At 33.0% G+C, this 206269-nt stretch overlaps 27 protein-coding genes and 1 long non-coding RNA gene across 41 annotated transcripts; 14 read left to right on the forward strand and 14 right to left on the reverse strand.

The window, feature by feature from the left end:
• The first annotated feature begins 15798 nt into the window (after positions 1-15798).
• Positions 15799-21224, forward strand: LOC123707057 (acyl-CoA Delta-9 desaturase-like). Its single transcript, XM_045656828.1, has 5 exons — positions 15799-15998; positions 17402-17532; positions 19790-19995; positions 20501-20686; positions 20909-21224. The coding sequence occupies exons 1-5, from the start codon at positions 15815-15817 to the stop codon at positions 21171-21173; spliced, it is 972 nt and encodes a 323-aa protein (XP_045512784.1). The 5' UTR covers positions 15799-15814; the 3' UTR covers positions 21174-21224.
• Positions 21225-26074: 4850 nt separating this feature from the next.
• Positions 26075-34002, reverse strand: LOC123707592 (microfibrillar-associated protein 1). Its single transcript, XM_045657767.1, has 9 exons — positions 33764-34002; positions 33429-33616; positions 32453-32664; positions 31887-31999; positions 31293-31474; positions 28170-28294; positions 27641-27784; positions 27137-27233; positions 26075-26364 (listed from the first exon to the last, which is right to left on the reverse strand). The coding sequence occupies exons 1-9, from the start codon at positions 33840-33842 to the stop codon at positions 26179-26181; spliced, it is 1326 nt and encodes a 441-aa protein (XP_045513723.1). The 5' UTR covers positions 33843-34002; the 3' UTR covers positions 26075-26178.
• A 224-nt stretch (positions 34003-34226) lies between these two features.
• On the forward strand, positions 34227-35937 carry LOC123707080 (beta-ureidopropionase-like). 3 transcript variants are annotated; one of them, XM_045656861.1, is made up of 2 exons: positions 34227-34251; positions 34668-35937. In XM_045656861.1, exon 2 carries the CDS (start codon positions 34694-34696, stop codon positions 35858-35860), a length of 1167 nt encoding a protein of 388 aa, XP_045512817.1. In that variant the 5' UTR covers positions 34227-34251; positions 34668-34693; the 3' UTR covers positions 35861-35937. The 3 variants fall into 3 exon arrangements, with proteins under 3 accessions (XP_045512817.1, XP_045512816.1, XP_045512815.1); XM_045656860.1 differs by having other exon boundaries at positions 34228-34349; XM_045656859.1 differs by lacking the exon at positions 34227-34251 and adding an exon at positions 34374-34581.
• A 179-nt stretch (positions 35938-36116) lies between these two features.
• Positions 36117-37665, reverse strand: LOC123707081 (eukaryotic translation initiation factor 2 subunit 2). Its single transcript, XM_045656863.1, has one exon. The coding sequence runs from the start codon at positions 37574-37576 to the stop codon at positions 36635-36637; it is 942 nt and encodes a 313-aa protein (XP_045512819.1). The 5' UTR covers positions 37577-37665; the 3' UTR covers positions 36117-36634.
• Positions 37666-38130: 465 nt separating this feature from the next.
• Positions 38131-41682, forward strand: LOC123707454 (28S ribosomal protein S30, mitochondrial). The gene is made up of 5 exons (XM_045657507.1): positions 38131-38790; positions 38889-39018; positions 39201-39342; positions 40039-40194; positions 40862-41682. Exons 1-5 carry the CDS (start codon positions 38348-38350, stop codon positions 41629-41631), a joined length of 1641 nt encoding a protein of 546 aa, XP_045513463.1. The 5' UTR covers positions 38131-38347; the 3' UTR covers positions 41632-41682.
• A 1741-nt stretch (positions 41683-43423) lies between these two features.
• LOC123706718 (elongator complex protein 1) lies at positions 43424-50290 on the forward strand. Of its 2 annotated transcripts, XM_045656084.1 has the most exons (9): positions 43424-43494; positions 43708-43897; positions 44074-44296; positions 44404-46843; positions 47016-47182; positions 47401-47620; positions 47763-47967; positions 48050-48203; positions 48896-50290. In XM_045656084.1, the coding sequence occupies exons 2-9, from the start codon at positions 43841-43843 to the stop codon at positions 48955-48957; spliced, it is 3528 nt and encodes a 1175-aa protein (XP_045512040.1). In that variant the 5' UTR covers positions 43424-43494; positions 43708-43840; the 3' UTR covers positions 48958-50290. The 2 variants fall into 2 exon arrangements, with proteins under 2 accessions (XP_045512040.1, XP_045512039.1); XM_045656083.1 differs by having other exon boundaries at positions 43442-43897.
• On the reverse strand, positions 49269-51487 carry LOC123706719 (leucine-rich repeat protein 1). Of its 2 annotated transcripts, XM_045656085.1 has the most exons (4): positions 50719-51487; positions 50558-50649; positions 50103-50257; positions 49269-49699 (listed from the first exon to the last, which is right to left on the reverse strand). In XM_045656085.1, the coding sequence occupies exons 1-4, from the start codon at positions 51287-51289 to the stop codon at positions 49279-49281; spliced, it is 1239 nt and encodes a 412-aa protein (XP_045512041.1). In that variant the 5' UTR covers positions 51290-51487; the 3' UTR covers positions 49269-49278. The 2 variants fall into 2 exon arrangements, with proteins under 2 accessions (XP_045512041.1, XP_045512042.1); XM_045656086.1 differs by lacking the exon at positions 49269-49699 and having other exon boundaries at positions 50099-50257.
• Positions 51488-51880: 393 nt separating this feature from the next.
• On the forward strand, positions 51881-57277 carry LOC123707042 (protein SMG5). 2 transcript variants are annotated; one of them, XM_045656802.1, is made up of 5 exons: positions 51881-52338; positions 53401-53592; positions 53735-55910; positions 56082-56280; positions 56541-57277. In XM_045656802.1, exons 2-5 carry the CDS (start codon positions 53519-53521, stop codon positions 56972-56974), a joined length of 2883 nt encoding a protein of 960 aa, XP_045512758.1. In that variant the 5' UTR covers positions 51881-52338; positions 53401-53518; the 3' UTR covers positions 56975-57277. The 2 variants fall into 2 exon arrangements, with proteins under 2 accessions (XP_045512758.1, XP_045512759.1); XM_045656803.1 differs by lacking the exon at positions 51881-52338 and adding an exon at positions 53260-53327.
• Positions 57278-57929: 652 nt separating this feature from the next.
• LOC123707208 (protein AF-9) lies at positions 57930-61360 on the reverse strand. Its single transcript, XM_045657068.1, has 3 exons — positions 61203-61360; positions 60892-61082; positions 57930-60786 (listed from the first exon to the last, which is right to left on the reverse strand). Exons 2-3 carry the CDS (start codon positions 61073-61075, stop codon positions 58757-58759), a joined length of 2214 nt encoding a protein of 737 aa, XP_045513024.1. The 5' UTR covers positions 61076-61082; positions 61203-61360; the 3' UTR covers positions 57930-58756.
• Positions 61361-62380: 1020 nt separating this feature from the next.
• Positions 62381-62975, forward strand: LOC123707209 (39S ribosomal protein L34, mitochondrial). The gene is made up of 2 exons (XM_045657070.1): positions 62381-62609; positions 62674-62975. The coding sequence occupies exons 1-2, from the start codon at positions 62569-62571 to the stop codon at positions 62891-62893; spliced, it is 261 nt and encodes an 86-aa protein (XP_045513026.1). The 5' UTR covers positions 62381-62568; the 3' UTR covers positions 62894-62975.
• Positions 62976-63055: 80 nt separating this feature from the next.
• On the reverse strand, positions 63056-65558 carry LOC123707619 (solute carrier family 25 member 46). The gene is made up of 7 exons (XM_045657848.1): positions 65183-65558; positions 65004-65101; positions 64735-64913; positions 64590-64646; positions 64267-64482; positions 63980-64187; positions 63056-63438 (listed from the first exon to the last, which is right to left on the reverse strand). The coding sequence occupies exons 1-7, from the start codon at positions 65352-65354 to the stop codon at positions 63154-63156; spliced, it is 1215 nt and encodes a 404-aa protein (XP_045513804.1). The 5' UTR covers positions 65355-65558; the 3' UTR covers positions 63056-63153.
• A 766-nt stretch (positions 65559-66324) lies between these two features.
• Positions 66325-78465, forward strand: LOC123707378. The gene is made up of 13 exons (XM_045657387.1): positions 66325-66665; positions 66747-66898; positions 66979-67199; positions 67603-67749; positions 67902-68022; positions 68196-68310; positions 71416-71539; positions 72031-72216; positions 72960-73013; positions 73193-73619; positions 74596-74705; positions 75405-75524; positions 76108-78465. Exons 1-13 carry the CDS (start codon positions 66620-66622, stop codon positions 76187-76189), a joined length of 1905 nt encoding a protein of 634 aa, XP_045513343.1. The 5' UTR covers positions 66325-66619; the 3' UTR covers positions 76190-78465.
• Positions 78466-78515: 50 nt separating this feature from the next.
• On the reverse strand, positions 78516-95103 carry LOC123707802 (voltage-dependent calcium channel subunit alpha-2/delta-4-like). Its single transcript, XM_045658151.1, has 26 exons — positions 94874-95103; positions 94406-94682; positions 93777-93942; positions 93524-93655; positions 92442-92603; positions 92040-92158; positions 91568-91794; positions 91174-91396; positions 89437-89571; positions 88738-88830; positions 88629-88652; positions 88381-88407; positions 88018-88098; positions 86084-86158; positions 85725-85832; positions 84125-84384; positions 83605-83762; positions 82855-82992; positions 82332-82525; positions 81538-81675; positions 81010-81264; positions 80775-80871; positions 80213-80379; positions 79736-79894; positions 79407-79529; positions 78516-79111 (listed from the first exon to the last, which is right to left on the reverse strand). The coding sequence occupies exons 1-26, from the start codon at positions 95101-95103 to the stop codon at positions 78992-78994; spliced, it is 3888 nt and encodes a 1295-aa protein (XP_045514107.1). The 3' UTR covers positions 78516-78991.
• A 1512-nt stretch (positions 95104-96615) lies between these two features.
• Positions 96616-101218, reverse strand: LOC123707326. The gene is made up of 2 exons (XM_045657257.1): positions 101134-101218; positions 96616-100552 (listed from the first exon to the last, which is right to left on the reverse strand). Exons 1-2 carry the CDS (start codon positions 101138-101140, stop codon positions 96702-96704), a joined length of 3858 nt encoding a protein of 1285 aa, XP_045513213.1. The 5' UTR covers positions 101141-101218; the 3' UTR covers positions 96616-96701.
• Positions 101219-104171: 2953 nt separating this feature from the next.
• Positions 104172-109912, forward strand: LOC123707527 (protein AF-9 homolog). Of its 5 annotated transcripts, XM_045657632.1 has the most exons (5): positions 104180-104278; positions 104353-104438; positions 107804-107900; positions 107954-108152; positions 108694-109912. In XM_045657632.1, the coding sequence occupies exons 2-5, from the start codon at positions 104428-104430 to the stop codon at positions 109320-109322; spliced, it is 936 nt and encodes a 311-aa protein (XP_045513588.1). In that variant the 5' UTR covers positions 104180-104278; positions 104353-104427; the 3' UTR covers positions 109323-109912. The 5 variants fall into 5 exon arrangements, with proteins under 5 accessions (XP_045513590.1, XP_045513588.1, XP_045513589.1 ...); XM_045657634.1 differs by lacking the exon at positions 107804-107900 and having other exon boundaries at positions 104172-104278; positions 107966-108152; positions 108694-109908; XM_045657633.1 differs by lacking the exons at positions 104180-104278; positions 104353-104438 and adding an exon at positions 105765-106676 and having other exon boundaries at positions 108694-109909.
• A 2561-nt stretch (positions 109913-112473) lies between these two features.
• On the forward strand, positions 112474-112996 carry LOC123707160 (UPF0729 protein AAEL015238). The gene has a single exon (XM_045656991.1). It carries the CDS (start codon positions 112683-112685, stop codon positions 112938-112940), a length of 258 nt encoding a protein of 85 aa, XP_045512947.1. The 5' UTR covers positions 112474-112682; the 3' UTR covers positions 112941-112996.
• A 417-nt stretch (positions 112997-113413) lies between these two features.
• Positions 113414-117894, reverse strand: LOC123707062 (46 kDa FK506-binding nuclear protein). The gene is made up of 8 exons (XM_045656837.1): positions 117712-117894; positions 117086-117313; positions 116836-117008; positions 115083-115228; positions 114757-114976; positions 114486-114662; positions 114207-114379; positions 113414-113951 (listed from the first exon to the last, which is right to left on the reverse strand). The coding sequence occupies exons 1-8, from the start codon at positions 117719-117721 to the stop codon at positions 113870-113872; spliced, it is 1209 nt and encodes a 402-aa protein (XP_045512793.1). The 5' UTR covers positions 117722-117894; the 3' UTR covers positions 113414-113869.
• Positions 117895-118854: 960 nt separating this feature from the next.
• On the forward strand, positions 118855-120302 carry LOC123707063 (40S ribosomal protein S17). Its single transcript, XM_045656838.1, has 3 exons — positions 118855-118968; positions 119109-119260; positions 120030-120302. The coding sequence occupies exons 1-3, from the start codon at positions 118966-118968 to the stop codon at positions 120274-120276; spliced, it is 402 nt and encodes a 133-aa protein (XP_045512794.1). The 5' UTR covers positions 118855-118965; the 3' UTR covers positions 120277-120302.
• Positions 120303-121245: 943 nt separating this feature from the next.
• On the forward strand, positions 121246-129356 carry LOC123707271 (ubiquitin carboxyl-terminal hydrolase 3-like). 2 transcript variants are annotated; one of them, XM_045657172.1, is made up of 10 exons: positions 121246-121525; positions 121942-122086; positions 122364-122640; positions 122839-123183; positions 123445-123593; positions 124256-124373; positions 125225-125356; positions 125921-126063; positions 126775-126921; positions 128015-129356. In XM_045657172.1, exons 1-10 carry the CDS (start codon positions 121435-121437, stop codon positions 128175-128177), a joined length of 1710 nt encoding a protein of 569 aa, XP_045513128.1. In that variant the 5' UTR covers positions 121246-121434; the 3' UTR covers positions 128178-129356. The 2 variants fall into 2 exon arrangements, with proteins under 2 accessions (XP_045513128.1, XP_045513129.1); XM_045657173.1 differs by lacking the exon at positions 121246-121525 and adding an exon at positions 121749-121839.
• Positions 129344-130929, reverse strand: LOC123707272. The gene is made up of 2 exons (XM_045657175.1): positions 130836-130929; positions 129344-130764 (listed from the first exon to the last, which is right to left on the reverse strand). The coding sequence occupies exons 1-2, from the start codon at positions 130864-130866 to the stop codon at positions 129371-129373; spliced, it is 1425 nt and encodes a 474-aa protein (XP_045513131.1). The 5' UTR covers positions 130867-130929; the 3' UTR covers positions 129344-129370.
• A 24149-nt stretch (positions 130930-155078) lies between these two features.
• LOC123707545 (forkhead box protein L3) lies at positions 155079-156041 on the reverse strand. The gene has a single exon (XM_045657667.1). It carries the CDS (start codon positions 156039-156041, stop codon positions 155079-155081), a length of 963 nt encoding a protein of 320 aa, XP_045513623.1.
• A 15597-nt stretch (positions 156042-171638) lies between these two features.
• LOC123707069 (larval cuticle protein A2B-like) lies at positions 171639-174434 on the reverse strand. Of its 2 annotated transcripts, none has more exons than XM_045656847.1 (2): positions 174382-174434; positions 171639-172430 (listed from the first exon to the last, which is right to left on the reverse strand). In XM_045656847.1, the coding sequence occupies exons 1-2, from the start codon at positions 174382-174384 to the stop codon at positions 171939-171941; spliced, it is 495 nt and encodes a 164-aa protein (XP_045512803.1). In that variant the 5' UTR covers positions 174385-174434; the 3' UTR covers positions 171639-171938. The 2 variants fall into 2 exon arrangements, with proteins under 2 accessions (XP_045512803.1, XP_045512802.1); XM_045656846.1 differs by lacking the exon at positions 174382-174434 and adding an exon at positions 172644-172666.
• Positions 174435-176445: 2011 nt separating this feature from the next.
• LOC123707068 (cuticle protein 7-like) lies at positions 176446-177318 on the forward strand. Its single transcript, XM_045656845.1, has 2 exons — positions 176446-176561; positions 176749-177318. The coding sequence occupies exons 1-2, from the start codon at positions 176550-176552 to the stop codon at positions 177316-177318; spliced, it is 582 nt and encodes a 193-aa protein (XP_045512801.1). The 5' UTR covers positions 176446-176549.
• A 1070-nt stretch (positions 177319-178388) lies between these two features.
• On the reverse strand, positions 178389-182576 carry LOC123707388. The gene is made up of 8 exons (XM_045657400.1): positions 182486-182576; positions 182072-182111; positions 181346-181387; positions 180580-180621; positions 179814-179855; positions 179361-179426; positions 179029-179070; positions 178389-178532 (listed from the first exon to the last, which is right to left on the reverse strand). Exons 1-8 carry the CDS (start codon positions 182534-182536, stop codon positions 178468-178470), a joined length of 390 nt encoding a protein of 129 aa, XP_045513356.1. The 5' UTR covers positions 182537-182576; the 3' UTR covers positions 178389-178467.
• Positions 182577-184114: 1538 nt separating this feature from the next.
• Positions 184115-188272, reverse strand: LOC123707026 (WD repeat-containing protein 61-like). The gene is made up of 7 exons (XM_045656776.1): positions 188131-188272; positions 187965-188053; positions 187749-187897; positions 187347-187582; positions 186871-187058; positions 184849-185017; positions 184115-184475 (listed from the first exon to the last, which is right to left on the reverse strand). Exons 1-7 carry the CDS (start codon positions 188143-188145, stop codon positions 184368-184370), a joined length of 954 nt encoding a protein of 317 aa, XP_045512732.1. The 5' UTR covers positions 188146-188272; the 3' UTR covers positions 184115-184367.
• Positions 188273-188861: 589 nt separating this feature from the next.
• Positions 188862-191177, reverse strand: LOC123706844 (WD repeat-containing protein 61-like). Of its 2 annotated transcripts, XM_045656349.1 has the most exons (7): positions 191030-191177; positions 190838-190950; positions 190466-190632; positions 189825-190060; positions 189523-189710; positions 189071-189242; positions 188862-188990 (listed from the first exon to the last, which is right to left on the reverse strand). In XM_045656349.1, the coding sequence occupies exons 1-7, from the start codon at positions 191045-191047 to the stop codon at positions 188901-188903; spliced, it is 984 nt and encodes a 327-aa protein (XP_045512305.1). In that variant the 5' UTR covers positions 191048-191177; the 3' UTR covers positions 188862-188900. The 2 variants fall into 2 exon arrangements, with proteins under 2 accessions (XP_045512305.1, XP_045512306.1); XM_045656350.1 differs by lacking the exon at positions 191030-191177 and having other exon boundaries at positions 190735-190870.
• A 562-nt stretch (positions 191178-191739) lies between these two features.
• Positions 191740-196266, forward strand: LOC123706845. Of its 2 annotated transcripts, XR_006753434.1 has the most exons (3): positions 191740-192413; positions 193353-195586; positions 196013-196266. It is a non-coding gene; the product is annotated as an uncharacterized LOC123706845 (long non-coding RNA). The 2 variants fall into 2 exon arrangements; XR_006753433.1 differs by lacking the exon at positions 196013-196266 and having other exon boundaries at positions 193353-195934.
• Positions 196267-198248: 1982 nt separating this feature from the next.
• On the forward strand, positions 198249-200948 carry LOC123707605 (pre-mRNA-splicing factor RBM22). Its single transcript, XM_045657791.1, has 7 exons — positions 198249-198481; positions 198553-198606; positions 198706-199199; positions 199620-199793; positions 199933-200075; positions 200152-200264; positions 200441-200948. Exons 1-7 carry the CDS (start codon positions 198428-198430, stop codon positions 200729-200731), a joined length of 1323 nt encoding a protein of 440 aa, XP_045513747.1. The 5' UTR covers positions 198249-198427; the 3' UTR covers positions 200732-200948.
• The last annotated feature ends 5321 nt before the right edge of the window (positions 200949-206269 follow it).

Consider the following 206269-nt stretch of genomic DNA (forward strand, 5'->3'; position numbering starts at 1 on the left):
TATTGTTGACTGTCTTGCAACTGTCATGCAGTTGGCGTCATTGATTATCTATAAATTTTTCTTCTCTCCATTTAACGACAAGTCTCCATAACGCCATAAAATGCACAGTCCCATCAGTGTCCTTATAAAGAGTTTTCGCGGTATATCATAAGTGCGCTTCTCTTAATGACATAGCAATCCATTTGCAGTGTGACTGAAATAGTGTTTAGTAGCTTGGTAATGTTTTCTTATGCTTTCACTGGAACTGGGATATTAGCTTAACAATCGCTCTACTGTTTTTTTGTACACAATACATATATTTTATTAATTATTTTCTTGGCTTTGACATAAGTGAGATTTCATATAAGTTTAATACGTATTAAAACTAAAAAAGGATTCTATGAAAATATTTTCCGTATTCTTGCACAATCCAACTTTTTATTGCTATTTGCGGTCACCGCATGCTTCAACGTTTCGCTACTCATATTTAAACTTTTAAAATATTATGCCACTTTATCTCTGGCGAAAAATGAAATAAAATTTTGATTTATTTAACGTATGCAGATTGTGGAAATTCATTGCAATTTCAAACTTACTAATGGAGTAAAAATTAAAAGTATAAAATTATGTTTTTGATTAATTTTTATATAATATATAATACACAAACAAATTCCATATAACATTTACTTATAATTCAGGGTCTAACCAAGAAGAATTTAATAATACATGTTTTCTGAAAAATATTCCTTTGGTACCAATGAGTAATGTTTTTATATAATCTCTGGGTTATTAATTCTTCGAATTGGGGCGATCGGTTCCTTATGGACATTTTCGTTACTAAACATTATATGAAAGTCCTCAAAGGATCCCCTTTCATAACTTTCATACAATATTTGCTTTTATAAAATATTGTTTTATTATGTTAAGGATAGTATTTCGTATCGCTTTTGTTAATTTTATCTTTTATTTTTCTTTTTATAGTAGTAGCTATTTATGAGAGTTAATAGTTTTCTAAAATGATTGGGCAGGTAGCTAATTAGTTTACTCTAAGTAAGTCCAGCTTGATTGAGCTGATGTCTACGCTTGAATGGAAAGCGAGAATAGATTATCGCCCCTTCGTACAGCAGTTCAGTACACTCGAGATGGTTTTAGGGGTTGGATGACCAGCTCTCTCAGGTAAAGATTTACCTGAAATGGGTTTAGATTCACATAACCTGGATCTCCTAATGCTCCGGGGAGTACGTAAAACCGTTTCCACTTTGCATACTCTAGCTACTTTTTATTATTACCTGCTTTTTGTGGTTATGTTCTTGATGTAAATAAATTACTAAAAGGCGATTCGATTGGGAAAGAAAATAAATCTCTGACTTAACATGCAGAAACATAACAGCAACGAAATTAATCAATGGTTCCAAAGATAGTACAAATAACTATGTGCTGCGTACCATGACTCCAATAGCGGATGATGGAGATGGAATAGATAACAAAAACGTCCGGTGCAATCCCTTAAACTGCTAGGCAGCGGTATCGTAGATTAATGATAACGATTACTCGGTCAGATAAAAATATTTTCACCCAAACAAAATCGCCCCATATCGGTCGGCAAAGAGCGATCATGCATAATAACTTGCTGTTCGCTCGTTGTTTTCGTATTTTGTTATCCGTGAAGTTTTATTGGTATTTTTTGGCTATTTCCAGATAATAAACCACCTTAATTTATGTCATGATACAATTAAGAATAACATAACATAAACAATAATGACACTGTCCGTAAAAACGTGGTTATACGTGTACCAACTGCAATGTTCCAAAAACCATTGGCAAGCAATATATTAATAACGATATTAAGAACACTAAAGCTCAAACTCGCTAAGGCCTAAATGGAAATTAGAATATGCAAAGAAAGCAAAGATAGAATAAAATATAATATAACTGATTCGCGATTAACTAATCTTCAATTACACTCCTGATTACCAGCAAAATTATCGGCTTATAAGCGGATAAAATTGTAATTTAATGATTGAGACTCAAACATACTCTAATAATATTACTGTGAGATACATTGGTATTTTTGTATGTCTGAGTTACATAACCGTCTCCAAAATATTTTCAAAAGATAATGACCAGTCCGCTAGTATCAAATTAAACTCATATAAAACTTGAAAAACAGATTCGTTAAATCTATATTCGCCAAAACTCACTATTTTTCCAGCTGCCTCATTAAAGCAAATAAGTTCTTGCCAAGCAGGTAATTACAATTCTACAAATTCATGAACTTAAATTGGTTGGATATTGTTAAAAATACACAGCTAAATGAACTCTAAAACAGCAATAAACAGACCATTAAGAAAATAAACAGACAATGAGCGTCTGATAGCGGCCTTATACGACTTCTTGAAGCAATTCTAATTATCATAATGAACATACAGCTTTTATCGTTCCCGCTTCAAAGTGCAGATTAACCCTAAATATTATTCTTGTTGGCTAGTTAATGTTTTCCTTTTTTGTGTAAAAAAACGGAAAAATCTGGCAGTAAATGATAAATACGATGGTCAAAACAATATTTAAAACGTTGTATTTTTTATCTTATATTTGTAATTAATCATAGGAAAATAAACCAATTATAGGAATCCACTTTTCAAATGAATAAATTAAAGCGTTTAATCGGATTTTTGTTTACGTCGATATTTCGGTTCTTTTCATTCGGCTAATAAACGTATACTCCGTTAATGTAATCAACAAACAACAATTTTAATATTATGAAATATATATATATATATATATATATATATATATAAAATTGTAACGACATTCTGGGCCAAAAATATAATTTCAAATAAAATGTATTTTTCTTTCAAAGTATTTAATGGAAAACCAGTGTTCGTCGTAACGTCATAAAACTTTGACTTTGCCGCGGTAACTTTGAGAGGAAATCTACTCGAAGATTTTAATGAAATTAGAATGTTTCCTGAATAATTTCCATAATCATTGTTTATTTAAAGAAATAGCCCATCCTAATCCTCTAAGCCCTGGTTTTTGGGTTGATTTAAATATGTCAATTGATCATTATTTTATTGTGGTACATGGCTTAACTTTTAATCATCAAGATCTTCATATTTGAAGTATTATACGTAAACATTATGAAATTTGCCATGAACCAACTAAACCTACATTTCTTTAACTTTAATGGCATTACTTAAAGAAACACATTTCATTACTATAATTTTACAAAAAATTATGTAAATAATTGCACCTGGTGTAGCGTGATTCGCAGCAAGCACCGAGGTGTTGAATGTCAATTCAGGCATAGACAAAGTAGATAGATATATAGGTATAAAAACTAAGTGCGTTATAACGATACAATCTATTACAAAAAGTATTTGAACGTAAATTTTGACTTATTATTTAAACGGATTAAACAATAATGACTATCACTATATGTAAACTAGTAATTTTCTGTTTTGTGGAGATTGTTGAATGATAAGCCAATAGGATATTTATCCTAAAAGGTTTTTGTCTAGCCTGTCTTTTTGTTTCGAGTTCATGATTCAAAGCAGCAAATATAAACTAATAACAAAACTAGATAAGACAAACTTGACACGAAAAGCTTTTGAATTTTACTGTGTTTTACCGAGCTTATCAGACTCTTTCAAGAAGAGGTCGTTAAGCAAGACAAATGATCGCTAAGCCTAGTTGAGGCTAATTTCATTAGGACAATGCCATGCCCCGTGGCGAAATATATTTCTTACCTCAACGATGAGACACTTAGACGTATTTATAATCTTAAATTCATAATAAATAAGGCCATTATGAATTTGTATATTTTAATCTCAATATATCAATTGCTCAAACAAAAAACACATTGTACCGTGAAATTGAATTTCCCATATATAGATCTATTTCTCGATATTGTGAGCTGTCGAAAAATGTGATCCGTAAGATACTGTTCAGATTGAACGCGTTGTTTTTGGATTGAATTTATGGTAAGTTTAAAATATCGGAGTAAATCCATTACGATTTCACAAATTGATAGATACATTTATACAGATTTAAAATATAATTTTGTAAAAGTTTGACTTACTGAATTATAAGTTAGAAAAACATAAGTTTAAATTATGAAACCTAAATTAACTTACTGTTCATCTATGACTTTTTTTTCATATAAATCTTAGCACATGTATGATACAGGTATGTGTCTTATAATCGTTCAGAAACCCTTCAAGAGCAAGATAAAACGTAAGGATACCAGGATTTCCGCGAAAAAGGTAAATAATGGTCTAGTTAGTTACCCCGAAATTTCAAGACTGATAAATTGCCTCCAGCTGGATGATTTTTCTTTAAGGAAATAACCTTTTAGAATGTATTATTGGTAAATATGAATCACTGTATGTTCTATTAATTACGTTCCAATAAATGTCTTAGGCGTATTCGGAGTTTAGTACACTTAAATGATGATCGATCAGAGGAACCACGGGGGGGTATACGAACTGAAAAGTTTTTTTATAGATATGTCATAATCAAGTTTGAGTTTTGATGATTAAGTTGTTACTTTATGTAATTGAATTTTAATTTGTTTAAAACTACTAATTACTACTAAAACAGAAGCTCTATTAGATTTTCTAGCAAGACTACAAACAAAGCGATTGTCAGTTTGATCTGTATCTATGTGATAGTTTAGCATTTAGATAACATTCGACTATTGTGATACAGGAAAAATTCAGCTCCAAGCATGTAGTTCCAGCTACTATAAGTCTTATCGAGATGACCAGATTTCAATCTTATGGATTCCAACTTTGGGAACAGTTCAGTAATATTCAACATTTAGTAATAATTAAATTTCCTTTTAAATGAGTTGTATTAATTGTTACAATTATTTAGATAATCATTGTACATTGTACATGTTGCCGATATTTTGCGCTAATTTCAACATCTACTATTAATAGTAATTTCCTTATTTGTAATACTTATTTATTGTTGTATGAAATAATAACCTACAAACCAAACTTTAATTGTCACCCCTCTATAATCAACTCCTATTTGTAGGTTATTTTAATTGAACCAAAAAAGAGTTTCCTGGAAATAATATATATAGCAAAAGCTAGTAATAAAATTAAAATATTTAACATGTTAAAAATGTCATCTTGTACACTAGTTAATATTTGGCATATTATAATGTTTTCCGTTGTTTGTGACTGGATGTAAGTATTATAAACTATAATTTATAAAAACCATCTGCTAAATTTTAATAGTATATGATAAAGTACTTTGTAGCCTCCTGAAAATAAATTTATCCTACATCCTGATAAATTTGACTGATAATCCCTTCTCAGAAACTTCGACGTATAAAAGAAAAAATATCATTCAAAGAAGATAAGTTAGGTTGAAAGCTTGAAAAATCGTCGTGCATAAGAACCTTTACGAAATGCTTACCATTTTTAGTTTGTGTGAGCTGTTTTTTGCTCTTAAGTATATATATTACATCCCAAATATCAGCCGTGTTTGTACATTGTAAGACAGATTAACTCCGTCACGTGCCTAGCAACCCTGGTAGATGCTTACTTTCATTCTGTGCGCTAATTGCTTGTATGGTAAAAAATGTGGAGAAATTCCCATGTCGGCCCACAAAAGTGGACGACCCACGTCAGGAATAGGCTGATTACCTATAGCAAAAAATGATAAATGAAACATATGTAAAAATGCGTACTGCATTCTTTTATATTTCCAAATGTCAATCGAATTGAATTCTAGTGTAATCAGCTGCCATATCATTGTTTTTTCCATGAAACTTTGATAAAAGTCACAGTTCAGAGACGTATGACCATTGACATTGGTTATGAAATGGTTAATAAATCCCCTATTGAAACATATTAGTATTACCCTACAAATATAGACATTCACCAGTAATAATTTCGTTACTTAATTAAGTTAAACTACTTAGAAACACACTTGACAGATAATACTGTATAATTCATGCGAGTATTAATTAATTCAAAATAATTGTATTAATATTGTAAATTCTAAATCTTACATGGTTTCTTTTGGACATCTAAAAACTGTGTGCTAGTGTAACTGCTTGAAAGATTATTATACCAGACTACCAGAAAAAAATCTCATTTCACGGTTTTGACTAGGCAACAACGCGGAAGCAGATTTGGTACCTGTATTTTGATTAAGGGTACCTTTATTTTAGGCTAATTTATTATAATAAATCACCACGTCATCACTAGGTGACGGTCTCAGGACCAAATCATACTAAAACGAAAATCCTAATTTAGTACTCACAATTCACCTTCACAATAACCGCAAAATATTCAAGAACTTATAGGTTACATAATGCAACATTTTTCAAAGCTTCAAAAAGACAAAAAATGTTATTCGGGTACTTGCAGTACGTATGTATGATAATTCACATAAAAGCTATAGGGTCCTCTATTCGTATAGTACAAACGATATTGCAACTATTATTGTATGTTGTTTACGTATGTTATATTTTATCATGAATAAATTAATTTTTTACTAAGCGATTTTAACGTGCTTCTCTTTAGAGAGCTATTTTCTTTGACTAATGTACGTCTTTATAAACATGATTTAGCTTTACAATATATTATAATATTAATTCCAAGAAAACGTGTTAAAGTAGTTTCATAAGCGTTTTTATTCATATTAGTCAAAGTCTTCAAATCAACGACTACATATTATTATAACGACAAACGGAACCAAAGAGTACTAATTCAAGCAGTCTAATAATTGCCATGGGACATTTGATTACGCGTATCAATCTATCATCAATTGTAAAACGATAAACGTCATGCGAAGTTTGGAAATGACAAATGTTTGCTAATGACTCTCAAATCACGATTCATTTTATAAGTTTCGTAATCGCGTCGTTATAAAACTCGTTAGCAAACGGTTTTTAACCCTTTAATATTGATTTGGGTGTGGTGACAACTCACAGATCATTTAGTGAATTTAAATTATCCTTAATTATCTATTCCAGCCAAGGTTTTTCTTGTAATCAATAACACACACAAAAAATATCTTGATGTTTTTTAATTTCATTCCAAATTAAAATAATTGTATGTACGTTCTTTTTTCGATTTGTTAGTTGTATGTTTTTATGTATACCATGTTGAAACTATATACCATAATATTATATATATACTATAATATTAGTCAAACAATATTCATTGAAATAAAAGCTTTTTAAATCAAGCGATATTTATTTTTAACATGTTTTATTTAGTCCACGGGTAAATAATAATGAAATGCGAAGCCACTCTCCTAATTAATTCGTATTCTGTACAATAGGCCTGCAATTTCACTTATTATACTTACGTGAGGTAAAACCACTCGCCGAGGATCCGTTTATACATATAAATTCTATGAATTCCATTTTGAATTAATTTCTAGAATATTGTTGTGCAAATAAAGAAAACCTTTTTCTCAACTGCAATGTGAAATTAATAAAATATTTTTATACATTTTATAACAACACCTTATGTTAATGATAAAAAGTAAATACTAGTCATTTCGCTAGCAATAATGATGCTAAATGAAAAACCTCAACATTAAATAAACCATTACCAAAGTAAGCTTGATTAACTGCAGTATCAGCCAAAATAATATGTTAGGCTAAATATAGTTTGACTGTTTCGACAACCTAAATTCTTAATTTTTTAACATTTTACCGTCGTACTAGCATAATTTACGGTATAGAAAACCTTCGAAAGCTCATCGTATAGACCGATTAAATATCATCCTATAGCGAACCCCTAATAATATTTTATATTTTTAGCATCTATTTAAATCGAACCACTGTTCATACAAAATAAATTAACTATGAATATGTAAACATTATGAACCCAGTGTCATAATAACTGTCTACCTAATTAACGGTTCGTGACATAATATGTAGAATATTATGAAATAAACAAAAGATTGCGTGTGAATTTACAACATTATCTTTATGTAATTTCGTATCATTACATTCTAAATACGATACAAATCGCAAATAGGAAAAATGATTGATATAGATCACGACGTTTGTATTACCAAGATTTCATTATTATAAGGCACAGAGCTCTAATACCCTACTTGCCTATTAGAAAAGGCAAATGATAACGAAACAGATTTACAAATCTCTATCTAGTGCCACTGTCTTTTTAAAGGCAAAACTCCAGGGGCCTGAGACAAAATCACTTTGTTACAAGCTCGACCCCCCAGTACGACAAATTAGTTTGTATAAAACGGTCACGTGATGAAGCATGAATATGGGAATTATCATTCCGTGGATATTAATTAATTCACTCATGCCATGCGTAAATTTTTTGTTAATTAATTCTATTTTTGTGATATATCTGATCATGCATAAATGAAACGAAAGAAATGTGTCTACGCCATGTAACTGTAGGTAACTTTTAAATGATACAAGGCACCCAAACTTGTGATATAACTAAGTAGGTAATCTAGTAATCTGGTAGCTAACTTAATTCATATATATACGTATACCAAGACTAAGGTATGAGGTACAAACTATGTACCACATTTACGAACACACCGCTCGCGCACAAGACTCCTGTGGTAAGCTAACATCGAAATCAAATTAGCAGTATTCCCTTTGACAAAGACCCGAGTTTGTTCAATCTATTACGTCTATAAAGTTCGCGGCGTAATAATAATTATATTATTACGACATTGTTGTATGTTTCGTTGTATTATTTTCTTCTCCCGTTAAATTCGAACAAATTGATTTGTACTCCTAAAGTACTTATTAAGATAATAAACTACTTTATAAAAAGCAAAATTAACTAACAATATCTTGCATACAATAATATATGTCTTCGTTATCTCGAGCTATTTGAGTCTTTTAGTTGGGTCAGAAGTTCTTTGGTGAACTGCGTAAGCTCTGATAAGGTCCCTCTGTTCAGACAGAGCTGCGCCTAAAGACGATTTTTTAGCAATACTTAGGCTTCAGTCATTTTGTAAGTTATAAGATATGTACAAAGAATAATTGCTTATTTTATAACATTATTTACGATAGGCGGAACAGGATGTTACTGAATAAGTTCGTCTCGGTATTTTTTGCCATTTCAATCAACTCCCTACGTTTCTACGTAGGTCAAATAGTAATACTAATAGATACATAGCACCAAGCAATCATAGCCTCAATCAACGGAAAAGTATTATCATACTGTTCCGGTTTAAGACCAAACATAGCCTATTAATGTTTAGGAATTTATCGTGATATCGCTCACAAATCGCTGTATGACAAAAGCCTAAGTGAGCCGCGATTTAGGCGTGGTATTTGTGTCAATTGCAGGTAGAATTTCTTTGAGCAAGTGAGCTCTAGTTCCATTCATGCGAAAATGTTCTCGCTTATCATCTAATATTTTAAATCCCTGAGCTCGGGTTTTAGGTTTGTTTGCAAAAAGTGCCACTCGTTTTTAGCGTTCCGTAAGCGTTAAGTTAGCTTCACACCAGCTTAGATAGTAAGAATGATTACATAATATTGATGAAATATTAAATATAATAAAATAAATTTAAATGTGAAGTATAAATATGTCTGACCACACGTCAACTTATTTTGACAGACTATAGTCTTCTTGAGACCTATAGAATAAAGTGTTTATATTGAGTATAATTTGTCATCAATAGCGCAAGAATTTTTGATTTAGGCAATCATTTTAGCAAGAAGGTTTTTTTCGTTACAGGAGTCAAATGGGCAGGCTCACCTGATGTTAAGTGATACCGCCGCCTATGGACTCTGACGTTGCCAGAAGGCTCGCAAGTGCCTTATCGGACTTTTTCGAACTGGTACACTCTTTTCTTGAAAGACTTTAAGTCGAATTGGTTCGGAAATATTTCAGTCTTGTAACAAAAGCCACGAATATAATAATTTTGAATAGTATGAATAGGACAGAACGTATTCCGTGACAATATACAATATTTATTTTGAAAAGATACCATTGTAAAGGTATTCAGTATAATCGAAAGCTAAGTGTTCAAGAAATGATAAACCAATAAATTACCTGCAACCATCTGGAAGCAAATAAAACTAACCTTAATTAAAAAAATTAAGTAAAACACGTCGTTATTATGTAAAACTAACTGTGATATGTTTCCATGTTGTCCCCACGGTAAAGTAAGTGCGTAATATTTCACAGTGCTGATAGGGGTAAAACATTTAGTTTTCGCATTATTTTAGCATTTTTTTTCATTAGAATCATTAACTGCTTCAACATGATGTAGTGGCAGGTACTTACAAACAATTTCTAAAATCCTTCGCGGTTTAAAAGAGTGGTAGTGTATATTGCCTGTGCTTCTCGCTCGTTCTACGCCATCTATTTAAGAACTGGTAGTAAATGCAAAGAAGCATTAATTGTTTTACTGACGTTTATTTATTTACACGTCTTTACCATACCAAACATCTTTCAGGCAACCCTTATTACATGTAACACTAGAAATACTAACTAAAACTAAACTTAACTAATATAAAAAAAAATGGTAATAACAATCAATATATGTCAAGCTAAGACGAGGCAAAAAAGAAATGCTCAAAAGAAGATTCTTATATAAATTCCAAGACAAATCTCGTCTGATATCAAGGAGTTCCCAGGATACTATGTACAGTAAAGAAGAAGTTAGAGAAGTAGAGGTTGAATCAACATGAATAAATAATATTTTGATTTGAGTTGATTAAAATAATCTGTTAAATGTTAAGAATCGTTTAATATCAACATTCATCTGAAAAAGATAATCACTGGAAAACCGAAGGTTTACTACGACTGCAATTTGAAATTGGTAAACGGCATAATTTGAATCACGGAGGACTAGCGGCGATCAGATGGACGTTTGAATCGAAAACCCTGGCTTTCACCGATTACTATAGCCAAAGCACGAATTCGAGAGCCTGTCAGCGTTGTCCATTTCACCAAATTGAAAATTTTACCAAAGCTAGGCGCTTTTTTCTATTTAAAGTATCATATCGTGTTTTGGCTCGCTTTTTAGCCACTGTAATGACATGAGCAGTTGCAATTTTTAACTGGAAAAATTTCGTTTGAGAAATATGTTTAGAAATACTCTTGGATTGGACCAACCACAGTAAGTAATGTGAATTGGTTGACTTGCCTATACTTCAGGTTAGTTTTTTATACATTTTTGTACTCGTTAATTCATTTTTAACATAACTATAGAAATTTGGGTAATACTGAAAATTACATAAATTACGGCAGTGGAATGCCGTGCACATCATATGCTTATACCATACCTATAATGAATCTATATTATTTTTTTATATATTTTTCATATAGAGAATGTACTGCAGAATAAGGGACCAAATACGTCATCACCAGTACTTACCTTGTAGTATTTCGCCACCTATTCCTGACCTCTTACGCTCAATAGTGGACTGCTTTTAAGTTTATAGTTTACATAACATACTACGATGAACAAAGAATTTTTTGCAATTATATATGTTTTCCTTCGAAATATTTTCCAAAATAATTAAACCATAAGATTCACCATAAACATTCGTACAAGCAACTCTTTCGCACACATTAGTACCATCTCTATTTCCGTATTATTTCCTCTAGTCTGGTGCATTTACATGCAGCGCTTCTATGTATCCAGGAGGCTAATGCATATGCATGTCATGCAAACTGCGTCACCTTTTATTGAGTAAAAATGTTTCAAACGTACTGTATCCAACTTCCTGACGTTTGATGAATAAACGATTTCACATATTGTTAATTCAGTAGAGATTTAGAGCTTTAAAATTGCAGTGAAATCTATTAAAATGGCGGAAAATTTGAACATTGATTTATTCACGTGATTTTTAACGACACTATTTATAGACAACTTTAGTCTTATTTATGTATTATTTATTTTAATCTAAAATGACACGAGAGTACTAAGAACTTTATTTATCTATAATAATAAAAACCCACATAACTGTAGTGAACTGTGGTATCTACGAGACTGGTGTCTCTCACAGTAATATAATTATTTATAGTACATACACATACATCCTGTATATATTACATCAAAATATTTTAATAGTTTTGCTATAAATTTTCCTGTGCTGTGTAACTCCGCTGGATTATTGTTATAGATATCGGTTGAAGGTGTTATAAGCTAACATTATTGTCATCACTACAGTTCTATGATAGTATCAACACTTTTCCAGGAATAGTAATGTTTCACGCTAACCGTGGTAAATATAAATATACTAAAATCATTACGAAATTTATAATAACAACGTCTTTTCAATTGAAAAAATATTTATTACAATTTGCTTACGTACAATAGTAACAACTAAATATTCTTCTACGAACATAATTATTTCTCATCCCTTTTCACATATTAAGGTTGTACTATAAAATTATGCAAAACTATGAAAACAACGTGTTTTGGATCGAAAATTTACCGTAAAAAAAGCAATAATCAAATGTATTCACGTTGGTATGAATTGGATCAGACTACAATGCATTTCAGTATTTCGTAATGTTAATCATTATTTACATATTGAACTGAATATACACAAATAAGTAAATAATCAGAAATGGCCGCGTTAAAGATTTTTAAAGCATTCAAAATAAATTAAACCGAATTAAGCGTAATCCTGTTACGTTGTTTACTTTTTAAGCGCTATTATTTTCAGGATTATCTGCATTGCGCTGAGATTGATTATCAAACTTTCAGCCTACAAGTTTGTATTATATAAAGCTTTTAAAAATTAATTAACAAACAAACATCTTACAACTGAATCGGATATCTCTACTAATTACTGAAGCTGATAAGTATTTAAATCCAATTGCTTTGTGTATCTATAAATAATATTTATTTAGTTTACAAAACTTTTAATAACAATTTACGAATTTAAATCTGAATTCAATTTTGAAATAAGAACATAGAAATACGTAATCTACAAGAGCTGACAAAGTGCATTTGGTATGTGGCTGTATCCCGCTATTTATCTTACAACTATCGCGGCAGTATCGTGACCACGCGCGTTCATTTTATACTAGTCCTACCGCGGAGCTCGGATTATTTAAACAAGATCGAGCATTTGGGGTTTTAAACAGCTTATCTTAATATATTAGTTAAGGTATAAATTTAACTTGACCCTTGAGAATTGTCCAACTTAATTGAAATTCTCCTCCGGTTATGTTGAGATCCGAAACATTATTTTTCAATTATTTTTTTTTATGTATAGGAGATATGTCTACTATTAATATGATTATATTTATATTATCTCGTAGATAACTACCACAACTTTTTTTACTGTTATACGATCTTGGTATTCTCCATCTACCTTAAAAAGTTAAAAACGAAAATTATTTACAATATCATAAAAAAGTGACGCAACGTTTCATCGCTAAATTTTTCAATCAAATAGAAGTGTGTTTAGTCACGTTTATTTTAAAAGTAACCAACGTAAGGATAAAGTGTTCCGTGATACCAGCTTCATAGAGCCTTACAAATCACATTAATCACTTAAGAACTTTTTATCGAACTGACATATGAAACCTCTGTAATCAAAATATTAAATATGGATAAAACGAACTCGACAAAGGCGCGAATTCTTTTACACGAATTTATTACCGTGAAGCTGGTATTCGATGTTAATTCATGGTAGACGGCGTCACTACGGCAAAATTTCAATATGCTAAAGAGCTATATCACTAAAATCACATCATACTACTATTGTCAAATTGTCAATTTAATAAGGCTGTCTCTAAGCCACAACTGATCTGATGACTAGTCGTGATAATCTTCGTTAAAGAAAAATGTACCTACTTGTAGAAATTGAATGGAAATACCAAATTGAAAATAGATATTACCAATAGAATACCAATGGCGCACAATTAAATTCTGGGCTTCAGATTTGTGCACCTTTCGTAGTCATTTGTTTTTTCTAATAGGCAAATAGGTGAAAATCTTTGTGCCTGACACATGCCGTCGACGTTTTGGTCCTGAGACACGCCTGCTGGTTTCTTTACGATGTATTTCTTCACCGTACGAAATATTAAATGCGCACATAGACAAAAATTGCATTGCGACCTCAACTATGTGAGTCACACGCTAAACAAAACACTGCTCTGAGAAATATATAGAGAATTATATAATGAATTAACACAATAAAACTATGGTCATTATTAAGAGCCTGGTTACAATTAATACAAATTCTGACCACTACAGGCTGTACTTGTCATTTAGTTAAAACCATTGTTACATGTGAATTAATTACGTTGACAATGTAATTGATTTTAATTGTATCAATAAAGTGGATCGGTCACTGACTGAGTTTCAACATGACAAACAGATTTTATAGCCGTATAAATTATATAAATTAACTTAAGGTACGCACACTAAGGGGTGTAACGTTGGTGTCTGTAGATCACATACCATACTACATATTTCATTGCGCAAAACTAAAGACAAGAAAAAACAATTTGTAAATAGAAAATGTACAAAAACATACAAGATATTTTTTACTTTGTAATTGTTTACGTTGAGTTAGAATATTAAACAGTTTTATGCAAACACTTTATATCTAATCACTTTAACTTAATTTCAACTAACACATTACAAGGAACGTGTTATTTAAGGTATTCCGAATAAGTTTACTTACGTCGCTAGCGCATCGACGAAAAGTGGATTTTGATCTTAGAAACAAAAAAACTCCTTGCGATTATCCTATTCTAATTTATAATCAGCCAAATGGAACAGCTCGCGCAGATCACAGCATTTTTTCAGCGTTTCCGGATGGTGGTGACCAATCGCTATTGCGATATGTATCTTGCCACTCTGATCATAAAATAAAATAAAAAACAAGTTACTATAATATAGTTATTAATGCATGTAATATGCTGTGAAAGACTACAGCATACAAGAGATCGTAGTTAAGCAGCACTGCCCCTCAATAATAGCAGTCATCTAAAAATTTAAACATAAAAGGTCCATATACGAACATATAAGAATACCTACATACTTACCTACATATATAATATGCTTTCAAGTTATATCATAAAAAAGGTGTAAGCAGACACTTATTTTAAAGCTAAATACGTATTTATAAAACGACGCGCCGATTTAACATAATGTTCAAATCAATATGGCGCCGTGATCATTAAGATGCCTTCCTTTAGATTATTAACAGCCAGAGATAAAGGAAATTTATAACTGACATTACTAATTTGAAAGGAAATTGGAAACGAAATCGATTGGCAAGACTAATTCGTATTTCTAGTCTATTGTCTTCCAAATCAATTTTCATAAATTATTCAAATACAATGAAAACAATGAAAACATTCCGAATCGAAATAAAAAGTATTCACATATACGTAAACAACATTTAAGCAATTAATATTTTTTTATTAAGAAGTTTTTATTTAATATTCTCTTTATATTTAATACAATGAAATGCACCTTGAATAACAAAAGTTAACAGTAAATGCTGCATATACACTCAGCTATACACTAACGAGTTTAAAATATTGTTACTTAATTTAAAAGAACTTAATAATTTTCCATATTATGGTTATTATAGTTCGTCTTCGTAGTTGTACGAACGCGTATAATGAGACACATTTATAATACTATTTGACTATTTAGCATAAAGCACTTAAATTTGGGACTTTTCAAACTTATTTGAATTTATTGCGTCCACGTATAATGTTCACTATCGCAGGTACATGAAAGAATACAGATCAAACAATTAAAATGCGACTGTTAAAATGTAAACAGGTCAAAATAAGGTTAAATGATGAATACCCCTTACGAAATTCCGACACTTTAAATTATCATTTCATTGAATGAAGTACGTAGTATCAAAATGGCAGAACACAAACGAACAGAACCGAAACGAAGTGAAACATTTCGTGCTTTTGAAAAAAAACTAGGATTTCAGAATGATGTTAAGTGGACAACAGCTATTACTTTAGTCTTGTATCACTTTGTTGCGATATATTGGTGTTATAAATATGCTTTTCCAGTCAAATGGCAAACTGTTTTATTTGGTAAGTAGTTCTTAAGTTGTTTTTAATGTTAAAGATGTCGAAATAGAAAGCGTGCAATGGTTTACATTAGTCTGCATTTGATTGGTTTATATTTGTATTTAGTAACTTCAATTAAATTATATTGTTACTTAAAGCTTTTATGCAAATTAATTTATATATTAACTTATGATTTTTGTACAAAATGTACGAAATTAAAAAATAACAGATGTCATACCATCGCGCGCCCATAGTAATCCCTGCTATTGTTAAAACATGAATATACCTAATGAGAAAGAGTGCCATAAATATGGCATACTATATGCATTTCATAAACAAATACTAATTGATGAACGTCCTTGGTGCTTTTTTGGTTTCTGTAATGAAAAAAACATAAATTATAAAAGTTCATATAATGAAATCGCTATTTATTCAATCACGGTTATGTTAGGAGATAATAAACACGATGCAAGCTCTAGTTCCTATATCAAGCGCTTATTATTTCAAGCTAACTATCGACAATAGGGTTTTGCCATCGAATTTGAATTTGCATATCATCTATTACCATTTCTGAGCTTTCAGTTAATGTGAAACATACTGTCATAATTTTGAACAGTCAATATATGTTTAACATTGGAAAAGTGGAGAAAATTATTACAAAAGCAATGATAAATTTAAACCCATTTCTATTATTTTAATACACTATTCCTAAGATTTTTCTAAAGAACTTCTACTACTTCTCTTAACCTTTTCGCTACCCACAACAATACTTCTAACGCTTAGACAACTATACTTAATGGCAATGTAATGACTTTTTTGAAAACAAACACTGACCACACCACACAATACACAACGCAAACCTACATAACATAAGCTACCCAAAAAACGCATTGTCTTCGACCAACGATTTTCTTAAAAACAAAATTATTAAGAAAAGCACTTTTTGAACGTCTTAAAGACATGTATTATTATTAAAAACTTATAATTAATTTTTTTCCGACGTTTCGCGTGCTTTTCAGCGTGCGTGGTCACGGTGACGAGCTATTTTAACAAAAGACAATACTATGAACAAAATTATTACCATCAATTCTAAACTTTATACATTCAGTAACAATCTTAAGCAACCAAAAATCTTCTAAACCTTTTCTATGCTGAAACCGAAAGTATTCTTCTTGTGCAACAGTTGTTTAATTATTAAATTGTAAGTATTCAAGTACCTAAAATCGTTAATATGTCAAATGGAAAAGGCTAGCTGCCCACGACACAGAGAATCCTATTGTGAGGGCTAGTGCATTTTCTCCATTAAATATACATTCTTTTCTATTATCTATAAAAAAGTGTTTTTCTTTCTTAAATCATTTTCACAAATGTAGCCATAGAAAATCGCAACTCAATAATTCACAAATTGAAACTAAATTTGTTTTCAGCGGTGTGTATGTACGTGTTTACGGGTTTTGGAATCACTGGTGGAGCGCATAGATTATGGACCCATAAGGCTTATAAAGCAAAACTACCAGTGAAGATATTTCTGCTTCTTGCATTTGCAGCCGCTGGCCAGGTAAGGCCACATTCATTTAAGTCTATATATGCACTACACTAAGCAAGCTTTAAAACCAAGTATTAAGTATCTAATTTAAGAAATTGTGTATGTAAAGGTATTGTGATAAATGAATTTCGAAAATTTATTTTGAAGCACGTCAAATTATACATTCAATATTTAATGAGCGTTATGAAATCGGCCGTTGGCAGCAACAGCTGTGCTTACAGTTTAATTAAATAAGAAATAAACCGACGTAATATTTTTGCGAGCATCTGTCCTGTACGTTATTACATGCAAAGTATCTCGCCAGCCCAATATTTTGATAAAGAAATCCTTATTACAAGAACACGGTTTCAACCTCATAATCTTGAAATAAAATCTTTTATTAAGTACACCACATCAGCTATATTATGAAAGATGTTTTAGTATTAAATGTGACAAAATAAATTTTAGGTCCTTACATATGAAATTGGCGTTTTGTATGGGAGGAACAAAGAGTCGAATATTTTTAAATTTAATATTTTAATTAATCAAAGTATGAACCATTGTTTTCTATGCATTTTTGCCATCTCATAGGTAGTTCATTGATCCCTTTACTAAAAAAACCAGTCGGACGGGAATCAATAAAATCTGTGAAGGCGATTTGGACTGCCCCATAAGAGTTAAATTTTTTCCCTTTCGAAAAAAATGGTAATCTGTTGGAGCAAGGTCCGGGGAGTACGGAGGATGTCTTAGACATTCCAATTGAAGCTCTTCTAATTTGGTAGCCGTCTGTTGTGCAGTGTGTGATCTAGCGTTGTCCTGAAGTAGCAGTGGCGTGGAGCGATTGACCAGCCTAGATTGTTTAGCCGCTAGCTTTTCCATCATGGTTTGCAATTGCTGACAATAGACATCAGCCGTAATAGTCTTGCCAGATTTGAGAAAACTGCAATGAACAATACCGGCACTAGTCCACCAAACGCTTACAAGTAACTTTTTTGTGGTTAATTTTCGCTTGGGACAGGATTTGGCTGGCTGGCCAGGATCCAACCATTGCGCTGAGCGCTTCCGAAATTCGTAAAAAATCCATTTTTCATCACAGGTAATGATTCGGTTTAAAATACCTTCATTATTGTGCCGGTTCAGTAATGTAACGTAGCAGTCGACGCGCGTTTGCCGGTTTGCTTTAGTCAATTCGTGAGGTACCCACCTTTCAAGCTTTTTAATCTTCCCAATTTGCTTCAAGTGAATTAAAACAGTTTTATCACTAACACCGCAGCTAACTCGGACGTGGTTTGCGATGGATCCGCTTCCACAATAGCCTTCAATACTTCATTATCAACTTGGGTCTCAGGCCGTCCACGGGGCTTGTTCTGAAGGTCGAAATTTCCAGAACGAAAACGTTGGAACCAAAAACGAACTGTGTTTTCTTTTGCAACATGACCGTCATACACATCATTCACCCTTCGAGTCGTTTCCGCAGCACTAGTGCCACGGCGGAACTCGTACTCGTAAATAATGCGATACTTTAAGTTTTCTATTTTGTAAAATGAGTGACGCAAACAGAAAAAAAACAGAAGAAAAACAACAAATGAATGACGGTCATCGAAGCATAAATACATGAGTAAATAGCTGTACAAATTTGAATTTGGAATTCCTTACCAAAGAGGAGAACATCGTGATTAAAGTGGCCAGTACGAAATACGCCAATTTCATATGTAAGGACCTAATATATTATCTACGAGCGACACTGCTGATGCGGTGAAGTTCTTAAATTAATTTAACAAATAGCTGTACATCTATTTTTTTTACATAAATCTTATACAGATAACAGAATGGGATTCTTCATTACCTTTAGTACCTACCCCCACTGAAGAGAAAATACCCTATTATAATTATGTTATTATTATTACATTTGAATTTAGAATCTGTCATTTTTATATGATAGTTCCTTGGGTTTTCTCATTTTGGCGCTAATACATTGTACAATAATTTGCAATATTAAAATGTAGTGTGATAAAGAGAACCGAAATCAAGAAATTTTTTATAGCTAAATTTGGGAGTTGGTGGTGTTCTATCACGCCCGTGCCTCGGATGAGCATGTAAAGCTGTCCGTCCTACGCCTAATTATACGTATAAAATACAAGCGATGTTTCGAAATTTACAGAATATTTAGGATATTATTTATTTATTAAGGACCCATTCCTCAGCCTAACAATTTCATCAACATAATTCAATCAGATGTCGAGAAGATTATAATGGTTTTTACACCGTTCATATTGATATGCTTTTCCAGAACTCCTTAGAACAATGGGTGCGAGATCACCGAGTTCATCACAAATACAGTGACACGGACGCAGATCCCCACAATGCAAACCGAGGCTTATTCTTCTCACATATCGGCTGGCTGATGTTGAAAAAAAACGACCAAGTCATTTTACGTGGAAAGCAGCTGGATATGAGCGATATTACTGGTGATCCTTTGTTGCGGTTTTACAATAGGTACAGAATGGAACTTAATTAAATTAGCGGCATATTTTTATACTTCAGGTAGCAACGCTGTAAAAATACCTAAGCACAGTACGAAATTAAAAGTTATTATAATAATACATCGTGCTAATAACGTTTATGATTTTGCAAAAGCAAGTTTATTTATTATATTCGTCAAATACACAAAGACTTTGGACCTTTATGTCTTTCGTTTTCTTTAAATATACTTCTGCAATATGATCTGAACAGTTAAACTTTCATCAAAAATATTTTTTTGTCTTCATCAACATCTACTATTCACTGAAATTTTAATTTAAAATTATTTAGTAGAGAACAAATACTATCGTATACGGTTAATTTGTTTTAGTTAGTTTATTTATTTAGAAACATACGTATAGGTACATATTAAGCTCAAATGAATGGTCTAATTATGGTGTGTGGTATACGCTATTGTTTTAAATAGTTTCTTCTTTAGTGTTTTATTTGTATCTCTATTGTATTGTTTCTCTTGTTGCAGATATTTCTCCTATTTAAAATTATTCATGTGCTTCATCTTGCCTATTACAATATCAATATACTTTTGGGATGAAAGTTGGCGATGTGCTATAGCGTGGCAGTGGTTTTTGCGGTTCCTTGGAATGTTTCACAGTGAACTGACTGTCAACAGTCTGGCGCACACTTATGGATATAAGACTTATAATAAGTAATTTTTATTTATGTAATGTAAAAAAATATCGAAAGAAATATTTTTACTGTTAGTAAAAAACATCTGAATAAAATGTTAAGCTCTTTTATAAAGAAGAAAATACATATAAATTATTTATAAATATATAAAATATAATATTTATTTATATATAAAATATATATAAATTTCTAGGTACATATTGTGCAAGGTGGTAAACTAAATTTACGTTTTTTTTTTCAGGAATATAATTCCACGTGAAAATCGCTTTGTGGCTACAGTAACATTAGGCGAGGGCTGGCACAACTATCACCACGTCTTCCCATTCGACTACAAAGCAGCAGAGCATTTCGATTTCTTTAATTTTACGTCATTCTTCATTCGCTGTTTTTATAAAATGGGTCTAGTCTATGATTTGAAAGAAGCCACCCCTGATATGATTAATGCCACAGCCAAGAGATTAGGGGATGGGACACCAGTACATTTCCCAATTTACGAAAATAATTAAATATATGTTAATATACATGTATGTTTTAGAAATAATAGTTTTTAAAATATAAATAAAAATATATTTAAGAAGCTGATATTTAATAAGATCATTATTATTTATATAAATAAAATTGAAACGCAAAAAACATAAAGACGGCTGTACCAATTCGAGTAATTTGATTTATTCCTTAAACTCTGAATAAGGTATTAGGTTTATAGAGAGAAAATTAAAGATATATTTTTTTTAATTTAGTACTTAAGGTTTTATTCCAAAAAATCGACCAGTCTCTCGTGGTATCATAGCAACATGGTCCATGTGTTGGTATGTAGTTACTAAAAATTAATACTTTTTTAAGAATCAATTTTTTTTTGCTTACACGTGCATAATTTACGGTTAAGTTTTCGCTCTAAAATAATATAGATCATACGATCTTTTTTAAATTGTAGTTTTAAATATGCATAACAGCGAAAACCACCCGTGAAAATGAAACGTAGGAATGTAAATATCACAAAATTATTCCAGTTATGATAAATCCTTGACGTGTCTAATTTAAAATCTAGTTACGGCTTGCATTTCAATGAGCTTCGTGGGTAAAGTTTGATAGCATTCAGAGTTTAGATCGTTCTAGTGGTTTTGTATGTGGGTTTAAGGTTAAGAGTCGAGACTTAGCGCGAGCTATGACCAATACATGTTTGATATACGGAAGTCAAACATTGTCTCTACTCATAATCTTTAAAGTCCCACTACGAGGCAGATGAGCCTCTTACGATCAATGCATTTATTTAAAACCAATCCGGTGAGTTGCCTCCTCAATAAAATTCTATAAAATATTGAATCACCAATTACCTACTGGTATTGTTACCATACTTACCCGTCCGTCATGTTGCAAGCGTTATCAACCGTCACGGAAGCACATAGGAGGCATTCTTTTATCACCCATTCAACCTCTTCTCGCTTGTTGGATATCAAATATGTATATCCAAAAACACATTAAGTAATTTTGTACACAGAATACATATTGTCATATAGACCACGGAACCAAAAAAAACATTAAATACAAAAAGTCTACATGTTGTATAATTTTTACATCAACCTATATCGTATTGACATTTTAATGGCATTACCATTTTTTTTTGGACATATTTGTAGTGATTTTTTATAATTTTTATTTTAAAATACTTTTTATAAAACTTTTATTTTAATTTTATAATAAAAATGCCAATCGACTACACAAATCCCAACGTGCTTAAGTTTGTAATAGAAAATTTCACCAAAGAAAATGAGCGACGAATTTTGTGGTTCAACCAAAATAAGGAAAAAATCTTAAAGGCAGCTGAACATAAGAAGCCAAAAAAATATTGCGTTGAAGACGTTTCTAGAGCAAATATAGAACCATGTATACAGTCTTTATCCTCACATCATGAGAGTAGTAACGTAAATCGAAGGCGAAAACCTATACGAGACGGCAAAATAAACTTATCAGCAAAGTATAGTCCTCGAAAAAAGGCGAAGTTAAGTAAGGACGTCGAAATGATGGACGTAAAACAAATAGCTAACTCGATTATGATGCCTGTCGAAGAAAACGTGTCAAAAGTACTCCACGAAAGCCAGCCGGATGGAGGTCGGCTCCAATATCTCAGGAAGAGGGCTAGAAAAATACCCGAGGAGCGATATTATTTCTGCGAAACTAGCAATAATATCTGTGGGTGGAAGTTGAATGAAAGTACGATAGAGTACTGCCACTCAAATAGACGTGTCTATACGTATCAAAAAGATGTATTAGCTCGCTCGGGACCACAACCTGATCCTGATTACTATGGTCAACCTCTAATGACAAAGAACTATAAATGTTCCATTTAAAATCAGCTACAACAAGTGTCTGGGAAAGTTTATGTATTGAATTTTTGGTATTTTCGGCCGATAATAAACAAATAATCTTTACTTTCATTATAAATGATTATAAAATATTTCCATTCATGATTTAAATAGTCGATTCATCTGACAAAAATTTAAAGGAACGGTTTTATGAGTTAATAAAAAATACATCGAGGTACAAATGTAAAGCTGAGAATCGGAGACTAAAAATTTTAAATAACTCTCTCCCTAATAGCTTCTCATTACAAAAAATCAAACATACCAATACACGCAATACTCGCCGAGCGAGAATGCTTATGTTGCCGAAGCCGCGTACAAATTATTTGAAGAAGTCTATTAAGTATGAGGGTTTGCAATTTTTTAATCAATTACCGTCTAACATTCGTAGTATTAGCGCGTTTAACCAATTCAGAAGGGCATTAAAGAAACATCAGAATGCAGAAGCCTAGTAAACTAAAATTGGGACGGCTGATGGCGACGCGTTTATCGTTCGTATATACATAAGTTTCTCATGTAAATAAAATATTCTTTTTGTAATGAGAAATAAAGTTGTGAATATAACATGACTAGTTAATGACAGTCAAAGGTTAGTATTAAGATAAATGTACTTTTGCTTCATTCTGTCAATAACTTTACATTCGACGGCTATTATTGTTGTTGAGGCTTGTTTCTAAGTCTTATGAAAGGCTGCGGTAACATAGTTTCATTTAAAGTAGAAAATAAAATTATACTTCTGTAGGTGATTAGTACGTGTCGTCATGAAACAATAATTTGTTCTGAAAAGAACAGTTAATTGCGTTACCGTTAGACCACGATGTCGAACTGTTCTGAGAAGAACACGTTCGTACCCTTCGACGGTTGCGCGCAACAAAAAGGACAACTTTTTGCCGCGCCTCGATTTTATTGTCTACGCACCCTTCGCATCTTGGTACCACATGTTACCACTAGTGGCCAGGTAGGATAATTTTTGTATATAAATCTACAGTTTTTAAAAATTAAACACATTCCACATTCCATCTTCACCTCTTCTCAACGAATTATTAGGAAGTTTTATTTTAACCAAATAAGGACCAACCAACTTAAAACAATTAACCTAAACCAAAACAACCTAAACTTCCTTCGCTTCCAGAAATAAAAATATTTATAGTATCATTGTCACAGCGACTTCATTATTTTAACACTCTAGATAATAATCTTTACCCCGCTTGATAAACTTAAATTAGTAATTTTAAGTGCTAAAGTTCTTCTATAACTTTACAGAGTTGATCAATCTTTAAATCTACCCGCCTCGATGAGATCCGAATTTACATTTTTATGTCAGTTTTGCACTTGTATTATCTTTCGTCCTTATCTCACTAGGGTTTTATGATGTTCTCTACTCTTAAGTACTTAATAATTGCCTCTCTACTTCTGCTTTCCTTCAATCTGACTCGGCAACGGCCCTGGATTAAAAAAGAAAAAAGGAAGATAAGGTGATTCGTTTACAGCTATCACTTAAAACATCATGTACTTACCTTGCTAATTTTGTTAACTAATACTGACATAGTAACGTAGGCTGAATTGTTCCTGATAAATTCACGAAATATGGATCTATCAATATAAATAAATAAATAAGCTGTTTCATATTATTGTTTATATAAGGCACAAACTTTATACAATCAAAGTGCACAATGTTAAAAAAATTAGTACGGAGAAATATCTTAAAATATTTAAAATAGATAAACATTATCTGTACATACATAATTTATTATGTTCGCTTGAACTTTATACATATTGATGTGATGACTAATCAAATACGATAAAGATAATAGCGTTCTCTTCAAGATTTTTTAAGAGACTTTATTTACTGAATTTTTCGAACAGCGAATGACGAAGACATCCAACGTCTACAATTCGACTCTAATTTAGTTTATCAAGTGCGTATATCGCTTTTATAAGTGTAGTTGAAAATTAGGACTAATTGTGGAGTGCGATTATAAGTGTATTTGCTTAAACGTAAAATCAAACAAGAAACGATTTTTTTAATTTCTGAAATTAAAAAGTATTGCCGTTGTATGATGTATCAATGAAAAGAACAAGGTTGAAGATCGCTAAATATGCTTCAGAAAACTAATGTATATATTCATCAACAACGAAGTTATAAGAATAATTTATCTAGCACTTTGTAAGTCCATACTGTCTACCTGTATGGGGAAGAACGGCTGAATGTTCCAATTATGACCCTGAAAAGTGCACGTGCACAAACAGCAATTTTTAAAGTTGTCCATCGCAGTCCCTTTAAATACCTAACAGGAATACTCCACCTAAATACAAAGACCTATTCAGTAAAAAAGCTATAAGCTTACATCTTAGCAATCTGTTTGAGATATGAAAATCTGCATGGACTAATACATCTGGACGCAATAAAAAACAACCGTTTTGTATACCCGACGCCAAAGCAAATAACTGTGTTTCGAATACGCCATTTGCATTTCGGGGCTCCTTTATAACAAAATCTCCCATTGTTTGGGTTCTGAGATAGTCAAACTATCTTAATATAAACTTACAAAACATATAAAAATTACGCTAGCCGAATTGAATATCGATTCTACACAAGCCTTTCAAAGTATTTTGGCATGACTAAGTTTCAAAAACTAACACAAACACAGTTTTATAACAACTCTTAGCCACACTCTCAGATACGGACTTACACAAACTCATACATTCACGCATACTTAAGGCCTTACACGACTTGTGTTTGATTAGATGTAACACTAAAGAAAAACACTTTTTGAACGGATTAAAGCTATGTATTATTTTTAAAACTTATAGTTATTTACACAATTCTAATTTTTCCCGACGTTTCGCGTACGTTTCAGTGTGGTCACGGCGACTACGACTATGTAACACTAAAACTACTTTTATTTAAAATATTGTTTTAAACATGCACCATATACCACGGAATAATTGTAGTTACCCACAACAAAGGGGCTCTAGTGTGGGGACGAGCTATAGATTTTTGACAGAAATATTGTCATTAATAAAGTTATTGCTATTATTATTAAATAAAAGAAATCATTTATCTTAGAACATAATCATTTTTATTGAACACGTCTTATAAATATAACCTAAGTGTAAGTTTTGCACACTTTTGTCTCAAATTTGAAGACTATGTTGTATGCTTTCTTCTGGCAGAAGGCTTTTCAAAGATCTGTTTCAAGCCTCCTCTGAAGTTAGCCAGTCTAGCCGCGGCACCTTCATTGCTCCATGCAGAATCGAATTCTGTAGTGTCTTGGTCGACCAAGTGAGTGTATTTTGTACGACCAGAACGTCCAAATTTCTTCACTTGCATCACCTGTTAAAATTTAAAAAGTCAATTATTATTTATTATTATGAATAATGAACATAGACAATACCATTTTTTTAAATTATTACTTATATATACCCCTATAAATTTTGTTATATTTCTTGTGAGGCATTGATGCTCTTAGAAATAAAAATTGTAAAATGATTTCCCGCCTTACAACGTAATATAGACGTTATTAACGTCAAATGTCAGGCATGTTTAATACTAGATTCAATTACGCTTTGATCCGTTTCAAAAATAAGTGCAAAATTTAGAACTTTTAAATGTTAATAAATTATTTTTTTAAACGTTTCGAAATTAAATAAAAATTACTCCTTATTCCTACCATATGTAATTTTTTTTAAAGTGGAAATATCCTATTGTAACTATTTCCATAAACAAAACAAAAAAAACATCCTGTTGCATAAATGGTTTTATACATATTTATTTATACTTTGTTACCATAATTATACAAACAAAAAGTAGGTATTCATCATTCATAATTTATCATAATCATTGTATAGAAATAATATAACATATATTATTTCTATACAATACAAAATGAGTATAAACTTTTTTCGCCAAACGATTTTCTTAACATGAAAACATGTATAATTATTAAACTGATAAAATATGTATATCAATTTTGAAAAAACATTGTTCTCTTTAATGAACTGCTAACGTGACCGTGATTTATTTATACAATGATTAGGGGAAATTATAAATGAATGAAGTTAAAATTTACTTAAAATTAATTATTACTAAATTATTTAAAATATACCTTTGGTAGAACAGTCTTGTCAAAGTGATCGTCCAATGTCGCACCAGAAAAATCTTGTTTAAACACTTCTTCTTCTTTATCTAAATAGAAAGCACCCCTGGAAAAATATATATACATATAAGCATAAGTCTAAATATGTATGTCACTATTGAGACTAAAAGAACCAGGAGTTTTTTCACCCGAAGTTTCATATCGTATCACTTTAAAACAAAAGGCCAATAATTTTTCCGTTATTACAAGCAAAATCTTTATCACAATTAACAATATTTTATATTTAAATAAATATTAACGATTAAAAAGGTCTAACTATGGAGCGCTTGTTTTCATTAATTATGTAGCTCAAAGTGAACCCTAAATCATGATTGCTAGAGAACACTGTCTACTAGATTTGAGTTATATGATATCTGTTTATATCATATAAATAGAACACGTATATATATATATATTATTATAAATTACGTTTTTATATTGCATTTTAATTTTTTTTAAGACTTTAAAGCTTACCGGTGATAATACTTCTGCAAGAACTTGTATTTCCCTTTCACAGACTTGTTAGTTACTACTTTTGGATTGAGCCGTTGTTCCGCGCGTCGCTCTTCCTCCGTCATATTGCGCATACGCTCGATGTGCATCAACTCTTTCTCGATACTGAAACATTAAATTATATGTAACTTAGAAACAAACAAGTCGTGGAGTGGTAGTGACATCTACATTCTGAGGGTATAATCAGTATGATGTCACAAAGTGCCATTCAGCACTAACAAAGTTTCAGACCGCTAAGCTTCTTGAACTTCTCTAACTTAGCCTTTGAAGTTATTACTCAAATAGTTATTACGGTTCATGCGATGATATAATTATTTGGTTAAACGGAACAATCTCAATTGTAAACTTGTAAAAGACGCATAGTAATCGCAAAGAGAAACAGCCGATCAGCAATTTGAGTTAGAAAATTAGACATGTCGATCGACAAGTTAATAATTCATTAGGAATTATATTTTCAACTATTTTTTTCATAATTTATTTTAATACTTACGCCTCACGTTCTTCCTTATCACGTTTGATGCGTTTCATTTCACGTAATTTCCAAGCTTCGTATTCTAGCTCGTCATTTTCATCGTCCGTGCACACGTCTTCTATATTTGCTTCTTTAGCCTCCGCCTTAAAAATGTATTTATTTAGATTTTTAAATGGATTTCGTTGTGTGATTACACCATATATGATTAGGAACGTATTATATTGGGAAGATGATGTGCGAAGAATAACTGGTCCTATGTGGATGCGTAAAGCTAGAATCAGAAAAGAGTGGAAGCCCTTAAACGAGGCCTATATCCAAGGTCAAGCTGTATAACAAAAATCAACCGGCTTGCCGATTGATTATAAGTTTTTATTTTTTTATTTAACGTTTTTTATGTTCTAGTATAAAAATTACAGCAATAAAGGCTTTTATTATTATTATATATGTTAATAATATTTCTTTTGTTTTGGGTGACTCTATGTTGCGCTGAATTTTGTACATTTGTGTAGAAGCACTATAAATGAGGCGACTCCGATATTATTAACTTTAAAAGAAATTTCATATTATGAGTAATTAGCGGCGTAACGATACGTTTTAAACTAGACCGAGTAGGCAAAAATATTTAAATTATAAGGTTATCGATAAGCAAAAACACTGCCAATATATTGGATTAGCTTGGTTCTACCGGCTCTATGGATATACTAACTGCGTAAAAATTGCAATATACGGATGTCCATAGATTGTTCAAACCTAACAACCTTTGACGATCAAAACTAGTTAATTTTATTCCAATAGTTACAACAGGTGACACATCAATTTAAATTGAATATCATTTAGCAATATCATCAACCGTAAAAAAAAACTACACGACGATTTGGTTTCTTTTAAAAATCTAAATAATAAAGTTGCTATATTACAGTAAACAAAATTATTTTTTTTTGGTAGTAGGTTAGATTACATTATGGGTATCCTCCTGGCCTCCTTCAAAGGTGCCCATTTTTGGGCCACTTTCTGCTAGACATTCTAGCTACATAGCAAGCTCAATGCCATTTCAGTTTTTGAGCAAAAGTAAAGCGTTTGTAACTTTAGTGACGGCTCTTATATTTGTGTGTCTTATTTTGTCTTTTTTCTTTATGTTTAACATGCTTCGCTCTAAACTTCTTTGCCACACATTAATTTTACTCACAGCTGTTAAGCTGGGTAGTAGACACGAGTTCATAACTTTAGCTTTGAGAGCTATTGGTAAGTTACTCTTAAATATTCTTTTAGGCTCCAATACTTATCCAGGTTTGTTGGAACCTTTTCTCTATTTCTATAATTTTACCGTTTTTCTCGACAACTTATTCTTTTTTCCAGGTAGGTATAATTTTGTACATATTCTAAAGGGTTATTTGATAGTTATAGGTCTTATACGTGTATTAGTCATTATCTTAGTCTTCGTTAAATTCATCTCCAAGCCAACTTCCGCACTCGCTTGTTGTAGAGATTCTATCATGAATTACATCTCGTAGACGGTCTCTGTCAGAAGTATCAGGTCGTCAGCGAACTTCAGGTGACTTAGATTATTCCAATATAACATGTTCATGATGTTTTCGAATATGGCTATGAAAACAGTGAGTGAGAGTACGTCCCCTTGTCTTACCCCTCTTTCTATATGGAAGGCGGGGCCTAAAGTTTCGAGCTCTATTCTTCCTTTGTTGATATTGTATATGCTTTTAATCACCTGAATGTATTTAACTGGCACGTCTTGTTCTTTTAAGCTTTCCCATATACTTAGGTGTGTGACTGAATAGAAAGCTTTTTGATAATCTACAAAAGTTATGTAAAGAGGCCTCTGAAACTCTCTCTAACTCTGATATTTCTCCATAACTAACTCAATGGTGTGGATGTGGTCGATAGTAGAATACCCGTTTCTGAACCCTGCCTGTTCTACAGCTTGCTTATTAATAATGGATACGAAAGGTTTGTATATATTTGGTAACAAACTGATTGGTCTATAGTTGCTGATATTTTTTGGATTGCCTTTTTTTATATAGGTCTTTATTAAGGGTTTTCGGTCCTTCTATCCAGGATGGGTTTGATCCGAGTTCTTTGTATGCTCTCTTTAAGCTACCGTAAAGCTGAAGGTGTTTCTCTATTATTTCTCGTCTATATTTTGCATAGTCTCTCTTCATATATCTATTAACCACAGTTCAGTGCGGAGAGTTCATTTTTCAATGAGCGTGTTTTATTTTTTGTTTGTTGTTGTTCTTGTCATCTTTTTAATAATTTTAGAGTACGTTCTTGTAATATTTTATGTTGTTTATTATCTTCTTTCTGTATTAGGTTTCGCAAGGATCAAACTTTGTTGGATGGCCGTTTTTATTTTGACGTAGGAGGACTGTACCGTTTTGTTCTCTAGGCTAATGGGTTGACCTGATGGCTCCAAAAGAAACCTTGATAGGTTTTCTATGTATTTTGTTATTTCATCATCCTTGTTTTCAAGTTGAATTGTCTTATTATTTGTGAAGTTGGTCCTATTTTTCTGCGTGGTAAGATTAATTTTACACCTGACCCGGACCCTGACACTTTACACCGGACGGTGGTCTGATGCGTAGTTTAGATTCAAAACTTCTATATTTTGAAACAATTTTGGGTGATTTGAAAGAATGTAATCAATCTCGTTCTTGTACTGTCCACCTGGTGACCGCCAAGTCCATCTGCGGGTTTGTTTTATAAAATCCGTCAATTTCAGGTTCGTTTGCTTTTCCTGTGGTACTACTTATATAATTCATATGTTGTTCCCTTCAATGTTCATGTTGAGAGTTGCAACACGATCTGTTGTTCCTATGAAGATCTCTATATTGTTTTTCAGCGACCTGTGTATTATGAATCCCACTCCATTGTCCGGGTGTACATCCAATATAGCAAAGTAAAAAGGTGTTGTGTCCTTCTATTTTGCTACCCTGTCGTCTAACTTCCGAAATTGGTATTTGTATCTTTGAAGGGTTTTGGTCGTAATCTTCGTAATAAAAAAATATGTATATCAAAATATAAAACAAGTGACAAGGAAAAATAAAAAAAATAGGTTAATTAAAGGTGTGTCTGCGAGCGTTGATATACAAATATAACAAAAAAACTACATTCAGTATGTTTACATACCTGTGTATTTCTCTGTTCCGCGCGTATTGTCTCTTCCACAAGTTTGAGAGCCTCGCGTCTCCTTTCCTCTTTCTCTCTTCGAGCCTCTACTTCTTCTTTCTTTTGAACCTTTACTTTTCTCTCTCTTTCTGCTACCGTCATACGATCGGATGCCCTTACAAAGACTGGTTTGACCCGTGGCCCTGTTCATAATGTACAAAGAAAACCTTAACACTAATGCTTCTTATAATTTGTTAACCATCACGGTTCTATAAGACCGGCAACGCACTCACGTTCCTCCTGGCTGTAAACATCGTCTGTAACATTTTGCTCCGTCTTACAAAAATCCATTGTAATGTAATGTTAACGTACACGAATGATAACTATAATTCATCTGATTAAATAATCTGTGGGTTTGACACGAAAAATGAGCTTAAGCATTCGTTGGAAATAAACGGAAACACGGACATGCATTGTTTAAATAAGTGCCATTTTATAGAAAGATAAGAGCGCTACATTCGAGCTCTCAAAAACTGAAATTATCATATTGATGTATACGAATACTTGAAGAAACTTTTGCTGTGCTAAGGGTTCCTAAATTATAGAAATACTAACCAGTTTCCTCTTCACTATCTGTATACTCAGTGTCGGATGACCCACTTTCCTCCTTGTCACCTTCCAACATTTCTTCTTCTTCATCTCTGCCAAGAGCTTCTTTCTCTGCTTCCCTACAATTGGAATTTCCATTATTAATTCTATTAAATATATAAATTAAATTAATTCGGTTTTCCTCGCATGATTTTCGTCCAATACGCGAAAATCTTAATTGAGCATATGGAAAGAAAAAGCAATAATAAACTGCCGGGATTCAAACGCGTTACCTCAGAGTGAAAAGTCGCACTTTTGTGTGAGGGAAGAAGATTAAGATCAAAAACAAACAAAAGTCACATTTAGATTTGATACCATGTGGCAAACCTGTAATGCCGATATTTACTCCCCTTTTATTTCATCATTTCATGTTAAAAACTCACATTCTATACTATGACTACAATAAAACAGTTAATTTTTTTATTTATAACATTAGGTAAAGTTACAATAAAGACTCTATGGTTTATGGAAATTATGGTTATCAACATATTGGATACAGAAAGATGAATTAAAAAAGTCCAGCAAACAAATACCTTGCAGCCAGCTTAGCCCGAACTGCTTGTCGACGCCTCTCAATCTCTTCTTCATCAAGATCATCTTCACTTTCTGAACTATGCTTTGCCTCATCACTTGACTCCGGTTCAGGTTCATCAGGTTCAGCATCAATTACTTCTGGCTTATGCTCTGAGCGACGTGGAGGCGACTTTATTGCCTGACGTAGACGACGCAATCGTGGATCATCTACCTGGAAATCCGAATGTTTTTTTAAACCATTGCCTGGCTCGGCTGTATGGTTATTAAAGAAAATAAATATTTTAGTATACATGTTTAGAACTCTTATCTTATATATTTTTAAATTAATCTTTAAATTGCTACACTGCATTGTAAAGATACTTATGTTCTTTTAAACAATTTTCAAACATTTCAAGCTGGTAAATAGATTTGTAAAAAACTTTACTTAATATAATAATAATTTTTATACCAAATCATTTTAGACTATACTTCAAATAATGTAAATTAAATCATGTTTTAGATTTTTTCCAAGAATTAGGAGATGTTTTGAGTAATAGATTACAAGCTATTTTAAGGGAAGCTAGGCAAACACATAAGAAAAAAAAGGAAGTTATATATTGCCATGTAACATAAAATTGGATAACAAAGTGTGAGGATAATGTAAGATAAAAATCATTCTAGATGGTGTGTAAGTGTGTTTTGAAACTTACTTTAACTTGAAACTTCTAGAATAATGTGTACATTTACAGTATACAACAAATAAGTATGTCAGATAAAGTGTACATGGAAATATAGCATAGCAAACTATCTATGTGGTTATGTTAATTGTAGTCATTAGTGTAAGTGCAGTGGATTATCTACAAGTAAATTCTTGTAATATTACAGTTTTACATTTTAGTCAAACAATTTTACTTATATTATATAGACAGCAGGGTATGTAATATACTTCTACTAATAATAATTATTATTATTATAAAATATTTATTGTGTAGTTACTTCATTATCAGAATCACTTTTTTCATCCTTTCCAGCAACTTGAGTAAGTTGATGTTTGCGATCAGGTCTCTGCTGTTCTATGAAATCTTCTGTATCTGATTCATCAGATGATGACACTCCTTGTGCATAATCAGGCTTTTTCCCTGATATATATCTTTGTACTTTCACCTTTTGCATAGATATTTCACCTTAAACACAAAATCATTTAAAGTAAGTTATTCCATTATATAGTTTAAACATGAGCCAATATGTAATTTAACTGTTTAACTAGTAGAGAAGTGCATCGGTATAGGAAAGATAAATTTAACTAATGTGGTGAAAGGGGTATGTCATACCTTTTTCATTTCGAATTGGGACTGCGCCAGCGGTACTCTGAATACCTGTGGGCTGTGCTGGTAAAACATTAGTAGACATTGTGATTTGTGCAGCTTGATCATAAATATTTAAAAGGGCAATATTTCTAAATTGTACTTATTTCATGAAACTTTTAAAACTAATTATTGCCTTATATTCATTTGGTCATTTATGCTTTTATTTACAGTAATAATAATAATATAGAAAATAATTATTTGAAACTGGATGACAAATTGAAATTAATATGACAACTATGATTGACATTGGATTTTTTTTTTAATTTTATGGCCTGGTAACGAGACCTTTAAGCCAAGTCTTATTTACGGTATTGACATTGGACATCTATAGTCACAGATCACATATGAGGTAGTAATATGTTTTTAGTCGGTGGTACCAGTGGCTTGGTTTATTCTGCGTTTTTATGATTTCCACTAAATCTGTGATCATTTCCAATTTATATCAAGCAGAAGTAAAATTATTTTCTATCTTTGGTTTGTTATTGTATAAATTTATGAATATACAGACAAAAATATTGTGATAATATCATTGATGATTTAAGTAGTATAAGTTAGTCTTTTTAATATATTTTTGATAATTTTAACAACCTTTTATGTTTTTATATTGCTTATCAAGTATATATATATCTGACCTTCGTAATATTTAAATCTAAGATAAAATGTAATGTCGGAGTAAATTGATAGACAAGTTACAATAACACATTATTGATCGCAATTTACAAAACTTATTCCAACATAGCGAATATTATACCATATTGATTAGCAGGAATAATTCTTTCGAGGTAGAGTGGTAGAGAGATTTTTTATGTGATTTAGTCGTCAGTGCTCTTGTTTTTTATATTATCATTATTTTCTGTGTTCATTTTAGGTTACTATAGTTATTTTTTAATAAGAATGGATTCTACAGAAAAGCAGAATATCAAAAGCATTGATAAAATTATAGTAACATCTTTGAAAAATGAAGAATTGCAAGAGTTTAACAGAATTTTTTATGGACGAGTAGATCAACACACTCTTGCCTTAAAAGACTCTAGTCTGAAATTGGCTGCTTCAAACCATTTTGAAATTTCGGGTTATGATTTTCCGGGGCATACAGAGGAAACAAGATCTCCAAGAAAAATTAGGATTGGTATTATACAACATTCAATTGCAATATCCACGAATAAACCTATAAAACAACAAAGGGAAGCAATATTCATGAAAGTTTCAAAATTAATAGAGGCAGCTGGTGAAGAAGGTGTTAATGTTCTATGTTTACAGGAAGCTTGGAGCATGCCATTTGCATTTTGTACCCGTGAAAAGATTCCTTGGTGTGAGTTTGCTGAAAATGTTACAGATGGTCTTAGCACACAATTTCTCAAATCTTTTGCCATTAAGTATAACATGGTTATTATATCACCCATTTTGGAGAGAGATGAGTTCCGAGGAGATCTTATTTGGAATACTGCTGTTGTTATAAATGAAAAGGGTATAGTAATGGGTAGCCACAGAAAAAATCATATCCCTAGAGTAGGTGACTTTAATGAATCAACATATTATTTTGAAGGCAACACAGGCCATCCTGTCTTCGAAACAAAATATGGAAGAATTGCTATTAATATTTGTTATGGACGGCACCATCCTTTAAACTGGTTAATGTTTGGACTTAATGGTGCTGAAGTAGTATTTAATCCATCTGCTACAGTTTCGGGCTTGAGTGAACATCTTTGGGCAATTGAAGCAAGAAATGCTGCTATAGCAAACAGTTATTTTACATGTGCTATAAACAGAGTTGGCACAGAAATTTTTCCAAATGAATTTACTTCTGGAGATGGAAAACAAGCTCATAATGATTTTGGTCATTTTTATGGATCCAGCTATGTCACAGCACCTGATGGTACTAGAACTCCAAGCTTGTCCAGAACCATGGATGGTCTATTAATTTCACAGATTGATTTGAACATGTGTCGGCAAATTAAAGACAAATGGGGATTCGCTATGACACAGCGATTAGACATGTATGCTAGAAGTTTGTCTAAATATGTTGAAGGCAAAGAACTACAATTAGTAAAAGATAAATAAATGTTGAGTGTTGATAACTATTGTAGCATACTGTAAAGTTATTTAAGAAATACTATTAATATAACTAAATATTTTTATTACTGTTTTTTATTGAAACAATTATAGATGCACACATTAATATATTTGTTAATATTCAATGAATGTTTTTTTTTCAATCGAACATTGAAATTATTCTTCTCTGTAATTTTATGCTTATGAACTTTATATATGAAGATTATATATTATTAAATATTTGGATTTTGAAATAAAACATCAGTTGTAAAACATTGTGTACCAATGAGAATATTACAGAAGAAACTATACATTATTTAAGTTACAATGGGGTACATTCAGGCTTTCACATTTAACAATTTTCAAATATCAAGTATAGGAACACAATATTCAGTAGCATAATCCTGATAAAGATTTATATAAACATATTGCAATTATATTTCTATTAACCTTTTAAACAAATTTGTTGGTCATAAATTAACTAATATACTGAAAAATACACATATTTATAAATAAACGAAATTAAGAGACAGGCATATTTAAATGTATATTCAATAAATTACACATTGTAATATGCCCTATTTCACAATAAAAAGTAAAGTGATTGTATCTTAGTTTAAAATTTTTTAAGAAGACATCCTCAAGCACCAAGTGTCATACATGATGATTTAATAAGAATATATTTTACTATACAGTATTTTAGACAATCAAATTAATAGAAATCCACTGTATGTACCCCAAATCCTGGATTTAAAAAATTTATTATTACTATGTACTAATACTCTATGCAGTCTTTGCACGAATTGCTGCTCTCTTGCCAGTAACAGCCTGAAATCCAGATTTAATACTAGCAACAGAGCAACGGGATCCACAAGTTTCACATTGAAGAAAGAAAAGTCGAGTATCTTTTTGAAGGATTGTATCAGGTGAGCGACATGTATGGCAAGTAACATATTCCTTAATATATCGACGCAGGACATTCTCAATTTGTTTTTGCTGAAAACGACCTTTAATAATTAGCTGGCTGTTACCATCCACAGAGCCACTTGTTCCTAACTCTGCCAGCAGAAAGTCTAACAAATGCTTAGGCTGTCTATGCAATGTTTTACATATTTCTGTAAAATTAGCAAATGAAGTTTTCTTTGTTCCAATTCTAACTACCTGTGGTGGACGCATTATGAACTTTTGTTTTTTTCCAGAAACCATGCTGGGGTTCTTTTCACGCATGATATCAAAGACCCTCTCAAGAAGTTCATCATAAGTGTAATCACGATCGCTACCATGCCATTCCCCATTTTGATCCTCTTCTCTCTCGGGATCTTCTCCAGCTTTGACATCTTCTTCACCAACAATCTCATCTAAATTTCTCTTCTTTTTCTTTTTCTTTGTTCGGGTGAAATCTATGTCCAGATCTAAATCATCTATAAGCTCCTCGTCTTGATGTTCAGGCTCCTCTGCAGGTAGTTTTTCATCTTTTGCTTCCGGTAAAGCATTGTCTAATTCATCTAGATTAAAGAAAGTCTTCTTTTTCTTCTTCTTCTTCTTTCCGAAATTATCTAAGTCCAAGCTATCATCTTCTGGTACGTCGACGTCACCCGTTTCTGCAGGAACGTCTGCACTCGTGGTTTCATTTTGCTCACCTGCCATCGCTGCTTCCATATCAAAACCAGTCTTCTTTTTCTTCTTTTTCTTTAAAGAGGGATCGAAAATCATATCGTCATCCATGATTTGCAACAATCTTTTGCCAATTACAAATAAATCTTGGTTAGGATTAGTTTGGTTTGGCAGGTGGTTCTGAAAATGACAAAATGTTGCATCAGCATCACAGATTTAGTATGATCCACAGACTAGCTATGACCAAAACAATTTCAACATTCAGGTTTTTCTGTTAGATTTTGCAGTTTATTCGTAAGAAATATTAAATAGTAAACAGCAGTAACATCAAAGTCGAGTATATAATAAGTCTTATCGTTATTCCTTAAACGTATGTGCTTTTTGGCTTTTGCTTGGTTTTTTTTAATATTAAAGTTTTTTAAATAGTTTTAACTTTATGTCAGTGTTGCTTGGTTTCTCAATGGCTTAAAGGTCTCGTTACCAGGCCATAAAATTATTTAAAAAAAATTGGTTTCTCAACCCATTTATGATTTATCAAATCATAGTTAAGTCACAAATTTCTGTCACAATGACAACCAATTTGATGTTGAACGCGGATGTTTAAGATTCTGTGGATAACTAAGAAAACAAATGTCCATATACTAAAATTCAATAAAAGGTTACAGATTAAAACTGCACTCAGCACTGGCACTTTGGTACCAATCTGGTCATATAAATTTTGAGGTTATTACATTATAGGTACATGTAACAAAATCTTCCTAGTCTGCGAAATCAAAGAAATCGGTGAAAAATAATTCATGATTACACTAATGTAAAACCTTAAAAATCTTTGATTATGGTTTAATTTAAATGGTGTATAGTTCATAATAAAATATTATCAAGATGCTTTCTATCAGAGGACAGAGAGTTTTTACCAAAGCCAAACAATTAACTTTACGTAGGTATGCCCAAGTAGCCTTAACGGGGGAAAATGAGTATACCGAAACTCCAAACTATCCCCAAATTCAAGACATGGCTTTACAAGCAAGAAAATTGCGAAAAAGACAAGCAGTATATGAAAAAATTAAAAAGATTGACACAATTGAAGAAAAGCAAATTGCTTTAAATATGCCTCGTTATTATGGATGGCCATGTATTATGTTAAGTGACGATCGTTTCCCATACAGTGCTATGCCTCTTGTCCAGTTTTATACAAGAACTCATTTTAAATCAATTGAAACTCTTCCTACTGCATACAGTGAGACTTCAGAATTAGCAGACTCAATTGTTAATGAAATCAAATCTCAAGTTGAAGACTGTATTGTTATGGAGAACATCAGTATCAGGTAAAGATTATTTTTAATCTTTAAGATTCAATTAGTAATAAGTGGTAATTATGCACTATATAATTAATATGCTAATGTTGTTATTGAAATCATTATAGGAGGAGTGATGATGACCAGTTGGAAGAGTCACAAAAGGAAGATAACGTAGCAAAAAATATTGTAAGGCAAATAAACAGGATTATAACTAACAATGCTGCAGATAAAGTGCCTCACATTTTACCATCACAGGTAAATTCCTTTTTTGATTTTCTTGTGTATCAGTTTCCTTGAGTTAGATAAATTAGCTAGCTACTAAACCTTAAACTATGAAAAGAAACTTGATCACCCATACATATAAACCAAAGAATAGATATTTAAACCTCTAAGCTATATAAATTGTGTCTGTCTAAGATATAATTGCATCATTTCAGGTTGATTATGATCCAAGACACGAAGCATTTTGGTTTATGGGAGGTTCTAATGTTCCTGATAATGTTGTGAATTGGAGAAAACAATATGCTCCCCTAAAAGATAGATTGTATGAACCTATTGACCGGCCAGTACAATATAAAGGTAGATGGAGAGTTTGTGATACAAAAATTATTTATATCAATTAAATTTTACAAAGACATTTTAGACATAGTAGCAGCTTCTGTTGTGGTAAAGAAAGTACATCTCTAAGTAACTTGTCTGTTTGAGCTCCACTTGAAACTAAATACTGCCTTATGTTTGAGCGCATGCATAGTAAATTAACACAATACCTTTATAACAGACTAGGGGTACTCCCTACTACCCTTTAATGTACCTAACATTATTTGTCTTAGGCATGGTGGGGTTCAAAAAATTGGAAACCAAAAAGGACTTACAGTTGGCCTAATAAGTACTAAAAGCCAATAGTGTGCCGCAACACCTCGATTTCTATCCCTCTTTTCAAAGATGTTGCACTAACTGAATGCTATCCTCGACACTATTGACATATTTTAATGTTCGCAGAGTGAATTCAAAGTATAGCAATATTGTGTATATTATGAGTTTTATGTTATATACTTTATTTTATTTTTTGCAACATTGTCATATAAGTTAGGATAATATATGTATTTCTGTATATAAATAAATATTCTCTAGCCAAAGCATAGACATTACTTACATTTCAAACAATATTAGATATTTGTCTTCATTTTATTTTGTATGCTTGTTATGGAACTAAATTCACATCACATACAATATGTATATTTATTTCATTTAATAAACGAAGCTCTTGTTTTTTAGGAACACCATTTCTAACAGTTAGAAATCACCTTCCATTGAAGCCATTTGTTCCATACAGTGAGGCAACAAACCCTGAATTTAAAGTTGAAAAGTTTTCTTACTTTCCTGAAAGTGTTGGTTATACTGTAGAGTTTAGGCATGGAACAAACATACCAGGTATGTTGCTGTAACGATGATCAAGTAATATAATATATATGAGTATTCCTATTAGAATAGGTTCATGTAAGTAACAAAGTTTTATTCAAATTTAAATATTGACCAACCACAATTTTAATAGAGTTATCTATTAGGCAAATTGCTAAATTTTTGGTCACATCATAATAAAACAACCAGAGAAACCACTGCCGAAAAACATTTTCAATACTTTATGTGCAAGGAACAAGATTTAACAACATATATACAAATTAAATGTTTGTAAAGTTTTTGATACTTACAGCAGACAATTTTTCATATAATGAAGAGTAAAACACTATTTCCATTGCAAATATTTTTAAAATGGGTTTGACGAAATGACGAAATTCTGCTTCAGCTGCCATAGACCTCTCTGAAAATAGATAAAGTCTGATCCAGTCTGATTTTTTTTTAACACAGAATGGTGTAAGCAACAAATTAATCAAAATACTCATTTTAGATAGGAAGCAAAAATTTCTCCATACAAGGAGGGTAACACCCCACAACATTGTCTTTATAAAATGTTACTAATAAAACAACTAGAATTTAATTATTTTCTAAGTAGATCTGATTTTTTATTTGTGTAGGTAAATCTGTTGCATATAATATTTTTAGGAAAATATTTTTTTTTTTTACATTAAACCTGTTTTAGGGTTTTGGCCAGGTGATCTAGATGAATTTGGACTACTCTCATTTCATGGTAGAGGACATATTTTAAATCGAAAGGAATCATATGGACTGCAAGATAATTTAGAGGCCTTACATTGCCAAGCTATGGTAGCCAGCTTCGGTTGGTTATTAGCTCAGGCTAACTACCAAGGATTTACATCATACAATGACATAACATATCCATTATCCACTCAAACTGTTATTACTAATGGACACTTTATATCACTCTATGCATACCAGTTAAATACAATAACCATGAATATTGATATGATTGACAAAAACATGAAACACAACATTTGTTTTGGTACTGCACCAATGAAATTATTCGAAACTATTGAAAATAGTCAAGTAAAAGGGCTTAATCAAGATGTTTTAAAAATGCTAGTTCAGTTTTATCTCAATACGCCAGAAGCACGTGAACATGAAATGAAGCCCTATCTTGGTAAGGATATACAGGTTATAGCTGATATAGAAGATGATAATAGACGTTGTTGGCTTGAGGATAGATATAAACATTTAGTTTCTAATCGTCCCAAACATAATTTACTACCAGAGGTATATCTTTGGGAAAAAATTTACAAAATTAAACACAAAACGCGTTTCTTTGAAGCTAAAAGAAGGCCATTTGAATTAGGTGTGAATCCATACAAACGTAGATTAGATGAACATCTACCTCCATATATACCCAAAGCTTTGAGGCCATATCCAAAAGCTAGAAAGAAGTTTGAAACCACATACTATCCTGAAGTGTAAAAACCTTTAGTATAAAAATATTATATGAATGTAGATAATAAAATATGTAACTATCAAGTTGATTGTTTTCTTTTTAGCTATAAATGTAATTTAAAAGAGTAGTTACAAATTTTCGTTGAAACAAGAGATCTTAAAATAATCAATAAGCATAGAAACAATAAATTTTATTTTTGATGCAATCATCGTTTCTATAATTAGTATATCTTCTTGTTCTACCGATCTAAACGAAGAATTGCTATATAAACTGGATTGTCTCCAAAATTTCTGTATCCGATTTATATTCGGTCTAAGAAACTAGGAACATATCTTCGCGTTCCGTATGCGGATAGGCTGGCTGGCGACGTGATGCTCATGTTCTCCATCTGTTGGTCAGGATGGAATATCCATCCTGTTCAACCCTAAAACTCCTTCCTGTCTCAAGAATGTAGCGCTGTTCCGAAAACTATATCCTAGAAATCCCACCTCATATCTCCTCCTTTCTTAGCGAATCCTTTAAGGTCTTTGCAGTTAAGCTATGGAATTCACTTCCCGTCCCTATTCGCTTAGCTCCTTCTCTATCTACCTTACAGTTTCTTCTGAGCAAACAGTACATGTCCACGTCGTATCTCTAGCTTTCGTACTAACTAATAACTGACGTGAGACTGATCTGAAATTTTCGTGATGCACTCATTATTTTTCATGTATCCGTTTTTAGTTTGGTTTGTTTTTTTTTCTGTTTAGTTTTGTAATGTAATAAGTATGTATTTTTGTAATTCCTTCCTACCTTATCTAATTCAATACATTTTTTTTCTCACAGGGGTTGCCTGGAAGATATATACTCGTTCTTTAAACAAAATTGGTGGTCGTAAATCCCAGGGAAGACTGGAAGATCATTCCATAGCTTGCTAGTTCGCAAAAAAAGGAGAAAGAAATTTGTCAGCCATCAGTCATTAATTTGTCAGTATGACGGTAGTTTCGCACAAAGAAGTGCACCATTACAAACCCTATCGAGGGCTTTAGCTATATCCAAGCTAGCGGCCAATGCTTCTCCCTTACTTTCCATCACAGCTTCGACCCACCGGAGTCAAATAAGCAAGAGGATCACCAGCTGAACGATCTCGGCAAAAGCCACACTGACGATTACGAATTAACTCGTTCTTCGCCGGATATCGCAAGAGCTGCATATTCATAATTAGCTTGAAAATAAAGAAGTGATTGCGATAGGTAGCGGTATTTTTTTTTTAGGAATGCTCACCCACATGGGCAATTTTCTTGTCAAGAACTTTCGACCGAAGAGTACGACAGTTTAAAGAGCCGTGCGAGCACCGGAGTCAACTCCAAAGCACATGTCTTAAGTACGATCGAGGAACCACCGTCAGGGTAACTCGGCTTGTGGGTCAGAGGGAAAAAATGTCTTGGTTTGGTATTCACGTAGGCGTTGTCACTAGTTGAGTTTAACCATGTGCAAGAGCGACATCATGAAAAAATAGCGAATAGTCGGTCGTACGAGAGTTCAACTACTCAGAATTGAAATTACCGAGTATAACGACTTCAGCAGGTCATAGCTACTTAGAAGGGAATCGGTATTGCCGCTGGGTACCCTGTATAGGCAGCTGTAGATGCGCGGATAGTTACCGCATTCTACGCGTATCCACAAGGTAGAAAGGTGATATTAAAAATATACACATTATCAATAATTTTAAAGAATGCTTAAATAATTGATTAATCCAATGACGAAAAATGAATCCTAAAATGTTTTCGGACGGTATAGTCTGTGGTTTAAACCAAAGATAGTTCAAATTTTGAGCAGTGGTGAATACTTAGAGTTTTCTGTGACTTCACTTTTATTGATTAGCAAAATTTTCATGCTTACATTGTAAAAGGGTGTGTTTTTAACTTGTTGCTTTCATGTTGTGTTTGAGGAACTTAATATAAGTTTTTAAAGAAAATGCGAAATTTACAACCTTGGCGTTCTTCCGCGAGAAAACTTGAATATTTAACTGAAGAAATATCATGCGCCTGCTATGGTCGTCATGGAGCATGCCCTGCGGGAGAATTATTTTTATGCACACATAACCTTATTGTCCGATGTTTTAGTAATAATGGAAGGTTAAAATGGTCTAAAGACCTTTCCGAGATATCCTCACTCCGTAACTCGCCAGTCAATGCAGCTTATCTAAGTTTGGTAAACACCCTCAGTATTGGGCTATCAAATGGGGAAATATTTGGAATGACTGAAACTGGTGCTAATCTTGAATTAAAAGGTATCTGCGAAGATGGGATCTTGGTAAGTGTTTTTGTATTTGTGTGAATTAATTGTATAGCTCAAAGTTCATGAATAGTTTCAGTTATGAACCTTTATCTACTAAATATTAATAGGGATGATTGATACACTACACATGTAGTGTTGCATTTTATAAGTAATGGACAAAATAAAGTTATTTTATTACTCTAATGTTCAAGGCATTTGAATGGAGTCACGATCAAGAGTCATTGGCTTTAGTAACAAAAGACTACAGGGTTATAGTAATGTCATGCACATATGATGTAGTGAATCAAGTGGAACTGCTAACAGAAGAATTTGGTGCAAAAGAATTTATAACTGTTGGATGGGGAAAGAAGGAAACTCAATTTCATGGCTCAGAAGGCAAACATGCTGCAAAAACCATAAGCGACTTCTTTGTTGGTAATATTTTAATTTAGAAAATATCTTTAATATTAAAAATTTACATAATTTGAGTAGATTTTATTCAAATAAAAATAAAGTACAAAGCAAAATTATATTTTTTACAGATAAACATGCATTGATTAATAACCAAGTATTAATATCTTGGAAATATCATGGAAGCTTATTTGCTGTTGGATTTACAATGGAAGGAATAAGACGCTTTAAAGTTTTTGATCGTGGAGGAAAGTTGCTCTACACCAGTGAAAGACAGCAGGGGCTTGAAGCAAACTTGGGATGGCGCCCTAGTGGCAACACTATTGCAACAACGCAGAGATTCACAGATAAATATGTTGTTACATTCTTTGAAAAAAATGGCTTAAAACATGGAGAATTTGAAATACCTGTAATTGAAAATGTAGAAGTTCAAAAAGTTTTGTGGAGCCAAGATTCAGAGATTTTGACTTTAGTTTGCAAGGAATTAAAGGATCGTACTCCTAAAGTTCTATTATTCACAAGTAGCAACTATCACTGGTACCTTAAGCAGACACTTACATTTAGTGGTCACAGTAAAATAAGCCAGATTATGTGGGATAATGGATTTGATACTTCAAATAACAAAACACTCCATATTCTGTTCAAAAATGGATGTTATTATACATATTCATGGGTTTGGGATGTTGACCACAGTACTGGAAAATGTATAAAAGATGATGCTATAGTTTCAGTTATTGATGGAAAGAAAGTATTAGTGTCTTCATTCCGTCAATCAGTAGTACCACCCCCTATGGCAAATTTAGAAATTGAGACAGATACTTATATAGATTCAGTGCAGTTTCTTTTGGAACCTAGTGATGATTCTGACTTCAACTCTTTTTTTATTTGTTCTGGCAATATGTTGATATTCTACCAACAAATTCAGAAGAAGCCACTCAAGTATGAAGTTACTAAAACTATATGTTTAAATAAATTTGAATTTCCATTTCAATATTATAATTGGTACTGGTGGAAACAAAATGTTTTAGCTGTTATTAAATTGGATAATGACAGTAATTATAAATTGTTATTATTTACAATTTTGGAAAATGGACTAGAAGAGATTTATTCTAAAAGCTTACCTGCAGCTGTTGTACGAATTCATTCCCATCCACTGATACCTAAGCTATACCTTCATCTTGAAACTGGTAAAGTTATGGAATATAATTCTGAAGGCTTAGAGGAACTAGCTGAATCATTCCCAGTTGCATGTCCAAAATTCTGTGTGCTGCCCATTGGAGATCTAGGCTACTTTGTAGGTCTAACACATAAGGGGCTTTTATATCTTCAGGACCGAGTTATAATGAACAATGTTGGATCAATCTTTGTTCACACTGATTACTTTCTCATAACATCATTAAAAAATTTTATGCTTTGCACCAAGCTGACTCAAGATGGATTGGGAGCAGTTATTGATTATGACGATACAGAATCTCCCGATGTTTATAAAAGAAGAGTGGAATGCGGGTCAAAAATTGTTGTAGTTGTCCCTAATGACACAAGGACAGTGCTACAAATGCCTCGAGGTAACCTGGAAGTTATCGAACCAAGACCCCTCTCACTTAAAATAGTTGGTGAATATTTGAATTCACTTAAGTACTATGAAGTATTTGATTTGATGAGAAAGCAAAGAATTAATCTCAATTTAATATATGATCATAATCCTCAACGCTTTGTCAATAATATTGATAAATTTTTGGAAATAATAAAAAATAACTCATGGCTCAGCCTCTTTCTGACAGATCTAGAAAACAAAGATGTTACCAAAACTATGTATGCAACTAGCTACATCTGTAGTAAGGAGAATAAGGACTGTGACAAAAAAGTGGATTTCATTTGTGATCTTGTAAGAGAGCGGCTTAATTCAGGAACAGACAAATTAGCTAGAGTGCTGCCTTTGCTAACCACATTTGTTAAAAAGAATACAATACAAGATTTAGAAAGCGCACTAATTATTATTAAAGACCTAAAAAACCTAGAACTTAATGGTTCTAAACTTCCAGTATCTTCAGATGAAGCTCTAAAGTACCTACTTTATATTGTTGACGTTAATAAGTTGTTTGATGTTGCCCTAGGAATGTATGATTTTGACCTGGTGTTATTAGTAGCCAATAAATCTCAAAAAGACCCCAAGGAATACATACCTATGTTAAATGAATTGAATTCCATGGATGAAAACTACAAAAGGTTTACCATTAACAAAAATTTAAAAAGGTATCTCTTAGCTGTTGATAGTCTCATTAAATGTGGTCCAAGCAAGCATGAGGAATTAAAAACATTTGTAAAATACCATAGTTTGTATAGAGATGCATTGAAAATGCTAACACCAGGTGATTGTATTTATAAACAGATTTGTGATGATTTTGGAGCATATTTAAAGTTAAAAAAACAATACCTAGAATCTGGGATAATGTTTGAAAGGGCTGATAATATAGAAAAGGCTTTAGAATGTTACAAAGAAGTTATGGAATGGGAGTTGGCTATAAAATTGGTAAAACACTTACCTAAGGATGAATTCAAAGCAATATGTTGGTAGGTAATTTTCAAAGTATTACTTAAAGATTTAATGTAAATACAATTATAGGCTAGAAAAACAGTCTTTACAACCTTAGTAAACCTGAAGTATCAATTCTTATTTGAACTAAAAGTATAGTGTGTGTGTGTATATATATATATATAGTATAGTTTTCTCTTGTCTTTTTAGGGATTTTGTTGAAGCTCTAAAGCAAGAAAAGCGTCATAGTGAAGCTTTAAGGATTCTAGAGATGATAGATGATAATGAAATGGAAATTTTAAAGTTTGCTGTGGAAAATGGAGAATTTAAATCTGCTATTCGACTGTGTTATAGCTTTGACTTTCACACATTTTTAGGTATGATTTGGTATTACACACATATTAGTCTCAATTTTAGGAAAAAACCTCTGAACAAAAACAAAAGGAAATATTCATGATAAAATCTTTGAGAAATCAAGCAAGCTAAGGCGTTAATTAGAATTTACCTTTTTAATTATTAATTATTTTAATTACAACACAAATAAACACTAAAACAAAGCTTATATATGAAAATTAAAAAAAATATATACTTTCAGAGACAGATGTTAAACCAGCAGTTATAGAAGAGTTTAATAATTTAAAGGATTTATTAGAGACAAATTTGACAAATTTCAATAACTATAGAAATCGCTTACAAATTGTTCGGGAAAATAAATCCAAAGCTCCACCCAGGAATGAACATATTCCTTACTATAATCGTGACTATGACTTATATTCTGATGTTGGAAGCACTATTGGCTCCTCTACTGGATCGAGGTATAGTGAATAATTTACTAGGTTACTTACTATCTTTTATAATCAGAGAAAAAAAAAATCCTGCTTATAATAAGATATAGTATTATCATTCATTTAGAAGAGATTTTGCCTCTTTGCATGTATATAAATACTAAACTTTTAGCCGCTCCTATCGCTCAAGCAAGAACCGCAGGAAACATGAACGGAAAGTTGCCTCATTGAAGGAAGGTTCACAATATGAAGACACTGCCTTGGTCATGGCCCTACATTCACTGGTCACAGCTACATTTGAATTACGACCCTTGGTCAGGGAAATAAACTTAGCACTTTGCAGTTTATATAAGGATGAAGAAGCTAAGATACTACAGGTAAATTATGTGAAGTGTTCTTATAATTTATGTAAAATCTAATTATTTTATTTAAATTATAAAATCCCATTTTTTTCGACAGTACCTCTTAGATGGAGTACTACAAGAAATGAAAGACAGTTTCAAGCAAATTTGGACAAACAATTTTGTCATAGAGGCGACAAACGCAGTTATAGTAGCTGAACAAAATGTTCCTGAAGGGGGCAGCATTATACGCCAAGGGATTGCAACTTTAGGTTAGTAACTTATGTTATTCAATTTTTTTTTTTAGTTTTTATATTAATAACATTATTTTTTTTGTAAACATCACTTATAAGACGGTTATTACGTCGCCATGTCGAGGCAACATTTATTTCAGACATTAAAAATAAATTAGGCGATACTATTAGGCGATTTTTTTGGATGTCTGTGCTACAGTAATCTGTAGATAGGTTGACTATTCATGCATAGTAGAATAGTCTTATGACTGGTCTTACAAAATCCATGAGAAAATAATGAAGTATTTTACACTGGACACCAACTTACAAAGCCTAATTTGATCTTTATATCCTATATATAAAGCAATAGATTATTGTTTAATATATTTAATTCTATTTAATTAAAGAAATAAGAAATTGTAGTGCATTTTGGATTAAGTTCACTTTTTAAAAAGGAATTTTTCCATAATCTTTTAAATAGCCATAATGTTTTTTGTTACAGTTAATTAATTTACCAAACCAATATATCGTTGACATTATCTGCTAACTATTTTCTTATATCGAAAAACATTTAAAGTTCTCAGCCAGGCAATTTACAAATCGAAGCAAGTCTTATATCTTAAAGATACATTAAATATTCAAATTCGTGACTCAATTAATGTATAGTTTACCTCTCTGTTCCCCTGGACCAAATATTTCAATTAACTTATTAAATAATTTGTTTGTTTCAGAACCAAGTGTCAGAATAGCACCTGTTATTCAAGATGTCCGATGGAAATTAGATTTAGACTAATTTTTAACATGATGTTAGACCTTTAGAATCCCTTCTATTTATCAAATTCAGCATAGAATTGTTCTATAGTATGAACTCTCAGAAAGTTTATAAAATTTAAATGTATATCTGAAAACTTCATTATTATCTCTGTAGATCTTCAAAAACAAATAAAATTTAAATTTGTGTTTAACTATATAAATATATATATAGTTATATTTGTTTTATTATGTATATAATTTTCTACATAAAATATATTAAGCAAATTAAAACTATATGTCTAAAAAAGGAATTTTAAGAAGAAATAATTTAATATATAATAATACAGATAATGAAACACCACTAAAAATTATTTAATCTCAAACACTTGGATGAGCAAAAATAACATTCAAAGTTAATAGCACTATTGACATTATTATTAACTACAGTTACTGTACCAAAGCAATCACGCGAGTCAAATTGTTTGATTAAACAAACCTTATTTAGAACAGGTTTGCCACAAACACATGTATTAGCACCATCTAATGTTTCAACTACGGTAAAAGGAATTATATTCGGTGCATAATACATATTATTCCTTAAAACAACCTTTGCTGCTACATCTAATAGGCTACCAACACAGAAATCCCACTGCAATGAAATTGGTTTTTGAAGTATTTCAGAGTTTTGTAAATTGTTGTGTGATAAATCTAATTGGTCTAATCTGCATTGCATTACACTGCAAGGAAGGCACAGCAAATAGTTATGACTAAGTGTTAAGTATCTGTAAAGAAAAATGTTATTTTGTTTATATAAATGTTTTATAAGTTAATTAAAACAGATTTCAGATGAATAACAGAGGTAATTGAAATATGTGTTTAGTTACATAGGTGATCATATTCATTGGAATTATTAACAACTGTACTTTAGTTAAGTAGTAAAATCCTGTATAATCTGGTTACAAAGATATATGATATTAAAATACATAGTTTAAAGTAATGACACTCTGCCGCTTTACTTAATTGAATAAAAAATTATTCACATTAAAAGGTACACAATGTCAAATGTTTAATTAGTATTCATTGATAAAATAAAAAGCAAAATTTTGTATGTTAGAAATAATTAAAGTTTAAATACTCTTCAAATGTAATCAAAGCATACAAATTTGTTTAGGATGTTAGAATTACCTAAGCTTCCTCATACGTCCTAACGATGCAGGTAGCCTCTCTAATAGATTGTTGTCCAATTTTAATGTAACTAAATTATGCAGTTTCCAAATATTTCTTGGAAGCACTTTCAGCTTATTACCACATAGATCTAGGAGTTTCAGTGTCTTTGTAATCTGCATAAAATAAAGGTTGATGTTAAAAAAGTACACTTCTTTTCTATGAATTTTACTTTTAAATCCCAGTAAACACAGTTTTTTCAGGAAAGGTTCTTCCTATATATATATACAGAACTCAATATTATCATAATAAGACAAAGATTTAGCAATTGTAGATTCATAGTAGTCAAACTTAAAACCTCAGAAATATATACAATATTTTAAAAAGAAACATCATAAACATCTTTTAGGGGTAAATTTAAGAAAAATGTAGGCTAAGAATTAATAAAATTTTATAATTATTCTATTACTGCTTACCTGAGGTCCCAGCAACCACCTCCAGTCAACACTTTCAAGAGATCCTAGGGAATTATTAGTTAAATATAACTCACTTAGATTTGGCATTCTAGCTGCAATAAAAAAATATTTTAAGTATGATTACCTTTTCTTCCAAAAATATGTAAATAATAATCACTTACCAAACTCAAAAGGGATCTTTTCTATTTCATTATTGCTTAAATCAAGCACAGTTAAACGACGCAGTAAGAGTATATCTCGGCGGAAATTGCATAATTTTAATCCAGCCATATAAAGGGATTCTAAGGTACGTGGAAATCCTTTTGAAGGTATATCATTACGAGTTAATATAGTTAACTTGGTAGGAGCATTGTCTAATGCAGTCACACCAACTGACGACAAATTTGTAACTTTTAAATTTTTAACATTACCCGTTATGCAGGACTTCAACAAATTTAGAAAACTCTTTAACTGTAATACTTCACTTTTGACACACAAGTCATGCGGAGGTTCAGAAAATCTTATTGTAATTTTACCCTCGTTCAAACATTTCACAAATACTTGTTTTATACATTTAACTTTGTATTTAATACCAGATTTATTTACCGAGGAAAAATGAAACATACAGTACTCGGTACGATTTTTTGGTTCCTTGCTTAGGGCTAATGTTGATTTAATGTATTTTCCATTTGATCTTATATTTAAATTATTGTGAGCACGATTAACGACTTCTATTTTACAAATTAATTTCATTTTCAACACTCAGTAAGAAATCATTGAAAAAGGTAAAATAACTGGAATGTAATGGATCTCTATCTGCTATATTGACAATTTAAATCAACCAAGTTCGAGTTTAACCAAGAACAATAAATTTAGAATAATAATAATAAACAAACAATAACTTAAAACTTAGCAATGTAATTTTTTCCCGCCATCGGCCACGGTATTTTAATTTCGCTATTCAATCAGTAATCCCAAATGTCAATGTGACAATTTTAATTTTACGTTCATAGATTATGAAAATAGCATAGAAACTATATAAAAATAAAAGCACACTTACCGTCTCAGATTCGAGACACAGTGCAAAACGCGACTCCCGTATATGAAAAACAATGTAAATGGGACTTACGGAAGTCATGATTACCCCTATACATAAGACCATAGGTGATATATATTATAATTGTAATCAAAATTATCGTATTTGATCTGGAGGGCTTAGTCAAAATGCCTTAACAGTAGAAAATCGAAAACTAAATTGTATGAAAAATTTTCGACACGAACTGTCATTTTAACCCCTTGTATCGTAATGACCTTTTTTTCTTATGACTTATTTTTACTCTTGAAAAAAAAAGTTTCCAAATTGGATAGCATGGTGATACTGCAGGACTGCATTATTACAAAGTATAGGTGGCCTGATGAATATTGTCTAGATAAAAACAGAAAATCCTGTGCTAATAATCCTCAAGCTTAAGTGAAAATTTAAAGAAATTGCTGCTAATAACAAATAATATTTACGGCGATATTCTTGATAGTCATGAGATTAACCAAAATTCTATGATACAATTTGAATGTGGCACAATCAAAAGAAGAGAATAGAAGCGAACTATCGGAACTTCTTTTAATTTGATAAATATTCAAATTATCTTTGGGATATTATTCATTCAGATGAAGTTGGATGTTAATTTCAAAGAAATGTTGAGAATTTGACTATCTAGTTATATTACTCATGATAAACTAGGAAACGGCATTGGGCGACTTTAGCAGCTACATCCAAGAAGAGTGATAATAAAGAGGGATTAAAAGTGAGTCACTTTTCAGCTATGCAATTAAGACTGCGACTTACAAACAATATTTTTATAATTACAAGAGAGAGATTACAAGGTTACAGATTTTAGGCGTAACTGTCCAAACTGAAAAAGAGTTTTTGTTATTAAAGACTTAATCCGTAGTAGTTAGGGGTTGTGGAGTAGGTCGTCTAAGATAAATATCTGTGTGTGTGTGCGTTGCGCAACTCCTGTACTCAATCCCTATGTCGGCCACTAGTAGCGTATGATCGCTTCCTAGGTCAGTTCCGTATTAACTCTTTAATTACTTATACAGGAGATTCATCTCCTTGCTATATAATCCATCTGATTCCAAGCCCGGTCAACTTGCATCACGCAAGTATCAGCTCTCTTATTTCTTTCTCCTGGTCCCTACATTTCAACAACCTCTCTTACTTAGATAAAAACTCTTAAAAACGTAGAAAGTAGAAAACTACAAAGTAGACTCTAATGTCGAAATTAAACGGCTGATGCCAACAAACAAATTTTTAAAATTGACATCAGCATTGATGATGTAATTTTCTTTGGTGTCGCCACCAACTGTTATTTTCATGCAAATTTAGTTTTCGACTTCCTACATATGCCTGTTAAGGCATTTTGACTTATCCCCCTGGTGATTTGTGCTTTCCTGTCATTAATCGTTTTGTCGTTTGTTGCTGTATCAACAATCGGTCGCTTTTTATAACTTCCTGTTGCTAGACGACAATATTCCTACCAGTCAATGTCAATTTTTTACATTCTATCTTCCTCATGTGTTCGTTATTGAGGTGCTTGTCTTGCAGAGGACTTCTAGTTAGTCTATTTTTTCACTTTAATTCTATCAAAATATATATATCATTTGTACATATAATTAATTCATAGTCTGTGCACAAGTCTATAAAGTATAATGTTTCTTTACTTGATCTGTGAATCACTCAACTTTTTATATAGGTACCACTTTGCTTAAAAAAAAAACAATAAAGAGAAATGTGGGTTAAAACGTAATATAATTTAAAAACATCTTTTTACAACAATTTTTCTAATAAAAAAATTATTTTTAAGATGCTCTCATGGAAATGATTACGATCTCTGGACACATTGAGTGTAACTCTGAAACGTCATCATCATCAGTGTTTTTAAAAACATCTTGACAAGTTTATATGTAATAATGACTTGAAAAATGAAGAACGACTGCAATGATAATTTAGTGATTAAAAATCTCGAGCGCAGCGAACAAGCAAAGAAAGTATATCGGTACGAATAAAATAAGAGTACTTATTTTTAGTTACTATAAATATTGATTACCTATGGATATCTAACCTCTATTTATAAACCAAGAAAACAATTGCTTTTATAGTTAAATAAGCTGGCACACCTAATAGAAATAATTTTTCAGGTATGTAACTGATGTTGCTCGACGTCTTGGTGAAGCAACCTCAGCCAGTAAAGTAATCGCCGATTTATTTAGCATCCACATAGAAGTCCAACGGCAGAAGCTTAGAGACAATTGTGAAAAACTTTTCTTTTTAGATCCCTTGAATTATGGAAAAAAATCAGTGGAATTAGTCTGGCGAAAAGTATACTATGATACAATATATAGTGCCAAAAAGCTGCATGAGACCTACCATGATTGTGACAATTATTTAGAAATGCATATAGTCTCTGGTATTGGTCACTTCCATAATTTTATTGCAAAAGTTCAGGCAGAAATGAAGGTTAATTTAAAAGATTTGGATTATGCTCCTTCTTATAATGATGAGGAATTTCACGATGATAAGAACAACATGCTGATTGAACATGACAGCCACAATCTTTATCAGTCAATACTGTACTCATGCTTAATATACCTGGGAGATTTGAGTAGATATCAAGTTGAAATTTTTAATAAAAGTGGGGCATCTATTGCAGCTCGCTATTATCTTCAAGCAGCTCAATTAGACCTCACTTCAGGCATGCCATTTAACCAACTCGCCAATTTATATTTAGAAAAAAACTATAATTTGGATTCTGTCAGTTCTTATATCCACTGTCTAAGTTGTTTAACACCATTTGAAGGAGCAATGGGTAATTTAAACAAAATCTTTGAAAAGAATAACCAGTTCTGTTGCATGGTAACACCATCTGAAAGTTTGGCACAGTCTGAACATATTCAAATTACAGTGGCAAATTTTTTATCTTTAATTGAAAAATGGTATTTTCTTAAAGATGATGAAAATATACCAAAGCTATGTAGCAATGTTGTGCAACAGCTTAAACTATCAATGGATTTTACAAAAGTTCATCTTCCTGATATAAATAAAAATTATAATGATTACATGCAAGCAATGGAAGAAGAATATGCAAATCCAGCTTATCTTAACTCTACAATGATACATCATATTGTTAAAATATGCCTTTTTACTATAGCTAAGATGAAAGAAAATGATGAAGCCAAATCATTTGCATGTAAAGCATTTACTTTAGCATTTTTATCTCAGACATTACAAAAATTGCATTACCAATTAGAAAACTTGGGATTTAAGAACCCAGCCAACAATTACATACCAAAATATAAGTTAAATCAATCAGAAAAAACTGTGAATGGATTGGACAACATAGAAACTCAGGATACCCAGGAAGTATGTTTATTGCCAAATGGCAGTGAAGATACTTATGATGGAAACATAAAAGAAACTGGCTCTGATGATGATAAAGAAGTCTTCATTAATGGAGATGGCAAAAATAAAAAAAATATACCAAGGCGGAGGCGTAGACGTAGAGCAAATTCATTAGATAGTTCAGATTTAAGTGATAATTCTGAGAACAGTTCAGAAGAAACTGACCAAACATGCTCTGATGATGATGAAGATGCAATTTCTGATTCCACTTATGTATCAGATGAAGGCAATAGCGACGGTTCGGATTTAGAGAAAAAGGTTGAAGAGAAAGTAAATGGTTCTTACGAAAATACAACTGATATGGTGGACAATTCTGAAAGAATTAACAAGACTGCGTCAGAAAATGCCGTAATAAGTAATGCTCTAGATTCAGAAGGTATAAGCAACTTTTTACATGGTGACAATATCTTGCCAAGTCTTAAGCTACTGCAAGATTGGGTACTTACTGAAAAAGATCTTATTCTATCATGTGGAGAAAGTGGAGAATCATTATTTCAATGCGTTGTAAACTTATTAAACATCTTTCAACACTATTTCTATAAAAATAATGATCTATTAAGCAAAAGTAGTAATATTCTTATTCAAGCTAAAAACAAAGCTAAAAAATTCAGGCTGGATTATAAAACAATTCCTCTTCCTGAAGATATAAACTTGCGTGGAACTAACATTGGAAAATTTGACAAAGATGCTGCTGAGTGGCACCTTAAGGAGAAATTAAAATTAACAGAGTTTGACGAGAATATAATAAGAATATTAAACTTCATTTACTTTGGTAATCAGATAGCAAAGATTGTGCCCAGGATTAAATTTAACAAAACAATGAAGATTTTTTACCTTAAAAAAGTATATCCTGCAAAAACTACACTCAAATTAAATCATAAAAGAAGCAGAGAATGGCATAGCTCCAATAAACAAGTAAGTTGTAATTAGTATTCTCAACAAAAATTAACGGAAGAAATTTAAAATTGAGTACTTATTCCACTTTGTTTTATTGTAGAAGTTAGTTTTGTGTATAACTATATTTATTTCAAGTTGAAAAGAACCGTTGACCTTATCTTACCAATTCTTACAATATTTCTATTATAGGGAGATAAAAACGAGGGTGGACTTCTTCGCCGTTTAGGTCACCTATGGCTTACATCGAGAGTCCGAGAATTAGAGTGCACAGGACAAACTGAAGTGCCATCTCTTCTGGCCGTAGACACGACTGCTTTGTATAAACATCTCCGTAGAGTAAAACAGCTCGTCAGAACTCGTAACTTTATAATTCTGATCCCTAGTATCGGTAAGTAAAATATTTTTTCATTATTGGCACCACTGGCTTTGTTGGTTTATTGTAAACATTTAATTCAGCGGCGGGTAGGGCACTAAGTGTGTTTTGTCACATGAAAGTACTTAACGCTTATCTTGATGCATACCTCAATAATACGAAAGATTTCATTTCAGACAGCGTACAGATGGTAAAAAAATCCCTTCATCTATCAAAATTATCTCAAGTTAGTATTTTTTTAGCTGTGGAGAAGTTTAATAATGTTTTGTTTACAGTATTGCAAGAATTGGATGAGCTTAAGCGAGATTGTTCAGCCGCTCGCGATGCAATACGCTGGCTCGAGATGCAACTTAAGAGTGGGTCACGATTTCTTAGAACACAACGCCCAGGCCAATCGAAACCAATGCCACTGATCAAATACCCACGAAAAGCGCCATCTTTCGTACATAATTTTATGCAAATATTAGAATTTTGCAATCACTTTAATGATGAAAAGCAACAAGGAGGAAATGGTGATTCAGAAATCTCTGGAAAGTCTGCGCCATTGCTTGTTTTACTCGTCGGTACTGAACAAGGAAATAATGAAGAGCAATATAAGGACGTTAGCCTGTTGGGAACGGCTCATGCAGCAGGCATTTCTATCGAGTTTATTGGTGACTTTTATGCGAAATGGCGTCAGACAAGTCATAAAAATGGTAAAAAGAGATGAACAATTAATGATTCTGACCAGGTACTCGACTTATCAGAGGGAAAAATGTCCCTTACGACGAGCGATCTAATTGTTCAGATGGAATGAACATGCCCGCGTAATATGATCGTAATGACAAATGGCAGATTCTTAGGCATTTTATTATTTAACTTATCGCAAAAATTGTTTCGTAATAATTTAAATCCATCTTGTAGTTTCATGAGGATCATTTTATATGAAAAATTGGTAAATCTTGTATCATCCCTTAATGTTATTCATTCATTTGTAGCAATGTATGCAGTTTTTTTTTAATAAAGAATTTCATATGTTAAAATTTGCCTTATTTGTAGTATCACCTTTTGTTATATATTATTTAAGCGTAAATATTTTTGAAATACTGTACAATTAAATAATGCGCTCTCAAACTCAAATTAAATAGGTATATTGTATTACAAAAAGTACGCCATATGTCTGTCTTCATGCAACTTTAAACGGTAAAAAGATATCAAAAATTACACGGCAAAATGATAACTTCTTCCTTCGGGTTTTTGAAGTTGTCAGAAAATAATATCTATTTAGGGATGTCTACCGAATCTAGTAAACCGTTGTGATTACTTAATTATAAATTAAAACAATATTTTTTGAATAGGATTATGTGAATTAAGAAACTCCATCTAAAATATAAATATGGGAAAAGTTTTAAGGAATGTTGATGAGTAGAGCTTCAAATGCGAGAGGCAACGCAATATTCGACTAAACTGAAAACTTATATTTTTCTAGAATTAAATTTTTAATGATTTTGTAATGTTTAAACATTTTATACTATTTCACAAAATGTGAATGGAATGGAAAATCTAGCATAGTATACTATATATATATAATATAAGGTTCTTACGTATCTATATTTCTAGTCCAGTTTTTATTAGATATTCTAGAAGAATAAAAACAGAAAAATAAATGTTATACACTCTCATTTATTTCTTCGAAATACCTACATATTTCTTGTATTTATAAATAAAAAATAAATTACGTAACAAACACATAAGGCATTAGAAAAAGCCAATATTATTATGTTCTAATCACAATTATAGTCTTAAATATATTCCTATTATTATTCAGTGTAGATTTTATAAATAAAAGTGCCACTTTAATAGATTATTACAATTAAACATATGAAAACAATAATAATGTTAGAGATGGGAACTTATTTTCAAATTGTTGCCAACATTATCTAACTAGGATCTAATTTATGCCATTAAGTGTTATAAACTAATAAGTTAATAAAGTTCACTTTAAATAAAATTATAATAGCCTCAGATCGCTATGACCATGGAGGTTCCATATATTCACATATACCAAGCGTTCAACAGCGTTGCCACATTCATGGAAATTTATCATGTTCAAAGAGCTTTAAATTGTGAGTTACTAACAAAATCCTTAATTTTCTATTTACAAGTTATTAATTGTATTCATGTGGCGCACTTGTTAATTACTTAGTATATCAATATTAATATAATAATGTACAAAATATACAAGTTTTTAACAATCTTTCAACAGTCTTATTATATCTTTACTTTTCTATAAAGTATTGCACTTAAAAGTTTTCAAATAGTTGATGTTAATGCATATTATCATGATTGAGATTTTATTCTTACTATCATAAAATATATATTACTACAGAATATAAAGTGAAACACTTATATTTATATTCCTTTCTATCCATGTTAGGATTACGATATCTGATATTCAACAATATTTCAGAACATATTGGTGTATAAAGAGTTTACAGAATATCAATAACAACTAACACCCAACCAACTGTATAAGCTGTTGAACAGTAGAACGATCTAACAGGCACAGGTCGAAGTCAAATGTCTGGGTCGTCACTTCATACCTACCAGTCTCTGCTATTAAATTTACCACTCTCTCGAGATCCTCATTATTTTTTATCATCATAATGCGTTGCTGTAGACCTCTCAACTGTACCATATAGTCAGGTGACAAGTCACCAGGTTCTGCATCTTCACCTAGGCTGCTTGAAACACCATTGTCTTGCACTTTTGTCTCCATTGATGTAGATGCACTACTCTCTCCGCAATCAGTCTCACCTATAACAGGGGCAGAATCATTTGGCTTCGCAACTTTGCGATTTTCTAATTCCTCTGCCTCAGCTTTTCTCTTACGTCGCTTTTCTTCTTTCTTTGATGATTTATCTTTATGTTTTTTCGATTTTTGGACTGGTGGATTCTCAATAGGTATAAGAACCGGTACAGGTTCTGGTTCTGGTGGCTCTGGTGACGGCTCACGCTTCACAACCGGTTCAGGTGAGAGATGCTCTGTTTTTATTTTTACATCATCATCATCATTTATAATTGAATTATCTGAATCTGAATGACTGCTATTAATATCCTCAGTTCCTATATGAATAGTTTTAGTTAAGCCACTTTTTGAGCTGCACTGTGATGCTGTATCTATAGAAATTGGTGATGCAAGTTCTGGTATATGACGCTCCCTAGGAATTGGTGTTTCTCTGTGTTCTACAATTTCCACTTTATTTTCTTGAGATTCTCGGACTTTCTCATGTTTACGTTTTTTTTCTTTACTGCTCTCTTTGTGCTTTTCTTTTGATTCATCACGTTTTTTATCTTTCTTCTTATGTTTATGTTTTCTTTCGGAGTCACCCTTTTCTTTTGTTTTCAGAGAATCCGAACGTTCCTCAACTTCTGGTGGAGGGGTTTTTCTCAAATTTTCAATCGAAAATTTATTGATTGGTTTCTCTGGTTTTATTTGTCTCTCTTTAATTGGTGAATCTTTAGATTCTTTATCTTTAATAACTTCCCTTGCTTTTGGCAATTCTTTAACTACTTCTTTTGGAGGTTCTAAATCTTTAATTTTATGGGTCTCTTTTTTGTGGTCTTTCTTTTCCTTCCTCTCTCTTTCCCTATCATGACTTTTCTTCTCTTTTTTCTTTTTCTCTTTTGGTTCTTTTTCTGGCTTTATATCAGGAGGTCTTTCTTCTACTTTTATTTTTTTGTGTTCAAAGTTATCTAAACTATGCTTTTGTGGTTTATACTCTTCTTTAATACTTTGAGCACTACTAGAACGTGGTGCTGGGCTAGGAACTTTGCGATTTGGACTAAGACACTTCTTTTTAGGTGGCTCTGGTGAAGGCGGCTTCTCACTGGCTCTCTTACTTGTTTTATCTTTAGATCTTTCTTGTTCTCTACTATGGTTTTTTAATTTTTCAACTTTTTGTTTCTCCCGTTCTTCTTTAACTTTGGTCTTATCTGGTTTACTCTCTTTATGTTCATGTTTTGATTTCTTATCGGAACTTGACCTCTCTTTTTCTTTCTTTTCTGATTTAACAGGTTGTGTGCTCTTTTCCATCTTCTTTGGATCAGGTGAAACTTTAAGAGGTTTCTGAATAGGTGCTCCAAAAAGTGTCTCAAAACTACTTGCTTTTAAAGGTATTTCATCTTTAAACTCTTTTGTTTTATGTTTTTTTGTATGTTCAGATGAAAGCTTTGGTTTGCTAAGAAGTTGTTGCTTATCATCAGTAAAAGAATCTCTACTTCTACTTTCTTGATCAGGATTTGTATAATAAGCATTGTTACTTATGGGAATTCCTCCTCCTTTTAACAATTTTCTTTTAAACTCATCATTGGGATTTTGAAAAATGTAGCGATCTTTAAGAAAAGCACTTTGCTGTAATGTCAAGTCATAAGAAAATTTAATTTTTTTTGGCTCATCTTTATTTTTTAAATATATTTCTATTGGAAAGATGAAGCCTGCATAACCTGCCTCTTTTATCGTAAATGGAGGGTCTTTAACAACTGAAAAAAAAATAGGTATTATGTTTGGTAATTAATTGATAAACAAGAACATAAATTAAATATAATGAAACTGAACGACTGATCAAATTAAAACTAAGCAATTACCTCTTCGGGGTTTGGGAAAAGTTTCGTGAAGAAGAAAAACAACTTTGTCAACAAAGTGACTGATATCAGCACCTTCTTGACCTCGCACGAAAACTTCCCAATCATGAGTAAATCCTTCTGGAGTCTTCTTCGATTTCATCGAAGCTTCGTGTCCTATTTCGAAATTAACTTTTATCGCGGACATCGTTATCCTGAAATATAAACAAAATATTTGTAAGTCGGTAGGTATTTATAACTTTCGTTATCTACTTGTAATGTAATTCTATAGCGTCAAATAATACAACTACATAAAAAGCGCTACCGACACTTACTATATTTTTTAATATATATTAACAAATTAGTTTTACAGCAAATACCCGAAAGCGATATTCCAATCATTCACACTTTAAAAAATTTATTTGATGACAAAAATATTTTTTTAGCGCCCTTGTTATTTTTATCCGCCATATTCAATGTTCAACATGCACAATACAAAGTTACCACAGAAAATCACAATCACAACACATTAACTTTTTTGTTGTGGATGTTGGTGGCAATATCTATCAGTATCAATAACATAATCTGTGGATTGGGAACTAGTAAAATAATCAATCTTAGAGGAACTTTATATAGACAGTGCATATAATTATTATCAATACCTATAGATAAAACCTACTACGTAAGTTACGTTACGTAAATTGTGAATTTTAGATCTAATTTTAAACATTAATAATAATAATCTATTTGCCAAACGATCTAAATAATAATAACATTAATTAATAAAGTGTATCTTATAGCAATTTTCTTTATGTAATATAAATGTTTTATATTATTAAATAATAATTATCACTAAACTGAATGCTAGTTAAATATTTTGTATTAGAAAATGTTTTTTTTTAAATTAAATAGTGACAGTAATATTTAAAGAACGTTAATGATGAGTTGTTTTGCTTACTAATATGCATAAATAAAATTCAATTTAAAAAATTCGCACCAATTTGATAAATCTGACTGATGTACTTCCGCTTGGCAAAATCCAAAACATTTTTGACATAGGGAAATCAGACTGCGTTAAGACTGCGTTTTTAATTTTACCCCAGGACCAACTAGTTCTTTCAGTCATCTGTGTCCTTTACTTCCTACTCTGTGTTTGTTCCAGTGTTGCCAGATTAGAGAATTTCCCCCTGGATTTAGGGGTTTCTCAAGCGTGTAAGGGGCAGAATTGGGGGAAATAACATTTGGTTTTTTTTAGGGGAACTACATACAATTAGTTCCTGATTTTGGAACTAAATTGTAGTACGAACACATATACAAACCGAATATAACCCGTCCATCCATTTTCTATTACAGATAATATGCATAATGCCTTTCATTTCACAATCCCAACATGACCGCCGTTTTAAAGAATCGCGCTATCGCCCATGCTACCATCCGCTTGGTGAGGACATCCTAGGAAATTTCTGGGGGTAATCAAATTAGTCTAGGGGTACGTCGTCGAGACCATCTGGCAACACTGGTTAGTTCTGTTTTGAAACGCATCCGTATGTCACATTATCAAATAATTGCTTTTAAAATGTGGTAAAACCAGCATTGAAATCTTCGTAAAATAAATCATTGCTAACTTGGTAATAGACGTATGAGACACTGTAGACAGCCAAGTATATTGTTATTTTGGATTGAGTGTATTATCTTGAAATCATGTTACATCGTTTTATTTCTGCGGTATTTCAACCATTTAAGTGAGTATATTTTTTTAACAACGACGTGATTTAAGCGTTATAATAATTTTGAACTATCTTTCAGACAAGGGCTATTCTTGGCTCAGCCTCCCAGTTCTAGTCTAGTAAAGCCAGAATCTTGTTTACTGTCTTTAGTACGCACAAAAGTACGCTGTTACTTTCCTCGTCCCAATGAAGTAAAAAGAGTTCGTCGGCATGGCTGGGAAAAAAGAATGTCTTCACAAAATGGTCGCAGGGTAATTATGAGAAGACTTCTAAAAGGACGTCATGTACTTACTCATTAATATTTTTTCTATAATATGAAGAGTAAAAATATATAGTTATATTAACATTAGATTTGGAAAATAAACCATACAGTTTTTTTTATGATCCTTTTATTACTTATACTTAAGCATGAAGGAAATCTAAAAAAAATACACATTAACAAAACCCTTACAAATATTTAACAAATAAAGATGGGCTTTAAAACTGATAAAAATGAATAAATTATGTAGTAAACACATAAACTAAATATCAAATAAAATTTATTACCTAGAATATGCTCTTAATTAAATAAATACTTCTGTTGTGAACTAACAGTCTCTTCAGAATTAGGTGAGTTTGCTGGTTTTAAAAGGTTGGACATTTCAGACACAACAAGTGTAGTAAATTTAATTATGGCGAGATGAGCTGCCAACTGTAACACCAGTGCTCCAAAACCTTTGTACAACCCTCCGAAGCCCTCTTTGGTTATTGTTGTATTGTAACAATCAATGAAGCCTTCATATCCTGTAAGGATTGGTGTAACTGCTGTACCTGCATCTAAGTTGTCTATTATTGTTCTGGTTCCCTTAAATAATAAAAAGTTATTAAAAATTTTAACACAATAAAATTTAAAGGTATGTACAACATACATAGTGTGGACTCTCTTTTTGCACTTAGATGCCCATTTGGTTTGTTGTTTGTTAAGTCTTGGCTAATTTAAAGGCATGTAAATAGATGACATAAGTCACAATAGAATTTTTTTATATTAATATTCTTATTGATAATCCAATTGTTTGTATTAAATCTTGGTCATAAGTAAAAGTCACAACATTTTTGAGCAGTCAATCATAGTACACTTTGAAAATTAGAAAATAATGTTGTTAACTCTTACTATAACAAGCTAAAAATGTAACATATGTATCTTTAAAATACTTAATAGATATATACTTGTCTACCTTTAATTATTTTTGAAGTGAAGTTTGTAATAAGGTACAATGAGAATCAATATACCTTTCTGACAACGCAAACTACAACCCGGGGCATAAAAGGAATGTAAGTTTTACCCAAGGGAGTATCAGTTAAAGAGCATAGAACTACAAAACAATTATAATAAGAAAACTATTTACCTGTATATGCAACCTGTGTATTATAGTTTCTACAGGATAAAAAATTATCTCCATGGCAATGAATGAAAAAATGTTAGCCTTTAAATTTAAATCCTCTATTAGTGGATTAGAAGTTTTAGCCTTATTCATATCATAAGTTGGACTTAGCTCATGTCTGTGTCTCTGTTGAAACTGCAGTACCCTCACTGTTATGCTCTTAAGAGTTAAGCTAAAACAGATGTATTATAAAGACAAATTGCTCAAAACTTGTGATAAAAATTGCAGATATACAAGTTTTTAATACATACTGAGCAAAATACTTTGAAATTCCAAATGCTACAGTTGGCAAGACAATTGCCCAAATAGGCAGCATTCTTCCACGGCTGGGGGTACCCCATTCTAGGATTCTCATAAAACCTTCTCTAAACACATCAAGAAGTGCAGGCTTGTCACTTGCTATATCACTCTGTACAGTTTCAACTAAACTTGCAGAGTAGAATGGAGTTATTACAGCTAAACTAATACTGAAAATGTATTCAACCAGTTTTTATATTAATTAAGTACAATTTCCTAGAATAGCTCTAGCTAGTTTTTTTCTCTTAGGTATATGAACCTACAAATATTTACTTACCATTTTAGGGCCATGTGTTGAAGAAATTGTACAATAGAGCCACATTTGCTTATTTCTCTGAAAGTAATATTACCAATAGTAAAAAGCGATATTTACTTAATAAATTAATACAAAACAATTTGGTATTGTCCAATTAATTTCCTACTTTGGCCATCCTGTTCCTTTTGAAATAACATCTTCTATAGCTAAATTAAGGCCTTTGACTATACAAGTAGAACCAATGCCCTTCCACAATGTAGTACATTCCTGGCGTCTGTGTAATCGCACCACCACTGGTAGTAATGTATAGGGTACAATGTGGTAGTTCTTCAAAGTATTATGAACCTGTTGGTAATTTTAGTTTCATTTACATTAAGGAATATTTATCAAAATATATAAATATATTCTATTAATGCATATACTTATAGTACTTACTTGACATTGCCTCCTTAAAACAATAAAAGGATGGCTAAGTAAGTTTTCTGTTACCAAACTTGCAACGCTGATTGCTGTAGTTACATATGTATTGTTCTCTAAAATATTATACAATATGATTAGAACTGAAAAAAGTAATGGAAATTTCTTATATATACATCTATGGCTAATATATATACCTTCTTCCGAAATGTCATCCATGACTAGAGGAGGTCCTTGATATTCTTCATTTAAAGGGGTATGATACCCATATATTTGCTGATAACGAGTATCATAAAGATCATTCGTTTCTCTATTAGGATCCAGCCCATAGGGTCTGTTATAATTGTTATAATCACCAAAACCAGCCATTTATATATCTTTAACAAAGTGCAGTAGATATCCACCTAATGATTGCTGTTAAAAGCAAAACATTTTAACTTGTAGAGCTTTTACAATTCATCTGTAATGTAACACTATAATATATTCATCAATGTAATTGGTAATCAGAAATTAAATTTTATAAATTATATTTTTGGGGTGTTTCAAAAAAATTCAGAGAATATTAATGTTGTTACGAAATAGTAGAGTATTTTAATGTTAACTATGATGTTACGCCCTCTCGAGTTCAGCCCCTGTATATCGACCAAAAGTTAATTATTAATTAATTAATTTTAGCATGACATTATACCTTAACGCCAATAGATTAAAAACTAATTTATTATAAAAATAAAGTTTAAAAGAATACTTTTTAATTTAAAAAAGGGCCGTTATGATAAACGACATGACGCCATATGGACTATAATATTAAGAAAAAGCTTGTTACCTTTTTTATTTATATATTGTGTACTAAAACTTTTAATAACGTATATTTTAAATAATTTAATTTTTATTTTAGAACTAGGTCCAACTGAAAGACTTGTATCCATAATCAACAAAAATGTTAATAAGATAATCTCTGTTGTAGAGGGGAGCCAGTGCTAAGGTCAGTGATGGCAACTTGGAGATTTTACCCCAAATTTAAGGGGAAACAAAGTATCCCGGGGGGATTTTCTAAGATACGTTTATTTCGGGGGTAATTTTTACGAGGATACAAGATTTTTTCATAAAACAGCCGATTCTATATAATTTATTTTAAGCATAAAATCCAACCAATATACAAAACCAAGTATTAAACGACAAGTGTGGCTGAAATTGAAATATCAAAAGCTATAAGATTCCAAGATCAAAATTGTATGCTATTTGAATGCATTTTAATAATATTAGTTTAGAGATTTTTATCCATATTTAAGAGTATTTAACTTTGGTCCTAGGGGAACATTCCATAGGGGTTGGCATCACTGGTTAAGTTGTTCATTTTATTGGCATCAATTGACTTGGAAGTCGAAGGCATTGTCTAATGTCTGGAGCTTCTTACTCCCTATTATATTAATATACTCATGCTATATACTGGAACCAATTTCAAAATTCAAAACGCATGACCAATAATTTTCTCCATTCTGGCAAAGAGGGATTATATAGAGAGAGTTTCTTGTTCCGATTGCCACTGACGAACATTTATTGATTTGAACATATTAATTGAGCAAAATCGTATATTTTCTTAGGCGAATAAAATGCTAACTTGATTTCAATTTAAAATGTTGGAGAAGGCTGTGTTATGCTTAGTGGCTTTACTTGAATATAGTAAGTGTTTTTGTAATTCTATAAATAAGTGGCGGAAATATATAATGCAATGCCAGTCGATACAGTTTCGTTATTTTTAAGGTATAGCAGTACAAGGTGAGTGCACTGATTTACATGGACGTACAGTGACTAACGGCTTGCATTACATCCCCGGTCCGGATACTTGTACACTTTGCATTTGTGATAATGGCTTGCCCAGGGTATGCAAAGCAGTTTTATGTTCGCCACCACAGGTATTTCTGGAAACATAACAATGTTTCGTAAATATAAAATTGATATGCTAGTATAATTCACATGTTGCGTTTGATTTTAGGACTGCCGTTCCTTTCGTGTTGGAAGCACTTGCTGTGAATTCATTTGTTTGGATGATGTTGTAAAGCCTTCAGAAGCCCATGAAGCTAATTTTAGACTTGTGGGTGGAGGTGTTGGGGGCATAGTTTTGATTACTATTGCCCTTTCAGTTTATAGAGTTCGGAAACAGAAACGACGTCGCCCACCACACATTGATGATAGAGGAAGTTTAACTAGTATTGGGTAATATTTAATTTTCTTTTAATTAAATTACATAAATTTTAATATTACTTGTCAGCAAAATGTTCACAAATTTAATGAATAAAAAAAATTCTGCCTTATTAAAATAAAATATATAATACTAATATCAGCTGGTGGTGTTGGTGGTATGGTCTACAAATATTTGAAATTTCATTTAATGAGATAAAATCAACTAATCATATTGATAAAAAGGGAACAAACACCATTTGAAAAATCAATACTATTTTCAAATAGAAAAGCTGAAGAGTTTTCTCTTGAGTCGAGAAATATTTACTTTAAAGAGATTTTACATCTTTTACCTGTTTAGTTGTACTGTCTTAGTCAAACTATTCATCATACATCTCTAATTATTATGTTTTTTTTCGTCATATGTTTGTGTTTTCAGGTACATAAGTGGTAGTATGGGCTGTATGGGTGGAGCTTGTGAGCCAGTGGCAGGTGCATGGAAACCTCCAGGTCATTATTTACCTCGAGGTGAAGCACCACCTCCCTATGAGGAGGCCATGGCACAGTGCCGCTCAGATCAGATACGGTAATAATATCTATATAGACTAGATTTTGCAAGTTCACATCAGGGTGTCTATAATCTAAATGAATAAGGAATGAAATCGGGTTTGTACCCATTTATAATATAATCATCAAAGCATTTTTTTTAATACAACTAAAAAATAAAGGTGTTTTTAGATTTGGTGATCCACTCATGCGGTCAGCATATTCTAATAACTTGGAACCTATTGCAAGATCTGAAGATTCCATGCAGTGTATGGGACATGGATATGTAAATCTCACACGGCCTGTTTCTCAGGTGAGCTGCTTAGAAGATAGTTAAATAAGAGGCTGGTTCATATTTTAGCTGTGACGGAACAACTAAGTTGAATTATGCTATCTAAGAGTACTATGGACATGTTATAGTACTTTTTGATGTTTCCTTAAAATGTACAAAAAAAGTTCTTGATAATGTCAAAATTTAAATTCTAGCTGCCCAATACACAGAGCTGCTTCACAGCTCCCTTACTTCAGCCAGTACATGCCCCAGAAGCAAGAGACACCAACATCATTTCGCATCATCCTTTGGCTCCGCCTATTGGCAGAGGTAAGATATTTAAAGATACACATGTAAAGCGAAAAACCAAAAAACCCTTAGAGTTTAAAAACTTTACGTTATCAGACCTTGCTTTTTGTCAAACAAAAAGTATTACAAATGGTGCTTTTCAATCTAATAAAAACATTTTAAGTCTATCATCGACGGTAGCAAGAACAAACGATCATCTACAAAAATAGTTTTTAGTGCAATAAATGGTATTACTTCTACAACAACAAAGGTATCTTCTTCAAATTTAAAATAGTTAATTATTAGGTCCTTACATATGAAATTGGCGTTTTGTATGGGAGGAACAAAAAGTCGAATATTTTTAAATATATTATTATTTAATTAATCATAGTATGAACCATTGTTTTCTATGCACTTTTGCCATCTCATAGGTAGTTCATTGATCCCTTTACTAAAAAAACCAGTCGGACGGGAATCAATAAAATCTGTGAAGGCGATTTGGATCAGAGTGAAATTTTTTCCCTTGCAAGTTGTCCAAATTTCGAAAAAAATGGTAATCTGTTGGAGCAAGGTCCGGGGAGTACGGAGGATGTCTTAGACATTCCAATTGAAGCACTTCTAATTTGGTAGCCGTCTGTTGTGCAGTGTGTGGTCTAGCGTTGTCGTGAAGTAGCAGTGGCGTGGAGCGATTGACCAGCCTAGGTTGTTTAGCCGCTAGCTTTTCCATCATGGTTTGCAATTGCTGAAAATAGACATCAGCCGCAATAGTCTGGCCAGATTTGAGAAACTGCAATTAACAATACCGGCACTAGTCCACCAAACGCTTACAAGTAACTTTTTGGGGTTAATTTTCGCTTGGGGCAGGATTTGGCTGGCTGGCCAGGATCCAACCATTGCGCTGAGCGCTTCCGATTATCGTAAAGAATCCATTTTTCATCACAGGTAATGATGCGGTTTAAAATACCTTCATTATTGTGCCGGTTCAGTAATGTAACGCGGCAGTCGACGCGCGTTTGCCGGTTTGCTTCAGTCAATTCCTTTCAAGCTTTTTAATCTTCCCAATTTGCTTCAAGTGAATTAAAACAGTTTTATCACTAACACCGCAGCCTGCAGCTAACTCGGACGTGGTTTGCTATGGATCCGCTTCCACAATAGCCTTCAATTACTTCATTATCAACTTGGGTCTCAGGCCGTCCACGGGGCTTGTGTTGCAGGTCGAAATTTCCAGAACGAAAACGTTGGAACCAAAAACGAACTGTGTTTTCTTTTGCAACATGACCGCCATACACATCATTCACCCTTCGAGTCGTTTCCGCAGCACAAGTGCCACGGCGGAACTCGTACTCGTAAATAATGCGATACTTTAAGTTTCCATTTTGTAAAATGAGTGACGCAAACAGAAAAAAACAGAAGAAAAAAAACAAATGAATGACGGTCATCGAAGCACAAATACATGAGTAAATAGCTGTACAAATTTGAATTTGAAATTCCTAACCAAAGAGGAGGTATTTGAGGTCAAAGTGGCCAGTACGACAAAACGCCAATTTCATATGTAAGGACCTAATATTACAATATTACCTATTATTAAGTATAGGTTAGTTATCAACAATTTTCTGATTTTTCAAAATACGGTAGATGTCTTCTATGAAATAACACAGAAACTGAGTCAACTGCCATATGTTCGTTTCTACTTGGGACTCGATAATTATTTATTCATAACTAATTTATTTATATTGTTATTGATCAATAGGTTGGGAAAAAGTTTCTTCGCATTTTTTAAGAAAATTTACAACATTTTTTAATAGAGTTTATTTACATTTAACTAAAGTATGTAGGTACCATTTTGTTCGATAACTTTTTACCATCTTGTAGATAGGGACATGATCCCATTGCTATAGAAATTTTGGGGCTTCTGATCAAAATACCGTGACAATTGGTTTTGGCAGTCCTCTCGTGATGTTAACCTGACACTGCCTAAAGAATTCTGAAGAGACCGAAACAGCTAGAAATCTGGAGATGCAAGGTCAGGACTATACGGCGGATGCATTAACACCTCCCAGCCAAGCTCTAATTTTTGCTGAGTGGCTAAAAATGTGTGAGGTCAAGCGTTATCAGATTGAAACACCACACCCCTTATGTTGATTAATTCTGGCGGTTTTTCTCAAGTTCTTGCTTTAATCTCATCAGTTGTTTGCAAAAGAGTTCAGAATCGATGGTCCTGCCTGGTGATAACAGCTCATAATGAATAATGCCCTTCTAATCCCACCACACACACAGCATCACCTTGTTGCGAGTTTACCCGGGTTTCGCCACAGTCTGTGAAGCCTGACCGGCCTTTGACCACGACCTTTTTCGCACGTTCTTTTCGTACGTGATCCACTTTTCATCACTAGTTATCAGCTTTTTCAAAAATGGTTCGGTTTCATTACGACGTAACAAAGAATCACAAATGAGTACGGTTTATTTCAGTGAGTTCGTGAGGTACCCAAATATCGAGCTTTTTTGTGTTCGCAGTTTTTTTCAAATGCTCCAAAACTATTTTGTGGTAATTTCCCAGTTCTTCAGCTATGCCGATTTTGCTCCACGTTTTCAAAAATGGCATCCATTTTATCCGTAATAGGGCGACCAGAGCGACGTTCATATTTGACATCAAAATTTCCGGATTGAAAACACTTAAAACAAATTTGTGTTAATCTCACAGACACTGCACTAGGTCCATAAACATCGCAATTTTTTTGCGGCTTGCGCTGAATTTTTTACCTTGGACCTCTTAGAATTTGAAATTATATTCTTTAAAATTTAATCTTTTAATGATACCAAAACCAGCCAGATACAAATAGTATTATATTACAGTACTATAATGCGAAAAGACTTTCCCCAACCTAATATAACCAATTTCATCAAAAACAAATATAATTATGATTGGCACGAAAATACTGCAGTAATCTCAAAATACTGCCAGATCCTTTTATGCTTCGTTTATTACCTTAAATTTCAAGTTTTATAAAGTTAGAGATAATACGAATGGATTGCTATTAGATAGGTACTACAGTGGAATCTCGATAACTCGTATGTCAGTGTGGAACGGCAAAAAATACATACTTACTATTTCAATTACTTACTAATTCTATTATTTACAATTGTCAGGGCTGTTTCGTCTGACTGGATCTTTGGGCACGATAAGCAATCGTGCGTTGAGTCTTGCGCGTGAAGACTACGATCGAGAGAGGCCTCATAATGTTCCCGGCTTTTACACCACACACACTGCGCTGTATGTATCCCATATACAGTTTATTTTCTATTTTCATTGCAAAATTGTGTGCTTATCTAAAAAGTTTCATTGAATAATCAATAACAATAAACCAATATATACAATTGATTGTGTAGTTCTTGGTAATTCTTTTATCCATCTTGAGTACCACTTTCATGGCCTAATAAGACTTTATTATTGTTGTCTCTCTCTTTTATCGGCAGCTCACGTCTGAACCGCTGAACACGTTCAGCAAGGAAGCATCTAGAGCGGACTGTCTGTTTCCACTGGTTTCCGTCCAGCGCCTATGACAGTGTACAGTTCTGAAGACGATGAGTCTTTCACTTCATCGCTCGATCTGGTTGGTGAACGGCCGCGTGATCTTTTGCCTTCTGTGATCACGATCAGTTCCTTCAAGCTCTCATCACCTCTGCGTTATTATTGTTGTACAAGTTCATATACCACAATAGTCTTTAACTCTGATAACTCATAATTTGTACTAAAAATTGCAGTCACCGTACCATCCCGCGAATATCCACGGCCAGCGAGACGAGCGCAGTAGAATGTTTTACTCGGGGCGAGCGAGCTTGCGGAGATGTGCGCCGATCCTTCCATCGTCCCGAGCCACCCAGGGATCGCCATGAACGGATTGACCGGATTGACAGGCAGACACACGCACACCCTAGGAGTGTGCCCAGGTAATTTTATAGTTTAAAGCGAAAAATGTATTTAAAAGAATTGCATGTGATTCAAAATAATGAAATGCGTTATTTTTTTACTTATTTCAAGTATAAGGACAAGTACTTTGTATAATTTATTACCTGATTAAGGACTTTAGAGTGTTACCAATTATTCATGTGAGCTGTGTGTTTGTTTCACAGTAACAAAGGAATTACAACAGGTGTAATAACTCTGCTATAAACAGTACCAGCTCCTTTCACTTGACCGTTTTCAACGAAGAACGATTCGAATCGCGACCAGTCACTTTCTGAGCGGCATGTCCTCTTAGCGTTACCTAGAGATGTTGGGGTTCTCTGCATCTTTTACTTTCATTTACATTGTAGTGTTCAGAGAAGTTGTTCGGATTCATACGTCCAGATGAGTTTTATTCTTGGATGTCGACGTCCGTTTTTTTTTTGTTTCTTTTTATGTAATAGGAGGCAAACGGGCAAGAGGCGGTCGTTCCAGAACTGAGTGTTTTTTAACGGAGTTACGCGGCCCACCTCTATGTTGAACCGGCTGACCACTGTAGTATTTCCGAACCAACTCTACTAAGGGTCCTTAAAAACGTAGCTATTCTTAATAGCGAGCCGTCCGGCAGTGTGATCACTTAACACCAGGGAAGCCACCTGTCCGTTTGCATACTGTTGTATAAAATAAATGAAATACTAGAAAAATGTGACTAATTATAATTTTTAATTATTTTATTCCCAAATTTCAGGAATCTTAATATCGCCTCCACTACTGACACCGAAATAAATTTAGACGACACTGTGTAAGTATTTATTTTAATTGTGTACCTCAATTACGTTTCCAACAAGAACTTTGTTGACAATATTTTTAGGGGTGGGTTAGAATTAATATAGTCGCAGTAACATCGCTAATTGTGGGAATACTGTGTCTATTTCATATTATATTTAAATTGAAAACAATAATTTTTTCGTATTAATTTAGGAGTGTCAAATCTGGAGGCCGATCTCGTGCGCACAGTGAAGAACAAGTGGTTTCAGAACGTGGAAAAGCAAGACCAGCGCCGCCGCCGCCGCTGCAATCGTCGTCTTTTCAACCGCCGCCCACTTCCTATGCAGCTCCGATTTCCCATGTAGCTCCGAGTTCCCATGCACCGCCGACTTCCCATGCTCCGCCGACATCCCAGGCACAGACGAATATCCATGCACCGCCGAATATCCATGCACCACCGACTGTCCATGCACCGCCAACTATGCATGCCCCGCCAACTATCCACACACCACCAACTATCCTTGCACCGCCAAACTCCCATGCCTCGCCAATTTCTCATGGCCCTATTCAGCCGACAGACGCGACTCCGAAATCGAGTGCTTTGGCTCCACAAAGTACTTTGCCGCTAACTGTGGATAAGGTATGTTGGTACCCATTTTATTATTAAGAGTTCCTATGAAAAAAATAACATTTTTGATGTTTGATCAATTAGGATTAGGGATAAATTAGAATTTTAAAAGGTGTTTAAATTTAAATAACTTTTATTCGCATATTATCGCGTCTGCATTGTGCGTGTACGCTTTACTTGTTTGATACATCATGTGTGTTCTAATTTTGTGATTCTAATAAAAAAAAAGTTTCTGTTGAATAATTTATTATAACTGTCTGTTATTCACATCACATAATTCATACAACACGGACATTAGGACGAAGACTTAAATCAGTTTATTTTGTCAGTTCTGATAGTAGTATTGTCTTTTATTAAAATAACTTTTACACATTTAAATAAAACACTTTTTCAACGGATTGAAGTTATAATTATTTCCGACGTTTCGCGTGCTTTACAGCGTGCGTGGTCACGGTGAATAGAGACAAAAGGTGTTGAATGTCAAAAGTATCACAGTTGTAGTGAAAGTGGTATATTAGTTCTGATAGTGCTTTGTAAATTGGTTAACAGGAATAGTATTTTCTTTTTTTTTTAAGCCGCGGGGCGATTCTAAAGTCGAGGCCCACAGAGGACTATGTATTTGCGTGTCGTTCCCACGAGAGTGTCAGCGTGCCACGCGTGCTCCGATTTCATCATCTTTAATATATTTTATTATTATTGATGGAACATTGTGTAATGCTTGCAGCTCCTTACAAAAATGTTGTTAAACAAAAACATTTTCGATTGAAAAAAGTGGCTGAGAGTTTATTGCCAGTTCTTCTCGTCCGTTCTACGCCCTTGCTCCCTGCCCTTTTTTGAGAACTGGCAGTAATTTTTTTGACACTCTCAATGCCAAAGGGCTCGCGAGTGCGTTGCCGGCCAAAATTTAAAATTAGAATCATTTAATTTGTATGTCTTGACGTTCACAATTGTACATTGTGTTACCTAAATGATTAAATGATTTTTTCAGCCGTCGTGCGGATGCAGCTACTCGGGTCGGGCAGTGCGGTGTGCGGGGGAGGAAGAAGCCGACGACTACCGCAGCGAGTGTGAGAACTGCAAGGCCACGGCCGACACTGGGTAATGTATTTCACTGATTGACAATAATACGTTAATAGTACTAATCTCAAAATGTTATATTTGAATTAAGAACGAAATAATGTAACCAAACTGCTCCGTGATGGCTCTCTATGAAACTTTCGGTTTCGGTCTGAGAATACCGATAGAATGGCCCATCTCAGCATTTTATTTTGGGACAATTTTTATTGAATCGACTTTCACATTTTCATTAGTGATATTAAGTTCTATAATAATTTTGTATCTGATAAAAAGTGTTTGCCACGTAAAATTAAATGAATGAACTGACTTCAAATACGCACAAAATGTTTCATTCAATTATACGCAGGCGTTATCCCTTATTAATAGTATTAATAATGTGAATTTGGTCATAGTCTATAATTTCTATTACTACTATATACACAGTATATACACCATACTGAATCAGTGAAAAATATATTATGTTACATAACTCATACTATATGGGCTATCACGCAAATGCTTAAGTACTCGTACAAGGCTCATTCAAAAATCGTCAATTTTCAATAATTGAACGCAAAAATTTAATGATAAATTTGCATATTTTACGATGCCTTTGACAAAGAGAAATCCTCGGCTGACCTAGTTGCCTCTAAAAAACTCAAGATAAATACAGAAAACTTAGATGTTCTAGCGCGACTGGTTTTTTTAAAGTAGTAAACACCAACGTATATTTGATTCCAGATGGGAGGAGCCGCCCGAAGGCTGGGGCTGCGGCACCCAGACCCTGCAGCGCCGGGCTCCTCCCCCCGCGCCCCCGCCTCCGCATACCGCCACTCTGCCACAGCCCGTCACCAGGCACGAGTGAGTACTTCCTAGATCTTATGTACTCGAGACTCGCATCCGGCTTGGAAACGAGCTTAGAACTGGACGTGTTTACAAGTCTAAAGGAGATGTATGGCAGTAATCAATAAATTCTAAAACTATTGCGCCGGTCCTCTGTGTCGTATATGATCCCTAGTGCGACCTTCGAAGTTCTAAGAGAATTTGCGATATCAGTATAAAATTCAAAATTGAACTCGATATTGCTATTAGTAGTCATGCGTACCGGTGCTGAAGGTTTTTTTTTTATTTACCAATTATCCTTAAAATATACTATATTGTACCATTATAAAAAATATGCGATACGAGGTGATCAGCCGTGCGTGCGTTCTGTGCGTGACACACTCCGTCGAATTTTTTGGGTGTACTGTGGCTTCCTTACGATATTTGTCACCGTTACCGTACTAGAGAGTTGTTAGTACGGTGTACGTTATATAGAAAAAAGTGTATTGGTGCTCAGTGGTTCAAAAGACCCGAGGGTTGAGAGGCGCACACATACGCCATTAGGCGAACACTCCTCAATAATTTATTAAAGGTATCTAAATTCTAAATATTACAATTATAGACGACCGATGGGTCAGCCATCGAACTGGGAGAACTGGTTCAATACCATACCGGATTCGGACACCGAATCGGAGGAAGATTAATTGAATTTCCCTAATTCGAATTTAATTCTTACGAACGAATTTATTTGTTTTTTGTTGTAACAAAAGTACAAAAGATTTATTTTAAATCGATTGGTTAAATGTTTCTCGCACAAAATTTTTGATTATTTACAATGATGTTGAATTAATTAGTTTTTAATTGTTTAACACAAAGTGTATTGTTTTTTTGTTTTATTTATATGTGGGTATCACAATGTTTACCAAAGAGTTTATATGACATTTTCGTTTGTTAATTTATTATAAAATTTCATAGACATTTATTTTATTATTATTGATGAAAAAAATATGTAAAATGTTGAAAATGTTGTGATCAAATAGCGAATCTTACTGCCATTTTTTCCCGCTAGAGGCGCTAGCCATAGAATATATTTTATCGTATTACTAATAAGCTCGTATAGAGAAAAATCATCATCAATATTGGTGAAGTAATAAAGCTAAAGAGAAAATAATAATAAGCAGAATAAAGTGGCGCCCTCTAGATTTACCTGTAAGTAAACTTATTCTACATATTCTATGTGTTGATAGAGAAAGTAACACCAAATATCTATGTACATCTTTGCATATTGTCCATAAGTATCACATTTGCATTATTAATTATTCGAAATATGTAAAGTAAATTTAATAATTTATGGTATTTAAGTGCCAAATCAGAAAATTTATAGATGTTTTGTAGTATAGCGAGCCAGTTAGCCGGCGAGTACACGAGCGTTATCGACGACGTATAGATCAGGCAAATGTTTTCGCCACTCATGACGTAAAGGTCCACGGATCATACGATGCGTCATCATGACCACCCATGTGATTAGCTTACAATGAAGGACGAAGGTATGCTAGTCGGCGAACTGGCTCGCTACAGTAGTTTTCCCTAAATAACATATTTTTGATGTAAAATAGTTCAGAGAAATATTTTATTAAATTAGATTAACAATTCCGTATAATAGACACAGTATTAAGAGGCTATTTTTTCGAATATAGATTAGGAAAGTTCACAAATTTTTAGCTTTTCAAATAAAATATTTTCAGGGTTTATTACTTTCTAATACATATTTAATGTGCTCTCTATAGTATAGTACCTTGAGCTCCGGATTTGAATTTATTTCGGAGGCCTTAGCACGAACGTTACATTTGTTTCGTATTCGTATACGTAAATTTTACGGTAACGTATACGAATGGGTCGCTCAAGATTTCTATACAAAATATCGTTTACGACTTATCGATTTTACGTATTGTTCGTGTTGATGGTACTTAATGCGTAATGCCGATAAATTTAACTAATGTTAAAAATTTGAATTTCTTTAGATTAGGTTTTGGGCATGTTAAAAGGGTAGAAAATAGCAATACTTTTCTGAAATTAATTATACTACATATATAATGTTACTTTTTAATCGTCTAATCGTGTTTACTTGTCTTTGTGCAAGATTATTATCGACGTATTATCGCGATTTCACAGAATTTGTGAAGAATTGTGATAAGATTCATTAATTACCTATTATAAGCGTTGTTCATCTTTATCAATAAATAATTAATGTCTTTAAGGTGATATTTTTGTCTTTGATGTTTAGTATTTAATGAAATTGACATCAAGAAAGAGGTAGGTTTGTCATAATAGGGTATTATACTATATTTTCAGTTAATTATATGGTTATGGTTGGTCGACTCAGTCCGTTGTGCGTAAAATAATTAATTATTATTTTATATAAAAATATAAAATGATAATTAATTCGCGTTTTTGCGTCGGTACTCTTTTACTTCTAATAGCGAATAGCGATAGCGATATCGAGTTCGGAATTGGGTTTTGACCTTAGACGACGACCGTATGACATCATAATTATACAATGTTTTAATAAACGTAGCGCTGATATTGTTTAGTATCGAGTGATACAAAAATTCAATATATGAAGATCGGATCGCTATAGTTATTCTCAATTATAGAGTACTGACACAGATGAAAAATGTTAATTTTTATAATCTATTTAATTTATCAGGAGATCCAATGATTTAATTTTTTATGGATAATACCCTATCATTGAATGACACCAAAAACGAAAACAGATGACAGTGGTTAAAACGCCAGACTGAGAACAGATAAAGTACTATTTATATTAATATTACCCACCAATAAGCATTCCAATATTGTTTTATTATAAGGGTTATTGTATTTATTGACTATTAGGGAGATGTAATGTTCCAACTTTGTGATTTGCCTCAAGGCGCTATCAGTATTATAGGTATTTCCGAACCAAATAAATAAAACCGAATTGAATGAAATTGAGTTTTATTAACACCAACATTTATTATTCACAACAACGGACGGTAAATAGCATTTTTATAATTGCTTTAAGTTTTTTATTTTATTCAGGATAACGGTTGAACACAAATGCCAAATTATGTATCCGGTATATGGCCTCGTTTGTAAATACCACAGAATAGATCAATAGTTTTGGAATAGTCTTTGGTCGAATGAAAAAAAATTCATTGTACTCGCAACACTTATTTATCTATTTTGCAGTGGATTCACATTTGATCTTGGCTTGATTGTTTGTTTATTGTGATTTTATCAGAAGTTAAAATTACGCAATTCAATTACATACACAAAAGCGACACTAACATCGAGACACTTATTAACCTTTTTACTAATTAAATTTTCTAAATTTCCAGCAATTGGGTCAATTTCAAATTTTATGCAAAAAATTATTGACGAATTGCAATTCAATTCGTTACATTCCAATCTCAAAATTGGGTGGGGGACGTTTCGGTAGAACAATTATTAATTTAATTACGCTACTAAATGAGATATAAAACGATATGAATAAATAACAGCCAAAATATTTTACTACATTGTAACGAGTTTGCATCGTTTTCTGGATCTGGAAGCCAAGGCCCGCACTTTCTGTATCCTTCCTCCTGTGGAAAATGTAAAATAGGTTATGAAATCCGAAATACATATAAGTTGATATGTCGACTTATTTTATATAAATTCATTCATATTCATGGTCTCCCGTTGTTCTTGATATGTTTTGTATATGTGTGCAATATGTAGACCGACCTCCAGAGAGGATCGGCTATCGGTACAGTCGTGATCCTATCAATTATGTGTTTTTCTTAATTTGTTTTCTTCATAATTTTAATAATCTTATCATTAAAAAATATGTAAACATGTAAAATGATAATGTAACCGTGAATGACCGTGATGACTTACGGATGTGAAGTTGTGTGGATAGCAGGTTGTATGGGGTTGTCTTGCAGGCAAAGGTATCCGGTTCCGCCAGCATGCAAGACGACTCGCTGAACCAAATACTTCGCCATCTTGTTCCATTACGACCTAAAAGTATTTAATTCGTTGCAACATCGAAATGCTAGCTCCATATGTAACAAGAATAAATACAACTTATTAACTGCTCACACCCACATATTTTTATATAACGGGGCAAAAGGGCAGGAAGCTGACCTGTTGTAAAGAGACACCGTTGCCCATGGACATTATGGACATGGACACAATAGCTTAGCATGATTTCAAAAGTTACTTACGGGCTCATTATATAAGGAGTCGTTTAACTGCATGGAGATATTGCAAGATTTGAACACTGCTAATAGAAGTAAATTGGTTCGAGGGACCTCGGTGACGACCAACGGCCATTCACAGATTTCCGCGGGGCGATTCAGTGCTTCCATGGAATTTTTGTTTTGCTGAAATATTGTTTTTCTAACACGTAAGTTGTGCCATCTAAACCTCAGCTTTTTGGTGAGAAATTGTCATTGAAGGTAAAGGTAATTTCTGATACGTCTGTTCTACAAAAATATTATTTTAAGATTCTTTAGAGATTTAGAAATGAGACTTAGCGCTTAACTAGACGAACATATGACGTACGGGTACGTATTTTACTCTAAGACTTCCCATATTGGCAGCATATTTAAAATAAAAATCATTTTAAGTTGCCTTTTACTATTATTAATATATATAGTATTAATATACTCATTACCATGCCAATCAAATAAAAATCTCACCTGTAACTCGTAAATAGCTCGAGTCCTATCACAAGCAGCAAATCGCGTGCGATTCAAAATCACTTTGGGGTCAAAAAGTCGCTCAAACTTTTCACGTTCGTAATCATGCCTGATTCGTTCGCGACGTTTCTTCTTCTCTGTTTCAGTGTCGCAGCTTACTAAGGTGTCTTGAATAGAAATAAGTTTTCGGTAAAATAAGATTATGATTGTTTGATATTATATTTATATAAACATTCTTTTTTCTCTAAGGGTTAGGCAGAGACCACGGATCTACTCTTGTTACAGTCCTGACATACCTGTCTCGTTTCTTCCATTTTCATGCACGTGGGTGTTTTTGCAAAATAAAATTTTACTTAAATATATTTGTTGTATATATTTAAGTAAAATTTTACTGCTGGGATTTTTTACATGGGTAATCAGTCACACACAATTAAAATAATTTTAATTGTATTTGGGTATATCCTTAAAATTTATTTCCGCCACACACTGAAAGGCCGCATTTCTCACACCATTCAAAACAAGTAGGTAGCCAAAGCTGGTAAGAAGTAAACTATGAACTTACTAGACATCATGACATAAAAGAGAGTCAAGATATTGTGAGACGCATAAATGATGATCTTGATTGTACTCCACAAACTTATTATAATTGAAGGCAATCTCTGAAAATTACATGTGATTTTAAATATAATACATGACAACTTACAAATTTTAAAGTATGTGATAACGATTTGGACGTTCTTTGCTTTTAAAGAGTATAGATTTAAAAGTTTAATATTAATTATTTTATAAATACTCACAGTAGATGCAGCCTTTGCTTTCTCATCCTCTGGTGGAAAGCAGACGCCCTGGTAATCGTGAACCCATCGAATACGGAACACTCCAGCATCAAGTAATGCCTTCATGGCTGCCGGATGTTCCGTAGACAAATGCTTATTAATTCTTTCATCTTCAGTTTGGTCTGCTATCACCCACCCCGCCTCGTCAATTAAAAGACACGCCCATGTATCATTGTCACACCGTGGTTCACATTTTGATTCGTCTTCTTCGTTACACTGTCGAATTTATGTATTTATTTATCACTAACCACATAAGAGAACTTTGACTTCGAATATAAGAAACTAATTTGTCTTTTGCTACAGATACCGGCAAACATTTTAAACAAATGTCCTTGCCTGCGTAGTAGCGATTTTTAGGTAGAGTGATGGATTGATTGCGCCAAATACAATTTATTTAGCCTAACCTAGATTTCTCTTAGAATATATTTTTCTAGGTTTGTTTTTAAATAATTAATTTATACTTCTTCGAAACTGTCCTTTTTTACTTACATGAAAATTTGTGATGGAATCTAGGAGGTCATCTAAATGTCTAGGATAGAAATGGTATCCCGCAACTCCGATGATGCCATGTTTTGTCGGATGGCCCAAAGTACGCGCCGCAGTAAGCCATTGCCAACGTTCATCTAACTAAAGAGCAAAAGTATAAGTTGTGTTGTACAATACCACTTAAAATCCGAAATGTAAGTAATGTGTGTAACGGTCTACAGTAAAAAGCCGACCAACCACGACATTATTAGATGTTACAACAATATCTGGATTAATGAGAATAAGGAACTAAGCTAGACGAGGTCTGAGCTAATGGTTGGAATGATAACTGATCTATTGAAATAATTTCCAGGGTATGTGTATGAATTTCCAGATTTCGTACTTCATCATCGATCGTCAAGGTAGCATATGAAATTTCACCCTCGACCTCGTATGACCTCGAAGTCCGTTGTTCCACAACTAAGCGTTTTATAAGGCAGTTTTTGACACTATATGAGACCAGCTGCCCACTGAAGTATTTCCGAATTAATTTGACTTAGGGTCCTTCAAGAAAATGAGTGTACCAATTCCTATTAAGGCGTTCGAGCCATCTGGCAATGTGAGTGTCACTTAACATCAGATTAGCCTCTTAACCGCTCGACATGTTATGTAGAAAAAAACAATTATATGTCCGTCCTTGGGGACATAGGTTTTATGTAACCGACATAGGTTTTATGTAACCGACATAGGTTTTATGTATCAATTTCTTATATTTTCAAGTTCTAAATGACACAAATTAATGTGGAACAGAAACTTACAGCAGGTGGGCTAGCGTCAGTATTTCTCAGAAGCCTCACGGGTGGTATAGGTGCGTGAATGACCAAAGTGTCAGGATTGGCGGTAGCACGGCGGTAAAAAGGTTCGTCTGGTCCCAAAGACCATACTGACCCCTCCGGCGGATCAGCATGTGCCGTAGTCGCGTGGTATAATTGCCAACGAGTTAAACCGCTTTCTGTCAATCATGAAGGAATTTCATAATTTTATCTCTCTATCTTACTTAGGTATTATTTTTAAACAAATGTTGAATGGCTTTTTCGTGTATCTTTATAATTTATCTTTTAAGCGTATTGAACATAAGAGATAAATATCCTGATATCATTTTTAGAAACTTTGTATATTAAGCAAGAAACTACATATTGCTTATTATTGCATTTCAAGCAATAATATTTGTATTGAAAATGTACTTATAGAAATTGAAACGCCGATATTTTCTTACTTCTTAATACTAGCACAATTTGATATTGGGTAAATTTACATTATAATTAAAGAAATACGATATACCTGTGGCAAAGAAAGCAGTATTGGAGCCAAGAAGGCAACCAGAGCATTCCCTATCAGTGTCAGGATCTTCGTGCTCGAGGGCCCATTGCTTTGTCGAAACTGCCTCGTGGCTTAATCGTGCCATTAGCTCTTCATTACCTATAAATTTTGTCATTTTTTGTTCATCATCGTTGTGTGTATGCGTATTTTATGTTATATTTTCTAATACCATGAACTTAAGATACTTGTATGTGAAAGGTTTTCTAATCTCAAATTATCAGCTGACATGGATCTATGTTATCTGATTGAAATAAATTATTGTTATTAGTAATTGTTTAGTAAGTAACTGCATCTTCTGCATTAAATAATTCTAACACAATTTTTCGCATTATAACAGGCCTTGCATCCAAAATTCATTGAATAAATAGAGTAATCGTGCGAGTTATAGAAGAGATTACAATATAGGCACACATATTAAATTAGCACCTAATGTGTTTATTAATGTCAGGGTAATTTTTGGACAAATGCCCGAAATATAAATCCACAGAAGAGAAATGATATCAAAACCTGAAAAAATCTCTCACGCTTTGCTGGGTGTCACCGCCCATTATTTACACATCTTGCCTCACTATTTAGTGTCCGTTTGGAAGAGGTTTATTTTTTGTAGTCGTAAGAAGACTTCAGAGTATGAATATGAAAAGCCGAGTTGGACGTCTGTGAACCCGGTCTTAAGCTAAGTAAAACAAAGCAATAGTTAACTTTGATACGTACAGTGATAAGTTTTTTCAAGTAATGTTTGTGGAAACGCTGTAAATATGTGTTTAATCTTTTGCATCGCGAAGTTAGGTTCGTCTTTTCTTCTTCTAAGGAAATGCAGTATTTCAAACTTCCGGGAATCAAAATGTGGTTCCACGTGTCTGCAGTATAGCCTACAATTAAATATAATCTTCATATGAAAAAGCTGGAGACAAAATCAGTCTTCGTCAGCCACAAACGCGAAACAAATTTATATGGGCATTTGATTAGCCCACGAAGCTCACAAACACATAAGGAAAATAAATAAATATTTGAAAATGCACGAGATTTTCTCGTGAGTATATTTTTTTGGTATTTATCTGGCTTCTATTCAGAAAATCACAATTGTTGGTAATTTATCTAATAGTGAAGTAGGACTTAAACTAGGTATATGAAACTAGAAAAAATTCTGGATTTGTAATATTAAGAATAACATTTTATTTTTAAAACAAAATCTAAGGTCTAAAATCTTAAGATTCATACAAATAAAACATACCACTCAGGATGTATGGCAAAATCGGTGTTCCATAATGCTTTATAAGCTTCCTCGCCTAACTCCTGTGTAAATTTTCCATCGGGTACTGCATGTAATAAATTATACTTAGGCAAAGAGACCACCAGTGTATAATGGTCATGAATCCTCTGCCAATGGTAATCCTTTACTTCTATTATGGCTCTCATACCACCTTCGAAAATACTCTTGGCGTACATCGACCTTGAACCGTTAGGTTCGTCAATTACCAGTGCTTGACGAAACTAAAATTTAAGTGAACATCAAAGGTAGTAATTTGTAAAAAAAATAGCGTGCTTTAAGAGATAAATTATAACATGTTTTTTCATAATTGAGAAAACAGTTATTGCTATTGCGCTCGATAATACTACCTAGGTAACACTGAAAATGTTTAGAAAATGAAAAACGGCTTAATGTAGAAAGTTGCTAAAACTTTTATTGTTTCGAATCGTATGTATCGAAGTAATCTCCGTTCCTCTCTACACATCGTCGCATTCGATGGAACCACTGAGAAAAGCATGAAAGTCGCAGGGCGCCAGGTCAGGATGACGGATGACTCATATCTCGACACCTGCCATAGTCAAATATTCAACACTCCATTTTGCGGAGTGCGCTGAAGCATTGTCGTGGTAAAGGAGGATCCTGCTTCGAGGGCGATGCTGTCGATTTTTTTCCAAGACAACCTGCAAACAGCGAGTGACATACCAGTCTGCAGTAACTGTCCTTCCATCTTCTAGCACAACTGTCGCGTAATGACCTTTTCGACCAAAGGATGAGGCAATCATCTTTTTTCCTTGACTTCTTCCACTCTTTACCTTAGTTGGCCGATCCTCGAAAGAAAACACCCACTGAGCTGATTGTCTTTTAGTTTCGGGTTCGTAGCATTATATCCAGTTTTCATCACCTGTGACGATGTCAAATACAGCATTTGAGTCACCGCCGTGGAACTTATCTAACATTTGGCGACACCAGGCGAACGTGTTTCTGGTCGTCGGTTAAAGTATGGGGAATCCATCTGGTACTAAGCTTCCTGAAGCCTAAATGTTCGTGTAAAAATTTTATAATTTCACTCATACCAATGCCTGGCTTGCCCGTAACTACTGATAGGTCACTCTCTTATCTTCCTGTATCATGCGCCGCACAGCACTGATGTAATCTTCAGTAGTCGCTGTTGTTAAAGGACGTTCCTCAAGTGGATCATCATTGAGATTGCTACGTCCACGCTTAAATTCGTTATACCAATTGTTAATAGTGGCACGAGATAGAGCTTCAATAAGAAATGCTAATCGCAGCCTATCATAGGTTTGTTGTTGCGTCAGTCCACAACGAAAGTCATAATAAATCATTGACGGAAAATTTTCTCGCGTTATGTTCATTTTCACGTGTAACAAGAGTTTTAGATTAGCCGCCAATTCAAAAAAAATATATATGAATGAAATATACTACATTAGGTTACCAAAGAGTTGAAATTAAAAAAATTGTGTTCATTAGCAAAGTTTCTAACTGGCCAGATCTAAACATTTTCAGTGTTACCCACGAATAATTTGTTGACGTCTTACTTTATTAAAAAAATAATAAGCCTTACATCGAGCCATTCTTGTGGGTAATGTCTGGGATAGTGATCTATTCCTGGTTGCTCCACATCTAAGATGTCTACAGTACGATATCCAGGTTTTAGGATATCACCGTCAAACTAGAAACAATAATAATACCCTTTGTAAAAAAAATCAACAATTTATTATGATATATATCGTATAAGTTGGATAATTCAAATAAAAAAGTGATTATATTTTTATTTAGGTTATAAACTTTTTAAACAAACACACCTAATAAAATTGCATATTACTAACATTAGGCGAACGTAACAGGCACGTTTGCTTGAGTAAAGTAACACCACTTTAGTCCAGATGTCAGTAGGTAATATATAATACTATTAGTACTCACGACGGGTTTTGTATTGTTGTGCAGTACGATATTACCGCGATGATCAACTATGAACATGGTTCCGCTTGCGCCTATCTAAAATTAAAATAAGATCTTATTCTTCTCTTAATTTTTTTATTTCTCTAGATCTTTTTTTATTTTTCGTCCCAATGGCAAATGTTGCTAACCCCGAAATCTTTGTTTTATTAATGTACTTGTAGGCCAGGCAGATGAATAGGATGAAACAATCTTTTCGGAGGCAAAAACCCAGTTTGAATATTAATAATATAAGTCTAATTTAATATTATATATGTTTCGCTAATATCTCTAACTCTAACGAGCTACGCACCTGCACATATATGAGTAAAAAAAGGGAAATTATTAATTGCACAACAAATACATAATCGAATAAAAATATATTTTCCTCATTTATATGCTTTTTTACATCAACTAAATTACTTAACTACAAATAAACTAAATGTTTAACAAAACAAGTACCTACTGCTGATAATGTAAAAATATATATCAGCATGACATTACTTTTTTTGTTATAATGCGATACAAATAAATTTATTTAGGTACAAAAATATGCATGCTTATCATAAATACTGACTGCACAGAAAATTAACCAGAGCGCATGTAGATGATACTCGTTGTCATAGCAAAATAACCATCCAAGTAGCATATACATTTTTTACACACCACAAAACTTGCTCATCATATTTGTCGTAATTACCAAGAAGACATGCTCGGAAAATTGCAATAAAATTATAGCAACAATTTCTTTTTTCTTTGCATTTGTCGGGAGTTAACCGCGCGTAAGAGCGAAATATTTCGCTCGCAGTGTAGGTGTTGTTTTACGCAATTCACGTACATTTGTTTGGAGTTCTCATTTGTTTGTCTATATTCATTTAATTTACGACGCAGCTAAAAGCATTTAAAATGCTTTTCAAGAAGTGTTGGGCACAGAGTCTATTATGAAAACGTTTTGCAAAAAAATCATCCAAAAATGTATAAAAATTGATCGAGAAGAAAAAACAGAAAGTAATGTTGGATGATATCGACTCGTTGCATTCAGCTACCTCTCCTACGTTATTTCAAGGAGCTTTAACGGCGTTTTTACGTAAACATGCATGTGAAGAACGATTCATAGCATATTTCAAACAGGAGTAGGTTTCGAAAGGAATGCCTGAAACTTGACAAAAATGACAAATTCTTAGAATCTGATTCCGGACTAAATACTTAGATAGTAGCAACCTCAACAGCAAGTAATATTCCATTTAATCAAGATTGGGAAACTTTTGATGGATACAAAAAGAATGTTTACGCGTATTGGAGAGTTGCCTTGCCCAACAAACCGGCTAGACAACATTTTTTTAAAGAACTATATGTGCAAGCATATCTTGCGATCCGACTCAAGTACGTGGCACCACCTGCAGAAGCCAAAAATGTGCCTTTTGGGCAAGAAAGGAAGCGTGGACGACCCACGAAAGCAAGAGCCGCCTTAATAATCCAATAAAAAACTACTACTATTTGTATCTTTTTTTATATATTTTTGCTAATCTCATTATGTCGTACTTAATAAATAATAAGATGATTATAACCAATAAAATGCTGTTTTATTTAGTAAAACTGCTGTAAGTATACACAAATAGAAATTATATTTTAAAAAAAATATGGGAATTCGGATTATTATTGTATACAAAACAATTTTTTTTATTTGCGTTTAAATACTACCCAAAAAAATACGATACTATGGCGCGTTTCTTTTGTTGGTCAACAGAGACACCGGTCCAACACGGGACATAAAAAGTAATTTTTGACCTATCACAATCAAACGCACCGTTTGGTCTTTCTTTCTCTCTGTTCTCTGGTTTATTTGATAATCGACTTTAGTACAGTCAATTATCAAATAAATCAGAGAACCTTTTAACATACGGTATATGTATACATACCAGAAAAAATGGCAATATGAGTTTTAAATGATCCAATGGTATGTCAACTCCAGCGACTCCTAGGAGACGATTTACTGGATACTGGAACGGAAATCATTTAATACCTTTAAAGATCATAATTTTTTTTTATTAACAACTATAATATTTATTGGAAGGGGTGTTTCCGCTTCATAAATATATTTTATTATAGATTGCGATCTTAAGATATATAATTTATTTGTATTCAATTAAATAAATATTACGTTACATAAGTCATATCAAAAATAGATCTAATATAATTAACCATATCTTATCAATAGACTTTATAACGATATTACTTAACAAGATATTAAGTAACAAAAATAATTCAAAAATTATATTTACCGTCCGCGTTGCATTACGTTGATTTTCCTGAAATTTAAATAAAATAATAATATATTTCCTGAAAGTCCATTGAGTTCTAAATGTGTATAAAAATAGCATATACTTATGTATAATTAAAGAGTATTTTCTATCATAAGAAAACATTCGCAAAAACAATCTTAGGTAGGTACTAAACGGCCAGGTAACAAATCGATTAAATAATATTAGATATTATATGTTTGTTAAAATTATACTACGTATATACATACCTCGTCCAATTTAATAGTTATGTTCTGTAAAATAAATCATTTTTCAAATGTATATAAAACATTATAATTATACATTTTTCAATAAATAATTAGTAATTAAAGCAATTACCTCAATGGTTGTGCTTTCGAAAACAGGAACTGAAACGCTCACTTGCAAACGATAGTTCATGTCTTCGCCTTCATAATATTGACCCTTTTTATCCTGAAGTGGGGACAAAAGGGATTAGAATGGAATGTTGGTTGCTAGAATGCTTACGCAGTTCCCTCGAGGTTAGTTTGAAGCTCAGATAATGATTGTAATCCAATATGAATACACGAATTTTGATTGATATACAATGAGTCAAGATCACCAGCCTTTATAAATAAATTATTAACATAGGGTTAATTTTAACTATTATTAATGTTCGATGTATACCACTATAACATTTACAATATTGTAAATCCCACGAGAATAACTGTCATAACATTTAATTATATTTCATTTTCATTAAAATAACTACAATGTTCTACGTAATAGCGTAGATCCTCTACGTACTTTGTGCCTTATATTCTTTAAATGAAATATAAATGAATATATACTTTATTTATTAAAGGAAAGAGTTCAATGTAAGTTCTAACGGCCAAAGCTATGTTGATAAGATTAAGTTTAATGTATTATAGAAATATGAACATTAACACTGCCAAAAGACGTTCTTGTCTTGAAGGATCCCTAGTTCCCGACGTCTTCAAGAGCGAGAACTATCATTCTATCGTCTAATTGTTCTTATCTAGTATATAACTCTAATGTGATTAAATTAAAATGTATTACCAAGTTGTATAAATGCATATCATCCTTATAAAGATTTTTGAGGAATAAATCTTTATTTTGTCTTAACCGTTTATACCGATATTCTTGTTCGGCGCTTTCTTTTTGTTGCCAATGAAATTCTCCACGTCTTGGATCCTAAAATATTTCTAAATCGTTAAATGAACTATTGCGTTGAGGGTGTAGCTCCTTTTTTTCTTAGAAAACTACGACGATCGATATGAATCTTAGAAAAAATTTATGAAGAACCGCTCAAAGCGTTTCATTGTCTGCAGGTTGCTGCAGGGGCTATGACAGAACACAAATACAAGATTATCCACAAGGTAACACTGAAAATTTTTAGAAAATGAAAAACGGCTTAATGTAGAAAGTTGTCAATACTTTTATTGTTTTTCGAAGTAATCTCCGTTCGATGGAACCACTGACAAAAGCAGTGGGCCCATTCTTCTACGGCATTTTCGCACGCTTTCACCGCATCTTCAGGGCTCGTAAAGCGAATACCTCCAACTGTACCTTTAGTTCTTGGGAATAAATGAAAGTTACAGGGCGCCAAGTCAGGACTGTATGGCGGATGACTCCTGCCATAGTCAAATATTCAACAGTCCGTTTTGCGAAGTGCGCTGAAGCATTGTCGTGGTGAAGTAGGATCCTGCTTCTAGGGCGCTGCTGTGGAATTTTATCCAAGACAACAGGCAAACAGCGATTGACATACCAGTCTGCAGTAACTGTTCTTTCATCTTCTGGCACAACTGTCACGAAATGATTTTTCCGACCAAAGAATGAGGCAATCATTTTTTTCTTTGACTTCTTTCTTTCTTTACTAACGTAAATATGATTTATTATTTTATTTACCTTAGTAAAGAAAGGAATACGATCCTCGAAAGGAAACACCCACTGAGCTGATTGTCTTTTGGTTGCGGGTTTGTAGCAACATATCCAGATTTCAGCACCTGTGATGATGTTAAATACAGCATTTGATTCACCGCCGTTGAACTTATCTAACATTTGGCGACACCAGTCCATGTGTGACGGTGTTTCTGGTCGTCGGATAAAGTATGGTTAATCCATCTGGTACAAAGCTTCCCGACGCCTTAATATTAGTGTAATATTTTTTGAACTTGACTCAAACTCTTATCTTCCTCTGTCATGCATCGCACAGCACTGATGTTATCTTCAGTAGTCGCTGTTAAAGGACGACCCTCACGCGGATCATCATTGAGATTGCTACGTCCACGCTTAAAGTCGTTAAACCAATTGTTAATAGTGGCACGAGATGGGGCTTCATTAAACAATGCTAATCGCAGCCAAGTTGTTGTTGAGTAAGCCCACAACGAAAGTCATAATATATCATTGACCGAAAACTTTCTCGCGTTAGGTTCATTTCACAAAAACAAATGACAAATGAATGACATATACTACATTAGGTTACCGATTTAGAGTTCTAAAATTGAAATTAAAAAACAAAGTTTTCACTAGCAATGTTTCTAACTATCCAGTTCTAAACATTTTCAGTGTTACTCACGTATTTGTCGTCCCATGTAAATTATTTTATTATTATAAATTTATTATGGTTTTTTAATATTACTGAGATGCGATACTTTGGCAGAAACAAACATTGTTCGTTCATTTTATTATTTTGTTAATAAAAAGATACATAATTCTACTGACGACGCTAGGGTAGATGTTTCACTGTGAAAGTTACAAAAAACATAACACCAACATTTATAAAAAAATAATTACCTCAATATGCGCATACACATCACTATAGGTCCGTAATCGGTGTTCCCTTTGCGCCACTAGAGGACGCTCTAACACTCTTAGAATTCTCATTACTTGTTCTGTGATGTCAGAGTGAGAAATAAACTCCGCAAAATAACCATCTCTCTCACAACTCACTGATTCTCCATACAACCGAGTGTAATCTCGCAGACCATTGCGATCGTGAAGCCACATTACAAAAAGCCTACGACAAACATAATTGCAAAATTTCATTTTTTTTGTTCTAATATAGTTGTTTCTATTCCGACCTTTAATGTTCAATAAAGAACTTAAAATAAAATCTATTAAATGTCTTTCAAACTGCTATTTGCGGTAAAGGGTCTGGCCCTTATGAGCGTGTTTCAGTTCATGTTACCTGATCTTCCCTTCGGGGTCGAGGCGTCGCATTAAATCTGTGTAATTATAATAAAGACTGTCAGTAACTAATACGATTGCCTGTTGACAAGCGCGTGGTCTATTCAAAGTGTTCTGCTTTTGAAGCAAATGTACCGAGTACGTTAAAACATCTCCAATTAACGATTCGTTAACCAATGCCTGGCGTTTAAGTGCGGACATCATTGCTGCTGAGTTTACGTGGTTCGCCTGGAAATAAATGAACCTATAACCTACAATAGTCAAATAAAAGATACCAAAAGCGAAGAACTACGAGACACATTACTTTGAGTTTGAGTATAATGAGTAAAGCGACTATTATGACGAATAAGTTCAAATCAAATACGAAACAGGACTTTGGACATAATTGTGATATGACAACATAATTGTCATTGTATTGCGTATTATCTTGATAAAAAAGTTTTCGAAATTATAAATTATGATTTCTTACTCACCGGAACAAGTTTATCATTAAAGCAGCTAATTGGTGATTCGACCACAACATTGAATCTTAAGACATTCACTTGATCATCATCCGTCAGAGCGTTTAGGAGAGTTGATGTGAATAATTCGGCTAGAAAAAGTAAATATTAAAATATCAAGTTTTGTTCAAGTTCTCCCGCGTTTTTATTGTATGACAGTCTAGCCAGCTTAACTGTCAAGACAAAACAAGTCAATTTTTATTTCCACACGTTATAAGTGTTTTCCTACTGACAGCCATGATCTAATGGCCTATATTATTATCTTCTGTTATTCTACTTTTAATCTAATTTTTATAAAAAAACGTAACGTAACTTATTCGCCCACAATTCATGATATTAATTTAATATAATAATTTAACACATTAAAATTTGTACCAATAACTTGGTTAGATGAGTTATCCATCGATCCCGAAGCGTCAAGTAGAATGAGCACATCTCTTGGTGCCCCACTGGCACTCACATACCATGGCCTCAAACGACAGTCGTACACATCTTCCGCTTCCACGTTCAAATTGTATAGACTTTGCCATAAAGCAGCTATATGAAACAATGTGTAGGTATTGTACACTTATTAACGTCAAAAAGAATGTGACTAAATTTGTGCTGTAAAATGGTGCCAAATTATTTAAATCAACCAAGAGGATATATTTGTACGCAGATTGTGAAGATCTATTATTACAATGATAATACAATATCTGTATATATTATACTTAACAGCTTTAAATAATCAGGTACATTTGTAAATAAAAGTCTTATTATGTAATTATATATTATAGAATCAATGCGTGACATATAATGCGACTAAAAAAAGTTAGATTTCTGATATTCTGTCTCTGCAATTAGTGACATTTTTCTTTAAAAATTAAATATCTAAGCATCGATGTATTAGTAGATACCAGACAATTATCTAGTAATAATAGATCCAGAATTTAGAGTGATGAGAATGAGAATGAAAAGATTTAAAGCAATTAGAAAAATTCTAATTTTTATTCCTATTGTTCTAATTTTTATTCCTGTTGTTGTTGTTGTACAACGGTTGGGCACTCTACGTACAAAACGTAGAGTGCCCAACCGTTGTCATATAAAAGAAATTTCAAGTCCTCAATTCTCATAGAAGACATCCAGCATATATAACAGCGTTCGTTCTAAAAAGCTTTCGACGCATTTGCTTTGTTAAGGTTGTGGCCTACTTTAAATGAGAAGCGAATGTGCAGAATCTTTTCAATGTAACCAGCTTTTCTTAAGTGTTTATACGTAATATTTTTTTAAGGCATCTTCTATGATTAATACTGGCTTACAATTTAAACAGGGATGCTTCTCCCGTGTTTCCTGCGATCGTTATTGTGCATTTATTATGCAAAGGGAAATCCGAATATTTTTTAATTTTACTTTGAACATTACAATAATTATTTTGGAATTTAAATTCATTACAGTTAATATATTTAAATAGATTTTACCAGGATAATGTCTTAGAAATCCTTTTGCACTGCACAAGTATTGAAAGTCCAGCGTAGCATCTTGAGCGTAGTTTTCACGAAAAGTAGCAAGTAGATTTTCCGACCAATAAATATGTGGTAGAACTCTATGATCTACATAAAAGGAAAGTTAATGTTAAAATAATTTATGATTCCTTTCGTTTTAGTATTTAATATTTTACATATTTCTAATGAAAAAATAGTTTGAATGATTATATTACGTAAAGTACATTACCACAAGCAAAAACTTCGGCAACGACATGAACGCTACTAAAATCCAATGAAACTTGGGCATTGAAATGTGAACTCTTTTGAAGTTTCACTTTATCTATACTTATACAGGAAGATGGTAGCTCCCATTCGCTTTCAGTTGGCACCGCTTGCTTTAGTACGTCTAAATCCTGAAATTAAAAATTTAATACAACATACAAATGTTTTTATTTATTTGTTTGTTAAAGAAGTATAATAAGAATTCTTGTTTCAATTAGGCTCGAAAGTGCCTATATTGTTTTACTGCATTTATCACACTGTACTGTAAACGAATATTTTATCAGTTGAAATGTTCACAATTCAAATATTAAATTAATCAAAGTGTAATTAATTTTCCTTGTTTGTACTTCAAGCACTTCAGGAGAACGGCCATTAACTATGGCGCTTAAAGTACTTAAAGCTTTACATAATTGTATAGCGCCGGTTAACATAATTAATTTTGTATTTATTATTAACATTTATACATACATATTTTTGTGAACATATTAAATTAACATACTTGAGGAAATGGATTTGTTATTGCTGATTAACAGCACGCAAAATTAAAACATATCCTAAAATTACTCACAAAACACACAACATCAAGCAACTTACAACACTGTGATCAAACATGTAGTCTGGGGGTGGTGGTTTTTTATTTTCCAAAATGTATGTTGATAGCTCTTCCGCTTTTCTCATAATTGCCTCCGCCGCTTTTCCTCGCCTGTCCAACAGACCTTCGAGAGCTCTAGAAGCTCTTTGTAAAATCGCTGATCCATTCCTCATTTCTATCTTGATGTTTGAGAAACTTTGAGACAACACATCCCGTCGAACTACTTTTTTTTCTATTTCAAATAAATGCTCGTGGATTTCATACGCCCATTGTTTAAGTCTAACAATTAAACTTCATTAAATGTTTTGGAAATTATCATTAATTATACATTAGTTATTTGTTGATATAAAAATTCTAAACATTATTTTTTATTAAAGCTGTGACATTAAATATTTTACGGTTACTAACAGAGAGAGAGATTAAGGAAAAATTTATCAAATTATTTATTTAATTTTATAAAAAAAACTTACCTTTCACGAGTAATAAGAGTTGGTACATCTGGAGTTTTTCTTAGAGTTGTTTTTATTTTAACTTTCGTCACATTAGCGATTTTAAGATGTGTGTTTTTTAATTTGCTTTTATTGACCAATATATGCCCTTGGTGTTGTTCTAGTGACTTTTTAATTGTATCTTGTGTTACTTCTTTGGTTTCTAATGAGTTAATTAAGAATAAGATGTTTATGATTATTTTTAAGCGCATTCTGTGAAAGTTTCGGCACAGCTATCAACGCGGCGAGTGAATAGGTACTGCGCGCAGGCTCTCAGGATCTCTACGGATGGCTCCCGCCTGACTGGCGTCTACGGTCTCGCTTTCATTCCTGTCCTTCACCCCTACTATAAAATACAGTGAGTCATCTAGAATCTTATTATGATGATCTTAAATTAAATGTGTTATAAATAATATTCTTGTAATTCCTAGACGTGTTACATTTGGAAATATTTACCGTAAATAAAACATACATATATCTCTTCTGTTACTATCGAACACAGTACAAAATACCGAAGACAGGTATCAGATACATAATTTTGATACCATACTTGCTTAAAATTCATCAATAAAACAGGTGTAGAAATGAATTTGACCCACGCCCCATTATATGGTTGCCTTTAAATGACTACGTCATAGTTACTATATTGATAGTAAAGCGTTCACGTATAGTTATGACAGGTCGAAATAAATGTAAATTGATCCTAATAACTCGATTGATCGCTGATATAAATTTTCGTGTAAGTAGGTAGGTACATAGGTACATATTATTTGAATATCTTTGTCAAATGGAAATACTTGCATTAATTATTATATAGAAAACATTATTGCATTCAATTTTTACTAAATTTAATTAATTAACAAAATACGTTCAAAAACAACCTTTGTTTATGATGCCTGTAGATACGACACATCTATTATTACATTATACATAATGAGCTAATTAAATTATCTGGTTAAATTCTTTGTCAACCACTCCATTTTGAAGAGTTACTTTGATAACTTTCTGTATAAAATTATTGCCTGTTTGGACATTAGTATCAGTTCAGTGAATAAAATAGAAAGATGAAAGGTAAGCATTGTTCTACAAGCAATTTAGGTACAAATAAATGTTTAAAGTAAATTTAAGTACAACTAGCGTTATTTAAAACTATGTGGACTATGAAAGGTGACTTTATCGCTTTTAAACTGTTAAAGTACTGACTTAAAGTAAAAGTATATATGAACCAGCCAAGTCTTCATTAATACGACTATTATATATTTGCTTCATACTTATAAGATTGGGTATTTGTTGAATTAGTTCCTATTTATTATTTTTTACAGCGGTTTTTGGTTACGTGCTCATAGCTATGGCTGTGGTGGTCACGTATTGCTGTGATTGTCCTAAAGATGGCACGGAAAAATACTATAAACACGAGGATTGCGACAAATTTTACCAATGTGCCAACGGCGAGAAAGTGGTAATGATATGCCCAGGACATCTCTACTTCAACGAGACCGTAAACCTATGTGATTGGCCTCAAAACGTAAATTGCACTGGTCGTAATATGCCTGTACGGAACGTGCAGCTTGTTTAGGTAGAATAATTTTACTTTGCTATTTTTATTGTGTAATCAAACATCTATCTAATATAATTTCAGCATGTATTTTGTGTTTTTCTTATTTATCTTTTTATACTTAATCTAAATACATAAATTAAAACCATCTTTTATGATATAATATTTTATTATAAAATGTTGAATACAAGAAATAAATAGAATATTAATTTAACATGGCAAATGTTTGTTTAAGAACAAGAAATTGTGAACTAATTATGATCTAATTACGATTCTGTTGCCACATTTAACATTCTCAGGGTAGTCGCAAATCTTCTTGCTGGCGCTATACATTAGGTTACCGGGACAGACAAATGGTATTGGTCGGCCATAAGAACATTTATAGAATTGATTACAGAATTCATGAACTAACAGATATCCCTCAGAATTGTTTTCTGCACACTTTTCAGGAGCTTCTTCTGGGTCATAATCAACATTACTGTCACTGCCATCTCCACCATCGTTTTCTTCATTGTCACCATCCTCGACTTCATTTTCATCATTATTCTCATCTTCTGGCCCAGGTAGCACCCTGTCTCCACATTTCACATTCTGAGGCCAGTCACAGTACTGCTTATACGGGTTGTACAAGAGTTGTCCCGGACACAATTGCGTAACTGGTAAGCCATATGCGCATTTATAGAATTTATTACAATTTTCGTGGGCAATCAATGAGCCATCGGAACCATGTTTAGCGCAAATAAATGGAGCTTCAGAGGGGTTGCAATTGCAGTTTTCTTGACCACCATTTCCTCCATCGCCACCGTTTCCTCCATCACCACCGTTTCCTCCATCGCCACCGTCTCCGCCTTCATTTTCACTGTCATTTCCGCCATCATCACCCTCATCTTCTGGACAAGAAATTACTCTGTCTCCACACTCAACATTCTGAGGCCAGTCACAGTACTCTTTGTACGGGTTGTACATCAGCTTTCCGGGACACAGTTGGGTAATTGGTAAGCCGTGGGCACATTTGTAAAATTTGTTACAATTTTCATGGGCAATCAAAGTGCCGTCCGAACCATCTTTAGCGCAAATAGATGGAGCTTCAGAGGGTTCGCAATTGCAGTTTTCTTGACCACCATTTTCTCCATCGCCACCGTTCCCTCCATCACTACCGTTTCCTCCATCGCCACCGTCTCCACCTTCATTTTCACTGTCATTTCCACCATCATCACCCTCATCTTCTGGACAAGAAATTACTCTGTCTCCACACTCAACATTCTGAGGCCAGTCACAGTACTCTTTGTACGGGTTGTACATCAGCTTTCCGGGACACAGTTGGGTAATTGGTAAGCCGTGGGCACATTTGTAAAATTTGTTACAATTTTCATGGGCAATCAAAGTGCCGTCCGAACCATCTTTAGCGCAAATAGATGGAGCTTCAGAGGGGTCGCAATTGCAGTTTTCTTGACCACCATTTCCTCCATCGCCACCGTTTCCTCCATCACCACCGTTTCCTCCATCGCCACCGTCTCCGCCTTCATTTTCACTGTCATTTCCGCCATCATCACCCTCATCTTCTGGACAAGAAATTACTCTGTCTCCACACTCAACATTCTGAGGCCAGTCACAGTACTCTTTGTACGGGTTGTACATCAGCTTTCCGGGACACAGTTGGGTAATTGGTAAGCCGTGGGCACATTTGTAAAATTTGTTACAATTTTCATGGGCAATCAAAGTGCCGTCTGAACCATCTTTAGCGCAAATAGATGGAGCTTCAGAGGGGTTGCAATTACAGGTTTCTTGACCACCATTTCCTCCATCGCCACCGTTTCCTCCATCACCACCGTTTCCTCCATCACCACCGTCTCCGCCTTCATTTTCACTGTCATTTCCGCCATCATCACCCTCATCTTCTGGACAAGAAATTACTCTGTCTCCACACTCAACATTCTGAGGCCAGTCACAGTACTCTTTGTACGGGTTGTACATCAGCTTTCCGGGACACAGTTGGGTAATTGGTAAGCCGTGGGCACATTTGTAAAATTTGTTACAATTTTCATGGGCAATCAAAGTGCCGTCTGAACCATCTTTAGCGCAAATAGATGGAGCTTCAGAGGGGTTGCAATTACAGGTTTCTTGACCACCATTTCCTCCATCGCCACCGTTTCCTCCATCACCACCGTTTCCTCCATCACCACCGTCTCCGCCTTCATTTTCACTGTCATTTCCGCCATCATCACCCTCATCTTCTGGACAAGAAATTACTCTGTCTCCACACTCAACATTCTGAGGCCAGTCACAGTACTCTTTGTACGGGTTGTACATCAGCTTTCCGGGACACAGTTGGGTAATTGGTAAGCCGTGGGCACATTTGTAAAATTTGTTACAATTTTCATGGGCAATCAAAGTGCCGTCTGAACCATCTTTAGCGCAAATAGATGGAGCTTCAGAGGGGTTGCAATTACAGGTTTCTTGACCACCATTTCCTCCATCGCCACCGTTTCCTCCATCACCACCGTTTCCTCCATCGCCACCGTCTCCGCCTTCATTTTCACTGTCATTTCCGCCATCATCACCCTCATCTTCTGGATAAGAAATTACTCTGTCTCCACACTCAACATTCTGAGGCCAGTCACAGTACTCTTTGTACGGGTTGTACATCAGCTTTCCGGGACACAGTTGGGTAATTGGTAAGCCGTGGGCACATTTGTAAAATTTGTTACAATTTTCATGGGCAATCAAAGTGCCGTCCGAACCATCTTTAGCGCAAATAGATGGAGCTTCAGAGGGTTCGCAATTGCAGTTTTCTTGACCACCATTTCCTCCATCGCCACCGTTCCCTCCATCACCACCGTTTCCTCCATCGCCACCGTCTCCACCTTCATTTTCACTGTCATTTCCGCCATCATCACCCTCATCTTCTGGATAAGAAATTACTCTGTCTCCACACTCAACATTCTGAGGCCAGTCACAGTACTCTTTGTACGGGTTGTACATCAGCTTTCCGGGACACAGTTGGGTAATTGGTAAGCCGTGGGCACATTTGTAAAATTTGTTACAATTTTCATGGGCAATCAAAGTGCCGTCCGAACCATCTTTAGCGCAAATAGATGGAGCTTCAGAGGGTTCGCAATTGCAGTTTTCTTGACCACCATTTCCTCCATCGCCACCGTTCCCTCCATCACCACCGTTTCCTCCATCGCCACCGTCTCCACCTTCATTTTCACTGTCATTTCCACCATCATCACCCTCATCCTCTGGACAAGAAATTACTCTGTCTCCACACTCAACATTCTGAGGCCAGTCACAGTACTCTTTGTACGGGTTGTACATCAGCTTTCCGGGACACAGTTGGGTAATTGGTAAGCCGTGGGCACATTTGTAAAATTTGTTACAATTTTCATGGGCAATCAAAGTGCCGTCTGAACCATCTTTAGCGCAAATAGATGGAGCTTCAGAGGGGTTGCAATTACAGGTTTCTTGACCACCATTTCCTCCATCGCCACCGTTTCCTCCATCACCACCGTTTCCTCCATCGCCACCGTCTCCGCCTTCATTTTCACTGTCATTTCCACCATCATCACCCTCATCTTCTGGATAAGAAATTACTCTGTCTCCACACTCAACATTCTGAGGCCAGTCACAGTACTCTTTGTACGGGTTGTACATCAGCTTTCCGGGACACAACTGGGTAATTGGTAAGCCGTGGGCACATTCGTAAAATTTGTTACAATTTACATGGGCAATCAGAGTGCCGTCCGAACGATCTTTAGCGCAAATAGATGGAGCTTCAGCGGGATCGCAGTTGCAGGTGCTGTTTCCATCATCACCAATGTCTTCACCTGGCTGATTTCCATCGTCTTCGTCTGGCTTTGGTATGATTCTGTCCCCACAATTGACCGTAGAAGCGAAATCACACTGCTGCTTTTCAATGCTAAAGTAAAGTTTAGCAGCGCACTGGTGTACTACAAGATCTCCGTGGAAACATTGGTAAAACTTATGGCATTCTTCGTGAGGGTATAGTTGTTCGACTGTGTAATCTTCTGGACATCCATTGACATTTAACTGGATATTTCTTCCTAGTGCTAATGTGATGGTGCACGCCAAAAAGATGGCTGCAGCTGAAAGCGTAAAAGTTTCATTACTTATCATGCAAATTTAAAAGAAACATCTCAATTTGTAAACAAAAATTAATGAAGTTAATACATAACCCCGTTTAACAGCGTTGTAATATCACAGAAAAATATTTGAATATGAATATCTATCTATAGCGCTTTAGTTTCCATTCTAAAATAGTTTTAAATTGAATATAGCTTTTTTAAGTTTTCGCTTACTGAATAATTGTAGATTATTTCTACTATATGTACATATTATGATTATAAAAATATAGTAAGTTTTTCGATTACCCATATTTAATATGTAATAAATTTCAATTTATCAATTAATAAAATTGGTAAAACAGCATAAAACACATTTATACGAAAATACTTAAGTCAAAAACTTGTATAATATATTAATAATTTATTTACTTTAAAAATTAATCTTTAGAAAACTACATTATTTTAATTACTAATGAGAGTATAAAGAAAAAAATACCAAGACTTAACAAATAATATTTATTAAATAATACCAACTCGTGAAGGGTTGTTGAAATGCCTAAAATCTAGCTTTCCAGTAAACAAATAATTTTTTACAACCTTACCTTTCATTTTGATGCTTTTGAGAACTGCACTTTTTCGGCTCTAATTAACTGTTTCCTCTTCAAGAAGTGACTTAAGAAAGTGATAATCACCCTTTGTATTTATATAAATTGATAAAAATCAAAACACTTAGCCAACAATATAATTATCATGATATCTAGTAATTAGATTAAAAGAATTGATATATTGTACAGAAAACAGTTTATAGGTTTTTGCGATCCTGTATATTTCCGTGCAGTCGTAGTTTTTAAGTTCATTGCGAAGTGACAGACAAATATAATGTTTTATAAAAGTTGCAGTCGTCTGCTTTTTCGTAGGCATTATTAAGATCTACATCTTTTCTCTAGTTCAAAATCATATATCTTTCATCGTTAGTAAGAAACGTTTACTTTTCAAATCCGAGTACCACGAAAGTCTTAATTTTTTTTTCTATTGATAAAATAATTTTCAAAATCGGTTCAAACAATACCTCCTTATAACCTCGTAAACTTAACCACTTTATATTAATTTAGATAAAATATATGTAAATAGTAACAGAGGTTAAACTTGTCAGAAAACCATGCGTTTGGTAGAACCATCACCATTTGACTTCCTACTATTCGGTACATTGAGTCAATAGTACAGAGTCATATTAATCACGTATATTTTTTATTTCATTTATCTATTTAGAGTGCGGGGTTTATCTGCTGTGGATTGATAGAGATAAATTTTGTTTTGTATAAGGTAAAAGAAGAGAAGCACCAAGCAAAAATGCCATAAGCCTTTTGTCGCACATGAGTGTTGCTTTGTGATGGTGTATCAAGTAAAAAAAAACTTTATTAAATTTATTTAAAAAATATTTTAATTTAATAACGTCTGATTACAGATAGGGATATCTCAATTAGATATAGAGATTTGCAAAGTGTCGGCATGATTAAATATATGTTAATATAGTTATTAACTTACCTCCCTCGAAGTTCTACTTAAAAGCTGAAACTACTAATCAACGTTTATTAAGAAATATTTGTTCCTTGTATTAAAATTGTGTTAAAAGTATAAATTTATTTGTTTATATGTATTTTTTACTATCTCTTTCGTTTCTTGAACCCTAGTTTTATAGACCCCTTAGTAGTTGATTGGATTTTTTTGTACCTACTCTTTGTTTATGCTTAAATAATAATGAAAATAATTTAAAATATGTATTTGCATACATCTTCGGAGGAATATATATCCCGACGTAGTATATAAATATTAATTACATTCTGGCACTTTTTATCAGGATTCGAACCCAAAACGTACAGGGTTACAGATTTGATTCCACGACTGAATAATTAGGTTGCAATCATAAATTAATAGATACTTAATCAAAAACACGAAAGTTCCATTAATGCAGTTGCTGGAAAAATAATTAGTCATCCGAATGATGAAGGTTTTACTATATTAAAATTAATATATATTAATATTAATATATATCCCAGCCACAGTAATAAAATCCTAGCCCTTTTAATAAAATTTACTATAATATAAATTACTGGATAAAAAGATCACCTCTAACTTTTATCTAATTTCGTTTTTATTCAAGTGATGAATCCAAAAATTTACTCAATTGCATGACATTAGTTTGGTCTAGAGCTGCTATTAGCGATTTTAAATGTTGTATATTTTACGAAGTAGTTAGTCTTCGAGGTGTTAATCAATAGACAAAACAAATCTACTAATACTAAAGAATGGTTAAAAATAGTTTAAAAAAACCTTTTTGGTTTTTTCCTAGCATATCTAAATTGGCTCTCAGAAAGTGTTTCATTATCGAAATAATGTTAAGAATCGATTAAGTATATATAGAGATTTCCCTTACAGATAAACTATATGTAATGTATTAGTTTTAAGTTTTAATAATATGTATTAGTATAGATAATATAGATTAAATTTCTTCATTACGTACGTCTCACCATCTAACAAGTTTTCAATACATACATGACATAATGTTAATTTAGCATTCGTTAAGTAACCTGTCAACATTATTTAACTTGATAAATTATTGTATATGTATTTCCTCTCTAGAAATGCGTGAATACCTTAACTAGGAAATTTTAATAATATTACACAAAACTATAACATTCTACTAATTTATAAAAAATAAATCAGTCTAATTGCACCTTATTTAAATCAAAGGATCGTCTCGATATGAGTTTCAGGTACATTATAATTCGTATCAGTTCAATCAGGTTACATTCTCACCTTGTGAGATGCGCGCTGCAGCTGTCTAAGTCAAATTTTATACAGTACAAATTGTTTGATAGCCCATGAAAATAGATATCAATATAAATCGGAAGTGTATATACAAATAATAAAAAATACAACATAAATGATTTAGTTTATAATTTGTAGGCAACAATAATACTGTTTCAACACAAGCCATTGATCTTTATGCAATATATCTACGGATTAATTTTTAGTGCAGTGGTAAATGGCAATGGCTTGGCTTTTGCAATTATTATCAGGCAATGAGCCGGGCATCCGGACAAACATATATACATACATGTATAGCGGCAAAAGTAGATACTTCTAGTAATATCATATCTATATTTTGAGTGTAACTATATTACTATAAATTTTATACTAGAAAACTCTAAACTAGAAAAAAATTACGCAAATTCAATAAGTAACGATGAAACTAAGGGTTGCTATTTACATAATGAAGGCGCAAATATTTGTTATAATTTTTCTGACATTAAATATGTATAGGATAAAAGAAATCTTTACTTAAAACTATTTATTTTTAAAAATCCCACTTGGAGGATTATTTTTAATATTAAAATCAATGTTAGACTGTTAAGGATTTTATTTTACAAATTACAGTTTGCAAAATAATATTGGCGCGTAAACAACGTGCAGCAGACCATGTGTGCAGTACAGACGGCAGTGAGGCACGCCGCACGACCGCGTCAGCGGCAGCTGGCGTTAGCGGTCAGAGGCAAGAGGTGCGGAGGAAGCGCCCTGGCCCGACGTCACTCTGACGTCACAGCACTCACGGCCTTTGCCTCTCATGCAACCAGTGATAAACACACCTCGGCCACGGCTTCATGTCAGACATGCTGCGCGCTTAAATTACCGTCGATTAACCCATAACTACCTCATGCATTTTTGCCTGTCACCAACACAATACAAGTGAGACCTAGTTCAACTATTTGATCACCTAGTTTATCATAAAGATCATACATGACCTCGGTGGCCTGTTACAGATGTCAGCCGTCGCCGCACGAGGAGCGGCGATTTTATCATATAATAGAAAATGACTGAAGGTCTCCGACAACAACATGAGAAGCCGGTGAGTGATCGACGTATTATAGTCGCGTGCGCAAGTCACATGTTTTAAGAAATCAGCGTAGCAAATATTAGAAGCGGAATGTATGATATCACTTGGAAAGTCCAACGTGACAGCGCCTAAATAAGACCAATATTTACATTTTCCTTATCGTGCGACGCACTTGTAGGGACGTTGACCAAATCAATTTGATATTAAATAAATGGTTATATATCCATTTGTTGGACCGTTTAGTCTCGCTCGGCTGCATACCAAATGTAACTGGTTCCGATATGTGTTATACACCTGCTAAGTGTTATTGTATAGCACGAGCGCCCTGAACACTTCCTTGTAATTAGATACATTTAACTTTTATCACAATTACGTATCAGCCTGATTAGTATGCTAATTATTGCACAACGCCGCTAATGTTAGACAAAATAAATATGATAAGTAGTGACATCTTTTGGACATATGTTTATTTACCAATACTTCATAGTAGTTTATGTACATTTAGTATAGGTAATAAATTCTCAGATACATTATTTATTCCAACCTGATCGTTTTCAAGAATATAAATCAGTATTTTTTTAATTATCATTTGAAACGTCTCCAACACAAATGTTGGATATAATATTTTCAAGTTAGAGTGCCTAATTCGGATTTACTCTGCCAACCTTGGTACATATAATAAAGATGACGTGGACTATTAAAATTTAAAATAAACAATTAAAGCTATCCTTGTAAAGAATTGATATCATTAAATTATTCATGACGTGAGTGACACTATATTTTAAACAATTTAAATTTGCGCTAAAATATCTATATAAATGTAAATTCTCATAAAATAAAAATAAAACTTAATTCGTAGGTTTTCAGGTTTCATACTTGAGTTAACGACAATCATCTTCATCATACGATAGCTCCTAATCTCAAGAACGAATTTAAATTTATTCATGGACGCTTGCATGCCTATGCTCCTAAACATCGTGATGTATCTTTGAAATCCCCTATTCATAATTTAGCATTTCTTGGAAAAACTAACAGTATTTAGGTTAGTTTATGGATAGTTAGGTTATGGAATTCACTTCCTGTATCTATCCGCTTAGCACCCACTTTTTCCTTTAAATCGCTTTTGAAGAATTAACTCATCGTATTCCTCCCTCTCCTCTAGATAAATTAACATGTATCGTGTTTCATATTATTTTTTTTCATGCTTTGTCTATATTTGATTTAGTTTAGTTTCATTTTTCTATTCTATGATTATCTATTGTTTGTAGTTATGACCATGCACTTTTTACCATATTCTATATTATTTTTCCTTACAGTACAAGAGATCACTTTAGTGCCATAAAATTTTCAAGTTTGCCAAGTTGTCTTCCTAATTATTAAAAAATTCTAAAACTAGTATTGTATTCTAGTACAAACTTGTGTTGTAATGAAGAGTTTAATAATCGCAAAATCTTTAATATTTATTTTATATCCGTTCTGGTAAAAAGTTCATTGTTCAACCATCTAAAGATGCGTGAAACAAAATAAGCGATTACTTTTTTGGCTTAAAAGAACTAAATTCTCCGATCAAACTGTTTACAAACTTACTGTCTCTGAAGCAGAAATTTTTGACAGCTGACACAAAAATAATACAAACTCGATCCTCATTAACTTTTATCTTTACATTATTAGTGAAATATAATAAATCAGTTCGAAATTAAACGTCAATATGAAATAGCTTTTGACAACTTATTATATTTTTATACAAATTTACATTTATTATTATTTACAATTTACACAAATAATAACCGATTTCAATTATTTACTTGTCTATAATCGCAGTTCGGTCATAAGTTGTGTGGTAGGTATGGGGATACCCACGTAGAACTAAATATGAGTAAGTATTGGCTATAAAGTCATTGAGTGATTATTTTGTCATTTAAATTAGTTCATATTTTTTAAATTACTTAAATAAAATAAACTTCTTATTTATTTATTTACACTTCGTTACCATAATATACAAAATTATATACATAAAAAAACAAAAAAACCTCCTTAGAGGTGGCTCGGACATAGATTTTAAAACCTAACTACAGACTACGAATAGATGATATTAGGTACAATATATTAAATCAAAGTGAATATCAATTGAAAAAACGTCAGTCAAAACGGCATATGCTTTGAGTTACGTATTCTAAATATTTCGAACTTTAATATCTGCCAAATAACTTACGACGAAAAAAAATTCTCCGGATTCAACAATTTAGATTGGTATGTTAGAACTATAAAGCAATCAATTATAGAAATCTTATTAAATAATATTTTGTTTGTATGGGATTTTTTTATCATCAAAAGGATTTTTTGTATTCTAGTAGTATTTTCTTAAATATTAATTGATCTTGGTGCATTTACCTAACTTTACTCGTTTTGCTTATTTGTTATACATCAAATATTAAATTCTGTATCAATTAAGCCATTTGCGAATGATTGTCGTAGCGTCATTCATTGTGTTGTGATGTAATATTATCAACAGGCACTCACGGCCAAGGTCATTTGAAACTTTCGCATTTGGTAAAGTAACCTATCAGGAAACATTGAAGTTCGAGAATATATTTGGTATTATACTTGTATTTGTGTAAAAAATATATAAACATTATATATAAAATGTATGGAATAATTTAACCAGTGAACTGTAATACATTTCTTTATGTTTTTAATTATGTCTGCAATTGGTGATTAAAGGGTCTCATTATTCAACGATGCATAGTTGTCTGTCGGCTATTATTAGCTGATATAAATCAAGCTGATCAAATCAAACATTGATTTAATTAGTTATTTTAACCGCATTTGGTTATTGACCATTACACGAGTGACTTATAGCCGGCAATATATAACGTAACCTAATATTGTTAAGTAAATTACACAAATAGTGAATTACATAGATAATTAAGGATAGCACGTTCCGATTTCAATAATCTATTCAACAGTCTTCATACAAATTTTCTGTTACAGTGATTATAATCGCGCTCCAACCTTTGTGGCCTGGGCCTTAGATATCTGTATATGTCTCATGATCATTTGTTTTTTCTAATAGGCAAGTAAGTAAGGTGATCAACGTTCTGTTCCTGACTCTCTGGCGACTTTTGGGTCTAAGGTATGAGGGTTATCTCAAGATGTTTTCCTTCACCTTACAATCGAGTGTTAAATGCGCACAAAGACGAAAGTCGATTGGTGCATAGCCGGGGATCGAACGTACGACCCCAGGGATGATAGTCGCATGCTGTCTTTACTAGGTCTCAGAGCAGTATTCTCTTATAATTAATTGTAAAGATATATTAAACGGTTTATTTTGTTGTTATCATAAGGAACGAAAATCATATATTAGATTTTTTATTTAGTGATGCTGACAACGCGCGCCAAATTCAGCCACAGTATGGGTGGCAAATGGCGATTTTGAATCAACATCAAATGAGCCGTTCACATCGTAAACTAAAAGTATGTGCGATTATAATTGCACTGCGACTGCGACTATGGGTTATAACGTATAGCTGTTATTTCAGATGTGTGTGCGCGTGTGGCTTGAGGTCGGTCATGCGTGTGAGCCGCGTCGCGCCGCATCGGGTCGCGCGTTGGCACTCGACTGGAGCGTGTTCGTGCGAGGCGCGCACGGCGCCGACATTAGCGCCTTTGTGCACAAGGTCGTCTTCCACCTCTACCCGGCTAGCGCTTTCGTCTATCCTAAGAGAGGTAACGCCTATTTCAATTCATATTGGCTTATAAACTGTAAAACAGTCCTGCTCTATTATTTTAATGCATTTGTAATATACAGCTAAGAACAGGTTTACGGTTTAAAAATCTTTTTATGATAATTAAATCGGCGGCCAACCTCGGAAACGTTTGACATAGGTAAACTATTGATAAAAATATATAATATTTAGTATATTGTTAATACCAGTCGTTGCCACTGCGTCATGCATTAAAAAATGATTATTTCAAAACACCGCGACCGATTAAATTTTCTGCTCATAATAATATTCACTTGCTTGCTGTCTAAGCGACTGGACCGGCAAGTTAGCTGACAGAATCAAGCGGAACAGGTTTTTGTCTAATAAGTATATGATGAGAAGTTAACTTTGAATATCGAAGCGAATCATGCTTATAGTATTAAAAACAGTCGCATGATATACACACGCTTAATATCGTTATCTCGCAGGTGTTGATAGTTGCCACGCAAATAACTTTAAACCCGTTATTACAAATTAGTTAATGAAACATTAAACTGTTCCAGTTCTTCAAGAGCCGCCGTATGAGATCCAGGAGTCGGGCTGCTCCTCCATAGATATCCCGATACACGTGTACCTAAAGTACAGCACTAAACCAAAGAGAATACGCCTCAGATACAGTCTGCACATAGAAAATAACAACGAGGCTAGTTCGGAGTCGAGGTGCGTTTATTACGACGTAAACAACCCCTCGGAGCAGCTATACAACGCCTTGATGAAGGGCGGCGGTGAGGTAATCGCGCGAACCAGCACCGCAGATGCCAATCACAAGCTTCTTGTGTTGTTCGATGAGGAGAAGAAAGACTTGAAAATACCACGCTCTAAAAGGTACAAATTTGTGGAGCCACTTCGTTGTAAACACGCGCCAAAAACCAAATACATTCTTGAAGAAATATGTCCTAAATGTGGAGATTCAATTAACGCGGATTTTAGGAAACAATTGCGTGCTGTTGATATGACACAAGACGAAATTGAACGAGTCTCGCACTTGTATTTGTCATTCAATAGTTACGAGAAGTCCTTGAATGCGATTAAGTTGCCCTCGTTTTCAGATCCAATTTATAGAGTGCCAGAGCTACCGATATCCCTACGCGGTGCCCTCGGAGATGTGAAAACGGATTATACGGTGTTATAACGTGCCTTGCAATCGACATATTTGTGCCATTAGAATAGAGAAATATTATATTTTTTCACACGATTGTATGTGCAAATTTGAGAAATTATTCTTAAACTAGAATTTATTTACACGTTTTAATGTTACCCTTGGGGTTATAGAATATTTTTTTATACATTACCTAGGATCTAACATACAAAATATTGTTTGTTAAATAATTTTTAAAGCGTGCTGTGATGAAGATCTCAGAATTATTTACTTGATAAATAGTTTTTTTTAATTAACATTATATTAATGTAATATTGAAGTTCTTAATATAAATAAGCTAAATCTAACGAATAATGAAATAGGTATTGTGCTCAAAAGTCAAATATGTAAAAAAATATCGTACATTTTACACTCATTACAGGGTACTTTTACGTAAATTTAAATGGTAAAACTAAATGCGTTTTGTTTTTATAGTAAGGATTTTGTTTTGTTATAAAAAATGATCATTTCGAAAATAATTTATGACTATGATAATTCGGAAAGTTTAATGTTTTAGTTAAAATTTTTGTAGTCCTAAGTTATAAGATATGTTGTTTTATTTATTTTACCGGAGACTCCAATTATATTTCTATAAGAATAAAAAGTTTTTCGTTGAGAATAAAACGTTTCCTTATTTTGTTTTGTATCTATGGCAATCTAAAATCTAAGCCCAGTCAAGCGGAGACTTAAAGAATAATATTTTTTGTGACGGAAATGTAGTTATAATTTAATTTTGATGTTTATCGTACTCATGATGGCATGTTTTAATAATTGAGAATCTTAATCAAATAATTGAGAACATTTTGAAGTTGGTTAAAAGCTATTTTTTAGTATTAGATATGTTATTGTAGTCAAGGTTCAACAAAAATAAAAGAAGGCGCTAATTATGCAATTGCCCTTGGGTTTTAATTATTCGGGCCCGGATCAAAGAACGCGATGAAAGAAGCAACCACACTCTCGCGCTCGCTCCCTTTGTTGTTAGCATAAGGACGCGCGCATTATTTTTATCGTATCGGAGTAGATAAAAAAATGCGCGCTGGAGTTTCTCTATGTGTACAGCTTTTGTTCAATCTTATTATAACGTATCTGAATCAATTTTGATTGGACGTACGATATGCAGTTGCTTTAGGGCTTTTCTGTGGCATCGATGCGGCTCTTGAAGTTGCACACGACCAGTAAAGTATCCTTGTGAAGATAACAAATCTTCAGCACTAAACAATATTTGATATGTAATGCTGCTCATGTATTTTAGTTGTCTTTGAATAAGATCCTAATTTGTTTGCCAAAAAATACCAAAGGTTTTACATTCGTCAAGTTTATGCGAAGTTAGTGCGGTTTTCCTTTTTTAGAATATTAAAAGTAGATGCCATTATCTCTTCCGGGTTTCGGGCTACTGCTTGCTTCCTTTTTGGATTCATAGAGCATTCTATGTCGCTTTTTTGGGCAAGCGGATTACAACGAGTATCGCGTGTTTCAAGCACCGTCACGTAGTTGAAAATAAATATAAATCATTATGGCATCTAATGCCAGAAACACCGCAGCAATGGCTGGTTGTATCAAATGACTATGGTACTTTGTGGAATACATATATACATTATAAAATACACTTCCGATGTGCAGGCACCACCAGAGGAAGATTAATTACAAGGGTTTCTTCAGCATCGAATTACTGGTAGTTGTTGACGCAACTTTTTGCATGTAAACGTATCCAATATGTCAAGGCAGAATATCTGATGCCCGGCATCACTTGATCCTAAATCGTTTTCAACAACTGTGAATTAAACGACAAACTTGAAACATTGACTGTTTTGCGGAAACCAATGATGTTAGAACCGAAAGCCGTGCCATCTGTCGTCACAGCAATAAGATACCTTTACAATTTTTTTTTTAAAGAAAAGGTAATAATGCTCATCTTATATAGACCCCTGCAGGTAGCTTCCACGAAGAATCAAACGATTAATCAAAAACGGGAGAGAAAGTAATAATGATATGACTAGAATGTTACACTTGGAAATAAGACCGCGAAGGGCTAAAAGAAGGACTCACAATATTTGTAATGAAGTTGCTGAATGCATTATTCAGCAAGGGTATGTATGCTGACAAGAATTAGGCTCAAAATGATCTTGCAGTACTTAGTAGCGTTGTGGCACGAAGTGTATTTCTATCCAGTATAAGTATCATAGCTTTGAATTAGCACGAGTTTTTACAGCATACTGACTGAACCGCCTAACACTGAAAGGATTTGCATAAAATCTAACATCTGGGTGGAGCACTCAATGCGAGTAACGAGCGGCTCGTTGGTAGCTGGTTTCCTCATAACACTACGTACTGACTGCACAAATGCTCGCTATGCAACATGTTACATTACACCTAGTACAGTTGGTCAGTACCCAGCTTTAGACTAGGCTGTATGTTTTTGACAAGTTATTTATGCTTTTTGTATTGTAAACGTTTTGAAGTTAACTAATAATTAAAAAAACAATAAACATTAATAACAATAAATATATCCGTAATAAGTAATTCTTGTATTAAAAAAAGTCGCTTTTTATGAAAACCGACTCCTAAAGCACTATGTTGAAGTGGCATGTTTTTACTGAACCGCAGGAGAGTTGTAGATTTAAGGAATTCAGGAGGAAAAATAGGATCATACGTAATAAAGAAATAATCTAATCTAACGTAAAAATAGGATCATACGTAATATCGATAGAGGACGATACACGATTGGATCGTGTATCGTCCACATTACGCAATAAGATGGTTTAAGAAAGTAAAAGACCAACTTATTGTACATTTACTAATTTAGCCCATCCATTCTATGTTATACCATGTTCCTGTAGTACACCATGTAGTACTATGAACATGTGGGCTAGGCGGTTAAGGCGTTGGGGAATCCGCCAAAAAATTATAATATCGATTGGCTAAAAACATTTTTAGCTTTTTGATGATATTATTATTATTCATATAATAGAAAATGAGATAGGTCCTGTATGACTTTATTTGAGACTTTTACCTACACCTTACTACCTTATATTTCAACTACAAATCTGCAAGTTAAAAATAATAAAATTATAATCTGTGTTATGGCTGGAATTTGAGTTTGACAATTACTATTATTTATAGACAATTGGCATTTCAGAAAATTCGATGGGACCTTGTCTTGTCATTCGTTTCTAATTTCGGTCAAAATTGAAAACTTAGAAAAAGCTAAAAATTGCATTTCATAAAATCATTAACTTCACAACCTTAAAGTGCTTCGTAATAATCTCTCTTAATCTAATATATTATTTCATATAGATATTCGAACGCGAGATAACCGAATTCTAAACCCAGTTGAAAGTACATTTTTCAACAAAAATGGTTTGTGTCCCATGTTTTATCGTTCCAGTTCTGCTATTCTTATGGCACAAGTTTATTCAGCCTTATGTTTTACGTTTTTGGAACCCATGGGCTGTTAAAAATGCGGACGGAAATACAACAACTGAATTCCCATTTAAGTGTGAAGGTGGTGTTTGTGCTTTTAAGAAAAATAAAGTTGCTGACAATGTTGACAAGGTACCTGCCAACGTTTCCAAAATTGAAAAAACTCCAGATGCGAGGCTTAAGACGGATTAAAAATAACTGATAATTTATTATTTACACTAAATAAAATGTTTAAAGACATTTCAGGACAGCCTTGTTATTATTGTTAGAGGAAAAAGAAAATATTGATTTCTACACTTAATAATAATTACGACTGATAAATTTGTAGTTTTACTTTAAGTACTCTATAAAAAGCATAGAACATTTAGACTCCAAAGCAATGTTGATTGTTGTTATCCATGACAAATAATTGCTATATTTGTATTGGACTGGAACATAAGTATAGTAAAAGACTTTTTATATTTAAGTCTGCAGCTAGCATATAAAATAACTAGGAACCTAATGAATTCAGGCATATTCAAAAAATAAAAGAAGTCTGATCATCAGGAATGAATCAAAATAGGTGTAGTTCTTTAAACAATTCATTCTAAACAAGAAATCATGGAAGCTGCATTTTTAAATAGTTACCCAGATATATGCAAATAAGGTTGTAAGAAAATAAAAAATATTAAATCAAATTTATTTCCGCTTAGTTTATGTCAATTAAGAGTAATTAGAGCATTACATTAACCTATCAGTTAATGACAACAGATTTTAGACAGACAAGTACATCAAAAACAATAAGCAAATATGAACTTAAACAAAAAACTTTTTGTATTTTAAGACAAATAAACTAGCTACACTAACAACACATTTAAAGGTTCTTATCCAAAACTGAAAACCCAAGTCTTCATTATTTGACAAAATAGGAATGAACATTTATCTGGAAATCTATGTAGTTACAGTTTTCAAGAATGTTAATGGTATAAAGAAACAAATCACTTAAAAGAATGATTATGTATAAAAAGCTTTCACACTTTACAAGATGACAAATGGCAACTCTGGAACATTTTCCACACTCTTGAGTGTGTCAATATTATATAATAATCAAAGAGTAACATAAAACAAGGGATCTTAACATTTTATTTTACATTCTTAAGTTCTACTTCAAAAACTAGCGTTGAATTTGGTGGAATAACTGGAGGTGATCCTTTAGCACCATACCTAAAAAAGAAAAGAAATCTTACTTTTGTTGAACAAGAAAGTGCCACATAATAAGGTTAGTCAAACTAGGTTGGTTAGCAACAAGGTTCCTCACAGTTTACACAATCAAAACTTTACTATATGTAAACTGTATTGGAAAATATATAAATATGTTTGTTTCACTGTTTTCTCTATGTTAAATTCTATTGGTTTTTATTATATTGTATAATTACATTACAATAACTAGGCATACGCTTTATATTACTAAATACTCACGCCATAGCGGGCGGACAGACAATTTTCCTCTTGCCACCAACTTTCATACCAGCAACACCAACATCCCATCCTGCAATCACCTCTTTTCCACCTAATCTGAACTTAAATCCAGGTCCCTTTACACAGTTATCAAACATCTTGTTGTTTTGTTTTAATCTTCCTTCGTAATACACCTAAAAATTATTTAAAACATTTTATTTTCCTGATAAGTTATATATTTTCCTGATAAGTTATATTATGCATTTTTAACCTATATCACACAATTTTGAGATTACCCACCATTACAGTTTTACCAGGTTTAGCTACAGGTCCTGAGCCTACTTTAACATCTTCAACAAAAACACCACCACTGAGTGACTTCTTTTCCTTTTTTTCAGTAGCAACTACCGGGGACTCTTTTTCTTTTTTGCCTTCTGGCTTCTTTTTTTCTTGTTTTTGTACCTCAGGCTTTTCTTTCTGCAAATGCAAATATAAACAAAATTTTAGTAGTCAGATTGAAAAAAAATTATTTTTTTTCATTTTATGGGTTATTAATATTTTATTTAGTTACCTTAGCCTTATCAACACCATTCACTTGCCCTTGCTTTTCTTTCTGTAGTTTCTTTTTCAGGCGTTTCTTTTGGTTTTTGGTGAGCTTACTCATGTCAACCTGGCTATCATCCTTGCTTGTCTCCATAGATGATGCTTTAGATGTCTCAGCTTCATCTTCCTCATCGTCTTCTTCCTCTTCCTCTGCTTCCTCTTCATCATCATCACTCTCCTCTTCATCACTTTAACAGAAAACATATTTTGGTTATTACAGACATCAGTATATTATTATTTATAAATCACTGCATGATCATGATAATAAATGTCAATTAAAAATTGAAATTCTACCTGTCAGCCTCTGCAGATGTATTTACTTTGAAAGACTCATCATTTTCATCGCTATCAATATCTTCACCATTTAGGAACTTCTGCAATTGGTCATTGTTTTCATCCGAGTCTGAACTGTCATCAGCAGCAGCTGCTTTTTGGCCCTTCTGTGTATAAATTAATTTGTTAGTTATAAATATGGTATATATCATAATAAGCTAGTACAAGAGACTTCATAGTAGCAAAATTTTGTTTAGAAAGTTTTTTTCTTTGTGTCACAGAAAATGGAAATGAAATGAAATATTGCGTTAAAAAAAGTTACTTGGTGGACTAGTGCCGGGGTCGTTTACAATAATTTTATTAAATCTGGCCAGACGATTAATGCAGATATCTATTGTAAGCAACTGCAAAGCATGTTGGAAAAGATAGCTGCTAAACAACCAAGGCTGGTCAATCACTCTAGGCTACTGCTGCTTCACAACAATGCTAGACCACACACTGCTTCCAAATTAGGGGGAGCTTCAATTGGAATGTCTTAGACATCCACAATACTACCTGGTCCTTGTTGCAATAGATTATTTTTTCAAAATGGTTTGGCAAGACTTTTTTGTAACGGGATCAATCTACCTTTAAGATGGCAAAAGTGCATAGATAGCAATGGCATATACTTAGATTTTAAAAAAAAATGTACTTTTTGTTCTCTCATAAAAAATGCTAATTTCATATTATGTTTTTGCGGAGATTGCGGACATAATGTCACTGAAAAGCTTTCATAATATAAAGATAGAATCCAAGCTGATTTACTTTTTTTTTTAAAATAATTTTATGGCCTGGTAACGAGACCTTTAAGCCAAACTGATTTACTAGACAGATACTATAAACTTCATAGAACTCTCTAGAATTATTAACTTTTTAGTTGCTAACAGTGCATCTGTGCTGATCGTGCTAGTACATAAAAAGGCAAGCAGAAAACTGGCACTGGAGTGTCACAATGCACTTGGAGGCAACAACCTTGACAAACAGGGTTACCATACAGTGGATCTTTCGACCATGATGCTGCAGTCGTGCAGAATCAAGGCCATTATTATACCTATATTTCCTGTAACATTAACTACACTTTTTGAAATTTAAATTTATTTTCTTTAATAAATCCATTTAAATATATATATAGACTCATCTTCTTCATCTCATTTCATTCCATTTCTGTCCATCTTGTAGACCATTGCATTTTTCTCTATTAGATTGAGGCCAATTTTCTGGTTAATTATCTGGTTGATTATATCACAACAGGCCAGAAAAAGTATTTATTTATCATCAGAAGTATTTACTTAACATACAAAGTATGAAATTAAAAAGAAACAGGACAAATTCAGTAAATTAGAATGACTCAAAAGATAATACATCAAACCAGTTGCAGAAAGACCCCATGAGATATGTTACAACAAATATTAGCATTGACTTCAATTGATCAACTGTGAATATATAGAAATGCATCTACCATGTGCACAAAAAATAAAGTACACTTCTGTGAAAAATAGAAATAGATCTTTAGGATTTCACATGAAGACCTAAATAATTGTGTTTGTTATCAACCTACTATCAAATAATATACTACACATAATTCTAATTTTCTGTTTACAAAAAGTCTTATAAAGATACAGGAAGGAAAGGGTGAGAAAAATATAAAATACCTAACCTCAATAAGTTTTGTCACTCGAGTTTCATAAATTGTTGAGAAAGATTTTATAAATTATACATGTTTGATTTAGTTTACCTTCAGTTTTTTAGCTTGTGATTCACCAGTAGATTCTAACTTCCTTTTGTTTTTAGCTGGTTTTGCTTCCTGTTGTTCCTCTGCTTCCTCTTCCTCTTCTTCGCCTTCCTCCTCAGATATTTCATCATCAAATTCAGGATCCACATATCCGGTCAAATGCACATTGCACTTTCCTAATCATTTTAATATTTAACCATATAACACAATACCATGGAATCAAAAGTAATATATATTCCAAAAATTATCTTACCATTAGTCAAAAAAGCTACATTTTCACCAGTCTTGAAGTATAGGTCAAGAGGCATCTGAATTGACTGTTTCTTTTGTAATGTGCATACTAAGAAATTTTTGCCATCAACAACGATCATTACTTGGCATGGTTCATTGTCTCCAGTTGATATGTCCATTGCAGCATGTGAGATGTGGAACGGTTTATCCACAATTTGTGTATACCGCTTGTTTGGTTCCATAATAAGTCCTATAAAGTTTCAAAATAATATGTAACAAACAGCTTATAAAGCATATACGTGGAGACGAATGATTCTTACAGAATTTAGTTTCATATATATCAGAAATTGTTAAATTATAAGATATATGTCTTTATTTCTGAAAACAATTTCATAGAGGGCTATAGGATATAAGAAAATATGTTATATATTCACTCGCAAGAACGTGGTGTGCGGTGGATGACATTTTAGTGAAATAATCATACGATGTCAAAACGTTTATAAATTTCATCGATTAACTTAAACTACTTTCAAAATCAAAATTCTGTTGCTTTAATAACTTATTTAGGAATAAAAAAGTCATGTAGAGTTTTTATGAGACACGTGGTGGTATGGTTGCCGGTAGCACATTTATGATTCTTTAACTTACCCCAAAACATTTTGCTGATTGTATATCTTATTTTCAGTAATTAAAAGATTCTACGGCTAACGATTTCTTAAGTAGGTAAATATTTTAAAGTACGTTAAAAATCTAGCCGTTTCAACGCTTAAATCTTGAAATGTCAACTAAAAATGTGCGCAAGTCCCTATGTCGGCCCGCAGAATCGCAGATTGCGCGCTTGCAGCTTACCACAGAATAATAATATTATAATCGTACTTCATATACAGATAATGATAGTTCCATCTTGGTATATAATACAAAAATTATAATCGACTCCGGAACTTACTAATAAATGTTAGATATTTTTTTTTATTTGCAATTATTGGTTCTGTATTACTGACACATTCAATCGTTCTTTCAACTGGGGGTTTAGTCAAGATTCCTAACGGTAGTGCAGTATGTAGAAAGTCGAAAACAAAATAAGTTTCCGTCTTTCTATATACACTACTGTTAAAGCATCTTGACTAAACCCCCTGAATCCAAAACGTTAAAGTGTCTTTATCATACGGGTATGTAAGTCGTAAGTCGTAACTTTCAATTTATACGTTACTATCTAAATGAGACGGCAAATTTTAACGTACGGAAGTCAAACTTAGAACCAAGTCTCTTTACAGAAATTTACGATAGGTAAAGAAGAGGTCAATTTTTTTCTAGAATCAACAGTTTTTTAACTAATTCGTTTTAGCAGTGAACTATAAAATAAATATTTCATTTTACCAAAATATTTAATATATTAGGTTAAGTGAAAGAAAAAACGCAAAGATCCCTTTGTTTCAGCTGCTTTCCATGTACGCAGTATGCATTTCACTATTGAAAATTGATATTATTTTATTAATACCACTGTAAACTGTAGTTAGCGTTTTTCAGGATATGACGACATCATAATGATTTTTAGGTGCAGGTGTACAACCTACAATGTAGGTGTTACTACACCACTCTACGCTTCCGCTAGCGACGGTGATCGGTGTAGATTTATCATTAATCTTTCGAGTTAATATGCTGAAAATGGTCCATCCAATGACATGTGAACTCTTTCTATGTCACCAATTCGCTAAATATATTCTCTTTCTCTTAACTGTTATTATTAATATTATGTATCTGTATACTATGTGTGTTATTTCTTATTTTTAGGTTGACAGTGACATAATACGATATTGTCATCTAATAACGATTGAAGTTTGAAAATTGAAAACAATCCATCTTTTCGTGAATCTGTCAAGTTAAAGCTGCAGGTTTTTCACCATGGTAATGCATTTTAAAATTATTAATCTCATAAAATCAAGTTAATCTTATTAATAAAGTATAGTTTAGGCTTTACAACGTATTTCCCAGGTTCATTCTATCACCCAAAAGCTGTATTTTACCTTAATATTAATTTATTTTAGGGTCGCGTACGTACCAAAACTGTCAAAAAAGCTGCAAAAATTATTATCGAAAAATACTACACCAGACTCACATTGGATTTTGATACAAACAAGAGAATATGTGAAGAAATAGCTATCATACCCACCAAGCCTCTTCGTAACAAAATTGCTGGGTAAGTTTTCTTTCTAACCTCAATTCAAATTTGTTTTATTATAATTTAGTACAATACCCGACTGAAATTAAATAAAACATCAAGAGAATCATAGGGTAGTATTGATTAATTTTATTTCTTAATCAATAATTTTGTATATTTTATCATAATACATTAGAAGTAAATAAATATCTCGTAGAAATGATTATTAATTAAAACGGTATTTTTACTTATATACACTATGTACTATATAATTGCCAAACTCAAACACTGCTCATAAAACTCGTAAATTCTCTATAATAATAATATTTTTTTTTTTATATCAATAAACTAATTTAAGATTTTACCTTAAACTTTGAATAACTTAAAAAACTTGTTAGAAACAATATTTTTTTACTAATTCTGTAAAATAATAAAAATAAGTAATTCTGAAAACTACATGACTGAAACAAGTTTGCCTATATGTAGAATAATAATTTGAAGTGATGTTGTTTATTGTTAATAATGGCAAAATTCATATTGTATTTAAGTTATAAATTAAAAGACAATAGTTTATAAATATTTACAAAAGTTGACTTAAAAGGAGTGGTCAATTATACCTACCTTTTTTAAACAAGTTAGAAATGGGTGACCATTTCATTAAAATTAGCTCATTATCTTGTTGAATGTGTAGATTTACTAATTGATTTAGTTAGTTAGGATCAATTATACCTGCATTTTGTACAGGATCAATTATACCTGCATTTTGTACTGTGTGCTAAAATTTATGAAACATACAATTATATTTCAGATTTGCCACCCATTTGATGAGACGTCTTAGACATTCCCAAGTACGTGGTATCTCCATCAAATTGCAAGAAGAGGAGCGTGAAAGACGTGATAACTATGTTCCTGAGGTCTCCGCCTTGGAACATGATATCATTGAAGTTGATCCTGATACCAAGGACATGTTGAAAATGTTAGATTTTAACAACATTAATGGCCTTCAACTCACCCAACCTGCTACACAGGGTGGATATGGTGGTAGACGTAATTAAGGATAATAAATATTATTAAAATATTACTGTTGTTTAAATATTAACAAACATAACTTACATATTTTATTACAAATGATCATATACTACTATTACTTAACTTTTTTCATTTGGTATAGGTACAATGTGCTTTATAGTTTGTTCTTTCTCTAGATTTCTTGCAATGTTACCTACACATTTATTTTTGTGTTGATGGGCTAAAGTTTGTCTTTACAATTTATATACAAATTGAATTGCTCATTAAGATTATTAAATTATCAAGTGATGAACAATAATAGGTAAAGGAGTATTAGTGAGTCTGCATACTTCCCTACTACACATTATATTATTATTATCTTGGTATATTTTAGCAAAACCATCCAAAAGGATGTAATTTCAATTTTAATACAGATTTTCTTTTAATAAATATGCATGTTCTATATTCAACTAAACTCCAATTCATTCGAGGGCACCCAATGTTTTCTTTCATCCCAATTTGTTTAAATAAAAATCAAAGATTTTTAACAATAACATAAACAATGCCTACTAATTAAATCTTTCCTATTAATCTTTTAGTATGTTATCATATATAGGTGTTCTTGGTTCACTCAATATAATATAAATTGATTATTATTTGGTGGTTAGTTACACTATGGGAAAATAGCAATTTTTTTTTCACTGGCAATTAGTGATATATTCACAGTCATGTCAATAACTTTTATTTGGATACATTATTTTTCTTTTAATATTACAATTTTTCATCACGCTTAAACTATCGAACTTAAACTGTGTTCAATTCTAGTAAACATACAAAACAAAGTACGCCTTTACATAGCATAGAAACTGTAAATATATATATAGTATGTATGACGATTGACCCTTTATCTCTTCACATGTTTTGGGGTTTAAGCAAACTCATTTTTTGACGCTTTCGCTTCGCTATAAGTAATAGTATTCTGTGGAGCTGACTTAGAAGATTGCTGCTGTAGTCCACAGATATCTAATATACTGCTATAATAATTTAGGTGTGTATTTAGTGTGTACATATTATATTTATTGTGGAATTGTAATTTGTAACAGTTTATCAACGTTTTATATTCTAAGTGGATTAATGAAACATTGTTTATCCCTTTTATTGAACAAAATTCTACATATAAGTGTGTTTTACTAGTATTATGAACTATGGATTGTCCACATTTATTAGGTAACTTAGATTCAAACAATATACAAAACATTGTAGACATCGTGACTTCAAAGGGATTTGAATGTTCAGGTAACAGACTTTTATATATTTAATAAATTTTCGGTTTAACATAGATTTATTGAAATATATCATAAACTTCTATGTAAAAGAGGTTAGCCAGAATAATCAATACTATATTAATCAGCTGTTTCCGAGGTGCGGGGCGGAAGGGGTAAATGACCCTGAACATTGTTTCCATAAAAAGTTACAAAGTGAATATTGTTTTGAATATATTTACAAGAATCTACCAAATTTAAGTATTTGTTGAATAATGTATATGGACCTCATAAAACAAAGGATTAAGGTCTCAAAAAGTCTTAGATAATATTTTTGCACTTACAGTTGTAAGTAATATAATATTAAACAAAATAAAATTTGTTATTGCTACTTAGCTATAAGTCAGAATATATATATAAATCTATATAATTGCCGTTTTATTATAATAGAATGCAGCGAAACCAAGCAGAATTGGCTGTGTCTAAAGTGTGGTGTTGTGAGCTGTGGCAGATATGTAAATGGCCATGCAAAATATCACTCGGAAAGTTTTGACCATCAAATATGTATGAGCTGTGATGTATACTCAGTTTACTGGTGTGTTGTTTAATAATTCTGATTCATAAATATATAATATGTTTTGTAACTTTGATCATTGAAATCATGTTACGAAGTATAAAAAATTTCAAAAATATTGTGGCATTTTTAAATCTCTATGACATTTATCACAGATCTGATTTTGATGCTTTTATTTCTTTGTAGCACCAAAGCATTTGTATCTACTGTTTTAGTTTCCTTATAAATTGTATGAGTAGAAGAGAAATAGCTAGAACATAATTGGACACTATCTTATTTTATTTATTATTTATTTCAGCTATAAGTGTGATGAATATGTTGCAAATGATAGTGAAGAGCAAATTATTAATAAAATAAGACAATGTATTATGCCTATAAACAATAAAGGAAATCCAATAAATAAAAATGAAACTACTGAACACAATACTATAACTGAATCTGCCCAAACTGAAACATTGGTTTTAAAAAGTAGTGGAGATCCAAGTGAAGACTCAAACCTAGATATCTCAAGTGTAGTAAATGCTTCTATAGATTCAGTTGAAACCTCTGAAGATCAGGATGACAGGTTGTCCAAGGTATATTTGTTAGGTATTTTATATGTGCATGCTGAAGGTTTCCTGTACATTTGATATAAAGAAAAAATATGATTTAACATTTTTATTAAGGAAATTTTGTCTGTCCCCTCAAAAGTTTTATTCTAATACAATTTGTTTTTAATAGCCAAAAAGGCTTATTGTAAATAGATTTTCTAATACCTTTATAAACCATTACAGAATCCTGAAGAAACAATAAGAAGTCTGCGTCCAAGGTCTAGAAAACGATCACACTCAGATGATAACGCAACAGATGCCATACAGTCAAATAGTAAAGAAAAAAGGTTATCTTCCACGAATGGAAAAAATCATAAAGAAAAGAGAATAGTTGGCTTAAAGAATTTGGGGAATACTTGCTTTATGAATGCCGTCCTGCAGAGTTTAAATAATATACAAGAGTTTAGTTGTTACTTTAGTCAGTTACCATCTCTGGAAGTTAAGACAAATGGTAGGAAGATTTACCATTCCCGAAGTTATTCTCGTCAAGAAATGCATGATGTTGTCATGGCTGAGGAACTTAGAAAGGTTAAGTTTTTGTATTCTTTTAGCTTAGTAGCGCTTCTATTACTCATCGAATTGGGCTCATAGTGATGAGTAATCGGTGGGGTTGGTATAAACTGTGGCTTGAGACAAAATTACGTTCGAGCGTGACCCAGTAAGGCCATAACGAATGACATTAGCTCACGCTGGTCACGTGACGGTTTTCAATCAAATGCATTTGGCGTTAGGGGCTTCCAGCTGTCACTGTGACATCATACAACTTCAATTATTATTTTATAATTTCAGGTGTTGATTAATTTAAACAATGGCGGGTGCAGTTCAAAAGGAGCGATTTCTCCTGAGTGCCTATTCTTAGTGATATGGAAAGTGGTGCCAAGGTTTCGTGGATATCAACAACAAGATGCTCACGAGTTCCTTAGATATATGCTTGATCGGTAAGTCGCTTCTTCTGTGCGATAACAGTTTGAGGGTTTTCAAAGGTACAGATTGGCTTGATTGTTATTGAGCACTGTTAAACACACTCTCTTGTTAAAAAATTTGAGAAGCGTTTATCTATATATATAAAAACGAATTCCTATTTCTTTAGTCACGGCATCACGCGTGAACGGCTAGACTGATATCGCTAATTATTTTTTTAATTGTGTTTGTTATAGTCAGGAGAAAGTTCTTATGAAAGAAAAAATTAAGAAAATTGCGCAGAAAATTAGAAAATTTAAGAATACTTTTGTTACAATAGCAATTTTTTTTTATTTCATCAAACTTTTTTGATGTAACCTTATGGCGTTTGACATAACATTGACAGAATGCGCGAATGAAATCGACAAAGAGGATGTAAGAAAAATGAATATCGTTTAGAACAAATGCTTCGATCGGAGTTATTATATTGATAAAATACATATAAAATATTACGATATATATTATATTATACAATATACGATATATATTATATAATATACGATACGATACATGTTTTTTTAATGTGATCATCTTTTAATATTTATTTAAAGGAAAGGAATCAGCTCTGCCTTTCAGGCTGATAATTTAAGACTTGTTGCCCATTTAAATTAGGCAGATAACGTGTTAGTTACGTTTATAGGCTTCATACGGAATTGCTACAACTACTTCCACCCGAAAAGGCGGAAGGGGGCTTTGTACCACGTGTTCCTTCCACGTCCATAGTTACAGCTGTCTTTGGAGGGACTCTGCAGAGTCAGGTAATTTTGTTTAATCTTTCATGTATATATATTTATATATAGTTTACAAAATATAAGTTTGTAGCACTGTATAAGGGCGGTAGAAACAATATGACGTGGAAATTGTGGGTACGAAGGCACATTGTAACGTTTGCAAATCATTGTATTAAAATAAGTAGTATTTTAGATTTAGGTTAAAGAGACACGTGTTCCTTTGTCATCACTTACAACGAATTGTATGATGACTAGTACTTTGCAGTTCTTGACGTGACGACGTCTTATAATTCGATGGAGACGGCTGCACGAAAAAACATGACTCATGCGGCGTTACCTCGCTCTTAGGAGGTCCATTTAAGGCTTGAAGTGCAAGCGAGAGCGCGAAACGAGCGACAAAGAGGCACAATCGGCCTTCGCGTTCGGCAGTGTTCGACATCTGTCTCTCTCCTACTTGAATGAGCGATGAAAAATAAAATTGACTAAATTGTATTTATGCGTACAAATAAATGTAACTTGATAAATTCAATTGTGATTTCCATTTACCTACTTCTCTATATCCATAGAAAATATCTATCAAACAAATAAAATTAAAATTTTCTTTTGATAAAGCAACCATTCCATCAGCATTTTCTTATGACGTTGTCACGTTCAACTATCGTCTGTAAACCGACTTTACAGACTGCCGATAATTTTTTTGGTTCAATTTTGATTATTAATTTATTGTTTTGTACATTTTAAATATACTGCATGTATTTTAATTAATATATTAATTTATTTAGCTTTATAAGTGCCTCAATATATTTAGTATTTAATTTAACAATTAGAAAATGAAGGATTTAATTTAGCTACGTAAGAAATGATTAATATTATTACAGGTGTGCTGCCTCGTCTGTGGGACGGAGAGTAAAAAGTTCGACCCGTTCCTGGATCTATCTTTAGACCTACCAGAGTGTGGAAGACACGACGCCCCTGTAACCTTAACCGACTGCTTAGCGAGCTTTGTGCAGGTGATATATTACAATTAATCTTAAAGGCCTGGAGAAATGGAAAAAATTCTATCAAAAACACCCAATTAAATAAAACCAAAATACGTCAAATGATGTCACGACAATAGAATTTTAGCACTCTATTTCTAAACAAAATGTTACTGATTTTTATTCATTACTTTGGATGATAATAGAAGAAAATTGTGAAACAATTCCACAGGAATTACCAAGGAGTTTGAATTTTATTTTTTCTAAGTGGCATTTTAGTGTATGGCAAAATACAATTTTATTTATCTGTGTTCGCGCAAGGTTGGCGCGTTTTTATTCATGCGTTACATTGTACTACTACAAAGATCTCGCTGCAAGAGTAGCATAATAGTGTTTTATGTAAGTATATAGTCAATTCCAACAGATAGGGGATGGGCCCATCCCCTATCTGTTAGTAGTTACACAAGTGAAAAATAATGATGAATGGCATAAATTGGCTAGAGCAAAACTATGTAATAAATACTAAATTCGATTTTATTCACTTTTTGTGATGTGTTTAAGTTTGGAAATATAAAACAATTTAACTAATAATTTCAGGTGGAAGAGTTAGCGGATACAGAACGTTACTTCTGCAGCAGCTGTAAATCCAAACAAAAGTCCACCAAACAGTTCTGGATTCGGCGCCTTCCCAACGTACTTTGTTTGCATCTCAAAAGATTTCGATGGCACAATTATTTCAGGTAACTTTAACATGTTTCTTATAAATATTTTTTTATTTTTATTTAATCAACTTTAAATAAGGTATTTAGAGTGAAGTCCCACGATCTTCCAGTGGGGTGGGTCACATTTCTGTGTCTGTTTCAGCGATTATTGTTGTACCTTCTAGTCCGAAACAATGATTTCGCTGAGATTCCTAATTAAGAAATTCGCTATACGAATACATATTTTTTTTGTTCTACCCGATGAATTAGACAAATTTCTGTATTAACAAATCAAATTAAAAAAGAGATTTTGAGACTATTCAGTATTACTAGAACTCTATATCAATTCACGTATTGAAATCAAATCTTAATTACAATTTTTTAAGGTGTATTTTAAAATGAAAATTAAAGGTCAGTAGTATTGACTTAATAAGTTTGACCGTGCTGTCCAAGGTGGAATTCATATCATGTGTATCAATGGATTCTTTTATGAGCTTGCCTGTGAATAGGTTGTTGCGAGGAACTGGCATTTCTTAGATATTAAAAAATCTACGTGTCAGCCTCAGGTGGCGGCCTTTATTGTGCCTTACCTCATCTATAGCATAAAATTATCTGATAAACAGAATCACTAATACTAGTAGCGAATAGACTTTCTGTCTATGTGTGTGCCTTAACACACAATACAGAAATCTGAGGCCCAAATCTTCAATTGTGACAACCCTAATACAGTTTTTGCGATGACATTTCTAGGACGAAAGTGGACACGGCGATATCTTTTCCCCTAAATTCCCTGGACATGTCCCGTTTCGTGTTGGCGAATGTCCCGGACACGCGTCGTTCGGGGCGCGGGAACTATCTTTATGACCTCGCCGCTGTCATAGTACATCATGGCTCGGGGTGAGATTATATTATACTTATTATATACTTTATTATTATTTTTTTAAATTGCCTCTGCACAAAGCTGCTCTATGTCTAAAACGAATATTTAACATAACTGTCCAATAACTACTTACAGTCTTTGTTAAGGGGAAACTACTCTTTTATTTTGTACTCTTTTTTGTCATTTACCTCTTAAGACTAACATGCTCATGGACTAATTCACTAATTGAAATTATTTATTAACGTAATTTAACTATTATTAACAATAAAGTTAATATAGCCTGATATAGTGACGGTCTTCCTCCGTACGTTAAATTGTTACGGTAAAAAGAACCCAACGACCACTAACTCTTAATTTTTTTTCATTGAATTTCATTAGAACTACTGTAACATACCGAGCGGCTTCACCGACTTAAAAAAAGAGGTGTGTTCTAATAATCTGTCAAATCTTTGTTTTTGGGGTTTGTCAATATCTGCTCTGTCGTTGACTTACGGGTTACCCTGTATAATATCATGTTTTTTTACCTTAAGATTAGCTTTTATCTTTTTACTTTAAAATATATTTGGTAATTATATTACTTTAGTATTATTTGTAATTTTATTTTTGTTATGCACTTCATGAATTCATACTTTAAAAACCTTAATATATTTTTCCTTACTAGGGTTGCCTGCAAAATATTGCTTGTTAGCATCCATAATAATTTATGTTGTTTTTGTTTGTAATATAACGAAGTTTAAATGATTGAATATTGTAACTAACACATTAATAACCGGACTTATGACTGATTAAATAAATAAATAATAATTACAATGGAATATCGATAACTCGAATGTCAAGGGCAAAAGGATTCGAGTTAACGAGCTTTTGACTTTACAAGAAATTAGAGATACATATGATTTAACTGCTGAAATTTCTTTCGAGTTATAGAGTATAAATATGAAGTATTATCAATACTTCGGATGATAATTACATTTTATTCGAGTTACAAATTATAAATAATTCGAGATACCGCGTATTAAGGGAAAGGGATGGCAAGGTTTGACTTACTGATTTCGACTGAACGAGTTATTGAGATTCTACTTTATTATTAAATAAATATTTTGCTTTTAGCGCTGGCTCGGGCCATTACACGGCGTTTGCTATCAACGAGGAGCAATGGTTCCATTTCAACGACCAAACCGTGAGGCCGACAGATGCCAACGTGGTTGCCTCTTGTAAGCCCTACATCATGTTCTACATTCGCCGTGAATTTTCCCTCCCTTCGACCACTTGACCGAATAAACGGACTTTTGAATTATTCTGACACTTTGTTTCCGTCAGATTTGTGCCTATTTATGCCCCAATGTTTGGGTTAGAAAATTTGTGTCTGAGTGTATGTTTTTGATTGAATAATTTTTCGGGTCGTTCCGTTGTATTGTATAAGGAAAGGAGTGCTTTTGAATCAAGAAATATTACATAAAGAATTAACTATGATTATATTTTTACGGATTTAATTAGCTTGATTACAGGTAAAAAATATATATTAAAAAACGCATTTTATATAAATAATAAGTTAACTTTATCGAATCAAGTACCGTACGCGATTTTCAGCCGTTTTTTTAGAGAAAACTTTTCTACAGTGTCTACATATGAACTCGTATTTCCTTTAAAATAAATTTAAATTTTATCTATCAATTAAAGCTAGTAAATAAATACTTTTTAAAATTAAAGTGATTTATCGCAATTAATTTTGGTAAAGTGTTCTTTTTATTGAAATAAAATAAATGTAAACAGTTAAATTTACTCGTTTAAAAAGTTTATCTCAATTCCCCCCCCCCCCACCGATATAAATATTTATTGCTTAAGGGAAAAAAATACGCATTTCGATCAGGTAACACTGTAAGCTATACTAGCTTCGTTTTAAAGTAGATGTAAGTTTAGGTATAAGCTTAGGAAGATCTCGTATACAAGTCTAAGAATTCCACACTTCAACATCATTTTAAAAACAGTTAAAATCATTAGAAAGTACTGTTAAGAAAAGGGCTGAATAAGGTTAAAAAGTGATGACTGATTTAGTTTTGTGATTTAATTGTAAAATTTAGTCTTTATTATTCCATCTATTAGCAACAAAAATCGTTAGAATGAAGAAAGGGCCTGAAGTTCAAATTCGCGATTTATTTTTATGATTTATGTGTAGAATTTAGTATTTTATTACTTCACCTATTTATATAGTGGCAACATCGCAAATTAACGTAATTTTGATACAAACATGCATTTATTTATGTCCATATTGGGACATTAAACATTCCCATTTTTTCTCACCGCCTTGATTAGTCATATCAGCGATATTGTTTCGACTTGGATCACTTTAAAACTAGACGACTTAATAAATGCTGTACAATACATGTATGAGTAAATCTTTTGATATCGCCCTTTTGTCAATAACTAGAAATAGAATAAATTCGAAATTATGTATGTGTGTTTAATTTATTCCTTTAAACATCTAACGCATTTAAATAACTTCATGAACCATGATTTTTTTGTGCCTACATTACTTATAATGCTGAGTTCTATGGAGGGCGTGCTGTCTGTTATAGGCATGTATTCGTTCCACTCAGCTGGTTTCAATAGAGGTAAGTTATTTATGAAGAAAGAATTTTCTATTTCTTTTTTAGGAGTTAGTGGCGGTGTCTTTCGTGGAGGTAAGTCGAGTTGGTAAACTATCGGCGGATCACTGTGTGCTGTTATGTTTTCACCGATCCAATTTCCTTCTAGCTTTTCTATTGGGTCTGATATTTTACAATCCTTTGACAAAGGCTTTAGACATATCTTAATGTGCGGCTTTTGAAGGAGTAATGTATCATTTTCTTGGACGTCCCTTCTGTCACTCTGTTCATTGTCTATATGATCAGATCTACTAGTGACTATAACTGTTGGTTCGCAGTACAACTTTTCTGCTATAGGATCTGTATTTCTTAGTTTTTGAATTCTTGGTGAAAATGAGTTAATTGAATTAGTTTTTAGATTATTATTTGTCACATTAGGTGTGGTTTGACATGCCTGCGCAGAATTGATGTCTGTAGCACAAGAGGAAAGTTTTGTTGGTTCTATAACTTCTGTAACTGTAGGAAGAGTTGAGGTTAAGTTTAAATTAAGCCGGGGTATAAAAGGAATCGGAGTTGCTAATCGAGTACTTTTGCTTTCTTTAGTTGGCTCTAGTTCTAAATCATCTGTTGAGCTAGTACAACTACTTGAATCCTTACTTGGCATATTTGTTAGAATGTAATCATTTTCTGATAAAGAACGTCTATTTTTAAAGGAATAAATCCAAATGGTTCTTTTATCTGTGTCAGCTTCTTGTGAGAAGTAAACTTCATCATATTCAGTGTTTTTAGCAAAATTCCGAGTTGGGTTTGTATCGCCACATTGTATTCTATCAATGTCAACATTTTGATCGTCCGACGAAGTGCTTGATGTTCCCAAATTATTTGGAATAGTGAAACAATTTACTTGTCGATTAGCATATGATTTGTAGTCGTGATATTTTGAATTGTCTCTTTCAAAGCAGTAAAAACTAGGATATGTTTGTTCAGGGCCATGCTCTTGATTGCTCGTGGTATTTTCTAAACCGTCCGTAGATTTTTTCAAACGCCGTCTCTCTCTAGCTGTTTTATTTATCCTGTAACTATCTTCATCAGAGTAAAGATCTTGACTAATATATGACCATGGATGAATTTCAGGTTCGTAATTAAAACTATTGTCCGTATTGTCTTCACAGTCCTCTGAAGAGTTATTCACTTCGACTATTTCTACTGTGGTATTTTGTCTACACTCGACAGGATCTAATGAAATGCTGGGGTGCACCACATTACGATTGATATCTGAAAAATAAATTTGCGTCAATAATACTTAAATAAGAAAAGTATATCTACAAAAAATACTAAATACTTACGACTATAAAGAGGAAAATTTTTATTGAACATAATATTTTGATAAAACTAAAATATATTATAAGACTACAGTTATGTATCTACTGTCAATGTCTCTTGTCACGTAGATACAATTTTTCTTCATTATTCTTATAAATATGTCACAAAAAGTTTTATATAATACTTAAGTTACATTTAAGAATTATAAATAATTTGAAACTAGGTAGGTACTTACTCTGCTAATGCTGGCAACATACCCATTGGGAAAGTGAAGGTATATACAAATATATCGATTTTGTTAAAATAAGATCATGCTTTTTATTTGGTATAAATTATTAAACATGAGTTTTGTGCGGAAAAATACCTTACCAAAAATACGTCTGTTTTACAATACCTATTGTAGAAACTGTTCGCTTATCTAGAGGTCGCTCTTCGCCAGTTCATAAACAAGAACAATGTGAACAGAACGTCCGATAAAAGCGAAATAAAAAGGTCTTCCACTACGTTAGCACTCAAAAATATTTTCCAACAGAGCGTAGAGTAAAAGCGGCAATTTAGTTGTCGCTAAAAGCCATGGCTGGCGGTGTAGCGACGTGTAGTGAGAATGTTGGCGAAACAAAGTGTAAATGAAATGATTGCGCCAATTCGCCTACAAAGGGAGACGAAATTGCATTAAAAGCTCAGTGGCACGGGCCATTTGTCGAGCACTTACTCCATTAGACGCGTCCAAATAACATTATTGATGTTACTCAGATACTAGCAAAATTAATTCAACATTATGTTCTTAATTTAAAATTTAACACTTCGCAATTACCAGAAACATTAAAAAAAATCTTATCTTACAACAAAGGCATCTTGAAAAAAAAAGACTTTCTTTAATAAGGCAAAGAGTGTTTCTACACACTACTTTAAGGAATTTCTTTATTGCCTTTATAAGTATTAAAGGCACGTCTCACCAGGGACTTTTTCTGTTACCTAGTAAGTTTTGCCAATCTTCCAATTGCGAGAAAGTAAGCGAAATGTTCATAAATGTGTCTGTTTGGTGTATAATACTAGAAGTTCTATAAGCTAAGTTTTCCAATGTGAAGCGTGTCCGCGACAAAGGTTAATTAATTGAATTGCAGCGAGAGTGGCGCGCGGGCACTCATCGTGCGCTAATTCGCAAATTAGCAGAGCGGCCTTTGTTCAATTCATTGTTACCGATGTCACATTTATCTTAAATTACTTCACGCCTAAAATGCCTTATTCATTAGAATGATTATCTATAATAGCAAATAGAGCGTACTAATCTAACCTCAAACGTTCAGACTCGTATAAATTTAACGTTATTATAATAAAAACTGTGATAATTATAGAACTGCTGTAAGTTTCTGCGATAATAATAAAATAAAATTTTATTCGATAATGTAACCAGACAAATTCACTTTCCCAAATATTTACGTAATTATTTCCATCATTAGCACAAAACAATTCACGAATAAATTAACGAAAAAACTCACACAAACCATCCATTAAGAAAGTACCTTGTCGGCCAATGCGCGTTATAATTTGAATATACTTTTGTCTATCAAAATATTTTTAATTGGTTTTAGCGTTGGAAAATAGTGTAGTCTATGATTAGCGGGTTTCAAGCTGTATATTTGCTTAATGGAAGGCGAGATAAAAGCTAGCGCTATCGGACGTATCAGGGGCGTAATTAGAGGGGCAAAGTCGCCGCTCTGGCGCTCTTCCTTTACATGCCACTTAAACCTACACTGCCTTCTCACACTTAGCTCATTACGTTTAAGGTGTCAAGATTTGCGCGCCAAATCAGGTCATATTACATAGTAGAGTTCCTTAAGGTATCAGCAACGTATAAGGTATTGGTAAGTGTGATTATTAATTTCCTCTTCCTTAGGCAACATTTTTATATTATAATGAATATAAATATTTAGTCATCTAATGTTTATTACTATTTGTACTATCTGTTAAAACATGCAAAGAATCTATAGTGCTATTATTATTTTATTTATTAAGCAACACATTTATAGGTGTTAATCACTCGTAAAGGACATCTGTTTGATATGCCTACATTTAATGTGTGCTGCTTTTAGTGAAATTGCTTAATAAATATTCAAGAAAAAACTTAATAACACAGTATCGGCGGACGTTAATTGCAAATTGTTGGTGCATTAGCGCTTTGCCGTCATGTTATTTTTACATAGCCGCTATTATGTTTGATAGATGCATATACGCCGCGAGAACTATAGGTAATATTTATCGCGCATGACCTAAAGCAAATCTGTAGCATGAGTTAGTACGAAGTATTACTAAAATTTGGAGCAGTGTTGGCCTAGTGGCTTCATCGTGCGTCATCCCTGAGGACGTAGGTTCGATCCTCGGCTGTGCACAATGGATTTTTTTTCTATGTTCGCATTTAACATTAGCTCGAACGGTCAAGGAAAACATCGTGAGGAAACCGACCTTGCCTTAAACCCAAAAAGTCGACGGCGTGCGTCAGGCACAGAAGGCTGATCACCTACTTGCCTATTAGTTTAACAAATGATCATGAAACAGATACAGAAATCTGAGGCCAAGACCTTGGCTAGAAAGGTTGTAGTGCCATTGATTTATTTATTTTTATTACTAAAATTAGCGAACAAATTAGTATAAATCTTAGGTTTTCGCATAACCAGTGCTGTAAACATTTTAAAATTTTCATTTAAATTCACGGAAACTTTTTAATCAAATTTATAGATACTAAACTGTTTACTGCATTATTAAAGTGGTTTCTGTGCAACAATAAAATACCTTAATTCATTGGCTTTCCAAATAAATGAAATATTTACCAACGTATTGAAATTTGAAATGACTGAACAAGATTTTTATTTGCTTGACATAGATTTAAAGTTTAGAGTGTTGTGGGAAACAATAATAAAACAGATAAAAATCTCGCTCGTGCCTATAAACATACAAACAATCACTCATGCCGACTAGAGTTCCTAATTTTCAGGGATCACAAACTATTGTCGTATGTACCGAATTGTGTCTTTTATCATATTGTTACGAGCTAGGGGATCGGATAGAAAATGCCGTAGATTTCTTCAAGGGTTTATTTCCTGATAAATCAATGAGGAATTTATGGGCACAAAATTAATTGCAGAGATTCACTAATAACACACAAAAACACAGTCACTAAATACTTCACTTATGCACACTTCACACAGTACTTTATCACTTATATTCACACTTTATCGCTTCGGTGTTTCTATCGTGTAATCGCATTCAAAACTAAAAGCGACTAGTCGCGTTTCGGCTCGCTTATATATCCCTGGGAATAATTCTAAACAATATTCGAGAACTTTCTAGGCGGGCTTGCTACTGAGTAGCGATTGCACAATTCTAGAACATTCGCACTCTTTGTCTCTTTCGCACGTTGCTCCGTCCTTGTCGTACGGCGTTCTAGAGTGCTCGTCTAGTTTCGAGAAAGTTCTGATCTTCTCTCTCTCTCTCTCTCGTATCATTTCGTCCTTGTCTCACACCTAGAAGGTTCGGTCTAGAATATTCCTTCATCAAAGGGGTATAATTAGGCCTGAAAACGCCTGAAAACGGGTCCCCTGAAAACTGCACCAATCGACTACACATGTTCTGAAACTGACTGAAAAAAGGTTTCAGCTTCCTGAAAACTAGGGTAACATTATGGAAATTACAATTTTCTAATATGTGATTGACCCTCTCCTGAAACGGTCAGAAATCACATTACAGCCTGCTGAAAAGTTCTCTAACTAGTGGAAAAATCTAGAAACATGGCAGTCGACCCGTCTTCGTAACAATATTTATAGGAATATTGTACATATATGATCGATATTTTGTATTGTCTATATAATTCGTTAACGTATTTCATGTACAAAATATATTGCTTTAAATATGTAGAAGTTTATTAAATTTCCCCAATAATTTAATAAGTAACCTCAGAGGATTGTAAAATATTAAAAACAGTAGGAAATAAAAGGCATTTCATTTTTAAACTTATTTATTTTGATTCAAAAAATTTAAGTGGTCTGGGGTCATGCTTGCTGTTGAGCTTATTCCTGTGTATTTTTTAATGTCTATATAAAGGCTTTAAGTGAAAATAAATACAAGAAATGTGAATAAATTTTCGAGAGACTTCATATAAAAAAAAACATATTGAATAAGGTGGTCAAATTTATGGAAATAGTTTATATTGACACGGTTCTTAAAAACTTTTTTTATAGTATATAAATTAGTAAATGAGGAAATCGATGTCTTATTATTTTAGTAAACAGCTCTGGCAATACCATTACAACACCGAACGTTTGCCGCATCTGTGGATTACTGTAAGTGGAAGGCATGATTTGACACTTTCGAGCAAATGTTTTAGGAAATGTCGGCGTTCTCTCTGTTATCTAACAGGCTAATTCAAACGCCCAGGCGCCTAATTGTCACGTTTTCACACAAAATTTCTATTTAATTCTACACTTTCAATATTAACCCAAATATTTTATATTTTATGTTTTCTGTGGTGAAAGGTAGAAAAACACGGAATTAAGTGCAACTTGTAAGGAAAACGGGTACTATTTAAGTTTAAGATCGCGATCGGGTATAAAAAACTTATTAGCTACAGCTTTTAACACTTATAAATGAATCACATTTATTACTTCATAAATCTACTTTATAAATAAATGTCGATCTTTTGTCGCACCTCATTTCTTATCCGTACGTACGTGTATTTATCGATTACGCTGTAGTTGAGTGAATTAGAATGTACGTGTAGAGTGTGTAATTGGTTTCTTGTAGTGTATCATTATTATTATATAGGGAATATTTCGAGACGTTGAAGAATAAAGATGTCTGTTATTTACCTCAACACTTCATGAAATTACACATACATTTTAATCCACTCCACTGCAACGGTATCTTTTGCATCTTTAATCATAAAAAAATAGGCTTCGTCGCAAATATAATAAAAATGACCGATTTAACAATAAAGGAAATTGATACCAGAATAGCAAAAACTTGGAAGAGCTTTTTACAAAGAATAAAATATGAAAATACCGATTTTCTTTTTGAAATATGTAATGAGCTAGAAAATAAAAAGTTTATCTTGTTTTAAGTTTCTGCGTACCTTACGATGCAACACAGTTATTGATTTGCTAGAAAATATCGTATATATATGTAACATGCTCGCCACTTGTAAAGTAACGCAATGATTTGAGCCCCGCATTAAAACAAATACTCAACAACAGTGAAGTGAATACAAAATATTACCCGTTTTACCCAATGTCACATTGTTGCTTTCGGGTTTGGTAGGATACACTCTGCTAGGGGTAAGGATCTATTACTCGCTACCTATTTGACATCCTTACGAATATAGTACTGGTGTGAGGTTGGGGCTGCGAGTACCGACTAACCTCACTAGGCATGGCAAACGGCAACTATTGGGGCTGTGCCTGAGACTAACGAACTTGCTCTGAGATTCACCAATTACCCGTGCATTGGGCACACTTAATATCGCAGTAAAGTCTGACTTATTCAGTACAACACTGACTGAATACATAAGAATGGCACTGTCTATTATTTGTTATAAGAAGGATTATGTAGTTTAAAAAAAAACGGACAAGTGTTGTGATGATAGAAAAAAAGATAAATACAATCAAACAAAGCTGCCGGCAGCAAGTAATTAATTACAATTTTAAATAAATAATGTTGTGCTTAGCCTTTATGTAAACTGAAATACACTTAATATAGTTAGCGTGTCAAAGAGTTATTAACATTGTTCATTTATTTTGAGAGTGTTTGCTTAACATTTTAAAACCAAAAATAGAAAAGTTTAATGAACAAACACCAATATGCCTTGTGTAAATATAGCAATTCGTCGGAATAAATTTTGCTATAATTTTACTAAAATCTAAAATAAAAGTAACGTGTGAATTTTAAATCTGTGACCCTTATTATGTTTAAGAGGATCTTAGTTTGACTTTTTTGTGTTTTGTTATTGAGTGGTAAATCAATTATTACATCACGAGTTCTATCAAGCCGCCTGCGACTCCATGCGTCAGCATAAAACATGCTTTTTGTTCTAATAGCGACTTGTTATAGGAAATAAGACTTTCTTACTTTTAGTCTTATAATCTTCGCACAGACTAAGGTTTATTTAAACCCTTGCTGGGTTTTTCAACTTTCGCAATTTCAACTTTATTCGCCAAAGAAAGGGGCATGTCTTTTTTTTGTGGGATCCCTCTGCATCTTCTACCGCATTTACCATAGAGAATGTTCAGAGTTTTTCGGATTAATACCTGTAGCTTAGTTTCATTGTCGGACGTCGAGGCAGACTACGAAACTCCACCCGTATGAACTTGAAGTCCGTCGTTCCACAACTGAGTGTTGTTCAAGGCCGTTTTTGCCCGAACCTTTGTGAGCCGCCCTCTGAAGTATTTCAGAACCAATTCGATTTAGGGTAAAAAGCGAGTAACTTATCTTAAAAGGCTGACAACGCCAGCCCTCTGATATTGAGAATGTCTATAAGTGTCCATCACTTAACATCAGGTGAGCCTCCTGTCCGTTTGCCCCTTGTTCTATAAAAAGAAATGTCTTTAACCCGAAGTCGGAGACTTGCATCAAGAACAGAGGGTTAAGTAGGTGATACTTGTCTATAAAAGAAAAACTATTGAAGTTTGTTGTACTAAGTTGAAGCAAATTAAATTTGAAGATTCAGAGCGTTGTAAGGCTGTCACTTTTTTAAGCGAAAAGGTATAATAATATCATAATAGGTAAAATCTCGCCGCAGCTTGGATGCTAGTTCCTGATGATACAGTGGTTCCTAATGGTGCCGTTGCATTAATTAATCATTAATTATATATTGATCTTATTATAGTTATAATCGTTATAATATCCAGTAAAACTGTTTTAATGTTTATGATGATAATAGATAATGGTATCTTACTGTACGGTAGCTTGTAGGAATAATACGTTGAGGTCCTAATTTTCCGTCTTCAACACAGAATTGTAAAATATATTGTCTTATTTATTTAATTACCATTTTTTATGTTTACAAATTAATCAACACTTTGATAATATTTTTCAAAACGATTAGATTTTAATGGACTTAGAATAATAACATTCATTACATGAGTTAACAATGATCTTGAAAAAAATTGATGCAAATAGCTAGACGTCAAACTTTAATTTTGAGATTTTAATCTAAGAAAACCAAAGTAGTTTATTTAGTAAAATTCCTTCTTAACATAGTTTGTTAAGTAAATTATAGTTAAATAATATAACTAAATCTCAATATAACCAGAATAGATTGATGATATTGGTCCTAATTAAAATACTACATTACGTCAGATAGAATTACAATAGAGAAACTGTTCGCCTTTACAAAATATAAAACAATCATTTGAAAGACTCAAAGAGCACCGGCTTAACGCAACGTATCACTGTAAGAACATGGCATAAGCGATTGCGTAAAGTTGGAATTAGGAATAGTTTGGATATACGCAATAAAGTTCTGGACTAGTTCAGTCCTGGAGCTGAAGTGTGCATCTAGAAAGCAGAAGATGAAGAAAACAACTTATTTATTCACAAAAATATAAACAATATCCTTATAGTACTCAGTCAATACGACAATGTCTAAACTGCTAATCTCTACTGTAAACTCACTCTGCGAAGATATACCTTAAGATGTCGATAGTGTTAGAAACATTAATTATCTTTTTAACAAAAATATGATATTAATTTAATTTTTCATGCTTTGTATATAACCTATAATTCAAATTTGCATGCACACGATAATTTAAATATCGATGACGTGCCTAGCAGCGTATTGCCTTTAAAAACAAATGATTAACGAAACATTCCGAAATCTGAGTTGGTTGGTAATAAATATCCCAACACTTTTATAACCACATTTGTTTAAGCACGCTGAAAGCTAAAGTGTTATACTCAAAAGTAAAGCATATCACAAGTTATATTTTTTATAAAAACCAGCTTCTATTACTTGTGCCAGCCATCGGCTCGCGCCTCATCATCGCGCGGCGCCTTTCAATTCACATCTCAAACGTTTGGATACTCCCCCACAATGGCCCCACTATAAAGAGTTACTGCGTTTGCCGCCTCGTTATGTAAAATCGACCAAACAAAGCACTATCGCTTTCGGTAAGAATCAATCGAATCAAATTAACAATGGAGGTCAGAATTGTCATCCGATATAGTTTGACCCTTATATTCTCTATTCACTAGCTTGATTATCGGCTCAAAGAAAGTGGTTTTTCTTTGACTATATAAAATGCGTGTTGAAGTTTCGTACTGAATGGCAGCTATGTTAGTTAAAAGCTATCATCGGCTTGTCTGTTAGAGAACTTTGATATCTTTTGTTCGAGTGTCATTGTTTTATATGGATTCATTTAATTATCCTTTTGATAATTTTCTATTAAGGGTTGCAGTTTGCCTTTTTCTGTCTGGGTTATATTTTAAAGTAGATGTTGTGGTTAATGTTTTCAAGTGTATGAAATTTAGTATGCCGTAGACTGATACGATGAAATACAGTGTCACGATGAATAACAAGTGGTCAGAATTTCGGGTGCGTCGAAAGAAGTGAAGGAGTCTCATTATATCAGATTTTGGATAACAAGCACTGCTTCCACCGAGACTTAGCGACCTGCCAGAGAAGTGAGTTCTGGGAATTGCATATAGAGCTCTCACTTCTCTAGCAGCTCCCTGAGTTGATAAATTGTATTTAATAAAATATATTACAAATTATATTCAGTAAATGCCTTTTGTGAATGTACACAACACTACGGCGACAACCGGCGAAGATATGTGTTTAATAAATAATTGTAATCATGGAAAAAGGCATGGCATATTTTATTCTTTGTAATAATGTTATGTTTTTGTACACGTAATGATAGAACATCAAAAACTGTTTGACGGTTTAACTGAAATTTTAGTTAGGTATGTTATAGATATATTTTTGAAATAGATATTTATGAAATTATAATTAGTTTATTAAAATATACATACAAAACAATGCAATATGTCTGCGTAATATACTTTTTTAAATCAATTAAAACCACGTCATTCAGGTAGGATAACTATAAAGAACATAACACATCTACGAAGCCGTGAACCGTAGCGAAAACAAAACAAAAATATATTCACCCTCCTCAAGTGGGGTTAGGGGTATGTAAAGTCGTAGCACATAGCTAACAAACATTACCGCACAAACAGCGCGCCTGAGGCGGGCGGTGCCGCCACATTTGCATACAGCCTTTACTCGCGCCACAGACTGCCACACCTTTATACAAATTCAACAAAACCTCCTTTGGTTTTATTTCACTGATTTTTAAAAGTAGTAAAGTAAGTAAGAAAATTAACTGTCACTCTTAAAATGTTACAACGTATTAAGTGAATAATGATAAAACACATGGGTAATATTAAACAAAACCTGACTTAAAGATTAATATTGTATTGTATTAATATTTGTACTTATTTGTTAGAAACACGTATTAACTGGAATTAGTTTTAAATGTTGGTATTTATAACGTCTATATCTATTTTAAATATAGAATATTCGTAGGCGTAATGGTAATGCTAAATTGTATTTATTGTTAAGTTTATTTAAATATAAATTACATATTACGGTCTATGTTTTATTTGTATTTTACCTCCATTTATATTCATTTTATTTTTGTTAAAGTAAAGTTTAATTTGATGGAAAAATGATTTCGCATTACTCCTCCGGAATTGGCCTTATTTTTTTAATAGTTATTTGTACAGATACTAAATGGTTAGTTAAATTAAGAACCTCCTGGCTCCCTATACAAATATTCTTATATCTGTACGACATATATTGTGAATGTGGAAAATGTTTTTAAGCTGTTTCTCCTAGTCTGTGTACTTACAACACTTGGACGCTAACCTAATACGACGTACGTCAGTTACTAACAGTTACGTGCTGGGAAACTGCTCTGCAAGGGTTACAGTTGATTTTCAGCTAGTTGGGTAAATTAGGACACGTGTGCACGATTATGCAAAAGTATCTGTTCCTACTTATCTATGTTTTAAGTTTTATTTTATATGTTAACTTATAACTTATGAGAATTGTATTCCGGCTAAATAACTTGTATCCATAGTCATGTAATAAATTTAAAAAAGAATACTGTAATCACTGTATGTAACATGGAAAACTAAAAACGACAATTACATATCTATTGAACCGCTGTATACACATAATATCGAACTCTGATATTTTCTATTACATTCATAATGATACATTTCACAAACTTTGTATGGAGTTTCTAATTTTATATTCTATATTTATCTACTGTTCTGTGGATGCGCGTAGCTTTGACGCCATGCATCGTATTGTAAGAAATGGCGGGGGGAGTTGACTATCCGTTAGCATTTACTATAATATGATTTGTATCATCAAATTGGGGAGTTTAGATAACACCGGTAACACGAAAAGGCTTAATGGTCGCAAGACTAGCCTGATCTCATTTTATTAGTTGATATTTTATTTATACCAGCTTTATATATATGTCCTTAGGAAATACCTAGGGTACGTGTAGTAAAGTAGGCGTAAAAGTTTTTGTATCTTTATTTCCTTTCGTTATAAAGGTATATTATCTATCTATCTAATTAATCTACCTATTTGCAAATCTTTTAACTTTAATATCGATAACAATAAACAAAATTGTCTCTTTATGTCACCTATATTTTAATATAAATTAAACTATTAAAATAATACTACGAAATTTATGAATCTTAATTGGCTTATAATTGTTTATACAAATTTTATTTTATTATGAGTCATTTATAATCAATGCCTATAATATATAATTCTGTGTTCTGTGTGCGATTTACTTGTATTTTTTTTAGTTATGCATTTCTTGTAACTCACCCTCAGAAGGATGTTTTTCATACTAGACCAACTCTAGTATGAACGAAAATGGTTGTTGTTTTTTTAATTTCATTGATGTAACCTTATGGCGTTTGACATAACATTGACAGAATGCGTGCTGCAAATATCGTCAAAGAGGATGTAAGAAAAATAAATATCGTTTAAAACAAATGCTTCAATCGGAGTTATTATATTGATAAAATACATATAAAATAATTACAGTTGCTAATTGTTTGTGTTAAAAATCCATGTTTTTCACATGACCAGTTATATGTCGCCTATTGCCGTGTCGGAATACCAACAAAACTATTTACATACGCGCCAGTAAAACAATTAAAGAATGTTGTATATATGATATATTAAGCATTTTTAGTTAATTATACCAATTCGAAATCAATATTCATAGTCAAGACAGATCAACGTCTGTCGGGTCCGCTAGTAATATATACTCATACATACGTATGGGAACTGTTTCTTTATATATGTATGTTAAAGTAATGAAATGAAAATAAAAAAAGTTTTAAATACAATTCCTTATTAAAAGCAAATTCATATATTTTATTGTATTAATAAACAAACTAAAGCGTCACGTCATTATGGGTCAAGCCGAGGCCCTTTAAGAGAATGTTAAAGCAAACAAGAAGACAGACAAACACAATGAAACAAATATTAGGAGTTGAAATGAACCTTGCACTTGAGCAAGAGTGGTTTGTGAACCTTGGGAACGATACAATAATATGAGAAATATTGACATGTTCTCTGCTTTAATAGAAATTCTGTTTCAACTTTTATTATTTTACTGTGTAACACAGTGCAAGGACCTATAGCAAGGATCCTCACGGGTTAACCTATCACTATCGGCTCAATCAGTATGCATCTGTTAATTGTAATTTAATTTTTTAGAATAATGTTATCTAACATAAAATCAAAACAATTATACGTATGATATAGGCAAAAATGGAATACATAATATATACAAAAAGGTTCAAATATATACCAAAGGAAAAAAAATATTAAATACATTTAACTGAGTAATACCTAATTCGGCTGTTTCGTGTGATGTTGTGATGGTATGTACGTGAGGGTTTGTATGTGGAGTGTGCTCATAGTGTAGGTTATTTAGCGCTATGGATATTCTTAACACTACTTTTAAGCATATTCCGCGATCGCTTAAACAAGTCTATATATAATTCGGATTGATAAGTCGACCACGACACTGTCGGATGTTAGTTAATTATTATATTTGCTACTACGTATGTTTTACCTGGAATAGATTAGATAACAATTGAAGCGCCACCACTGGAAAGAAAATGAATGACAGGCCATGAAAACGCATTATCAAAATTTCGTTTTTCATTTCGACGCGGACAAAGAAGCACGGTCATATGTACTACCCATTCTTATAGAATTTGAGTGACAGGGACACTCTCAATGCCAGAGGGCTTGCGAGTACGTTGCCGGTCTTTTAGGCATTGCGCTCTTTTCTTGAATGATCCTAAGCTGAATTTATTTGAAGACAAAAACTGCATCAAGAACTTTGAGTTGTGGAACGACATGAGTGGAATTTCGTATTCTACCTCGACGTCCGATGATAAAACTTAGCGACAGGTCCTCTCCGAAACAATTCCTCGGCACACTCTCAATGGTAAATGCGGTAGAAGATGCAAAGATACCCCACATCTCTACGCAACGTCAAGGGATCAAACCGCCCAGGTAGTGATTGGTCGTCGACAACTTGAAACTAGCCTATCAATGATTTTGATTGAATCTAGCGGCTACAAAACCTTTTCTTTGTACAACGTACATTCACTTAGTTAGGTATCGTCTGTCGTATGTTTGCACAGTATATAAGATGTAACCCGAAACGGCTCCTGCGTTGTTGTTAATGCTCTTGTACGCACTCCTTGATGACGCACTGACACACGAGTTTTTCTGTCATAAAATATTATAATATTTTTCTTCACTGGTCACGGTGACTGACCACACTGAAAAGTACGCGAAACGTCGGAAAAAAATTAAAATTTAGAATTATGTAAATAACTATAAGTTTTAAAAATAATACAAAGCTTTAATCCGTTCAAAAAGTGTTTTTCTTCATGTGTTTTTACACTATTTTAACAAAAGACAATAATATTTTTCTTGTTAATTATACCGTCTAGTGCCTTTCAGCTTTGGATTAACTTCTATAGTAAGCACATAAAGTTGTATAAGTATACTTTTTAGTTTAGTTGTTATATTTACTACTTTAATCTTTGGAACAATTGAAGCGATTGTGGAAAGAAAATGATTGCCGGACCATGAAAGCGCGTTATCAAAATTTTGTTTTCCAATTTTCACGCGGACGAAGAGGCGCAGACATAATACATTCGTATAGAATTTAAGTAAATTCAGGTTTTTTTTTATAGAACAATCATAGGGGGAAAAGAGGTAAGATGCTAACCTGATGTTAGTGATACCTCCCCTCCGCCCATGCATACTCAGAATCCTAGAAGGTTTGCGTGTGTTGCCGGTTTTCTAAAAATTGGTACGCTCTTTTCTTCTGTAAAGTACTTATCTGATATATATCTAATGTACTTCAAAAGTTGTAACTCATAACTCGCTACAATCTTGTTAGGGTCTGGGTCTCAGATTTATGTATCTGTTTCAAGATCATTTGTCAAGTAGATGATCAGCTTCCTGTCCAGCAAATGGAAAGAAAGTCCATAAGTACATAGCCGGGGATCGAACCTACGACCTCAGGCACTGCTTATTCATGGTATAATGGTATCATATCAGAACGAATAAAAATAAAGGTTTTTGAAAATAGCCTATAGATAAAATTAAACAGTTAGTTCGTCCGTCCAGATAACTCGTATGTCCTATAAAAAACGAAATATGTTCCGTCCCCCCGACTCGCTGCGTATTTATTGACACTTGTACCATGATGTGTTTCTAATGAGCCTCTGCCATACCAACTACCAGTCTTCGTACACATCCATAATTACGATAATGCCGCAATCAACAAATATTTGGGCAAAACTTTCGTCTACGTTTTTTGAACTCTGTTTACGCAACGAACGTGTATTCAATAAAATGTGTTTGCGCTGTTTGGAGTTCGTGTTTGTCGATATACCTGGCATTTAACAATATCGCGATTCATACGATGAGAAAGTAAATACTTATTGAGATTTAAAAATATTATTTTAGTGATTTGCATTTTGTTTAACCATTTTGAAATTCCGTTATTGGTAGTATTCAAATAAATAAATTTACTGATTATATAGAAGCAAATATGAAATGTATAAAAGCAGGAGTATCTATATAACCTTTCCGAATATTTTTATTTGTTTATTAACACTGGTTTGTATATAATTACAATACATATTTTAATAACGGCTTCTTAGCGTACACGTACAAAAACTTAATAAGTAAGTACATATATTATACCAAACAGCGTCAGGTATAATCAAGTGCTTAAGTAGATGTGACCAAAATCTAGAAACCTACAATTGTATTATAGATATATGATTTGGCTTAACATAATACATATGTTCCTCAGGTGAGGGGAAGAAGGCATCTAGCGTAAAAAACCAGGCTAATCGGTATTAGGAAAAAAAAGGTAAGAGAGCTGTCCAGGATCGATAAGTACATAAGTACTTGTCTATAAATACAGAGAGCCTATTGACATTTGTTACTTTTAAAGATACAGTTATAAATTAACAACACAATATAGATCTCGTGTTGCTTGTAGAGCACGGATGCGTGGCCAGCTGATCACACGCAATACGTATCATGTTGATCCCTTTGAAGGCCTAAAACGTGAAATCGTAAAATAAATTGTAATACGGCTATCGACCATAGAAATATCCAAATATCATCGGATATTTGATACGATATATCAGGTATTCTGTAATGAAAAGAAAGAAAAATTACTATAGATTGAAAGAATGGGTACTAAGTTTGTCCGAAGCGGTTTTAAAAGCTTTAAGAGGAGCCACCAACAAGCCGGGTTAAAAACAGAACGAAGAGGAAGCTTAACGCCTATGGTAATCACAGTAAGACCTGCTAAGGAAAACTCAGCTAACATAACAGCAAACCATATTAAATGATGCTGGATATTTGAATAAAAACCAAGTCTTGGTACTCATATGAAAACAAACAAAACAGACCCATCCGAGTTTGCCAAGAAACTGCACCTGCAATCTTGAAAAAAACCCGAGGATACAGAAGCAGTTGTCTAAAATGGTGGAGTAAGGAGCAAGGTGCCTCTAGAAATATTGATATTGCAAAAGAGGAAGTGTAAAACATACTGGGGTGCATGTTTGAAATTCAGCAGTTCTATTATTGTACACGCTACAGGGGTTGCAGTGTTGCACGGGAAATGCAAAATATAATAAAAAGCAGAAAAACTCTAGTTCCGTTACAAAAACCGGCGCTTTGGGACACTGCCCTGCAAAAGAGTTACAGATAGTTAAAGTTAAGGAATCTTAACTGGCTATATTACTGGGACCAATATGCACGTACAATCCGATTCGTTGGAGTTAGACATTGACATTTAAAACACAGGAATCGTCAACGAAGAAATGAAAAAAAAAACCACAACATGCGGCCATGGGCTGGAGCGTAGACTTAAAAGGCCTTTTGAGCTAGTGTAGTTTTTAGAACTAATCTGACTGAAAATCTCAAGTGCTAGTGAACACTATGAACATGAGGCGAGACTTACAAGACACTAGTAAGTGGATTTTAAATTATGTAACCTAAAACTATTTAAAGGACTACCTTTATGAAATATTGTAACTGTTTAATATTTAACTAGGCTAGGTTACAATAAAATTAAGCTAAAAAAACCAATTCAAAGTATTTCCCTATAAAATTTACATTTATATACTAGCTTCTGATTATGACGATCGTGGGATATATGCTGATATACCTATAGTAAAGCACCAGTCATCTTGTCAAACGTTTGTCATAATCTCAGAAGGGCATATCTTAGTTTGGGTCCATTGTCAATCGCGTTGTGTCAACACTGTTGCTTCCACGAAGGGTTCTCTTACAAAACTTCACGCCACAATGAGCCAACTGTTGATATTGGGATCAAGTTTTTTGATTTTAATATGTTTATAGAGGCACATATTTGTTGGTTTGATCTACTATTATGTTGAATATATTCTAACTTAATATTAGACAATTTTAATTTACGTACTTCCTTTAATTTTGTGAAATAAATATGACTTTTTTTTCTTGTATTTAATTAATAAATAGAAAATGTCGTGGGGAATTGGACATGTTATAGATCCAAAAAGCGACGATGTGTATTAGGCTCAAATGGCTAAGCTACTTGGACATAAAGAAAACTAATGATATATTACTTATTATTTTTAACTCGTTTTTTGCATGTTATTATAAGTTTTTGCTATTCAATATGATTTAAAAGCCTTTTTTCTCTTGAACTTGTCACTCCTTGTTAATATTTACCATACAAAATGTCAAATCATTTTTATTTAAACTTGGAATAAATTGTAATAATTTGTTTAACAGTTTTCTCTTTATTGTAATGTCAAACAGCATTAACTTATAGGTCACGTCCAAATCAGAAATCGTTAACGTAAGTATATAACTTCAAATATATAATATAATAAATATATCGAAATATTTGCCTTCTCATAATTTGCGTTACGTCAAATAAAAACACCAATGAACCCTGTCACTATTCCCATAATAATTGAAATAAAATGTCGATTTCTGCTTGAGTGAGGACATTGGAAGCCGCTCGCGTGTGCACATTTAATTGTGGCTCAGAGGAAACAGATGCTGATTACTGGGGCTTGGGGCTGGGGGCGAATCGTAATAATTTGTCTCTGCATAAGAAAGCTTTATAGTAAAATTGAATACGACTACCACAGACTATTATTTCAAGTAACTTTAGATGTCTTGAACTATTAGAATGGATATTTTTATACATGAGTGCATACTTTGGTTAAAAAGATTAAAATGTCTATAAATATAATAAGACGCAAACGCAGAAATGTGTTGATTACTATTCTAACTAAACTAATATTTCTCGCAATTCCGAATTCCTGTCCTCTTTGTTAAAAATTTCGCCAATAAACAACAAATAGTTACTACAAAATTAACTTAGCTGTTGTTTCGTCTTTACACCGACTTCATAACATTAAGATAGCATAAGCTCCGGTTATTTTATTAACTTGTTGGTAGGTAAAGAAAAATTTCGTGTGATGAGATGACGTGCCTCACCTACATATAAGGATAAGGTTGAGATTTAGTGCAAACTATAACTTTCGTGTTTCAAAACTCAGTATATTTTTGGCATGACTATGACATGCATGACATATAAAGAAAAATGAAGGGGCGATAATAGCGATTTTTTTGTGCAATAAAGTAATTAAGCATTCGATGTAATTTTTCATGAAAGCGGATTTTCATCAAGCTATCACAAAATAAATATAAGACGTTGATTATATTTGTGAGTGTTTATCAACAACATTAGACCACCAGCAACACTTACATAAACGGTACTTAATGTTATTTTGTTAAATAAGTACGTTTTTTATTCGAAATCAATCCGCTATCGAGTGGTCGAGGCGTTGGTGTTTGTTTGCTTAAGAGATTGTCAATCCAAACCCACGCGTTTGATTGATTGTAATCGATATTAGTTTTAAATACACGCACATAATTTTCCGTGGGGCCAAAAGTTAGTACCCAAAAACCTAGTGGCGCTGCATGAAATTTATATACCGCTTTTTTAAAGAAAACGTAAAGATGATTGACCAACACATGTGCCTCGATGGAGTATGAAAAGCCGGCTTTGTAGTTTTTGTAATATCAAACTTTTATTCCCGTAGTAAAAATGTGACTCTCGCGTTAGTTAAACACAGTATTATTAATGTTTACTAATTAGTTTAGTAGTAATTCACTTGTGAAGATAACTAGCATAGGGGATAGGTTGGTATACGATAATAGAGTAACTGGATTTTTCAATCTAGTTTCGCATTTAACTTGGCGATCAAAAAGATTGGCGTAAAGTTTCTTGCCAGTTCTACGCCATTAACTTGAACTGGTAGTAAATAGTAAATGTAGATTTAGAATCAATTTAACATATTTTCTGTTGACGTTCATAAGTGAACTTGGGTACTTATATGAATAAAGTCATTTTGAGTTTGAGTTTGAACAGTTTCTCGTACAGTAGAGAAGAAATCTGAGGTGACCAAGAAGATTGTAGCGCCACTGGTTTTATTTAGTATAATATAGTCTATATATTTTTAACGTTATATTCTGTATAAAAAATATATATGCGTAACGTTGAAATTTTTCTTCCATCTGCCCCATATCATATTCTATTCCCTGAAGGGTCTGAAGTGCGAATCTGCGGGCGGTCCACTCCATACCTCTTCAGCGGTGTTTGTTTTGTTGGTGTTTGAACTAGAACCATCTACTCGTCTACAAATTACATCACACGAATATAACCCTTAAGTTTATTGATACAGTAGCGATAATAAAACTCTAATTGGCATCACATTGTGGCGTCCTGAAACCACCCTTTGTTTGCTCGAATGTTGACCGGTTTATTGCGCAATGACGCCTCTAATGTTCTTTTTGATAGGTATTAAGTTACTTACAACCACAAACTATCATGCAACATGTTTGTAAGAAAATTCTACGGATTGTATTTTATTTCTTAGACCACGGCAGAAGACAGACGGCTTTACCACTTGCCTGATTTTCTGTCTTCTATAGATTGCACTCCGGAGAATGCTCCATGGAACTTTTCAAGCGTTCATCCAGAAGCACGTTCACCCCTTCGTTGTTGTCATGCCCAGGTGCCGCACTGCAAGATTTGGATCGTTTCTTGTAAAAACAGCAAAAGATTGGAACTCTTGCCCTCTTCCATCTTCCCTAGACAGTGATATGGGTTTATTCAAGCGGTAGTCAAATAAGCGTCTCCTGGACAGGACCTCCAATAGGCCGCATCTCACTTAAAATCAGATGGGATTGTGGTCAAACGTATGTGCAGTTCTGTATAAAATAACAGACTTCTAAAATTGTCATTAATACCAATCATGTAACGAACTGTTATAAAATAAAAACCTTTCCCTTAACCCTTTAAACGCGAATGCAAAATAAAGAAATAAAACATTCCGTTACAAAACAATTGTCAATAATGAAGTCGATGATTTGTTATAAAAATAAGCGAGGGCGACTCCCGTGGCGACATTCAGAATGCTCAGCAATTCTGTCACATTAACACCTATTACTTGCACCCTTTGTGAAACGCACTTCACGCAAAATACTACACTTTCCTTTTTACTGTTTATTGTTAGCGTTTGTTTCGGCGTGCAAACCGTTCGTCGACAATGCGAATCCATCCGCTCCGATGGGCGCTTTCAAGAGGCGAAAAAGCCGTAATTTGCTTCATTCACTCATTGTTGCTGCTAAAAGTCGCCTTTTGTCGTCACTTGGAATTGGAAGCGTTTAGATTTGGAGGCAATTCGCGAGGGCCCGGTCACTCTCACCTCAATGCTCGCTTAATGGACTCTTTCAGTAGAAGCTATGCGAAATTACGTTTGGGGATATATACGTATGCGTACTTATACCTAGAGTGCCTGCAAACTGTTGTTACAGTCTTTTGAGCAGTGTTGGTCTAGTGGCTTCAGCGTGCGACTCTCGTAGTCGTAGGATTGTTCCCCGGCTGTGCACCAATGGACTTTCTGTCTTCTTGCGCATTTAATATTTGTTCGAATGGTGAAGAAAAATGTAAACCCGACCTAAAAAATTGACGGCGTGTGTCAGGCACAGGAGGTTGATCGCCGACTTGCCTATTAGTTTGACAAATGATGTTCATTATACAGATACCTAAAAAAGGTTGTACGTATAGCGTCACTGGTTTTATTTTGTAAAACTCTTAATGAAACACATGTACATGTCATCACATGATATCACATCTGATATAACTTAATTCTTGTAAGTATATGGTTTAACTTGAGCTTTAGAAAACAGTAGGTATTATTATTGTATTGTACTTAAGGTATTTTTTCCTTCCTACTACTACTACTACTACTCTGCCTTGGCCGGGGACTTTTTTCCATCTCTTATATACTAAAAATATAATAAAATAAAATCATTAACTCGTCTCGCGAGATACGACGCTATATCGGTAATATTATTATTTACAATAGTTGCGAGTTCTTGTTTGCCTTCTGTACATCATAATAAATTTTTAAATGGTTATTTCCGTCTACTGTTATCCGTGTTGCTCCAGGTCGTGTCTGGACGGTGTGAATATAGGGCAATGGATAAGCTCATGTTCTACGGTTAGTTCGCCATGTATATCTTGGACTTGTCTAATTAGAAAATTATAACCTGCATAGGCAGGTAATGTGCGAAGTTTACGTGCTCTGTACGTTAGCTACTTCTCTATCAATTCATAAACATTCCTTTTGTTAAACATGCACTATGTACGACGGAAGTGCTGTTATCTAGTCATTTAACAGGGGTGTGGGGGCTAGCGTTATATAAATTTTGTCTCAACCGTATTTTGTTATGGTTTATTAATATAGTACAATACACATATATGTATATAGAACATTGTCGATTGTCCTACAAATAGCTAGCTTACAGAGGCATAAGTTCCAATAAATTACTCGACGAAAAAAGAACCAATGTAGGCGTAGAAAAAATCTAATATTATTAAATTGTCCTGAGAGGTTCTATGGCCTAGTGAAGCCTAGCGTTCTAAGCCAAGAAAATTTATCAACAACGAATATTTAAATAGAAATATTAAACGCAAATTTTACGTATTTTACCTGGTACTTTGGTGAACTGACTTATCCTTTATAGTTTAAACCCTCACATGTGCCCATTCTTACGCATTTCTATGGCTTTGTTAAAATTGAATGTTATCATGTAATCGCCGAAACAATGGCATCTGTGATAATCCGTAAACTACAAACAGGTTGAAGGAAGAGTGCGTCAACTTCCTGACTATTTCTTTCTATTGTGCCTTATACTAAAGTTAGGATTAACTCAAAGAACATTGGTTTGGTACCTTTGTATACAATTTCTCAACTACGTCCAGAAAGGGTGTTTTATCATTAAGTAAAAAAACCCGGACAGTGACGTGTCCGTAAAGCAAGTGAACGCTATTCAATCAAAATTGTTAAAAAAAAAGCTTTGATCAATAAAAATCAATGGCGCTACAACCTTTTTAGGTCTGGACTTTAGATTTCTGTATCTGTTTCATGATCATTTGCCAATGTAATAGGAAAGTAGGTTGACCTTTTAGATCTAAGTCAAGCCTGTTTCCTCAGAATGTTTTTCTTCACCGTTCGAGTGAATGTTAAATACGCTCATAGAAAGAAAGTCCATTGGCGCACAACCGGGAATCGATCTCATATGTCAAGGATGAGAATCGCTGACGGTAGGCCAACACTACTCTTTTAATCATAGTTTATAAAAAAACAAAACTTCTGCGTCTGCATTATCCCGAAATAGCCAAACAATAGTTCCGTTATCATAAATGAATATATAGGAGGAAATGCAAAATTATATATTTGATACGACATTTACTTATATTTAGAATTATTACTTATATATAAATACTAAGTCACATGTAATGTGCTTAATCATATCCGGAACAAATCATAAACATTAGTTTTTTAAAAAACATCTTTTTAATTTCTACACAAGACATATAGTTAACAGACCTTACTATCAACTACTACGAATCAGGATAAATACCATCATTATTAAACAAAAAACCATTCATAGAAAAGTATTAACGAGTAATATAAAATGTTTTTAAAAACACTTACAATCTTAACGCCGACTTAAATTGCCTAAATATTTCACACGCAGATAATAACGTCATTAGAGTTTGCAGGGAAAAAAGCAAATACGCTTTAAGTGATTCATTTGTTAATCAGTTCCTTAAGACGCGTGAACAAAGAGTTTTAATTTTGGGAATCCAGATTCATAAGGTATTTATGCGCATTATATTAAGTAGGTAATATTCATATGTTTAATCTGTGCTAATGTCCTATAATACTTTAATACATATAATCAATGTAAAAAGTTTTTTCTTTGTCTATAGCTATTTTTTAAGAAATTAGTAAAATGAAACCTCTCCTGGGTGTAACGGATGCACCCAGAAAAATGTAACATATTCATTTACATTATATATATGTAACAGGTAGAATATGTATATCTAGTCTGTGAATTAGTTGTGTTTTCTTGTTTCCACGCGAGCCATGTTCTGACCTTAGCAAGTTTCAAGCTTATGTCATTGATATCTATCAGAAAACTGAAATAATCTTAGGTGTGACATCTGTCATTTGTCTGATAATTTCAGTTTTCTGTTAATAATGTTTAATTTTTTTTAGCCTTTAAAATCAGAATCAGAAAACCATTATTAATTTATTGTCATACAATTGAACTCAAACAATTTTCACTAACCTCCGACAGCAAAATTCTGTTTCGCGTACAAGACTGCAGATTTGCCACTTTGTTAGCCGTCCGAAAAGCGGATTTTAGATTAAAGTAACTACCTCAAGTAGTAATTAAAGATATGTCTAAATATCTGTATATGTGTGTAGGTATTAATTAATTTTTAAAATTCTAAAACTTTGAGTTGTAGGGAACTTCATAACGCTATATCTCGCTATATCGTCTTTATTGCTCCAAACTGGACTATGGTTCAACATCCCATTAAATCGCAGTTAAAATACTAACTCAACCGCAAAATAAAAAATAATCACTTCTAACGAAAAGACAACGATTAATAAATATTTCTCGGTAGGCGCCACATAACACCTATTAGTTTTATCAAATCATCAGTTTTGAAATGTTAAAATTACGATTTACAAGTAACAATTATATGGAAGCCACAAAACAATAATTACGAAACCGCATAAACATTTAATAAATATTATTAAATATTTCTATGAATGCAAAGAAAAATGTTGATGACACGTTCTATCTTTCGAGAAACAATTAAGAGCGGTGGCTGGGCAAACTATTACAAACACTAATTATAAGACACAAAGATTACAAAACTAAAGCCATATATTTCAAATATATTATTTTCCTCATTCATAGACTAATTAGTTTTACTAATTTCAGCTTTGGTGGGTATTAGGTACGTAAAGATACTACTCGAGGATGACCTTCCACTGATGGCCCGCAGTTACGCAAATAATATATAGTTTTTATATATACGAAAGGAATATAATTAGTGGCTTATTATGTATATAGGTTAATGATATTGGTACACCTAGAATAAATATTATGTTTTAATATAAAAAGAATTGCATAGTGGAAAAAATTTGGGATTAAAAAACTAGTTTTAAGTTCATCTTCGTCGTAGCTCTAAATCGTTAACTGCTATTAACGACACTACAAAGAAATTATGTGCATTAACAACCAGTCATATAATATGTCTGTAAGTACTCAGTTTTTGTATAGTAACATTTTAATGGAGTAACAATTATCAAGTAAGTTAAGCGGTAGGAAGTCAATCGAGAAGGGTCAAAGCACTCAAATATACAAAATGTTACAGGTCGTAAATATAATTTTAAATATAGTTATATTTTCCTAATTCTGGTAGCATTTCCTCGACTGCGATGCTAATTTCGATCAAGAGTTACCGTAGGCTACACTGCGTAAGAAACGCGCCAACTATGGGGTGTCTAGTATTTGACAGTTGACAATTAATAAAAAATCGTGTATAATTGATATAAAACCTAATTTTATAAAGTTCGTTTTGACTACGTAGATAAACATGTGTGTAAAAATATAAGGTTTTAAATGAAAAGTAAATTAGGTTTTAAAATTTCTATTTATTTCTTATAGATTTGTCTTACTTTAAAAGTATGTTACATATTTCTAGCAACAACATAAGTAGATAAACGTCATTATGTATAGAAACAGAGATTAACCATCAAATATATACAAAAACATTGACACTAAGTACATAGCCCTATTTACAATCGCTTGGTCGTTTTTCAGACTTTAATAAAGAGTAAACTGTAGGTTCACCTACTAATCTAGATTTGACTTTTATCAATTACCTATAAATGTTAAAATAGCGTTTTTAGCTATATCATTACTATTTATTGCTACTATTTCAAACAGACAAAACTTTATTATTATTTCTAATAGGCGTCAAATATTGTAAAAACAATTACGTATTTTCAAAAGAAACGAAATAAAAGTATGATTTTTAAAGCACCAATTATAACCGAACAACGGAAATAATTTCTTAAGAAATTGAATGAACAATGTATGACAACTAAATATTATCACTATTCACATTTGTACATAAACGTTCGATATTATTTTACACAATCAACACGGGCTAATTTTTGGTTATTTAGGTGTCCGGTGGGCGTTGTTGATCTGACGGACTAGGAGGAGCCGAAGACGCAGCTGAAGATGTATGTCTTCTCAATTGCTGAAGAAGGGCTGGGTCCAGCGCAGGCCACCAGCCTCCAAGTAGCGGGTAGTGTGCCGTCGGAGCGACCGGCGTCCGACTCTCATCTTCCCCTAATTTCACATCTTCTTGATCACTAGCAACTACGTCTATATCTTCTTCGACCTCTTCTTCACAGCTACTGTCACGTCGAGGTTTTTTATCCGGTGCGTCGTCTGGAGCCAATAAGGAAGCTACGTCGAACTGTCTTTTTCGCGGCGGAACAACCCCTGGTACACGGCTTCCACTCCAGAAGGGTAAAGGCAAGGCCGTAGGCGGAGGAGACTGGGGCGGTGGAGATGGAGAGTCTTCTCCATCGTCATCCACAGCCAATCCCATATGTTTGCGCACCTTTCGTTGCGCTTTGCGTCTTCGAAAATCACCTTTCCGAAAATCTTCTACGTTTGCTGGATGGATCGCCCAATAATGTCCTTTTCCATTAGCTGATCTTCCCGCTTTCACGAAACAATCATTCAGAGATAAGTTGTGGCGAATTGAATTTCTCCATCCTGGTCCCCGGGACCGAAAGTACGGATAGTTGTCTAGAATGTGTTGATAGATATCAGACAAAACAAGTTTTTGTTCGGGTGAACTCAGTATTGCCATAGCGATGAGGCCAATGTAGCTGTGTTGAGGCTTCGGTTCTTCCGGTTGAAGGGCTCGCTGCTGCAGTAGAGACATGGAAAGAGCAAGTCGTGGTCCATAAGGTCCGTAGCACGGGGCAACTGAAGGTGGATAAAGCCGTAAACGTTCAGCAATGGCATAATTGTAAAGCTGTAGACGGTAATGGTCTATCGCGGCGGCAGTCACAGAAGGTGCATCTTTGCCGAGAGGCCACGGACCTCCCTCAGCTCCACTGCACATGTTTCGGCGACGGTCTGATCACGAGTGCGTCCTGCCTACGGTGGCCCCGGTAAGCGTCAGCCGGTGGAGGGCGGGCAACGCGGGGGGCGGGGGCTGCGACGCTCCAGCCAATCAGCGCACGCCCGTGCTTTGTATACGTGTTTTTGTTTAGCGACGCCCCACTCTAGCGGCTTTGCAACTCCACGCACCCTGACTTGAGTCCACCGGTACTAAGCGCAGAGCCAATATGAGGGTTTGGTATAGTGATTCAAACTTAACAGTATAAGTAAATTGTAAGTAGGTATACTCAATAATATGTTATACTTTTTAACGAAATACAATTACCAAAAGTAGAGAGAATTTTTTCAAGTGTTTGACGTATCAAAATCTATTCATCATAATACCAATATATATATGATGACCTAACCGTATAGTTAATATATATATACGAAATTGTGAATGAACATATGGGTAGCATTAACTCCAGATCAGTAGTAATAGAAATAACTTTTAATTAACTAAGTATCCTATCTATCAAGAATCTATCCATATTCAAGAAATTTGGCTGCGACAATAATATAATTTATCTTTGGTATTAATGAGGGGCGTTGCGTCTCAAACCGTTGGAATCACGGCTCTATTTTTCTTTTTATGTTGGCAATCAAAAATGCTCCTATGAAAGAAAAAAATTGTGAATAAAATAGGCACATATCCGACTTAAATATCGACGATGTGTCACTGATCCACTATTAACTTAATAACTCTAATTCTAATTCTATAAACACCTACCTAAGTATATGGGTTAGTAGTGGCACTAGATTATTATTATTTGAAAGTTAATGACCAAGTAATTGGTTCAATATCAATCTAAAAATAATTATCCAATATCTTTGACAATTTTTTATGCAGACCTTACTTCAAACCGTTACAAATGACAACTTCGTACCGAGTACTTCCCTGTTATTTCGAAGATATCACAACAAGCAATAACACATTACTTCTCAGGAGGCGCGCTAGAGAGAGATGCACATATAAAAATACACTTAATGGTACAAGAGAAAACAGGATAGATAAACATGCAACAGTTTCACATGTGACAATCTATGGCGCGATGGGGACATCTAAAAATTAACCTTATTTGCTAGTTTTAGAGTATATTTTCTTTACTGACGTTTTGGTTATGAAGCAGTATGAGCACCGTGAACAAGGAATGAAAATAAAGCTTTCAGAGCGAGAGCGAAGAGTGCAGAATGAGCGAGCGTTTCTCGCCAACAATGCCGTCGCCGCCCATTTAAATACGCCATCTTGTTTGTGTCTCCTTTCGCTTTGTGAAGCAGTGTTTCGGAAAAAGGAAATTACAGGAAATATTTACCCATTTGTTAAGTATACATCTAGATTGCCACCAATTTCATATTATGTAGACGAATTTCTTATTGATTCCGTTTATCGAAAATTGATTTTTTTTGTTAAAATCTCTCCGAAGTAGTCTTCTAGGAAATAACAGAAAATTAGATTACAGATAATGTATTAAAAAAACATTAGTATATAAACTAATTAACCCTACTTACCTTTGACTTTTCGGGTCAACTTTTATTTATTTAATTCTTAATTATTTCAATACGTAAATCTTGTGTGAAACATCAAATACGTACTCATTAATAAAAGCTCAATATCGTCAAAATTTAACTTTATACCAACCTACTTAGCCTTTGATTATCTATTGAACGTAATCAAAGAACTGATTCTGAAAAGTTAGGGATATTTTTTATGAAACACTGTGTTCTCTAACTCTGTGGGAAACTATATGTGAAAGTTAATCTGAATTACCAACGATCCGCAATTATGGATAATAGTTTTAACATTTGTTTAAATATTATCCATAGTAAGTACATGTCTATAATATAGTCTCTTCCCTGTTAGGGAGTAGAGAGGTATATGTAAATTGATAAAAAAATATAGGCATAGAGCACAGACCGTTTATAAACTATTCGGTCGCGTCACGTGCGGGTAGTAGTGACGTAAAACAAACGAATTGATCGACAAACAACAACGAAGACTCGACGTGGCCTGAACGCTGAACGAATTCTAATTTTAAGGTATTTGTCCAAACATTTCTACGGGACAACTAACAATAGTTGTTTATTAAAATAAAATGTGTTTTTACGATTGAAACATTTTTACTATTTAACTAAGGGATCTGTTAACTTTGCTACTTTTTTTATTAATTACTAAAAAAAATAGTATCTTAAGTAATCTATCTATAGATAATAGCTAATACTTATTTATTGTAATCTTTATTCTTATAGGTACTAAGTACCTACCTACGTTTAAATACCTTAAAGAATACAAAATAAAGTATAAACAAATTTAAAAAAAGCTAATTGTCAATTAAATATTTTCCGTTGTGTTATAGATGTCATAACACAAATATGTTATAGTACATAATACAACATGACTAGAAATTTTCCAAGAGTCGTGCGGAAAGAAAACCGTAGTGTTATTGAGGTCGCTGCAGTGCCAAATACATTTTTTGTTCTGTTTTATATTTATTACATTATATTACAATTTCTGAATATGTGAAATGACGGAATTATATTTTTCGCCTAATAGATCACGCCGGTTCGCCACACAGACTGTATACTTTGTATATTTTGTCTGCTATATAATTGCCATAGATCTAGTAAAAAAAATAAAACAATTTCAGGAGAATTAGAAAATATCTCAGCTTTAAGTTAGATTCACACTGAGCTGTTTCGTTTCGTTACTGGCTGACAATCTATTTTAAAAACAAATGACTGGCGCCATACCTACTTAAATAATTTACTGAACATAGCAATAACACTACATTTTATACCGTCATTGTTTTAATTGCTGTGGCAAGGTGAAGGCGGTTCGCCCCGCCCAGTACTTCGCATTGTACACCCCGAACCAATATTCACAATGCCTCCCTTAGTTTCGTGTTTGTATTGTTTATTCGACAACTATGTATTATTGCTGTATAACATCCAGGTGTGATGCTTAACAAGGTTGGTATATATAATATTAATTATTATGAATAGGTTAAGTAGAAGTTTACAAATACATTTTAATGTAATGTACTGCACTTTGAGTATATCTAATGCAACAGTTTCATTCGTAACGAGCAAGCAAGATACTTCGAATATCCGAACTCGATTCAAGACTTAATCTGTATACTTATCAAAAGAATTCAACAGACATTGAAAATTGTCATAATTATTGGAATCAGCACTTTATTAGAGAGTTACCAATTACCGATTATCATTTTAGATTAGTTTGTGATATAAAATTATTCTACGACTATTTCACATAATTGATAGAGATTGCAATATATTTGTAAAGGAATCCGTTAGGAATTTGCTTGTTGCCAGTTAAAATATATGAAAAACTTATCGTTTATATAAACGTATCGTTTTCATAGTTACTGCATCTACATAGATTATAGCGAATCGTATGATTGTCATTGGTCAACGTATAGCCATACGTCTTACGGTTTGATAGCTGACAATGCAAACAAACGCGTCATTGTCTTTTGTTGTAAATTGTCACCTCAAAACACAGGGTGAGCTGAAAATCTATATACGAAATTCCTAACTAGCTACCTAAGTAAAATATTTTCCAGCGTACACTCTGCGACATCAAATTCGAGGCAAAACTTGAGCGTAATATTTAGAATGTAAATAGCTTTCTTGTTAAATGCCGCCCGCTTCTATATTGAATTACAGACTTTGTGTGGAAAACTGTTCGCAAAATATTTTGGCGTCACAAAGGAGGTATTAACTGCGCGGCGTCCATAATAATTTTGTGATAATTTTATGCAAATCGGGGAGGCGAGCTCCGACGGCGCGGTCGACTTTACTGGCTTGCATGTGCTTATACTTACGAAAAGATTTTATTACTGTCATATTATTTTTGTTAAGCAATTTCTTAAAAGTATACTTAAATAGTATTATTAAAAACGCAATATTAACTATTTTCAGGTTTTTGTCGACCAAGGTCAAATGTGTGTCAAGGTGATAATTGGTATCACGAAATACCTCAAGGGGGTATAGTAATATATCACGTGTAGGTACTTATTTTTTCGTCAAACGCGCAATTTCTAAACCGAATAGTGACTTGTAGTGTACATTGAATCGCCGTTGCCAGGCAACGAACTAAGTACAAAGTACACCATTAATATTAATTTTAATCCAATCCAAAACAATCTGCAACCTTTCCGTCTAGACATTTTTTATCTTGGTCCTTAATTATCTAGAATAGGATTTGATTATACTTTATACCGGTAGGTACTAAAATACACGTAATTTTTAGGGCAGTCTTAAACCTCACCACGCACCACCATGTGGGAGTAGGGGTTAGAAAATGTTAAAAAACCATCACGTGATAAATGGACAGCCCCTTAGTTGTTGATATCCGAAGTAAAACTTTTCGTTTAGATTTACGTATTTCTTAGATATACTTACATTCAAAATTAAAGACCATTTAAAAACTACATACCTTGTTACCTGCTCTAAGAACCTTAAACATATTTTCTTAATATCCTAAAATAACTTTCATAGCTAATAATATACACTTAGGTATTCTCCGAAACTATCCCACAAAAACCGATTAATGCATAATATCAAATCAATTGCGACACTTGAACAAGCATTTATTTCATTCAGCAAGCGATTATATAGCTTATAATGCTAACGTAACGTTGATTTTCCTATAACCATGTTTGTATTTTTTAAGGTAACATAACACTAGCGCCCTGCATTCAATGTGTTAGCACCTATTGTAATCCTCTGACACTTTTATAGTTACGATTAACAAACGAAATTAGAACCCAATAATATTATTAAGTGTTTTTTTTTCAAATTATCGCTAAGAATGACGTCCCCTTTCCCGAGTTAATATGAATAAGTACTCGTATTACCACCTACGTTTGTATAAACACAATAAATATTTTTTAGGGTGTCGCTTTATCTCCTTCGTAGATTTAAGATAGGAATGTTAAAGATACATGGTTAAGATATGAAATTGTCATATTTTGCGCATTGTGTTGTAAGTGCCAATTGTGCTGGATTTGCAAAAATGTAATCTTTTTCGTTTCGTATGTTATGAATTATACTAGCGCTACAAACTTTTAGGTCTTGGCCTCATTCTCTGTATCTGTTTTGTGATCGTTTGTTTTGTCTAATACGCAAGTAGGTGATCTTGCTACTTTTTTGAGTCTAAGACATGCCAGACAAAAGAGCGATTATTAAACGCGATCATAGACAAGTAGATGAGACCTACTCAGGGTTCTGAACGGGCCGGGTATAGACTCCTTTATACCACCTTCCAATCAACACGACCGCCACTAAAAGCTGCCAAAGAGTTTTTCGCATTTAACTGGGGTAAAGAAAAGTTTTGTTGCTATTTTTTTCATTTAATATCTATAATAAAATAAGTATGGAACGACCATAGCCGAGTAAAGCTGGTCAATATTTTTATTCCTACTAAAATTACATGCGCGATTCAAGTTACTTCCCAATAATATAGTAGATAACTTGTAATAAAATAAAAAAACCAAACATAATAAAAAACGACGGTTACTTAAAAAATAAAGTGTATCCCACACTAGGATTCCCTGTGTCGTGGGCAGCTAATCTCTTCCATTTGATATACTATCGGCACTTGACATAATAATTTCTACATAACACACATACATTTTATAATTACACATTGCAAAATAAGAATATTTTCCGTTTCAGCACGGGACAGTTTGTAAACGTTGCTTCAAAGAGAAGGTATAAGTTTGAATCGTTAGTGAAAATTTTGTTTTAAAGAAAGTGGTTAAATGATAATAATAATAATTTATTGCAAGAATATGGTACAAAAATGTGTAAGGTGGTAAATAGTAAGTTCGCATATTCTGCCACACACAATGGCGCGCAAATTTGTTGTTAAAGGAGTTTTACATTTTACATTATTAGTCATATGAATTAGTAAATTCTTATTTTATTTTTATCGTACATATCGTATCAAATGTTATTAAATTTATATCAACTACAGTATCTTACGCAAATAAACATTGATTGAATAGTACATTTTTTCCAAAAGTAATACACCTAGTCGATTTTCAAAGACTGTAGTCGGAAGAACTTTTATAGATGAAAGGGCCCTCAGGAGAAAAAGCGTTAATCGAAGAAAGTGCGTTTTTTGAATAGCTTATATGTAGGTTTGCGTTGTGGTGTGGGTTATACTTAATACAAATATCAAAGTGACCATATTAGGAAATATGTCTTTGCTAGTAACAAGTTATTTGGCACCCACTGACAATAACTTAATAACTAATAATTGTAGCGGTTAAGCGCAATGAAGCGAAACAAATCACAGCGGTATCGCAGCAATACATTTCCGTATGAATAATGTAACGTGGCTGATCGAATTAAGCACTCGAGCAACAATGACAGGCCAGGATTAACAGACACTAAGTGGATTACTTGCTTCCGCTCCTTTGTGGGACTCTCCAACTTGACGCTACTGGTTATGGCCTACAAATGTTTGTGTTAACCACTGCTTTCAATGTAATAGTCTATAAATTAGTGCTTCACTAGGCTGTATGAAAGTTGCAAGTAAACAATTTACTTTAAAAATATCGTTATTATATTTATTATACTTATGAATAATAACACTAGCATATCTAAATAATAAAACCTTAAATATAGCATTAAAAGATGAACATTGCCTTTAAAACATATACTTAAAATTAGTATTATTAAACTTAAAGTTCGGCAAAAATTATTTTCCATGAAATTCATAAACATGTATTAATATTTTTAAACTGGTAATTAATAACAATATTTTTTTTTAATTCAGTAGATATTAATAAATAAAGCATTGAAACGAAGCTGTCATTGATAAATGGACTCTAGCTATAGATATTATTATTTAACAAATCAATCATGTTTGCATTTTAAAGGAATTAATAATAATAATAATAGCTTTTTACTGAAATAAATACACACGCACAATAATAATAAATACACATTTATATTTCTATCTTCTTCTTTTTCCCCTTTTTTGGCAAAGACCTCCTCCGAATCCCGCCATTCCTGTCTGCACTGTCACTGCCACTCTCTGCCATTTTTCCTGCTATTTCTTTAATTTGATCTATTCATCTTCTAAATAGTCTTCCTCCTTTTCGTTTTTCCTTGGGCACCAGTTTAGTACTTTAGTAGAGATAGATAGTTATAAATGAAAGTAATAAAATTAAAAACTATACTTTATTATATATGAACCTATATAGATATTAGATAGATACTTATGTAATAAAACAAAGGAGCGTGTGCATTTCGTTTTATGTATCCTTAGTTTTAAAATTTACATTTTATTTTTACGTAAATTAGTATTAATAGTTTTTAAATTGCTTAAACGCCAATAGCGAAAGTACATGAATATCTTACGCACGATGTCACAAAGCGATAATTACTTATTCGATTAAATGCTCAAGAGTAATCTGTCGATAATGGCACCAAATTATAAAGAAGCACCCTCGACACTCGTCCGGCCTCAATATTGATACAGCTCAATGAGTTACAATGGCTCTTAAAATCCACAGATTAATTCCCATTTGGTCACGGAAGCTGAGTGCTCGAAATAAAAACATTTGGAAGAACAATGCCATTGTTCCGCCGCCGTTGAATTATTCTGTTTTGACAATACGAAAATAGTACATAAATATTTAAACAGCTTAAATTTTAACCCTTGGGAACGTTTTGTCTCGTTTTTGTGCTACAGTTTTAATTTCTGCTGATAACTATTTTTGTTGGCATGTTTTTTAACTAATGTTGGTTGATACTTTAGTAATTAAATTTTCACATTAATATGTTTTTGAGAATTCCTACGGTTTACTATCTAGTCATATTTTATCCTATCAAGAAAGCTTCTGAGCTTTCTGCTAAGTTGATATTAAAAAAAAAAAATCACCTTATATACTTAATTAGTTACTTGATTTGGAAGGTATACTTGCGATCAGTGTTGTAAAAAACGAAGGATTTCTTTAATAAGTCGTTCTAACCTCACCTGCAATGGCTTAAGTTATAGATAGGTTCCTACCTCGCCATCTGCGCGGTCACTCAAATTTCACACCAAATCTTGGTGAATTTAATTGAATTACAAGAGGTATGTCCGGCTATTGGACGCATGCCCACAACAATGTATGTTTTGCCAACAATAACTGTATTTTTGAACACAATACATCACATCTACGATGACGGCCCGTCATGATGGTCAGTATTTTTTCTACACTTCAAAATAACTGTACTTGAGATTGTCTAGGAGATGCTGGTTCTTTAAATTGGATTTCCATGATGGACAATTAGTACATTTTATATATAGAATATGACGAAGAAAACGTCAAAACATTCCCTCCGTCACGTTACTCAGGATGTCCTAAACTTGAGAAAGGCGTTAAACGATCGAGTACAAGCACTGCATTTTGATTCAATACATATTGCTGATGCTATTTATATTTTATTTGGATTATCTTATCAAATAGCTAGCAAAAATGTTAATAAGTTTCAAAATTACTATTTTTCGTACGTAAAATACTTTAAAATATATATTTAATACTATAATATAAATTAATATTAAGACAGAATTGAAACACCTAGAAACATTTTCTCTATCAGTAGAAATTATATCAGTCGACTATAACCTACCCATTTTTGTTTCTCAATATCAGTTTAAAAGGCAAAAGTTTCGTTAAAATCACATTTGGCTCCTAGACAGCAATGAATTGTATTTGCGCGTGAAGTGTTTATCGAGTCCTGCACAGATAGGATCTTAATCTCGGATTAGTTGAATGTTAAAGAGCATTGTTGGGTCTAAATGCTTCAATTGAGAGATATTGCCCACCTATACTTCACAAAAGGCTTAGTATCTGGGTCAAACTCCCACGCGAAAGAATTAGGAAATCTTTTCCGATAGTGTATCCGGTGAGCGTCAATTGTCGTAATATTGCCATATATTTGCATTTCTTTTTCTTAAAAACAAACGGGAAAAAAAGTAAAGTAGCCATGTGTTCATGTCCTAGATGTTTCCTCGCGATGTTAATAACGTAGGGATTTAAGTCGTAATATATTTTTTAAATTCACTTGATAAAAAAATTCGCTAACCGATTACGTATTAATCTGCTGTTATTAAACGTTATTAAAACATTAACATAATGTATTAAAACTCCTGTGTTTTTTCCTCAAAAAGTTATTAAAGACGAAGAAGTATTATTCTAGCAATTAAATGTACATATTCTCTAGAATCTTCATACAATAAGCCAACATGCACTCCGAACAACGTCGGCTTCTTCAATTTGAAACGTTTCGCCTGGATTCGGATATTATGTGAAGTTACTTTGTTGTACGAAGCCTAAGAGGAGATATCGCAGCCCAAGTGCAAATTCAACCTGCCAAGGCAATTCCAAATCTATGTCGTTAAAATAAAGTCTATTTTATATAAGCATCAAAACAACACCTTCGCTAGTAAGCCGATAGCTTCAGAGACGAATATTTAACGAGGCTTCAAGAACACCTATTCGATTTTGCACAGAGAACTTGTATGATGATGTGTATGTACTTTCCAACACAAAATATCTACTCGCAATTTGGTGTAAATTTTTCATCTATAATGATTCGTAGGAAGGGTGAATCGATTAGTAAAATTATACTTATTTAAAGGAATTTATATTTGCGTACAATGGTTACACATCAAGAATATGGAAGTCACAACAAATGCTGTTCAGTGCTGCCACCTACTAGCAAATAAATTAGTTACTATTAAAGTTTTCGAAACTCATTTCAACAGTACACAGATAATACATCTTAACTGTCTATTTCATTGCAATTCCTAAAGCAGGTATAAATTAAGCCACTAAATATATAAACTCTTATTTTTTATTAGGTTTTCTTATATGGTATGAACTTGTTTTATATAGAAGAAAGTAGAAGCCGATCAAAAGATTACATTTAGTTTTAAAAAGATGTAATTTAATTTTCTGTTTACAATATAATTGTCAATTGTAATTGTTTTGACAATATTTTTCATTCAATTTAATTCCAAAAATAAAGAAATCTTTTTTTTAGTGTAGAAAAGTAGAAAAACTAATAATATACTCTGATATTTGTTTGAAAAAGACCTCGTTACGGGCAGAATGCCTATTTCTCGTATCGTTTAATATATATTTTTAAAGCGTATAAAAACTGTCAAATTCTACGGATTCATAGAATTCAGTATGATAAGTGTTTTCAATGGGAGCTACAAGATTCGTATTCATGTAGGGAGAAAATAATTGCGAACATTTACATACATGCGAAGTCTGTCGCTCCACCGACTGATATTTCATGTAAATAGGAATTGGGAAGGCAGTTACGGGGACGACGCTAAATATTTTGGTGTGCGTTTCTCCATTTGTTAACGGATATGATAAACATTGTTATAGTAATGAGATTAATTTTGTTATTATTGATTTAATCTACATACACAATTACAAAAAATAATAAGTTTAAATCGACTTTAAAAAGGTATTTTGTTAGGCTTCTGTATATTTAGAAAAATGCAGTATAATCGTAAACATAGTCTTTTATAGCAAAGCGACTAACTCTTTTCACTTCTCCACTAAATTTCCCCCAATTCGTTTACCTAAGCGTGAAACAAAACCATCCACACCTTACAATATAGATACCTAGGGGGACTTATTATATAAAGTTAATATTCTAAATTATTTGTATACCAGTAATAATTAAATTCATTTTAAATTGCTCCATTTATCATTACTTCGTTGTATCCTAAGCAAGTTTTTAATTTATAATTAAAAACTCCAGTTTCAAAAGTGTTGAGTGCCTTTGAATTGAATCGTGTCACACTATTATTTTAGTTTAATTTATACTAAGCGTGTATGTTTAACAATAAATTCTCTTCAAAAATTCGTCAGTCAAAATTTATGTAGTAATCTGTATCAGAAATACAAAATGCATTAGGCAAAACTAATCAGACTTATAAGAGTTCGTTTCAATAGTTTTCTAATCCGTCTCTCGTTTAGAGCGTTATTAATTTCGTATAGCGGACAAAAGAGCATGTTGCCACAAATACGACACAAAGACGGTGAAGTAATTAATGTTCAGTATTGGTTGAATCCAGCTCCCGAGGGGCCTACACAATACGGTAGTTAGAGGGGCGCGGCTTGGGACGTTTAACGAGCAAATTATTTAGTAAATGTTGCCAAATAATAACATTAACGTGGCTTTCGGGGTCTTCGCATTCGGTCTAGTTTTTTTTGTGTTATGTTTTAGTATTTAAATCAGTAGAATTGGGCAAAGAATCCGGCTTATCTCTTTGAATACGCAAAATAAAGATCTTTATATAAATATTTCATGATTCTCAATAAACATTAAAGTGCGGTTAATGTTGCCAAATAATTAATATTAGGTACCTCTTTTAAGGCCTAGAATTATATAATCAAAGAATGGACTAACGGGTTGTTAGTTAAATTTGCGTTTTAAGCGTTATTTTGCGAGGGTTATATAGATAGTGTTCCAGATCCTATGCACGAAGAAATAAAAAGCACAGGAAGCCTAGTTGCCATTCTGCCATCTCTGTAGGGGCAAGATGCAATTGGAGGAGTCAACTATTGTCAATTATTTTTCACGTCGACGAGGTAAAATAAAATATATAATAGCTGAAACTTCTTATTAACAGTTTATACTTTTTTAACTTTACGACTTTATTATTTTCCTTTTTTTAATCTGTCAGTAGTAATCTTCTGTCATTTCGACCTGAAATTACATGTCATTTCACACATTTTAGCCTATCATATAAGTAGGAGGCTGGACATCGTCGCAGCAGTCATGAAATGGATATTAACTGATTTTCATGTAATTAGCATAAACATATATATACCAGAGACATAATATATCTATGGTCAAGATATGTGTTCTGTAGATAACGTTAAATACATGACGCCAAACTTTATTAACTAAACTGTAGTCAGTATGACTATATATATATAGACGTTTTAACACTAATCAGATATATTATTTACTTTATAACCTGCTGGGTGGTGGTACATCACAAGAACCCTGACCAGGAGAAATTATGTTGAAAAGTGTGACTGTGAGAAGTAGGGGGTCGTGAATGGCTCCTAATTGAGTGGCTCCTAGTGGTTGATGCGTGTCCATTGTTGATACTGTTCGGTTATGATTAACGAATAATTATTGTCTTCGGTTCAATGAACATAAAAAGTCGAGGAGTCTTGGTATCGTGGGGTGTCCGTGTATTGTTGCTAGTTAATATTTAATTTAGTCCAAATAATGATTGGATTTAGTAAATGGAATACAGAGGATTTATTAAACTAAGGATATTCAACGTGTTTTATACAAAAATCAATATATTAATAGGTATTCAGATAAATTAATATACGAAAGATCTTTATATTTTACTAGAGTACACATTACAGAGTACATTCGCTACCCTTTACCTTTCCAACCGCAGTAGAAATTCATTGCGTATCCTCAGTGGGGATACATTAACTCAACCTACTCCTGGTGCTTTGCTACTCAGATAACCGTGAAGGAATACCAACTAAAATCACTTCTGAGTGCTTCTGAACCTACCGCCTTTTAAAACTTTTTACGGTCCTAATATTATATGTGAGTTATATTAACCAAAATAATTCATTATAGAAGTGTATAAAAAAAGCGTTTAAAAATTCCAAAGGCGCTTTTTTTTTAATTCAGATGTAATTGCCAAGTCGTTGGAAGTATTTATCAACGTTGCGCATAACCTCCCGAGGGAACAAGAAGCCCCCGCAAACGGAATAATTCAATAACCGACGGAACGCGAGTCTAATCCCAAAATTAGCAATACGATATCATTAAATAGATTTTGGTCTCGAACAAAGCAGATGTCGAGGGAATACCTAGAAGGGAGTGTTTAGCAAATCATTAGCTTGGCTAATGAAGGGTTGGGTACTTTGTATTTGTCAGCGTTGTCTCCTAAATGGACGCCGCTAAGAGAATATTAATTAACTTGTAATATTCAATATGACAGACTAGATAAAGTGGCTAGAAATACAAAACACAATATAATTACTTGTAGTAGAGTATTGTACTAATAATAAGATAATATATATATTAATACAATATACGTATAGTTTACTTTTTAGTATTTGTTTTAAACAGATGTACAATATAACGAATCGTCCACTTTCGCAGCGATCCCTTAGCGTTGCATAGAGACATCTTCTACCGAATTTACCACGGATGGTGCCGAGGATTTCGGATTAATTCCTGCTGCAGCTCAGTTTCAACATCGGACGTCGAGGAAAGATATGAAATTCCACCCGTATCACTTAACACCACGAGAGCCTTCGGCCCGTTTGCTATATAAAAATACAAAGTATACTTACTTCTATTACCTTATTAAAAGAGAAATGAAACGCCTAGTGAACTAAATAGCAATCTCTCGTAAAAGCGTACGCGATTTTGTTCAGGCACACGTCGGCACGTGCATTAACAATGTGGACGTATTGTGTCCACGCAGATTGCTTCCGGGTGATCCGTATCGGATTGCTGGAAAAATGTTGATATTGTTACAACTTCATTGATCAAATGTTGCCAAATTACAAATTGCCACTCGTTATGATATTCAATGTTTGTGCTACGTGGAATTTATTAGCAGATTTTATTTTATACAGGATATCGAGAGGTAACATTATGATAAATACGTACATAAAATAGTATATTCGATTCTAATGAACTGAAAAGCAGATCTCGCAGATATATGTAACACAATAAATATATCAACGTGGTGTCTTTCAACTCCCTATCTCGAAAACTGAATATCGTGTTATTGAAGCGAATAATACAAGTCAATAAACATTTACAAAGACCAATCGAACCTCCGAGTTTCATATTTCATCGTTTAGTCAGCAATGGGGTGGGCTGACGAAGTGAGGAGGAAGCAGGGAGGGGGAAGTCGACGGAAACAATTAGGCGGGCGCAGGCGCTCTTCCTGTCCTAGTAATTGCCGTATCTATTCGCTTTATATGTTTCGTTATAATTGACAGGCTTGTATTGCAACAATGCGCTTCGGATCTTAATAATCTGTGAATAATTTTAATGACTTATAAAAGTGTCTTGTCGAATATGTACTAGAATCAGAGCAAACACATTGTAGGTTATTACTAAATTTATGTTTTATTAGTGTAAATAAAGTTTCTACACCAGCCTCGTGGAACTGATCATAATAATTTGTATTACAGTAATTGAGTCTATTTATAATATAATCCACATTGCAAACCGTATTTATGCGTCATCAAAGATCGCAACCAAATCCCTTAAAGAAGTTATTCGCAATACATTTTTTTAAAACTAAATTCTGTAATACGGAAACCCTTTCAGTGAGTCTCGGGGGTAAAGCAAAGCAACATTTGCTTTAATATCTCTCTATCATTACACAATACGGCTTTGTTGTGCTTCATTATTTTGTAATACTCGGATTATCGCAACCCTTTGTCATCAAAAACATTTAATAACGACCAGAGTACCTACTTACAGTAATATAATATTTATAGTAAAATGTATAAGCATTCACTTACTTAGAATGACAATGAATTAACGAGCGATATCTTCCAGAAAATTTAGTCAATAAAAAGGACAGGTTGAACATTATTACGCCTTAATAAGATTTGGAGAAAACAAATTTCCGTGTTGTTTCTGAACCTCTTTGTTACATAGTATATAGCTTATATAAGCAACGGAGGCGAGATACAATAAAATAGTTTTGTGTCATCTTTATCAAGCCAAAGGTAAGATAAGACATATTATATTGCTGATGGGTTTGTTATTATGGATCTGTTACTGAAATATGTAATATAATTAATTATAAATTAAAACATTTCGATAATAAAACTGTCTTAAAAGTCTGCCTTGCTATTAAACAAACTCAGATAAAACATCATTGGCAAAACATTTTGGAAACCCCTTGCAAAGTTCACATTTTACCCGCTTAAATTTAATATTCACATCACACATTTATAATCCCCTCGCTTTATCCTAACAACCACTTTTACTATCAGTACTGTCAATTTGTATTTGCCTGCAATCATTAATGTGTGGCGTGTAGCGTTTTACTTGCAAGTTAAGCAGAACCACTCCGACAAATGTTTGAGAACTACTCCGCGCCCTCATAACTTTGTAACTGTAGGGGGCGGAGGAGTAACTTTGTGACTAGTGCAAGGTCCAATTATAATGGTTATACGCGAGTTTAACTACATGAGTGAATAGGTGTCAGGCGTAATGCGTCAAAGCGAGCCGTAGGGGAACGGACGTGCCAAGTAACGGGAGCCACTCACTTCATAATGTTACATAATTCAATTGATTCCCCGACACTACCCGCACGCTTCCTTCTAACTTCGTTTATAACGTTTTGATATCGGATACGCCGTTTTGACGCCTCCTTGTGCAATTCTATTTGATTGGCGATGGTAAACAATGAATACGGTAACATACAGCCTTATTCAGAGTCATACTTTAATATTTAATTGTTAATTAACTATAAATTTATATATAGTACCTACAGTCAATATAAATGCACGATTAGTTAACGATTGATGTATTGGGTAGTAAGCTAGGAGGTAGTTGTCTTCCGTTTTTATTCATTCATTATATAAATGGCTTAGGTTACGTTACGATATATGAATAACTTTAAGTGGGTACTGTTTTTAGTCCTTACAGTATTAAAGTGATTTTCAGTTTACTTTACATTGTTATTAATACGTTAGGGTAGGTACATGATATGTACCTTTTCAGGTAGTAATAGGTTTGGTACATGATTAAAGTATAATTAATCAACAAAATAAATTAGTTAACAAATTCTAAGTTAGTGGTGGTATGAGGCGACAGGTGATGAGAATGTAACATGACCCAGGGGAGCTTCGTATGCTACCTTGGACACTGGGGAGTACACTGGTGCTGAGTAAGATACAGGAGAATATACTTTAGCTGGGGCATATGCGACCTTTGCTGGTGCGTAAGACACTGGAGCGTAGGCTACTGGGGCAGACACTGGGACCTTGGTGGGGGCTGGGATTGGTGTGCCCTCATAGCGTACGACAGCATTGAAACCGTGTTCCTTGTCAGCGGTGTACTCTACAATGCGGTGAACGCCATCGGGTTGGATGAATGAGTATGAACCGTGGACAGCGTCGCCTTCACGAGCCTCTTGTTGTTCCTTGACGTCTCCGCTGACGCCATCATGGATTGAGTATTGGTACTGGTAGTGGGCTGGTGCTTCAGGCTCATAAGCGACATGGGCGACAGGCACTACGGGAAGTGCAGCCGCGGCTGCCACCAAACCGAAGAAGACTACGAACTGAAAGAAAATTATTTTTATATATGATAGGTAAATTGTAGGGTAACCAATCAACTTAAAACTTATTAAATCCAAAGAAAAATAACATAAAATACTATCTCGTATTTAAAAAAATAAAGTTTCCATTAAATAATATTTGCTGTTTCTGAGGAAATAGTACACTTGGTAATATCCAATTTCTTTTAAGTTTGTTTCAATAAATCTGTAACTCACTTTAGCTGCCATGTTTAATGGTAGAATAGTTATCAGATAATGCATTTTGTTACAGAGACACTGCTTATATATTAAAGTCTTTGAACAAAAGTAGGTTTGAGCAGAACATATCCAAATCCGGTTCGGTATGTCATTTCTCATACAAGGTGATTACATTCATTAACAACATTCATTAAAGTATGAAAGTTGTTCTGTCAAATACAAAAAGTATATTATAGATTAGTACCCCTCACTATGTCATATGCAATAAATTTGTAAACTATGGAACTATATGCTTAGGTTCTTACACTGAATCTTAATCTTTTGCTGTTTCATCTATAGATACAGTCATTTAGGAGAGAAATTTATTTGTCTAAAAATCTCTATTAATATTATTACTCCGTCAGCGCACATGCGAGGCATTGAGAGTGTCTATGGATGGCAGAAGAGGCTCCCGTATATTATCATTCAACAGACCGATTTTACCCAGTTCTATAAATAAACGTTTTATAAAAAAAGTATCTGCAAATAATATGTTTTTAGACCCTTTCTTTTTTATAATTAATATCTCGTCATAACCATTGTCGAATATGCCAAACTTTAAGATTTTAGTTTGATTGACATTCTAAAAACAACCATAGTTATATAATCAGTAATTGATCATGTTTTGTGATAAGTAGGCAGTAGGTTTTGAGCTTACAGGCTTTTTATTGCCTTATTATCATAAGCCGGACCTCGATTATACACAAGCAATAAGCCTTAGGTGACTTGATCCACCATAAAAATACTAAGGTAATTGAAGATTACTCAATACATAAATAAACGCATTTTAAGATTAATTAATGTAATAAAAACCAGTTGCTTTTTTCCCATCGGCAAGGTTTTGTCATTACACCGTACAAAAATATTAACATGCGTTACACAAAGAGCCAAAAACATTTTTAGTATTAAAGGCTTTTTACAGTAAATATTACAACTTTTAATGGACGGGGAAAAATTCCTGAATAAGCTAAAATATTTTGTTTGTTTCACCGTAACACACAATAATTTTATATAAAACTGTTTGTTCTGACATACCAACATATCTTTATGATATTTTACCCCTTTACCTAGGGTAAAATATGATGTTAATGGTACTGAAGCCAAATGTTTACGAAAACTTCATGACTACACTATTTAGAAATAAATATAATTTGTCTTTTTTATTCTTCATTCGTGATGTGTCTTCTTGGCTTATAGCTTGGTTTCATAGCTTTCTCCATTCTTTCCTTTCTTCGGCAAGCCTTAGCGCTTCTCTAGCCCTGTTAAGACTTTGGTCGGTCTAGCGAGAAGAGGATCGTCCTCAGGGTCTCGTGCCTTCCACTCTGTCGATTACCACAAGCTTTTCCAAGTTAACGCGACCTCTGCGTGCTAGATGTCCAAAGAAGCTAAAGATCCTTTGCTAATACACTGAAGAAAGGTTATTGTATTTATTACATATTTACAATAAATAAATTTAGGAAGAAAAACGACACCCAAGGTGGGAGTAGTTTTTGAATAAAGTGAACCAATCACTAAAAACTAGACATTGACTTGGACTTGGCTCTTACGCTAAGTTACAATATTGTAATTAGTTATTACTGCTATCTTCGTTAATCTCGTTTGAAATATGTATCACCTAGTTGATAGATGTTACATAATGTTTAATATTTGTACACTGTTCTATTGAAAAATGAAATTTGATTATTTTATAATTATGATTGTTTGATGGTATTTGTACCATTTGAACATTAAACTCCGATTACATATTCTCCTCTATTCTGTTTCTTTCTGTTCATTCTGTCATGTGTGATCTGTGTAATTTTTCTTAATGGCCAAGTATGTGATGAGCCTTCTATGCCTGACACACGCCGTCGATGTTTTTAGGTAGAAGAAAATCAAGAGGTTTCCTGACAATCTTTGCCTTTTCCATACACATCAGCCCCAAACCATAATTGTTTTGTCTTGTTAAGCAAAGTAATAAGAAAGTATAACACTTGTCTATGAAAATAATCATTAATATAGATAAATAATGAAACGTATCTGGTCCGTTCTCACATACACTACTAGTACTAGTATTTCTAGTCTGTCAATCAATAAACATTTACAGTACTTTAATCATTTAGTCATACGATAAGGAAAATGATACAATACACTTAATTATTATAACTTCAACGCGTTTTTACTCACGAACTAGGTCATATTACACGACCTATGGGACATTTTTCTTCGAAATGTCATTATTAAAGTACACGTATATTACTTAAAGGTCAAGAACGAAATGATTACACAGATAAAAAATACCTACGAAAGATAAGGGATATTGAGTCTCTTTTGAATGGACTTGTTGTTTTCAGATCTAATTTAAACTCTAGTTAAGAACTTGTTAAACTTCCTGATTTATGGATTTTTATTAAAAGAACTCTTCGATAGATATCTTGGTTCTTACTTCTCTTTGTAATATATTTTTTGTTTATCTATATAGTTAAAATATTGTCAAACTACCTGATGTATAGACTTATATTAAAAAAAACTCTTCGATAGATATCTTGGTTCTTACTACTCTATGTGATATATTTTTGATTATAATAACGTATGGCAGTAAAATTTGGACAAATTTGATATAAAAAATACTTACATTCAGTAGTCTAAATTCTATTTAAAACATGGTAATTAAATATATATTACGATTTATTACTTATTTCACTACGGATAACATTTCATCAATTCAGAAGGATTTATTTTTAAGAAGACACGAATTGAAAATTTATCCATTTTATATTTCAAATAAATATGTTAATTAAGATAATTTTATCGTTCTCAATTAGCTGACTGCTTGAACTTCGAATCCTTCACTGTCAAGTAATCACTATATACTATTATGTATAGTATATATAGTATAAACTGTATGAGAAAACAAACCTTTTCCGTAAACAAACATATAGGTAGTAGTTATCAGGTGTATTAAATTGTATTTAATCGAATGGTCTGAAAATAAAGGAATGTTACGTAACGAGTATGCTCGACTGTATATCATGAGATTACTTCGAAACACGACGACTTTTAGTTGCCAATATTACAATTAATTACAAGCCATAAGTGGTGTCAATTAACTTTATTTTGGATACAAATAAGGCTTTTTAATTATACATTTTACACCTTTTGAGCTTTACACAACTAAATACAAATTCAAACAACATAGATCCATTTACAATGACTTCCTTTGAACTTTCCTTTTCAATAAACCCATCTATGCCGACCAACACGAGAAATATTTTCGTCGCGAATGGAACACAGGACCTCCAGTTTTTATTTAAAAGAAATACACTTTCAGTGGAAAGTAATTTTACAGAATAACGATATTATCACAATTGCCTAATTTAAAATAATAAAACCTACGTTTGACGTGCAACATACATAAGACATAAAACATTAAACAGAACAGAAATAAAAGAAAAAAAGAAAGAAATTACGTCAAACAGAAAACAATATGACCGTTCCGAAGATAGTTTGATGTTTAAATTTAATATTAAGAGATATAAGTATGTTGAACTATATTATTATATAATCATATAATTAAGTATTAAACCGTGAATGTCACGAAATTGTAAAAAACATTAAATAACACTTGAGGAAAGATATACATAAATTCCTACATACAAAATCGAAAGTTTAACCTTGTAACAACGAAATTGGCCACATGTCATATGTCATGTCGTGCAAGGTACCCGTTTCATTCCGATCTACTTACGTATGCCTCCGTAACCTTCACCTGCAAGTCGATTAATAAGTGCACGCCCTACAGCCGCCGGCGAAAATTGTCACCATCGCGGACGAAATAATCAAGTATAAAAACTGGTGCAACTCGAACACAATCATAGTCAAACTTGGACAATCATACCAGTAACAATGGCAGCTAAGGTATATAAAAATATTTTTAAATATCTTCAATATAATTCCACAAAACTAATTCAGTATTGATTTTACATGATTTAGTCATTTATTTTAATAATTTACAATTAATTTTAATTGAATACAAAAACAGTGTTTGATTCAAATATTTAAAGTTTGCTAGACTATTTTAAATCTTATTTGTAATTCATTTCAGTTCTTCGTTGTTCTTGCCCTGGCCGCAGTTGCCTCTGCCGTTCCAGTGGTTCCCCTTGCCAAGGTGGCCTACGCTGAAGCAGAAGCTCCAGCCCACTACGAGTACCAATACTCAGTTCACGATGAGCACAGCGGTGATATTAAACAGCAACAGGAAGCTCGTGAGGGAGACGCTGTCCACGGCTCATACTCTCTTGTTCAGCCCGATGGTGTCCACCGTATTGTGGAGTACACCTCTGACCACCAGAATGGCTTCAACGCCATCGTCCGTTACGAGGGTACCCCAATCCCAGCCCCAGCACCCGCTAAAGTAGCTTACGCTGCTGCCCCCGTCGCTAAGGTCTCCTATGCAGCTCCCGTTTCCTACGCTGCCCCTGTCGCTCACTACGCCGCTGCCCCCGTTGCTCAATATGCCGCTGCACCTGTCGCTCACTATGCCGCTGCCCCCGTGGCTCACTACGCCGCTGCCCCTGTCGCTCACTACGCCGCACCCGCCAAGGTTGCCTACAGCGCCGCTCCAGCACTCACTCAAGTTACCTTCTCTTCCCCCGCTATCTCTTACCACCACTAAGTACTGATGTGATTTATTTATAAAGTTGTTCTGTTTATTAATATGACTAGTTGTAAATAAATTATTAAATTGTTGATTTTATCGTACTGCATGGTATTACTTACCTACCTACTCATTCTCAGTGCTTGGTAATCACCGGATTGATCTAATCTAGGACAAATACATTATAAATCAAAATTGAAGTTATGCAAACACATCTTAGTGAAATACAACTATAACAACATATGTAATGACATGACATAACAGCTGATATATATATGGTGGCTGATAATATAATTTCAAATGCCAACAACATTATCAATGTCCATCCAACGCATAGCTGGAAGGCATATTGGGGGGTTAGATATTCCCCCCCCCCAGTCAGGTGGACCGCACCTGAATTATTCATAAAGCCGCATAGTGATTTCATCTCATTGAATCGAGCTGCCGGCGCGCGGCCGTGATTACGACAACGATACCTCCGTTCGCCCAGCACTCGCGGACACAATACGGCTTGTCAACTAAGTGTCTCTACCATCAGACCTTTTTCAGAATAGCAATAGAAATTATCTCTATTGAGCGATGGTACAAATAGAAAACCTATCCTTGATTTTCCACATAGCCAAAGCGGGACTAACTCGTGGAGCGACCAAGATTTTATAAAGTTAAATAAAGCGGTGAATAGCCGAAAATAAAATCAGCATCACATCAACATTTATTCTCGAAGCGCAGGTAAAAATGAAGAGATTGGTTTTTATCTGTGCCGCGCGCCAAATTGAATGTAAAGTTGATTTCCCGACGGGCCTTGCCGCATAATTCCCCACAAATTAAGCTGATACCGATTGACTTGCTGCCGATGTAAATATTTTCGATAAATGCCTTTTCATTATGTCTGCATGAATCGATGTTATTGTATGCAAGCAATATCAGAGTTGTTTGATAAAGCGCTGCGTTTTGATAGTAACTACCTATAGTGGTAGGTAGGTAAATCACTATACATAGAATAAAATGTTATTTACGCTTTCTAGTTCTAACAAATATAGGTATATTTATGAATTAAAAATACTCGATGCTTATTTATTTCCATTTATTCAAAGGTGGTTTGATTTATTCAAACTTGAAGTTTCATGAAATATGTATATTTAAATAAAACATTAGTTTTTAACATTTTTAGATAGATATATATTTTATAATGTTCTGTGTATCTTCTGAAAACAGTAGAGAATATTTTATATCTGCAACAAGAATTAAAATATATTAACAAATATCCAGTAGGCATAGTTAAGGTGATAAACGTGGATTTTTGCTGGTAATTACAATAGGAACTGAGGCAAACCGAGAGTCGTAATGGAGTTACTCAAATCACTAACCAATGGGAAAGCAGGTGCATAGCATACGAGTACACATAAGGGAAAAAAGTAATACGACAAAATATTTAAGTATTTAAATGTAACCATTAAACTTATAGCATATTTATAATTGATAGATATGCTTGTCGGCAACCACCTTATAATTATATTAGTTATTCTTCTAATAGTAATAAGTAATTATAAACCATGGTGTTTGGAAGTAATCATTTTGGTACTAACACTAAAGCCGTTTCGTTGCGTTATTTCCTTTTCAAAGTGTACCTGGTTTCCTGTTATATTACGTGTACATTAGGTCTCAAGAAATAAGTATAGTGCCTCTTACGGATTTTGAATAGTCACTTAATTAAGATGTGTAACTTACTGAAGTTAAATCCCCGTACATCGTAGAAAAACTGCTCCCTGTCTGCAAAGTTTAAAAACAGGTATGAACAAAATATCAGTATTTTTTTGTGAATAACTGATGGCTTTTACTTATTTGTGTGTGTCTTTATAGTCACATGTTCGTTGAAGAAAAACGAGAAAACTTGCATGTCTCAAAATATTCTATGTACGCCTTGATAACCCTGAGTAACTCATGGATAACCCTGAGGCTCATGTTTGATATGGCTCGTTTGATAGACACAAATAGAAATATTAAGTAGATTATCAGCTCTTTGCTTGCTTTTTTAAGACATAGTGATTTTATATACTCACCGTCATATAAGCCACTGCCTTCAATCAGTGGGGTATCATTTGAATTCAAATGGATTTCTTCAGAATCTATAAAAAGTTTAAGTCTCGGTTAGTATTTATTGTTAGTAAAATTTCTTCGACTACGACTCTACTTGTGTGGACATTCTTGGATTTTTTTTCGGAATATAAAGTTACCTTTACGTTATTCCCGTGGTTTTACCGTGATTCAACAACAAATACTGGAGACAAACGTTTTACAGATATTTTTTTCTCAAAAAATAGTTTTTTCTCAAGTGCTTGTTTGTGACTAGTACTCATATAGTTATAAATATTTAAAATTCATTTCGTTGCATTATTTCCTTTTAAAAGTGTACCCGGTTTCATTCCATATTACGTGTGCTGTAGGTTTCAAGGAATAAGTATAGTGCCTCTTACAGATTAATAATAGTCGTTTCATTAACATGTGTAACTCACCAAGCTCGAATCCACTTCCTTCCTTGGAAAACAGCTCCCTGTCTGCAAAGTTTCAAAACCGGTATGAACAAAATATTAGTAATTACTAGTAATTAACTGAAGGCTTTTTCTTATGTGTGCAATAGACACATGTTCGTTGAAGGAAAAAGAGAAAATTGGCAGGGTCCAACAATCTTCTAGACATAGTGACTTAGTAGGTGAGCAACGTAGCTTAGGTTTGATAGGGCTCGAGAAAGATCCGTCCGACTACAAACTTCATCCGAACAAGGACATAATAAGTTGATATATAAAGTAGATTATCAGCTCTTTGCTTGCTTTTTTAAGACATAGTGATTTTATATACTCACCGTCAAATAAGCCACTGCCTTCAATCAGTGGGATGTCATTTGAGTTCAAATGGGTTTCTTCAGAATCTATAAAAAGTTTAAGTCTCGGTAAGACTCTACTTGTGTGGACATTCTTGCATTTTTTCGGAATATAAAGTTACCTTTACGTTATTCCCATGGTTTTACCGTGATTCAACAATAAATACTGGAGACAAATGTTGGAAAGATATTTTTTTCTCAAAAATAGTCTTTTCTCAAGTGGTTGTTTGTGACTAGTAACTCCTACTTATATAAATATTTAAAATTCATTTTGTTGCATTATTTCCTATTTAAAGTGTACCCGGTTTCATTCCATATTACGTGTGCTGTAGGTTTCAAGGAATAAGTATAGTGCCTCTTACAGATTAATAATAGTCGTTTCATTAACATGTGTAACTCACCAAGCTCGAATCCACTTCCTTCCTTGGAAAACAGCTCCCTGTCTGCAAAGTTTCAAAACCGGTATGAACAAAATATCAGTAATTACTAGTAATTAACTGAAGGCTTTTTCTTATGTGTGCAATAGACACATGTTCGTTGAAGGAAAAAGAGAAAATTGGCAGGGTCCAACAATCTTCTAGACATAGTGACTTAGTAGGTGAGCAACGTAGCTTAGGTTTGATAGGGCTCGAGAAAGATCCGTCCGACTACAAACTTCATCCGAACAAGGACATAATAAGTTGATATATAAAGTAGATTATCAGCTCTTTGCTTGCTTTTTTAAGACATAGTGATTTTATATACTCACCGTCAAATAAGCCACTGCCTTCAATCAGTGGGATGTCATTTGAGTTCAAATGGGTTTCTTCAGAATCTATAAAAAGTTTAAGTCTCGGTAAGACTCTACTTGTGTGGACATTCTTGCATTTTTTCGGAATATAAAGTTACCTTTACGTTATTCCCATGGTTTTACCGTGATTCAACAATAAATACTGGAGACAAATGTTGGAAAGATATTTTTTTCTCAAAAATAGTCTTTTCTCAAGTGGTTGTTTGTGACTAGTAACTCCTACTTATATAAATATTTAAAATTCATTTTGTTGCATTATTTCCTATTTAAAGTGTACCCGGTTTCATTCCATATTACGTGTGCTGTAGGTTTCAAGGAATAAGTATAGTGCCTCTTACAGATTAATAATAGTCGTTTCATTAAGATGTGTAACTCACCAAGCTCAAATCCACTTCCTTCCTTGGAAAACAGCTCCCTGCCTGCAAAGTTTCAAAACGGGTATGAACAAAATATCAGTAATTACTTCTAATTAACTATAGGCTTTTTCTTATGTGTGCAATAGACACATATTCGTTGACGGAAAAAGAGAAAATTGGCATGATCCAACAATCTTATAGATATAGTGAGTTAGTAGGTGAGCAACGTAGCTTAGGTTTGATAGGGCTCGAGAAACATCCGTCCGACTACAAACTTCATGCGAACAAGGACATAATAAGTTGATATATAAAGTGGATTATCACCTCTTTCCTTGCTTTATAAGACATAGTGATTATACATACTTAATGCCGTTTTGCCGGAATTAGGTAATAAAAACAAGTAGAGCGGGCTTTCAGTAACAAGAGATACCTACTAGAGACAAATATTTCAAATATGTTCGGGTGCGATCTCTTATGACACTGAACCAATTTCTTCGTTCGTTAATAGTAACTAGTCCTATATACATATGTAAATGTTTAAGGTGTCGCTTTTTGCACTTTTGAAAAAAATCTGAATGAATTGAATTATGAATAGACACCGTGTCACGATGGTTAACGTAGGTATATATATATATCAGACAGGTACTCAGTTTGATTCGAAATAACAATTACTCCGGGCTTGTAGGCAGAGAAAATTTACCGTATATTTAACATGAAGTTAACAATTGTAAAACACCTATTATTTACCTAGGCTGTGGTGACCGAGGCATATTTCTTGCGCATGAATCTGAAAATAATGTGTTAATATTACCTTCCTTAGCTGTGAAATTAATACCTATTTAGTAAATTAAATGTAAATAAAATCTGTAAACATGATAGTTACATAAAAACCAACAAATTTATATAAGATCGAATCAACTTAAACTTCAGGAAGACCTAACTAACTTACTTTGAAATTAGATTAAGAGAAAACATTAATCTTCACATGTTTTTGTAAGTATTTTCTTTTATATCCTAAAAAGTTCAACACATAGGTTCTATCCTAATATATCTACATCGAATATAGCACAAATGTTTCGTCTCCCATAATAAACACCTACCTACCTACTTCGTAAACTTCAAAACGTAGATATAACTTAAAAGAATATCAATATAACTTACATGACACACAAGTATCGCTGTTTGGAGTGCGTTGATTAAAAAATGATTCATTTTCGAAAATTAAGAATATTTCAAACGTATGGACTAATAGTGAATTACTGAAACGCTTTGGATCGCCGGCACTTTTATTTCTGCCAATTTGCATATCTTAATTATTCCAAGTGAATGCATAAAAATAATCATTTGTCGAATTTAAATTTGCATAATGAATTTATTATCAAATGTAATTTATGAAAATACACCGATAATAATATTAAAGGTATAATATCGATATTTACGATCCTTAAAATAAAATGATCTCTTATTCTTAGCAGTCCTCATAATGGTATTTTAAGCACCTTAAATAGTATTAGTCGTAAGATTTACGCTAAGTAGGTACCTATGGACTCTTGTAGGTCAAAAACATGGCAAAACAAAATTTCACATGGGAGTCATATTAAAATTGATAACCGATTTACATAGACATATAAGAGAAGCAACTATTCATTGTTCTGTAATATTCTAAATGTTTTAGCGAAAATTTAATATTGCGTTACAAGAGTATCTACGAAAAATAAAAATAATCGTCAATAGTGTAGCGCAAGGATACCTAAAGCTAGATGATAGACACTATCATAAGATTACTTCGTGTGAGATATTAAATCCGTATTACACCGTGGCAATCCGCTTATAGCCAAAAATTAATCAAGGACCCGGCTTAGGGGTGCTTTGTACACAAACGAGATCGATATAGATAGACTTCACGAATTCCATTTCATAAGTAAAATCTAGTCAACGTCAAATTATTGTACGAAGATTTAGGTATTTATGGTGGTTTTTAGTTAAATGTAAATTTTTTGTTATGCGAGTAGTTACTACGATTTCGTAAGTGCTTTTAAATAAATTATTTAAAAAAGAAAACATTGTTAAGGATACGAATTGACAGATAGTAATAGAAAGAAGCGTATTTAGCGAGAAAATAAGACTAAAACAAAAGTAATAGACATCTTGCATGATGTACTAAAACCAAAACTGTTTTGGCAGTACTTGGCAACACGTCGCATTGGGACATATAGCAAGTCGCTCAGATAAAAGATGGCTCTTAAAAACAACTACAGTGGTACCTCGACATACGAGTGCCCAACATACGAGTTTTTCGAGATACGAGACGAGCGAAATTCGAGATACGGGTTCGGTTCGGTTCGGTAGAACTGACGACTGAGGAGATACAAGAGTTACAGTCACAGTAGCATACTGAGGTTATGCAAGAAATTGATTTTGAGGAGTCAGAGGAGGAGGTTATTTCTACAAGTGAGATAAAGGAGATCTTAGGAATGTGGGAGAGTTTCACAGTTCGTAGAAAAAAAAACACCCACAAAAAGTTGCAACAGGTCGTGCATCTGACCTTTTTATTGACACTTGCCTAACTAATTTCCGGAAGAAACAAACCTCCTTGGACATGTTTTTTTCTAAACGGCCTACAGGTGAAAGCGAGAAAAATGTAGCGAAAAAGGCAAAGACCAGTGAGGATATCTAATTTATTTCTTTACATTCACTTATTTGTTTTTGTGCAATAAATATTTGATATTTGTAAATACGTTTTTATTATTCAAAACCACGTAACAAAAATAACTGGGGTGACATTTTGGAGGTTGGAACGGATTAATGTTAGTTCAATTGTTTTGTATGGGGAAATTTGCTTCGAGATACGAGTAATTCAAGATACGAGCAAGGTTGCGGAACGAATTAAACTCGTACGTCGAGGTACCACTGTATATGGGAAGGACAAAAGGGAAGAAGAAAGCCATGGATGTAAATAAATCGAATTCACGAAGTAAAATAAAAAAATACTGAGATGAGATAATGATTTGGTTCAAATAATATTTATTCTTAAGTAAATAATTCATTTCTTATTAGTCTGTAATTTCGGGCACTCGTAAACATTGATAGATTTGTCCTTTGATACTGAAACCACATTTTCGCTCGACGCATTAAATTGTACGCCCCACACCTAAAAATAAAATAAATTATAGTGAAATATGTATAGAAAAGTTATACTCTCATTGTCAAATGAGTTATAACCTGGTGTTACATTCGATTCTCTAAAAATATTTTTTTTTCACGAAAGACGATCACTTGTATATAACCTACCAATTACACAGACATCTTTCCTCAGGAAGAGTTTTCAAAATTGCAAAAATCTCCAAAGGTTTTATATATTTCATACAAATGTAGTCAGAATGCAAAACATTGATAACACAAAAACTTCCATTGTTTTAAATGTTACTGTCATTGTAAGAAATTAAATACTTCATATATATATTAGTTATATGTAGACTTACCTACGTCGTGAATGCTGTTAAAGAAAATCGAAATAGACTTACTATATTACTATGATCTTGAAAAGTTTTTAAGATCTTAAGGCCGGAAGTCGACGCAATGACCACCTCCCCATCACCAGTTCCTGCCGCTATGCAAGCGCCGTCAGGTGAAAAGCCTACATGTAAAACCCAGGTCTTGAGCTCTAAACTGGCTTGAAGATCACCACTTGCGCTGGAATTTTGTAGTCGGTTAACGATCGGTGGTAATTAAAAGCCTATCGTCAGTTGTCGGCAACGGATTTGCCAGCCTTCTCACTGTATGAGAGTCCATGGGCGGCAGTATCACTTAACATTAGATGAGCATGCTGCCAGTTGGCCTACTGTTCTATAAAATATTCAACGTGCTTTGTTTACTACAATTTAAAATATAACGGTCCTTACATACGAAATTGGCGTTTTGTCGTTTGACCTCAAATATGTCCTGTTTGGTTAGGAACTCCAATTTCAATTTTTTACACCAATTTACTTGTGCATTTGTTTTTCGAAAACCATGATTTATTTCATTTTCCCGTTTTAATTTATTTTTTTTGCGTCACTCTTAAAATGATTAACATGAAATATCGCGTTTACGACTGTTCCAACGTGGCACCTGTGCTGCAGGAACGACTCGAAGCCTAAATCATGGCAGCGGTGTCGCAAAGAAAAACACAGTGCACTTTTGGTTCCAATGTTTTCGTTCTGGAAATTTCGAGCTGCAGAACAAGCCCTGTGGACGGCCGGAGACCAAAGTTGAAAACGAAGAATTGATGGGTATTGTGGAAGCGGATCCATCATCAACTAATGATAAAACTGTAATAATTCACTCGAAGCAAATTGAGAAGGTGAAAAAGCTTGAAAGTTCACGAATTAAGTGAAGCAAATCGACAAACGCGTGTCGACTGCTGCATTATATTTCTCAACCCGCACAAATAATGAAGGGATTTTAAATTAAATCGTTCAAATCACCTGTGATGAAAGGTGGATCCTATAAGATAAGCACTTCCGAACCAGCCAAATCCTGCCCCAAGCACCTCCGAAGAAGTTACTTGTAAGCGTTTGGTGGACTAGTGCCGGTGTCGTTCACTATAACTTTCTTAAATCTTGCCAGACGATTACAGCAGATGTCTATTAACAGCAACTTTAAACCATGATGGATATGATAGGGGCCGACACTAATTATTTACTTTTTTACAAACATTACCCACACATTGTCTATTCTTGAAAACAAAGGATTCCTACAAAAAATTAATACGTTTATGTACTATTATTTTTGAGAGCTTTGCTTACTTTTGCTGACAAGAGGAGGGTGGGGGGGGGGATAAATTGCAGTAAATCTGCTTACGTAATACTTGAACGGCCCTCTAGCTGCTAAACAAACAAGGCTGGTCAATCGCTTTAGGCCACTGCAGCTAAACGAAAACGCTTGACCACACACTGCAACGAAATTAGAGGAGCTTCAATCGAAATGTCTAAGACATCCACCATACTGCCCGGACCCTGCTCCACCTGATTACTATTTTTTTCGAATTCGAATTTGCAAGATAAAAAATTCAACTCTGATGGGGCATTCGAAACAGCCTTCAAAGATTTTATTGATCACCGTCCGAATGGTTTGTTTTGTATATGGATAAATTTACTACTATTTAATATGGCAAAAGTGTATAGATAGCAAAGGTACATACTTTGATTTTAAAAAAATGTGCTGTAAGTACTTTAATCATATGTAAGAACCTAATATTTCGACTTTGCTATCTTTTGTATATCCCATTCTTTGTTTGTACCATATACCCCTCAACTTAATGTTATACATAGGCGCTATATTATAAACTTGTAAGCCTAAGGTTTAGTTTAATAATAAAAAAGTGCCTGAAGATGTGAAAGACAGTTCTTTTAATTACCTATATATGTCCCAAAGATTAAGGAAAATAGTGTTAAAATATGTTACCATAATACCATACCGTAATAATTAAACCTGGCATATATTGGTTTTATTTTTGGTGTAAGGCATAGAACACTAATTTAATTTAGTAATAGTTATAAACTCACACATTAAACAACTTGACAAATCCATCATTAGATGCAGTGATAACTAGTTTACTGTTTGGTGAAAATTCAATACATCTGACATCTTTTGTATGTGCTTCTACTGTGTGAATTAATTTACCCTGAGTTTCATCAAAGATACAAATATTTCCATTAACAGTACCGCTAGCTATAAACTTGCTATCTTTACTCTGAAAAAATTAATCACCTTTATTTACAATAAAATGCAAAATAACATTTATTTCTATGATATAAGATGAGAGTTAAGTCATACAATAATTCTGATAACTAAACTGAAAAATCAATTGAAATGCCCATTAATAAAGAAATATTCACTTTTTATAATATCAGTATAGTTCATGATTTTTAACATTAGTACATGTGAAAAAGAAATTTTTCCCACTCTATTGAGTGACTATTGCCAGTGCCCCACCTAAATGCGTTATAAGTTAATTATTTTATTCAAAGTTTTACGTTACCCAAGACACACATAAAGCAAATTTTGCTCTAGTATCAAGAACTTTTAAGGCATTTTTCTTCACCACATCATAGATAATAAGTTTTCCAGTATGAGTACCAGACACTATCTTAGTGCCATCAGGTGAAAATGCCACCTTCCATGTGTCAATTGAACCTGTTTCAATCTCATGAACTTTGTTTCCAGTTGATAACTCCCAAATTATTAGAATCGAGTCTAAAGATGTTGTTGCCAATGCTGAAATAGAAAAGTTATTTTTTAACCTTAATTCGTTATTTAATTATTTATTAGACCATGACACTCTAATCTGTAAAAAAATCAAACATCCAAAACAATTGGTGTTATTACAAATAAGTCAAGTCAAAGTAAGTCTTTAAATATTAGTAAAAATAATAAACCTTACTATATCCATCTGGGCTTATGGCAACTGACACAATAGCCATACTATGTCCTTTCAGTACATGCAATAATTCCAGCTTATTATTCTTTATTTCCCACACTTTTGCAATGCCATCTAGTCCAGCTGTTACTATATAATCTTTTGCTTTTTCACTAAACATAGTAAATTATTAATCAATATTTATACAAATTTTAAATAATATTTATAGATGTTACATACTTAGTGTCACCAGTTGGTACAATTTTCGTCCAAGCACAACAGTAAATTGGATCTTCATGTGCATTCTCCTTTTTACAAAGAAGAGAATACTAAAATAAATTATTAGAAATATTAGAAAATTTAATAACTTTATATACTCCAGGGAAGCGCATATTAAATATTTTACCGCTTTAGCAGGCATACTTTACTCTGCAAAATATTTGATTATGCTGAATGTTTAAACTTAGCACCTAAGTAGTAATAATTATTACTAAGTTTTTAATATGAAATTTGAATCTTATAACTAATTTCAATTTAAAATTATTACCACAGATTAGTATGATTGTAAATTGTGTCTTATAATTAATTGACACAGTTTGCCTTTGGCACACTGACATGACTGTATAATAATTAATACAGATAAAGAGACAAAAGCTGCAGACTGATTTGCCTCTAGCTTGTTCGCATAGAATTAAGCTAAATATTTCTGAACGAGATCATAAAAAGTAATTTAACAAAAATATGCCACAGGCAAGGTGGTATGGTCTTAGGACTAACTTGCCTGGCTGGCAGGCGATAAAATAATAAGAAATGGGAATCAGTAAACACAACATAACATTTAGGGCCAATTTCATGGGATTTAATATGTTGAAGGATGAATAAATATAAAGATGAGAATGTTTGTTTGTTCATTTACTTATTACAATTTGTATAGTAAATAACACAGAAGGCTGATCGATCACCTACTATTAGATGCCTATTAGATTAATAAATGGTCATATAAAACAGATACAGAAATCTGAGGCCCAGACCTAAAAAGGTTGTAGGACCATTGATCATTATTACTTATAGTAAAAAACAAATCTAATCAATACAATGTCTCATTATCTATAAAATCAAACAAATCATATAGTTATAAATTATAATTTACAAAATAATTATTAAGAATATTGATAACTATAATGGGCAGTCATAAATATTTATGCTTTTATCTTCTGAAACAGACACAATTTTATTGCTTTCTGCATTAAATCTTACTCCCCAGACCTGTAAAAATTAATAAAACTTATTAGTTTTCTAATCTAAATTGATTTTATGATGTATATGTATTTATTTACAAAGATGACCTGATCAACATGTTCTTTGAATACATGTTGGCACTGCATAGTATCTAAATCCCAAACTCGTACAGTTCTATCAGAACTGCCAGATACAAATCTTTTACCATCTGGTGAAAAAGCAACAGATAGGACCCATGAGGCGTGGCCTGACAAAGTGCCTGCTAAGTTAGCATGTACTCTAAAATCACAAAAGGAAATGATTATTGTAACATTAGTATAAATATTTAATAACTATTTAAATATTTTAATAACTTATTACTTTTTATTTTGGCTGAATTTAACCAAGCTTTTAGTTTGACTATTTAACAAATTTTATTTCTCAGACATTCAACACTTTCAACAAATTTTTATGATTAAACAATATAACATCTTATTGTGATGAATAAATATTAGAAAAGGGAATGTTGTTTTCAGAAATTAATATGTAATAAATAGTTACTCAAAAGGATTAGCCTTACGCATCATAGAGTTTCATGTGTCCATCATCAGATGCAGTCAATAGCAGTTGTGAATCAGGTGAGAAGCACAAACTTCTTATAGGCTTTGCATGTCCTTCTAATGTATGAACTAATTTACCCTGTGCTACATCAAATATTTTTACAATTCCATCTAAAGCACCACTTGCAATATATTTACCATCAGGACTCTTAAAAAAAATATCATAATTAATAATATAAATAAAAATAACAATACAGTTTTTAATCTATAAGCTATGCACTTCCTTAAATTTTATATTATAAATATCAATAAGTATACTCACATATGCAACACTCAATGTGAATTTACCCCTGGTATCTAATGTCTGTTCCAATTTACCAGTTTCAACTGAAAATATCAGAATTTTTCCAGCATTGCTTCCTGATACAACATTTTTTCCATCAGGAGAAAAATCTAATGTCCATACATCTGTTACTCCAGTCTCCATAGTTTTTAATTTCTCCCCAGTTTCAATATCCCATAATATCAAAGATGCATCTTGGGAACTACTAGCAAGAGCTAAAAATTATAAACATAAAGCCTAAGAACAAAATGTCATTAGCAATATTTTTATGAAAATGTGTGTGCAAGTTTATGTGCATGTCTGTTGAATGCATTTAAAATGTAGTATTAATAATAATTATAAACCTTTTTATTTCCTGTTTTATAATAGTTGGTAGATGCTATATTACACTAACCAAAAATATTGATTTTTGTTAGTAGGTTAGCTTAGATTATGTTAGTTATATATATTATTTATTTATGAATTAACAGGAACCCCGGTTTAGGTAAAAGCCTCCTACAAAGATGCCCATTTTTGTTGGTCACTCCATAGCACAAAATGTAGTATTACATTTAAAAAATAAAAAATCCTTATCCTAATTCCATTCTTAATTATAACATCCTTTTTATGGTATAACTCACTTTTGCCATCAGGGCTTATAGCTACTGATATTACACCTAAAGAATGACCATCAAGTTGATGCTTCACTTCAAGTTTGCCATCAATTAGCTGCCAAATTTTAACCATATCATCTAAGCCTCCAGTTATAATATAGCTTTTTGACTCCTCTTGTTCTGGATTGGAATCCCTGTAAAATAAAATAATAATGTATACTTAAAATTGTATTCTTTTTAATATTCTACTACTAAATTGACTATAATTTATATGAGGTCCAAATGAAAGGACATACATAGTATAGGTGATAGGACGAAAATATTGTTGTTCCTTAGATCCAAAACGGGCTTCCGTTATTAATTGTTATGTAGATATGGTAATAGGTTATGTGTACATACTGCGAATGTTCATTATTGTCCTCGTCAATTTTCTTTTCGGGTTTAATATTACTCCATCCACAACACCATATTGAATCATCGTGAGAATTTTCTTTCTTTAATTGTACATAATACTAAAATAAATAAATATAATTCGGATGATTTCTTGCCGGTAATTGTTTTGATATAAATATGTATTTGAGTATGACTTACAAGGGTTGTAATAGACATGTTAGTTTAAAATTAAGGTTTTGTTATTTTTATTGAAGTCAGTCAACAAAACAAAATATAATGTTTTGTTTAATATTTCGATACACGAAATCTTCACAATTTTAACAAGTTAATTGAGAATTGACTTTGACACGATTTTTTTTTTTAAATAATTTTATGGCCTGGTAACGAGACCTTTAAGCCAAGTCTTATTTACGGTCACTAATTCACATGTTATTCTATCGTTTCACTTGTTTTCTTAAATCTTCCCCACGGTATTTTTGATGTATTTATATAATGCACTATAACACTTTTTGTTTTTGAGCAAATCACACAACAGGCGGCGGGAGGGATCACTAATTTCCATTATTTCACTTGCCAATATTAGTCTATTAAAAATGAATATTTGGTTTTGGCATTTAAAAAAGATATGGTTGATATCTGCGATCTCGTTATTATTACAGAAAGAGCAAATATTGTTACCTATAATATTAAGTTTAGCGAGGTGCGCGGGTGCAGTGTTATGCCCAAAGCGCAATCTGTTGATTGTGGTAACGAACTCACGACTCACGATACAGCTAGTATTCAACTCATCATACCAGGGTCTTATATGTAAATTTTCCTGTATACTACCATACCATTTTCCTTTCAATTTTTGATCTTCTTTCCATAATGTTGTCCATAAATTTTTTATCGAGTTATTGATATAATAATAATCAGTCATAGGAACCTGTACCACATTTCTGACATTAAGAGTGTTAATCCCTTCATATGCAGCTTTGTCTGCTTTTTCGTTACCAGTAATACCTTTATGTGAGGGTACCCACATAAAGGCAACAGTTATATCTTTTTTATGCAACCGCAAGACAGTATCTTTAATTAAATAAATAATATAATTAGTTTTAAAATTATTAATATAAGAATGCTTAAGGCTATTTAAAAGACTCAAAGAGTCTGTCAAAATTAGAAAATATTTACAATTATTTATAGAAATTATAGATTTTAAAGCGGCCAACACTGCATATGCCTCTGCTGTAAATATGGAGCACTTTTTATCGAGAGCAAAGCTTTGAGCAACATCTTTTTGGGAATCATATACCGCACTTCTCACAAAATCATTGCCTTTACTGCCATCAGTGTAGATTGTATAATACTTGTTATTTTCTTCTATAAAAGCCAGTAAATCTGAATTATTTTCGATTGAATTTGATAAAATCGTAATAGGATGAGTGATACAACTGTATGAATGAGTGTAACACGACCAGTGTGAAAGTTTTTTGATGTTCGAATAATGAGATTGTATTTCTAAGAAGATCTGGCACAGAGTTGGAGATGTACCTCTCAGGAGATCATTTGGTGAAGTGAGTGGACCATCTATATTGATTGGGTGAGGTATTATCCTATTTATAATTTGGATATTATTTGATGATAATAGTTTCAGGCAGTATCTTTCTGCAAGCATAAGTCGTCTCAATATCAATGGCATAATATTTGTTTCGACTTCCATGGCCCTTATGGGAGTCGAACACATTGCTCCTGATATGATCCTTAAAGCTCTGTTCTGCAATATATCCAATTTATGTACATGAGTGCTATTTAAATAAGCTAAAGAACTGTAATCAAAATGACTTCTTACAATAGATTTATATAATAATGAAAGTATTTTGGGATCTGCACCCCATGTAACACCTGCTAGACATCTTAAAATGTTAACACCATTTAATGCATTCCTAGATACATATTTAATATGTTCTTCAAATGACAATTTCTGGTCAATGATAATACCTAAAAATTTGTGTGAGGTGACTCTTTGAATGACATCACCATTATAGACAACATCCACTACTGGTGTGTCCTTTCCAAATAGCATTAAATTACTTTTGCCAGCATTTATTTTCAATTTTAATGTGTGTTGATAATAATTATTTAACTGTCTTAAGGCAGTGTTAACATTTTCAATGGCTACTGTTAAATTTACATCTGAACTATACAACACTAAATCATCTGCAAATTGAAGTATATTTACATTTTTAGTATCAACATATTTACATATCTCACAAGTATACAAATTATACAACAAGGGTGATAATGTGGCACCTTGTATAGTACCTTTTGATGCAGTTCTAGGTCCATATAAGATATTGTTATGCCTAACATATAGTATTCTGTTATTAAGGAAATCATAAATCCATTTACATAATTGTCCAGGTATACCAGAATTACTGAGTACCTTCACCAGTATGCCAGGATCCACACTGTCAAATGCACCTTGCACATCTAGAAATACACAAACTGTGTGTAATTTATTGTTTTTTGCATTTTTCAGATCCGATATGAGAGAAATGAAGCTATCAACACAACTTCTTCCTCTGCGAAATCCATATTGAATGTGTGGAATGACATTATTGGATTCTGCATATTTTCAAATATTTTTCCAATACATGATGATAACGAGATTGGACGATAAGAACTGATCTGTTCAGGTGACTTATCTGGTTTTAATATAGGTATTACACATTGAGTTTGCCATGAACTTGGTATGAGTTTTTTATGCCATAGATTATTAAGAACATTCAAAAATAGCTTTTGTACAGATTCAGATAGATGTTTTATTAATAAATATGGAAAATCATCTAAACCAGGACTAGTATTTCTTCTAGATTGTATACTCATTAAGAGTTCAGACCATGAAAAAGAATCCAATAAAAATTTAGATTGAGGATTTTCATTGTTAATATTAAAATAATTGTCTAATGAATTTGGGTCAAGTAAATTGTTACTATCTGATAACTTATCTAAAAGTGGCTCTACAAATTCATCCCTATATGATTTATTACCAATTCTGATACCCTTAAACTTTTTAATGAGATTCCAAATTTTACTGATGGGTGTAGTTCTATTGAAACTATTGCAAAAACCATTCCAACTGATTCTTTTTTGCTCCTTTATAGTGCGTTTTTTTAAAGCATCTAATCTTTTATAGTTGATGTAATTATATTCTGTTGAATCATTTCTATACAATTTCAAGGCTTTGTAAGATTGTATTACGGCTTGTTCACATATGCTGTTCCACCAAGGGGCTGGTGGTCTACTCCTAAAGTTAGTCCTAGTGAATCTAGGAACTGCCATGAGTTTGAGTTTATTGAGCCGGTTACAAAACTCATCATAAGATTTTATTGGACTCTCTTCGCTAACCATCATGTCATGGAAGACCAAACCAGAAAATTCACTATACTTTGTCCAATCTGTTTTATCATATAAAAATCTGTCAACATGTTTATTAATTGTGTATCTTTCAATGCACATTGTAATGTTTGTTATGGTTGGATAATGATAACTACCCATAGCATCATCATGTACTGACCATTCACAAAGAGGAGCCACACATGGACTAACAAAGCTTACATCTATTGCTGAGGGGTTGCGTGTAGGATAATTTACTGTAGTAAAGCTACCATTATTCAAAATACATAAATCACATTCATCAATTATATTATATAAGTTATTCCCTCGACTTTTCGTAGACATACATCCAAAAGCAATATGATGTGCATTGAAATCACCACTTACAAAAAGAGGCTTCGGTAATTCTCTTATAATATTGTGCAATCTATTCATTCTCATACTCCTACATGATGGAGGACAGTACACACAAAGAATAGACAGTGTAGTATTTTCTGTGTATATACTTATGGCTATAGTTTGAATATCTTCATAAAAAGTAGTATTTATAACATTGTGTTTCAAATATGGTTTAATTAATATTCCTACACAATTACGAGGATTTTTTGAATTTTTATTGTAGAAATTATAACCGGAAATATAAAAAGATTGATGGTCTTTTAACCATGTCTCATTTAGTAAACAAATATCAATATTATTTTTTCATTTAAGAATTTTGTAAGAAGATGTTTTTTATGATTTGCACCTTGAACATTAAATTGCGCAATACGTAGAGATGATGTTGTATATGGTTGTGTATCCATTATATTGACAAATTTTTAATAAGTATATCTTTAATAAATGTTGTAGTTATAGGCTCATTATCATTCTTATTACCTATTTGAACCAGTGTTTGTACCAGGGCCATAAGTACATCACTGTTTGCAATGATTTGTGATTTTATATCATTAATACTTACAGCCTGTGAGACAGGCTTAATATTTACAGATTTATTTACATGTTTGGGTGCATTATTTACACTAATCACTTTTTTATTTACAGGGTTGGAGCATGGTGGAAGGGGAGGGAACTCATTGTTATCTTTTGTGCTGGCAATGCTTGCATATGTTATTTTATTTTTCTTTTCTAGGATTTTATTCATTTTTATTGGACACATTTTGGATATTGCTAAATGAGGTCCACTGCAATTTACACAGCAAATCTCATTTTGTTTATTGCAGTCTTTATAAGAATGTTCACCTGAACAAATAGAGCAACACTGTTTGCCATTACAAATTTTAGCATAATGATTAAATTTCATACATTTGAAACATTGTTGGAGAGGAGGTATATATTCAAACACTCTGTAAAAAAATAAATCATATTGGACACTCTCAGGTAAAGAGTTTGGCAAAAATGTGATACTAACAGTTTGTGTTCCGACTAATTCATTGCCAATTTTTTTCATAAATCTCCTAACTGCAATTATTTCATTTGTAGAAGTTAATTTCGTAAATAGTTCTTTATTTGATATACTTGCAGGCACAAATCTGATAATACCAGTTTTTTCAATTTGAGCTGCTGGAATGTATGCTTTCATATCATGTTTCTCAAGAAAATGTATATTGTGTATCAAGTTATTAGCTGTATTATGTTGTTTAAATATGACAACAATTTTATTTGCGCTAATTCGCCTTATTGCCACCACGCCTTTAATTTCGGAGAATATGTGGTTTAAATATATTGGGCTTTTATTTCCCAGCCTGTCCTGAATATTTTTGTTTTCAATAATAACCTTAAATTCCATATTAATAGAATTTTCAGGATATAGTCTTTTATAATTAGGCTTGAGATATGGGATATACGAGTCTTTCTCACCGCCTCCGCCGCCAGCATCAGAAACATTTTGGGGATCTTCGAGCCGCCGTCGTGGTCTCTTTTTTGAGTTGGGCGGGTCAAGCCCGCCCCCCTCGTTTCCTTCCATTTGTATTATTTATACACTATGTTTATATTTAATTTGTCTATTAATACTGTTATTTACAAAGAAATAATCTTTATTTTAATTAAAGTATTATTTTAGAAAAAATAGTACCGCGCTTTTTCAATTTCCCGCCAAGAAAACTTTGACACGATTTTTTTTTTTTTAATAATTTTATGGCCTGGTAACGAGACCTTTAAGCCAAGTCTTATTTACGGTCACTAATTCACATGTTATTCTATCGTTTCACTTGTTTTCTTAAATCTTCCCCACGGTATTTACTTTGACACGACTATAATTACAGATGACTACTATAATAAATAACAAATTTGACAGTAATGAACATAGAAATTTATTTATCGTAAGTTCACAGTAGTTTCTTCCGTGCTAGTCAGTGATGCCAACTCCTAAAGAATATTCAATTAAATATCGATTAAAAACCCTTAAAATTATTTTTGTACATTCGCTTATACGTTTCAAATATGAATAATAAATACATTCAAGTAGAGTCTGACTAATGAAAGAAGATAATTGAATTATTTGAAAACTTTCGGATGGCAACCCAGAATATCATTGTCAATTTCTCGAATTGGCTGTTGTCAAACATTCGTTTTGGTTTATTTTGTTCTTATTTATTCATTTACGTGTTTACATAAAAGTTTAAGTAAAACTATTAAAAGTAGAGTTCGAGAGATAATCATAACAGCAATGACTGTGATGAATCTATGCATATGGATCTTTTGGATTCGGATTTTGATTATTCCAAATAAAGTTGTGTTTCATAATAAATATAGTTTTAGTTTTCCATGCAATGCTAGTCGTTTTAAGTATTAATAATAAAAGACCAAATGCGTATAGAATTTAATTTTATAGAAATACAGTTATTATCAATTTAAAAAAAATCAAGTATCAAGCAATTTTAATCCACAAAATACATCAAACTTTTAGGGATACCATACTAAATTTTTGGAAATTTGCCGCGCTTTTTCGTTTTCTTTTATTAGTCTGACTCTATTATAAAATAGGCCGATTATCATTTTTTTTTATATTTCAGTTATAGCCACGCTTTTAGTGTATTGGTTGGGTTAAATAAATTGTATAGAATCGTGCGTTGTTTTATGATACATGTTTTTCTTGAATAAAGCTCCCCTTAATATTCTATAAATGTAGGTACCCTAAAAATTAGACATCTTGATTCCCCTAAAATTATTGAATCATAGATTAGGTATGTTAATGGGACTATCTATAGATGAGAGTAATAAAATAAGCATATTCAGATAATTTTAGTTTAAGAAAAACATACAACTTTATTAATTAAATGTTTTTATTCAAGACTATTAATATTTGTTTATAATGAATGTTTACTTAGAACATTTGTATAATACTAAGCAGGTTGCAGAAAGCTACTGCCAGATGTACGATTTAAATCGTACTTCTAAGATTTTCTGGAATTTTTACTCATATACGACTGTAGCGGTTTGCTGCCAACATTTCGTAATAAAACGAATATTAAACGGCAAGTATTATATTCGGGTAACAACCTCACTTATGCCTAGATATTTTACTTCAAAGACGACCCTTTACGCCTGAAAACCCTTTTTCATATAAAGTCTGTATTTGTGTACAGTGTTACAAAACTTATAATTTTTTTCTTGTAACGGCTTGTCTTGGAATTGTCAAAAACCTGTTTTTCTCATCAGTCTCGAGCTCTAATTGATTATATCCTTTTTTGATCTGCATACTGCCTTTAATGTTTATTGTGTTACTTCAATACGCTTAAGCAAGAAGTGAAAATGAACAAGAGCGACCTGCGCCAGGAACTCTACTAACTACTAACTACTACGAACTAGGTTACGGCCCGGTAAAAACCAATTTAAAGTCAGGTGCACAGTTTGTGACGTCGAAATGGTTTCAAAATATAAAGTTACATTCTTCAAGGCAAAAGGCAGCCAATCATTTAAAATAAAACCTTTCCACTTTTATTTCATTTCAAAATTTCCTTGGTATACGATTTTATTGAGTTCCTGTATGATCGATAATGCTTTTTTTCAACTGGCAGCTCTGGAGTGAGTTGTAAGCTGTGGTATATCTCGTTTTTGGTGAGTGATGTGCCAGTCTTAGATAGTTATTTTATTCAATTCAGAATAATTTTAAAAGATAATATAAAGTCTATGAAACATAACAATTAATCGATAATAAATTAAATCTTGATCCACTCCGAAGCTTCTTTTTAAGTGACGGTTTCAATATAACCTAGCAACATGGCTATGTCAAAATCTACAAATACTTACAATCGACAAAATTGGGAAGATTCCGTAAGTAAGAACAAATATGTTAAGTATAAAATGTATCCCGTGTCAATTTTAATTCTATTTCTATTTTTTAGGACTTTCCTATTTTATGTCAGACATGTCTTGGAGACAATCCTTATATTCGTATGGTAAGTTGTCTATATACGTTTCTTGGTTTTATATGGCCAAGGAAATAAAGTGATGAATCTTTATTCAAAACTGTTTATAATTTTTCTCATTTATTACAGACAAAAGAAAAATATGGAAAAGAATGTAAAATTTGTATTAGACCATTTACTGTCTTTCGTTGGTGTCCAGGTGCTAGAATGCGTTTTAAAAAAACAGAAATTTGTCAAACATGCTCAAAACTTAAAAATGTTTGTCAAACATGTCTCCTAGATTTAGAATATGGTTTACCTATTCAAGTTCGAGATGCTGCTTTAAAAATACAGGATGATCTACCTCGGAATGAAGTTAATAAGGAGTATTATATACAGAACTTAGATAGCGAAATGGCTAAGTTTGATCCAACTCAACCAAGCAATTCCTCTCTAAAAACAAAAGGGTCTTCAGACTTACTGTTACGCCTGGCAAGAACTGCACCATATTATAAAAGGAATAGACCACATGTGTGTTCATTTTGGGTTAAGGGTGAATGCCGCAGAGGTGAAGAATGTCCCTATAGACATGAAAAGCCAACTGATCCTGATGATCCCTTAGCTGATCAAAATATTAAGGACAGGTATAGTAATAATTTCTTCATATTATAAAAAAATATTTTTTTAGTCAAATAAACTTATTCAGGCTAAAGTATGATGAAGAAAGTAATTTTATCCTATAAAAAATTAAACTTTTTATCTGCTTCTGGTTTAGTAGATTTCTTATAAAGATAAGATTCATAATAGCAATAAGTTTGTAAAGTAAATTAATGTTGATTTACCAAAATATTAAATGATTAGTTTTTCTATAACAGTTTTAGTTAATGTTTAGTTACGTGATTTACCTATATAAATCATAAAATAATTAACTAAGTTGAACTTTTAATAGACAATTAATACCATATAATTTGAATGTGCCTTTATAACCCCAGACAGGATAGTAGCAAGATTTAACTTGTATATATTTAACTTTAAATAATTCTTAAATACTTTTTTCAAATCAGATACTATGGTGTAAATGATCCTGTGGCTGAGAAGCTTATGCGGCGTGCAGCAGCAATGCCTGCATTACCACCACCAGAAGACAGGACGGTGACAACTCTGTACATAGGGAATTTGCCTGAGAATATCACAGAAGATGAACTGAGAGGACATTTCTATCAATATGGTGAAATAAGGTATGTTGATTATGGGATTTAAGTAACCTTTGTAATGTATAATACATTGTAATATGCATAACTATAAAATTGTATCATACTTAATATTACTGTGATTTACTATTTTTAAAATGCTATATTCAAATTTCTCTCATTTCAGGCAACTGACCTTAGTTCCAAGGGCACAATGTGCCTTTGTGCAGTATACAACAAGGAGTGCAGCTGAGCATGCTGCAGATAAGACATTCAATAGATTGGTGATAGGAGGCAAGAGACTCACAATAAAATGGGGCAAATCTCAAGGTGAGGGGAGAGTCTGGATTACAATTAATTAAATGGTGTGCTGTTTATTAACATAAACATTATTTCCTTTTAACAGGCCGTCAAGGAAATAATGATAAGAGTGAAATGGCGCCCCCACTAGAGCCCGTTCCTGGTTTGCCTGGAACTCTACCTCCACCGCCGGCTTATTTACACCCATTCCCACCTCAGGTAAGAATCTTTTGTAGGGCTAACTAAATCTGAGTCTTGAATCATTGAATCAAATCTTTTTTCCAATAAATAAATGTTCGTATGATTGTTTACTACACAAGAAGGTTCAAATATACAGAAAGCTAAGCTCTCAAAAGGTACCAATGGTTAAATAATAACTTAAAACTACTTTCCAGATGCCACCTCCAAACCGTCCCAATGACTTCTTCAATCTGCACCACTATGGTGGGCCTTGGGGTGGTTGGGGTGGACCTCCACTCCCCCCAGGTCCGCCGGGCATGCCCCCTGGGCCCCCAGGTATGCCACCTGGAATGCCGCCTGGTCCACCTGGCATGCCGCCGGGACCACCCGGAATGCCACCAGGTCCACCTGGCCCACCGCCAGGTCCACCCTTGGCTTTGCATTATCCCAGCCAAGATCCAGCGCGTTTAGGTGCCCATGCGCACGCATCTGCCCCACAAACTTAATTTGTAGCTATGTGTAATAGAATTAAATATGACTCTTAGATTTAAGTCTTAATTTTTTTAATTGAGTAGATGATGGACATTTTGAAATATCACAATGTAAGTATCAAAATACTAAATCTAATGTATGCATTTTTGTACAGTGCTACGATATAACTTTGTAACATAATGTCTGTGTATTTTGAAATAAGGTATAGAAATATATAAATTTTCAAAAATGGCTCCTTAAATTTTTTAGACTTCCTTTGTTTCCATACATAAATCACTATGGAGGTTTAGATTTCATTGTATGTATGGGTGTTCTCAGCCACTGCTAAACATTTCCAAAAAGCTGTCAATGTCAATTTGCCTGTTTCTGTTCAATCATTTTTCTAGTTTACATACATGCAGAAATTAGTAAACTATATATAGTAGTAATGCATGTCCGAATAATTGAATAAAAAAATACTAAAACTAATGCTGGATAAAAAAATAGTAAACAGTAATTCGTAACAACAACTGTTATAAATTCATTTTATTTTAAACTAAATGAAATTGAATTAGTGGTTAAATTGGTTTTTAGAGTATGGCTAGATAGATATTCTAGAAATTTAATTCATCAATTATAGGCAATCGGGTGATCAGTGCCTGACATGTCGATTTTTGGATTTCCGCACCGTACGAGCTATTGTGCATATAAAATTGTGTAAAATCAGAGCGCAAATGTGCAACTTCAGTTTCAGTGGTTCGGAGGTTGTCTTTTATTACAAATTTAAGCACATTTTTATAGTAATTACATAGGTATTATTACTTTATTTGCTAACGAAATCAAACTTTAACGTTTAAACCAATGCTGTCCGTGTCTAGCACGGTACTGAAAAGATGATTCGCCGCTTGGGCAAGTTCTAGAGCATAGTATGTATTCATTATCAAGCTTTTATGAGCTATACAATTTAACAAAATGGTAACGCCCCCACCAACACTTTCTGTGTATTCATGGACGTGACGCGTGAAGACTATTCGTCGTAATTTTTACCCCCTTATGCAATATGCAAAAGTGAACTTTTTAAAAGTTTTTTTCCAAAAATGCTACGAATATTTAATTAAAAAATGTATTAATTTCAATGTATTTTTTTGGCAGTAAGCCTTCCTGTTTTTCATTTAAATAGAAAAAGTTTTCTCACAAAAGCAATTATGACGGTTTTTGTTTTTGACAACTTCAACTCATCACCTTGCAATTAGTAACTAATAACTTTATCTTTTATGAAGCGGACCAAGCTTCATTGATTGGTAAAGTTGATTCATCGAATTTTCAATATATTAAGTATTCACATAATGATAGATCAGGGTCTTTAGTGACTTCATTGAATCATTGCACTGCGTTATTATTCAATAGATTTTTTTAGATGATATCTGATAGCGTATGATGTAAAAAATTAACTGTTGGCATAACTATATCCTCACCAATTATGATTTCCCGGTATTGCGAATAATATTCAGAATATCATTTAATTATGTAGATAACACATATGACAGTCAGTAAAAAAATAATATTTTAAAATCTCGGGACGAGACGAGAAAAAGCACCGTCAATTTTATAAATCGCCAAGGTTGTTTTTACAAAACGTGTGTACCAAGTACCAAGGAGCATTACTTCTATCTCCTAATCGCAAGCAGCTTATTATTGTAATTAAATATAGAATAAAACCAAACGTTTCACCTCTACCAGCCAAGGAGCGGTGAAATAGGGTGATGCACTTACATTACCCAAAAAATAATTAATACACCAATCCAAGTTCGACCAGCCACCCCACGTAGCACCCGTTAACGAGTAGGTACGACGCATAACCAGCCATCGCTCTCTCGCCATATTGTACGGGGAGTGATAGCCCTACGCCACTATGGGCAATGACATTTAAGTTAGAATGGCAACTGGAGCTGTGAAATTGGTCAGATAAATAAATATAATTATGAAATTGATACCTCATGGATAACGGGTTGTAGGGAAGACCGAGGGGATTTGAAACAGATTTCTTAGAACGTAAAACCGTTAGCGAGTTGGCAGCGTCGCTTTGCAACCATTTTCCATCGCCCGCTGACGTGTCAGTTCACGTAGGTGGCGTAAGTCGCGCGGTTGTGGAGTCCTGCGTTAGATGCGACAAAAATCGCGAAAAGTAAGTTTTCAACCTTTTTTTTCGATGCCTATATTTTGATAACGGTTTTGTATTTTGGTTTAAGTTGTATATTTTTCGAAAGTTCAATAACTAAACATTTATTATATATATTTACTACAATTGATTTCTGTGTATTTGCTTTTTGATTGTGGATTTAATAATATTTAGGTTTTTTCTTACTGAGGTAACTTGAAACAGGCTGTTTCAACTCTCCTCGCCTTAAATTTTATGACAGCAGTCAATAAATAACGGGCACAAAAATGTTTTGTTTGTTGATTTAATTTGTTTATTTTTTTTTGAATGCCTACTGATCATAAAAGAAAGACTGACAGAGGTATGGCGAGTCGCAAAATATATGATCTTGCAGCAGAAGAAGTAACTTTGCGACAGAAAAGTCACCGTGACGCGGTTTCGAGTTACAATCTGAACCATACTTCCCTCTATAGTATTATAGTAGTAGTAAAAAAACTGCTTATGAATCTAACGAAAAAGCAACTGCTCCAACGGTTGGATATCCCGAAGATGTTTTTACAGCTTCTGAGGAGAAGATACTCTGTGACTATCTTTTAAACTACGCTTCTGCTAACTTTGGCCTTATAACTAAGGAAGCCAGAACTAGACGCAAAGGGAAATCCGCTATCTTAACCGACACTCTAGTTGAGGATGAACTAGCTGCAATCGAAGCAGCTACAACGGTGAAGAAAAAGGTGAAAAAACCTAACTTTGACGAAACAAAAACAAAAGATCAAAACCAGGACTAAAACTAAAAAGATGAAGGTTGTCAAGAAACTAAAAGGAAACGAAAACAGTGACGAAGAAGAATCCTTTTGCATTTGTTGTTTTGAGCCATATTCAAAAGGCAGAGCCAAAGTAAAATGGGTGCAATGTTTGGAATGCAAAAACTGGGCTTATGAAGCTTGCAATGGGGAACTTTCCTATGTTTGCCACAACTGCTTGTGAGATTGACGTTTTTTATTTTCATATTTTTATTTTTGATATTTGTGAGATTATTGATACTTAAATATTAAAAAAAGTATTGATCAAGACTGATTGTTATACTTAAGACTACTTACTTTAATAAATACCTTAAATTATATCGTCATTTATATTCTATAGCCCTTTTTATATATTATTGCAATAGTTTAAACTTTATGCTAGTTTCAAGTAAAATGTTCGGAAACTACACGAGAGAAGAAATAAACAAAGACATAAAAAGTAAACATGGATAAGCTAATTAAAAACAAAATATGTACATAAACATATTACATCTTAATATTATTATTAATTATGAAAGAAGATAATACATTATAATACAACAAAGGATAAAGCAAAAGGCAGGAGATTTTAGTGGGAATTTTATAGCCCTTAATACTTCTCAAAAACTCTCCTCGACCCCTGTTTCAACTCACCTCGGTATGAGCGGAGTTGAAACAAGTTGACTTGTTACGGTTAAGTCGATGTTTCACCATAATATTTAAAGCTTACAATTTATTTATGTTAGTCATTCGCAAGTGTACAGAATGACCTATCGATTGGTACTTATATCATACGATTTCTGTTGATAGTATTTGGTGTATAAAAAAAATGACAAAATTGTTTCAACTCCCCTACCTTACATTAGCAAATTGAGTAGACGCGGTGGTTGACAATCTCCTCCGAGTCTGGAAAAGCAGCCAAACAATCCAACTGTACCTATTTTGCCAACATTTTTACATCAAAATTATAAAGAGATGAACTAGAGTAAATCATATTCCAAGTACTCTAACATCATTTACGTTGTTAAGCAAGCAGGGTGTGCTTTAAATTTATTTATTGACAAATAATACCTTATTTTTATTAAAAAACGCATGCAACGGAAATAATTACCAGTTTTATGCAGCTTTATGGCGCACTATGAGTATTATAGTTATAGAAGATACTATTCTTTACCAGAATCTATATTTTTTGCACATTACATGTTTTCATAAAAGCTTAGTACGTAGAATTTGAAATTCTTTAAATGAATTTCGGACTGACTCTCGTGGGTCTAACCGAGATCGCTCGTCCATTACCCTATAAAATAACACGATAAGACATAATACTATGAAAACGACTTTTATTTATAAGCTTTGCTGTATTCTCTTGTATTGCTGGGTTAGTTTTTTATTAAATCTTGCTTCATTGCATAAGTCACTTCGATACTTACCAATTTGCATATATTTGTTACTGACAATCCTATATAGCATCAATTAATAATAAGATTAACGGCTACATAAAATGTTTTTAGATCTAAGTATTTTATTTCATTTAATTGCTAATTAGATTGTAATAAGGGCCACTATTTGGCTATGGATTTGCTACTGCTGACGTTGGGCATTAAAATTGTTTATTTTGTCACATAGTAAAAATGTTGCTACTGAATTGTTCAACGAAGTCAGGGGCACCTAATAAATAATAAAACAACATTTTCAGAAATTATATTTATTATTATTCATAAGTTTATAACATGACTTAATCGTTAAAAAACAGTTAAACAAGATAAAACTACGCCTTCACTTACCATTATCTGGGTAAGGACGGTCTGATAATAATTTACATTAAACTAGGCCCAGATATATCTTACAGTGTCAAATTGCTTTACATTTCAATCAAAAATATAATAGGGCTATTACAAGTGTCTGGATAGATTAGCTATCTGTGTGGGTCAAGCATTTTATACTCTGTGACTTTTCAAAATGCCGCCAAACTTTTTGAAATCTTGTAAATGAGCCTTTAGATAAAATCCAGTATGCTAAAATTTCATTGAAAAACGTTCTTAGATTATGGGAACCATTAGTCGAGTGACTAGGTACATTTTATTCTTAAATATTGTGTAGATAAGTCTTGTGCATAATCTAAACACACGGCAAGTTACACACCAAATTAAGTAACGATTCGAACGCACATATACTACATTGACGTTTCACAGCTAGCTTATGTGCTTAAACAGTCAAAGACAGACAATACATTTGTCCACATTGACTATGATGGAGCGAGTTAATAATCTCGTTCTTTTTATACAACCGGAGGCTGAAGGATCACCTGATATTAAGTAAAACCGGCGCCTTTAGAAAACCCAAAATCGAAATCGAATATCGATAACACATTACTTTAATTATGTATGTATCATAATCAATACATTTTATGACAATAGAAAAAATGGATTAACTATGTGGATGAAATATGTGGAAATTAGTTCGACTTTGACATACGTTCTGAAATACGCATCTTATTAGCTAGCTATATAACGTGTCCTATTATAATAGTTTTAATGAATAAGTGTTCTCGTAGGGTCGATAAGCAATATATATATACACTGGCCCAAGTGGAATGTTAATTTTGAATAATGAAAAGCTAAATTCGAATCTAG

Source organism: Pieris brassicae, chromosome 3 (assembly GCF_905147105.1).
Source record: "Pieris brassicae chromosome 3, ilPieBrab1.1, whole genome shotgun sequence".
Lineage (NCBI taxonomy): Eukaryota > Metazoa > Arthropoda > Insecta > Lepidoptera > Pieridae > Pieris > Pieris brassicae.

What these genes read in the sequence shown, in the direction of transcription:
- LOC123707057 (XM_045656828.1), top strand. Translation starts at nt 15,815, where the DNA reads ATGGCAGAACACAAACGAACAGAACCGAAACGAAGTGAAACATTTCGT. An exon ending in CATTTGCAGCCGCTGGCCAG is followed by an intron (nt 17,533 to 19,789) that starts GTAAGGCCACAT and finishes ATGCTTTTCCAG; the next exon opens with AACTCCTTAGAACAATGGGT. An exon ending in TTGTTGCGGTTTTACAATAG is followed by an intron (nt 19,996 to 20,500) that starts GTACAGAATGGA and finishes CTCTTGTTGCAG; the next exon opens with ATATTTCTCCTATTTAAAAT.
- LOC123707592 (XM_045657767.1), bottom strand. Translation starts at nt 33,842, where the DNA reads ATGTCTACTAATGTTTTACCAGCACAGCCCACAGGTATTCAGAGTACC. An exon ending in AAAGTGATTCTGATAATGAA is followed by an intron (nt 32,665 to 33,428) that starts GTAACTACACAA and finishes TCGGATTTCCAG; the next exon opens with GTAGATGATCCACGATTGCG. An exon ending in CGGAACAGAGAAATACACAG is followed by an intron (nt 28,295 to 31,292) that starts GTATGTAAACAT and finishes TACATTTTTAAG; the next exon opens with GCGGAGGCTAAAGAAGCAAA.
- LOC123707080 (XM_045656861.1), top strand. Translation starts at nt 34,694, where the DNA reads ATGGATTCTACAGAAAAGCAGAATATCAAAAGCATTGATAAAATTATA.
- LOC123707081 (XM_045656863.1), bottom strand. Translation starts at nt 37,576, where the DNA reads ATGGATGACGATATGATTTTCGATCCCTCTTTAAAGAAAAAGAAGAAA.
- LOC123707454 (XM_045657507.1), top strand. Translation starts at nt 38,348, where the DNA reads ATGCTTTCTATCAGAGGACAGAGAGTTTTTACCAAAGCCAAACAATTA. An exon ending in ATGGAGAACATCAGTATCAG is followed by an intron (nt 38,791 to 38,888) that starts GTAAAGATTATT and finishes AAATCATTATAG; the next exon opens with GAGGAGTGATGATGACCAGT. An exon ending in CTCACATTTTACCATCACAG is followed by an intron (nt 39,019 to 39,200) that starts GTAAATTCCTTT and finishes GCATCATTTCAG; the next exon opens with GTTGATTATGATCCAAGACA.
- LOC123706718 (XM_045656083.1), top strand. Translation starts at nt 43,559, where the DNA reads ATGCGAAATTTACAACCTTGGCGTTCTTCCGCGAGAAAACTTGAATAT. An exon ending in GGCTCCTCTACTGGATCGAG is followed by an intron (nt 47,621 to 47,762) that starts GTATAGTGAATA and finishes CTAAACTTTTAG; the next exon opens with CCGCTCCTATCGCTCAAGCA. An exon ending in CCAAGGGATTGCAACTTTAG is followed by an intron (nt 48,204 to 48,895) that starts GTTAGTAACTTA and finishes TGTTTGTTTCAG; the next exon opens with AACCAAGTGTCAGAATAGCA.
- LOC123706719 (XM_045656085.1), bottom strand. Translation starts at nt 51,289, where the DNA reads ATGAAATTAATTTGTAAAATAGAAGTCGTTAATCGTGCTCACAATAAT. An exon ending in AAAGATCCCTTTTGAGTTTG is followed by an intron (nt 50,650 to 50,718) that starts GTAAGTGATTAT and finishes TTTTTATTGCAG; the next exon opens with CTAGAATGCCAAATCTAAGT. An exon ending in GGTGGTTGCTGGGACCTCAG is followed by an intron (nt 50,258 to 50,557) that starts GTAAGCAGTAAT and finishes TATTTTATGCAG; the next exon opens with ATTACAAAGACACTGAAACT.
- LOC123707042 (XM_045656802.1), top strand. Translation starts at nt 53,519, where the DNA reads ATGAAGAACGACTGCAATGATAATTTAGTGATTAAAAATCTCGAGCGC. An exon ending in CAAGCAAAGAAAGTATATCG is followed by an intron (nt 53,593 to 53,734) that starts GTACGAATAAAA and finishes ATAATTTTTCAG; the next exon opens with GTATGTAACTGATGTTGCTC. An exon ending in AATTCTGATCCCTAGTATCG is followed by an intron (nt 56,281 to 56,540) that starts GTAAGTAAAATA and finishes TTTTGTTTACAG; the next exon opens with TATTGCAAGAATTGGATGAG.
- LOC123707208 (XM_045657068.1), bottom strand. Translation starts at nt 61,075, where the DNA reads ATGTCCGCGATAAAAGTTAATTTCGAAATAGGACACGAAGCTTCGATG. An exon ending in TTTTCCCAAACCCCGAAGAG is followed by an intron (nt 60,787 to 60,891) that starts GTAATTGCTTAG and finishes TTTTTTTTTCAG; the next exon opens with TTGTTAAAGACCCTCCATTT.
- LOC123707209 (XM_045657070.1), top strand. Translation starts at nt 62,569, where the DNA reads ATGTTACATCGTTTTATTTCTGCGGTATTTCAACCATTTAA. An exon ending in GCGGTATTTCAACCATTTAA is followed by an intron (nt 62,610 to 62,673) that starts GTGAGTATATTT and finishes ACTATCTTTCAG; the next exon opens with ACAAGGGCTATTCTTGGCTC.
- LOC123707619 (XM_045657848.1), bottom strand. Translation starts at nt 65,354, where the DNA reads ATGGCTGGTTTTGGTGATTATAACAATTATAACAGACCCTATGGGCTG. An exon ending in TTTTAAGGAGGCAATGTCAA is followed by an intron (nt 64,914 to 65,003) that starts GTAAGTACTATA and finishes AATTACCAACAG; the next exon opens with GTTCATAATACTTTGAAGAA. An exon ending in ATTTCAAAGTATTTTGCTCA is followed by an intron (nt 64,188 to 64,266) that starts GTATGTATTAAA and finishes CATCTGTTTTAG; the next exon opens with CTTAACTCTTAAGAGCATAA.
- LOC123707378 (XM_045657387.1), top strand. Translation starts at nt 66,620, where the DNA reads ATGTTGGAGAAGGCTGTGTTATGCTTAGTGGCTTTACTTGAATATA. An exon ending in ATAAATTTAGACGACACTGT is followed by an intron (nt 73,014 to 73,192) that starts GTAAGTATTTAT and finishes GTATTAATTTAG; the next exon opens with GAGTGTCAAATCTGGAGGCC. An exon ending in TGCCGCTAACTGTGGATAAG is followed by an intron (nt 73,620 to 74,595) that starts GTATGTTGGTAC and finishes TGATTTTTTCAG; the next exon opens with CCGTCGTGCGGATGCAGCTA.
- LOC123707802 (XM_045658151.1), bottom strand. Translation starts at nt 95,103, where the DNA reads ATGCGCTTAAAAATAATCATAAACATCTTATTCTTAATTAACTCATTA. An exon ending in GACCCCGAAGGGAAGATCAG is followed by an intron (nt 91,397 to 91,567) that starts GTAACATGAACT and finishes TGTTTGTCGTAG; the next exon opens with GCTTTTTGTAATGTGGCTTC. An exon ending in ACTTGAAAAAACTTATCACT is followed by an intron (nt 82,993 to 83,604) that starts GTACGTATCAAA and finishes CAAAATTTATAG; the next exon opens with GTAATGAAGAGCTAATGGCA.
- LOC123707527 (XM_045657632.1), top strand. An exon ending in GTTCACATCGTAAACTAAAA is followed by an intron (nt 107,901 to 107,953) that starts GTATGTGCGATT and finishes TATAACGTATAG; the next exon opens with CTGTTATTTCAGATGTGTGT. An exon ending in TTTCGTCTATCCTAAGAGAG is followed by an intron (nt 108,153 to 108,693) that starts GTAACGCCTATT and finishes AAACTGTTCCAG; the next exon opens with TTCTTCAAGAGCCGCCGTAT.
- LOC123707160 (XM_045656991.1), top strand. Translation starts at nt 112,683, where the DNA reads ATGGTTTGTGTCCCATGTTTTATCGTTCCAGTTCTGCTATTCTTATGG.
- LOC123707062 (XM_045656837.1), bottom strand. An exon ending in CACAAGCTAAAAAACTGAAG is followed by an intron (nt 115,229 to 116,835) that starts GTAAACTAAATC and finishes ATTTATACACAG; the next exon opens with AAGGGCCAAAAAGCAGCTGC. An exon ending in ACATCTGCAGAGGCTGACAG is followed by an intron (nt 114,977 to 115,082) that starts GTAGAATTTCAA and finishes TTTCTGTTAAAG; the next exon opens with TGATGAAGAGGAGAGTGATG.
- LOC123707063 (XM_045656838.1), top strand. An exon ending in CTTCGTAACAAAATTGCTGG is followed by an intron (nt 119,261 to 120,029) that starts GTAAGTTTTCTT and finishes ATTATATTTCAG; the next exon opens with ATTTGCCACCCATTTGATGA.
- LOC123707271 (XM_045657172.1), top strand. Translation starts at nt 121,435, where the DNA reads ATGGATTGTCCACATTTATTAGGTAACTTAGATTCAAACAATATACAA. An exon ending in GATGTATACTCAGTTTACTG is followed by an intron (nt 122,087 to 122,363) that starts GTGTGTTGTTTA and finishes TATTTATTTCAG; the next exon opens with CTATAAGTGTGATGAATATG. An exon ending in AGGATGACAGGTTGTCCAAG is followed by an intron (nt 122,641 to 122,838) that starts GTATATTTGTTA and finishes AAACCATTACAG; the next exon opens with AATCCTGAAGAAACAATAAG.
- LOC123707272 (XM_045657175.1), bottom strand. Translation starts at nt 130,866, where the DNA reads ATGTTCAATAAAAATTTTCCTCTTTATAGTC. An exon ending in AAATTTTCCTCTTTATAGTC is followed by an intron (nt 130,765 to 130,835) that starts GTAAGTATTTAG and finishes TTTATTTTTCAG; the next exon opens with ATATCAATCGTAATGTGGTG.
- LOC123707545 (XM_045657667.1), bottom strand. Translation starts at nt 156,041, where the DNA reads ATGTGCAGTGGAGCTGAGGGAGGTCCGTGGCCTCTCGGCAAAGATGCA.
- LOC123707388 (XM_045657400.1), bottom strand. Translation starts at nt 182,536, where the DNA reads ATGAATCATTTTTTAATCAACGCACTCCAAACAGCGATACTTGTGTGT. An exon ending in AGGAAGTGGATTTGAGCTTG is followed by an intron (nt 180,622 to 181,345) that starts GTGAGTTACACA and finishes GAAACTTTGCAG; the next exon opens with ACAGGGAGCTGTTTTCCAAG. An exon ending in AGGAAGTGGATTCGAGCTTG is followed by an intron (nt 179,856 to 180,579) that starts GTGAGTTACACA and finishes GAAACTTTGCAG; the next exon opens with ACAGGGAGCTGTTTTCCAAG.
- LOC123707026 (XM_045656776.1), bottom strand. An exon ending in GTACCAACTGGTGACACTAA is followed by an intron (nt 187,898 to 187,964) that starts GTATGTAACATC and finishes TACTATGTTTAG; the next exon opens with TGAAAAAGCAAAAGATTATA. An exon ending in TTCAAGATCATAGTAATATA is followed by an intron (nt 184,476 to 184,848) that starts GTAAGTCTATTT and finishes TTTTATTTTTAG; the next exon opens with GTGTGGGGCGTACAATTTAA.
- LOC123706844 (XM_045656349.1), bottom strand. An exon ending in TCACATTGAGTGTTGCATAT is followed by an intron (nt 189,711 to 189,824) that starts GTGAGTATACTT and finishes ATTTTTTTTAAG; the next exon opens with AGTCCTGATGGTAAATATAT. An exon ending in TCAAAGAACATGTTGATCAG is followed by an intron (nt 188,991 to 189,070) that starts GTCATCTTTGTA and finishes TAATTTTTACAG; the next exon opens with GTCTGGGGAGTAAGATTTAA.
- LOC123707605 (XM_045657791.1), top strand. Translation starts at nt 198,428, where the DNA reads ATGGCTATGTCAAAATCTACAAATACTTACAATCGACAAAATTGGGAA. An exon ending in ACAATCCTTATATTCGTATG is followed by an intron (nt 198,607 to 198,705) that starts GTAAGTTGTCTA and finishes CATTTATTACAG; the next exon opens with ACAAAAGAAAAATATGGAAA. An exon ending in AAAATGGGGCAAATCTCAAG is followed by an intron (nt 200,076 to 200,151) that starts GTGAGGGGAGAG and finishes TCCTTTTAACAG; the next exon opens with GCCGTCAAGGAAATAATGAT.